Raw genomic sequence first — 288,358 nt, 5'->3', positions numbered from 1 at the left:
CCACTCATTTATTATCGTATCTCACTCATCAGATGGGAAAGCCTGCAGCGCAGTTGATCCAGCCCAGCAAGATCGTCTTTGCTGGTATAATGTGTGATACTGGGTTTGAAGCATCAATTTATCCTCACAAAAACAGGAAGCCTTAAACAAGTAGATCTTGAAGAGGTATAATTTGGTCATCTTGTTCACTTCCAAAGTCATGAAGGTAGAAAGAGAACCTCTGTACCCAGGAAATTCCGAGAGCAGGATATCTCAAGAATGTGCCGGAGGAAAGAATGCTGTGAAGTGCTGTCTGGAAAGCATCACGGACGCTTCCCTGAGTACACCTCACGTTACTGGGCGACCACCAGAAGCCTCTGAGAGGTGCACGAGGGGGCTTTAGATAGCGGAATGTGGCAGGGACTGGGAGTTGTCTGCCAACATCTGCTTCCCGCTCTCCAAAAGTAAGAACTGTGGCTGGGTACATGGCTGCCCAGCAAGGTTACATTTCCAAGACATCCTTGCCATTAGGTGTGGCCATGTAACTAAGATTTTATCCAGGAAACGTGAGCAGAAGTGCTGTGTGCCGCCTCCAGGTCATCAAGGGAGCCTCCACCCTCCCCCCGCATCTCCTTTTCAGGGCAGGTTAGACCCTGACTGTGGCAGTGACTCAGCGTTGACCATGCAGACAATGATAACGCCCTAGGGTCTGGCTACTCCAGTATGGTCAGGGAACAGCAGCATTGCATCATCTAGGAACTGTTAGAAACTTAGAATCTCAGGTCCCACCCCAGACCTGCTGAAATGGAATCTTCATTTTAACAAGATCCCCAGGGAATTCATATGCACATTAAAGTCTGAGGCACACTGGCCAAGAGATGGCAGAGCCATGACTTGGAAGGAACCTGGGTCCTCACTTGAGCAGAGTGATCCCACTGACCTACGACACTCACTTTGAAACTACTAGTGAGAGAGAGAAAGAAATTTTATTATTGTTATTATTATCATTACTATCGCTATTAAAGTCATGGTATTGTGGAGTGTCTTTATTACAGAAGTTTAGATTTATCCTAATACAAGTAGTGTGACACTATCCACAGGGTCTCATTTGTCAGACCCTATTTCAAACTCCCGTGGAAGTTCCTATCCCCAAATAGATCAATGTATAAACCCTGTCAGGACCCTGCACTCTTATTAACTTAGAGATCTACCAGGTGAGAGTGCAGGACCCAAAGATAGTTCCCACTACTAACTAGAGATCCCTGTCCTTAGAGGATTCAGCCACTCGAAAATCATCAGCAAAGTCAGGAACGAAGAAAGAAAGAAAAGTGACTAATGAAAAGTCACTACGGGGTCAAGACTGGAAGTCGAGAGGAATTGCAGTCATGAAATTCGAGCTACAGTAAGGCGCTCTGGGACCCTCCTGGCTGTCTGAGCAGCCACCTCCCAGCCACCTCCCAGCCACATTCCCCATACCCTCAACCTGAGCCCCTGTCCTCCCAATGCCCACTGGCATGCTCAGAACACTGTGGTCTTTGCTCTCTCCAGGTAAGCTTGAAACTTGTTTTAAGGTCAACATCTTATCTATGAAGGAGATGACAAAACTGTATTCTGAAATGATACATCTCACACAAACTCAATCTTGTTTAATTAACTAAACAGTTCAAATGCTTAGCATGATGTATAACCCCATTCTCAATTTGACTATTTATATACAACTCCAGACTCAATTCCCTCTGCTCTCTTCATTGCAGGCTTACTCCACATTCTCTTCTGTTTTTGACACACAGAACATCTTGCCATTCCATTGGGACCATTCCCTTACCCATCTCTTTGCCTTTGCACATGCTTTTTTCTATAGCCTGAATGTTCTTTTTTCCACAACCTTTCTCTATCTGGCGAAGTCATTCTTCAAGCCCAAGTTTAATGCTTCTTGCTCCTAGAAGCCTTCCCCCAACTCTATCTTGGCTGTAGGTCTCTCCCTCTCAGTCTATGGAAGTTAGTAGCTCAGTTACTAGTTAAAACATGGTTTTTTAATTAGTTATTTTCTTCTTTTAGTTTCAAATTATCTGGAAATACCTAAAGAGCTAAATCTTATATTTAAATTCACCTTTGAATTCTCAATGGCAGAGCTTAGCACATAGAAGGTAAATGGATGTTTCCTAAATAAATTAATTCTCTCTGCTCCCCCCACCCCATTCTCCCTGGTCCCATTTATACTTAACCATTATATTTAAGAGAGCTTCCTTTGTAAAATGTACATACACAGGTCCCTGGCTAGTTTCAAGCTTCCATTCTCAGAACAAGGTGCAGTTTTTAAAAACCTATGAGCATTCAAAAATTTGCAACAGAAAGTACCCAAATAATGTTTGTTTGATTAACTGAATGAAAGGTTTTCCTTAATGAGTCTTTAAATAGGAGTCTGCCAAGTCACTGAAGTAAAATTTTGAATTTTCCTCTAGATTTGAAATATATATACATTTCCATTACTTGCATTTGTCAAAAATTTAGTTTTCCTGTTGAGAATCTAATTTTTCTATTTTTTGACGCTTTTTATTTAATAAAATTTTCCTAACACTTATATTTACCTTCCATATTCTGCTACTTTATCCTTAGTGTCCAGAGTGTGGCTCTGAATATTATTCCCACAAATATGAACCGGGGCTCCTTGCAGACATGGCTGATTCCAGGTCTGAGGCAGGAAATGTACAAGATACCTGGTCACACCGGAAAGCAAAGGAACTCTCAAAGACTTCCAGAAATATGCCAGTAGAAGTCAGGAAGCAACCTGAAAGGGCTTCCACTGGCCAAAGAAGGGACAATTTGGACGTTTATAAGATATGCATTTATGTGAAATACAAATTTCAATGGATTGAAGTAAATCAACTCAGTTTTTTAAAAATCCGTGGATTTGTAATAATATGCCCACCCTTCTAAAAACCAAAACAAAATGTGCAATCCTCACTGATCACCCTTGGAGGATCTATGGAACCAAGTCACTACTCTAAAAATGATTTGAAAAGGAAAACTTCAAGCATTTATCCTGCCTTGTTTGTATGAAGTAGGCCTCAGAGCATACAAAACTGAGTTCATGCACCTCCCCGTATGTGCACAGCCCACCTGCCCCTGAGATTTGGCCACTTCTTCGGTGGACGTCCCCACTACTACCACTGTTGCATGCTCTCCTAACACCGCTAACTGTCTCAGCCTCCCCTGAGATAAGAGCTGGGCTCTGAGCACGGCAGCTGTCATGCCTGCTGCTGTGGGGGCAGCAGCAGCTCTGATGCCCAGGTCCAACTTGAGGGGATGGGCATAAAGAGGCTGGCTCCTCCCACTGCTTCTGGACCCAGATACTGTGTTAAACATTAGTGTATGGCATCCGGCTTCCCCAAACACTGCCTTGGGCAGTCTGATAGGTCAGCCTGGAAGGTTAGAGGAGTTAACGCCCCTTGAAGTGAACTTTGAACTCTGACCAGCGAGAGACAGGATTTGGGAAACCATCAGCAGATAGGTTTGCCTCCCTTTCTCCCTTATGGACTGTTCCAAGATGTAGTGCTTCACACTGCTCTCTGGCAGACGTCCTATGTGATCAAACAACCAGTCGTGTATTTTTGTGAGGCTATGCCAGCTCTAGAACATGCCACTTTGCAGTTGTTTTTCCTGCCTCACTTCCCTTTCTCCTTCAATTGTGCTGTCCTGGAATTGCATCTCCCAATAAAACTCCAGCATGCAAACTTTGCCTCAAGCTTTGCCTTCCAGGGAGCAAAGTTAATTCATAGGGTAACCAAATGGATGAAGAAGCAAAAAAAATGACATTATGTAAATTAAAACATGATGAAGAAATTATAGAACTAGAATATCACCATTTCACAATCTCTTATAAAATAATGGACCCATTATTTTATACCTATCAATTGCTGACAATATCACAAGAGAGATAAGTAGATATTGTATTCTCGTTATGAAAGCAAGCAGAAAGAAGGTCTGCACTCTGATTTCTGTGGTGGGAGAAAGGGTCTTTCTTCTCACAAAGACTCGCGTGATAGGAGAGTTTCTATCATCTGTGCCCTTGACATCTGAGAGTCACCCCTCCTTTAACCTGACATCATAAACCTGACATAATTCAGCCCAAACAGTCTCCGATTCTACAAATACAACTTGCTCTTTTTCAACAACTCACCCTTCTTCATATCCATCCCTTGACCTTCTTTGAAAACTCAAACTGCCATCTTGAAACGTATGCAGAAGGATTGGGAAGGGAGAAGCATTACACAGATCAAACATATGTGTGCGTGGCTGGCTCAAGTCTATGCCATTGATGCCACGATGGAAAATAACTCCTCCATTGGACTTCCCTGGTGGCGCAATGGTTGAGAATCTGTCTGCCAATGTAGGGGACAGGTTTGATCCCTAGTCCAGGAAGATCCCACATGCCGTGGAGCAACTAAGCCCGTGAGCCACAACTACTGAGCCTGTGCTCTAGTGCCCGCGAGCCACAACTACTGAGCCCGCACACTCTAGGGCCTGAGTGCCATAGCTACCGCGCCTGTCTGCTGCAACTACTGAAGCCCGCGCGCCTAGAGCCGGTGCCCTGCAACAAGAGAAGCCACCACAATGAGAAGACCGCGCACTGCAATGAAGAGTAGCTCCCGCTCATTGCAACTAGAGAAAGCCTGCACGCAACAACAAAGACCCAACGCAGCCAAAAAAAAAAAGAAAACTTTTCCATCAAGTTTGCCTTGAATATTCTCCAAACAGAAATTACTTTTTCCTCCTATGAGTTTCTAAAGCACTTGCTCTGTACTTTTTGCAAGTCAATGATCACTTCCATGTTCTTCAAACTTAAGTATTTATACTCACATTGACAATGGATGAGGATTTAGGCAAAACCACAGAGTAAACATAGGGCCTTTCCTAAGCTGTCAATTTTACTTACATATTTGAGAGAGTAAACAAATTTTTAAAGAGTATTTTAATGGTAAATGAGAATATATATGCGCTTGAGTGCATATCTTCCTTAATTTTTTTTTCAGGTAAAATATGTAGCAGGCAGCTTTAAATTTTGATCCTCTACTTCCCTGAGTTATACTCCCTGTTTGAGCGAGGTGGAGGGGATCTAGATGAGCAGATTTAACATGTCTCTGGTTTGGTAAGGGTCTGGTGAGTATGCAGGTATCTTCATGTAATAGACCTCTCCACTGCTATTATTACATGGGGCTTGACTTTTTTTTTTTTTTAATTGAAGTGTAGTTGATTTACGATGCTGTGTTAATTTCTGCTGTACAGCAAAATTATACACACATATACTCAAGTTATCACATATATACATTCTTTTTAATATTCTTTTCCGTGGGCCTGAAGTTTTTTTAAAAGAGGTAGTTATTTTCATAGGAGATAAGAAGTCTTCTGGAGGGAAAAGATTGAGACCTCAGTCCTATTTTTTCAAGGTTCAAGATTCTGGAAACATGTACAGATGGCCTGGGATACTCCTGATGAGGACTAGGAGGCAGAGAAGGGTTACAAGTCTCCTGTAAGATGGCCCTATGAAGACAGACGGCGAGTACCAAGTGCCAGAGGGCCCTCCTCGGGATATCAGCTTGGTCCTCAGACCCCGACTGGTAACGGGCCTTGGCAAAAACAAACAAGTACACTAAAAGATATCCTAAATTCTTTTGCTTATGTCAACTTCAGACTATGGTTCTTCTAAAATTAAAAGTTTGGTGGGGAATACTGAAGATCCATGTGAGCCCTTTGGGACTCACATATAACAAGTTCTTTCTATATTCTTGTTGCAGGAGGAGTTACCTGTCAATGTCTAACACAGGATCAAATTAAGCCCCTTATTTAAAAAGGAAGAAGTAGACGACTATGGCAGTACTAGCAGAGATTTTTTTTTTTTTAATTTTTTTTTTATTTATTTTTTGGCTGTGTTGGGTTTTCGTTGCTGCACACAGGCTTTCTCTAGTTGCGACGAGTGGGGGCTACTCTTCGTTGTGGTGCGCGGGCTTCTCATTGCGGTGGCTTCTCTTGTTGCAGAGCACTGGCTCTAGGCACGCGGGCTCGGTAGCTGCAGCACGGAGGCCCTAGAGCGTGCGGGCTCAGTAGTTGTGGCTCGCGGGCTCTAGAGCGCAGGCTCAGCAGTTGTGGCGCACGGGCTTAGTTGCTCCGCGGCATGTGGGATCTTCCCGGACCAGGGATCGAAGCCGTGTCCCCTGCACTGGCAGGCGGATTCTTAACCACTGCACCACCAGGGAAGCCTGAGATTTTTTTTTTAATTGTGTTAATTGCACTTACTTCCCCATTGTCCCAAACACAACCACCACCCCTAGTTAATCTCTGTTTTTAGCTGCAGAAGATAGATGATGATGAAGATAGATAGATAGATAGATAATGTAGATATGTGTGTATACACACACATTGTGTTCTTTTATGTTTCTTATTTAATACTAATTAAAATTTACATAACTTGAGGGCAAAACACCTCCTCCAGTGTTTCCTCTCCTAGTGCTCCAGAGTATATAAAACAGGCTTTGCAATACCATGGGTGGACACTCAAGGAAATTTATGAACTAACTGATGAAGTTACTGTAGGGAATGTCATCATTAGCTTTGGTCTTCCAAGAAATGAGGATTTGGTTTTATGAATGCCAATAAAAAGCTGCTTCTCTGGGTTTTATAACATGATTTTCTTCACTGACATATTCACATTCCCCAAACATAATTCTCCTGAATGAATGCTAAGAAACCCTAGGTAAAATATTTAAGGGATTACATCTTATTGCATACAATTCTCTTATGCAGGGATTCAATTTTGCTATGAGAGCTGGAAAGGATCTCAATTTATGTCAACACAGATATGTATAAAATTTAGTGTTTTTTGTGTTGACTCAGGCATCATCACAATTCAAGACATGCCTTAATTTCCTTGGAGTACAAAGGATGCCGAGTAGGGAGCTAGATGTGCCCTGCTGGAGAACAAACATTCATGTGCGTATTTAACACTGGGCTTTTCAAGGAAAATTGTTGGTTTAGGTAGCGTGGTCTCTCATTGCACAGCAAGCTCTTTTCAGTCTAGCGTACTCAGAATCACATGTTTGTGCCAAAACATTTTGATTCATGAAGCACTTTGGACTTCTGCCATAATAAGGATCTGTGAATCTTACAAGGTCAGTAAAGGTTATCAGTAAAGACCCAGAGTCTATAAATCCATCCTAGCCAACTGAGTTACAGGACTGCTATAACAAGAGCACCAGCATTAGCAGAATTACAGCCTGCAAAGAAAAATAATGACTTTCTCAATCTGAGTGCAGAAGGTGACTGGCTTGTTAACAGGAGCGAGAGAATCAGCTAGCATGGATTGTGATTCCCAAGACGTCTCAGAAATGCCAAGTTTGTTTCATACTTTATTTCTTACTATGAGATTCATAATAGAAATACTTTAATTTGGGCTTTTTCTATCCATTTTTTTCCCTTATTAGTCCTATTTTGTTAATGTAATTCTAATCCTAGCTGTAATAAGAAAAAGAACTTACGTTCAATAAGTTACCATTTGTAATAATAACCAACCAATGCTGAATGGAAATCAGCATTCACCAATCTGCCCGACTCCTTTAACGCACTTTTAAATATACATTGGTATATTTTATAGTGTATTAAAATTATGAAACTTATCACATCTCTCTATTGTTTCTTAGCAAGAAGAGTAAACCAATGAGAAAGTTTTGTTGGAAGGCTTTCAGGAGCATATGTTTAGGTGCGGATGCTCATATCAGGCAGATCCTAAAGAAGACATTTACTAAATAACGTGAGGAACAGTTTAATAAAATAAGGCTAACAATATTATTATCATTATTGGGCGTACTACCACACATAGTAAATAAGAGCACATTTTTAACAAATATTGCAATAATCATCATTATATTAAATGAGTCTTGGAATTGTTTAGATGAGAAAAGTACACAGAATAAAAGTTTTAGGGGAGATGGACTTAATATCTTTTCCAAATCAACTTTGTTAAGGTATAATTTACATAAAATAAAATGCATCCATTTTAAGTGTAAAATTTGATGAGTTTGACAAACACATACACTCATGTGACAATCACCACAATCAAGATATAAAACATTTCCATCACCCCAAAATATTCCTCATGCCCTTTTGCATTTAGTCCCCCCTTTCCCCTGGCGCCAGGTGACCAGTAATCTGATTTCTGCCACTATAGGTTATTTTTGCATTTAGTCCCCCCTTCCCCCGGCGCCAGGTGACCAGTAATCTGATTTCTGCCACTATAGGTTATTTTTGCATTATCTAGAATGTCGTATAAATGGCACCACACGTAGGTACAGTACCTGACTGCCTTCTCTTGCTCAGCTTAATCTTTCTGAGCGTCATCCATGTTTTTGCATGAAAAAGTAGTTCTTTTTCATTGTCAAGTTACCGTCCATTGGACAAAATTTATTTGTTTGACCAGTTCCTGTTTTGACTTGTAATACAATGTAGTAATCTTAGTAGTTCCTACTCTATTAACAGTCAGCTGCTGAATTCTGATTAGATGCACCCAAGTATCATCAGTATAAACATGTCCAGATTGTTGGATTGACCATGATTTTGGTTTGTTTTGTGTCTTGCAGGGCACTGTGTTAAAAAAAATAGTTGCAGAACTACTTTGGACGTACAGTGATGTTTTGTTCCTCCAGAAAGCACTTCTGCCAGCCCCCGAGGCTGCTAGTAGTCTATGGACTGCCATGTATAGCTGCACTTCCATGGTGTAGCCCTTTGCAGTCCCAACCCGGGGCCTGGGGGAGGGGGTCAGCAGCTTCTAATGCTGGTAGGTACTAGACTCAAATTTTTGATACTCCTTCCCACCATCTCGCTGCTGTCATAAGATCACTTTTAGTGGTTTCTTCCAGACTGAGGACAGAACACTGAGAGTTGAAGAGGCTCCACTTTCCTCTCCAAAAATCTGGCCTAGTAAATCCTTACAATCATTTATCTCTATGATGCTTTAACATTTTTAAAAAGTTTCATCCAGATTTTGTAGTCTTCTTCAGTGGAAAAATTGTTCCAATGACTTCATCTGCTCTTTCCAGCTGGAAGTGACCCTTTGCTCTTTTCGTGATAACCCTCTGCTTCCTGGATCCACAGCAGCAAACTATCCTTTACTGAAAAAGTTAAAACTAAGCTCAGAGTAAGTTGAAGCCTGATGACTACAAGGAAAAGTGAGAGCGAACCGAATGCCTGGCAGCCTGCCAGCCATCCTGCAGTGTTCACTTTTCATTTTCACCTGGATTCCCAGGTGACTCTCACTTATATTAGAGTTTGAGAACCATTTAGCTAATTCGTGTTACTTGTTGGCATCTTGACAGAAGAGTGTGCCTGCATGCACGTGTGTGTGCGCGCGAGTGCGCGTGGGCACGTGCGGCTATAGTCTGATTATATGTTATGTTCAATTATTTGGAGAATCCATAATCCAAACCTGACTGGACCATAGTTGCTAAGAATCACATATGCTACATTCAGAAATAAACTGCCTCTGCCCTCTCTTCCCTCTGCTTGGTATTTTCTCTCCCAGATCTTCATAGAGGTCTCACCTCACTTCCTCAGAGAGCCCTTTCCTGATCACCCTACCTAGAATGGCCCCTGTCACTCTATCCTCTGACCCTGCTTTACATTTCTTCATGGGAGACAATGTACATGAACTAGAGTGTGATGATTTGTTTCATACATAATACAAAAAGCATAATTGGAAGAATTAAGTTGTTAAAATGTCCATACTACCCAAAGCAATCTACAGATTCAATGCAATTCCTGCCAAAATTCCAATGGCATTTTTCACAGAAATATAAACAATCCTAAAATTTGTAATGAACCACAAAAAACTCTGAATAGTCAAAGCAATCTTGAGAAAGAAAAACAAAGCTGGAGGCATCATACTCCCTGATTTCAAACTATATTACAATGCTATAGTAATCAAAACATTACAGTATTAGCATAAAATAACAGACACATAGATGAGTAGAACAGAATAAAAAGCCCAGAAATAAACTCATGCATACATGGTCAATTAATTTATGACAAAGGAGCCAAGAATATACAATGGTGTTGGAAAACTGGACAGGCACACACAAAAGAATGAAACTGGACCACTATCTTATACTGTACACAAAAATTAAGACCTGAAACCAGAAAACATAGGCAGTAAGCTACTTGACATCAGTCTTGGCAATGATTTTTTTTGGATTTGAAACCAAAAGCAAAGATAACAAAAGCAAAAATAAACCAGTAGGACTAAATCAAGCTAAAAATTCAAAACAGAACTACTATATGATCCAGAAATTCCACTTTTGCATATTTATGTGAAGAAAATGAAAATACTAACTGGAAAAGATATACATGCCCCCATATTCACTGCAGCAGTATTTAAAATAGCCAAGACGTGGAAACACCCTAAGTGTCAACTGATGGATAAATGGATAAAGGAAATATAATACACACACACAATGGAATATTATTCAGCCATTAAAAAAGAAGGAAATCCTACCATTTGTGACAATATGGATGGACCTTGAGGGCATTATGCTAAGTGAAATAGACAGAGACAAACACCAAATGATCTCCCTCGTGGAATCTGGAAAAAACAAACAAGTTCAGAGATACAGAGAATAGATTGGTGGTTGCAAGGGGCAGCGGGGGGGAATGGTGAAATGGGTGAAGGGGGTCTAAAGGCACAACCATCTGGTTATAAAATAATAAGTCATGGGGATGTAGTGTACAGTGTTGTGACTATAGTGAATAATACTGTACTGTATATTTGACAGCTGCTAAAAAGTAGATCTTAAACGTTCTCGCCACAAGAAAAAATGTATGGTGATGGATGTTAACTAAACTTATTGTGACTGTTTTGCAGTATATCAAATATCAAATCATTATGTTGTATGCCTGAAACTAATATAATTGTATACATCAATTATATTTTTTTAAAAACTAAGGAAATCTGAATAAACTATATGGACTTTAGTTAATAATAATATATCAGTATTGGCTCATTAACTGTGACAAATGTACCATACTAATATGTTAACAACAGGGGAAACCAGGGGTGGGGCAAATAGGAACTCTCTGTACTGTCTTTCCAATTTTTCTGTAAATTTAAAACTATTCTAAAATTAAAAGTTTATTTAAAAAAAAAAGAGACAAAAAAAGTGTACCATTCTGAAGAGTTAAGAAACTGGGGATTATGACAGCCCACCTCTGACTGGGAAGGATTCCCCTCCTTCCTCCCTGCACTGGAAAAGCCTTGGGTTTTTATTTGATCATTTGTTTTCATATTTGACTTTTAATTCTGAGTCTGTGGTCTGCTTTTCCTAGTCAGTTTCTCCACCTATAAACCCGGAATGATGATAGATGACAGTATGGAGAGACACCTTAAGCAGCAATGAAAAAGCAATCCTATGTTTGGGTATGCTAACTTGTAAAATGAGCTCTTACCAACATCCCTAAACATCTCCAACAGTGACAGGCAAATTGGCTGCCCCTAGTCTTTATGTGAAAGTCAAAATGGACCTGCCTCTGGATCCTTCCTTTAGAATGTCTCATTAAATTTACTTTAAGAAATTGCCCTACTGCACTGGCGATCTCTGAGTCTTCCAGACAATACTGGTATTTTATGCGACAGGCTAACCAGAAACTTTTGCAGAGCCCTGTCAGGGGATCATCAGCTCATCTATGAAGCACAGAACTTTTCATCTTGGATGTTGTCAGAAAAGGTGAACGAAAAGATCCATCAAGTGACAATAAGAAAAAAAAAAAAAGTCACACTAGAACTAAGAACTCTTAAAAAAGAGACTTTGTTTTTCTGCCTTGATACAGCTTTACCTGTGGATTTATCTTGCATAAAAGAGGAGACGAGCAAACAATTAATCAAAGACAAAAATGAAAAGTCACGCTGTCTAGCTTTACTTCATTAGGAAATTGTTTCCAGCATTGTTTATTCTGGCACTGCTAACACATGATGAAATGAATTTGAATAACAAAGGTAAGATCTTCAGAGGACATACACCTATTTTTATACTGAGAAAGTAATTATAATAATCAGGCTATCATACCAAGGTATGAGTGTGTGTGTGTAATCAAGTAAACAGCAGTTATGGCAGGGTCAGAAACCTACAAATTAACCTGAGGTAATGCACTGGAAAAATACAGAGAGCTATACACATCCAAGTGTTTTGCTGTTGGAGATGTTTATGATAAAATGGCCTGAAATAGATGCAAATGTCAGGAGGAATTAACACCTTTTTCACCTAAAAGTCGGGATTTTGCTCTCCAGCATCTACACACTTTCTCTGTCTGGGAAATTGCCCTCCTGGTGAGTTTTGACCACAGGTAAAGGCCACCTCCCACCATCCAAGCCGAAGGTGCCAGATACCCACTGTCACAGCATCATTTGCAGTTAACGTCTCAGGCCTCAGAGGTTCGATATGCCGGCTCCAGACCTTGAAACAGGGGACAGAGAGGAGCAGGACAAGCAAGGAGATTTTCTTGAAAACCAGCAGCAGTGTCAGCAGCACCCAGTGCTAAGGGGCTGCAGCTACTCAGCACCAGGGATGGAGCATCCTGTCCAAGACACAAGGTATACAGGTCAATGTTCAGGGTGCCAGTGGCAGTGTCCTCACCGGACCAACTTTGTGGTATAATTTTGGATGGCAAACCTGTCCCCAGTTGAGAACCACTGCCGTAAAAGAACATGAAGAAGCTGATGAACTAAAGGACTTTGGGGGGTGGATAGCTTAATAAAGGAAGGAGACAATCCATAATTCTTAAATTCCTAATTCAAGGGTTGGAGAGAAAACCAGGGGCTCCATCGACTTTGTCAAAAGACTCCTCTACCTGTTACAGCTGCCAGGCTATGAGAGCCAAAGGCCAATCTTAAACGTGGGCCTCGCTCTGCCACTTGCCTCCCCACCCAGCAGAGCCAGTGGTGCTCAGAGAGCTGCAAATGCCGAGGCCGTAGGGAACTTGTGGCAAGCTTCTCTTGAAGGACTTGCTGCTCCAGCTGCCGGGGACGTGCCTACAGACAGCCTTCAGCTGTCAGCCCTCTTTCGGAACTGCCTCAGCTGAAGAGAGTTTGCCCAAGGTCATGTCCCCTTCCAGAGAAAGTCCACATCCAGTGACTGATAACAGAGGGGTATAGATGCCCAGCTCCCTCACCTCAAGTTTAGAACAACCCTGAAGGGCCTTCCCAGCTTTCAAACACTTTGTGGGTTCAGCCGAGGCCTTTTGCAACTGCACTGCAACCAGAGGTGAGCTGGTAAGCGGGTTCTCTGGGGGGAGGAGGGAAAGCCCTGATTTACAGCATCTGCCAATTTCCATGCAAGCTGGCTCCAACATATCACTTGTCACAGCCCGACTTGTCTCTCAGCCCCTTTCTGCTTTTATCCCTTCTTATCTTGGTAATCCCAAGACCATGGCCTGATCAAACTCCTGCACTCCAATTCTATGTGTCTCAGAGTCTGCTTCCAGGGGAATCCAACATGGATCAAATGGTGACACAGAGAGTGGTGGACCTCTAGAAAGGAGAATAAGCTCCCACTATGGAGAGGAAAGAGTTCACTGTTCAAATCATGAAGGGCCTTGTTCATCATACAAAGTGGTTTGGAATTTATCTTATGGGCCATGGGGAGACAGTGAAGGGTTTTAAATAGGGCGCTAATAGGATCTGATATATATTTTAGGAAGGTTGTTCTGGGAGCAGAACACAGAACAAACTGGAGTGGCAAGAAACCATTGCAATAGTCCAGTCGGACAGTGACTGTGGGGATGAAGAGGAAATCTCTTGATAAATTGGGAGCCTTTGGTGACTAACTGGAGGTGATGATGGGAAAGAGAGAAAGAGTCAAAGATTAAGTTGGGGGCTTCCATGGTGGCGCAGTGGTTGAGAGTCCACCTGCCGATGCAGGGGACATGGGTTCGTGCCCCGGTCCGGGAAGATCCCACATGCCGCGGAGTGGCTGCGCCCGTGGGCCATGGCCGCTGAGCCTGCACGTCTGGAGCCTGTGCTCCACAACAGGAGAGGTCACAACAGTGAGAGGCCCACGTACCACAAAAAAAAAATTAAGTTGGGATTACTGCTAGTTTGGGAGACTAGCTGGATTAGTTCATGACAGAGAATGTCAGGAGGAGTATATATTTCTAACATGTTGACATTGTTATACCCACATGGACCATCAAGGTGGAGATATTCAGAAAGGATATATTTATATATATAATCACATCATATTACTTTACCTTGACTATTCCAAACCAAGGCTATATAAATACATACATTATAGCAGGATAAAAATAACTAGGTGAAAAATTGAGGTGAAGAGAATTAAGACAGAGGTGAGGTTAATACACAAAAAGTAAAAGGCAGACCCTAAACAACAACTACGGATAGTCCACCAGATCTGCCCTGAGCTTCCTAGTGGCAAAACAGAGAGAAACACAATCGAGCACACGTTTCATTGAGACCCTAAGCTAAAAGCAAGTCGGTGGCTTCCGAGAACCACCCATTCCTGGATACTGAGATCCAAGGGGAAACATCTTCCAGGGCTAGCCAGTAGTTGAAGATAGAGAAAGGGAGGCTTAGAAGTGAGATGGAGATGGAAATGTGGGAGTTGAGGAGTGTGGGTGGTGGTGATGATTGTAGGCACGGCAGAGTGTATAACATGAGAAGAAAAAGGACCAAAGATGGAACCCTGGGAACATTGACATTTAAGAGGAAAGTTGGAGAACCAGGGAAAGAGAAAGAGCAGAGAAAATTAAGAATCCCAGCCATGTGAAACACAGATATACTGTTTGGGAGCACTTGAAAGTTAGTTTTCTAATTTCACCGTCTACTTCAATGACAACATATATACCAATATGTGTTGAAATATACCTGTAATCACCTTCAAATGCTTGTGGGGGAAAATGCAGCAATTTTTTATCTATCTTTTCAAAAATGCAGATAAAGGTCACTGTCAAAACATAACCCCAAATGCAAAGGAATACTAGATTATACCGATGATGTCATGGTTACTATAATACGACTAAAGTAATGTAATTGGCAGTAGCAGAATGTATATACAAGACTTTAGTAATGTTTTTTTTTTATCTTCACTCTACTTTTAAAGTAAAAATTATAATTTATGTTCACTTCAGGAATAGCTGAGTCTTCAGAAAAGATATATATTTTTGAAGAATAAGTTTCTTCCAACGTCCGGTCTTAAGAGTATAAAAGTTCAGTATTTTCTTATTTGCCTTGCAAATAAATTCCTCTCTATATCCTGCCATAGCAAAAGAATCACTAGGTTTACCTATGGATTAGATGATAAATAAAACAGGTAATCTCTGCCCTGAAGAAATGTGAGACCTGCCTAAGCTCTAAGAAGGAAGACTTGAGAAAATCAGTTTGAGAGGTCATTGCTGGCGCTGCTTTCCTTTAGGGGTTTGGGAGGTGAAAATACCATGAAATTCAAAGAAATAATGTAAATAGAACTTATGGAGTCAAATAATTTCTGATAAATCTTCAACCAATGGAAATGTACTAGGGAAAAATACACTATTTTACATCAGATTTTATAAAGAAATAGAAATAAAAGTAGGCTGTGCATCTTGTATGAGAAAGGAATGAACGTAATCAATGAATTTGGTAAAGTAGCAGGATACAAAATTAATGCACAGAAATCTCTTGCATTCCTATACACTAATGATGAAGAATCTGAAAGTCAAATTAAGAAAACACTCCCATTTACCATTGCAACAAAAAGAATAAACTACCTAGGAACAAACCTACCTAAGGAGACAAAAGACCTGATGAAAGAAATTAAAGATGATACAAATAGATGGAGAGATATACCATGTTCTTGGATTGGAAGAATCAACATTGTGAAAATGACTATACTACCCAAAGCAATCTACAGATTCAATGCAATCCCTATCAAACTACCACTGGCATTTTTAACAGAACTAGAACAAAAAATTTCACAATTTGTATGGAAACACAAAAGACCCCGAATAGCCAAAGCAATCTTAAGAAAGAAAAACGGAGCTGGAGGAATCAGGCTCCTGGACTTCAGACTATACTACAAAGCTACAGTAATCATGACAGTATGGCACTGGCACAAAAACAGAAATATAGATCAATGGTATAGGATAGAAAGCCCAGAGATAAACCCACACACATACGGTCACCTTATCTTTGATAAAGGAGGCAAGAATATAGAGTGGAGAAAAGACAGCCTCTTTAATAAGTGGTGCTGGGAAAACTGGACAGGTACATGTAAAAGAATGAAATTAGAACACTCCCTAACACCATACACAAAAATAAACTCAAAATGGATTAAAGACCTAAATGTAAGGCCAGACACTATCAAACTCTTAGAGGAAAACATAGGCAGAACACTCTATGACATAAATCACAGCAAGATCCTTTCTGACCCACCTCCTAGAGAAATGGAAATAAAAACAAAAAGACTCAAATGGGACCTAATGAAACTTCAAAGCTTTTGCACAGCAAAGGAAACCATAAACAAGATGAAAAGACAACCCTCAGAATGGGAGAAAATATTTGCAAATGAAGCAACTGACAAAGGATTAATCTCCAAAATTTACAAGCAGCTCATGCAGCTCAATATCAAAAAGAAACAAACAACCCAATCCAAAAATAGGCAGAAGACCTAAATAGACATTTCTCCAAAGAAGACATGCAGATGGCCAAGAAGCACATGAAAGATTGCTCAACATCATTAATCATTAGAGAAATGCAAATCAAAACTACAATGAGATATCATCTCACACTGGTCAGAATGGCCATCATCAAAAAATCTAGAAACAATAAATCCTGGAGAGGGTGTGGAGAAAAGGGAACCCTCTTGCACTGTTGGTAGGAATGTAAATTGATACAGCCACTATGGAGAACAGTATGGAGGTTCCTTAAAAAACGAAAAATAAAACTACCATATGACCCAGCAATCCCACTACTGGTCATATACCCTGACAAAACCATAATTCAAAAAGAGTCATGTACCACAATGTTCATTGCAGCTCTATTTACAATAGCCAGGACATGGAAGCTACCTAAGTGTCCATCGACAGATGAATGGATAAAGATGTGGCACATATATACAATGGAATTTTACTCAGCCATAAAAAGAAACGAAATTGAGTTATTTGTAGTGAGGTGGATGGACCTAGAGTCTGACATACAGAGTGAAGTAAGTCAGAAAGAAAAAGACAAATACCGTATGCTAACACATATATATGGAATCTAAAAAACAAACAAAATGGTCATGAAGAACCTCGGGGCAAGACGGGAATAAAGACACAGACCTACTAGAGAAAGGGCTTGAGGATATGGGGAGGGGGAAGGGTAAGATGGGACAAAGTGAGAGAGTGGCATGGACATATATACACTACCAAATGTAAAATAGATAGCTAGTGGGAAGCAGCCCCATAGCACAGGGAGATCAGCTCGGTGCTTTGTGACCACCTAGAGGGGTGGGATAGGGAGAGTGGAAGGAAGGGAGATGCAAGAGGGAAGAGATATGGGGATATATGTATATGTATAACTGATTCACTTTGTTATAAAGCAGAAACTAAACCATTGTAAAGCAGTTATACTCCAATAAAGATGTTAAAAAAATTAAAACGAAAAAAAAGAAAGGAATGAACAGATGTAAAATGGGCAACCATGTGAAAAGCCCATTGAAGAGAACTGGATGATCAATACACTACAAACAGGCTGGGACAATATGATTTATCTCCATCTCAGAATGGAAAACTACAATGCAGAAAATGAGGGTAACATGAAAAATGTAGGAATCCTGACAAACAACAGAATAAGTGATAATCTATGTTTAAATTTAGGGCACAAAGTAAAGTGAGGAACCAAGATTCTGCTCGTAAAGAATCCACGAATCTACTGACAAGTTTTGGCCAAGTAAGCTGAGCTGAAATTCTTCCTTAGAGAACTTGGAATATTTCTCTAGCTCAAGGCAAACCATAGATCTAGAATGAAATGTCCCACTGCATTTCTTAGTAAGCTTTACTGGTGGCAAAGAAGATCTTACAGAGAGGGCAAGGGCAGAAAATGGAAGCCACTTAGATTTTTCTTTGTGGTAGACACAGAGGAATAATTTAGGGTTCCCACAGAAATAACTGCACTCAGATGATAAGTCACTGCAGAAATTAAGAAAGACAACTAGAACCAAACTTGCTATTTGACAATATTCTAATAATATTATTAATAATCAAAAGATTACTTACCAGGTGTCAGAGTGGTAGGCATGTATTCTCTTTCTACACTTGAAGAAACAGGCTTAGAGTAGAATGAGGACAACTGTCAAAGAAGAAGATTAATACATGGCTCAGATCTCTGATGTACTAAGAAGAGCCCTAACCATCTAACCATCTAAGAGATCTAACCATCTGTTGGGCATGGTCATAAATATTTTATCCTTTCAATAACCTAATATGTTCTCACTATATTTGAGATGAGAAAACTAAAGCTCCATAAGTAAAGTAATTTATTTAAGGTCACACAAAGCTGCTCAGGGGTAGAAAAGGGATTTCTGTGCTGGAGCCTTTCTGTACTAGCTCACAAGAACAGATTTTTAAATTTCCAAGAATTTTGCAGGTGATCAGTAAACATAACCACTCTAAAACTGTATAGCACAGGGAACTATAGTCAATATCTTGTAATAACCTATAATGGAAAAGAATCTGAAAAAGAACATGGATATGTGTGTGTATTTATATATATATATATGTATAAATAACTGAATCACTTTGCTGTACACCTGAAACTAACACAACATTGAAGATTAACTATACTTCAATAAAAAAAATTTTTAACGGAAAAAAAAAAAGGAAAAGCTCTGCACAATTCTACAGTATAACTCGGTCTGGGGAAAGCAGTGTTTTCCTACACTTAGAAGAAAAATATCTCCATTTTTCCTATTCTTACTTCTCAAGATCAAGGTCCCCAGCTTTCCAGAAGTCATTAAACAGCTACAATGTCATTATGTTAACACTTTACTAGCACAATCCTTTTGTAAAAAATCAAGAGCAGCATCAGGTGGATATTTCATTTCTTAAATAAATTCATGGCTTTTATCTCTCATTTTGGATTTTTCGTAATGTAAAATTTTATTGAGGTATATATACAGAAAATGCATACATTAAAAGTGTACATTTCAACTAATTTTCACAAAATGAGCACACCTATGTAACAAGCTTTCAGATTAAGAAATTGAACACGACTAGATCTTCAGAAGTCCTCGTGTGCCCATCCCTTTCACTAATTTTCTCTCAAAGGTAACAACCACCTTGAATTATAACTCAATAAATTCGTTTGGTCTGTTTTTGAACTTTATATAAATAGAATCATACAAATTTATATATTATTGTATTGATCTTCTCTCACTCAACACTATATTTATGAAATTCGTATATATAGTTGCATGGGGCTGTAGTTTGTTCATTCTCATTGCTATAAAGCATTCCACAACTTATTTATCTATCCTACCATTGATAGGTATTTGCTGTTTTTTCTTCAATTTTTGACAGGAGAGATGCTGCTATGAACACTCCTATGTATCTTTTTAGCAAACATATGAGGGTCATTTCAGAATTATTCAGATTTATTGGCTGTAGTTTTGAGGACTCTGAATGGAACTTAAAAATATATCATTTTTCTCTTTTCAGTGTGTATTTTTTTATTCGATGTTTGGTTAATACTTGTGAACATTCGCTCTACATATCCTGTTAAATTTTTCCCTAACAGTATTTCTAGTGATTGCGTCAAGAAATGTCCAAGCCTTGACCTCTTTGAACATGTTACTTACTACATGTTACAGGAATTCAACAGTAGTCAAATAAGATGTCAGTATAGGTGTCTGCTGATGGATGTATGCAGACTAGGTTCACAACCAATGAAAAGTGATGGATAATATTTATTTTTAAAAAATCTTCTTAAATGCATTGACAAACTGGTTAGAATAGACTGTAAGGAATACTCAGGTCAAAAACTAAAAGGGAATAGAATAGATGGACAACAAGGTCCTACTGTGTAGTACAGCGAACTATATTTAATGTCCTGTGATAAACCATAATGGAAAAGAATATAAAGAAGAATGTATATATATGTATAACTGACTCACTTTGCTGTACAGCAGAAATTAACACAACATTGTAAATCAACCATGCTTCAATAAAAAAAAAAAAAAAGCAGAGCATGCAGGGAGGAGAGAACACTGATGTTGCTTCCATCTTGAGGGCAGGCACTGAATTGGATGAACAGGAGCTTTGATATGCACAGCCTTCTGGGGCTGGGGTAGAGGAGGTAAAACCCAGGGCCTGAACAGACAATAGAGCTAGGACCCAAAGTGTACACCCTCAATGGAAGGATGAACTAGAATAACCCCTGTCTCCCAGGGGATGGCAAAGACAATTGCCAATGCGTGAAAGAAGAAAAAAAAGTGTAATAAAAAATAACCCCATACTAGTCCATAAATCTCAACAAATTTCAAAGGAATGGTATTAGACAGACCACATAGCTTAGAAACCAACAACAAAATAATAACCAGAAATATCCCATAGTTGAAAATAAAGAACTATACTTCTAAATAATCAATTATTCAAAGAAGAAATTATAACAGAAATTAAGAAATCAGAAATTTAGAACTAAACAATAATGAAAATTCTACATATCAAAGCTTTTGGCATGCAGCTAAAACAATAATTAGAGAGATATACAGCTTTTGTTGCACAGATTAGGAGTGAAAAAAGGCTACACGTTATTGAACAAAGAATTCCAGTTTAAGAAATTAGGAAAAGAACAGCAAAATAAAATCCAAAGAAAGATGGAGATAAGAAATAATAAAGATAAAAGCAGAAATTAAAAATCAGGAAACAAACTTACAATAGTGAAAATTAACAAAATTTGGTCCTTTGAGATGATTAATAAAATTGACAGGCCTCTAATGAGACTAATAAAGAAAAACAGAGAAGAGGTACAAATAAACAATATTAGAAATGAAAAAGTAAACATAACTACAGATACTACAGACGTTATAAAAAGATATGAACAATTCTATGAGAGTTAATTTTAAAACTTAGATGAAATAGACAAATTCCTAGAAAATTAAAACTTACCAAAACTAACTCAAGAAGAAATGAAATATCTGAACCCTCCCAAAGAAATTGACTTAATGACTAAAAACCTTCCTACATGAGAGAGAATAATGGGTTCTCCTTTAAAGCCTCTAGGTTTTGGGGTAGTTTGTTGCACAGCAATAGATAACCACAGCAGCAACTATATTTGTTATAAAGGGCTCTAGGTAAATACTTAATGATACTAAAGAAATATTATTAATTTTAGATATGACCTTGGTATTAAGTTTAAAACAAGTCCTTATCTTTTAGAAGTACATTTTTAAATATTTATGGATGAAATGATATGAACTCTAACTTCCTTTGAAATAATGGTGTACATAAGGATTACATGAAACAAGACTGACCATGTGTTGATAATTGATGGAGCTGGGTGGTAGGTATAGGATTTCATCACATCTTTCTCTTAATTTTTGTGTATATTTCATAACAGGATTTTTTAAGTTCTCAGGGATGACAAATATTTTATAAATATTTTTGATGTATTCCATAGTTAATTAAAAAATTAAAAAGTGAATTCAGCATTGCCAACATAAATTTAATACAACTTCTTAGATAATTTAGATACTTCTCATATCTATCTTTTATCTTTGCAGACACTTCAAGTACTTTTTATTTTTATTTATTTTTTTATTGAAGTATAAATGACTTACAACATTATGTTAGTTTCAGGTGTATAGCATAGTGATTCGATATTTTCATGCATTACAAAATGATCACCATGATAAGTCTAGTTATCACCTGTCACCATACAAAGTTAGTACAGTATTATTGACTGTATTTCCTATGCTGTATATTATATCCCCAGGTCTTATTTATTTTATAGCTGGAAGTCTGTACCTCTCATCCTCTTCATCTATTTTGCCCAACCCTCTACCCCCTTCAATCTGGAAACCACCAGCCTGTTACCTGTATCTATGAGTCTATTTATGTTTTCTGTTTGTTTGTTTTGTGTTCTTCCCCCATATATTAGTGAAATCATCTGGTATTTGTTTTTCTCTTTCTGACTTATTTCACTTAGCATAATATCCTCCAGGTCTATCCATGTTGTTGCAATGGCAGGATTTCATTCTTTTTATGGCTGAGTAATATTCCATTGTGTGTATATATATATATATATATATATATATATATATATCTCACATCTTCTTTATTTATTCATCTATCTATGGACACCTAGGTTTCTTTCACATCTTGGCTACTGTATATAATAAATAATGCTGCAGTGAACATTGGGGGTGCATATAACTTTTCAAATCACTGTTTTCGTTTTCTTCAGATAAATACCCAGAACTGAAACTTCAGGATCATATGGTAGTTCTATTTTTAATTTTTTGAGAAACCTCCACACTGCCTTTCATAGTGGCTGTACCTACTTATATCCCTCAACAATGCATGAGGGTGCCCTTTTCTCCACAATCTTGCCAACATTTGTGATTTCTTTTCTTTTGATAATAGCTATTCTATTAGGTGTGAGGTGATATCTCATTGTGGTTTTGATTTGCATTTTTCTTATGATTAGTGATGTTGAGCATCTTTTCATGTGCCTGTTGGCCATCTGTATGTCTTCTTTAGAAAAATGTCTATTCAGCTCTTCTGCCCTTTTTTTTTTTTTTTTTTTTGCGGTACGCGGGCCTCTCACTCTTGTGGCCTCTCCCATTGCGGATCACAGGCTCTGGACATGCAGGCTCAGCGACCATGGCTCACGGGCCCAGCCGCTCTGCGGCATGTGGGATCCTCCCGGACCGGGGCACGAACCCGTGTCCCCTGCATTGGCAGGCAGACTCTCAACCACTGTGCCACCAGGGAAGTCCTCTTCTGCCCATTTTTAAATTGGATTATTTGGGTTTTTATATTGAACTGTATGACTTCTTTATATATTTTGAATACGAAATCCTTACAGGGCATATTATTTGCAAATATCTTCTCCCATTCAGTAGGTTGCCTTTTTGTTTTGTTGATGGTTTCCTTTGCTGTGCAAAAGCTTTTCAGTTTGATGCAGTGCCATTTGTTTATTTTTGCTTCTGTTGCTCTTGCCTAAGGAGACAGATATTTTAAAACATTGCTAAGACCTATGTCAAAGAGCATACTGCCTATGTTTTCTTCTAGGATTTTTATGATTTCAGGTCTTCCATTTAAGTCTATAATCCATTTTTAGTTTATTTTTTTATATGGTGTAGGAAAGTGGTCTAGTTTGATTCTTTTGCATGTAGTTGCCCAGTTTTCCCAACACCGTTTATTGAAGAAGCTGTCTTATCCTCCATTGTTTATTCTTACCTCCTTTGTTGTGGATTAATTGACCATATAAGCATGGGTTTATTTCTGGGCTCTCTATTCTGTTCCATTGATCTATGTGCTGTTTGTGTGGCAGTACCATGCTTTCAGCTTATAGTTGATTACTATAGCTTTGTAGTTTAGATTGAAATAAAGGAGTATGACGCCTCCAGCTTTCCTTCTTTCTCAAGATTGCTTTGGCATCTTTTATGGTTCCACACAGATTTTAGTATTATTTACTCTAGTTCTCTGACAAATGCCACGGGTATTTTGAAAGGGATTATATTGAATCTGTAGATTGCTTTGGGTAGTATGGACATTTAAACAATATTATTTCTTCCAGTTCATGAGCATGGTATATCTTTCCATCTATTTGTGTTGTCTTCAATTTCTTTCATCAATGTCTTACAGTTTTCAGAGTACAGGTCTTTCATCTCTTTGGTTAAGTTTATTACTAGGTATTTTATTCTTTTTGATGCAATTGTAAATAGGGTTATTTTATTAATTTCTCTTTGTGATTGTTCATTATTAACTGCAACAAATTTCTGTATATTAATTTTGTATCCTGTAACTTTACTAAATTCATTTATTCTAATAGTTTTGTGGTTGCTGCTTTAGGGTTTTCTATATATAGCATAATGTCGTCTGCAAAGAGTTACAGTTTTACTTCTTTCCTTCCAATTTGGATGCATTTCATTTCTTTTTCTTGTGTGATTGTTGTGCCTAGGACTACCAATACTATGTTGAATAGAAGTGGTGAGAGTGGGCATCCTTGTCTTGCTCCTGATCCTAGAGGAAAAGATTTCAACTCTGAACCATTGAGTATGATGTTAGCTGTGAGCTTGTCATACATAGGCATACCTCAAAGATATTGTAGGTTCAGTTCCAAACCACTGCAGTAAAGCAAATATCACAATAAAGTGACTCATACAATTTTTTTGTTTCCCAGTGCTTATAAAATTTCTGTTTATACTATACTGTACTCTATTAAGTGTGTAATAGCACTATGTCTGAAAAAGTGTACGTACCTTAATTTTAAAATACTTTATTGCTAAAGAAGGCTAACCATCATCTGAGCCTTCAGCAAGTTACAATCTTTTTGTAATAGTAACATCAAAGATCACTGATCACAGATTACCATAACGAATATAATAATGAAAAAGTTTGAAATATTGTGAGAATTACCAAAATGTGAAACAGAGACATGAAGTGAGCAAATGCTATTGGAAAATGGCACAGATAAACTTACTTGACACCAGGTTGCCACAAACCTTCAATTTGTGAAAAACGCAATATCTCTGAAGCACAATGAAACAAAATACAATAAAACAAGGTATGCCTGTATGGCATTTAATATGTTGAGGTATGTTCCTTCTATATCTACCTTGTTGAGAGTTTTTACTTTAAATGGATACTGAATTTTGTCAAATGCTTTTTTGTATCTATTAAGATGACTATATGATTTTTATTTTTGGTTTATTAATATGATGTATCACATTTACGGACTTGAAAATGTTGAAACTTCCTTGAATTCCTGAGATAAATCCCACTTGATCATAGTGTATGAACCTTTTAATGTATTGTTGAACTGGTTTGCTAATGTTTGAGGATCTTCACATCTATGTTCATCAGTGATACTGGCTGATAATTTTCTTTTTCTTTTTTTTTTTTGTTGTGTCCTGTCTGGTTTTGATACCAGGGTAATGTTAGCCTTGTAGAACGAGTATTCTTTCCTCTACAATTTTTGGAATAGTTTGAGAAGGATAGGTATTAACACTTCTTTAAATGTTTGGTAGAATTCACCTGTGAAGCTCTCTGGTCCTGGACTTGTGCTTGTTGGGAGTTTTTTGATTATTGATTCACTATCGTTATTGGTAATCGGTCTGTTCATATTTTCTATTTCTTCTTGACTCACTGTTAAGTGATTGTACATGTCTAGGAATTTATTCATTTCTTCTAGGTTGTCTTTTGGCGTATAATTGTTCATAGTAATCTCTTATGATCCTTTGTATTTACATGGTGTCAGTTGTAACTTCTCTTTCTTTTCTGATTTTATTTATTTGGGCCTTCTTTGTTTTTTTTCCTTGATGAGTCTGGCTAAATGTTTAACAATTTTGTTTATCTTTTCAAAGAACCAGTTCTTAGTTTCGTTGATCTTTTCTATTGTTTTTCAGTCTCTATTTCTTTTATTTCTATTCTGATCTTTGTGATTTCTCTCCTTCTATTAACTTTCGGTTTCGTTTGTTCTTGTTTTTCTAGTTCCTTTAGGTGTAAGGTTAGGTTGTTTATTTGAGACTTTTCTTGTTTCCTGAGGTAGGCTTGTATCACTATAAACTTCCCTCTTTCAGCTGCTTTTGCTGCATCTCATAGATTTTGGATTGTTGTGTTTCCATTTTCATCTGTCTCCAGGTATCTTTTTATTTCCTCTTTGATTTCTTCAGTGACCCGCTGGTTGTTTAGTAACATGTTGTTTAGCTTCCATGTGTTTGTGGTTTTTGCACTTTTTTCCTGGGGCAGGTGTGGGTGGGGTGCCCAGGGTGCGCTAAGCTGGAGCCACCTTGAAGGGATGGCTGGAGGTGTAGGCCAAGGACCTGGGGTGTACCAGGCAGCCTTGGTATGCCAGCTAGATGAGTGGACCACGTTCCCTTGTACACTATCAAGGTGGAGGGGGATTGCCAAAAATGGCAATCTCTGGTACCTCCTACCCTGGAGAGAGTCCCAGAAGTTCCCTGCCCATTCGGCAGATGCTCTAGGGTTTGTAAGTGGATTTCTCTCATGTACAGTCTAAATGCCCTTTAAACTGCTGGGTTTTTTTTTGTTTTTTTTTTTGCTCTTCCCCAGGGCACATGGACACCTCAGTGACGTCCCTACTACAGGTCCCATTGATACCGTGTCTCCATCTCTCCTACCTGTCTCTGTGTGGTACCTCTATTGTCAGTTGTGCAGAAGCTGTTCAATCAGCCCTCAGTTTTTCTTCAGGAGAAACTGCTCCGTATGTACATGTAAAATCAGTGTGTCCATGGGAGGTGAGTTCAGGGCCTTCTTATGCTGTCATCTCGGAGGAACTCTTCAAATACTTTTTTTTTTTTTTTTTTTTTTGCCATATGCGGGCCTCTCACTGTTGTGGCCTCTCCCGTTGCAGAGCACAGGTTCTGGACGCGCAGGCTCAGCGACCATGGCTCACGGGCCCAGCCGCTCCGGGGCATGTGGGATCTTCCCGGACCAGGGCACGAAACCATGTCCCCTGCATCGGCAGGCGGACTCTCAACCACTGCGCCACCAGGGAAGCCCTCAAATACTTTTTAGAATGAAATGGATAGGAAGAAAAAAATTATGTATACTGATTACTAAAGCATATAGCAAATCATTTTACTGGTATGAAATATCACAAACACCCCTCCACCCACCCCTGCAATCTTCTTGCCAAGACTGAATCCTTGAGTTCAAAACAGCCTCTTCCTAGGATACCAATACTGACAACAATTTCATGTACAATTTGCAGTCTCAATTTCCCACTAGAATGCATGTCGCTCCCTTCAGAACAGGGACCTCATTATATTTACTTTGTGTGCATGATCCCAGCAGAGTACCTAGTCCATGGTTCAGACTCAACAAATTTCAGGGTTATGTATTGCATTTCACCCACTCCTACCTCTCTCACTAGCTTATGGTGAGGCTTAAAAGTGATGAAAGTAAAAGCCTTATAAATTGAATGTTTAATTGCACCAGATGCTCTGTCCCAGGTAGAAAGCAGGTAGTTCTCATCTTTTGAAAGAGCCTTCTTTGAGTGGAGGAGGAGGCTCCTTCCCTGGCTCACTCCACTTCCACAAGCAAACGGAGTGTTTCTTTGTTTCTTCACTCACTAGTTGGGCCTCCCCAGCCTGGGGTGGAGAGGCTAGAGCCAAAGGAGGACAAAACCCTGGCTTGCTGCCAGTCACAGCACAGCCGTCTCTGTGGGGACATGTTACTCAGAGCATATTTTGGCATAAACTCAGTCACTTCAGTTAATTCAGAAGGGGCATGGTGTGAGATCCTAGGAGGGAGCCACAGCATGTCCAAAGGGCACAAAATAATGAGGATTTTTCTGTGTGGTCTCACCCAATTTATCTTCTCAAGTAGCTCAAACACTAAATGGAAATACTCAACCTCCATCCTCCCTATGCCTTTGACAAGGTAAAAGGAGCTTAAGAGCTTTTATATTTTTTAATTTAAAGTTCTGCTTCTTTTGCCCTTGCATAGTCAAGACAAAACAAAATAATGGATTATTATGCTTCATGGCGGCATGAAATAATTTCAGTTAAATTTGAGATTCGTGTTTAACATTTAACATGTCAGTTTGTCATTGCAAATTGACTTCTCTCTGTGGATCAAGAAACAAAAGAGGTTTTTGGAATGAATGCCAAAGGAACTGAATAGCCAGCCATCATGGGTGGATTAAAAACAGCCACAATTGAGAGGGAGTCTACACATTCTGTTTTTTAGCTGTTTAGATGAATTTTCATGACTTTTCCTTTGTCTGGTAGATGTTTGTTTTTCTACATCGTTTAAGTAGGATTAATTCAAGCATTTTACACCTAGGACCCTCTGAAAGACAATTTTACATTTGAGTATATTTAAGTCCCTAGGTCCACCTCTTTCCTTCCTGCAACTGTAATAGCTCAGCTTCTCATACCCTCCTGTTGTGACTCTGGCCAAGTTCTCCCATCCCTCCTAGAACACAAGTGTACAATTTAGTCAACCCTAGTCCATAGGAACCAATCCTTATAGCTCAGAAATGTTATTACAGCTTCCAGAAAGGACCTCTCCAACATAGTCCCAAAGATCAGTTTACTCTTTAAACTAATAAGCCCAGTTCATCAGGGAAATCATGCACCATATATATTTTATTACCTAGCTGTAGGAGATATTCCTAAAAGGAAATGTGTCATAGAGCTATATACATGGTGACAAGTTCTGGTGGGTGGGGGGGTTGGTTTATCTTGTTGTTGTTGTTGTTTTGCTCAAGAGAGAATTGGTGTTTCTTGAAAAACTGGAGGGAGGGACAGCACTCTTACCACTCCTTACCAACCACCTTTGCTCTCTGGGTCTCCTTTGTCAGCTCAGTACTGGTAGAGAATTGCTGTTCACTGTCTACACACATGGCAACCAGATCTGACCCATGTGTGTATGTGCCTTTGAGATGGAGGGGAAATAGGAGCCTCCCAAGTTCAGATCAGTTGCTTTGATTCCCATTTCCACTGTGGATTGGCTCATTTGTGCTTACTTCTCTCAATCATCCATTTTGGTTAGTGAACAGGTCACACAATGAAGAAATTCATATGGCCTGAAATGGTATGTAAATGTGTGTTAATTAGGTAACTTAGAAATAGCATATTTGAAAAATAAACCAGCAAGAACCTGGCACTAATGTTCTGTAACTAGGTTTCCTATTGCCTTGAACAGCTATTATGTTCACTGGTGGCCAAATGAATTCAAAAGCAAAACATGTACAACACAGACTAATACAATCCTTTCCCAGGTTCCGGAGAACAGCTTGTGATGGCTCTGTTTCATCAAAGGAAGCTCTGGTCTGTTGCAAGAATGGCTTGCTCATTCTGCTGATGAATTAGTTGTATTAATGTGCCAGAAAAAACCAGCGATATGGGGATAATTTCTATAAAACTTGATGTTTCATCCGAATGTCATTAACAGAGCCAAGAATTTTTGTCCTTGCTACTGTGAAACAACTCAGAGCCAGTGGTTGAGTTAATCACAGCTAATATTTTGTCCACATTTGAACAAAGCATCAGTTGATTTTCCTTCCTTTCTGCATAATAGTTTTTGAGAGAGACATTTTGTTTTTTCAGTTTGAAGATTTTTTAGTGAGGATAAGAGTATGGAATTACCAGATTAGAGATAAATTTTGAGATGCAGGGGATCAACAACTGTGCACATTTTGTAAAAAACTGGTTATTAAATACATATTCCAGGCCAACCACTGAGGCAGAGCTGTGGAGCCCCAATCCCAAGTCAGCCACTATCCAAGAGCCAAAAACCTGATTCCTTTCTGACTTGTCCATCCTCCAGCCGTCTGGCTGACAGGGCCTTAGTGCTCCGGCCGGGTGTCAGGCCTGAGCCTCTGAGGTGGGAGAGCCAAGCTCAGGACATTGGACCACCAGAGACGTCCCAGCCCCACGTAGTATCAATCAGCGAGAGTTCTCCCAGAGATCTCCATCTCAATGCTAAAACCCAGCTCCACTCAACAACCAGCAGCTCCAGGGCTGGACACCCCATGCCAAACAACTAGCAAGACAAGAACACAACACCACGCATTAGCAGAGAGGCTGCCTAAAATCATAATAAGTTCACTGACACCCCCAAAACACACCACCGGACATGGTCCTGCCCACCAGAAAGACAAGATCCAGCCTCATCCATCAGAACACAGGCACCAGTCCCCTCCACCAGGGAGCACACACAACCTACTGAACCAACTGTACCCACTCCGGGCAGACACCAAAAACAACGGGAACTACAAACCTGCAGCTGGTGAAAAGGAGATCCCAAGCACAGTAAGTTAAGCAAAATGAGAAGACAGAGAAATACAAAGCAGATGAAGGAGTAAAGTAAAAAACCACCAGACTAAACAAATGAACAGGAAATAGGCAGTCTACCTGAAAAAGAATTCAGAGTAATGATAGTAAAGATGATCCAAAATCTTGGAAATAGAATAGAGAAAATATAAGAAACATTTAACAAGGACCTAGAAGAACTAAAGAGCAAACAAACAATGATGAACAAGATAATAAATGAAATTAAAAATTCTATAGAAGGAATCAATAGCAGAATAACTGAGGCAGAAGAACAGATAAGTGACCTGGAAGATAAAATAGTGGAAGTAACTACCACAGAGTAGAATAAAGGAAAAAGAATGAAAAGAATTGAGGACAATCTCAGAGGCCTCTTGGACAACATTAAAAACACCAACATACGAATTACAGGGGTCCCAGAAGAAGAAGAAAAAAGAAAGGGACTGAGAAAATATTTGAAGAGATTATAGTTGAAAATTTCCCTAATATGGGAAAGGAAATAGTCAATCCAATCCAGGAAGCACAGAGAGTCCCATACAGGATAAATCCAAGGAGAAACACGCCAAGATACATATTAATCAAACTATCAAAGATTAAATACAAAGAAAACATATTAAAAGGAGCAAGGGAAAGGCAACAAATAACATACAAGGGAATTCCCATAAGGTTAACAGCTGATCTTTCAGCAAAAACTCTGCAAGCCACAAGGGAGTGGCAGGACATATTTAAGGTGATGAAAGGGAAAAAACCTGCAACCAAGATTACTCTACCCAGCAAGGATCTCATTCAGATATGATGGAGAAATTACAAACTTTACAGACAAGCAAAAGCTAAGAGAATTCAGCACCACCAAGCCAGCTTTACAACAAATGCTAAAGGAGCTTCTCTAGGCAGAAAACACAAGAGAAGTAAAAGACCTACAATAACAAACCAAAAACAATTAAGAAAATGGTAATAGGAACATACATATTGATAATTACCTTAAATGTAAATGGATTAAATGCTCCAACCAAAAGGCACAGACTGGCTGAATGGATACAAAAACAAGACCGGTATATATGTTGTCTACAAGAGACCCCCTTCAGACCTAGGGACATATAGAGACTGAAAGTGAGGGGATGGAAAAACATATTCCATGCAAATAGAAATCAAAAGGAAGCTGAAGTAGCAATTCTCATATCACACAAAATAGACTTTAAAATAAAGGCTATTACAAGAGACAAAGAAGGACACTACATAATGATCAAGGGATCAATCCAAGAAGAAGATATAACAATTGTAAATATTAATGCACCCAACATAGGAGCACCTCAATACATAAGGCAAATGCTAACAGCCATAAAAGGGGAAATCGACAGTAACACAATCAGAGTAGGGGACTTTAACACCCCACTTTCACCAATGGACAGATCATCCAAAATGAAAATAAATAAGGAAACGCAAGCTTTAAATGACACATGACCTAACTGATATTTATAGGACATTCCATCCAAAAACAACAGAATACACTTTCTTCACATTTGCTCATGGAACATTCTCCAGGATAGATTATATCTTAGGTCAGAATCAAGCCTTGGTAAACTTCGGAAATTGAAATCGTATCAAGTATCTTTTCTGACCACAACATTATGAAACTAGATATCAATTACAGGAAAAAAACTGTAAAAAATACAAACACATGGAGGCTAAACAATACACTGTTAAATAACCAAGAGATCACTGAATAAATCAAAGAGGGAATCAAAAAATACTTACAAAAAATTACAATGAAAACATGATGACCCAAAACCTATCGGATGCATCAGAAGCAGTTCTAAGTGGGAAGTTTATAGCAATACAATCCTACCTCAAGAAACAAGAAAAATCTCAAATAAACAACCTAAACTTACACCTTAAGCAATTAGAGAAAGAAGAACAAAAAACCCAAAGTTAGCAGAAAGAAAGAAATCATAAAACCAGATCAGAAGTAAATGAAAAAGAAGTGAAGGAAACAATAGTAAAGACCAATAAAACTAAAAGCTGGTCCTTAGGAAGATAAACAATATTGATAAAACATTAGCCAGACTCACCAAGAAAAAAAGGGAGAAGACTCAAATCAAAGAATTAGAAATGAAAAAGGAGAAGTTACAGCTGACACTGCAGAAATACAATGGACCATGAGAGATTACTACAAGCAAATGTATGCCAATAAAACGGACAACCTGGAAGAAATGGACAAATTCTTAGAAATGCACAACCTGCCAAGACTGAATCAGGAAGAAATAGAAAATATGAACAGACCAATCACAAGCACTGAAATTGAAACTGTGATTAAAATCTTCCAACAACCAAAAGCCCAGGACCAGATGGATTCGCAGGCGAATTCTGTCAAACATTTAGAGAAGAGCTAACACCTATCCTTCTCAAACTTTTCCAAAATATAGCAGAGGGAGGAACACTCCCAAACTCATTCTACGAGGCCACCATCACCCAGACACCAAAACCAGACAAGGATGTCACAAAGAAAGAAAACTACAGGCCAATATCACTGATGAACATAGATGCAAAATTCCTCAACAAAATACTAGCAAACAGAATCCAACAGCACATGAAATGGATCATACACCATGATCAAGTGGGGTTTATTCCAGGAATGCAAGGATTCTTCAATATACGCAAATCAATCAATGTGATACGCCATGTTAACAAATTGAAGAAGAACCATATGATCATCTCAATAGATGCAGAGAAAGCTTTCGACAAAATTCAACACCCATTTATGATAAAAACCCTCCAGAAAGTAGGCACAGAGGGAACTTTCCTCAACATAATAAAGGCCATATATGACAAACCCACAGCCAACAACGTCCTCAATGGTGAAAAACTGAAAGCATTTCCACTAAGATCAGGAACAAGACAAGGTTGCCCACTCTCACCACTATTATTCAACATAGTTTTGGAAGCTTTAGCCACAGCAATCAGAGAAGAAAAGGAAATAAAAGGAATCCAATTCAGAAAAGAAGAAGTAAAGCTGTCACTGTTTGCAGATGACATGATACTATACAGAGAGAATCCTAAAGATGCTACCAGAAAACTACTAGAGCTAATCAATGAATTTGGTAAAGTAGCAGGATACAAAATTAATGCACAGAAATCTCTTGCATTCCTATACACTAATGATGAAAAATCTGAAAGTGAAATCAAGAAAACACTCCCATTTACCATTGCAACAAAAAGAATAAAATATCTAGGAATAAACCTACCTAAGGAGACAAAAGACCTGTATGCAGAAAACTATAAGACACTGATGAAAGAAATTAAACACGATACAAACAGATGGAGAGATATACCATGTTCTTGGATTGGAAGAATCAACATTGTGAAAATGACTATACTACCCAAAGCAGTCTACAGATTCAATGCAATCCCTATCAAACTACCAATGGCAGTTTTCACAGAACTAGAACAAAAAATTTCACAATTTGTATGGAAACACAAAAGACCCCGAATAGCCAAAGCAATCTTGAGAATGAAAAATGGAGCTGGAGGAATCAGGCTCCTGGACTTCAGACAATACTACAAAGGTACAGTAATCAAGACAGTATAGTACTGGCACAAAAACAGAAATATAGATCAATGGTATAGGATAGAAAGCCCAGATAAACCCACACACATATATTATCTTTGATCACCTTATTTTTGATAATGGAGGCAAGAATATACAATGGAGAAAAGACAGCCTCTTCAATAAGTGGTGCTGGGTAAAGTGGACAGCTACATGTAAAGGAATGAAATTAGAACATTCCCTAACACCATACACAAAAATAAACTCAAAATGGATTAAAGACCTAAATGTAAGGCCAGACACTATAAAACTCTTAGAGGAAAACATAGGCAGAACACACTATGACATAAATCACAGCAAGATCCATTTTGACCCACCTCCTAGAGAAATGGAAATAAAAACAAAAAGAAACAAATGGGACCTAATGAAACTTAAAAGCTTTTGCACAGCCTAGGAAACCATAAAAAAGACGAAAAGAAGGCCCTCAGAATGGAAGAAAATATTTGCAAATGAAACAACTGACAAAGGTTTAATCTCCAAAATATACAAGCAGCTCATGCAGCTCAAATCAAAAAAGCCAAACAACCCAATTCAAAAATGGGCAGAAAAAAAAAAAAAGGGCAGAAGACCAAAATAGACATTTCTCCAAAGAAGATATACTGATTGCCAACAAACACATGAAAGGATGCTCAACATCACTAATCATTAGAGAAATGCAAATGAAAACTACAATGAGGTACCACCTCACATTGGTCAGAATAGCCATCATCAAAAAATCTACTAACAATAAATGCTGGAGAGGGTGTGGCGAAAAGGGAACCCTCTTGCTCTGCAGGGGGGAATGTAAATTGATACAGCCGCTATAGAGAACAGTATGGAGGTTCCTTAAAAAACTAAAAATAGAACTATGACCGAGCAATCCCACTATTGGGCATATACCCTGAGAAAACCATAATTCAAAAAGAGTCATGTACCATAATGTTCATTGCAGCACTATTTACAATAGCCAGGACATGGAAGCAACCTATGTGTCCATCGACAGATGAATGGATAAAGAAGATGTGACACATATATACAATGGAATATTACTCAGCCATAAAAAGAAACGAAATTGAGTTATTTGTAGTGAGGTGGATGGACCTAGAGTCTGTCATACAGAGTGAAGTAAGTCAGAAAGAGAAAAACAAATACCGTATGCTAACACATATATATGGAATCAAAAAAAAAAACTGGTTCTTAAGAACCTAGGGGCAGGACAGGAATAAAGACACAGATGTAGAGAATGGACTTGAGGACATAGAGAGAGGGAAGGGTAAGCTGGGACGAAGTGAGAGAGTGGCATGGACATATATACATTACCAAATGTAAAATAGATAGCTAGTGGGAAGCAGCCCCATAGCACAGGGAGATCAGCTCGGTGCTTTGTGACCACCTAGAGGGGTGGGATAGGGAGGGTGGGAGGGAGACGCAAGAGGGAGGAGATATTGGGATATATGTATATGTAGAGCTGATTCACTTTGTTATACAGCAGAAACTAACAAAACATTGTAAAGCAATTATACTCCAATAAAGATGTTAAAAAAGAATACACATTCCATAGATACTGACCTTTAAAGCTGTAGTGTAGCAAGTCAGAAGCTATAAACATAGCCTTGCCTTTATTCTTTGGGAAGCAGTAGAAAATTGTGGTAAATATGCACACGAGGGCATCAGAATGATTCAGTTTTAACACTGCCTCCATCACTCTAGGTTATAATAGGAACTGAAGCTAATTGCTGGAGACTGCTTTATACCTCAATGTCCCATCAACAATGAGGGGTAAAGATACTTACCAACCTCACTGAGAAATTGAATGACATAAGTTAAGTAAAACTCCCAGCGCAAAGTAAGTATTCAACAAGTGGTAACCATACCTACTAGCTGCTTAACTATTAAATCAATGTAATACTTACACTTCAAGTGATAATGAAGCTTAGGAACCAAATCAGAGAAAAATAGTAACAATTTATCTTACTTGAATTAATGTTAACTCAAAGTGTTAATACACTAACTTCCTCCGTAATTCACACTGCCTTATCTATGTATACTTAGCAGATTATTAAAAACAACAAGACAACCAAACACCACTTAGTGCATCTGAGACAGCTGATATATAGGAAGCTTTCTGATTGCATGATGATTTGACTAAGGCAAGCTGACTCAGAGGTTGGTAAAACAACTCAGTGTTTGGGTATAGAACCTGATTTCTATTTTAAATATCAAAATCCTTTAGATCTCAGTTTCTTTACCAGCGAGGGTTTGAGATGGAGGGAGCAGGGAAGGCAATCACTTCCCTTCCTGCTTCTCCACTAAGTGGTGGAGCAAGGATTAAAAGAGGAATCTTTTAGACACCAAAATATGTGCATTTAAGTCCTGTACTACAACTGCTTCCGCATTAGGGATAAAGACTGGGCTGTGTCAGCAGTTCCCAGCCAGCGACACTCAAGAGAAGCAGGTGGTACAGGGGCAGAAGGTGTGGCCTCTTGGAACCCCCTGCCTGCATTTGAATCCAGCTCTGCCACGTGTGCCGTAAAACCTGCAAAAATTACTTAATCTCTCCATGCCTGAGCTTCCTTACCTAGAAAGTGAGGATGGAAACAATACTTGTCCATAAATTCATAGGAGGGTTAAATATCTAATACATGCAATTTGCTTAGAACAGTGTCTCATTTATTATATTAAAAGCATATATCTTGATGGACATATGGGAAACATGCTAAGGTTTGGGGGTTTTTTCTTCATTTATTTGTTATTGAATCTGTGGGATTTTGTCTCATTTGCAACAGAGTTTTTACTCTGTCCTACAAAGCTGGGGATATACCTTTTATCTCTTATGCACTGACTACTTCAAACACTGCTCATGTATGTTTTTTTCTCTTATTTCACAGGGATTTCTGGGAATTAAAGGAGATATTTCAAAATTAAGCTATCCCTTCGTGAGGACTATGAGTGTTAGGTTATCTATCTTTGGGCCAATGATTCCAAAATCACTAAGCTTTAAAAAGTGAGTTGTCGGAACTGCAGTGTAAACTGCTGAGAACTATAAAATTGTAAGGTAAACGCTTACTCAAGGAAGTTGGATCTTATCATAGAGCTTGGCTTTAAAATCAGCACTTAAGGCAAACATTGAACATAGTTAAAATTACTCTTGAACATCTCTTAGAGCACAGAATAGTTCTGTTTGTCAGTAAATCCACTATAGTTACTTTTTATTTTCTTTCTTTCTTTTTTTTTTTTTTTTTTTGCGGTACGCGGGCCTCTCACTGTTGTGGCCTCTCCCGTTGCGGAGCACAGGCTCCGGACGCGCAGGCTCAGTGGCCATGGCTCACGGGCCCAGCCGCTCCGCGGCATGTGGGATCTTCCCAGACCGGGGCACGAACCCGTGTCCCCTGCATCGGCAGGCGGACTCTCAACCACTGCGCCACCAGGGAAGCCCCACTATTGTCACTTTTTTCTCCAGCTTTGGAGCAGATGACATTTCTTCTGCTGAACACCAGATGAAGAAACTGACTTGTACTTAAGCCAGTTTTGTATGAAAAAAACATGCACAACATAAACCTAGCACTTTACATATACTACCTCATTTACTCTTCACAGTGGCCTTATGAAGTATTAGTATGTATTCCTTTCTCACCTTCTAAGGACTGAGGCAAAGCAAATAACTGACTCGCCTGTGGTCTCTGGCAGGTGGGCTGTGGAGCAGAATTTTGATCTCAGCTCACCGAAGCCCCTAATTTCCCTCCACATGCTCCCTCTGCCGAGAATAACTTTTGTACGACATTGAAGGATACAAATTGTCCTTTACTCTGCTCAAGCAAGACTGCTTAGCATCTATTAGAGGAAAGGTTGAGTTTAGAGCTTCTTGCATTGAATGCAGAGAAGTTGGAGGAAGTCCAAAGACTAAGGAACCCGTTTGAAAATAGTCCCAATAGGGATGCAGTTTAAGAGTGGAAAGATATAAAGAGAGATAGGACATTACTGACTCTGCTGGGTTTTAGAGCCATAAATAAATTATGCAGGGAAGCCAGGGAAGAAGCATCCTGGCAGTCTGCGTGGCTTGGTTGCAGCCTTCCTTGAAGGGGGGCTGGATGGGGGCCTCCCAAGAGTCCTTTCCATCCACAGTTCTAGGAAACCACCCCGGACATCACTAATAAATGGAGCAAAGCTAGAGAGATTTTGCCCACCAGCTAGTTACAGATACTACTCAGCTGATTCCTAGAATGCTTCTCTAAAGGGGAACCCGACGTTACTGTCTTCTCATTTAACGATGGGGAAATGAGGCCCAGACACCAGATTCACAGGAAAAGTGACGGCTCCACAGGCACTTTTGCTGGAGAGGCGGCCCCAAGGGCACCGGCTCCACGGCCAACAGTGAGTATCCATGCCTACCCCTGGCCTAGAGGAAGCGCACAGGGCCCGGGGGCTGGGGTGTAATAGGGTGTGATCAGGGGAATGTTCCTGATGGCCGGTGCCATATACCTGTGGTCACCAGACCAGCCCACACCTCTGTATAAACAGGCCTGTGAAAGAGAACAATTACTCAAATCCCTGGTCCACAATAAAGTCAGATCCTTTCTTGTGGCCTTGCTCTTTCTAAAGGGTTCTTTTTCTTGTAATTGCTTTTTTTCCTGATTATACATATACATACAATATAGTTAATACAGAAAAGGAAAAAACCGAAAAGTGTATAAAATAAGATAAACAATATAGAGAAGATCAGATAAACAACGAGGTCCTACTGTATAGCACGGGGAACTATATTCAGTATCCTGTAATACACCATAATGGAAAAGAATATTAAAAAGAATATGTATATGTATGTATAACTGAATCACTTTGCTGTACACCAGAAACTAACACAACATTGTAAATCAACTATACTTCAATTTAAAAAAAAGAAGGGATTTCCCTGGTGGTCCAGTGGTAAAGAATCCACCTTACGGTGCAGGGGACGCGGGTTCGATCCCTGGTCAGGGAACTAGGATCCCACATGCCGCAGGGCAGCTGGACCTGCGGGCCACAACTACTGAGCTCGCGTGCCTCAACTAGAGAGCCTGCATGCTGCAAACTACAGAGCCCACGCACCCTGGAGTCTGCGTGCCACAACTAGAGAAGAGAAAACCTGCACACCAGAATTAGAGAAGCCTACGTGCCACAACGAAAGATCCCGCATGCCTCAATGAAGATCCTGCGTGCCGCAACTAAGACCCGACACAGCCATAAATAAATAATAAATGTTTAAAAGATCATGTATTTACTATATAGTATATCTTTTCCTTATAAAACTCAGCTATATAATAGTCTATGATATGGATAATAGTAACAATAATAATGAGATAGCTTATGTGCCAAATGCTGTGCTAAGGACTTAATTTGCATCATCTCACTTATTGAAAGCAATCTGGACAGGAATTACTTGACACTTCCTCCAGGTCCAATCCAGTATGGCACTTTTTTTTTAATAAATTTTAAAATTTATTTATATATTTATTTTATTTATTTGGCTGCGTTGGGTCTTCGTTGCTGTGTGTGGGCTTTCTCTAGTTGCGGCGAGCAGGGGCTACTCTTCATTGAGATGTGTGGGCTTCTTATTGCGGTGCCTTCTCTTGTTGTGAAGCATGGGCTCTAGGTGCACGGACTTCAGTAGTTGTGGCTCGCGGGCTCTAGAGCGCAGGCTCAGTAGTTGCGGCGCATGGGCTTAGTTGCTCCACGGCATGTGGGATCTTCCCGGACCAGGGCTTAAACCCGTGTCCCCTGCATTGGCAGGTGGATTCTTAACTACTGCGCCACCAGGGAAGTCCCCAGTATGGTACTTTTAAAGAGTCAGATATTTTATTTTCGCTTTCTTTAAAAAAAAAAAAAAAAAAAAAGCTAAAAAATCTAATGATTCAGGAACATCAAAATCAGCTAGATCATCTTTTCTTTTTTAAATATTTAGTTAGTTAGTTGTGCCGGATCTTAGTTGTGGCATGCAGGATCTTCGTTGCGACACGAGGGGTCTTTAGTTGCGGCATGTGGGCTCTTAGTTGCAGCATGCAGGATCTAGTTCCCTGACCAGGGAACAAACCCGGCCCCCCTGCATTGGGAGCGTGGAGTCTTAACAACTGGACCACCAGGGAAGTCCCTCAGCTAGATCATCTTATCATCTTGATTACAGCCCCAGAGGTATGGTTAATATTAAAACCTAAGAAGAACTTACAAAAATTAACATGAATGATAAGCCTCTAGATTTATAAGGCCCCTGTGGGCTCTGTTAATCTGAAAATTCAACAATGGCCTACCACACCTCATCACCAGGCTAATGGTAAAATTATCTGTCTACTTTTAGAACTGCTTAGAGTTTGTGCTTAAGCCACACTTCATTTTGATGACCTTCTGTAAAGGTCTACTAACCTTTTTAGTTCTGTAATTTTCAGTCTTCTAACTTATTAAAGATGATACTGATATAAACATTCTACTAAGCTTTATGAAAGACATAATTTTAAAAGACCAACACATCTAAACAATAAAGTTCTCACCTACAATTTCTTAATAGAATTGTGTTTAGAATGTAGTATAATATTAAAAAATAGTCAATACAAAATGCAAAGTCCTTACAGAGGAATCCACACTTCTATCCTCTTGTTTTCTCTTCACTTTAGTTGGTTTGTGTTTCTACTTTTCAGCAACTTTCCATTTTTCTCCTAACTCTGAACACTAATTCTCCCTTCTGGAACCCAGAGATAATTTGTGATTTAAAAATCCTCTAAGGAACAGAGTAATGGTTACCAGAGGGGAAGAGGTAGGGGGAGGGTGAAATGGGTAAAGGGGGTCAGCTATGGTGATGAGCAAGCTGTAGAGTATGCAGAAGTAGAAATATAATGTCGTACACGTGAAACTTAAATAATGTTATAAACCAATGTTATCTCAATAATAAATACATACTTACATACATAAATATTAAGAAAATAAATAAATAAAAATCCTTTAAGGCTACTGAATTTTAAAATGTGCTTTCTTAACTAAAATCTTAGCAAAAACAAGCCCTAACATAGGGCTTACTATTGTGAGATACTTTTACATAATATATTTTTCTCTTTGCATTGTGCCTCAATTCCAACTATTACCTATTAGGCAGAAAATGAGACATGTCCTATTCACTAATCCCATACATTAAAGCAACTATATCAAGTCACTTGAATCCCATATTTAAAAATATGAGATGTAGGCAGAATACATTTAAAGGGTAATCTACTTTTTTCCTGAGTATATTTTCCCGGTACATATGGCTATGTACCATAGAGCCATAATGAAGGCTTTGCACCCATTTGTGCCCGGAACTAACTGTGCCTGGCACATGGTGGCACTTCATAAATATCTGTTGAATGAATGAATTTGCAACCAGTGAAGTGATTTGAGGAGCACAGAGAGAAAAGGGTAACTCTGGTCTCTGCCCCCTACCATGAACCAAGCCAAGAAAACCTCAGCCCCTCCCAGGTCCCATAAATGGCAGGGTCACCCCACTCATTTGGTTCTTGGCCTCAAAGCTTGGCTGTGGCTGAGTTTTTCTGACGGAGCAGAGTGAGGCCTCTTCACAAATGCTGACTTGGATCTCAAATGCTGACCTTCATATTTTTTCTAAGAACCTCTTTTACACAAAGTAGAGAAGTAGCTGTTAGATAACAGTTAGCTCTCCATCCCATTTCCTAAGAGAGAACAACTGCTTACATGGACCAGACATTAAGATTTGTGTTCCAGTTACAACTACTCATGTGGCAACACCCTCTTTATAGGATGCACAGAAGAATATTCTCTTTGAATGGTCTTGATATTATAAAAAGAGTTTAATTGTACACTTGCATATTTGAATTGCATCTTTGATGAGTGAATATTTAAATAAATTTCTTTATTATTGGTTATTCTTCATTTGTAATCTTCCCCATTTTTATTTACTTTACAATTAATTTTTTATTGAGATATAATTGACTACAAATACTTTTTTATTTGATCAGGTGGAATGGGAATATTTCATAGTCAGTTATTGCTCATTTGTTTATACATCAGTGTTTACCTTTCTTTAATCAGCTCCATAACGATATTGCCTAGATCTAACTGTAATTTTTATATCAATCAGCTTTATTTACCATTTGAAAAATAACTGTTGTTTAGCTACATACTGAATTTCTTGAATTTAGGTCTTGTTCAGAACAAAATTTATTTAAGAACAATGATGCTATACTTTTGATGATGTAAAAATTAAGGTATTATTGTTTCCAAAACATTCAGTACTCTATCCTAACTTAAATCTTCTGCCTTCTGCCCTACGTAATATAAGGATATATCCTGGGATGAGGACTGAAACTTTGAAAACTGTCTGGGCCTCACACAGAAGTTCATGGTCCATCTTTCGGGAAATATCTCAAGGTGGATGTTCAGAAGCAGTGAAATTCTAAACTAACCAGAGGCTCTCCTAATATCAGTGTTCGCTAAACTCATAAGGATTTTGAATGCCTCAGAGATCCCCCAATCTACTCCAAGCAGCTATTCCTGCTGTTAAACAAAGACTAAGGTCTTCTGGGTGGATAAAGGTGCAAACTTCTTCCCCAAGATGTGACCTTCACCTAAAACCTGGGAGCTCTCCAATCTCTCAAGGGACTGACTCTAAGAGCATGTTCAAATGGAGACAACCCACAAAGCTTTGGGAAAGCAGAGGAAAAAAGCCAAAAACAAACTAAAGAACAACCTAGACACACCACATAGCACTTATTGCAGACAGCAACAGAGATGACAGGTTTTTCCTGGGTGCTGATGGAGATCTAGCCAAGACAGGTACTCTGCTGGACTGCACCTCAAGAGGTTTCCTAATTCCCCTGCCAAATCACCAGCCCAGGTCCTGCTGCCCTAAGGCCTGCTGGGATCCTATCCACCGGAAAACACTGGCATTTTCAGTTCTGGAAGCAGTTCTGACCGCTTTGATTCTGCCACGTGCACAGAAAAGAGAAGCGCAAAGATTTTCCATGAGAAGATTGCAGGAAGAGTAAGGAGGTAGAGTCTAGACAACTCTAAGAAGTGCTTTGACCTAAAACTGTGTAATGTACTTTTTCTTTTTTTAACTTATTTTTACTTTTTTATTGTGATATAGTTCACATACCATAACATTTACCCTCCTAAAACGTACAGGTCAGTGGTTTTTTTTTACCATATTCACAATGCTGAATCACCATTATCTAATTCCAGATCATTTCATTGCTCCAAAAAGGAAAGGCAAGTATGTGGCCTTTTGTGTTTGGCTTCTTAGCATAATGGTTTCAAGTTTCATCCATGTTATTCCATGTATCAGCACTTCATTCCTTTTTATGGCTGAACAATATTCCACTGTATGGATTTACCAGATTTTGTTTACCCATTCATCAGTTGACAGACATTTGGGTTGTTTCCACTTCTTGGCTAGTAGGAATAATGCTCCTGACCATTCAGGGCTTAGTTGCTCTGCATGTGGAGGGAAAACATGTTGCTCACGGCTGGGCCCGTGAGCCATGGCCGCTGAGCCTGCACGTCTGGAGCCTGTGCTCCGCAACGGGAGAGGCCACAACAGTGAGAGGCCCGCGTACCACAAAAAAAAAAAGAAATGTAGTAATGCAGTTGGAAGTCCCAGAGAGCCCTCGACCTGTGGCTGATGCATAGGGCACCACTTCATTAGTTTTTGTCTCATGAAGACTTTGCAGTGAAGATCAAGGCAGGGACATGTATGTGAAGGAGTAAAAGAGAAAAACCAGAAGGCATCAGGACAGCAATATTTAACACAAAGTTTATCAAAGAAGGAACTACACTGTACGTACTAATATGTTGAATACCTGAACCACACATACAAGTTGTATTAGTTACTACAAACTTAATGGCTTAAAATAACACACAATTACTACCTCACAATTTTGCTGGGTCAGGAGTCCAGGCATGGCTTAACTGGGTCCTCTGCTTAGCGTTTCACTAAGCCAAAATTAAGGTGTCCCCTGCTCTGCATTCTCATCTGGAGGCTTGACTGGGGAAGAACATTTCTAAGGTCACTTAGATGGTCGACAGAATTCATTTCCCTGTGCTTGTAGAACCCGAGGGCCCTGGCTCCTTGCTGGCTGTTGGCAAGAGGCTGGTCCTAGAGGCCACCCACAGCCCCATGCCCCGTGGACTTCCCCGGCATGGACGCTTACTTCATCAAGCCAAAATGGACAGTCTCTAGAGAGAGTGTGCTACCAAGACCAAGTCTTCTGTAGAGTAATGTAGTTACAGGAGTGGCATCCATCACCTGTGCTGTATTTATTGTTTACATGCAAGTCACAGGTCCCAAATGTACTCAAGGGGAGGGGATCCAACAAAGGCATGAAACCCAGGAGGCAGTGGGAATCATGAAGCCACCTTACAATCTATCACACAAGCATATCTTTGCTGCTTCTTAGGTTTTAAATTTAAAATGACCATGAATATAATCCTTAAAAACATTGTAATGTACAACACTAAATAAGAAGTAAAATCTAAACCCAGAATACATCTGATGTCAAAGCTCATGACTTTCTCACTTCCCCAGCCATATCCAGTTTAAACTGGATTTCCAACATCTCTGAGTCAATCCCTAGAATGAAGAGTAAGAGCAAAAGCCTGGAAGACAAGCGGCTTCTAGCCGCGTACGGGCTGTAGGAACATGGTTAATTTTTGTCCCTCAGTCCCAGTAACAATTAAAGGAAGTTAATTTTACCATTTATATTACTTTAACTGTTATTCTGGAGACCAAAAGAGACACTGATTACTCAGTAAATATTTTGTTCCCGGAATCACTGTCACCAACACAGTTATATAACACGAATGAGGGTGCTGAGAGAGGGGAGGAGATGGAAACCCTCGAGTAAGTTGTATTTCACTGTTCCCTCACCAACCACCATAGGGTTTGACCAAAGAAAACTTCACTAACTTCATAGGAGGAAAATATGCATTTGATTTTTGCCTTAAGTTGCATGCACTGGCTCATCACTGATTTGAAATTTTTTATCATGTGTGTTTAATTTTTTTTCCTTCTGTGATCGTCCATGCTCTTTATACATTTTCTTTATTCAGACGTTCATTGATTTGAATCAAGATATTAAACATTCTCTGTCCTATACACCCAAATATTCCCATCCCCTCTCAGGTAATTTCACCACTTTTTGTTTACAGTGCGGGGCGGTGGGGTTGGGTGTGAGGTACTGAGAGGGCAGACGTACAGTTGCTTTCCATCCCAGGAGTCAACCCCATGTCTCACTGCCTAGGATAACAGCGAATAATACAAGGTTCATTTTATAACTGTGATTGGTGTTCACTTCGGGAAACCCATCTTCTCAAACTTTGGTCCGCCGCGATCGCTAAGTTGATCAGCAGTCCGGCGACTCGCAGGAGGCTGGGGCTGCCCGGGCCCCGCGCGCCCGCGGCCGCCGCCACCCCCGCTGCCCCCGGGGCGCGCGCCCGTGACCAGCCCCCGCCTGCACCGCCGCGCCGCTCCGGAGCCGGGCTGCGGTCACCGAGCGCCCGGGCGCGGATGCGGGCGCCTGCCCGGGGTCGGCCAGGAGAGCGCGAGCCGGGCGCCGGGGGCTTCGCGCCGGCTGCCAGGGCCCGGCGCGCTCGGCTGGGAAACTTCTCCGGGCGCGAGGCCGGAGCTCAGCGCGGGGCCTGGGAAGGCCAGGTAAGGAGGGAGCCGGGGCGCCTCGGCCGCCACTCTCCCGCCCCCGTCCGCACCCTCACACCTGTCAACGCCGGGGCCGCTCGCCGGGCGAGGCCTCTGTGCTGGCCCCGCCCCCGCGTGGGGGCCGCTCGCCGCAGACCCCCGGCAGCGCCGGTGCTTCGCCGCCGGTGCTACTGCGCGCGCCGCTCCGCCGCCGGGCTCCAGCCCCGCTCGAGCCAGCGGCTAGCCCCGGGTCCGCGCGCCGCCGCTCGAGCTTGGCGGGCGTGGGGGGATCGCTGCTGCGGGTCGGCGCGCGGGCCCTGGGCGCTCGGCTCGTCCGCGCATAGAGGTGAATCTTCCTCCCACCTCTGCTGTTGGTCCCACTCTTGCCCCGGGCACCTTGGAGTCCCCCCAAAAGGCCGGATTTTCGAGGGAGAAAAGCTGCTTCTGGGGGCCCTGATATCTTTAGGTTGGCCTTGGGGAAGTCGGGCAGCGGCGGGAAGTTTCCTTCTGCAAAGGGTCTGACTAGGGGCAGGGTTTCACGCTGAGTTGGGGACCGAGAAAGCGACCTCATCCAAGGTCACGCTGACCTGTTTACTCTATTTGGGGAATGCCCCTGAAAAAAAAAAGGGAAGGAAGGAAAGAAAAAGACGTTTGAAAACCACTAAATTACCTCCTCACCAAGGTCGGTTACAGAGGTATGATACATTTTGAGGGTCTGTATTTTAAGAAAAGATTAAAGGCACAGAATCAAATACAGTAATAGGACTATGGCCAAAAAAAAATTGTTTTAGTCAGGAGATATTTTGCAAAAAGTTCTATATGTAAATAAATGGAAAGGTAGAATTAGAAACCCACTTTTCTACATAACCGAATTTGATTTTCTAAACTTCTAGAATGTGACAGCCTTCCTTCCTGACGTTTCACTCCAACTTTTGTGGTTATTTTCAATTTGCAAGCTTGCACCCTGCAATTGAGTTTTATGGCAGCCTTAAAAAAATTATTGGTCTCTGTTCATACTAAAGTTTGGTGGCTATTTTCTTTTCTGTCATTTTTAATACCAAGGACTGTTGCATGAACATATCCCTGGTGTGACAGTACAGGAACTTGGCATTGTTCTTTATGGCAAGAGAAAACCAAACAAGAACTACCTGAAACAAAATATAAACAATACAAAAATTGGATCTCCTTCCACATTTGCAAAATGAAGAGGTCTGGCTGATCCCAGATGATCTTTAAGCCTCTTTCCTTCTCTGGGAGACTGGGTTTGTCTTTTGAAGAGTTTGGGATACAAATATTAAGTGAAATCTAGAGTAAGATGTTATCTGTTCTAAAATTTTATACATATAAACTGGGAGACATTTGATAATTGAGTTTCTTTAATCTCATCAGTCTCTCAAAATAGCTGAATCATTGTGCATCCTGGGTTTCTAAATGGTGATATTCTATGTTATTAAATAAAAATGTGTCATGGGAAGCCCAAATCCCATGCTTCTTATCACAAGACTGACTAATAGGGTTGACACACTGGAGCATTCACGTCTGCTTATTTTGAAACAGTCCCCAGGAAAGATCAAGAATGGTTATGAAGCATTTGCTGTAGTATGTGAGCATAACAACACATAGTGACATGACAGGCAAGAAGTTTTGAAACAGTTTTGGAAAATATCCAGGATAGATTTGCAAGCCTGCAAATTGCGATTGAAATCTCTTTTTGTAATTATGGGTGTTGGTCAGCTGGGATTATGAGCTATAGAGAATAAGTAAGAATTTACAAGAGTATATTGAGTCATTAATGTGATTTTTTTTTAAAGAAAAGGGGAAAATACTTCTCTCTTTTATCTAAGTAGTTAGACAAAAATGTCTTAAAGTGAAATTTACAACTGGTTATTTTATAAATTAAATAAATAACCAAAAGTTGCTGACTTAAAGTTCCTGTAACAATGCTGGATCCTCCTCCAGCCCAGAGAATTCAGGGATCAATTCATACAGACCCAAAGTGAGATCTTCTCATTTTGTGCTTTTCAGCAGAATAACCTCTAGTGACTGTCGCACACGCACTCTGAAATTGGCAGAGGAGGAGGGATTTATGGTCTAGAAAATGGTCTATAGCAGCTGAGCCTATAGAACTTTCATCTCTCTGAGCCTCATTTTCCATTCTGAACAATGCTGATAATACTATTTGGGTTGCAGAGTTGTTGTGACTCCTAAGTGGGTCAGCATAGGCAAGAGCCAGTGTCTGGCACATAATAAGAGCACAGCTCATCTTAGTTCTCCCTGTCTTCCTTAGTAGGTGTTTGTTTATTGACTGAACAAACTGTAGGTTGAACAGTAGGTCACAATTTTTTGCTTTTGATTTCAGAAACTCCATGTGGCAAAATCTTGACAATTGTTGAATCTTGGTAATGGGTATATAGGAATTCATTATATATTATTTTCTCTGTTTTGGAATATGTTTAAAATTATTCATCAGAACAAAAATTTAACAGTGAATCTGAAAAAAAACCCACCTTATAAGATATATTTCTAATCTAGCATTTCATTTTTAATTGGAATTTTAAAAATTATTCTATATGGACAGGAAAGAAAAATACAATTATATAGAGTGAATGGATGGGTGGGGAATGATACTGGAGAGCAATCTGTGGTGATCTTCAATTTTTTGTGAAAATTTTTTTTATTTTAAAAGGATCCAAAACTATTACATGATATTTGTTAATTCTGGTTGTTGGATTCATGGATTTTTATTCTCTGAAATTTTTGTATTTAAAAATTCTCAAATTAATATAAAACCACCTTTTGGTTTTGTAAGATTATTATAAAGGAAGCAGGTACTTCTCTGGTGGTGCAGTGGTTAAGAATCCACCTGCCAGTGCAGGGGACATGGGTTCGATCTCTGGTCCAGGAAGATCCCACATGCTGCGGAGCAACTAAGCCCATGCACCACAACTACTAAGCCTGCACTCTAGAGCCCACAAGCCACAACTACTGAGCCCACGTGCTTCAACTACTGAAGCCCTGTGCCCTAGAGCCTGCGTGCCACAACTACTGAAGCCTGCACACCCAGAGCCCGTGCTCTGCAACGAGAAGCCACCGCAATGAGAAGCCCATGCACTGCAAGGAAGAATAGGCCACGCTGCTCGCCACAACTAGAGAAAGCCCTCGCGCAGCAATGAAGGCCCAACGCAACCAAAAAAATAAATAAATAAAAACTAAAGTAAGCAAACAATACAGATATGTGCAAAGAAAAAAGTAGTGTCCCACCATACAAGAATAACCACCCTTAAGATTAAGTGAAGATCATTCCATATGTCTTTCTTTGCATTTATACAACTAGAAGGATACAGACACATTACTGTGTAATGTGGTACTCCAATGACACATATAATGTTTGGGGGTTTATTTGTCTGTTTGCTTTTGGTCTTTGATGGAAGTTCTAAAAAGCAAGTTTGTTTGCATTTTGATTTTCAAGACTTTAGACTGTCTTTTAAAATGTAGCATTTATTTTAAAATTCAATATGCAACAACTGACTTTAAATGAGTTTTAAGTAGCGTAAGTTTTTTGCATATAAGATGTACTATTAGATGATTTTAGATCTCATAATTTGAAGCTGGGTTTTAATTATGTCAACATTTGAATTTCACTAAAATGCAAGCCCCATGAGGGCAGGAATTTATTGAATTACTGCGTATGTTAATTAGTAATATTTTCCCGGCCATTTGAAAGTTGATGATGCAGTCAATTATACTATAATGCTTGTTTTGAAAACCAGCATCATTCCAATGCAATTGAAATATTAGGGAACAATTTGAGCATAACACAAATTTTGCACTTGCTTATACATGATTTACTCAGCCAGAAACACCAGGTGAACACAGTAAACTGCAACCAGCTAACTGAGCCCTGTAGGAATACACAAAATGCCAACACACAGAGACCTCAACGTCTACCAGCTACCTTGGTTCACCATGTGGTATCCTGCAAGATTATGTTTTGCTATTCTTTTGCACTTAGGAATTTTTCTACATAAAAACACACTCATTCAACATCCCAAGAATGTTTAAGCATCTTGATTCAAAAAAGAAAAATAGTGCATGCAAAATGAAAGCTTCAATATTGAAGAGAAGCTTGAGATAATCAAATATTTTGAAAGAATCAAGAGAATATGTAGTATTCCCTGAGCAGCAGGAATAAGGGAATAATCCACATTGCAGATCATGACAGGAAATGCACAAAAAAGAAACATCTATGGCTGGAATAAGCTCAAGTACTACAAAGTCAATAACAATGAGGCTGAAAGAAATCAAAGAAATGGAAAGATCGTTCAGCACGTGGATGGAGGACCAGTGAACAATCTTTCTCACAGCCAAAGAGAAAGCTCCTGTCTATATACGAACACTTGAAATGGTCATTCCCTTCAGAAGTGCTCCTGTTAGCACCAGTAGTGGCTGGTTTGGTGGTTTCAAACATCGTTGACCCTGGTGTGTGATCCACGTGCTCATTAAGCCTGAAAAAATGACAAAGGAAAGATTATAGCCAATTAGCTAGCACACATGAACTTAATAGGTGTGTTTGCCAGGAAGGAAAATGAGAACCTGAAGTAAATAAACATAGAAAAAGTGAGTTCATTTGCTGCATATAGGACACTTGGAGGAGAGGTAAGTGAAGGTGTCTACCTTGGATTCATATCAAAAGACTGTTAATGCATTCATGATTCCAGCTTCTCTTGCATCTTTCATCAGGAATCTTAGGTGAACTTACTGCTTGACATGATAGCAGGTGATCAAAAGTGAATGGCTTCCTGCTTGTGCCTTTAACCATTTCCAGGACATGGAGAAGTCAGAAGAACTTGAAGCAGAGTATGGGGGTTGTTTGTTTAAAGCAATCAAATGATGAGCTTGAGAAGGAGAGGTTTACTGCTGTGTCTTCAAATTAAGAATTATAGGGCACTGCGTGATTCAACATAGGACTCAACCTATCCTTCTGTTGCTCCAAAAATTGTAATTTCTTTTTTTTCTCTTTTTTTGGCTGCGTTGGGTCTTCGTTGCTGCCCTCTTGTTTTCCAGATATGACTGAAGACCTGTTACCACCTGATTTTCCTAATTTAAATCTAGCAAGGATTGAGTGTCTTCTGCTCCACAGACCTATATTCCAAGTCCGTCATAGAATGTAGATTATTAGATTAATGAAAAGCCTCATGTATAGTTAGTATTGGTGTATACAGTGTGTGTATTCATTTTCTATTGCTTTGTAACAAATTACCACAAACTTAGTGGCTTAAAACAACATAAATTTATTACCTCACACTTTTTATGAGTCAGAAGTCCACAGGCACAGCTAAACTGGATCCTCAGCTCAGGGCCTCACAAGCTTTCAATCCAGGTGTCAGCCACACTGCACCCCTCATTTGGAGTCCAGGGTCCTCTTCCAAGCTTCTTAGGGTGCTGGCAGAATTCAGCTCCTTGTGGTTGTAGGACTGAGGTCCCCATTATCCTGGTATCTGTTGGTTGGGTACTTCTTTCAGCTCACAGATACTGCCTGCAGTTCCTTGCCTTGTGGCCCCCATAGGCATGTCACAGCATGGTGTCTGCTTTTTTCTAGGCCAGTAAGAATATGTTTGTCTAATTTCCAATCCCTCTCGAGTCCTACAGTGGAGTCTTATATAACTTAACATAATCACAGCGGTGACTACTCCAGCACCATTGGCCATATAATATTAACTAATCAAGGGAGCATCTGTCCCATGCCATTCACAGGTTCTGCCCAGACTCAAGGGAAGGGGATTATAGGGCGTGCACACAAGCAGGGCAGGAAGCTTAGAATTCTCCCTACCACCGTATGTGATAAAGTGAGAAAGCAAACATGGCTGAAGATAATCAAATGTGACCTTAGCTGAGACAAGAGAATCAGAGAAGCCCTTCGTAGCCTGTGCGCATGGTATGAAGAGTCAAAGGCATACTCCAGCCTAGAAGCCTAGTGGTACATGAAGAGACTTAGGCATTATGTGCAAACAAAGGCTGGTGTGGACCTTCTGGAATCCAGAAGGCCACAATCCAATCTCCAGCATAAAATTTATAAGATTGTCTGTCTGAGATTTCCAGTGTATACCATGAGGTATCATCAAAAGATGAAATGATAAAACAAGACCATGTAATATAATTGCTTAGAAAAGTAGAATTCTCCTAAGGGAAAAGGAAAAAATAGTGCCTTCCTTCGTAGTATAAAGAGGCCAAGAGCTGTAGTGGGGCTGGCCATCTTTTTAGGCAGAAACCAGATGGTGACACATCTATGCCTTGGATAACATCTGACTGTAGCATATGAATATTGTAGCCAATATCATTTACATTGATATCAACTCTTTGCTCTTAATCTTAGATAATTCTTCCATATTTATACATTTATATGCTATACATATGCACTGTTTGCACAGCATCATGTCAAGTCTTTTCATTTCCTCTCTCTTATTGCTTGAGAGGCTCTAGACCAGCACTGTCCAAGAGAAATATCATGCAAGCCACATATGTAATTTAAAATTTTCTAGTAGCAACATGAAAAAATAAGAAGAAATGGGTGAAATCAGCTTTAATAACATGTTTTATTTAACCCAGTATTTCCAAAACATTATCATTTCAACATGTAACCAATATAAAAATTATTCACGACTTATTCCTTATCTGTGTACTGTCTTCGCAATCCCTTGTGCACAGCACATCTTACTTCAGACCAGCCATATTTCAGGGGCTCGACAGCCACAGGTGGCTCCTGGCTCCTGCAGTAGCCAGCACACCCCTAGAATTCTAAGGCCTCTGATCATGGGCATTTAATTTTCAACTCTCATTTCTCTTTGTACTCACTTTCTAGATAGTCTTGCCAGCTCCAGTCCTTACTCAGGATTGTCCTGTGTTATTACAAGACAACTGTTACATACCCCTCCATCCTGCCCCTTATCTTCTGTTGTGAACTCTGTTGCTAGACCAACTGCATCAGGTTAAACATGACTCAAAATGAGTCCCCCTTTCCTCTGATTTCTTTCCGAGCTTCGGGAAAGAAAAGGATGAAAGGAAGATGAAAGTATCTTCATCCTTTTTCTGTTCCTCTGTCTCAGTAGAGACACATCTTCCTTTCATTTCTTCCTCATGGTCTAATATATGCTTTCCTTTCTTTTTAGTCCAACACCTAAACCATTGATTCAGGTATTGATCAAATCTCACTTGGACTTCCTGGCTTATTAACCTGCTTGTTCCAAAACTGTATTCTACACACTGCTTTTCTCCCTGAGCATTGTTATCACTGCTATATAAAAAATACTTAAATATATACCCCAACTGAGAGAATAAGCAAATTATGACACTTTAAAAAGGAAAATATATATAATGGGCAATATAATATATAGTGGAAGCCATGTAGACCGATAATAAAGGCCATAAAAACTCAGCACCTAGAAGGTGCACTTCAGCCACCATGTTAAGGAAAGGCTGCTGCAGAATATCCATAAACCTTGAGCCCCCTTGGAGATGAGTGGTGAGGAAGAAAAACGCCTCCTGACCTGAGCAAAGCATGGAAATGAAGACACAGGAGAAAATGGGCCTTTCCAGCCCTTTAAAAAGAAGCATTAGGGCTTCCCTGGTGGCTCAGTGGTTAAGAATCTGCCTGCCAATGCAGGGGACACGGGTTCAAGCCCTGGTCTGGGAAGATCCCACATGCCGCAGAGCAACTAAGCCCTTGTGCCATGACTACTAAGCTTGCGCTCTGGAGCCCGTGCTCCACAACAAAAGAAGCCACTGCAATGAGAAGCCTGTGCACCGCAACGAAGAGTGGCCCTCGCTCACCGCAACTAGAGAAAGCCTGTGCGCAGCAACAAAGACCCAACACAGCCATAAATAAAATAAATTTTTAAAAAATAATAATAAGGATTAAAATTCAGACCCTTTACCCTACAGAATGTTCTGGTGTCTCTCAACCCTATCCCCCTAAAAGTTTGTAACCCTGGTTGCATAACAAAATCCCTGGGAAATTTGTGAAAAAATTCCAGTGCCTGGGCCCTACCACAGTTCTTGAATAATTAAACAATCTCTAGAGTTGGGCCCCAGTCATAAACCTGGTGTTAAGATCTGCAGTCATAATTCAGTTCTGCCCCTCAGCTCTACATTTTGACCTATGCTAGGAATAATGTTCTATTTCATATCATGGAGAGTTGTGTTATTTTAGAGCTAAAAGGAACCGTACATTATTTGTCCAACTCTTTCATTTTATCAATGAGGAAACAGGTCTGGGAAGCTTAAAATCACACGCTGTTTAGGGGCACAGCTAAGACTAGGACTCTTCTCTTAAGTTGTAATGCCAACTGGACAGACTAGATAGCAGAATGGTGCACGGACACCAGCACTACAGCCGTGGACAGACAACTAGGGATCAGGGAACATTACATGGAGTAACCAGCATGGGAGGACAGCCAGTGGTCAGCCAGGAATGGACACAGCTGAGGCTCTGCAAGCAAGGATAATTCAAAGATCCTTCAGGAACAAGATAAAATAATGGCTCTCAAACTTTAGTGTGCATAAGAATCAACTGGGAGCCTATCAGAAATGCATCTTTCTGGGTCCCTTCCTGGCTCAGTAGTTCTGGGGTGGGGCCAGGGAAGGAGCATTTTAACAAGCCACCGAGGTGATTCTTTTTTTTTTTTTTAAGATTATAAAGTTTTTTTTAAATTTTTTTAACGTTTTTATTGGAGTATAATTGCTTTACAATGGTGTGAGTTTCTGCTGTATAACAAAGTGAATCAACTATACATATACATATATCCCCATATCTCTTCCCTCTTGCGTCTCCCTCCCACCCTGCCTATCCCACCCCTCTAGGTGGTCACAAAGCACCGAGCTGATCTCCCTGTGCTATGCGGCTGATTCCCACTAGCTATCTATTTTACATTTGGTAGTGTATGTACGTCATGCCACTCTCTCACGTCGTCCCAGATTACCCTTCTCCTTCCCCATGTCCTCAAGTCCATTCTCTACTGGGTCTGCGTCTTTATTCCTGTACTGTCCCTAGGTTATTCATGACCTTTTTTTTTTTTTTTTTAGATTCCATATATATGTGTTAGCATACGGTATTTATTTTTCTCTTTCTGACTTACTTCACTCTGTATGACAGACTCTAGGTCCATCCACCTCACTACAAATAACTCAATTTCTTTTCTTTTTATGGCTGAGTGATATTCCATTGTATATATGTGCCACATCTTCTTTATCCATTCATCTGTCAATGGACACTTAGGTAGCTTCCATATCCTGGCTATTGTCTCTTTTTGAATTATGGTTTTCTCAGGGTATATGCCCAGTAGTGGGATTGCTGGGTCATATGGTAGTTCTATTTTTAGTTTTTTAAGGAACCTCCATAATGTTCTCCATAGTGGCTGTATCAATTTACATTCCCATCAACAGTGTATGAGAGTTCCCTTTTCTCCACAACCTCTCCAGCATTTATTTTTTGTAGATTTTTTGATGATGGCCATTCTGACCAGTGTGAGATGATATCGCATTGTAGTTTTGATTTGCATTTCTCTAATGATTAATGATGTTGAGCAGTCTTTCATGTGTTTGTTGGCAATCTGTATATGTTCTGTGGAGAAATGTCTATTTAGGTCTTCTGCCCATTTTTGAATTGGGTTGTTTGTTTTTTAGATATTGAGCTGCATGAGCTGCTTGTAAATTTTGGAGATTAATCCTTTGTCAGTTGCTTCATTTGCAAATATTTTCTCCCATTCTGAGGGTTGTCTTTTCGTCTTGTTTATGGTTTCCTTTGATGTGCAAAAGCTTTTAAGTTTCATTAGGTCCCATTTATTTATTTTTGTTGTTATTTCCATTTCTCTAGGAGGTGGGTCAAAAAGGATCTTGCTGTGATTTATGTCATAGAGTGTTCTGCCTATGTTTTCCTCTAAGAGTTTGATAGTGTCTGGCCTTACATTTAGGTCTTTAATCCATTTTGAGTTTATTTTTGTGTATGTTGTTAGGGAGTGTTCTAATTTCATTCTTTTACATGTAGCTGTCCAGTTTTCCCAGCACCACTTATTGAAGAGGCTGTCTTTTCTCCATTGTATATTCTTGCCTCCTTTATCAAAGATAAGTTGACCATATGTGTGTGGGTTTATCTCTGGGCTTTCTATCCTGTTCCATTGATCTATATTTCTGTTTTTGTGCCAGTACCATACTGTCTTGATTACTGTAGCTTTGTAGTATAGTCTGAAGTCAGGGAGCCTGATTCCTCCAGCTCCGTTTTTCTTTCTCAAGATTGCTTTGGCTATTCGGGGTCTTTTGTGTTTCCATACAAATTGTGAAATTTTTTGTTCTAGTTCTGTTAAAAATGCCAGTGGTAGTTTGATAGGGATTGCGTTGAATCTGTAGATTGCTTTGGGTAGTATAGTCGTTTTCACAATGTTGATTCTTCCAATCCAAGAACATGGTATATCTCTCCATCTACTTGTATCATCTTTGATTTCTTTCATCAGTGTCTTATAATTTTCTGCATACAGGTCTTTTGTCTCCTTAGGTAGGTTAATTCCTAGGTATTTTATTCTTTTTGTTGTAGTGGTAAATGGGAGTGTTTTCTTAATTTCACTTTCAGATTTTTCATCATTAGTGCATAGGAATGCAAGAGATTTTTGTGCATTAATTTTGTATCCTGCTACTTTACCAAATTCGTTGATTAGCTCTGGTAGTTTTCTGGTAGCATCTTTAGGATTCTGTATGTATAGTATCATGTCATCTGCAAACAGTGACAGCTGTACTTCTTCTTTTCCGATTTGGATTCCTTTTATTTCTTTTTCTTCTGTGATTGCTGTGGCTAAAACTTCCAAAACTATGTTGAATAATAGTGGTAAGAGTAGGCAACCTTGTCTTGATCTTAGTGGAAATGGTTTCAGCTTTTCACCATTGAAGATGATGTTGGCTGTGGCCAGCTGATTCTGATGGAAGTGATCTGGGCACACCTGCTGGGAAGCACTAAACACTAATCTAAGGAACAAGATTGTTGTTGGCTTCCAGAGACTGGCTTCTTGGCCACTGGAAAGTGAAGACTTAAGGATGGGTTGGTTCTGGGTCTATACCTGCCAGCAGTAGGTGGCCAGGACACAAGATAGGGGAGAATGATAGAGATCACTCCTGCAGAAATGAGTAAATTTAGAATTTACAGTATAAGGATGGCTCGTCTTCAACTGTAATCCTCTGAGGGAAAGAAAACTTTTGAAAACTATATTCTCCAAATGGCTCAGCTCTATAATATGCAAGCAACAAATACAGCAATGGCATTTCTATGTTATTTAAAAATTTGCTAAGAATTTTTAATAAAGATTTTCTCATTTGAATCTTCCAGCACCCTTTAAAGTGGACAGAATAGGTGATATTACCTCTGCTTTACTGATGAATAAATATGTCTAGGTTCATCTACATAGCAGGGAGAAAACTAAAGCCTACATTTTCTAAATCCTGGTACTGTGGAAGCAGAATGATGCAGTTTAAACTGTGAGTTTCAGAGTCAGGCAGACCTGGATGGAATCTTAGTTCCAATATGAGTAGTGTGGTAACCTTGAACAGCTTATTTGCCTTCCCTGAGTTTTCTCATCTGTGAGATGGAGATAATAGTACTTTCCTCATGGGGTTGTGCAGGTTAAATGAGATAATTCTTCAAATATGTCTGGCACATAGTTGCTGAATAAGTGCAGCTCCTTAAAGATAAGCAGAGAGGGCTTCCCTGGTGGCGCAGTGGTTGAAAGTCCGCCTGCCGATGCAGGGGACATGGGTTTGTGCCCCGGTCCGGGAGGATCCCACATGCCGCGGAGCGGATGGGCCTGTGAGCCATGGCCGCTGAGCCTGTGCGTCCGGAGCCTGTGCTCCGCAACGGGAGAGGCCACAGCAGTGAGAGGCCCGTGTACTGCAAAAAAAAAAAAAAAGCAGAGAAAACTAGCTTTTTTTTTTCCAAAACAACATAAATTTATTCTCTCGTAGTTCTGGAGGCCAGAAGTCTGAAATCATGGTATTGGTAGGTGTACTCCTTCCAGAAGCTCTAAGGGAGATTCTGTTCCTTGCCTCTTCCAGTTTCTGGTGGCTGTCAGCATTCCTTGATTTATGGCTGCATCACTCCAGTCTCTGCCTCTGTGGTCACATTGCTTCCTCCTCTTCTATCCTCCTCTTCTATCTGCGTCCTCTGTGTGTCTCTTATAAGAACAATTGCCATTGGATTTGGCCCATCCGAGTAATCTAGGATGGTCTTCTCATCCGGAGATCCTTAACTTAGTTATATCTACAAAGACCTTTTTTCCAAATAAGATTACATTCACAGCTTCCAGCGATTAGGGCATGATCATATATATTGGGGGGCAAAAACTAGCTTTAAGTTCATGATTATTTCCTATATGGAACACACACCAAAGTTGGGATATGATTCCAATTAATGAGTAGAATATTCATGGGATTTTGATCTTCTTCGTTGCCTAGCAACCCAAACTAACACAATACCACATGCTACCAGAGTTGTTTTAATCAGATCAGGAATTCAACTGCTCTTAAGGAACTGAACGTTCTAAAAAGACAGAAGGATTCCCCTATGAATTTGGAGTTGTGCCAGACATCTTAAATGAGTGATGTCCCAATCCCTCAGTCAAGGTCTCCTCCACTTCTGTTCCCTTACGTGACAGAAGATGTTAGAACATGGGTTGAATTGGATAGAGAGTGGGAATGGAAAAGGCAGAGTGGGCTTGTACCTCTATACCAGTGTGTTCAATCCACATTCACTGAGTGCCAAGGGTCAGAAGTACAAAAACATTTGTCTCTGCCCCTTAAGAGTTCTGGAATCTAGAAGAGGAAGTGAGTCAATGTTGAATAATAATACAGCAGATTACTTCATGAGTGCCTTTCTATGTCTGTGTCCCTGGCAGTATTCTAAGCATTATGGATTGAGCAGTACAAGCAGATATAGCAGGTCTCAAATATCCACTGTTGGGATTATTATTTTACTGTCAAGCTGTCCTGGCAGAATATCCCACCGGTCTCCCAACACATTACATCAGATTCACAACCTTGAAAGACACATTTCCTGCTGGGGAGGGCATGAAGCTGAGTGGAGGACTGGAACTTCCACCCTGTGACTTACTGCCTCCTTTCCCTGAAGCAAGTTACCTAACCTGTCCGGTGCCCCCCCTTGCTCATCTGTAGGCTGAGCGTGATGCCTGAGATACTGCCTCCCTCACGGCAGTAAGTGTGATGCAGCGAGGTAATAAATGGCCACGTTCTGAACCGATAACTGCCATTCCTGAGCTGATCTTCATCAGTTTGCCACCCAGTTTAGATCACATTTCACTGAGCGTCTTCGTGCCTGCCTTTACATTTCCTTATTCCCTAGAACTCAGGGTCTTACAATTTAAAGAGCAAACTTGGAAATATTTTGTTTATTTGCCCTTTATTTTGTCTCCGTCACTTGTATCCCCATGTGTTACCTTCTTTTGCAGGGAAGACCCACTTTATTGCTTAAGAAATCCATTGTGCTCCTTTGGCGTTTCAGCATTTATTTACCCAAAAACATGACTTAAGGCCTACAGGCTTTTCAAGCAGCCAGCTGGTTGATGAACCATGTACGGCATTCATATAGTGCTGCTGGCACATGTCAGAGGAGCACTCAGGCTCATCACCTGCCCCTGTCAGTTCTTCCTCTTCTAATAAAGTACATCTGTTTTGGTGACTGAATAAAAACACACCAAGCAGAGAAAGGCTGGGTGTGGAGTAATTTAATCAGGGCAAGTCAGCACTCCCTGTTGAGTGAGACGGTGTCAAGGATAGGAAGATGGCTTGGGAGCAGCTTATTGAAACAGAAGCCGACTGGGAAGGGCCGGAAACACGGTTCCTCATATAATCATAATGGGTCACACTCCAGGAATGTAGGTGGCCCAGTATATCCCCCAAGTCAAGAGTTTAAGGGGACAAGATTCCCATAAGCTCCCTTCTGAATTGCCACAAACATTTTACATGGCCTCTCCCTGTTAGCATCATTTTAACAATTTGTTGAGGATTATAAATTTTTCAGGAAGTTCAAACCCAAGTTCAGAGCTCTACTGGTGGTGCTTTTTAATATTGGCTTCATGGCTGTGCTTGGCATCCTAAGGAACTGATTAATTTAAAATACCCAAGTTTTAAAAGTTAAACAGCAGGGGGACTGACATTTGCAGTCTGCGTTTCACAGTTGTCACTACTCAATTGTATTTTTTAAAAACGTTTCTTTGTTTTGAATGTGCAGTAATATATAATTTTGTGTTTTGTTTAAAGAGGAGAAATGAAACATATTCAGCATGCCAGTCTGCCTTGAATCTCATCTCTCACAGAGAGATGTGTGGAGTGATCATTAGAGGGATGCAGACTGTGTAATATGTATTTGAAAGCAGCATAAGTAGAAATAACAATATGGTTGTAAGTTATAGGTCTGTGTTGTTGTTTCTTTTTTTCATGATTCACCTGGTGATGCTCTTTTTTTTTTTTTTTGGCGGTATGCGGGCCTCTCACACTTGTGGCCTCTCCCGTTGCGGAGCACAGGCTCCGGACGCGCAGGCTCAGTGGCCATGGCTCACGGGCCCAGCCGCTCCGCGGCATGTGGGATCTTCCCGGACCGGGACACGAACCCGTGTCCCCTGCATCGGCAGGCGGACTCTCAACCACTGCGCCACCAGGGAAGCCCTGGTGATGTTCTTAATGTCATTACTTGCTGAGAAGAGAATCACTGTCCAAGATGGAAAACCAGGAACTTCAGCAGCAGCTTCTTTATTTTCATTTCTAGTTCTGTTGGTAGCAACACTATTCCTTTTTTCACTTCAGCTAAGTCATTTTCACCTCTGTTTGTGTACTTTTTTCCTATGAGACAAGATCTATGATATCTGATATTTTATTAACAGGTATTCTGGAAAAATCCATCTCAAGATAAAAACACTAAATATAGCACACAAGTTCAAGGTTCTTGAATGTTGTTTTGGTTTCAAAAAAGTCAATCTAATGAATGCCTCACACTGAAACCATTTATTGTTAAGAAACCTGGTGATAAATGATACATATCCTACAGCTCTGTCATCATGGTTAAATCTCTCCTGAGTCAGATCACATATTAGCATTTATACCATATGGCTGAAAGGGTAGAGAATATATGTGCAGAGGAACAAGTCGCTAACATTTTTGACCATCTGGTAAATAAATGTGTAAGTAGCAGGAATTTTACTATTATTTATTTAGTTATATGGATGCAACCTTTAACCTGAAATAGCCTCTAATACAGTGAAGGAGAACTGAATTTTTATTTTTCAAATAATTTAGATCTAATTAATTAAACATTTTCACAGTCTACTATGTGCCCTTAAACTCTGACTCCTAACTGTGTGTTTCTTATGTTTATTGATTTATTAGGGCTCCTTACAATGCCTAATTTAAAATATCTCTCATGGGAGACCACATGATTGGATTTAGCATACAGGCTCAAGTCCTGAAGTTCTGCTCTGCCACCAACCACTGTGTGGCCTTGGATAAATTACTTGGCCTTTCTGAGCTTCGAATTCTTCACCCATAAAGAGTGAATAACATATTGTCAAACAGTATCTCTAAAAGGGTGGGCCATGGAAGGCCACGGATTGATGCATCAAAATCATGTGGGGAGCTTGTTCAAAATACCAACACTTAGGCTCCACCCTCAGAGATTCTGACTCAGTATATCCAGAAGCAGTCTATGAAGCTGCATATTTAGTCACTGTCCCAAGAGATTCTGCGGTATACTGAATTACTCTTCTAGGGACCAGCTGATTATAGCACTTATTAGCTTTCTTGAAAAATATGTAGTTAGTTAGTTGTAACAAATACTAAAATTTCTGTAAATAATTTATTATTATTAATGAGCCTAACTCTGAAATATGCATTTATATATCCTAGAAATTTAACACTTTCAGTATTTGTGCTGAAAACGTTTTAACTTCATAGAAAATAGGATGTCAACTTGAATAAGTAATGCTGATGGCTCACTGAATATACTTCTCAATTCTCCTTGTTTAATTAGAATCCTTTCTGTTTTTTTCTCACACAGGAAACCACAAAATATTTCTGGGCTAGATCTAAATCAGGAGCCCAGATGAACTTAAGGATGCTAGCATGGGATTCTTAGTTTTTCAAGATCCATACACACCAAACCCTTAATCACCCCAACTCCAGTGTCCGGGCTTTCTCTTGTTTTGTGAAGACTGAGCAAAACACTGATGATGGAAAAGCAAAGGACTTAATTACTTGCTTCGATATCATTTAACATCAACTGAGAAGTGAACCAGACGGTAGTACAGCCATGGAGAGAAATTCAAGTTTATGGAAGAACCTAATAGACGAACACCCAGTCTGCACCATCTGGAAGCAAGAGGCCGAAGGAGCCATCTATCATCTTGCCAGTATTTTATTTGTAGTAGGTTTCATGGGTGGCAGTGGATTCTTCGGGCTCCTTTACGTCTTCAGTTTGCTGGGGTTGGGTTTTCTCTGTTCTGCTATCTGGGCTTGGGTAGATGTCTGTGCAGCTGACATATTTTCCTGGAATTTTATATTGTTTGTCATCTGCTTCATGCGGTTTGTTCACATCGCCTATCAAGTTCGCAGCATAACCTTTGCGCGAGAATTTCAGCTGTTGTACAGCTCCCTCTTCCAGCCTCTGGGGACCTCTTTGCCTGACTTCAGAACTATTGCTATGAGCTCAGAAGTGGTTACTTTGGAAAAGGAGCACTGTTATGCCATGCAGGGGAAAACCTCCATTGACAAACTCTCCCTGCTTGTTTCAGGAAGGTTTGTACTCTTGACGCTTGCATGTCTTTCCTCTTTATTCCTTACTAGCTTGTGTTTCTTTCTGCTGCATTTTCCATCTCAACACAGCATAGTCCTGGGCAGCATTTAGCACGCTGAGGCATGAGAAAGCCCTTGACACATGAGTCATGGACATAGGCATTTAGAGTACAGGGTATTATTTACTTGAAGCAGGTTATAATTTAGAGTCTTAATATTTCTTCACAGAAATCAAATGTATGAATTGGTTTGTCTGGATATGCTGCTTGTTTCCAAGCTAATCATGAGAGTCAAGAGGATGATGCCAGCTTAAATTCATAGAATACTTGTTAGCACGCAAAGTATTTTGAACAGATTCTGCTAGGGCATTCTTTTAAATAATAAAGAACACTTAAATTTTATAATGATCATTTTTTTCAGTAAATTCTAGCAATTGCCCACTTGCTAGAAGGGGACGTGCACTATATATAAAATTTGAAAACAGAAAGTCTGGAGGAAGAAATACTAACGTGATTATTCATGTTTTTTAAAAGGTTAAATATTTAGTTTACAGAGGTATTTCCAGTGGTACTTCTTTATGTTCTTCAGTGTTCTCCTGCTTAATTTAAAATCTGACTGAGTGCATTGAAACTTTTAATTGCAAGATATTATATACACAGAAATGGGCGCATATCATCAATGTACAGTTTGATGAATTTTCTGATGAATCTTACCCACTGTTCCAGAATCCTAACCATGGGAGGAACAGCGGTACATAAATCTTAAAGGGGATTTTTGTCACTTATTGTAATGTATGAATTTAATATTTTGCCCTTAAAGATTTTAAAAGCCATAAGAAACATCAGAGATCGGAAATACTGTTCCGTATCCTCGTCCCCAACTTAGTGCTCTCTTTCTCCTTCCCTCATAACTGATGTCCTTTGTAGGATCAGAGTGACAGTTGATGGCGAATTTCTGCATTACATCTTCCCCTTCCAGTTCCTGGATTCTCCTGAATGGGACTCACTGAAACCCACAGAGGAGGGCATTTTTCAGGTAAAGAATAACTAGGCCACACTGTGAACACTGCCTCTTCCTGTTTAAAAACAGGCAAACAAGCAAACAGAGCAGCAGATGACATAGGAATAATTTATATTTAACTTTGGAATGTACTTAGTATCACGCATGTCTTCCCAGTTCCGCTTGAGTCTTGCTGATTAATGTCACTTTATAGGTCCGGCAACAAGGAGAAGATTGGGTATTACCTATGACAGAAAGGAGTCTGTGATAAATATTCTTAAATTGCTTAACTGAGTATATGGGAATTCAAATATAATTAATTGATATTTGACTCTAAACACTGCCACCTGTCACAGTTTAGAAAAACACCAAGAACAAAAAATCTGCCCTTATGACAAAACAAGTGACTTTTAAAATTCAAAATACTGATGAATTTCAGTTGTTTTCTAGCAACAAAATGCTAAACTTACTGTCACTAGTCTGCTGCCATATCGGGTAGTTTTGAAAGATAATCCTTTCAGTAGGTTCTGTCTATTATGGTATACTTCCTCTGGTTGATACATGTAACATACATGTGTGTGTATCCATGTGTGTGTCTTTGTAATACAAATTCATATACACATGCAGAGTAGGTTAATTCTATTCGGTACTGCAGAAACTGCATTAGGGTTAAATGTTTACAGTCTTCAGGATTGACTTGGAAATATTTCTCTAACATTAGCCAACTTTATTATGTTTTAATATCAAGTAACTCTCACTTCACTGAAATGCAAAATCTAGATACCCAAACTTAGAAAACAGATAAACTGGAGATGGGCACAACACTGTGATTATTCATGTTATAAATTACATAGATAGTAATAAGTTTTGTAGTTTCTATTTTAACAATATATTGTGGGTTGGTAGGCTTTTTTAAAGTTAAAATCAGCAGGAGAAATTCATTTAAAATTTGGGGCCAAAAAAGAAAACCACATGGCAGAATGTTTCTTGCTTCCTAATCTCTGATTATGTGTGGTCTTATGTTTGTTTAGGTAACGCTCACAGCAGAAACTGATTGTCGATATGTGTCCTGGAGGAGAAAGAAATTATACTTGCTCTTGGCTCAGCATCGTTACATCTCCCGCCTGTTTTCAGTTTTAATTGGCAGTGACATTGCAGATAAACTCTATGCCTTGAATGACAGGGTATATATAGGAAAAAGATACCATTACGATATTCGGTTACCCAACTTCTATCAAATGTCAAGTCCTGAAATGTCCAGATCAACCCTGACAGAACATTTTCAGAATTCCAGACGACGTTGTGATAAATGACACCGAAGCCTGGAGTTTTATAATGAAAAGACTCTCTTCATCACTCCCCGAATGAAATAGCAAAATACAGAAAATTGAGCTCACTAATATTTTTATAAATCCAACTCAGAGGCGAGATGCCACTGCCAGCTGTTTCATTCATCTCAATGTGTGCATTGTGAAGAAATTTTACAAGCTTTTTTTCTGTATTTCTCATTGGAATATATGGGGGGGGGCGGTGAGTAACTATGGGCAGTTTGTCCTTTTCTGCATCAACACTGGGAGAATGAAATTTTGCGTTCTCAAATATGTCCTCAGACTTATTCAAATCTTCTGCCTTGCCCCACTGAGTTAGTTAGGTGTTGCTTCTCAAGAAGCAGCCAGTAAGTACTCTCAGCAGGAGAGTGGGTAGCTACTGTCCACACCAGTGTTTCCAGAATACACTTTTTGCTACAACCTCTGATGGAAGCAACATGTGTTATTGTGGTGGGCAGCAATCACTCATTTTAAATGTGAAGTTATTTACTATGACTAGAAAGCAGAATAAATGCAAGAGGTAACAGTATGCCAATCTTGAAGACTATTTTATTGCTACAAATAATTCATCGGCTTAATCATTACAGTAATGATTACAGTACATTACAGTAATAGTCCTAATCATTACAATAACATATTTTAAAAGAGGCATTTCATGAAAAATAAAGCTGCATACTAATTACTGAGTAAAAAGAATACTTGTGAATAAATAGTAAAAATGTAGCACAGCATCTCAATTTTCCACGTTCGGCTGAAAGGGCAAGAGGGGGTGGTTTGGCTAGACAGTGAGGGCCTCCTACTGAAAGCTCCACCCACCGCAAGCACGCCGCAAGCATGGGTGTCTGCCTTCCAGCCATTCCTTCAGCTTTGTAAAGAGACAGATCTGATCCCTACCTGGGAAAAACTGGTTTTCTGAAGCTCACGTGCAGGCCATGTTCTTTGGTACAAAGATATAGCAGGCCATGTTCTTTGGTAGAAAGATAATAGCATCCTACATTTAACAAGTGTATACTGAGCACCTACTGTGGCTCCAAATGCTGACCTGGGCACTGGGAATATTTCAGGTAACAGAAATCCTATCCCTCATAGAGCTCACATTCTGGAGGTGAGGGAGACAGATAATAAAATAAATCAGAAACACCTAGAGGTAGAAAGAGAGAGTACCATGGAGAAAGCTAAATCAGGGAAGGTGGCTAGAAAGGGGCATTGCAATTTTAACAGTGGTCAAGGAAGGCCCGAGAGAGAAAGGTAATGTTTGAGCAAAGGCCTGAAAGAAGCAAAGGAACAATGCATGCAGCTATCTGGGGAAGGAGCCATCTGGGCCGAAGGAGAGCAAATGAGGTCTTTAGGCAAAAGCAGGAGCGGCTGGGAGGCCGGCATGATTAGAGCCGAATGAGCACACGGGAGAGAGGGCAAAGAGGTAATATGGGGGCCTAATAAGCATGACAAGAACTTTGACTTTTATTCTGAGAATGACCAGAAGCCATTGGAGAGTTTTAAATAGAAGAGTGATGTAATCTGCCCTACGTTTTAATAGAATCACGTTGGCTAGTCTGCTGAGAATAGACTGGGGGAGATGGGGACAGGAGTGGACCTGGAAGGGGAGATCAGGGTTCAGTGTGAGATGCTTATTCAACTCTGAAGTAGAGGAAATAGTTGGAGGAGTCTAGAGTTCAAGAGAAAGGTCTGGGCTGGAGATAAAGATTTGGGGGTATTTCACCTATAGGTGATATTTAAGGCGATGAGACTAGTTGAAATGGCCAAGGGAGTGAATGTAGATTCAAAAGAAAAAATGGCCCGAGGACCTTTCCTTGGGACAGTCCCTTTTTAAGAGGACAGGGAGGTGGGAAAGAGTCAGCAGAGGGTGCAAGAAAGAGCAGCTAGTGACGTAGGAAAAAAACCACGAGTGTGCAGTCCTGGAAGCCAAGGGAAGAAAGCGTTTCAAGAAGCGAGCGATGAGCTGCTTCAAATGTAGCTGACAGTCAGGTGATGGGAAGTCTGAGAATAAACCATTGGGTTGAGCAGCATGGAGGTCACTGGTGAACTTGACAGGAGAGGTTTTAGTGGAGTGACTGGGGACAAAAACTCGACTGAAGGAGGTTGAGGGGAAATGTGAGGCAAGATGCTGGAAGAGCAAGTGTAAGTATGTTTATCAAGTTTTGATGTGAAGGGAAACAGATATGGTTGGTAGCCTGAGCAGGAAGTGGGATCAAGAGAGAGGATGTTTTTGCTGGGTGTTTTTTTTTTTTTAGATAAGAGAAATACCAGCATATTTGTATACTGATGGGAATGATCCAGAAGGGAAGGGTGAATTGCTGGAGTGATGACCTTGAGCAGATGACTCAAGGTCAATAGACAATCATTAGTTAGGGAGAGAAGGCAGAGTATATGGGAGTGTAGTTGCTGGCAAATGAGAGATGTGACGGGAGCTTGTGAAAGTTCTCTCATAACTACTTCTATTTTCTCAGTGGCCTAGGAAGCAGAGTCAGCAAGGAGGATGGGGAAGAAGGGGTGGGGTTATGTAAAGTCCATTACTTTGTATGTTAGCATCTGCCGTAAGAGGGACAGTGTGACAAGGTCTGAATCATTAGTCTAGACGAGCTACTGAGCTATTCAAACTCAGCATGAACTAAACGAATAGTCAGGAGGTTCTTCTGTCTCGCAGCCACACATGGCCATCATGGGCAGCACTTACGAGCAGACACAATGGCGGCTGTCTGCCTGGTGCCATTGGAGGCCTTCAGAAAGCACCCACGGGCTTGTCAGTGGCTTCACAATGACTCTGGGAGAAATTCATTTCTTTGCATCTGTAAGACTTTGTGTGGTATGAGATATCAAAACACAGAGTACCCCAAGTAGCAGTCATACCTTAAGTTACTTCCGGCTAACAATACAACAGGGTTTAATTATCAGATAGCTTTCTAACCATGAAAGTCAACTGAGAACAAAGCCAGACAGAAATGGGATATAGACTTTTGGCTCAAATCATGTGGCAGAGGGAGGAGAAGAATATAAATACAAGTTTTCCAGAAATCGAACCATTTTTCGGATGAGGAGGAAGGAGTACAAACATAACAGGATAAAGAGAAGCTAAGAGATGCTGTGAAACCTCTCCATCTTCACACTTTTGTGTAGGCCTGGCACCGTCCCTCGGTATTAACAGATCGGTTACTATCCAACACCTTGATTGCACCCAGCTTTTCTCACTTAACAAAATAAAAATAAAAAACCCTGTAGTGACCTCTATGTATCTACTCTGTATGTTTGCTTTGAAATGTCTAGCAAACCACATTTTACTATCTCAAAATACTCTAATCAACCCAGATGGAAAGAAGAAAGCACTGATAATCCTGAATGAGTACCCCAGAAGTGCAATATCACAGTGCATTTAAATTTAATCTCTATTAAAAATTGGGCTCAATTTAATCTTACCCTAATTGTTTCCAGCCCTAAATTCCTTTGATTCATCTATCTGTGGTAAGAGAGCAGTAAGATGAGGAACCAGTTGTTTTCTTGTGTTAAAAATGCTTTGTGGCTTCATATACAAAATCTGTATATGCAAAAATAAATGGAGCGCCTTGTCCACAGAGTATTAAGAATTTCAAGACCGAGACAGTAGAGCATTTATGCCAAGCATGGGGCTCTTGTAAGCCTGGGGCTCTCTGTGACTGTATAAGTCGCAGGCCCACGCAGCTGGTGCTGGCCAAGAATGATCCCTATGACTTGAAGGAATTGGGGTGATTGCTTTGTGATTTTTCTGTCCTAAATTTCGCCATCAGGAAGAGCTGAGAAGTAGCCTGAGGAGGAAAGGGAGGGGCTTTGTCTTAAAATGAACCCATAAACACTCCCACCCCAGTCACCAAGGCCAGTTCCCAGAGGCTGCAGGCTCCTCTTACACACCTTTATTTCACCTGGATGTTTGGAAGCTTCCTATCCCCTCGGGGCAGGATGTGGAGGGGAGCTAGTCCTTTAAACCTGATCTGACCTTTGTGCAAATATAAAAAGGGACCAGTGTGATTCGCCCTGGACTCTGCACCCTTAGGAACTCACGGTGCTGAGATTCATCTACTGTAAAGGATAGTACGACGCTCTCAACATTTACAGGTCGAAGAAATTTCTCTTCCCTTCAACAGAGGAGCAGAAGGAAGTTCATTTGCTCTCTGCTCATCTGAATAAGCTCTGGATGTCATACTGTTACACTGCACAGAACCAGAAGGACACAATTGATCTGACAGAGCAGTTACAAAGCGAAATCCCTCAAGTAAGCTGGCAAGAGCCATAAGAAAAACAGACAGTACTAGGCAGAGAGTATGTATTACTATAAGAGCAATATATTATACAACATTATGTACTTGAGTCCCCTGGTTTGACCAAGGGCGTAAATATATATGTGGCATTGGATTGCACTTTCAAACTAGGTTCCACGTTCCATTATGTTGCATACGGTTACAGAAGAAATTAATCTTCAGAAATGGTATTCCCAAATTAATATTATTTTTTAGTAAAAGACAGTTTTTATACAAATTTGAGAAATCAATGGGCCTAATTCCATTATTTTTCTTCGTTCTACTAAAAGTTCACACATACATAATCAATAACAAATATCAGTATCATATGCATCTATTATAATACAGGTTTAATTTGATAAAACTGTATTATTTCAAGATCAAAAATCTTACAGTAATGAAAAGATGTGGCAAGAATGAAAATTAGTTCCTTTAGCTCTTAGTCATCTCACTATGAGTATTTCCGTCATTTTCATGCTGGATTGTACATTTGCATACAATATTAGCACGGTTTCAACATAATGAAGTTTTATTATTATGCTAAATTTGACTAGTTTTAAAACCTGCTAGCTATTCAAGATTGACAGGGAACGTTTTTTCCCCCTTAGAACAGATCATTTGTGTCTTGAACTATAATTCTTCCCTTTACTCCCTTTCAATTCAAGCTTTGCTGATCTCAATAAATGTAATTAAATTTTATTTATAGGATTCCAAAAATATTTGTTTCTATGTAATTTTACAGTAGGATTTTTAGCTTCACTTGATTTAACACCAGATGTTTTATGAGTCATCTAACTTGAGATTACCACTCTTACTCAATCTAAACTTATCTCCCAAGTTATATAATTACAAACAATATCTTACGTATATTTAATACTTTATAGTTTACAAAGCATGTGTCTACACATGATTTCATCTGCTTGTTCCTCGGAAGAATTCCATTTTATGGATAAAGATTAGAGAGGTTGTAATCAAACTTATAAGCTTTTGCAGAGCAAAGGAAATCATAAACAAAACAAAAAGACAACCTACAGAATAGGGAAAAGTATTTTCAAATGATGTGACCGACAAGGGCGGAATTTCCAAAATATACAAACAGCTCATACAACTCAGTAACAAAAAAACAAACAACACAATCAAAAAAGCAGACATTTCTCCGAAGAAGATATACAGATGGCCAATAAAAGATACGTGAAAAGATACTCAACATTGCTAATTATTAGATAAATGCAAATCAAAACCACAATGAGGTATCACCTCACACTGATCAGAATGGCCATCATCAAAAAGTCTACAAATAATAAATGCTGGAGAGGGTGTGGAGAGAAGGGAACCCTCCTACACTGTTGGTGGGAATGTAAATTGGTACAGCCACTACTAAGAACAGTAGGGAGGCTCCTTAAAAAACTAAAAAGAGTTGCCATATGATCCAGTAATCCCACTCCCGGGTATATATCTGGAGAAAACTAATTTGAAAAGATACATGCATCCCAATGTTCATAGCAGCACTATTCACAATAGTCAAGACATGGAAGCAACCTAAATGTCCATCAACAGATGACTGGATAAAGAAAATGTGGTATATACATTTATACAATGGAATATTACTCAGCCATATAAAGAATGACATAATGCCATTTGCAGCAACATAGACAGTCCTAGAGATTATCATACTAAGTGAAGTAAGTCAAAAAGAAAAATACCACATGGTATCACTTATATGTGTAATCTAAAATATGATACCAATGAACTTATTTATGAAACAGAAACAGACTCACAGACATAGAAAACAACTTATGGTTACCAGAGGGGAAGGGGGGTAGGGGAGAGATAAATTAGGAGCTTGAGATTAGCAGATACAAACTATTATATATAAATAAATAAATAAACAACAAGATCCTACTGTATAGCACAGGTAGCTATATTCAATATCCTGTAATAAACCATAATGGAAAAGAATTTTAAAAGTAGGCTCAAAAAGATTAGAGAGGTTGAATCACAGTGAATGGTGACACTCAACTCAAGCCAGTTCCTCCAAATCAGTGTTCTTGTGTTTTTCATGCTATATTGACCATGGTGCTACCAAGTGACTCAAAGAGAAGTAAAATGCCCCCAGTCTGAACTGAAAGAAAACTCAAAGTCAAAATGCTAATTGCACATTTGCTGGGTTTGTCAGTGGGGGAACATCTTCCAAACACGAACATTTCTTCTTCCAAATCATCAGCAACTACCTAGAGCTCAAATGTGCTTTACAAGTGAAATGTGCAATTAAATGTAAGTCTATTAAAATGGCTATAAGTTTATATAATAAGAAAGCATGGCCAAGCTTCTTTGATGCAGTTTAAATTCTTTAAATTCTGGATCTGTCCAATTTCATTTGAGATATTTTCATATCTCCAGAAATCTTATCTCAGGCCACCTCCCCCACTTACATTCTAGGTGAACTAATTCAGTGCTCCTTGTAGTGCTGTTTCTCTCTTTTTTTTCTTTTTTTTAACGTCTTTATTGGAGTATAATTGCTTTACAATGGTGTGTTAGTTTCTGCTTTACAACAAAGTGAATCAGCTATATGTATACATATATCCCCATATCACCTCCCTCTTACGTCTCCCTCCCACCCTCCCTATCCCACCCCTCTAGGTGGTCACAAAGCACTGAGCTGATCTCCCTGTGCTATGCAGCTGCTTCCCACTAGCTATCTATTTTACGTTTGGTAGCGTATATATGTCCATGCCACTCTCTCACTTTGTCCCAGCTTACCCTTACCCCTCCCCATATCCTCAAGTCCATTCTATACGTCTGTGTCTTTATTCCTGTCCTGCCCTGAGGTTCTTCAGAACCTTTTTTTTTTATTTTAGACTCCATATATATGTGTTAGCATACAGTATTTGTTTTTCTCTTCCTAACTTACTTCACTCTGTATGACAGACTCTAGGTCCATCCACCTCACTACAAATAACTCAATTTCATTTCTTTTTATGGCTGAGTAATATTCCATTGTATATAGATACCACATCTTCTTTATCCATTCATCTGTCGATGGACACTTAGGTTGCTTCCATGTCCTGGCTATTGTAAATAGAGCTGCAATGAACATTGTGGTACAAGACTCTTTTTGAATTATGGTTTTCTCAGGGTATATATCCAGTAGTGGGATTGCTGGGTCATATGGTAGTCCCATTTTTAGTTTTTTAAGGAACCTCCAAACTGTTCTCCATAGTGGAGAACACTATGGAGAACACGGTGTATCAATTTACATTCCCACCAACAGTGCAAGAGGGTTCCCTTTTCTCCACACCCTCTCCAGCATTTCTTGTTTGTAGATTTTTTGATGATGACCATTCTGACTGGTGAGAGGTGATACCTCATTGTAGTTTTGATTTGCATTTCTCTAATGATTAGTGATGTTGAGCATCCTTTCATGTGTTTGTTGGCAATCTGTATATCTTCTTTGGAGAAATATCTATTTAGCTTCTCTGCCCATTTTGGATTGGGTTGTTTTTTTGATATTGAACTGCATGAGCTGCTTGTAAGTTTTGGAGATTAATCCTTTGTCAGTTGCTTCATTTGCAAATATTTTCTCCCATTCTGAGGGTTGTCATTTCATTTTGTTTATGTTTTCCTTTGCTGTGCAAAAGTTTTTAGTTTCATTAGGTCCCATTTATTTATTTTTGTTGTTATTTCCATTTCTCTAGGAGGTGGGTCAAAAAGGATCTTGCTGTGATTTATGTCACAGAGTGTTCTGTCTATGTTTTCCTATAAGGGTTTTATAGTGTCTGGTCTTACATTTAATTCTTTAATCCATTTTGAGTTTATTTTTGTGTACGGTGTTAGGGAGTGTTCTAATTTCATTCTTTTACATGTAGCTGTTCAGTTTTCCCAGCACCAATTATTGAAGAGACTGTCTTTTCTCCATTGTATATTCTTGCCTCCTTTATCAAAAATAAGGTGACCATATGTGCGTCGGTTTATCTCTGGGCTTTCTTTCCTGTTCCATTGATCTATATTTCTGTTTTTGTGCCAGTACCATACTGTATTGATTACTGTAGCTTTGTAGTATAGTCTGAAGTCCAGGAGCCTGATTCCTCTAGCTCCATTTTTCATTCTCAAGATTGCTTTGGCTATTCGGGGTCTTTTGTGTTTCCATACAAATTGTGAAATTTTTTCTTCTAGTTCTGTGAAAAATGCCATTGGTGGTTTGATAGGGATGGCATTGAATCTATAAATTGCTTTGGGTAGTATAGTCATTTTCAAAATGTTGATTCTTCCAATCCAAGAACATGGTATATCTCTCCATCTATTTGTATCATCTTTAATTTCTTTCATCAGTGTCTTATAGTTTTCTGCATACAGGTCTTTTGTCTCCTTAGGTAGGTTTATTCCTAGGTATTTTATTCTTTTTGTTGCAATGGTAAATGGGAGTGTTTCCTTAATTTCACTTTCATATTTTTCATCATTAGTGTATAGGAATGCAAGAGATTTCTGTGCATTAATTTTGTATCCTGCTACTTTACCAAATTCGTTTCTGCTAGCATCTTTAGGACTCTCTATATATAGTATCATGTCATCTGCAAACAGTGACAGCTTTACTTCTTCTTTTCTGATTTGGATTCCTTTTATTTCTTTTTCTTCTCTGATTGCTGTGGCTAAAACTTCCTAAACGATGTTGAATAATAGTGGTGAGACTGGACAACCTTGTGTTGCTCCTGATCTTAGAGAAAATGGTTTCAGTTTTTCACCATGGAGAATGATGTTGGCTGTGGGTTTGTCATATATGGCCTTTATTATGTTGAGGTTAAGTTCCCTCTGTGCCTACTTTCTGGAGGGTTTTTATCATAAATGGGTGTTGAATTTTGTCAAAAGCTTTTTCTGCATCTATTGAGATGATCATATGGTTTCTCCTTCAATTTGTTAATATGGTGTATCACATTGATTGATTTGCATATATTGAAAAATCCTGGCATTGCTGGGATAAACCCCACTTGATCACGGTGTATGATCCTTTTAATGTGCTATTGGATTCTGTTTGCTAGTATTTTCTTAAGGATTTTTGCATCTATGTTCATCAGAGATATTGGCCTGCAGTTTTTTTTCTTTGTGACATCTTTGTCTGGTTTTGGTATCAGGGTGATGGTGGCCTTGCAGAATGAGTTTGGGAGTGTTCCTCCCTCTGCTATATTTTGGAAGAGTTTGAGAAGGATAGGTGTTAGCTCTTCTCTAAATGTTTGATAGAATTTGCCTGTGAAGCCATCTGGTCCTGGGCTTTTGTTTGTTGGAAGATTTTTAATCAGAGTCTCAATTTCAGTGCTTGTTATTGGTCTGTTTATATTTTCTATTTCTTTCTGGTTCAGTTTTGGAAGGTTGTGCTTTTCTAAGAATTTGTCCATTTCTTCCAGGTTGTCCATTTTATTGGCATATAGTTGCTTGTAGTAATCTCTCATGATCCTTTGTATTTCTCCAGTGTCAGTTGTTACTTCTCTTTCATTTCTAATTCTATTAATTTGAGTCTTCTCCCTTTTTTTCTTGATGAGTCTGGCTAATTGTTGATCAATTTTGTTTATCTTCTCAAAGAACCAGCTTTTAGTTTTATTGATCTTTGCTGTTGTTTCCTTCATTTCTTTTTCATTTATTTCTCATCTGGTCTTTATGATTTCTTCCTTCTGCTAACTTTGGGAGTTTTTTGTTCTTTTTCTCTAATTGCTTTAGGTGTAAGTTTAGGTTGTTTATTTGAGATTCTTCTTGTTTCTTGAAGTAGGATTGTATTGCTATAAACTTCCCTCTTAGAACTGCTTTTGCTGCATCCCATAGGTTTTGGGTCGTCGTATTTTCATTGTCATTTGTTTCTAGGTATTTTTTGATTTCCTCTTTGATTTCTTCAGTGATCTCTTGGTTATTTAGTAGTGTATTGTTTAGCCTCCATGTGTTTGTATTTTTTACAGTTTTTTTTCCTGTAATTGATATCTAGTCTCATAGCGCTGTGGCTGGAAAAGATACTTGATACGATTTGTCTTTCTGGTGGGCGGGACAGCATCCGATGGTGTGTTTTGGGGTGTCTGTGATCTTATTATGATTTTAGGCAGCCTCTCCGCTAATGAGTGGGGTTTTGTTCCTGTCTTGCTAGTTGTTTGGCATAGTGTGTCCAGCACTGTGGTTTGCTGGTTGTTAAGTGGAGCTGGGTCTTAGCATTGAGATGGAGATCTCTGGGAGAGCTTTCGCCCTTTGATATTACGTGGATCCAGGAGGTCTCTGGTGGACGAATGTCTTGAACTTGGCTCTCCCACCTCAGAGGCACAGGCCTGACACCCGGCGAGAACACCAAGACCCTGTCAGCCACATGGCTCAGAAGAAAAGGGAGGAAGGAACAGAGGAAGGAAGGAAGGAAGGAAAGTTATTAAAATAAAAAATAAAAAAATTATTAAAAATTAAAAATAAGAAAAGAAAGAAAGAAGAGAGCAACCAAACCGAAAAACAAATCCACCAATGATAGCAAGCACTAAAAACTATACAAAAAACAAACAAACAAACAAACAAATAAAGGAGAGACAGAACCCTAGGACAAATGGTAAAAGCAAAGCTATACAGACTAAATCACATAAAGAATCATACACATACACACTCACAAAAAGAGAAAAGGAAATATATATATATATCTGTATACAAAAAAAAACAGAAGAGAGCAACCAAATCAGTAAATAAATCTACCAATGATAATAAACTCTAAATACTAAACTAAGATAAACATAAAACCAGAAACAAATTAGATGCAGAAAGCAAACCCCAAGTCTACAGTTGCTCCCAAAGTCCACCGCCTTGATTTTGGGATGATTCATTGTCTATTCATGTATTCCACAGATGCAGCGTACATCAAGTTGATTATGGAGATTTACTCTGCTGCTTCTGAGGCTGCTGGGAGAGATTTCCCTTTCTCCTCTTTGTTTGCACAGCTCCTGGGGTTCGGCTTTGGACTTGGCCCCGCCTCTGCGTGTAGGTCACCTGAGGGCGTCTGTTCTTCGCTCAGACAGGACGGGGTTAAAGAAGCAGTTGATTAGGGGGCTCTGGCTCACTCAGGCTGGGGGGAGGAAAGGGTACGGAATGCAGGGCGAGCCTGCGGCAGCAGAGGCCACTGTGAGATTGCAACAGCCTAAGGCGTGTGTTCTCCCGGGTAAGTTGTCCCTGGATCACAGGACCCTGGCAGTGGCGGGCTGCACAGGCTCCTGGGAGGGGCGGTGTGGATAGTGACCTGTGCTTGCACACAGGTTTCTTGCTGGCTGCAGCAGCAGCCTTAGCGTCTCATGCCCGTCTCTGGGCTCCGCACTGATAGCCGCGGCTCGCGCCCATCTCTGTAGCTCATTTAGGCGGTGTTCTGAATCCCCTCTCCTCACGCACCCCGAAACAATGGTCTCTTGACTCTTAGGCAGGTCCAGACTTTTTCTGGGCTCCCTCTGGCTAGCTGTGGCACACTAGCCCCCTTCAGGCTGTGTTCACGCAGCCACCCCCAGTCCTCTCCCTGGGATCCGCCCTCCAAAGCCCAAGCCTCAGCTCCCTGCCCCCACCTGTCCTGGCGGGTGAGCAGACAAGCCTCTTGGCCTGGTGAGTGCTGGTCGGCACTGATCCTCTGTGGAGGAATCTCTCCACTTTGTCCTCTGCACTGCTGTTGCTGCGCTATTCTCAGGGGCTCTGAAGCTTCCCCCCTGCCTCCCCCTGTCTCCGCTAGTGAAGGGGCTTCCTAGTGTGTGGAAACTTTTCCTCCTTCACAGCTCCCTCCTACTGGTACAGGTCCCATCCCTATTCTTTTGTCTCTGTTTTTTCTTTTCTCTTTTGCCCTACCCAGGTATGTGGGGAATTTCTTGTCTTTTGGGAGGTCTGAGGTCCTCTGCCAGCATTCAGTAGGTGTTCTGTAGGAGTTGTTCCACATGTAGATGTATTTCTGGTGTATTTGTGGGGAGGAAGGTGATCTCCATGTCTTACTCCTCCGCCATCTTGAAGGTCTCTCCCTCTCTCTTTTCTAAGATGGGATAAAATTTTATGTACAATGAAACTTTGTAAACTGAAGCTTTTTCACATAGTAACTGGTAAGGTTTCCAAGATAGAGAAGGTATTTTTTGATGTGAGGTAACTGGTGGTTTCTGAAGAACAGGGAATATATCTGAAGTGGGATATAACTTGGTTCATCTGAGATAAAAGTTTAGCCAATGCACAAGCACAATGTCTATTTTTCTGAGAAAAAGAATTCTGTTTTTAAACTCCCCTACTAGTCTACATCTTGCTTACCATTTGGGAACCAGTGCCTGGCATATGACAGCTGCTTTGTAAATATTTGTTGAGTAGAAGGAAAGTAATTGCACCTGTTCTTGAATCCATATCTGAGTTTCAACACTGAATCCCCCTCCCAATTTGACTTCAGTGATGCAATGCCATCGGCAGTTTTATCATGAAATAAAATGTAAGACATGTAATAATGTCATTTTTTCTTTACGTCATTTTTTTTTCTGCATGATACAGAGCTGTTATTACTTTAAATGACTTTCAAAGCCGTTTTTCTTCCCGATATTGTTGAAGCGAGTTAAACAGCACTTGTTCAGAATGCACAGTGATTAGTTTTCAGGTTCCAAGATCATTCTTTGGGTTGAAAACCTGCAAGCTGACTTAGCTTAGAGAATTTTGTGCTGGTAACATGCAACAGATTACTGTGTTCCCTCTAAGTAATTCCATTTAAAATGATAAATTAGGGACTTCCCTGGTGGTCCAGTGGGTAGGACTCTGCATTCCCAATGCAGGGGGCCCGGGTTAGATCCCTCATTGGGGAACTGGATCCTGCATGCATGTCACAACTAAGAGTTCACATGCTCGCATGCCGCACCTAAGAAGTCTGCATGCCGCAACTAAAAAGATCCCACAAAATACAACGAGATCCCGCGTGCCGCAACTAAGACCTGGCGCAGCCAAAATAAATTAAAACAAACAAACAAAAACCCTTAAAAAATAAAATAAAGTGATAAATTAACTAATATAACTGGTCCTTGTATTTCATCTTTCTCAAAACTTTATAGTTTGGGAGCTCCAGTGACCTCACCTAATGCCAGTCTCCATACTTTTATTATAATTATATTTTTCTGTGAAAAAATCACTCCTGGTCTAGTGATTTGTATATAGCAAGTGCTCGTTATTTTTTTTGAAAAAGAAATGAATAAAATGTATAGCAGGTGTAAATTGAGGAGACACTGATCAGACACATGCGAAACACACCTTTCCTTTAACCTGTCAGTTGATCTCATCCTGCTCTCACCCCCTCTTCCCAGGGATGGCAGAATACACTTGATCCTACCACTTAAAAGTAATTTCTTCCCGTTTTAAACAGTCCTTTAAAATGAACCCATTAGTCTTTCTGTGTTTCTCTCCTTGCTCTGGGAGGTGCAGGACAAATTTACAAGGCCTCACGGCAGAGCAGGAGAGGTGTTTCAGCCTCTCTCTGTCCTGTGAGTCCTCCTTGGATTGACTGAATGTTGTTTGGCCACTTGGTCTCTGGGCATCTGGGATGGTGGCCCCCCCACCCCGTGTCCTGCAGTTGCCTGTGGCATTGAGGTCTCTGCACTCCTCCCCCACTGCTGCTTCCTGACCCCAGGCATTTGCCACCATTCAGACCACTCAGTATTTCTAAATGAATGAATGACCATCTCAGGGTTAACATCACCTCTTCTCTCTCCTTCCAAACCTATCTTTTCCACCTTGTTCCTGTTCCATCATAAATCACCTAGATGGTAAGTGGGGGGAGAGGAAGGTGGTGGTGGGGAGTATGAGGGTGGGGAGGGGAGAGGAAGGTCACTATTATAGTGGAGAGGTCACCATAATTCTAATAAAGTGATTTTTAGTCTAGTAGAATATTATCATTTTGTTATTATTTATTCCTTCTATTAGAAAGATAATATGACCATATCATAAACAAGTTAGAACAGAAAAAAGAAGACAGTAATTTCACTATGCTAACCCAATTTCTATTAATATGTTGGTGGTATATATTTCTTCTTTTATATCCACCATTCATAATAATTTAAGTTGTAAAACACCATTTTTAAAATATTTAATATTTCTTCTATCAGAGGACAATACTTAAAAGCAAATGCAAGTATTCCATCAACTAATATTTACTGAGTCCCAAATATATGTGCATCACGTGTTAGGTTCCATGGAGACACGAAAGTTAAATCAGACACACTTCCTACCCACCATAAACTTACAACCTAGAAGGAGAAGTAAGGCTTTTACATAACTATTTAAAAGGTAGCAAGTAATAAAGCCGTAACAGAGATAGAGACAAACTGCTTTGGGGAATCCACTTCTGTAATATCCCTTTAAAACACGTGGGAATCACATGCCAACATGTTAACCCATTAATTATGTAAGTAATAAATGCCAAGGCATTTTAATGATTTCATCATATGGCATCTTATAATGGCCATTAATAGTAATATTTTCTACTAGATTTTTTCCTACTCAACATCAATTTTCTAGGTATTAGAAATTGTATTTATTCATCAAATAGTCATATGACATCATCTGGAAGATTTCCTGACTCACGGTGGAATGCTCTGTTGCTTTTAGATGCCATTTTCTGAGTTTATATTCATTACACTTTGGATAATTTAACGTGGTGTAGTTGATGTAAAAAATATTAAGAAATCCCTAAGTTGGAGTACACAGTAAAACTGCATACGAATAGTTTTGTATATGGCATATAAACCAAAATGGTGTTCTGTGGGAAAATGCGCTAACCAAGGTAGTTCTATTCCTCCCAAACGCTAAAGCGACTCAATGACTGTAAAATCTATCTTTTCAAATCATGACCTTTTTTTCTCCTATGAAAGTGTGTGAGGGTCTCTGCAGTTTTCAAACCAAACATCATTATCATCATTTTATGTGGTCCTAAATTTTACCAAATATGTTTGATCTTGGACTAAAGAAATATGTCATCTTGTTTATCACTTTTTATGCCAAATGATAAAGCTGCTGGTATGTAGCCCATAAATATTTTATTAGGTTTTATATATGCATTAAGCTAGCAAGGTGTCTTATTTTCATGATTTTATTACAATAATTTAAGTAGTCGTAATAATGAAAATTTGCATGTAAATAATTCTTTTCTCCTGGGAACTCTGAGTGCTTTTGCGCATCAATTAATGCCAGATGGCAGCACCATTATTCCCAACTTTATTTTATTTTTCCATCTTTATAATGCATTGCTTCGGGTTTTTGTTTCTAGCCAATGTCAATTACTGGGCTGGCTATTGTTGGCCTCCAAAACCAGCCTTTTTTGAGGATTAATTACATAACAGAATGATACTTGCCAGTAGAAACTCTATGATGGAAAGTTTTGCTTTCATCAGATACGGATTAAAAGTCATTCCCCTGGCTTCACTTTCAATAAAAATCTTGACTATACACTCAGACTACACGTTATTAAGAATTGCCAAAAGTTATTTTTCTATCATTAACAACTTCTCCTTTCTAATCACTAAATTAATTATTCATATAAAGGAGTTACTTATACACTAAAAAAAAACCAGTACCTTTAAAAGCATCATCCTCAGGCTTGTAGCATTTCTCTTCTCTAGAAGTAGAGGTGCTTAACGTGGGATTCATAAGACAGGCTTCAAGGGTCTGTGAATTTCTAGAAATGCCCAAAAGGGAAAGAACAAAACACAAGAGAAGTTTTTACAGTGGTTGGTGCCAAACTTTTGAACCTGCTCTTCCTGGGGGATCTGCCTGGGCCTGGGATCCATTTTTGTTTTAAGAATCCAACCGGGGCCCAGCCTTGACGCTTCTTTGGGAAATGATTGTGAATTGGAGCTACTTCTCTGATCCTCTTTTCACACTTTTTAAAAAAAATCATGATTCTGTTATACTTAGTTACTTATAATAAATTCCTTCTTTTGGAAATTACTTTCTGAAAGATTAGGAAATCCTATTAAATGCTTCATATATGGCCTTTGTTACTTTAATATTTAAAACAAATAATTCACAAATGCAACTCTTCTGTTTTAGAAGCAAAGTTACGTAAGGAAGAATAAACAGAGGGAGTATCAGGGTTCTAGTTTCTGACTATAGTCACTGTGTGCACATTTCTGTCAATTCCCAGACAGTGAATTACTGTAACTTAGTTCTGTCAAGTGCCCAGTTTCTAGAATCTATACTATTGCACATTTTATGAATTTGTTTTTGAAGCCAATATCTCATTTCTGGCTACTCCAGGGAAATCCCAAACCACTGGATATTTTAGCATGAGCCAAAGTCTTGCAATCTACAAATTTTGTTTGAAATCTCTGTCTTATGTATGCTATGTTCTAACTATTTAAAACAGGCAAATACATAGAAGATGAAACTACATCTTTACTTCATGTGTTCATAGAATACATCAACTATTTCATCAGATTAGGGAATTTTGATGATGGGAATTCTAATAATTTTTACTGATTGTGTACCATGTGCAGAGCACTATAAGGAGGGTAAAAAGATGTACAATTAAGCTACCGAAAGCCGGATGCCAGACTTTTTTTTTTTTTTTTTGCGGTACACGGGCCTCTCACTGTTGTGGCCTTTCCCGTTGTGGAGCACAGGCTCCGGACGCGCAGGCTCAGCGGCCATGGCTCACGGGCTCAGCCGCTCCGCGGCATGTGGGATCTTCCCGGACCGGGGCATGAACCCGTGTCCCCTGCATCGGCAGGCGGACTCTCAACCACTGCGCCACCAGGGAAGCCCGATGCCAGACATTTTTTAAAACATAGTTTCTAAAGGTCAAAATAATCCTTTCAACTAAGAATTATTTTCACAGTTTTACAGACAAGCACTTGAGGCTCAGAAAAGTTTAATCAATGATTTGAATTCACCCAGTTTATTAAAGGTAAAACCACGGTTCAAATCCAGCTGATGATTCCAAATCCCCGACTCTTTCGACTACCTTTATAATTCACTGTCTTCTTAAAGTACTGGGTCACTTTTTTTGTTACGTTTTGTTAGTTAGGTTTTGTTTCTTTTAAGGGATGAACGTTTTCGGTAAAAGCTCATTGTTCAATGAATCAAATATAATCCAACTTTTTAGGGAGCTCCTCCCTGAATTTAGTATTAGAAATATTTAGACATTGTTTTAACCATTTTTTAGACTGTGGGCCTTTGGGATGCAACAACAATAATATGAAAGATTATACCCTTTTGCTTTATTTCCTGTTTTTAATTTAGCCAAGATATAAAACACCTGTTCAATGCATAACCAGTTCTTTTGAACAAATTAACCGAGTCAGTCTAAAAAACAAAAAATACAGCTATTAGAAAGGCTAAGATAAAAAAAAAAAAACCTGATTATACCAAATGCTAGCAAGAATGCAGAGGAGCAGGGATTCTCACTCATTGCTGGTGGGAACGGAAAATGGTCCAGCCACTTTGGAAGACGGTTCAGCAGTCTCTTACAAAGATAACACAGCTTTACCATACAATCTAGCAATTGCACTCCCTGGTATTTATTTACCCAAATGAGTTGAAAACATGTCCACACAAAAACCTGCCCACAAAGGTTTATAGCAACTTTATTAATAATTGTCAAAACTAGAAGAAACCAAGATGTTCGGAAAATGGTGGATGGATAAACACACTGTGGTACAATACATTCATACTATGGAACACTATTCAGTGATTAAAAAATGAGCTATCAAGACACAGAAAGACACAGAGAAACCTTAAATGCAAATCGCTTAGTGAAAGAAGCCAGTCTGAAAGGTCAGTATTCTATATGATGCTAACTATATGACATTCTGGAAAAGGCAAAACTATGGAGACAGTAAGAAAAAAAATTCAGTGGTTACCAGAGGTTAGGGAAGTGAGGGAGGAGAGGGATGAATCAGAGCACAGGGGATTTCGGGGCAGTGAAACTATTAGCTATGATACTGTAATGGTGGGTACATGCCATTACTTAAAACAAAAACAAAAACAAAACAAAACTCTGTTTCCTCTACTCTTCGTACACCAAATGTGTGTGGGGTTTTCCCACACCAACCAATTCTCCAACTCCCCAGACACCAAATGGGTGTCCCACAACTCAATTCTGATACTAACTACCCAGAGTTAGTGTAGACCTCGCAGGTTAAGGTCTCAGTGACAGAAGACCGCCCCCCCCACTTCTAATGCCAATCATAAGTATTGGGCCCCCAAGTTCACCCTTCAGTCCACCTTGCCTATAAATCAGGGTTCCCACAACTCTGTCCTCCGCTTTGATAACCTGCTATAACAACTCACAGAACTCAGGGAAACACGTTTACCAGTGTATTATAAAGGATACATATGAACAGCCAGATGAAGAGGTACATAGGGCAAGGTCCAGAAGCTTCCTAGGTGCAGAAGCTTCTGTCCCTGTGGAGTTGGGGTGTGCCACCCTCCGAGCACGTGGATATATTCGCCAACGTGGAAGCTTTCCAAACCCCTTAGCTTACGGATTTTTTTGAGAGGCCTCATCTCATCGGCATGGTTGATTATTAACTCAATCTCCAGCCTCTTTCCCCTCCCCAGAGAATGGAGGGTTGGGGATGAAAGCTCCAAGCTTCTAGTCATGGCTTGGTCTTTCTGGTGACCAGACCCCATCCTGAAGCTATCCAGGAGCCCACACAGGGTTATCTCCTTAGAACAAAACACACTCCTATCACCCAGGAATTTCCAAGGGATTTAGGAAGCTCTGTGTAAGACTCTGTTATCGCCCCCATCACTCAGGAAATTATGAAGATTTTAAGAGCCCTGTGTCAGGAATTGGGGATCAAAGACTAAATATTAGAACAAAAGATGCTCCTCGCACCCCAGTCACTCAAGAAATTGCTACAGGGGTTTTAGGAACTCTGGGTCAGGAATGGGAGAAGAGACCAAGAATTATATTTATTATGTCACAGGTGGACACATGACAAATACATTTGGCAAAACCCATAGGACTGTACAACACAAAGATGAACCCTAATGTAGACCCTTGTTAATAATAATGTAACAAAATGGGTTCTTCAATTGTATCACACTAATGCAAGATGTTGATAATTGGGGAAACTGTAAGCAGGGGAGAAAGAGGCTCTATAGGAGCTTTCTCTACCATCTGCTCAATCATCTGTGAACGTAAAACTGCTCTAACAAAACCAAAACCAAGCCTATTAATTTTTTTAAAAAAGGAAAAGAAATTTAAAAACAGTCAATGAGGCTCGTTGTCAAACTGGTCAATGAAAAAGTTAATGTAACATTTAACGCGATAAGCTTAGGTACAGAAAGAATCTAATCAAATCATTGTATAAGAGTTGATCACAACTGCCTGCCATGAGACCATACCAGAAGCAGCTATGGCCTCTGTGCAGTTCGGAGTAACATTTGAAAGAAAGTCTACACTGATGTAAACCATGGGCAGACAGAGATAAGGAAGGTAATGCGACATACTTTTTTTTTTTTTTTTTGGCGGTACGCGGGCCTCTCACTGTTGTGGCCTCTCCCGTTGCGGAGCACAGGCTCCGGACATGGCTCAGCGGCCATGGCTCACGGGCCCAGCCGCTCCGCGGCATGTGGGATCTTCCCGGACCGGGGCACGAACCCGTGTCCCCTGCATTGGCAGGCGGACTCTCAACTACTGCGCCACCAGGGAAGCCCCAGTAATGCGACATACTTTTAAAAACAGTGACTCCCTCAGGTCACGTTTTATTTTCACAAACTTGTTCTATATGAATTTTGAAATCTTATCAAGGTTTTGTCCAAATGATAAAAGCAGACTAGGACGCCCATAGCGAAATAAAGGTAGAAATAATTGTTTATGTCAATCTAAGCTGTACTAGCTAGAGCTTTTGCAGAGGAGACAGGCTGCCCTGTGTTCTGTTATTTATGCCTCGTACCCTTTTCATTCTACACTTCTATGCAAGTTACCTCCTTGCATCATATTCATTTTCAAATAGCGCTGAGTCTTTCAATCTGATCTTTCCATGCCCAGCAGGAGGAGACCAGGCAGCCTAGGGCACTCCCAAACCCAAGTTTCTGTGTCTAGAATTCTTATTTTGAATTTTATAGAGCTGATATTCACATATCAGTGATAAGAAATTCAAACATAAAATTATGCTTTTAATCCTTAGACGGGTTATAGTGAGGCGGCACGGATTTAGTTCAGTCTCCTCTTTCTGTGGAACACAAACTCCGAGCAAACAGGCTATCCAAGGCCAGTCTTATGATATCGAATCTAGTATTCTTTTCATAAAAGTATGCAATCTTGATATGATCTAAACGCCTTACAGGCATATCTGATCCTGTTAGGTAAGGAGTATGTCCAGTAACAGCTGACTCCATAACTGGAGTCTGGTATCCCAGTCTGCAAAAGCCAGAACCTGGGCTCTATTATTTTAGTAAACATGTGTTTAAATTTTTATAAAAGTAACATATAATCATCATAGAAAATTTCACAGAAGAAGATGCAGGAGGAGGCGTAGAAGTTGGAAGATGAAGAGGGAGAGAAGAGAAATGGGAGAGAAGAAAGGAGGGAGAGAGAGAGGGAGGGGAAGAAGGAGGAAAAAAAGAAAAATCGGGCTTCCCTGATGGCGCCGTGGTTGAGAGTCCGCCTGCCGATGCAGGCGACACGGGTTCGAGCCCCCGTCCAGGAAGATCCCACATGCCGCGGAGCGGCTGGGCCCGTGAGCCATGGCCGCTGAGCCTGCGCGTCCGGAGCCTGTGCTCCCTGGCGGGAGAGGCCACAACAGTGAGAGGCCCGCATACCGCGCAAAAAAAAAAAAAGAAAGAAAAATCACTTACAACTTCAGCACTCTGAAGTAAGGAATGTAAGCATTATGCTGCTTAACATCACCGATGGTTTGTAATGTTCTCCACATTCTTGTAACCTGCCTTTTTCTACTTAACATCTTTTAACGGGAGGCAGTGTAGGCAGTGACAGAAGGTGGCAGAAACTGTACAGGTAGTGGACGGGAGCGTAAGCTGTAGAGCTAGACTGTCTGGTTCACATCCTGGCTCAGATTCTCGCTAGCTGTGTGACCCTGAGCAGGCTACTCGACCTCGCTGTTACCTCAGTTTCCCGTCTACAAAATGGAGATAATAATAGTAACTACTTCTATCATGAGGATTCAATGGCTTAATATATTTAACCACTTATAACAGTGCCTGGCACAAAGTACACTCTATATCAAAAGGCAGTAAATTTTTTCAGTAAAGAACCAGACAGTAAATATTTTAGGGTCTGCAGGGTCATATAGTTTCTATCACAACTCCGCAATGCTGCCTTTATGGAGACTGAATTTGAATTTCACATAATTTTCACGTCATGAAATACTACTCTTCTTTTGATGATTTCAACCATTTAAAAAATGTAAAAACCGCTTTAGCTCATGAGCTGTGCAAAAATCAGTAGTAGGCTGGGCCTCTGGGCCAGAGTTTGCTGACCTCTGTTCTGTATAATTAGCAGACATTATTATGTCTCTAATATCTTTCTATAAATTATTTTTAATGGTTGCTTAGAACAAGATTATTTGGATGTCCTATAATTTACTTAGTCCCCTATGATTACAAATTATTTCCAGTGTTCATTACTACAAGCCATTCTCCAATAAATATCCATGCAAAATCTTTGTGCACATTTACTATTAAACCTACACCTTAAGATGTATGTAGTGGCAGCTACCAAAATGGCTGGCAGAGCATCTAAAAAGAAACAGACTCTGAAGAAGTAGCCTTGAAAATAAATCTTGGATAGATACAGCAAATTTCAAACATGTTAGAGAAGGAGCTCTACAAGTAGAATATATATTCATACACACATAGAACTTACTTGGTACCATTCTAAGCCTTCTATGTATATTAAATCATTTAGTCCGCAAAACAATCCTATGAGAAACAGGTGCAATCATCATCACCATCATCACCCCCAAGATACAAAAGAGGAAACTGAGGCACAGAAAAGCTAAGTAACTTCCCCAAGGTCACACAGCTGGCTGGTGGCAGAGGCAGGATTCAAACCTGGTCTGTGCAGCACTATGGCCCATATTCCTGAAGAAGATGCTGCACTGCTTTTGCAACAGGAGAGGCCTGGCGAGTGTGCACACCCAGGTCCTCACTTTATAAAGTACCTGTGGTCTTTGGCTCATGTTTGGCACGCATGAACGACCTCACACTCTAATAACTGGCACAAATTTTATCCGTCAATGGGACACTTCGGTGGAAACGGTGAATGCCCACCTAACCTTCCTCTTTTGTCCTCCAACTCCTTCCCCATACCAACTCTTCATTAAATTGCCCTGCATTTCTTACCCAAAAGAGTTGTGCTCTATAAACAGTAAAGACTGACTGGAGCGTACTTTCATATCTCGTTTTTCAAGTCAGGGTCCCAAATCTGCCAAATTCACGTGGCAAACTCCGGGTGGAGCTTCGCCTAGAGTGGAGGGCCAGGGACCGCCACGGGAATGCAAATTTCGGATAAGTACCTTCTTCCATGGAAACAAAACCGCGGCTCGTGTCGAAGGTCTCTCCCGCGTGGCCCCCGCAGCATCAGGGCGGGCTTGCTCTGGCCCCTCGCCGGGTCCCCGAGGGCGCAGTCTCGCGTCGGTGTGGACCAAACCGCCAGCCTCCGCCGCCAGGCTCAGACGCCGAGTTGTGCTCTCTCCCGGTCCTTCCGGCTTGTGCTGAGATGCGGGCGACTGTCCCAGAAAGGAGTTATGCGAGTGGGTCGTTCGACTTTGTGGGGAAATGATTCCAGTTTTCATTTCTCCTTCTGATTTCTCTCCCTCCTGGGACCCGACTGCTCGAGTTATCCCCATGAGGCTGAGCAGCCAACGCCGCTGGCCCCAAGTTGTTGCCCGTCTCCCACTCGTGCCCAAACTAGGACAGAACCGAGAAGTAGAGAGGAAACCAGGAAAGAAAGAAGCGGGTGCTTCAAACGGCACCACGCTTGTGCAGACGCAGCGGCGGACTTGGAGCAGCGGGGCGGGGAGTCCTGGCCGAGGCCCGGGACTCCGCCCGCCGGGGGGCGCCGGGACGCTGGGCGCGTGCGCTGTGCGGCCCCAGCCCCGGCCGCAGCTGCCGTGATGCCTATTTTAGTCAAAGCCGCTGCGGACGCGGAGACCCGGCACCGGCCGAGCAGCCTCCCGACCCGCCGATCGGCCGAGGCTTTCGCGTCGGGCTCCCGTCGAGCCTTCGCGTCCGTGTCCCCTGCGCCCCGCCGCTACCGCCCCAAACTTTGGCCAGCACCGCCCGGGCTCCGCTCCAGGGACGAGCCAGGTAAGGAGCGGGAGGCGCAGCGGCCGCGGGCCCCCACAACGCGCCCGGCTATTTGCAGCCTCGAGCTCCCGCGGCTAAATCGGGAAGCGAAAGTTGTATCCCTACTCAACTGGGAGCAACTTTGCCCTCCCGGGCGGCGTCTGCCTGTTCTCGGTTCCCCGGCCGCCGGGAACCCCGCCCTCTCCTCGCTGGCCGCGCCCTCGCGGGGTTCGCTGTCCTTGGAAGCCGCCCTTCACCCTGGGTCTGGGCGTCGCGGTCACAGACCCTCAGATGTCAACTGCCGCCACTCGGGTCTGGCAGCGCCAGCGTCCTCGGGCGCTTGCACCGCATCGGGTGCCGGTTCCCGCGCTCTGCTGCCCGCAAGCTCTAGGTGAGCTCGGCTTCTCCCCTCCACGAGAGGCTCACAGGGCTCCGGGCCCGCGAACCCAGTACGGCTCCTCCTCGCCCCCTGTAGGGCCTCCGGGTCCCACGCGGAGGCAGCGCGCAGCCGGGCTCACCGGGTCGCGCGCTCTGGCCTCGCGCTGCGAATGCGAGGTGGGTCAGGGCGCTCACTGCACACCCGTCGTGGCCCGAGAGCCTTGGATCAAGACCAGTTGACACAGACCTTCCCTCTTTAAGGAGCGAGGTGAGCTGGGCGCCTGGGGAGAGCAGATGGCTGGGGAAACCGAGATCTACCCGCGCCCTCGTTTCCGAGGCTTTGGGAAACGTGTTGTTGGCCAGATTAAGTCTCAGAAACTGCTGGCTTTGGAGCAAGAATAAGTACGAAAAGACTCTTAGCAACATAGTGCCCTTGTCATTCCGAAGATAAACGAAGGTTCAGTTAGAATCACGGAATGAATTGCGCTAGTCTATGAGCGTGACTTTTGCTCACTGCTGTTATCTTCTTCATTTGCGTAGTTTGGTGAAGGATTAATGTTAGTTTCACCATTTAGCTATTTAGCCCTGCACACACCTACCTGAAAAGCAATAGATAAACAGGCCTTAACTAGAACAGGTAATTTAAGAAATCAGACTCGGAGGAAAAAGAAAATTTCTCTTGATTTAGTCAGAATTAACCTGAACGTTCACCAATTTACCAGTCTAACATTCCTCGTTAGACTCATTCATTCTCTGTATAAGGATAGTTCAGTGCAAGCCACATAAATCTATTAAGTAGTGGTCAAAGGAAGCTGAAACCTTTGGCAAGCAAGAGGTTTCCATATTTATTGGCAAGATCCGATCCATATTTATTGACAGTAGGTTACTGGCATTTCAAAAGAGACATATAGATAAGTATACCTAGATAAATAATAGACATATAGATAAACATACAAATAAAATAAATTATGTATAATATATAATGTTAATTACTCTACTATATATTGAATATAGAAAATTAAATAAATATATGGACTATACATATATTTTTAACAAGGTGTGGTGCATCAAAATATGTTGTAGGATTATCTCACCTTTTAAACATTCTTTTCACCGTGTCCTTGGTTCTTGGGTTAGTAGATCATAGTTTTCCTATCATTTCTCTTGACCAGAAATTGGTACTTTTAGTGCCAGTTGGAGAAATTTTAAAAGCCTGAAATTGAATTACAGTGAATTAGTTGGCAGTACGGTGTAATCAGGTGGATGTGAGGCGGACTATGTATTACTTAACTGACTACGTAAATACCTATTAGAGCCACAGACTATTAAAACTTGAAGGGGTTTCAAAGACCATCTAGTCCAGTTGTCTCAATTCCCAGTAAGAAGCCAACCCAAGGAGCAGAAGTGACTTTCCCTGGCTTATGTGGCTCCCTGGCGCTTGTAGTATAGAACCTGACTCTCCCAGCCTCAGGCAGGCTTGGCACTCCCCTGTCTTTACTACTGAGGTTTGGGGAGACAGAAAAGTAATTTCTAACAATGTCTGTCATTTTTGTGTACCTTCCATATGGCTTTCACCTCTGGCATTCTCTACAGAGAAAAGGCCTTGGATATACTTAGGTGAATATGACTTTGTCCCTGTCTCGTAGAGAACACAGGTTAGTTAGGGGAACAAATGGGACAATGGGAATGAAAACACATTCTAAAGTGCAGTAGAAAATGGCAGTTATTTTTAGCTTAGGTAATACTAATGCATAAGCTGATATTGACATCATGCGTGATAGAGGACATTTAATATCATTTTCCCTCTTGAAAAACTTATGAGATTAATTCTGATTTGGTTCTTGAAAGCAAACTTTGTATAAATTGAGTTATTAAAATAATGATTCCTCCCCCCATCCTAATAGGTTTGTATTTTTATTGAGCCAAACATTTGGAAGGTAGAGGATTAAGAGGTACAACCTATTATGTATGAAATAAGCTAAAAGTATATATTGTACAACACAGGGAATACAGCCAATATTTTATAATAACTATAAATGGAGTGTAACCTTTAAAAATTGTGAATCACCATATCATACACCTGTAACTTGTATAATATTGTACATCACCTGTACTTCAATAAAATAAAATTTGGAAAGTAGTTGAATTTCAATGATTGCTTTCCTTTTTGCAGCAAATCAATATCTAAGTCAACTATTTCTCATATGTATGAACTGTTTTAGAATTATGGGAAGAGATCTTTAATTGACTTGATCATTTCATTCACAGTTTGTAAATTTAGGCATGTATAGGTTTCTACCATCTTAAGAGATGTGGAATTCTTTCACATTTATTTATTAACATCCTTTCAAAATGCCCAACCTGATACCAATTGATTCTACCACCTAAAACCTTCATTTTAGTGTGATGGATGAAAAGAAAAAAAATGGAAAAATATGGCTTATTGTGTGACCTTATTTGGAAAGAAAATCATATTTCTAAATTAAATTTAAACATATTTTGGGTCCCCATTGGGAATTCTTTGCCCGAAACAGAACAATTCACATATTCTGTAAATCTACATAGTTTTTGCCAGGGACCAATTTGTATAATTAACAATAGAAAGAGTTTTTTAAGTACCAGAGAGGACAAGTCATATAGTAAGGAAATAGTGCCCTTTTGTGTTAAGGTTTATTATAAGCATGTGTAAAATGTATATTCTTTGAAATGTATTTGCTACAGATTCTAATATTAAATAGTCAAATGTATACTCATGACCCATCTTCCATATAAGGAACCTGGAAGTTTACTATTTTTCAATTTGTGAGATGCAACCAACTAGAATTTTAATGGGAAAGTAAATCTTTAGACAGTTAAAGGAGTAAATGTTAACACTCTCTCTGTACATATAAATGATTATAGTAATATATTTATTATGTCATATATGATAATTTAGAATGTATATATGTACGCTCTAGTGATTTAACAAGAGTATGAAATTAAAGCCTTCCAAATATCCTAAGCCTTCAAATAGTAAGGTGTTAATTTTTTGAAGGTATTAAAAAAATCATTTTTTCTAGTTATTTTTCCTGTGTTTGGATTCAGTGTCACTCGTGCGAGTATGATAGAAAGCTATACTAAATAACTGTAATAGCTATGGTTTATGAACATTGGTGATTGTCTTTTAGACTAGTTAATTCCCTCATTTCTCTCTCCCCCTCCAAGTATGTTTAGATACAAACATATAGATATATGGAGTGATATATATATATATATATATATATATATCTCAGAGAATAATTGTGCACTATGCTAAGTATTTTATATATTTCATTTCCTCATAAAGTCAATGAGGTATTATCATCATTTAACAGATAAGGAAATAGATACATTTAATATGTGACAGAGCTGGGGTTTGAACCTAGGTCTAATTCATAACCGCCAGAGAAGTCTATTTACCAACATTTAGTTCTCAGAAGTAATTTTGGTATAACACGCATAGGGGTGATAAGATACAGCTGTCATTTTTTGATTGTCCTTTTGTTTGTTCTTATAGGAATTTTCAAGATGAATTATACCAAGTCCAGCCCACTGGCAGAATCAACTGCAATAGGCTTTACACCTGAGTTAGAAACTATCCTACCTGTGCCTTCCAATGAGACCACTTGTGAAAACTGGAAAGAGATACATCATCTAGTTTTTCATGTAGCAAATATTTTTTTTGCAATTGGGTTGGTTATTCCAACCACTCTTCACCTTCATATGATACTTCTTAGGGGGATGTTAACTATAGGTAAGATACCTAACTGAGATTTTATGTAACTTTTCTATAACTTGCATCAGATGGACTTTGTATTGCGGGTTTCAGAGGATTTACATACTTGTTAACTGCGTAACTGGGTCAATAAACTTTCTATACCTCAGTTTCCCCACGTGTCAAATGAGGGTAAAAATAGCACCTCCTGGGGTTGTAAGAATTCGGTGAGTGTGAGTGTGATATCTGACTCACAGTAGTGTCTGGCACATCGTAAGTACTCTATAGTTTTAACTATCATTATTTGAATAGGCATTTACTTGCTGCAGCAAGTAAAGCAACACTGGGAACAAAAACAGTTACCCAGACAAAATAGTTCAAGTAAAATTTGGGGGGTGGTATGCTCTGTTAACCCTGATGAAGCACGTTAAATTAATCCACATCAAAATACTAAAACAATCAACTTTACTATTTTAGCCAGTGATCCTTGACAGATTACTCTCTGTGTGATTATGTCCCTGGTGATTCATTTATTCAGGTCATTTTTGAGCACCTGTAATATGTCAAACAGAAATTGACAAATGCAGTCCCCATCCTTGAGAAAGACACTCTTTTGGGGGCTGGAGAGAAACAGATGGGCGGTCACATAGGACAGATCAGATGCTGTGATGCAGGTGTGCACCCAGTGCCAGGGAGAAATGGACACCATGATGGGCTCAGCAGAGAGGCAGACCAGGGTCCACTGAAGAGACAACTTTGTAGCTGGTTTTGGGAAGATGAGAAGGATTTCTCTGAGTGTGAGTGTGTATGGTATCCAGGTAAAGGGCACAGAGGAGAGGGAGATTCAGCATGTTGAGGGAGAACGAAGAGTAGCTCATTGTGCCTGAAATATATGACAAATGACAAGAAAGGGTCAAAGAAGGTGGTAGAAGGGTAGCTAGAAGGTAGCTTGTAGGACTTCTGTGGCTGTTACCTCTGAGTCAGGTAGGGATTACAGCAGGAGGTGCAGAGTACTGAGTGAAAAAATAAAACCACACCCTGTAAAAAGCAAAAGCTAATTATGACTTTTAAGACAGAGTTTTGGAGGTGGAACAGACCAAGGGAGATCACCTAGTCCAACACTTGATAAACGAAGAAACTGAGGCCTTGGAGAAGTTAAATGACTCATCCAAAATTAAGACTAGGAACAAGTGGTCAAACCAGGACTATAATTCAGGTTCTCCAGCTTCTCAGTCAGTCCTTCCATTATGTTACCCTGTCTCCTTTAAGTAATAAGATTTTACATGTCTTCAATATTTGCTACGCAATATTACCTAAAGAACCTTAAATTTTTTATATTTTGGGCTATTATTCAGGTGCCCCGAATCATTCCGGTGAAATTTTAAAATTGCAAATGAATAACTTTTTTAAATGGGAGATTTAGATTTTATGTGCGTATGTGCTGTTGATATATTTGTGTTGATAATTGATATTGATAATTTTATTTTAAATTTAAAATATATATTGATTCTCCCATCATAAAACTGATCAAAAGAAACTGCAAATTTGCACAAACCCCTTAGAAAACAGTTCTTTAGTGTCGTCAAAACCTATAAAGTTATTCCCTTGGCTCACTGTCAGGTGATCCACCCTAACTAAGCAAGCAGTCACAAGAACAGATACATTTTTATGTATAAAGCTGTTTTTGCTACTTATCAAAAATTACAGCCAAAACATTTCACCCGTCTACCAGTAGGGAGATAGTTAAATAAATTACGGCTTAATTAATTACAGTCATTAAAAACTATGTATACGAAGAGTTTTAATGAAATGGGAAAATCACTGCAATAAGTAAAAGAATAGGTTTTAAATTGTGAATTCATTAGGTTTGCCATCAGGTAAAAATACATAAAGACTGTGAGGAAGTATTAAATATCAATAGTGGTTGTCTTTAAGTAGTAGAATTATGAAGTTGTTTTTCCTCCTTTAAAAAATGGTTTTTATACTTTACAAGTTTTCTGCAACAAAGTGTGTTTTGGTTTCGTTTGTTTTGGTAATCAAACAAAAACCAAAATGTAACTTCATGTGATATTTGTCTTAGGTATTTCTAAGATGTGTTTGGTTTATTTTATACATGGAGGATGACAAATGTATTAAGCTACATGCTGAAGCTACTCTAGACACCTAACACGCCCACTTCATTATTCAACAGGATGTACCCTTTACATCGTCTGGGCCACTCTCTACCGATGTGCCTTGGATATCATGATCTGGAACTCGGTGTTCCTGGGGATCAACATTTTGCATCTTTCATATCTTTTGTACAAGAAAAGACCGGTAATTACTAACAATTAATTAATAAAGAAGAGACTTTAAAGCTGTTGCTTTTCAAGTACTTTGTTCGGACCTGAGAATGAGCATTTAACATCTTTAGGCCCTTTAATATCATTTTTCTGAAGATGAGACTTTCTATGAAAGTCTTTCTAAGACTTTCACTTTCTTTCTGAAAGTGAAATATTTGAGCACCACGAAATTTGTTCTACCAACGAGTTTTTAAAACGTCTCTAATCATTAGGGCAATTTAGACATGAGAGAACATGACAGTATTCTCTCTTTTTAGTCATCTAACTTCATTATTTATTTTGCCTGTTGATATTCAAATGTCACTCTGGAAAATCTTTGCCTTGTTATAAAATTAAGTGCTCAGAGACAACTTCCATGAACTTGCTAATGATTTACAAATAGCTTATGCTATTTTTTCATGCTATTTTTTAAAATGTACTAGCTGTTTTTTCTCTTATGTCCAAAATACTCATTTAAGGAAATCACCATTTTTGGTGAGTTTTTATGAAAACACTAGTCTTTAACTTTTTCTTTTCCACTCCTTGTTGTATTTCCTTGGTCATACCAAGAACAAACAGATGTAAACAGAATAGGAAAATAGCATGGCTCCTAGAAATCACTCCACAGCTGTTTGTTGACTGTCCAAAGCACATACAAATATTCAGTAAAGTAAAAGATAACCTGCTTGCTCTAATCTCATGTTCAAGGCCAGACATGCACATAGAAAACTATTAGAAAACAAGATAATTCATAGGAAATTATAATTTTGATGATACAGGTGATATATGGAATAGGCATTCCACTAGACTGTCATCTCCTCAAACATTGTAACCCAGTCTGTTTTGCGTACTGTATTAGTCAGTTTTCACTACATTACGCTGTGTAACAAACAATCTGATAGTCTCAGTGCCTTATAACAGCAACAGGTTTTTTTCCTTACCAACCTAATATATGGATTGTGGCAGCTGTGATTCTATTCCACGTGTCTTCTTCATTTCAGGGTCTCTGCTGAAGCAGCAGGTTCTATTTGGACATGCATTCTCATGGCAGAGAGAAAAATATAAGGGAACAAAAGAAACACCCAATGTTTCTTAAAACTTCTGCTCCCATTTCACTGGCCAAAGCAAATGACATGACCAAGCCTGATGATGTGGGAGTAGGATAGGATAAGAGGATATATGACCCTCTCACGGGGGTGGAAGCAGCAAATAGCTGGAAACAATAATATCATCTACCACAATTACTGTTGTATTCCCGGTTCCTGCCAAGCACGGTTAGCACTTAATTGGTGCTCAAGAAAACATTTGATAAGTGGATGCTTTCAAAGAGAAGAATTAAGAGGGCTTCATGAAGGAATTGGGACTTGAGCTAAGACTTGCAGGACGAGCAGATTATGAATATGAGTCAGTTTTTCAGTTTGCATGTTCATTGCTGTGCCACATTGGCTAGTGTGCATGCCGGAAGTGAGACAGATTTGTGAATTATTTTAAACACTCATTATGAGAGCTGTGGAGTGGAGAAGGTAGATGATAATAATGATAAGGATTTCAGCTTCTGAATATCAGAACTTACTAGAACCCCAAGTTCTGAACATAAGATTCAGAAGTTGCTGATGTGATGGTAGCACCAGGTAAGTAAATCACTTAGTATCTGTGCTTTTGTTTCTTCTCTGACAATAAACCTACCTTTTTGAAAAATATAAATGCTAGTACTTCGTTAAAATGAAACAGCAGGACAAGTGAGAGCATTGCAAAGGCTGCAGTGACATCTGAGCAGCCCTGGTCATCTGCGTCTGTAAGCTTCATGGTGTGGCTACCGTAGATTTCATTGAGATGGATGATCATTTGAACCCCAAAGTTCATCCACATGCTGTACAGATTTCCCAGACTAATGCTGGGTGCAAAGATGGGGCTTGACCCGGGCCTTGAATAGTCTGACAGCAGAGGTGATTGAGCCATTTTGCTTTCCCTCCCTCTAGCATCCAGCCTTACTGGCCAGTGGGTTCTCTATTCTACCGAGATTATGGTAGCTCAGGATGATACTACTACATGGAAACTTTTTTACTCTTCACTTTGCTTCAGAATAAATGAGAAGCAGCAGTTGCAGCTGTGGCTGTTTGCTTTCCTATATTAACTCATTAGATAATAATTATATATAGAAAAAATGTTTAATGTATGTATCTTCATAAATTTGTTTCCAAGTTGATTCCTAATTTATGTACTTATTTTCTTGCTGTAATATTTCAAAGGTAGTGTAATTTCCTTCTGTGACACAAAAGTATTCTAAAAATGAAAAGGTTTTACGTTGTTTATAGGAAATGCTAAGATTGGCAAGGTGAATGTTGTGACAGCATTCGAAACCTCTACGGTTGCTTGGTAGCACATAGAAAGAGATGTAATCAATGGTGCAGATCTTCACCATATGCTCACAGGGTTCAGTTTAACTGCAAAAGTGCCCTTTCAGCGTCTAAATTTACATCACCACTTACTCTTCTGTGTCAGATTCCACTGACCAACACACAGAAGGGTGATGGCATCCATTGCAGATTTGTTTATTCTCAAAATCCCTATTTAGACCACAGAAGCCAATGTTTTGGTGTTGCTGCGTTAGTGTGGCATCTGGTCACTGCTGCCTTTCAGGTAAAAATCGAAAAGGAACTCAAAAGCATCTACCAGCGATTGTTTGAACCACTCCGTGTGCCTCCAGATTTATTCAAAAGATTAACTGGACAGTTTTGCATGATCCAAACATTGAAAAAGGGCGAGACCTATGCTGCAGAGGATATAACCTCAGTTGACGACCGTCTGAGTATTCTCCTGAAGGGAAAGTAAGTGCTCTGTGGAAATCGAAATGCTTCGTTTGCCTGGAATCCTCTTCTGGCTTCTGGGTAGGAAATGAATGAAAGGAAATGTTGCCGACCAATGAAGGAAGTGATCACAGAGCTGGTTGGTGGTGAATTTTCATCAGACAACTGCATTTTAGAATATTACAGAGCAACATGGTAAAATTATGTAGAATTTATTGCTGTGAATCTTGTTGATGTCAGGGTTTTCATTTGTGAAGTTTTCAACTTTTGGGGAAGTTTTATTTAAATTTAATGAGGCAGAATTGTAATAGGTTTAAATTGGGTGTTAAAATTTAAGGAGCTTATGCGTGTCTCAGAGGTGACTTGCTTAATTTTTTGAACATCACAGAAATACAACTTCTAGGAATATCAGTCTCCTGGGGAGACAGCCAGTGTCTGTTCCCTCTCAAAAGTGTCCCAGTTTGAGTAATTAATTATATGGTCACTCCAGCTATAACAGCAATGATAACCATTGGAAGGCACATGTCTTCTTCAATACATGTCTTTTTTCCCTTGTTGTTGGTGAAATTTATTTTGAAATTAATACTTGTGCCTCAGGAAGGGCTTTTTAATTATGTCAGTCACCTGGGGGGGGGTCTTTAAAATTTTACAAAATAAAAACCCATAAGATTATGGAGATTTTAGGGCTTGTCACATTATGTGTGGATTATTATGCATTTATTAACACTAATTTCTGTTATCAGAATGAAGGTCTCCTATCGAGGACATTTTCTGCATAATATTTACCCCTGTGCCTTTATAGATTCTCCTGAATTTAGATCAACCCAGATGCACAAAGGTGAAAAATTCCAGGTATGTTTTGGCATGATTTTTAAGAAGATTGAAACTAGTTAATGTCTCATTCAAAATCCAAAGGATATGGATGGGAAAGTGGCCATGATTTACTGAAAGAAGAGATTACCATACGGAACATATAGTATGACCCCATTTTTGTAAACCTTAAAGTAGTGTGTATATGTACACAGGAAGAGGTCTAGAAAGATCTATCCTGATTTAGCCATTGTGTTAACACTGTTATTTCTGGGTTGTGAGTTTGATTGCTTTTTTGTGTTCTTCTTTTTTGCTTATTTGAATTTTTATGATTTCTCCATAGAGAACATCTAATGCTCTTGTTATGAGAAAAAAGGAAAATGTCAATTATAGATAATCAGTGTTCTTAAAACATGTAATTGGTTACTTTTATTGGGGAAAAACAGAAAACTGACTTTGCCCTAGAGAACCTACTTTGTTAATCCTTATGAAAAAAAACTGTAACCACTTTACTCTTCTAAATTGAATGAATATGTTTAAGGGCAAAGAATGAAGTTCTTCACAATTACAATAATTTGAACATGACTACTTAGCCTGATTCTTCTTTGTATCTTAAAAAAAGTACTCCATTATGTGACACTTTGTTCTGATTCTTTCTGCGAGTGTCCAGCTCTCCTTTTTTATTCCCCTCATTATTGTTAGGAGAGTAACCAAGAAAATGGGTGAGAGTTTCCTTTAGTCTCAGTCTCTAGATAAACAGAAGTAAGGAAATATCCTGAGAACAGGTTTTCTTATGAGCTGGAGGGTAAATGTATTTAGGTAGGAAATGGAATAGAAGGGGATGCTATCACCTGAGGGAGGAAAAAAATCAGTGTTTCTTGATGACAGAATCTTATCTTTGAGTCTTATTCTGAAATGCCACACAATTTGGGATGCCACATGGAGATAAAAGGGCACATTCACAGACGTTACTTAAGTTTATTTACAATGGTGTCAGGCCTGCCCTGCTCCTACCCTGCCTGAGTAACTGGCCTGAGTAACCACATACCTGGTTAAAGTTATGTGCATTTACTAGGAGGTCTCATATAAATTTACCACCTGGCTGCAGTGCTGGCTGCAAGCACACTGAGCTTAAGATAGAGGAGAAAGCAGCTACTGTACCCTGTCTCCCCTCATTTACACTTTCCCTTGCGTTTTCAAGGGTCAGCTCTGCACTGAGGTTTATTCTTATAGTATCTTTAATCACCACCATCTACAAATTGGCACAGGGCCACTTCTTTTCTCTCTCCCTCTTTCCTCTGACCACCTTACAATTTCTTCTTCCAAAACCCAACATTTATCTGCTGCATCCATTTCTCTCTTTATAGTAGCAAGTGGTTTTACACAATAGCTCAGTTTCATATAATCCTGAAGAGACTGGCATTTGGGGAAAAGGTGGGAACTGAACCTCCTCTGTTTCCAGAAGCACATAGCCCCTGGGATATAACATGTACTGTCTTTTCCACCGGACTTCAAATTATGTTATAGTTATAATTAAATTAACAACAAGAAAGGCATTTCTGCCACTGGTCACAGTTCTTTTTCTTCTTGGGGACTAGGGATTGGGATTCGGTAGTTGAGAAATGTTCCTCATGTTTCTAAAAACATGACCAAACTCGAGGTACCTTAGCTGAGTGAAGACTATTTATTCAGTCTTTCTGAAGACTAGTCAGCTTTTCTCGGCATAGAGTCTGGTGTGGCATTTCCTGATGGGTCAATGGGTAAAACCTACCCTGGCATCATCGAGACTGTCTCCTGTACAGCTGGAGCAGATTCCCATCAGAGTAAGCCCTCGGGAAAGATTCTGTTTTGATTATTTACCAAATGTTCCTACTGGCAGATACTCAACAGTAAAAATAGCTGTTGCACATCTGTGTAGGAGTATATTGCCTCTTCCTGAAGCGAGTTCGCAGTGAAAACTGGCAGGTGCTCCCAGGACCAACTTTTCGCTATCTGTGCCAGTGGCATTTACACCTGAGAGTCAATGGCCAGACGTCTCCGTCCACATGCCTTTTTACCTGCTAATCTCATTTTTCTCTAACTCTGAACAGTTACAAGTGTTCTGACAAGGAGCCGCTTCCTTTGCATTTTTCTTTCTTTAAATTCATTCTTTGGTAGGGGTGCTACTGAATTCTACCGTAGGGTGAAAGGAGGAAAGGAAGCAAGTGGACCCGATGACTGTCCCTTGAGATTACACAGCGAATGTTGTTCAGGAATGTGCGGTAATTATGATGACCGGCAGAGTGACAGAGCTGAGACAACGACTCTAAACTTCCAGCTGCCTCCTAGGTGCTGTGTTAGTACTTACAGACCCAAGCGGCTGCTTAGATCTGTTGGAGAATCTTGAGTATCGTTATCACAAAAGGTCGTTTTTTGTGTTTGGTTTCTTCTTTGTACAGTTTCAATATCCAGCGAGCTTTGCCATTTCCATTTTTCTTTTGGCTTTTACCTCCCGCTGTTGCCTTCCCATAGTCAATAGCACATCCTGTGCTGTGAAGCTTGACAATCAAACCTTTATTGACTTTAAAGGAAGAAGAATGTCTTGGAGGCAGATGTCCCAGCTCTGGTGAAATAAATGAACACTGAGTTATAACTGGCTTTTAAATAAAACCTTATCTTAGTGTTAAGTAAGTCTTTGGGTTAAGTTGCAAAGCAATTTAATCTGCCAGCCTTGACTCTGCTGTGGTTTTAGTGCAGATGAAAACTCGGTAAGAATTAGCTGAACAGACCGCCTCCAGGGCATTTTTATGTTCCTGGTGTGTGAAACTTCGTGCAGTACACAAAGGAAATAATAAATTCTCCCCTGAGGACAGTCAGTCAGTCACAGTGTCAGACTGCCATTCCCATTCCAGGACATTCAGCAATTCCCTCCAAGGACGCTCTTTTGCTTGATAAGGTCTTTTCGTTATGTGAGGGCGTAGGATTGGTTTGGGACTCATCCAGCGCCTTGAGGTAATCACAGCAAACCCGGTTACAAACGCTTAGTCTAATTCCCTACCTGAGAGAAATTCTTTTGTGTCTTCCATTACCGTGTTTGCTTTTATTTCTTCTGTGGAATTCTTCACAAGAACTCAAGCATGGCGCTGCTGAGGTACCCTAATAACCTAAGAAGCAAATGTATTTCATGGAAGCTTTAAAAATTCCTAGATTGCATCATAAAAATTCTTCATTAAAGATACGTTTCACTTGACTGTTGTAACAGGAAATCATTAAGTAAATCTATTTGACAGTAATGAAGCATTAGCTATCCACTGAAATGACCTCAGTCGATATGCTAACTACCTGCTTCCAGCTAAATGCCTGCTCTTAGGGACTTGTAAGACTCATACATACTGTAGGTATAGCTTACTATTTGAATATTGTTACTACATTTAAATTGAATAATAATTTTAACAGGTTTAAAATCGTTTTCCACCATCAATAAGAAATGGTTGCCTAGTCGCATGTAAATCAATGAAGTCAGAACACACCCTCTGACCATACACAAAAATAAACTCAAAATGGCTTAAAGACTTAAACATGAGACATGCCACCATAAGACTCTTAGAAGAAATCATAGGCAAAACATTCTCTGACATAAATTGTATCAATGTTTTCTTAGGTCAGTCTCCCAAGGCAATAGAAATAAAAATAAAAATCAACAAATGGCACCTAATCAAACTTACAAGCTTTGGCACAGCAAAGGAAACCATAAACAGACTGAAAAGACAACCTACGGAATGGGAGAAAATATTTGCAAACGATGCGACCGACAAGGGCTTAATTTCCAAAATATACAAACAGCTCATACAACTCAACAACAACAAAAAACCCAATCGAAAAATGGGCAGAAGACCTAAATAGACATTTCTCCAAAGAAGAAATACAGATGGCCAATAGGCACATGAAAAGATGTTCAACATCGTTAATTATTAGGGAAATGCAAATCAAAACTATAATGAGGTACCACCTTACACCGGTCAGAATGGCCACCATTTAAAAGTCTATAAATAACAAATGCTGGAGAGGGTGTGGAGAAAAGGGAACCCTCCTACACTGTTGGTGGGAATGTAAGTTGGTGCAGCCACTGTGGGAAACAGTATGGAGGTTCCTTAGAAAACTAAAAATAGAATTACCATATGATCCAGCAGTCCCACTCCTGGGCATATATCCAGACAAAACTATAATTCAAAAGATACATGCATCCCAATGTTCATTGCAGCACTATTCACAATAGCCAAGACATGGAAACAACCTAAATGTCCATCAACAGATGAATGGATAAAGAAGATGTGGTACATATATACAATGGAATACTACTCAGTCATGAAAAATAATGAAATAACGCCATTTCCAGCAACATGAATGAAACTAGAGATTATCACACTAAGTGAAGGAAGTCAGAAAGAGAAAGACAAATACCATATATCACTTATATGCAGAATCTAAAATATGACACTAATGAACCTATCTATGAAACAGGAACAGACTCACAGACATAGAGAACAGACTTGTGGTTGCCAAGCAGGAGGGGGGTTGGGGGAGGGATGGAGTGGGAGGCTGGGGTGAGTAGATGTAAGCTATTATATATAGAATGGATAAGCAGCAAGGTTCTACTGTAGAGCACGGAGAACTATATTCAGTATCCTATGATAAACCATAAAGGAAAAGAATATTAAAAAAGAATGTATATGTATAACTGAATCACTTTGCTGTACAGCAGAAGTTAACATTGTAAATCAACTATACTTCAATAAAATAAGTGGCTTCCTACTGTATATAAAGTAGATAAACAACAAGGACCTACTATATAGCACAAGGAACTGTATTCAATATGTTGTAATAACCTATTATGGAAAAGACTCTGAAAAAGGAGATATATATATATATGTATAAATGAATCCCTTTGCTGTATACCTGAAACACTGTAAATCAACTATACTTCAATTTTTTTTTTTTTCTTTTTTTGCGGTACGCGGGCCTCTCACTGTTGTGGCCTCTCCCGTTGCGGAGCACAGGCTCCAGACACACAGGCTCAGCGGCCATGGCTCACGGGCCCAGCCGCTCCGCGGCACGTGGGATCTTCCCGGACCGGGGCACGAACCCGTGTCCCCTGCATCGGCAGGTGGACTCCCAACCACTGCGCCACCAGGGAAGCCCTACTATACTTCAATTTTTAAAAGACATTTTAAAAAATATAGGAAATGGTGGCTAAGCAAATTATAGTATCATTTTGAAAGTATTATTGCCTCAGGGCAACTTGAGGTTATTAAAATGGTTGAAGAAAAGTTAAATGCATATACATCACCTAAGTGCAACGACGACTTCTTTTCTTGGATGATTTCCAACTCCTCTTTTAACTTCTTCCCCCACTGTTCATGAACTGTATCTTCCAAAGGCATGGATGACATCTGCGCAAAATGAAGGGACCTCAACATTCCTAACCCTTTCTTTAACACTTGGGTGCCGGACTGGGCCACTGTGTGTGCCCGGTGCTCACTTTCTCTAATTACTCCTCTAGAATGTTACTCGGTTGCCTTCTGTTTGCGTGCCCATTTCCTACTATCTCTGGGAACTCCTCAGGACTGGCTTATATGGCTCTTGACCTTATACTTGACCTTATACTTCTTTAAATCTTTTTTTTCCCCTTGGTCACATGTCTTTACTTATTATCAGCTTCCTCCACTAGAATGTAGGCTTCAGGACATCGTGTTCAGCTGTTCTTTGTATGCAGGATTCTTGATGGTGAGTCAGCCTTGTGGTCACTTCACCAAATGCCTTTCTCTGTGACTGTCTTGATGAATCTAGGACACATTGGGTAGGGTTTGGCCTGGTGGAAAAATATGCCTGGGCTAGAAGTCAGCAGTGCTCACTCCACCATTCATTAACATGTGTACCTGCCTAAGTTTTGTGGTGCTTCTCATTTGTTTTTTTATAAATTTATAAATTTATTTATTTACTTATTTATGGCCACGTTGGGTCTTCGTTGCTACACGCGGGCTTTCTCTGGTTGCGGCGAGCATGGGCTACTCTTTGTTGCAGTGCGCGGGCTTCTCATTGCGGTGGCTTCTTTCTCTTGTTGCGGAGCACAGGCTCTAGGCGCCCGGACTTCAGTAGTTGTGGCCCGCAGGCTTGGTAGTTGCGGCTTGTGGGCTCTAGAGCGCAGGCTCAGTAGTTGTGGCGCACGGGCTTAGTTGCTCCGCGGCATGTGAGATCTTCCCGGACCAGAGATCGAACCCGTGTCCCCTGCATCAGCAGGCAGATTCTTAGCCTCTGCGCCAGCAAGGAAGCCCCCTGGTGCTTCTCATTTGGCATCTGGAAAATGAGGAAGAATCTTATCCGTCTTACCTCAAAGGCAATTTTAAGGACCTGCTTACATGATAGATGTAAAAGCACCTTAAATGTTAAAGTACAGTACATACTTAAAGTGAGTGGCATTATGTGTACCTGTCATTTCTTACTCATTCTCTACCATTTTCCCCTGTTCTGTATTTGTCAAAACACTTACTGCCACCTGAGATTGTCACATTTCTTTATTGATCATCGGCTTCCTCCACTGGAATGTAGGCATCACAGGGCAAGGATCTTGGCTTTTTTGTTCACAGTGGTAACCTCAGTGCCTTGAACCGTGTCTGGCATAAAGTACGAGCCTAACAATGTATGTTGAAAGAATAAATGAAATTTAGTGTTTTACGGAGCCATAGAGCTGCTGATGCATTTCTTAAATCCCAATGTGTTTGGTTTGGGGGATTTATTGTTTAATGTATTTAATATTATTTAATAGAATAAATGAGTGCAGCTTTATTTTTCTAGGAACACTGACCCACGTTTTGTAGCCAAACCCTCTAATTTACTAAAGGTCAGATTTCAACCACTGACATAAGGAGAGAAGCTGGGTTTTCTGTTTTCTCTCCTAGTAGACATAAATACCTCCTTGTCATCTGAAATATGTTTAATTTTTTTACTAACAAAGGGTAAAGAGCTCCTTTGGAAATCTTTGCTCTGAGCCCAGATATGACTTCATGTCAATTTAGAAACCTTTATTAACCTCCCACTTGGACAAGCATTGGGTTTAATGTTGAAGATGTAAAAATGGTTTTTGCCTTCAACAGTATTTGTGTTCATATGTTAATTTCTTCATCAGTAAACCTGCACTGAGCACCACTCAGTGTTGGAAGCCAGGCATTCAGTATGAAGATGCACAGTCCCTGCCCTCAGGGTGCTCAGGAGAGAGAGTGGACCACGGATGAGCTTGAGTTTAGTGATAGGAGTGCCACGTGAAGCTGACCTGCATGGGAGGAAGGGTGTCCTGACCCTGAGCTTGGAGTGAGGGCGTGGCCCCTTGCTCTGGAGAGAGGATGTATTTAAGGAATACTTAAATTCTGTGTAGTGCAATTACAATGCTTTCCCATTTTCCTATATAATAACACTTAAGGAAAAGGTATGGTTTCCCAGTTCTGAGCTAACTGGGGGATCTCTGTGTGTGTCCCCAGTGGGCTACCCTTGGTAGGTCACACTCAAGAAATACCTATGACAGAAGGACCCAGAGAAGGACCCTTACTAGCCATATTTATCAGTAACCATCTGGGCCCTAAAACCAATTCACGTGAGTCTGCTTTCTCATTCTCTAGTATAATTATCTGGATATAAAGACATATTTAGCCATAAGTTGTACATCCAATGGAGACATCAGTCTAGCACACTCTGTAGCAGTGCTATTGACACGGTGGCCATTCTTCTATCACCAGACCTCACAAAACAGAACAACAAAACTTGAAGACTTTGCTTTCATTTAGTCTACAGATTGCTTGGTTTTAAATGTCATGTTATACTTAGTTATAGAAGCGAGTGTGTATGGATCTTATTTTAACTAATATGACAAAGCATTGCTATGATAATATCCACTAAATTATTCTACTCTTCCCTCCCCCCAAGTTACTAACATCATAATTCATACACATTTTTCTCTCTGTTTCTTTGGCAGGTCACCATTATTGCAGACGATAACTGTAGATTTTTATGCTGGTCAAGAGAAAGATTAACTTACTTTCTGGAATCAGAGCCTTTCCTATATGAAATATTTAGGTATCTTATAGGAAAAGACATTACAAATAAGCTCTACTCATTGAATGATCCCACCTTAAATGATAAAGTAAGTGTTTTTCTGAGTCTGTTTTGTTAAATACATATGTATAGTTAGGTATATCTCCTTTTATGCAATATATATTTTCCTGAATCTTCATTAATTAGTCACATGTTAAGTGAAGTGGGGATGCTTGTAATTTAGAGACCCTTCAGGGAATCATTTCTCAAGCGCGAGGAAATATTATGCAATTATTATATTTTCCATGACCTGGTGAGGTGTCTGTGAATGTCAGGGACCTCCATTTGTGGTGATGAGGTGCTAACCTCTTCATAAAGAGTCTTTCAAGCAATCTAAGGAAGATGATAAATGAATGGAAGAACCAGTCAGTGGTATAGGCCATGGAAGGCGAGGCAGGGGGAGGTTGCAGACTGATAAATGCTGATCAGCCCCAGCAAGCGGGAGGTTGGCTTTTTAACCCTGTGTTTTCCAGTCTTGCACATTCTACTGGTCAGGTACCCTCCCAGAACGCCCATAAGTGACGAGAGGTATGGGATGGAAGCCTGCGTCCATTCGGTTAGCAATTTCAGAGCTGTCTAGGTCTCCAACGATTTGCAGTTTGATCTCCACTTCCCCACATTTGCTTAGAAGGAAATTAAAATGATTACAGAAGAGAACTGGCAAACCTTGTTTCCGTGATAAGTACTGTTCTCCAGGGACTATGAGTATGGGTGTGTGCACTCTTCGAGTCATCTTGGTGAAGGCGGTTATCAGATTTGGTTGGTGCTTATTATTTTTCAGATTCATAAATAGGCTATTGAGTATATTACATTTTTCCTAATGTATTTGTAGTAATAGCTTATAATAAAAATTACAGCTACCATTTATTGGGCACTGACTGTGTACCGGATAGTCTTCTATTTCAAGGAAAAGTAAATGTTACTTACAGGGAATAGGAGATCTAAGTCTCATGGCACTCAGAAATCTTACAACTTTGCTTTATAGACGGTCCAAAAGTTGGACCACCAGCTCAGCCTTTGCACACAGCTGTCCATGCTGGAAATGAGGAACAGTATAGTCAGCTCCAGTGAAGATGAAGACGGCCTACACCAGTTTCTTCGGGGCACCTCCAGTGTTTCCTCTCTTCGTAAGTTATCCCCACACTGGAATTCTGATGGATATTGCTAGAAAAGAACAAATGACAACTTTGATCAGAAAAGTAACTTTTCAAGTAGCAAGTGTTTGGCAACCTAAAGGTAACAATAAAAATAATCGAAACTTTTCTAGCTTTTTTTTTTTTTTTGGATTGCACATCAGTTAAAATCCAACTCTAGAATGCTTATTTCCATTTCAGAAACTGTCCACTTGTTTTGCCATATGCTTTTCTCAAACACTGGTTCAGTAGAATAGTATGAACGAGTCCATACGGTTTGCTGGGTATCCAAGCCTTGTTGTTTTCATGATTTTAGTGGAAGCCTAGGCCCAGCATCGTGTTTAAAATGGTAGGACGCAACAGCTGGAGGTTGTACTGCCAGCTGTTATCTCAGTGTGACCACCAGAAGTTAACAGGTGAGTGGGTAATGGAATTTTCCTAAAGATGAAGAAGGCCACTCAACACCCCTGTGAGTCTCCTCATTCACACCAAGAGGCAAGTTTTCCAAGATTCCACTATAGTTTCGATTGTTTAAAAACATTTTAAATAATACTAATGGCACAGATGTTGAAGATTAAATGCTTAACATTAATGCTTAAAATTATTTTAAGAATTATTCCAAGAAAGGTAGTATAAGACTGTGGAACAAATTCACGGGAAAGAGCAGACAGGCAGACAGATTCTCTCACTGCATAAGCTAAAAATTATTAATCTTTACAATTGTATGTTAATCCAAGGTAACTTTTAAGAAAATCCAGATACGCATTTAACAACCCTAAGCGTTTATGTAAATGATCTTGTAACTTTGGATGCTTTAGATAAATCGGATTAAGGATTTTAAGTATCGCATAGTCAGGAGAGGCTGGAATTGACAAGGCCATGTCAATGTAAGCTTCAAAGCAAAGTCTAGGCATAGAAATGCATTGTAGGCCTAAAAGAGATTTCAGGAACAACGCAAATGAGAACGTGGAAACGGCTATATTTTATTCCAAAGTAACTTTTAGAAAGTACAGCTGAGGTTGACCAAACTCTGAATCTACTAGCATGTCAGATGTGTTATCTGCCTTGTTGAAACAGTTTGATGGTCGGTAAGCATTTTCAAATGGACCCATCCTAATTACATGTACAGTGATTTCTAAGAAAGGCCAGCAGAAAGGGAATTACAGTGAAATATTGTATGTGAATTATTTTTCCTGTAGAATATCTTTTTTTGTAGTTTTTTTTTTTTTTTCTTTTTTTTTTTAGTCCCACAGTCTTGCTTAGGAAGCCCTGAGACTGGGCAGTTTATACTATGGCCATTCGTTTTCTTAAAATCAGTTTTGTTTTTCTGTAATATTTTCTTGTATTATCTAAATCTTTTGGACATTTTAGAAAAAGAAAAAAAGCTTCTCTAGAGTATGTTGTTTAAACAGAACTAGAACATGTTTTCAAGATTAATGTTTGCACTGTACTTGCCTTCAGAAACCTTTATTTCCAGGTGTTCCGTGGATGGATCACACACGTTGTGCATACAGACCTGGGTTCTTGCTCTAATAATTCTTAGCTGTGTCACTTGGAGTAAGCCGTATGACCTTTCTAATCTGACATGAGCTGTCATATCTCAGCACAGGCCTGGATCTGGTCACAACTCCTGCTCTGTTTCCTTCCCTCTCCCTTATAGTGAATCGTGAGTTTAATCCAAAAGTCCATTCCCCACATGGATAATTGAAGCTTCTGTGTCTGTGAAGAAGTAGGCAGCCCTTGGAGGCAGAGGGGGCAACTTTACTTCTCAGTTCCCTTGTCCAGTTGTACTTTGCTGTACTGAAAATGTGTACAACTTGCTTATGTTGTTTATTTAATTATTTTAGCCTTAGGTTTATTATATAAGATCTTACATATTGATGCAAATGCATAGAGCCACATATGTGTGCATACTTTTGAGTGTGTGTGTGTGTGTGTGTGTGTGTGTGAACCGCACAGCAAATCCATGTTCATACCTGCTTCCTTTTTTTTTTTGCGGTACGCGGGCCTCTCACTGTTGTGGCCTCTCCCGTTGCGGAGCACAGGCTCCGGATGCGCAGGCTCAGCGGCCATGGCTCACGGGCGCGGCCGCTCCGCGGCATGTGGGATCTTCCCGGACCGGGGCACGAACCCGTGTCCCCTGCATCGGCAGGCGGACCCCCAACCACTGCGCCACCAGGGAAGCCCCATACCTGCTTCCTTTTGACCAGTCTTCATTCTTGGCATCACTCCTGCAGTTTAATGAAAGACATTATTATTTGAGCACAACACTGATATTAATTATGAATTATTTAATTCACCCTATCGCGTGATTCATTAAAAACTGGTTAGTTCTTGTTTCTCTTACTTAGATTTTATCCTGGAACTACTGAAGGCTGTTTTCGTTTTTCTCTTGCCAGATCCATCAATATGCCATCGACTTTTCCAAATTACAAATTACATTCCTTGTAAAACAGAGAATACAAAACCAATCTCTCAGGACTGTTAGGCTGAAATAACGAAATTTAGCACACTTTGAGCATGCAGTAGGCCTCAGTCAATGTTAGGTCCCTAAAACAAGGGCCTAAGCTCTTACTAGTCTGGATTTTTGATGGGCACATGGGGGCAGCTGGGGCAGCTGCTCTCAGCAACAGCATCAGCTTCATGAATGCTAGTGGAGAGAAGGGAACAAACATTTACTGACAATAGCAGGTGTTATTTTTTTCAGGTATTCTCTATACATAATCACATTTAATCTTCACTGCAGTCTACACAGAGGAGAGTTATCTTAGCTTTCACTAGATGACGCAGTGCCAACAGACGGTTCCCCGAATCTCTGGCTGCAATGCTTTCTTTCTCCTTCACCTGCACACTGGATGCTGCTCCAGCTTGTATCCTCCACACTCTGGAACACCAAAGGAGCAGCCGCTGTTTGGGTAAGCTGCCACTTGTGGCATAGGGAGGACAGTGGTGGCAGAATCACCCCACGGCTCTTAAAACTCCTGTTTTGGGCTTCCCTGGTGGCGCCGTGGTTGAGAGTCCGCTGCCAATGCAGGGGAAACGGGTTCGTGCCCCGGGCCGGGAAGATCCCACATGCCGCGGAGCGGCTGGGCCCGTGAGCCATGGCCGCTGAGCATGTGCGTCTGGAGCCTGTGCTCCGCAACAGGAGCGGCCACAACAGTGAGAGGTCCGCGTACCGCAAAAAAAAAAAAAAAAAAACCTCCTGTTTTGAGGTAGCACTTGCCACTTTCACTCATGTCCCCTGGACCAGAGAAGTCACTTGGCCAGAACCACCGTGAATGGGTGGCTCTTTAATCCTCCTTCAGGGGCTACACAGGAAGGGAGGGAAAGCAGGCATGTTGACAATAACACAATCTACCGTGATGAGTATCATTTCACTTTACCGAGAGGAAATTGGGAATATGAGATGTGTACTCACTGTTCCAGATCCTCAGGGGGAGGTGCTGGCAGACAGACGTATCCTGTCTGATTCCTCAGTCCATGATTTTAGACCATATTGCCTCTGTGGTTTAAAAAGAAAAGGAAAAAAAATGCATGAAATGTTTGACCGGTGCTTCATAATTTACAGGTCACTTTCACACCCATTCTTGCATTTGAACCTGATGACTCTGCCAGCTGGGCACAGCGGCCGCTATTACTCACCTCTTTGTAGACGAGCCCACTACACTTAGGGAGAAGGTAGTGTTTGCCAAAGGTCACTTCTTCCCCCTCCATCCCACTTCCTTCAAGAAACCTACCATCCCCCGAATCCTTCATTAGGACCAAGCAGTGCCACAAATACGTTTTCTTAGACCAGTTAATTTCCATTTCAAAGAAAATTTTGGCCTTAATCGTTGTATGGAGGTTCTACGCAGGGACATTTAAAATTATCCAATAATATTCTCCAGTCAGTTAGCTTTGGGTTAGCTTTCACATTGCCTCACGTATGTACTTACAGAACGATGAGCAATGCTGCTCTGTAAAAACTAAATTTATTTTATATATTTTCCTAACCAAAAAACTTTGACATTATTCATTCTAGTCATTAACTCAAACGTAGAAGTAGATTTAAATATTAAAATCCATTTCAATATTTCTCATAATTATTTTTTAAATGAATATCAGGATGTACCCATTCATGGTGGTTCCGGCCAAGTGACTTCTCTGGTCCAGGGGACATGAGTGAAAGTGGCAAGTGCTACCTCAAAACAGGAGCTTTAAGAGCCATGAGCTGAAAAGTCTCGGAATCTCTAGGCTCCCCTTCCCTTTCCATCTCTTTCTGTCTGTGTTTCAGCTTTTTGTTTTCTTTTGTTTGTCCTATAGAGCAGAGATTCTTAAACATATCTATGCATATGCGTAACTTGGACATCTCATGAAAGGCTTTGGTGCAGCAGATGGGGGTGGGGCCTGGAAGTCCATGTGTTTATTAACAGGTGCCCACGTGATACTGATGTGGCTGGTCCCTGAACTATGCCTTGAGTAGTGAGGCTGTAGAATTCCCTGCATTCTGGAATTTGGCTGATTGCATTCCCCTGGTTGTGATTAAGATGTTTCTTGTATTTCTTGAGGCTCACATAGATTCTGGTGAAGGCTCTACTTTTTTCGGTACGCAGGCCTCTCACTGCTGTGGCCTCTCCCGTTGCAGAGCACAGGCTCCGGGCGCGCAGGCTCAGCGGCCATGGCTCACGGGGCCCAGCCGCTCCGCGGCCTGTGGGATCTTCCCGGACCGGGGCACGAACCCGTGTCCGCTGCATCGGCAGGCGGACTCTCAACCACTGCACCACCAGGAAGCCCTGAGATCTCTACTCTTTACCAGGGTCTGGATTCCACTTCAAATGATCATTTAAAGGCAGGAAAGTAAAATAATGAAATAGTCTGAGAAAAACTTTCCTGTGTATTCACTAGCACATAATCCAATTAATTTAACTCTTTTTCGCTTTCCTGTTGCTTCATTTACTTGAGTTCCATGTTTAGAAGTGTGATTGTGAGATAGGATGTCCAGGACGTGTGAGAAGGATTTAATGCCCTCAGATGGATATAAGCTTTCTTCTTTCTGCTCCTGGACCAACGTGCTCATCAGGGTGCCTTGTCATCTCCTTGTCTTTCCGTCCTTACAAGGTTTGGCTCCCTACGTGTGATGTATAAAACACACACACACAGAGATTGACTGTACTTGGCAGTTCCATCATGATAAGTGGTGCTGAGCACAGGCATTGTCATGGCAACAGGTGGACATACTATGTTTCCTTGAAAGTTGAGAACTTTATTTTAGTTAATTGGGGTTAAATGAACCTATTGTTTGGTTTGTTTGTTTTTGGAAAATCCTGAGTCAGTGTAGGTGACCCAGTCAGAACTCATCTTTGAAAGATTTTGCTAGTTTAAACCATGTATTTTTTCAGAAATTATAATTAAAATTTATGATTTCTTAGATAGACTATGGAATAGAGATATTTATTACTGACAAAAAACCTTTACAAGTATTTTCTTATTAATGTCAAGATGGTGCTGTGGACAGTCTACTAATTTCATATGACCTAGATGCACAGGTCTGCTCTAAGCTGAGTTAGTTTGCATCTGGTTCGTATTCTTGGCTGTAAAGACTAGGCAGCATATCTGACGTAATGAGCTTCCCTCACCTCTCTTATCTATTTTTTTTACCTGGAGAGATACAAAAAGCCAATACAACCTTCTTGTTTCATGAAATAGTCTGTTCAACCCAATTTGTATTTTGTTCCCCCTGTGAACAACGGTAGGCTTATAAACAACAAGCTTTACATAAAATTATAGGGAAAGAGAGAGACAGGGATGTGATCAGGCAGCAGGTACCCAGAGGAAGAGCCCGTGAACCATTCTCAGACCCGCCAAGAGGGCTAGTGAAAAGCAGTGCTCCTACTGTGTAGTTGAGCAGAGTGCAGCTGGGGGAGGTTAAATAACCTGGTTAGGGCCACTGGGCCAACCCTGAAACAAAGAAGTGGTGAATTGGTTACAACAGCGGTCCCCAACCTTTTGGGCACCAGGGACCGGTTTCCTGGAAGACAATTTTCCCGGGGGTGGGCATGCAGGCGGGGTGGGGGGATGATTCAGGTGGTAATGCGAGTGATGGGGAGCAATGGGGAGTGGCAGATAAAGCTTTGCTCGCTCACCTGCCACTCACCTCCCGATGTGCGGCCCGGCACCTAACAGGCTGCAGACTGATATTGGTCCGGGGCCCGGGGTTTGGGGACCCCTGGGTTACAAGGTCTTGCCTTGCTTTGGCCCTTACGCATAACCATACGTGAGTGTAAACTTGTTTGGGGATATTCAACCCCTACTGCAGCCACTGACACATGCTGACCACTGTCATACATGTTCTCATTTAATCTTCACAACCCCCCAGTGAGGTAAGTGTTACGTTTCCCCCGTTTCAGGTTGAGGAGTATGACATTCATCTCCTCTGGGTCCTTGGAGCACAGCCCCTCCTGGCTGGGGGGCCGTCTCCAAGGCCCACACTCTCACCAACCCTTTAAATGGCCTCTATCCTCATCCAGCATTTTCTCATCTGTAAAATGACTGTAATAGGATTTTACTGGTTATCTATTTTTAGTCTTTTAAACAAAAATTTTCTTAATTATCAAGTTAATATACACACATAGATATCAAGTAGTAAAAAAAATATCTCAGTGAAAAGAACTGACCCCCTCCAACCTAACTGCTCCCTAAGAGCAATCACATTGGAACAATTTTTGTCCAAAATGATGAATAATGGGCTGTTATTTGATTTATAATCTTAACCTTTATCTTCTAACCTAACTTAGCTCACTTTTAACTTCTCTTCCCCCTTCTGCTCAGTATCATACTACTAGTTTTTATTCCTTTATTGTTTACCTTTGTAACATTAAATAGTACACTTAAACCTCCATTTCTTTTTTCTCTTTGAAACATTGTTTAAAGGTGAGGACATTAGCACCCCTACCATTAGCATCCCTACCCTTACTTACTCTTTCCCCCTGCTACCTTCAAACTGTTGTCTCTTCTTTAACTTTCAAACAATCAAGGTTGATAACATACACATTTCTGTTCCCTCTCTTGTTTTCAAATTGTTTTTAATGTGGTAAAATACACATACTATGCAAATTACCATCTTATCCATTTTAAAATTATGGTTCAGAGGTATTAAATACGTCTGTTCTCTTTGCAGTTAGGTCTTCCTTGCTTTGTCTGTGGGTTGTTTTGTAAAGTTTAAAACAAGTAAATAGTGTTGACATTATGGTTTATTCAGAACCCAATAGTGGGCTATGACTACCCCTTTCTTTAGGTTCCAGTGTCATGATTCCTGATCTCTTCAAAGCAGACTGTTTCTAATAAGTTCAAATGGATTCTGCTTTTGTCAAACACAAACATAACACTACAGTTTACTTCATGCCTTGCCTCTCCTTTTTTTCCCCTGAAGTTTTTTGTCGCTTTGCTCTTAGGGCTGTCTTAGTCACCAGATCCCCCGTATCTTAAAGCTGCTTTTTCTTTCGGGTGAATCCATTTCATTTCTCCTTAAACTCTGAGTAGTTATTTCACCTTTGAGCCATGCCTTTTCATACTGCTTTCTGCTTTTACGGGCATCTCCAGTGGCCTCTCTTTTTCCTTATCCTTGCCTCTTTGGTCTCACATCCCCGCTCTCTCAGGCCATCAATTCCGTGTCCCCTTTTTCTCAGACCTTCCTCACAGAGCTTTCCACCCTCGTACCTCACCCGGACTGGTGATTCTCTGGGTCTGTTGCACAGCTGCCATCCCGGAACCGCCTTCCCTGTTCCCCGGAGTTTATCCACCAGCTCTGCAGCCCTAAAGCTTTCTCTTTGGGGCAGAAAAGGGCTGCAGGACTCTCGCTGTTCCGTGGCTACTCACACCTGTTGCCATGCAGCTCAGGGCGCCGACCGCCCATCTCAGGAGTCGGGAACTGATCTGAGAACCTCCCATAGGAGCCACTAACCTCCTCTTCCTCCCCGTAATTGCGATAATCTGTATACTTCCTTGCTTGAGTCCCTCAGTGCTGGTGCTGAGTCCCTCCAAGGGAAATTAGGTACAAAGGCCAAACCTACCCTTCTTCAGAAAGCTTCAGTCCAAATTCAGTTTCTGCAATTTAAAACAATCTTATGACCTCAATGAAAAGAACCTCTTTTTAATTTAAAAAAGTTTTATGATGTAAGTAGGTAAAGGCAGGAAAGGGGATGATAATCCTTTCTAGCAAAGAAGCCATTAAATTTTTCCGCTTGGGAGGGAGGGAGACGCAAGAGGGAAGACATATGGGAACATATGTATATGTATAACTGATTCACTTTGTTATAAAGCAGAAACTAACACACCATTGTAAAGCAATTATACTCCAATAAAGATGTTAAAAAAAACAAAAAACAAATGACATTTCCCAGCCTAAAAAAAAAAAAAAATTTTTCCCCATCCCCATTCATCAAAAAATGTATAATCTAATTAAAATTCTAATCCCCTGTAAGGTTTTTAATTACTTGCTAAAGCAGTTGGCCAGATGGTTCAACATAATAAAAATAAGAACACTTTGAAAGGAATGAAGTAAATGTCATCAAAGTTAACAGAAAAAAGGGGGAAAAATCTTACCACATTATATCGGATAGTTTACAGAAGTGTCACTCCTTGTTAAAAAGTGTATTTCTGAAGCAGAGCGAGAAGTCATTCGACAAACTTCATATCATGGTCCTGTACTTACTTGAAGATCAAACTTGAGGTCGCTTATTCATTCTCTGGAACACATGTGACCTTCAGTCTGGATTTAAGAACAACAAATATGTCTGTTTACTTTTTCCTGTGAGGAGAGGCCCTCAGGCCCTCATGTAATCATAAGCACCTGAAACAGAAAGAAGCTTAATAAGGACAGGGCTCTATCAAAGGGAATGCCTCTTACCTAACTTTTTACCACGCGGATAGCAGAGTTTCGATGGATTCTTATGTAAGATCGCCGTGGTCTGTGTAGAAAAAGGCTTCCTGGCGTTCTGTAACTCGGGACTTTAGGAAGACAGGAAAAGGCCTGGCAGGACAGCCTGAGCCCATCCTCCGTGGAGGCCCCTGGCTGGTTTGCAACTGCAGGCAATGACCCTCAGGGACGCACAGTGGGTCTTAATCACCAGCTCCTTTTCTTCTCAACTAGGATCCAGCACGAGCCACTGCCTGAACAGGTCTGCTGAGAAGAGACTCTTTTCCCAGATCCAAAGCCCCCCGTGGGTGTCCCCAGTGTTGTCACCCCCTGTGGTCTGGCGTGTGTGGAGGTGTCCACTGTTTGGTTCAGGGCTCTTACCTCTAAGTCTGTCTTCTGCATTTGCTCAGAGCCCGTGTTTCTGAGTTTTGAGTTTTTCTCTTACCCTCAGGAGGGCTGCCTGGTGTTCCTGTTCTCTTTCCCACCTGAACACACCGAACGTGGTACACAGCTCAGAGTAAATTCTGCTCCGCTGGCTGTGCCTTTTCCAGGCCTTGCTATCTGTGGAAGGGATGTGTACGTCTTCTTGGCGGGATGGTTTTTGGGTTTTTTGTTTTTGTCACGTGGTATAATATGAAACATGCCCCAAGCAAAAGTAACTCGATGGAACCGTTTAACAATTTCACACCTGATAAGTCTGGACTGAAGTTCAGTCTAAGACATTTGTTTTACATCCTTTTAGAGTAAACTGTGTTAATTGGCAGCCAGTGCCAATTGGAAGGTGTTGATAGCTGATAGCCCAAAATAATGCTAATTATCTCTTCTTGATTATAATAAACACCAAAGGATATAGTTAACCACTTCTGTCTCCCAACTCTGAAAGCGGTTTTAATAGAAAAAGGATAAAAATCAGTTTTCTGGAAAATTTGTGGATACGGAATGATTTGCCCCTCTAGAATTTGGGATAAATGAAAAGTAAAGCATTATACGGAGGTCATGAACCTCACAGTAACGTCCTCGAGGGGCAAAAGTGACTTGAAAAAGCATTTGGCTAAAGATAAGCTCAATTTCTTCCTCTGTTCTCTCGTCATGTTCTCCTACTTAGGGATGGTATTGGGCCTTCTGGGCCAAGTTCTGAGGATGCATCAATGCATAAGATTAATGAAGAACTGGGCAAACTTGTAGAAAGAATTTACTAATGTTCAACTTGTGAAATGTAAGACAGTCCCCTTAAAGCAGAATTCTTTTTTTCGTTGTTGTTCATACTCCAAATTGGGTTTGGATTTATTAGCGGACAAAGAAATGATTTCTGGCAGCACCGTGATGACCTGAGCCTTTCCACTTGAACCAGCAGGTGTCCTGTGGAGGGTGGAGAACACCGGGTGTTCACCAGGGTGAGTGAGCTCCTTCTCTGGGAAGTCTGCCTTTCTCCTGGCCATGACGGTGGCCAGTTCCTGTGTAGGGCCAGGTGAACCTCATACTTGGCCCTTAGTGGTACAGAAGCCAGGCTCCCTGAGGTTGAGACAGAGAGTGGACTCTCTCTGCGACTCTGATTCCTGTCGAGGGGTCAGGCAGCCGGCTGGCTCTGGCGGCTTCCGGCAGCTACAAGTCAGACGGTGTCCCTGTCACCTTCCAGTACATCTGCCGATGGAGAAAGAGCAACAGGCACTGTGCTGGGAACTGGGGTGTTGGGGGGCTGGTGGGCCCTAACGCAGCCACAAAGGCTGAAAGGGCATCTCTTCTTCTCTGTGTGAAAAGAGCACAAGGGCTGGCAGTCTCGCTGGGCCGTCGGGGCCTCCTGGTTTACCCTGGCCAAATACGTTTCCGAGTGGGTCCCGCCCCGGTGGGAAAGGCGTTTATCCACAGCATCTCCCCGTCTCTATTTCCTTCACAGGTGTCCTGGTTGTCCTTGCTTTATTTAGCCTCTGAGTATAAATTAGAAATAATGACATGGATACGGTGAGAATGAATTGCTCCCGAAAGTACAGTGTAGTTCCTGAGACGTAAAATGATACAGGGGCAGAGACTATGTTTGATTCGTTTTTATTTCCCCAACATTTAACCCAGCCTCTCAGCCTTGTAGTCACTTGGGGATTCTCTTTGCTGATTGGATGGAAACTTTGTAGCAGGTGACGATACTGACAAACTTCACTGATGCTGACTTGAGGGGACAGTACTCCTGCCTGTGCTATAAGCACTGTCGAATCATCAATGATACGAAAGTGATGTCCCTCAGGGGATGTGATAAAGAATATAGTGATAACAGTCACCTTTCATAGCGAGGTTTTACCGTAACCCGAGACCTGCATGCGCTTGAGGGACTCGGGTGGCCACCCCACTGCCAGGGCAGGGACCTGACCCTCAGAGATCCAGTCTGATGGCCATGTGATATTCCCAAGTCCTCAGGATCGGCTTTCTGAAGGCCCTGTGCAGAGTTTCGGAGGAGGGATTTTTCTCATGTACTCAGTAATTATCAAGGACCTGGCTATGTGTGGGTGCTTCAGAGAGGCTGCAGGAGAGAAGGGGCAGTGATGACTGCCCTCAAAATGCTTGTTCTCCAGTAAGGGAGAGATGCAAGTATTTGTTGTCCGGTGGAGAACAGAATCTCCCCACAGAAGGAATTAGGAAAGATTACAAAGGAAGGAGGTGGGGCTTGAACCGCACCTTGAGGAGTGGATAGGAATTTGGTGGGTAGAGAGGAGAATGGAGAAACCAGTCGGAGGGAGAGAAAAGCAAGGGGAGAAAAGGAAAAGGATGGGCTGGATTTGGGGAGCAGTGAGTTTGCTAGAGCTTGGACCAGAAGGGAAGGAGGCCCCTGGATGTCACCCCAGGACTGTGGATGACTCTTGCTTGACTATCTTTTACCATTACATCATAAGCACTATAGCTCTTCCTTTCCCAGGTAAATAGAGTGGGGACAGAATAAATTCTTTCACAGTATCAGTGAAAAAAAAATGTTGCCTGCTATATCAGTAGACAAAAGATGTTACAGCCACCCTGACGGTGAGCCCTGAAGGAGCTCAGGAGAGAAACAGGATGCCCGCCATCTAGCAGTCTGCCACCGCCACCACCCCCTGACCGTGCACCCTGAGGGGACTCAGGATGCGAAAGCACAGGATCCTGGCCCCAGATAGCTGAGGTGCATAGCAAAGAAATGATTTCAGTGAGCCCAGACTCCTGCCTCTTCCGATACCCAGAAAAGCGCTAACTTCCTTAACTTGCGATGTCTTGTTTCCTTTAATTAACAGTAATCTTCTGATGCTCTGACTCCCTGGTCTTTGTTGCGAAAACTCCTACGTATCCTGGCTTCTCCCTTCCCTCTTTGGAGCCATCTCCCAGAGCGATCTATCTGAGAGGCTGTGTCCCGGCCTTAAGTCCTCAGTTTTGTTCGCCAAATAAAACATAATTCTCAACGTTTAGGGTGTGCATTCTTTTTTCAGTCAACAACAGAGAAGCTGAAAGTTCTCACAAAGTTTCTCTAGGTCATTTCCAGTGGGATTGGGTCCTCTCTCCATTCTCTCTCAATGGAAAAAGGCAGTGATTGGTGAGGTTAGTTAAGGGGGCAGATTACATTTTGGCCCCGATGTAGACAGCACCCTCACATTACCACAGAACGTCACCCCTGGTTTGATAGATGGGCTTAAAAACTACAAACCAATTTCCCCCACTTCCCCAGCCCAAATGCGTTGGGCGTGTTTGTGTTATGTGTGTCGTACACTTAGGTCTGAATGCTCTACGTAACGGATTGGGCATAATGCTCTTAGACGTGCCATCTTGCTTGTTCTGAGGGTTTTATCTGTCTGCAAATACTCAGCCTAAGTTAATATTTCATGAGACCCAATCATAACTTGAGGCTAGAAATATGATGGAAGCCATGGCTATTGTTTTTTCTTAAAAAAAAAAAACCAAAAAACAATTTTGCTGCACTCTTAGATTGAGAAACACAAACCCCTATTTGAGCACAAGTCCCATTTCCTTTATGTGCTGTTCCTATGAGTGACGATGAATTTTAACAAGTTTCCTAATGATTTAGGCCATTGCTCTCCTAAGGCCTTATTATTAACTCGTTTTACTGACTTACATTTACAAAGGGATTATAACATCCTAGGCACAGATGTAAGAACTTAACAAGTGTCGAGTCATGTAATCCTCTTAACCACCATGTGGAGTAGATGGTATTATTATGATTTCTATTTTACAGATAGAGAAATTGAGGCACAGAGAGGTGAAGTAACCTGCCCAAGGTCTCACAGATAGGTCACGTTGCCATTCGAGTAGACGTGCGAATCTGAGGTTATGTTTGGTGTGTCTGCTGTCACCTGTGTAAAAAGGGATACAAAGAACGTGTCTGAGAGATTCTCCCCTGCTGTGCTCAGAGGCAGAATTGTGTTCTTGGACTATTTTAATCGAGGGTGATTTTCTACCGTTTACGTCAGTAGTTGTCTCTCTGGAAACTCAGTACTTTAATTGACTGTAAATGTTGGAAAGTGAACAATTGCCATGTATATACAACAAACACACTAGCTCTGCTGAAGTCCAGCCCTGTGTAATTATGATCTTTTCATGTTGGAAGATGTGGCTGTGGATCAGGGCATCTCCCCATATGTGTGGCAATGACTGTAGAGTTAATAATTAAATGACAGTTATTGTATGTAACTTATTGCTTCCTCCCACCCCCCAAAAAAACCTCAACCATAAAAAAGAATGAAATGTTGCCATTTGCAACAACATGGGTGGACTTGGAAGGTATTATGCTGTGTGAAATAAGTCAGATAAAGACAAATACTGCGTGAGATCACTTATGTGTGGAATCTAAAAAATACGACAAACTAGTGAATCTAACAAAAAAAAAACCAGACTTATAGAGAACTAGTGGTTACCAATGGGGAGAGGGAAGGGAGAGGAACAAGATAGGGATAGGGGGTCAAGAGGCACAAACTGTATAAATAAGCTACAAGTATATATTGTACAGCACAGGAATATAGCTAACATTTTGTAATAACTAAGTGGAATATAAACTTTAAAAACTGTGAATCGCTGTAATGTACACCTGTAACTTACATAATACTGTACCTCAACTGTACTTCGATAAAATTAACAAAAAGTTTTTTTAATGTTTATGTAATGATGTTATGTGAATCTTTAACTGGAAAACAGTGATAAATGTCATATATGCCAAAGAGACTTCTTAAGTTAAAATAATTTATATGTAAACGAACATCATTTCTTGCTAAATACGATATTAATGTTCTCTCCTAACAATGGCCACGTTGATTCCAAAGCTGTCCATGGAAGGAACACACAGAGCCTCCCCCCCAAGATGTGTACATATCAGGCCCCCAAAAGTCCATTTCCCAGGTATCTTTATCCTGATCTCAAAATTCTATCAGTTAAGTAAGCAATGTAGTATACTTTTCATCCAAATGAATAAAGGTGAAATGAAAAATATATATATCTTGAAAAAAATGACAGTGACATCTCCTATGTGCCCAGCACCGTGCCAAGCACATTCCATTATTTTGTTTAACCCTCCCAACAACCCCATGAGGCAGGTCCTGTGAACATCTCCTTTCCACAGAGAAACAGGCTTAGAGAGGTTTAGTAATGGAGGACAGGTCGCACAGCCAGGAAGCGGCACAGCAAGGATCTGAACCCTGGAAGTGTTTCCTTGAGCCTCTGGTCCTGACCACCGTTCACTGCCTCCCACACTCCAATCCGTGCATGGAGCACACGGCCGGCCCCCACCCCTCCTCCTCGCTGAACGCTCTCAGGGTTGCTGCACCCTCTGGTCTGCAGCTGATTCTGGCCAGGGGTTAACAGCTGATCTTGATAAATTTCTTGTAGGCTTTCTGCTTTGTGTCTTCATAGAATCCTGCTACTGTCCTTTGCTGTACAGCAAGTATTTGAAGAGTCAGATTTCACCCACTGTTCCTCCATCATCAACCTCACCCCCAGCCTGAGTTCAGCGTTTGCTGGTTGATTGATTGCTAACTGACCCCGCCCTGCTGGAGGGCAGAGCAAGAATCCGGCACAGGCATGGGTAGGGCCAAGGGAGACCATGACAAAGCGGAGCCTGACATGGAACGTGGGAACAGTATGGAAGAGAGTTTGCTGTAATATTAGGCACCTTGAGAAGCCCATGTACCCATTTATAATACCTTTTACTCTTACTGTTAGATAATGTTTTTTTCTGCATCAAGCATGGTGTGCATTACAGTAGATGCTCAATTAGCATTTGGTGAATGCATGAACGAATGAGGGATGGACAGAACGCGTGAGTTATTGTTTGGTTTCTTATCCGCTGCCATTTGGGATTTATTTCCTCCACCCGGCTCTTCCCTCCTGCATGCCTGGATTCTCCTTCTCACCACCTTCTCTCTCTCCCTCTCCCCCGTCAGTCCAGGTAGTGGCTGGACAGGTGGTGGCAAGAAATGTTCTTTTAGGGCTTCCCTGGCGCAGTGGTTGAGAGTCCGCCTGCTGATGCAGGGGACACGGGTTCGTGCCCCGGTCTGGGAAGATCCCACATGCCACAGAGCGGCTGGGCCCGTGAGCCATGGCCACTGTGCCTGCACGTCCGGAGCCTGTGCTCCGCAGCGGGAGAGGCCACAGCAGTGAGAGGCCCATGCACCGCAAAAAAAAAAAAAAAAAAAAGAAATGTTCTTTTAGGTGGTGATCCAGATGGTGTTAGGTTCTATAATTTTGGAGTAGAACCATTCTTTAGGGAAATTAGGACTTAAACCAGCCTTCAAGGGACTCGAATCACCACATATGATGTTACTGTAGGAGTGTGCATTCTGAGTTCTAAGCAGACCTTGGGGCAACCCACTGGGAGCTGCATATGTTTGAGAAGCTCATACCATCCAGGCATCTGCAGTGGCATCCCCTCCACATCTGTTCTCACGGACTACGAAAGGCTTCTTGACTTTCATGCCTTGCATTTGGTCCATAAGACATTTCGTCCACACCAAGGTCCTTGATATTTGGTCGTATTTGGTCCTGTCCAGAATGTCCATGGAGACATTTGGTCCATGCCAAAAGGCCCTTGATATTTGGTCTTATCCAAAATGATTTGGCATGCACAGCAATCAGAGAAGAAAAAGAAATAAAAGGGATCCAAATTGGAAAAAAAGAAGTAAAACTGTCACCGTTTGCAGATGACATGATACTATACATAGAAAATCCTAAAGATGCTACCAGAAAACTACTAGAGCTCATCAATGAATTCGGTAAAGTTGCAGGATACGAAATTAATATACAGAGGGACTTCCCTGGTGGCGCAGTGCTTAAGAATCCGCCTGCCAATGCAGGGGACTCAGGTTCGATCCCTGATCCGGGAAGATCCCACATGCCATGGAGCAACTAAGCCCATGCGCCACAACTACTGAGCCTACGCTCTAGAGCCCACAAACCACAACTATTGAGCCTGTGTGCTACAACTACTGAAGCCCGCACACCTAGAGCCCGTGCTCCACAGCAAGGGAAGCCACTGCAATGAGAAGCCCATGCACCACAATGAAGAATAGCCCCCCCTCGCCACAACTAAAGAAAGCCCACACACAGCAATGAAGACCCAATGCAGCCAAAAAATAAATAAATAAAATATTTTAAAAATGTTTTAAAAACAACAAAATTAATACACAGAAATCTGTTGCATGTCTATACACTAACAAAGAAAGATCAGAAAGAGAAATTAAGAAAACTCCCATGGGGTTTCCCTGGTGGCACAGTGGTTAAGAATCCGCCTGCCAATGCAGGGGATACGGGTTTGAGCCCTGGTCTGGGAAGATCCCACATGCCGCGGAGCAACTAAGCCCGTGTGCCACAACTACTGAGCCTGTGCTCTATAGCCCGTGAGTCACAACTACTGAAGCCCACGAGTCACATCTACTGAAGCCCACGCTCCTAGAGCCCGTGCTCCGCAAAAAGAGAAGCCACTGCAATGAGAAGCCTGCACACTACAACAAAGAGTAGCCCCCGCTTGCCGCAACTACAGAAATCCCGCATGCAGCAACGAAGACCCAACACAGCCAAAAATAATAAATAAAATAAATAAATTTATTTTTTTTTAAAAGAAAGAAAACTCCCATATACCATTGCATCAAAAAGAATGAAATACCTAAGAATAAACTTACCTAAGGAGGCAAAAGACCTGTACTTTGAAAACTATAAGACACTGATGAAAGAAATCAAAGATGACACAAACAGATGGAAAGATACACCGTGTTCTTGGACTGGAAGAATCAATATGGTTAAATGACTATTCTCCCCAAGGCAATCTACAGATTCAATGCAATCTCTATCAAAGTACCAATGGTATTTTTCACAGAACTAGAACAAAATATTTTAAAATTTGTATGGAAACACAAAAGACCTCAAATAGCCAAAGTAATCTTGAAAAAGAAAAATGGAGCTGGAGGAATCAGGCTCCCTGACTTCAGACTATACTATTACAAAGCTATGGTAATCAGAACAGTATGGTAGTGGCACAAAAACAGAAATATAGATCAATGGAACAGGATAGAAATCCCAGCAATAAACCATGCACCTATGGTCAATTAATCTATGACAAAGGAGGCAAGACTATACAATGGAGAAAAGACAGTCTCTTCAATAACTGGTGCTGGGAAAACTGGACAGCTACATGTAAAAGAATGGAATTCGAACCTTCTCTAACACCATGCACAAAAATAAACTCAAAATGGATTAAAGACCTAAATGTAAGACCAGATACTATAAAACTCCTAGAGGAGAACATAGGTAGGACACACTTTGACATAAATCACAGCAATATATTTTTGGATCAGTCACCTAGAGTAATAGAAATAATAACAAAAATAAACAAATGGGACCTAATTAAATTTAAAAGCTTTTGCACAGCAAAGGAAACCATAAAAAAACCCAAAAGACAACCTACAGAATGGGAGAAAATATTTGCAAATGGTGCAACCAACAAGGGATTAATCTCCAAAATATACAAACAGCTCATGCAGCTCAATAAAAAAAAAAAAATCCAATCAAAAAATGGGCAGGGCTTCCCTGGTGGTGCAGTGGTTGACAGTCCACCTGGTGATGCAGGGGACGTGGGTTCGTGCCCCGGTCCGGGAAGATCCCACATGCCGCGGAGCGGCTGCGTCCGTGAGCCATGGCCGCTGAGCCTGCGCGTCCGGAGCCTGTGCTCCGCAACGGGAGAGGCCACAACAGTGACAGGCCCGCGTACCGCAAAAAAAAAATGGGCAGAAGATTTACATAGACACTTCTCCAAAGAAGATATACAGATGGCCAAAAGCCATATGACAAGATGCTCAATGTTGCTAATTATTACGGAAATGCAAATCAAAACTAGGAGGTATCATCTCACACCAGTCAGAATAGCCATCATCAAAAAGTTTACAAATAAATACTGGAGAGGGTGTGGAGAAAAGGGAACCCTCCTACACTGTTGGTGGGAACGTAAATTGTTGCAGCCAGTACGGAAAACAGTATGGAGGTTCCTTAAACTAAAAATAGAGCTACCATATGATTCTGCAATCCCACTCCTGGGCATATATCCAGAGAAAACCATAGTTCAAAAAGGTATATTCACCCCAATGTTCACTGCAGCAGTATTTACAGTAGCCAAGACATGGAAGCAACCTAAATGTCAATTGACAGAGGAATGAATAAAGAAGATGTGATACATATATACAATGGAATATCAGCCACAAAAATGAAATAATGCCATTTGCAGGAACATGGAGGGACCTAGAGATTATCATACTAAGTGAAGTAAGCCAGAGAAGCACAAATATCGTGTGATATCACATGTGTGGAATCTAAAAAACTAATGCAAACGAACTTATTTACAAAACAGAAACAGACTCACAGACTTTGAAAACAAACTTATGGTTACCAGAGGGGAAAGGTGTGGGGGAGGGAGGGATAAATTAGGAGTTTGGGATTAACATACACACTGCTATATATAAAACAGATAATCAACAAGGTCCTCCTGTAGAGCACAGGGAACGCTACTCAATATTCTGTAATAACCTCTCTGGGAAAAGAATCTGAAAAAGAGTGGATATACATATATGTATAACTGAGTCACTTTGCTGTACACCTGAAACTAACACAACATTGTAAATCAACTGTATTCCAATATAAAATAAAAATTAAGTTAAAAAAATACAGTATTTACGGAAACTGCATTCCTGGTGCCAGCTATAGATGCCCAGAGAGTTTTATCTTCCAGTTGGAGTTTGCCATTGATCAGGCCAGCATCAGGGAATCAGGGAAGGCTGTCCGTTAAGTGGTTCTTCTTTCTGTGTCTCTGACAGATGTGTCACCCCTACACCAGCGAGCCTCTGCGAAGATGAACCCAATAGAGGAAGGGGCGGAAAACGATGACGAGGTCTTTGAACCCGTGTCCTCGAATACGCTTCAAGTTCGTCGCTGGCCTTGATCCCAAGAGAGGATTCACGTTACCAAGAGGGAAACTGTCTGGAAGAGATCCTGAAAAATACCAGCACTTTTTCACAGCTTTTCAATTGTTCTGCTTTAATATTGATACTCCCAGCCTGGGAGAGTCTGAGGGCAGGAAAGGGAGGGAGATTCAAAACATGGGAAGGTTATCTTCTCTTTTTACTGGTCAGCTTTCTGTTCCACTGAGCCTTCTGACTAAACCGAGTGCTATTTTTGAGAGATATTTTTTCACAGTGTTTTCTAGATATGTTATCATTTAACTTAAAAAAATCTTAGCGCTTTGTCATTGCAAATGCCTTCACTTATCTTTCCGAGCTGTTCCTTTTCGTCAGAGACAGTTTTTTCTCTGCCGTGGCAATGGGGCTGTCCGTTTGATAGTTTTAACAAACAATGTAAGTTTGAAATTGAGGCTAAGGTAACATTAAAAAGCAGGGAATCTCAGGCTTCGCTCAGTTGATTTTTTGGCCGGAAAATTTTAAAGAAAGGTGTGATGCGATTCATGTATATTTTTCTCTCAGGCCAGACACGTCATTCTACTAGACTGCTTTCCTTTTGTGGGCATTGTGTGGATAGCTTGATAATGAACAAAGCTCGTCAGACTTTGCTCACACTACCCTTATATTATACTGTTTGGAAGTTGGGCTGAGCCCTAAAGCTGGAAAAGTTAACAGTGGAAGCGGTTCTGAGCCTGGGGTCGGCCTTTGACTAAACCAGCCCAGCTTGCCCCACACTCTGCTGTGGGAAGCACGTTCCTTGGGGTGGGAGGACCGGAGAGTCAAGTGGCCAAACAAGTGTCGCAGAATGACGAGGCAGACGGAGCCGCCGCACTCTTCAGCTGCTATGCTGACATGCAGATGGTTCCTCCAGGTCCATAGATGTCTCCTTACTGTGTGTGCCAGGGACCAGGTGCCAGAGATGCAAACAAGAACACAGCTGTGTGCGGGCAGACGGTCCACCACAAGCTCTGCCATGATCGCCCGGCCTAGATGGCGCTGTGAGGGCCTGCATTCCAGACATGCTGGTGTTTGGGAAATTCGAAGTCTGCTTAAATCATCCAGCGGGTCAGTGTGACTGTGGCCCTCCACCAGGCCACCTAGTTGGGGGAAGCCCCCTGATGGGCTGTGCTCCATCATGCCCCACTACCTTTATTTTGTGTCATCCACTGGAACCAACTCTGAGTCAGTCCCATTATGTTAAACAGCTAAGAAAAGTTCCCAGTGAAATCATTTTCAGGTGAGCTGAGCCAAAAGCATCTTTTGCCAAGAGGTGATTTCTGTGAGAGGAGATATAAAAATAAGCTACTCCAGGGTCACCTCATTTTCCTAAACTCATTTTTTAAAGCCAGTTATTTTAGTAATTTCGCTTGAGTCAAATTTACATGCTTGGTCACTCACTGAGAAACCTTCCACAGACTGGGTGTCCAGCTCCTAACATACTCATCAAATCCTGGCTTATTAGCCTCACGGTAGAAAGGCTGACTTCACTTTCCCACTATAGTGGTCTCTTCTCCTTGCTAAATTAGAAATTTATTTGGGGAAATGAAACACAGGTGAATGACTTTGCCTTGGCTTTAAGACTATAAAGATATAATAGGTTGAACTCTTTCTTTCAATGCTCGAATCAAGTATATAAGATAATGGTGTTAATACTGCTTTCCTTTAACTATTGGAGTGAAGCTATGTAGGCCATTGAGTTTACACATGCATAAGACCTAATTTACAAAATCACTCTATGGAGTAATTAGATATTACATCCTTCTCTGAGTAGAAAGTAATTTTAGATGCTGCTAAAGCCATGTTTTTAATGTTCTGTGAATCCACAGAACCTTGAGATTTTCTTACCCTGACCCATCTTCAGGTTTGTCTCACTTTGTCAACCACAGACAACAGAGGGTGTTATCTCTAATGATCAGCCTGGATGTGTTTGGAGGTTATTTTCTATAGTGCTGGGAACAAACATGTTTAAAAGCGCACTGCTAAAATTAGGTGATATGAAGTCATTTACTGGTTTTATTAAAACATGTGTGCACATCAGTGCCATTGATAAGGAAGATTGTAATTTCAAGATTAGGAATCTTGGGCTTACCTGGTGGCACAGTGGTTGAGAGTCCGCCTGCCGATGCAGGGGACATGGGTTCGTGCCCCGGTCCGGGAAGATCCCACATGCCGCAGAGCAGCTGTGCCCGTGAGCCATGGCCGCTGAGCCTGCGCGTCCGGAGCCTGTGCTCCGCAACGGGAGAGGCCACAGCAGTGAGAGGCCCGCGTACCGCAAAAAAAAAAAAAAAAAAAAAAAGATTAGGAATCTTCAAAGAGCCATTTAGCTTGAATGGGAAACACGAAACTATTTTTAAATACATCCCTCTAAGGACAACAGTTAGTCTCAGAGAAAAGGAGCTGAAGACATTGAGTAGTCTTCCCACTAGACTTGATAGCAAAGAAGCAGATAAGAAAACATAAAAGATCACCTATGAATAATTTTTATAAATTTATGTATACAAATGAACAAGTGTATCTTTGTATAACGCATAGATAAAAAACATGTTTGCTGCCAAAGCCACCAATGAGATGCTTCCTGTGTTCTTTGGCCTTCACTTAGCTGTGTGACCAAGGTCCAGAAAATGGTCTGTAAAAATTATTCTGTATATTACCCCAAATCTACTACATTTAAATGTAACATCAAGTCCGTTGTATGAAGCTGGACTGTAATGTTTATACCAGAATGTATGTCAGTTATGATATTTTGCAAGCCCTCATAAATATTATATTTATAAATTAATAGCACAAACCCTATGATGTTTCTAGATCTTAAATTAGTAATAATGGGTGCTACATAATTATTTTTCACTTAGCTTCCTGGGATCTTTTCCGTTTCTCCCTATGGTCCATTTCACTTTAATGCTGTGCCCACTGGGAGACGCCACCTTCTTCGTGTCTGGTTCTCCTTCCATATGCCTGAAGTTTTTCTGATTCTGTAACTTGGAGCTGCTGATTCCTGCCTCCCAGGCCCTATCATGGCCCCAAAGGCAGAGTCACTTGGATGCTGGAAAAAATATTTAGGAAACGTTGTGTAACCTACATACTCTGCCCTGTCTCCAGTGTACCCAGGTGATGACCTTGCCTGCCAGTGAAGATTTCATGCTAGTGCATGGTGGCTCCTGGCCGAGCACTTGGGAAGGCTGGTCAGTCCCAACCCTTGGGGCTTGGTGCAGACCCTGAGGTACAGCTCCAAGGATTCACTGTTATTATTATTTTTAAAATCCATTTTCTTGGTCATTTCTTCTTTTTTTTTTTTTTTTTGCGATACACGGGCCTCTCACTGCTGTGGCCTCTCCCGTTGCGGAGCACAGGCTCCGGACGTGCAGGCTCAGTGGCCACGGCTCATGGGCCCAGCCGCTCCGCGGCATGTGGGATCTTCCTGGACCGGGGCACCAACCCGTGTCCCCTGAATCGGCAGGCGGACTCCCAACCACTGCGCCACCAGGGAAGCCCTTCTTGGTCATTTCTAAAGTTGCTCTGCAGAAACCGTTGACCCCGTTTCCCCTCCCTTCCCTCTTTCCAACCCTGGTTTCCCAACCTCTTTTTCTAATTATCCCCAACTAGAGTGATTAGAAATTCCCACCCACTCAATTCAAATTCCCAAGGATGTGAAGGGTTAGGACACTGTGCAGGGAACTCGAGGTTGCCATGCACTCGGGACACATCTTCTCACTCATGGTAGCCATGCTCTGATCATCACAGGACCCCAAGTACCTTGTATGTAACAACATATTGTAAGGGAAATTTAAGAAACCCACTTTAAGTACTATTCACAGATTTTACTGATATACTTGCAATCTAGTTTTAAAGTACACAAGGATTTTGTGAATGGGTTTTACAGACACATTATTTATAGGGATTGCATTCTTTCTGCTTTTAGGTGCCATTTACACTGATACCATTTTACTTTATAATAAATTTACATTTCGACTGAATGGAGCCTTACAGTTTAAAATATCTTCACATATTGTCATTTGATCAAATAAATTTCTTACTTGGAATATGTGCATATTTTTAATTTCATGTCTCTTACATGTAGCTGATTTGCCCTAACGCCATGCCCAAAGGTTCAAGAACCTTCAGAGGTTATGGGAATTTCTCTGGTTTAGGTAATCTGAGCAGACCTGCAGAGGGCATGCTCTTGAGTTAGTTCCACTTAGTTTCAAAAGCCTGCGATCTTGCTGCCTTTGGCCGTGAAAAGAAAGGGCCACGAGGCAGTGGGCAGTGTTGCCTGGATGGAGCAATTGAGAAGCCTCCAGAGTTACACTGTGAGGATAGATTTCAACTTTTTAATACACTGCATCTGAACATTCTCTTCTAGTTTTCTGAGATTCAGCAACACAAGGGGTCACATAGAGGAGCCAGAACCCCTCCCCTGGGTCTATTCTATTCACGGAGAAACACTTCTCTCCTCCCATCACCCGTGCTCGGTGTTGGAAAGGGAACTGGGCAGCCCATCTCTTGGCCCTTGATAGTAGGTCCTTGGCACCTAATAAACTTGCCCTGATCAGCCCCAAGACTAGACCCAACTAGAAGAGGCATCTTACATGACGAGCAAAGTAATTAATTCTCTTTCTCAATAAGCCATGTCACCAATATGTAAAAAATTTTCTGCTAAGGTGTATGTGTGATGAATACATATGAATGAACACGCTACATCAATATTTCCTTGCTGCAGCAACATGGATGGACCTAGAGATTATCATACTAAGTGAAGTTAAGTCAGACAGAGAAAGACAAATGTATGATATAACTTGTATGTGGAATCTCAAATATGATACAAATGAACTTACTTACAAAACAGAAACAGACTCACAGACAGAAAACAAACTTATGGTTAGCAAAAGGGAAAGGGGACGGGGGACGGATAAATTAGGAGTTTAGTATTAGCAGATACACACTACTATATATAAAACAGATGAACAACAAGGTCCTACATTAAAAAAAAAAAATTCCTTGCTATATACTAGGGGCAGACATATCCCCCCTGACCGTCAAGCTCTCCCAGCCTCCTTCATTATCCTGTCATGAGAGAATTCACGGCTTCCTGGCATGCAGCGAAGCTTTCTGCTTTTCTGCCCCATTTGCCTGGCCCAGCTGCCCGGTACAGGCAGGACTCCACATCGCGGGACCAGCCCTGGGCCCGCTCCTGGGGACGAAGCCTTGTGGCTGGGGATTTCACCCTCTGACTTCTTGCATGACAGACCAGCAGAAGCAAACGTGGTTTGAACGAAGCTAAACTACCTCACAGCTGAGTAAATGAGGTCCCATAACCAAAACCCAGCTCACAGAGGAAGGGAGCCTTCAGGGGAAAATGATTAGCGCCATTTACCTCTTGATATTTATCTGCAAATGATGAAAACTTGAGAGCTGCTCCCATTCGCTGGTGGTTACATATAATTAGGCCATTTGTGCAGACGCGGACTGAGGTGAAACCCGGAGTCCCCTGCAGAAAGCTCAGACCAGGGGCCGAGCCTCAGGCCATAGCCTCCCATGGGGGCCGTGATGAACGGAAAACAGAACGAACTCATTTCTCTTTAAAGGGTTTCTGTTATCATGGAGGCCTCGCTAACCTTTTTCATTGTGCTTCCCACTATTTTTATTGTTCTCATCTGACCTCTTTTAACTCTTCTCCTTATTAGTATTGATACATTTTGCTATAAGAATAATTACAATATAATGTGATGAGTAATAATAGCTGTCTCTTGAGTGCCTACTATTTACAAAAGACTGTTATAGGCATTTAAAATACACGAGTTAGGGGACTTCTCTGGTAGTCCAGTGGTTAAGACTGCACTTCCAAGGCAGGTGGGGTGGGTTCTAATCCCTGGTTGGGGAGCTAAGATCCCATGTGCTGTGCAGCCAAAAAAAAAAAAAGAAAAAGTGAGAGAATACACGATTTAGTATTTTCACAAAAATCCTAGAAGGTGGTTAAGACAATCGAACGGAAGCTCAAAAAGAATGATTTTGCCAAAACAAACCAGCTAGTAGAAGGGGGCGATTTCATCCCAGATCTCTCAGCCTGCGGACCTGCTCACTCTGCTGCTTTTTCCAATCCTCTTAGATAGGAAGCCTGCATCCTCCAGTACAAACCTTGTTCTCAGCTTCTCACCTTAGGTTATCAAGGAGTTTCCATGCTGAAATAAAAAAATATAATGCTTTAAATTTTTTGAGCAACAAAAAATTTGTACTTTTTAGGGAGAGGCTTTTTTAGAAAAAAAGAAAAGCTAAAATTTCTATTGACCTTTATTTAAATAACCTATCAGTTCATGTGAAAGGGTGGGGTCCTAGTTACACTTTGCCCCAAACGGGTTTTTATCTCTGTTGTCCACCTTGATCTCCCTCTTAGCTCAAAGCACCGACCTGAAAAAGGAGGCCGAGTCTTTATCCTTGGACATGACTTTGAGGTCAGATCTACCTTGTTCTGAACACCAGCTCTGACCATGTGATCTTTGGCAAGTAGTTACACCTTTTTAAGCCGCTGTGTCCTTGTGTGTATTCTAGAACCTTCCCAAACATGCAGTTGGCATGAAGTACATATTCATTCTCATCCCCTTTTCTCTTTTTCCTTTGGTTGCTACGTTGAATCCTTAAGGCTTCTGGAATCTTAGCAACCACAGTCCTTGTAAAGAGACAGAGGGTTGGTACCAGCAGGTCCTGAGGGGCAGGCCGGGCAGGGGTCAGTCACCAAGATCCCTCCCGCTCACGGCAGAAATGTCTGCAGGCCCGGGGTCCAGGCTGCAGTCTCTCTGGACCTGTCGGACTGAAGCAGAGAGGCGCCCATCCTGTCTCCCACATGTGGCCCCAGGAAGCATTAGGCAGAGAAAGGAGGCTGCAAGCGCCTCTCGGGGGAGGTGGCTATGGATGTAAAACGCCAGCATTAGGCTAAATGAGGCTCTCCAGGAGGTGAAGAGAACATCTTCAGCTGTGGTTGTTTTCAACCAATATCCTTGTTGATCTCCCACGGGGACCACGTGAGAGCGAAGAGCAGGTGGGATGGATATGGCTGGAGCACGTGATGAGTACGTTTTGACAATAGAAGGACGGAGAGAAGTTTATCTAGACCCCAGAGAGTAAGAGGGAGGGGTAGCTGTCAATCACTCAGGAGACATGTATTCCGGTCACAGTTTGATTGTTATAGAATGCTGGGACCCTGGGCAGCTCACATCTCCTGATGGGGCCTCAGTTCTGTCTGTAAAAGGAGGTCCGACCAGGTGAGGGATCTTCCAGTTCTGGTGCCCGTAATTGGCCAGTGTGCGGACTTAAGCGCTGACATGGCGTCTCCTTGCTTCACGTGAGCCTCGTGGTCCAAGTGAGTCAGGCCTTTTTTCTTTTTTTTTGCTTGAGGATGATTTGAGGGGTTAGGCAAAGTCTCACCTGCTGTCTTCCTATGCAGGGCGCTCCCGTCCTTGGACTGTCCTTCGCGAATGCCGCGTCGGTTTGAAGTTGTGATAGCATTATCATGAGCGACACCCACGTCTTTCATCATCAAGCAATGTTTCCTTGTGTTATCATTTAAAGGTTTCTCCAAAGTTGTCCTTAACGCAGTCAGCTTGCTGACAAACCCCTTCTAGCCCTTCCAGAATGGTGTGGATTGAGGTTTCCTTTGGAGGGGACAGAACTGTAGAATTTTAGAGCAAATAGAGTATGTAAATTTCAGCTAGCACAGAAGTTCTCAAACTTGAGCAGCATCAGAATCACCTGGAGGCTCCTTAAAAACCCAGCCTGTTGGGGCTTCCCTGGTGGTTGAGAGTCCGCCTGCCGATGCAGGGCATGCGGGTTCGTGCCCCGGTCCGAGAAGATCCCACATGCCGCGGAGCAGCTGGGCCCGTGAGCCATGGCCGCTGAGCCTGCGCGTCTGGAGCCTGTGCTCCGCAACAAGAGGGGCCGCGATAGTGAGAGGCCCGCGCACCGCGATGAAGAGTGGACCCCGCTTGCCACAACTAGAGAAAGCCCTCGTACAGAAACGAAGACCCAACACAGCAAAAATAAATTAATTAACTCCTACCCCCAACATCGTAAAAACAAACCAAACCACCCAGCCCACTGGGCCCCGCCCCAGAGTTTGATTCAGTACAGTTGGGGTATAGCCCAAAAGCTGCACTTCTCATAAGTTCCCAGATAATGTTGATGCTGCTATTAACGACACCACACTTTGAAGTCCCCTTAGCCAGTCCAACCCCCTTATGAGCAAATGAGGAGGGTATGTCTGGGAAAGTTGAACCCAAGCATACTCATTCATAGTCCGATGGTTTTCAGTTAAAAAAGCAACTTTTGGGCTTCCCTGGTGGCGCAGTGGTTGGGAGTCCGCCTGCCGATGCAGGGGACACGGGTTCATGCCCCGGTCCGGGAGGATCCCGCGTGCCACGGAGCGGCTGGGCCCGTGAGCCATGGCCGCTGAGCCTGCGCGTCTGGAGCCTGTGCTCCGCAACAGGAGGGGCCGCAGCGGTGAGAGGCCCGCGTACCGCAAAAAAAAAAAGCAACTTTTTCTGTGTGTGGTTTTTTGTTGGTTTTGGTTTTGTTTTGGCTCTAGGCCAATAGTTCCCAAACTTTTAATAAAAGTCACTTAGGGAACCAGTTAAAATCTGGCTCCAGTAACTCAACACACCTAGAACTGTGGGCCTTAACTCTTGGCTGCGCATTGGAGTCACAGATTCTGAAGTAATTTATCTGGGCATCAGGGTTCTTAAAAGCTTCCCAGATGATTCCAATGGGTAGTAAATTTGAGAAGCACTGGGCTGGAGGAAGGTCAGAAACCTTCACCAGTCTACGCATCCCAGGTGATTTGGCTGTAGCTGCAGGCTGGTCTGGACTTTGCAGGCGAAGACTTTTCTTGGTCTTGCTTCCTGCTTTAGGAAACAAAAAACGACAATAGTGTTAGTTTGGGATTTGAAGAGTGACTAGCAGAAGCGGGCGATAGAGATGGAAACGGTTAGACCAAAGCAAACGTAGGCAGTCTTGGTGTGTGATTTTTTTCTGTGAATACCAATATTTTTTTTTGGAACATTTCCTCTTTTTTATCAAGATATAATTAACCTATAACATTATATTGATTTCAAATGTACAACATAATGGTTTGATATTTGTATACATTATGAAATGATCATCAAAATATGTCAGGTTAACATCCATCACCACACACAGTTACAAATTTTTTTTTTTCTTGTGATGAGAACTTTTAAGATCTCCTCTCTTAGCAACTTTCGAATGTGTAAAACAGTATCATTAACTAGAGTCACCATGCCGTCCATTACATCCCCAGGGCTTACTTATTTTGTAACTGGAAGTTTGTACCTTTTGACCACCGGTGGTATGTGACTGTGATCCTTTCAACTCCCTTACTCACTTTCTTTGGCTCCCTGTAGCTTCCTGGGCAGAGTCAGAAAGAAGCTTACTGCCTGGTTTTGGTGTTTGGGAGAAAAGAATACTTAGAATCAGAATTCTGAAGTGTCTTTTCTAGCTCCAAGCCTGGTTGTGTGACCTGAGCAGTTAATGTCATCTCCCTGAGCCCAATTGTATATTCCTTTGTAATATAGGTATAGTAATATCTGCCATCTTTCCCTTAGAAGGGCTCCGTGAGAACCAAATTTCAAAGCCCTTGTAAACTATAAAACACTATAAAAGTGAAAGCTATTATTATATTAACCAGTGACACTTAAATGGAAGCTTAAGGTGAAAGAAATATCTCTTCACTAAATTACACCCGGGAATTCTCTTGGAACTTGTATCTAATTAGTCCTTGCTTCTAGGTGCACATGTTCAGATCCCAAATCTAGAACACCTGGGTGTGATAGTGTGAGTATTTTAAGAAGATTCTTAGATAACAGGAGCATAGACAGACTTATTAAGATGTCTAAGTGAGAAGAACGCCACCAAAGTTTTATGTAATAAAATGCCAAACAAAAATTTTTAAAGTCTTGTATTATAGCTTAAAAGGTAGATGAGAATTTATGGGGTAGTGATGCAATATGAGCATTTAATGCTATATAGGTGTTTATATTTTTGAAGTTTCTTATTACAAGAAAACCTAGAAATACTCGGATAAAATACTTTGAGACTATCAGTATCCCTTCAGCATCATGAACTTCATATTGACAGCCTCTTATGTCTTCTGCATAAGAGCCTATAAAGCCATTACTTATAATTAGACATTTTTCTAGGGAGAAATTTTCCTAGATAAGTTTATCATTCATGTTTAGAAATTCAAATATGTGGTAGCTATGAGGTGATGTAAAATTGTGAGGGAAGAGTGCCCTCTGGTGGTGTCATGCATAACTGAAATGTATCATACTTGGTCTTTAATCACAGAATTATTAAACTACAGTTCTACAGTTTCTTAAAAGTCAGACGTTCACCTTAACCATAAAGAATTTTTACACCTCCAGAGGCCCAGTGTACAATGGACTATATTAGAACATGATTTTTAATTGTGTTATATTATTTAGGTTATCTTTTACAGAAGCCCTAAAGAAAATTCTAGTTGGGACAGTGTTCCATTAAGAAATACTTTTTAGGGACTTCCCTGGTGATCCAGTGCATAAGACTCTGCGCTCCCAATGCAGGGGGTCCGGGTTCGATCCCTGGTAGGGGAAGTAGATCCTGTATGCAACCTGCAACTAAGAGTCCTCATGCTGCAACTATGACCCGGTGCAAAATAAATAAATAAATAATTTTTTTTTAAAAGAAATAATTTTTAATTAAAAAGCAGCACTGTAGGTTAACATGGCACCTCCAAATGGAATGTCTTAAATAATCTGACCTTGGCCCAGAGGGTTTTTTTATTGCCTATTTGTTTTGGTTTGGTTTTGAGTGGGGTTAGGGATTGCGTTGGAATAGTTAGACATTGTGCTGGGGTTTGGATGGGACTTGCTGAATCTTCTCTGGCAGGTTTTGGGAATAACCAGCTGGGATGATCCAGTGTGATCCTAGGTAAAGACAGAATATTGGGCTAAATGACATTCTAGGGTCTCTTCCAACCACTTTGTTCTATGTTAAATTTTCCCTGGCAATCTGATCTGTCTCCCCATTAATGCTGTGCAGTATTAACAAATAAAATGAAAATACAAACCCAAGGAAATAGAGTAAGCTCTGGCACATCTCCTGAATGTTTCTACAACAGCTGCTCACACTTCAGCCCCTCCTTTGTATTCTTCAAACTTTTCTACCATGGGAAAGTTTATTATGGTCATAATTAGATTTTATTATTATTGTTTTGAATGGATTGCTCTGGATGAGTGACAGAAGCAGTTTAACACAGGACTGGCAAACTAATATCTGGACTAGCTAATGAAAATTATTCATACAGAATTAATTTCATGAAGAAATGAGAGACTTTGAAGAGCCGATGTGGAGATAACTGTAATGGCATGACAATCTAAATGAAATAAGTGATTATAAATAGAACTTGAAATATCTGACAGAAATATCTGAGGCCACACTCCTAGAGGAAATTGTGGAAAACAGTAAGGAAGGACCACATGTCAATAATACATGTATTTGAACTAAGTCAAATGTAAATATCGTTTGAGTGTTAAGTTTGAAATTGTCTTTCTCTACACTCAGATTTTGCAGTATTGCTGCTGCCATAATATTTAGGTGTCAGTCCAGTTCTCCTGACAAAAGAGCAAAATGAACCATGTCATTTGAGTGTAAGCAAAAATCCCAAGGTTGGAGTTGGTACTTTAAAGAATTTTTACAAACTGGAACAGGCAGATAGCTCCAGATGCTAGGCAGCTCAGAAATTAACTAGAAATTGAGGTCCTTGACCTTGAGAAAAACAATTCACACCTTCAAGAAACTTTGATTAATTTTAGAAACAAAGTATACATATATATGTCCTAAAGTCAAGAAACTTTTTAAGTGGAAATACTGGGCTAAGAAACATGCCTGATATGCAGACTCAGAAACATTTATCACTTTCCAGGATACCTAAGACCACTTCGGAAAGTGTGTGTGTTTGTGTGTGTGTGTGAGAGAGAGAGAAAGAGAGAATGAGAAAGAGAGAAAGAAGGATTAGAAAGAGTAATATATGATGATTTCTACATTGAAGATGACAGAAATTATATTTGGAATTTATTTTTAAAGATCTATACCTAATGTATTGAAAAAAGACCAGAAGAAAATTAATAATGAATGTTAATGGTTATTTATAGGCGATGGGATAACGTGTGTTTAAAAGGTTGTCCATATTTGAAATTAATAAAATTTAATAAAACTAAATTTAAACTTAGAATTAATAAGATGCAGGTGATGGGATTATGTACCATTTAAATTTTCTTTCAAGGTTCTCCATATTCTCTACAGTAAAGTACAGCACTACTTTTACAACAAAAAGCTACTCTTCTAAATAGCGATTATCAATGAAAGTAAACACGGTTGAAATGTTTAGGTAATAAGCTCCTCACGAGCATTCACGATTGAGCCCTTCACGTCACCCACTCACTGCTGCACAAGTGACTATACGTCACACTACTGAACTGTACACTTTAAAACCGGCTGACATGGTAGATGAAGTTATGTGCTGTTGTTGCTGTTGTTTTTCATAGTAGGCCACAAGGGGAAAAAAAAGTGAATCATCCAGGTGTAGAGCAGAAATGAAAATCGGTGTAATTGTGGGACTGGCCAATTTACAGAACTCAGTGGTTTTATCAAGTTGGTCGTATAGAATACCAAGGCTGCATACAAAGTTTGGTAAATCTACATTCACAGTTTAGATATTTGGTACTGGTGCCACCTGGCCTTGATTGTTCTTTTCAAATACTTGAAAATTCTTAGGGAAAAAAATTGTAGGAAAATTCTAAAATGGTTTCTCCAAAAGGGTTTGAACACTTTTGTTTCGGGCTACTCTTCCTGACCCCAAGAAGTATGTGTCCTGATTCACAAGCTTGCACAGTCCGTGCTGGCTGACGCAGAATGGTTCCTAGTGATGACAGGACACACCTTTCCTCCTTCATTCAGACGGAATTTATTCACCATCCGTCCTGTAATAAGTAAGTTTTATATTTATAATCACTGCTATCTGAGGATATGTTAAAACTATTTAATTTATGCTCATATTGGTAATAAATACTGCCCAAGTAGCCTTTTACCCATTCATTTAATTTAGCCATCACACAAATCACGAAAAATCTCCAAAACTCATCATAAATGCCAACGTTATATGTTTTATTTTTAATCAAGTAATTTCTTTAAACCTCAAAATATCCATAATTGACAGAATAAGACATTAGGCGTGAGATGACAATATAAAATCCACGGTCTGCAGAAAGGCAAACAGTACTTTTAGTCCATCAGGATGTCTGTACATGAGTGAAATGCCATTCCGACCATCTAACTCCTTTTTTGTCCTTTAAAAACATACAGTTCAAGTGTTTTATTTTCACTTGTAAACAACGTGAGCCAAAATGGACAATGAGGTCATCTAAATACTACACAGGATAATTTTAAAGCACTAGATAAAACACCATATTAAAGACATACAGAAATCAGTGTTCACTTTGGTCTCTATTATCGTTAAAGTTGTTAATACCAAGAAGCAACACACACTAATTAAAGCCAGCTGGTGGTGGGTGCCAGTGGTTGGTAGCTGTAATTCAGGAGGTAGTCAACACCATCATTTTCAAGCTGGTAACTCTCACACACGTGAAGCCACAGATGTATTAAATGTCCTAATAGTTTCTCACAGTACAGCACTTTACCATAACTTTGCAGCTTTGCTCCAAGTAGACAATTTAACAACGATTCAGAGGTCAACCTCTCACTCTAACTGAACTATGACACAGATCACACAACCACCACATCTGAAAGAGGCTGCTGACAGCAATGTAAGACAGAATTCGATGCTTTTAACAAGTTGTTCTTCCCTAAAACAAACAAACCTCATTAAGACAGCTGGAAAATTAAAGTCCGTGCAGCTGCACTTGTACATACTTCCCCAAATTTTATAACCAAAGGGGAAATACACATATATATTTTATGATAAACATTTCTTAGAGAAAACAGATAAATTAATTTAAATTAACTTTTTAAGACTTAATGAGATCTCCCATGTCCTGTATAATTCATCTTACAGTGAATGTTACAAAGTCTATTAACACTTATGGGCTTCTATTCACAAACTAAATACAACTAGCAGTAACTTGGGGCCACATTGGTGCAAAATAAAACTGGGCCAGAACATGAAAAAAATACCGGCAATAAAAACACCCTATATTTATTTGTAGATGGACCAATGCTAATAACATGATGTTTCTTGATCTTTTCCCCTACATTGCACGCCAAACTTCCAAGTTATAAGCAGGTAAAAATCTTTCTAAGTCTTTCAGCTGTAAAAATACATCCAAAGGCTTCTAGTAAAGACTAGAAATGCAAGTATAAAACTGTTTCTACTATAATCTGCCATGTAGCAATGAATAGCTCACAGGGCTAAGAGACCGGTAGTGCATCTTTCTAAGGAATTACATTTGTGTTGACATGGGGGGGGGTGAGGTCAAGGGGCAACTAATTCACTGACCTCCTGCCCAACCCATTAGCAACTCCTGTAAACTGATGCTTCACACAGACCCTACCCCTCAGTAGCTAGAAATGGCATTGCACGTCCACTCTATGTTCACTCCTTGGCAGCCAGTGCTAGTTAATTATGTGCCTGGGCAATAATGCTGCAATACACTTGGCCTCAGGGCAGCACAGACACAAATGAAGGAGATTGGCATCTTTCTTTGACAAGTTTTGCCCAGCACAAAAACACTCATACAACCAACCTCTCTTCCCAACCTCTTCCTGCAACCGACTGACCTCTGGGCAAAGTAGCTATTTCCAAGATTGCTTGTGTGTTCTGTTTGGCTTCAGTGGAAGAGTCCCTATAAGTCTTTAAACAACATACATGATAACTTGAAGGAAATGCTCGGAGACTTTGCTAACTAGATGAGATGCTTTATTATTCACAAGTGTTTGTCAGAAACACGCAGTTGTGAACTGCTATCTATACTACAGATAACAAGGTCTGTACCAGAGCATTATCAGCCATTGTAAGGCTGGAGCAGCATAGAGGTATGCTATGCATCAACTATGAGGTAGCCTTTTGCTGTAAACAGAATAATATTTCACCCATGTAAATGGACACTGTGCTTACGTCAGTGATATTCACATATGCGAGGAGTTGAGGGAGTCTCCTTTAGAGTACTTTTCACATGAAATAAAAATAGGAGAACCGATATCCGATATTCAGAAATTTTGATCTATGTCAAACTCAGAGGTAGTTATTACTAACATCAGTACATAATACTTACATAAAGGTCTAAGTTATTTGGTTTGTTTTGAGTAAGCAGGACTGTAGACTATTCTGTAAAGAAACAAAAATATTATATAGTATGTTCCCTGAGCAAAGTTCTTTGTCCTGAGTGTGTTATGTAATAGTGATAATATTCTCATATAAAAAATAAACCCCAACTTTTAATCATAAGATAGGTTTGGTATGTGCTTAGTTCAGTCTGGTGAGATGCTGAAAAATGATTTCAAGTTGCACCCATAAGGTCCATAGTTATGTTTCTTTCTGTGTGTCTTTTTTAAAACCATGAACTCAGCTCTGAACTTTTTATATGTAAACAGGGAATGTCCAATTCTCAAGTCCACAATTTCCTATTTCTAATAAGGTCAAGGAACTTTGGTTTGAATTTTCAAAGTGACTTATGTTTTGCATTTTTACCGTTAACCTGCTTATTATACCTGCTAACACTTAAGCAACGCCACTTTGATCTGTCTACATAGTTTAAATAAGCTTACGATCCTCACGTAAGGCAAGGAAGTACGTCTCTACATCACATTCAATACCGTCAAAGGTGAGCTTTGCATCACAGCGCACTGACATTTCAGTATGTCCCATGGAGATTCTCACAGACACTGTCAACTCAAGCTGAGTTGCGAAGGGCTGGCGGCCCAGCCCGAGGCTCGCTCTCCTTCTGCGTGGCTTGCTTGCTGAAATGGCAGCAACTGTACAACAAGCCTCCCTCGGCAGGACAAGTCGGGGAGGGAGCAGAAACTGTTCAGCAGAACGTGTCTCATTTGAATCATGCTATTTTCTGGTTTTGATTATCTGAGCTTACACCAACAGGCTCATACACAACTATATTTATTGCCAACGTTAAGCATTACCACTAATTGGTACCTTCTTGGAGATGTTTCCAAAATTGATCAGTAACATCTAGAACCAGGATGACACCAGAATGAATGTTTTTCATGACTGAAACCTGAAGGGACCAATACGATGACTGGCCCCCAGCCAGTTTACTACTGTAACTGAGGACCAACCTGAGAAGCACCTCTGTCCCCATCACTGAATGTTCATCCTGAATCTCCCACATAGGTCCCTTCAGTAGCAGTCATGAGGGAATTCCCCTAAGATGAACTGTATTGTATAAAATACTCCTAGCTCTCTGGTAGGAGAGGTCTGGGAACCTCCTACCCCAGGCCCATCACTCTAGTCGCCCGCCATCAAACACGGAGCTTTTTAATATCATTCAAGGTCATACGTAATTGGGCAATTGTGAGCATCCACTTAAATGTTCATTCTCAACCCTGGCATTTTACTCACATCTGTGCTGTTTTGTTTGTTTGTTTCAGAAATAAGTTAGGTAACTCTCCAGGGGGAATAAAAACAGCCACCAAAAACATACACCAAACAACTGGAGTTTTCCTCCAAGGTCTTCAGTAGTAAACAAGGAGGCCTCCACTCGAAGCGATGGTTAGAAGGACTGACTTGGTCAAGGGAAGCTGCTGTTGCCACAGTCCCTCAAAAACCTCACAACAGGTAAAAGATTATAACGAGTATCAAAATACCATTGAAAACAATCAAGTCACTACCTTTATACATTGCCCTCCCCTTCATTTCTCTGAATAGGCATCTAATTTACAATCAAAACGTATGAATTAAAAACACTGAAATATCGGCACAGAAATTACACATTCATTGTCTTTTCTGGAGTCATGTATCCCAGATTCAAAAAAGCTTATGGCAGTCAGAGGCATATGGAGTTAAGGTACTGCCTTCAAAGGGGGTGGGGTGGGGGACACACTCTACAGATATCAAGAAAAAGAGGCAATCCCAAATTCGGGAGAACTGATGTCTTAAAAACCTTTAGTACCATAGGATTGGCAGTGCTGAGATCTGAAGTATCCTTTGGTTCACATAAAAGGTAACAGTCATGTTTTGTTTTGTTTTTCCTAATGTAATATAAAGGGAATGGTATTTCAAGAAAAACTCCAAGGGTTATTTTCAAAACCATCTAACATGCTTTACCTGGGTTTTCAATTCTTGGGGATGTCCAATTCTGCGAGGGAGGCTGTGTGCTGACATCTCTATACACACATATATAAAGACAAACCCTCTTTATATATATGTCTACATTCTATAGAAAATCCTCCTGCACACACACACAGGCTCAGGCTCTCTCCCTCTCACACGGACACATACAGATACACAGAGCATCACATCCTCTGAGTCACGTGACACATGACACCCTGCTCAAAGGTAATTTGCTTAGACTGATTTGTCTGTTTAAAAAAATTCACAGTTCCTCAACAGTAGTTAAAAATCCCAGGTCAGCTGCTGTTTGTGAAATACTGTTCCCCTGTATTTGCATGAGGTAGACTTCCCAACCGGGGAGAGAAAACGATAACGTTAAGAAAAAGGGTTATGTCTTTTTCCGTTTTTGAACGGAAGGCCCCTTTTTGCTTTGATCTTCTGGTGCTGCAGATGACTTTGTGGAGGAAGCTTCTGCAGGTGACGTGCCTGGCCACTCTGAGACCTCGGACCTCGCCTCCTGAGGAAACGGTGGTGACGGATAGCCGTGCCCACCCCCCACCTCTCGAGGGAACGCGGTGCACGGCTGGGGCTCTGCTTCCTGTCTTCCCTGAGAACCGGCGGGCGGCTGCACCACAGTTTTGTGAGGGCAGTTCGCCACCATGTGCGTGATGCTCTGACAGCAATGGCACTTCTTTGGCTGAGGAGGTAGACTACATTCCTTAGCATGATGATCAAGGCCACCACAGTTGTAGCATCTGCAACAAGAAAAATGAAAAGATCTTGAGAAGGAGCATGTCTCACAAAACAGGTCAGAAGTCGAAAATATACTAAAACACGCAGACCGTCAAAGAGATCAGCTTATTTTAATATGCCTTCTTAACAACAAACGTGTTGTATTAAACACAAAAGTCAATGAAAAACCAGAGTCCGAAAGCATGAAAGACTAATCACCTCCATATGTAAATGACTGCTTTAGATTTGACAGTTAGGTTATTGTAAAGGAAACTTAGTCCACTAGAGGGCAGCCACGTTCAACAAAAAACAACCAGCTAGCTTGGAAAAGGCAGTTAAAAAACACAGCTGTTGACTAAAATGCAACACCAACTCAACCAGCAACTGGGAAAATTATAGACCAATTATGAGTTTAACAATTCTTTGGGTGTTAATTATTTGGCTGTGGAAACCTGTTGAACTGGAAGAATTCTTTCCCATCGCACAAATTAGTGCAGTGAAATTTGATAAATAAGTAAGTCAGACATCTATGGTGAATGGTATTTGGGGAATTACCAAGTAATATTAGAACAAGATAGAAAGTGTCTGAATCAGAAGAATGCTGTAAAAGAAAGCTTCTTAGATCAGATTAATACAGATTAATCTAAGCTTCTTAGATACTTAGATCAGATTAATAAAGGTTGATGCTAGTTCAGGGGTGGGAAAAACTTTCTTTTCTTTCTGTAAGAAGTTAGTTTTCCTTCAGGGTAAATTCTTCTAAGTTGAAATAAATATAAATCCATCTTTAATTAATACCTGAATGCACACTGGGGGCACAGCTTGTACTATATGTTTGAAATTCTGACAGCTTCTAAAAGCTGAGAAATTATTTGGAAGCTACATTGCTCAATTTCAGTCACATTTTCTTTCTTCTAAAATTTTATATTAAAAACAATAAAACACCATCAACTGGAGAGAATATTTTATATTTATGAAGGTTTTTAACCTACTTGTTGAGTACAAAATTTGCTTACTGATTTGTCTCCAAATGAAAAGTTTTAAGGGCTTTCTATTTTAAATTTATTTTCCAAATACATTTATGACTCCGTAATTCTCATTATGAAATTTACACAATAGGTCACGTTTTTAAAAAATGATAGCAAAATAGGTGGTAACTGTGAGAATCAGCTTAAGATCATAACAAAATAATTATAATTAGATTTGTGTGTGTATGAGTGTGTGTGTGTGTGTGTGAGAGAGAGAGAGAGACTAGCAAGCTTAATAACTCATATTACCATATACTTCTAAGACAAACTACTATTAACCTACCGGGAAGTATATGTAGGATACTTATGGTTATGTATTTTATCTTCTGAGATAAGTTATAGAGTGAATTTTTTTTTACTTGGCAAAAACTAGGATAACTAACAGCCTGCTTCTCCAGTTATCAATATTACCTTGCAAATTTTAGAATAATGGATTCACAAGATGGGCTTTTATTCTTTGCAGTAATTAACAAGTATTTATGTCAGGAAAAAAGAAAGCATCATATTTTCAAAAGTTAATGGGAAAAACTAAGAAATCACTTTTGATGATTAAATTATTTATTGTGTAATTATACCTTAATAAGTTAATGAAACTATTACAATGCAGATTCAATGTTTTTTTAGCCACGTGTTCTAAGAGATAATTCAAAATTAAAGAATAAAAATTACTGACTAATGCTTGAAATTCAGGTCCCCCAAAATACACTCAAAAATGGCATCTTTGGGCTTCCCTGGTGGCGCAGTGGTTGAGAGTCCGCCGGCCGATGCAGGGGACACGGTTCGTGCCCCGGTCCGGGATGATCCCACGTGCCACGGAGCGGCTGGGCCCCGTGAGCCATGGCCGCTGAGCCTGCGCGTCCGGAGCCTGTGCTCCGCAACGGGAGAGGCCACAACAGTGAGAGGTCCGCGTACCGCAAAAAAAAAAAAAAAAAAAAAAGCATCTTTGAGAAGTATAAGCATATTACTTATAATAATGTTGTTCCACATAGTTCTCTTCTATAATGGAAAAGTGAATTCTTAAACTAAATTTGCCCATCTATAAAACAGCTTCTTTTAAATTAAATTCACTTCCTTGAGGATAACATCCACTCAGAAGCTCATTTTTGAAGACAGAGAAAACAGGTTAAAGGATTGAGTAATAGAGCCGCTCTCCCACGGACACATCAATTTCATCAGTCACTGTGGTATGTGCACTGCTACCCAATTCAAGGAACCATTTGCCCACTCATTTACCAAGGGGCTGACGTCAGAATTCCATTTTTTCAAATGGGGTCTTCCATCATATTCTGTATGTGTATTTACCATTACATCTGGGTTTTAAAAGTTACTTTTAAGGATACTACGGAATTTTGGCTTCCTTGCATTTTGAGCTGCATAGTTAATTCACTCCCTTGGCTTTTCAGATTCATGCTATCATTAGGCCAGACTGCCTTCCACACTGAAAAGATTTGCATTCAGTATATTTGTGCTTTGCCTTAAAGGGGAGGAATGATATGTATTCTTCTCTTCTATTTAAACATTCAATGCCAATCACGCTTACTAGAAGTGCAGGTCACACCCCATTATGAAACTCCTTCCTTCCCAAGGGACCGACAGGAAAATGGAACAGCACACAAATAATATCACACCACATTCTCCATACAAAGCTCTGAACGGTACTAGGCTCCTTTGTTCACTCTCCACACCTCTTCAAATCAGCTTGCTTTTGTTAATTTGCATGAATTTTATGTTGTGACACGAGCATTAAAACAGGTCCCAGAAGTGATCAAATAAAATGAGAGGTGACACTACATAAAGAGAGAAAGTCAGCTTTGCTTGTCTAAAAGTGTAACAGAAAAAAAATGTAACGTAGGCGCTTCTAAGTATTTTAAAGTGTTAACTTAATAAGAATATATATGGAAACTTAGATCCATATTCTGGGGGGTTAGAGGGAGGCATTAAGGATAAGGATACAGTGATCTATAAACTTCTGAAGAGGAAGGGAATGCTGAAAGAACAGTAAGTAAAGCAGTATCAGTGAGAGAGAACAGAGTGGGAAAAGTGCAAGCGATGGGGCAGGAAGGAGGGATGAATATAGAAAGAAGTATAATAAAATCCCTGGAAAAGAGAGATGAGAGAAAGGATCAGTAAAGTTTCAAATGGGAAGCCAGAGGGGTAAAGAAAAGTCACAGATCGGAAAGAGTTTCAGAAACTAATCTGGAGAAACGATAACCAACTCTTTGAAGAGATTAGCGTTGTTAACTCCGATACAGTCCAACTAAAATCCAGAAATGATACTAATGACATTCATCAAGGCTACAGTTTTCGATTTTGCTCTGTCTGAACACTTGTTATCTAATTCAATTGTGTGTCATTCAGCCCAAGACCTGGGAGTGCTGGATCCCAGTCTGAACGTGGGAGGTAGGGGGATGGGCAGAAATGCCATCACAGACCCCAAGAGAGCAGGAGAGCAAAGGATCCAGAGTGGCAGAAGCAATATGCTCACCCTGTACCTCCTGAGGGTAAGAGACAGATTCCTAGGCCAACCTTCCAGAAGCCCTCATTTTATTCTGAAAGCTTCCAAACAATCTAAATTCACAACTGGGTATATAGCTTATTTACTCCATAGGATCTGCCCCAAAATACCAAGAGGAGAGTTGGAAAATGTTGATGAACCACTGAGCTAGAAACAGTTAACAGTGCACACATTTTCTGACCTCTATCAAAGCAACCTATTCTTTATGCAAATTTGTTTCTTTTATTATTCTTATATCCAAACACCTAAGACTATAAGCCAACTAAACAATAAAAACATTTTAATAATGTTAACTTTTATATATTTTTCCTAAGTACAGTGGTAAAAATATTGAGTTTTCAAAAATATTGGTTAGTAGTGAATTATGTTTATTAAAAAGGGGTCTTATGGAACAAATACATATTTAACACCAGAATAATTTTTTTAACACCAGAAAATCTTTCATGTGTATCTTTTGAAATACAAAAGCCAGTATCCCCCCTCAATTACCTTAACTCATGCTAAAAATAAAATAATCTATCCACAGCAGGGCTGAACACACTGTTAACAGAATTAAAATGATAATAATAGGAATAATACTGAGGTTCAATTTATTAAGAGTTTACCATATTCCAGACATTGTGCAAAAGGTTTTTTTTAAAATTTATTTTATTTTATTTTTATTTTTTGGCTGCATTGGGTCTTTGTTGTGGCACGTGGGATCTTCGCTGAGGTGTGTGGGTTTTCTCTCTCTTGTTGAGGCACGCGAGCTCTGTAGTTGTGGTGCGCGGGCTTAGTTGCCCCATGGCATGTGGGATCTTAGCTCCCTGACCCAGGGATCGTCTGCTGCATTGGAATGAGGGTTCTTTAGCACTGGACCACCAGGGAAGTCCCTAAAGGTTTTTAATATGTAATATAAAATTGACTCCTCCCCCAAATCCTATGAAGTAGGTACTAAATATCAACGTTGTGTTGATGAGAAAATTAAGACTCAAGAGAGTATACAGAGAAGGAAATTTGAATTGAAAATAATAAATTTCACTTGCATTTTCATTATATAAAAACATTATACCCAACGATACTGATGTAAATTTTATTATGTAAAAGTCTAAAAACATATAAGGGTCCTGAATTTAAAACGCCAACAAACACACAGATTTGAAGTAGATTTTTCTTGAGACTTGGGTTACTATTCTGTCACTATGGTGTGCGGAAGTGAGCTTCTCTCTTTGAGCTGTTCCATCTGAAGGCTGTAACTACTAGTCCAGGTCAGACTTTTCACTGCCAAAGCCCAGTTATTTCCCCCTACCCTCTTGTACTTTCTATGTTGAAAGTTTTTATCTAAAAAAAACCAAAAATCAGTAAATAATTTTTCCATTTTCCTTAATCATATGTTTAAGACCGTAAATTGGAACTTCAGGTTGATATGCTATAATCAGAGCTATCAAACTGACTCAATGAAATTCCAGCCAAAATAAAGAAAATAAATTCCAGTCATTGTGGTTATTAGCCCATGAAGCCACACTGTGATGTGAACAATTTATTGAGGCCTTGAAATAAATACTGCAGTGAGATTCTATTGGCTGGAGCAAATGTAAATTGCTCTTGGAGGGAAATTTGACAGCACGTTTCAAAATATTAATATGCATACTCTCTGAGCCAGCAACTCTAACGCTAGGAATTTGCCCTACAGGAATATTCATTGATAAGCATAATGATTTGGGTACTAAAATATTATCTACAGTATTCTCCATATTGGTAAAAAATAGAAAAATTAAATGGTAATAATACCACCAACAATAATAAATACTTATAGTCAAAACCAGGTAGTCTGGCTACAGAGTTTTTGCTCTTTACCATTGAGCTACAAATATGTGAAAAGGAAAAAGGAAATTAAAGCCCACATATACTGAGAAACACTCTACAGATATTGAAAGGAATGAAGTAAAAGAATATTTTTTTAAATGAGGTAGATCTGGGGCTTCCCTGGTCGTGCAGCGGTTGAGAGTCCGCCGGTCGATGCAGGGGACACGGGTTCGTGCCCCGGTCCGGGAAGATCCCACATGCCGCGGAGCAGCTAGGCCCGTGAGCCATGGCCACTGAGCCTGTGCGTCCGGAGCCTGTGCTCCGCAACGGGAGAGGCCTCAACAGTGAGAGGCCCGCGTACCGCAAAAAAAAAAAAAAGAGGTAGATCTATATGTATTGACATGGAAAGATCTCCAAGCCAAATTAAGTGATAAAAGCAAACCACAGAATAATAAACAAAAGATGGTGTAATCTCATTTATGTTTCAAAAACACTATATATGATTACAAGTAAATATGCATTTTTCAATGCATGGAAAATCACTGGAAGGATAAACAGTACATTAACAGTGGTTACATATGGAGAGAATACAGGTAAAGGTGAAGGTGAACTTACATTTTTACTCCATAAATTCTTGTATAGTTTCTTTTTTAAATAACCAGAAAATTTATAGTTGATGTAATTGAAAAAGGAAAAAGAGCAATTATAAAGCTGCATTTCCATTTTATAATTTGACCTTCATTATTATTGTCAGTCATCTAACAGTTAACCTGTACATCAGCGATTCTAGAATCACCTTGTAAGCTTTTTAAAAAATACTTATGCCTGGGCCCTACTCCAGACCATTAAATCAGGATCTTTGAGGGCAGACCCCCAGGCATCAGTACTTCTTAAAAAGCTTCCCAGATGATAGTGAGCAGCTACTTGAGAACCACAGCTGTCTACAGACCTGAGTTTACCGCCGACAACCTTGACCAAGAGAGAGCGCTTTGTAATCCCAACCACAAGGAATGTGGTTCAAAACAGAACACTGAATAGTCCCCAAACACTGTTTCAACAGTTCACCGGTGCCTTGAAAGGAAGGAGGAAGGAAGGAAGGAAGGGAAGGAGGGAGGGAGGGAGGGAGGGAGGGAAGGAGGAAAAAGGTGTGTGTAGATCTTGTTTCTTTACTGAAAACTAAAAATGATTCCCTGAAACTTCTAGCTGTAAGCACAAAAGCCCACAACTTTTTACCATCACTGATTCCTGCTTATTTTGGAAGGAAAACATTGCAAAAATCTACTGAGTTTAGCTTCACAAGTAGTTTCTCTGTTTTTGAGGTTATTACTCAGTTCTTAGTTCATCAATCCAGGATGGGTTCAATGGGGAGGCACCCATGTCATCAAAACGGGTGATAATTTACAGCTCTTGAATCAATTGCTCCATTCTCTAAACTTCACCATCATTACCAATTAACATTTATTGATTTCCCATAATAACTCTTTTAATTCTCCATCTTCTGTTGCCTCCATCTACAGTAATTCTCAAAACCATATAAACTTATTTCCTATAGAGATACTCCTGCAAACATTTCTAATGGCCAAATTCTTCTGGCTGTTACATACAAATGAATATAAACATAATAAAAAGATCTCTGCTTTTTATAAAATCTGTTAGCCATGGAATTTTTAAAACCTCTAATATTTAAACTACATTTCACCTAAAATAGCACCATTAATGAAGTTACTACTGCCCACTCTGCTTTTTAAACTAAGAGAAAAATAAAAGTGCATAATGGATGGTTTAAAATCTGCTTATTAGTTAGACCACCCTAAGGATTGGTTTTCAAAATTATTTTTAAAAAGCAAAATTTAGTCAGTATAACTGCCATTCAGTTCTTTCCGGTGAATAACTGCAAGATGTTTGGATGGCTCTCTATGGCCTAGTGTTAGTCATAGTAAGCAAGGGTCAGTCTGATGTGGATGGAACTAATGTGAACTCAGAACTCGAAGCTGCTGGCAGAGGAAATGAATACTCTGTGCCTCCTCCAAACCTCAGTGCTCAGACCATTTACTAAACTGATATAGGGTTTGCACTGAGTTCAAAGGGTATTTTTTACTTACCAACTACTAACCTCTTTTATCATCCAGTTCTATGATGTGCTATTACCTAGATACCTTGCCTATCAGTGGGGACTCAACTGCTTATAATACCCATGCAATCATTTTCATAAACTCAAATGAAAAACAGAAAAAAAAAAAAACCACTTAAGAATATCTACAATGAGTACAACTTTGTACTAGATACTAATAAAATGTATGTGCATAGTTGGCTGGATGGTAATATACACATACATATGTGTATATGTATGTATATAAAATCTTGTTTGATGTCTTTGCCTGACTGCTTTTTGGATTGTCTTATGTTTATTAGTTTTTGGACACTCTCTCTGATTAATGCCATGGTCTGTCGTCTGTATCATAACACCAGCTAAAAATGCCCCACAGTATCTTGACAACCAGCTAAAATATAGTAATAGTTCTATTCACAAACCTTTCATCATCTTATAAAAACAAGAAGATAAGATGGAAAAATGTGGGGGACAGATGTGATGAATGGTGGTGCAGGGTCAAGAGAAGTAGGGATGGAACATATAACAGTTTTTAAAGAGTAGAGGACATGAAAGGGAGAGAAATCACTGGAGGAACTGGGGAAAAGGGAGCCTTTTTCATGTAAGGGCCCTTCCACCACACGGAAGGCATCAGGCATTTTTGTATTTCATTCCATTATGTTTAAAAATAGAGTCAGAAAGTAAATTGGGAGATGCCAGGGGCCTGGGAGTCGGGGGTGGGGAGGGGAATGGGGAGTTAGTGTTTAAAAGGGTTAGAGTTTCAGTTTAGGAAGGTGAAACATTCGGGAGATGGATGATGGTGAGAGTTGCACAACAATGTGAATGTACTTAGTGCCCCTGAACTGTACAGTTAAATATGGTTAGAAAAATATGTTTCATATTATGTGACTTTTACCACAATAAAAAAACATTAAAAAAATTACTTGTAGGTTATTCAGCAATTCCACGGAACAATAATCGTTTGTTGAGAATTTGCTACTTTGCACCACAACTTGAGAAGGAGTATAATAATGAATTCTAGGTCATAAATTAAATCTGTATTTGAAATAGAAATGTTATCTCTCTTTTAGGTGACAAACGACATCCCACACAGGTAATCCCTTCTGGCTAATGGAAAAGTTGAAAAAACAAGGAGAAAAATGGACTCAAATACAGATAACTTAATGCTTTCCAATTTCTTGGGAGGAAAAGCAGTTTGTTATAAAATAGGACCCAATCTTACATGCAGTGGGCACTCTGCCAGCACGGCTTGCATGATCCCAACACAGCTAGGGAGGAGTGTCCAGGTCAGGACAACACACACACACACACACACACACAAGCCACATGTATTTTTGAAATGGCAGTGTTACAACTACCCAAACTGCTGGTTTCTTGCTGGAACCAAGGTCAATGTATCTACCATATTTGATCATACTGACCTTTAAGGTACAGTGTTTTTAGAAGGTTAGTGCAGGTATTAAATATGAAGGAAAGGGCTTCCCTGGTGGCGCAGCGGTTGAGAGTCCGCCTGCCGATGCAGGGGACACGGGTTCGTGCCCCGGTCCCGGAAGATCCCACATGCCGCGGAGTGGCTGGGCCCGTGAGCCATGGCCGCTGAGCCTGTGCATCCGGAGCCTGTGCTCCGCAATGGGAGAGCCCACAACAGTGAGAGGCCCGCATACCGCAAAAAAAAAAAAAAATATATATATATATATATGAAGGAAAGGCATTCAAAATTTAACTTATCTTGAGATGGTTGAAATTAAGTATTTACTTAGATGGAAGAATCAGATTATAATAATCTGATTACAGCAATCTGGAAATGTTGGTTCATTTATCTGTCACAGCAGCCTTGCCTGAAAACATAAAACCCCAGGGCTGCTTGGTTTCCACCACACCATTTCACATTCACCATTGTCACAGGTGTGACATCTGCTGTAAATAAGCACTGGTTTGGCCTGAAGAAGGACAATTCCACTACTGCTTTTGTGTCAACTTTTATAAATGTTTTTTCTTGCTCATCACATGATTTCTTTTAGGCTCTGGCTCAGGAAAACAGCCTTATTTTTAGGGTTGACATTATTTCACAAATCATTCTAAAGTGATCTTTCTCCTTATGTTGTACGTTGAATTTTTTCATTATTAAACATTTGGTCAGAGGCACAAGAAATTTTAAAAGACAAATTTCATTATGATTACTTGATAGGTGAAACAGTAATTTGTAATCTAGAGAAGTAGATGTAAACAATATATGAGAAAATTTAAACACATAGTAAAAATACTTAAGGGTTAAAAAACCTTAGGTATTCAAATGAGGACTGCACAATTAAAAAGTGACTCGCTCACGTTTTGTTACACACACCTCCTCCATTAAAGCATAGAAGAAGAGACAGCATGAGAAATTTCAAAGGAAAGAATGATGTATAGAGGTCAAGAATCAATTTTAGTGGCATGACTGATGAACTGCACAGAGGAAGGTTAGATAACAGTTACAGATTTATGCTGGTTATTTGCAAGCTGGAAGCAAAAAGAGGGCTGGATTAAAAGATGCAATCCTGGGGCTTCCCTGGTGGCACAGTGGTTAAGAATCTGCCTCCCAATGCAGGGGGCATGGGTTAGAGCCCTGGTCCGGTAAGCCCGTGCACCACAACTACTGAGCCTATGCTCTAGAGCCCGTGAGCCACAACTACTGAGCCCTCGTGCCACAACTACTGAAGCTCGCACTCCTAGAGCCCGTGCTCTGCAACAAGAGAAGCCACCGCGATGAGAAGCCCGCACACCACAACGAAGAGAAGCCCCCACTCGCTGCAACTAGAGAAAGCCCGTGCGCGGCAACGAAGACCCAATGCAGCCAAAAATAAATAAATTAAATAAATAAATAAAAATAAAGATACAATCCTAGTTTTAGCCAAATGAGTTATTGTTGTTGTTGTTATTTAGCCAAATTGGTTATTTAAAGCTTTGATGTTACCATGGCTTAATTACCTCTGATGCCAGTAATAATGCTGGTAGCACTTGAGTTTCTGTGAAAAGAGTGTTAAAACAACTCCCTATTGTTGTATTAGTGAATTAATATTTTTACTATTAACACTGAATGGTTGCTATATTCCTGAATTAAGAAGAACTATGTGTAAACTTTCCACTTTGACAATGTTTATATGAGTAGCATTAAAATATATTTATAGAGGACCTGTCGTCCTAGAGCACGTTGCTTGGTGTGATCTACCCAAAACGTACCCTCAGGATTAATTCATGTGCAAGATGCAAAAGAAGACTGTGCCAAACCACCTCTATCTCTACAGCTACTCAGGAATCAGAAGGAGTTAAAACTATTCTGCTGAAATCACCAAGGAAAGGCTTCTAACAATCAATAAATTTGATCTCCCATTCCAGCACCAGCTACTGCCGAGGAAAATGAAGTACAGATGAGATGTAAATGACCTCTGTTCACTTCCCCCTCTAGCCCAATTGGTCTTCCTGTGACTGGCTATATATTGCTCTTTGCCAAGAATCAGCAGTTCTTAAATTGTTTACCATGTACATACATAGGTAGGCAAGCGAAAGCTGAACAAGGAAAATTGCTACTATGTTCAGATAACCTCTATAAACTGTGATATTGTCTCCTCTCTGTGTAGGTCTCATCTTGAAAATTAGAGCCATGTCAGGTATTCTTGGCCTCATGGCTACTTCTTTTTTTTCCCTCCTTACTGGTTGCAGTTGCCCTTCACATCATCCCAGCTTTTCATATGACTAAAGACTGATGGTCAAGCTGCTAAGGCATCCTTGCAGATCTTTCCTCTCATCACTGATTCCTTAAGGGATTTTGTTTCCCTACTTGAGCATTTTAAGGCTGTGACTCTGTGAACACACAGCCACTAGTATAAAAAGAGGCAGCTGTGGAGCTGAGGATGGAGGTAAAAACTGAAGGTAGGTATGAGAAGAGCAGATAGGTCCTTGGACGGAGCCAAGCCATGTCCAAATACTCTTAATAAGTGCAAACCATTAGGACTAGATTCTACACATTAACAAATTTATGTGTGCATTTCTATAAGCCAAACTATGGTTTGCCTTGAATACAATTCCTTTAGCATTTGAACAATGGAGTTTTCATCTCCTTTGGTCATCCTTTAAATTTGGCTGGTAAAGTTTACATGAAGAATTTGGTTTTCTCTCAGTGGGACAAAAGAAACAAAGCCACTAAAGAATTTTTCTGTGTTTCTCTAACAAAAAAAAAAATTTTTTTTTTTTTTTGGCTGTGCTGCACGGCTTGCAGGCTCTCAGTTCCCCAGCCAGGGATTGAACACAGGCCAGAGCAGTGAAAGCCCAGAATCCTAACCACTAGGCCACCAGGGAACTCCCTAACAAAAAAATTCTTGACAAATATCCTGGTAGGTGTGGTGAAAGGAGGTAACCTTCTTTGGATGATACTTGATCTTGAAACTCTAAAAATGTATGTATTTAGAAAACAAAGAAACATTGAAAAATATGAGAGCTACAAGTGGCAAAGTGTTATTTATCACACTTGAGTGTGAAGTTCTCTTTATATGTTTTATGTTTATAATTTAATTGAATACAACATATGTGTAAGGAAGAAGTTGTGCTTCCCTGGAAACTGTGCACTGCCTAGACCTAGCATTCACAATTATGGATTATCTGATTCTGATTGTATGGGAGTTATCTTACAGCTCTTTAAATCGCCAATAATTGCAAAGTTATTCTTGCCCGTAGAGTAGCAAATTCTGCCCTGTCAGGTTCAATTTACTTCCCTTTCCCATGTGGAAAAAAGCTAGTGTTGCTTCCATTTGCATAATTTCAATATTCCTCAACTACAAATGTGTCTGTTCTTTGGATTCTCCTTTGAAAAGGTTGTAACATCTGCTTGTTTCCCTCATTTGAGTTAAATAAAATCTTTAACACTTGCTCATTTTATATCTGTATGAGAGTCATGATGTTACCTTTTTTGAAAACTGTCCTATAATTCTCATACAATAAATCTATCCCAGAGAAGCCACTGCATGAGATGCAAAGATCATTATGACATTATGATGACTTTGTTCTTTAAGCACATAACATCTAGAAAAGAGATCAGATAAATGCACAACTAACTTTAATTCTCAGGGTTATCGGACCCAATTTAAGTTTTTGTGTTTCTTCTCAGTGATCTTATTTTTCCTATACCTTGAAACACTTTGCTCTTTCATAATCCTGGGAATTACACCCAACTATGCTAAGGAGCTGAAAATAGTATGAAAATTTAATTTTTTCCACAGAAGACATACAAATGGCCAACAGATACATGAAAAGGTGCTAATCACTAATCATCAGGGAAATGCAAATCAAAACCACAATGAGATATCACCTTACACCTATTAGAATGGCTGTCATCAAAAAGAGAAGGGAGAGCTTCCCTGGTGGTGCAGTGGTTGGGAGTCCGCCGGCCGATGCAGGGGACACGGGTTCGTGCCCCGGTCTGGGAGGATCCCACATGGCGTGGAGCGGCTGGGCCCGGGAGCCACGGCCGCTGAGCCTGCGCGTCCGGAGCCTGTGCTCCACAGCGGGAGAGGCCACAGCAGCGAGAGGCCCACGTACCGAAAAAAAAAAAAAGGACAAGGGATAACAAGTATTGATGAGGACATGAAGAAAAGAGAACCCTCGCGCACTACTGGTGGGAATGTACATTGGTGCAGCCACTGTGGAAAACAGTACGGAGAGTCTTCAAAAAATTAAAAATAGAACTACCATAGGATCCAGCAATTCCACTTTTGGGTATAGACCCAAGGGAAACGAAATCCTTATCTTGAAAAGATATCTGCACCCCCATGTTCACTGTAACGTTGTTTAAAATAGCCAAGACGTAGAAACAACCTAAGTGTTCATCGATGGATGAATGGATAAAGAAAATGTGGCATTTTTATATACACAATGGAACATTATTCAGCCATAAGAAAGAATGGAATCCTGCCATTTGCAACAACATGGATGAACCTCAGAGGCATTATACTGAGTGTAATAAGTCAGACACTGAAAGACAAATACTTATATGTTGAATCTAAAAAAAAAATATCAACCTCATAGAAAGAGAGAATAGAAAAGTGGTTGCCAGGGGTTGGAGGGTGGGAGAAATAGGGAGAGGTTGGTAAAAGTATACAAACTCTCAAGCTGTAAGATGAATAAGGTCTGAGGATCTAATGTATAACATGGTGACTTCAGATGATAATATTGTACTGTTTAACTGAAATTTGCCAAGAGAGTAGAACTTAAATGTTCTTACAAAAAAAAAGATAAAGATGTCAGGTGATGGACGTGTTAATTAACTAGATGGGAGGAATTCTTTTGCAGTGTATATGTATATCAAATCATCACAATGTACACTTTAAAATCTTACTATTTTACCTGTTGACTATACTTCAATAAAGCTGGGGTGGGGAGGGGGTTTAGAATATTTCTCTTACAGAACTTCAGGCCACCCTTAATGCTTTTTCTCTTCTCTCATATTTTATATAACTTTCCTACTTCCCAATTCACTATGCTGGAAACTCGTTGAAACAAAGGTCAGGAAACTTCAGCACTTGTTTTTAGCTCTACTACTAACTAACTCTCCAACTCACTTTGCAAGATGGTGCTAAGACTTGAATTCTCTTGATTGTCTCGCAATTTAAACTGTCTGTGATCTTGGTATCTCTCTACCTTCACAACTCAGCCTGATTTTATAACTTTATCTGAGAAATATTTGCCAGTCCCATAGTGGGCAATGGGAGGTAGAAGAGACCCAAATTTATCCAGAGTTGGGGTTGGAAAGGTGGATGGTGGGGAGGGACAAAAGTATGAGGAGGACAAGTTTTCTCATAAAAGCATTATTGAAACGAGTTGGTCCAAGCTGGGAGGAGAGGCACCTGAGACCAAAAGCAACTCAGAGAAAGAAAAAACAAGGGGGAGGGGCGGATTTTAAATACCTAGATGCAATAGTCTAGATCTTCTCTAATTTTATAACCCTAAGCATCAGTTATGCTACATGTTCATTTGGAATTGAGATTATATAAATCATTACTCAATTGCCCCATGCAATCCTGGTGTTCAAAAACCGTTTGCAGAGAACTTAACCTGCTTAACATTATTTTGACCTGCCTTCAGAGAAATCTATTAATTATACAATTAAATAGTTTTCTGAAACTGGCAAATAACCATATTGAATTTAAGGCTTTCACAGAAAAAAAAAAAATTTAAAAATGATGTGATCATCTAGAGGGATGATAAAATAGTGAAATAAATCATCGCTATTTCATCATCCTTGTTATTGCATTGCCCAAAGTTTCGTCTGATCTTTCCAGAAGGTATAAAAGACATCAGGAGGGCTTCCCTGATGGCGCAGTGGTTGGGAGTCCGCCTGCCGATGCACGGGACGCGGGGTTCGTGCCCCCGGTCCGGGAGGATCCCACATGCCGCGGAGCGGCTGGGCCTGTGAGCCATGGCCGCTGGGCCTGCGCGTCTGGAGCCTGTGCTCCGCAACGGGAGAGGCCACAGCAGTGAGAGGCCCGCGTACCGCAAAAAAAAAAAAAAAAAAAAAAAAGACATCAGGAGACAGGACTTCTGTTGTCTTTTTCTTTTTAACTCTTCATTGAACACAGTTGAGAATTCAGAAATTTTCATTTTCTGTCCATAACAGCAAAGAGAAGAAAATGATAGAAGTTATTTCACAATTGTTAGATGAAAAAGAACACAAATACAAAAAGACAGACAGTAATACTCCAGACTCTAATGATGATGATAAAATTAATCATATAAGCTAAATCTCAGATTATGAGTCTTCACATAATATATCCTAGAAATGTATTTTATCAAACTCAAGAATCAATGAATGAACAATATATTTCTATGGACAAAAAGGAAATCTGTTATTCAGTTAGTCCTTCAAGGAGAATGTCATCATGCAGTATTTTTTTTGACAAGATATGTTTACTAAAAAGGACATGTAACAGGATGCTTTCACCTTTTATCAAGCTTGTGCTAGGGAATTTACTTGATATGATTCATAAGTAGATAAATGCTGAAGGCACTGACTGAAAGGAGACAAACAGCACAGAAATGAAAAAGCTCATTGAATTGATCATTCTAATCAATATCTAAAATGAAAATATTTTGTTGCTACTGACGAGGAAAATGACCACCCTCTCTTCAACAAAATTACGAGCCATAAGTTTTCAAAGCACTGTATTTTGATGATAGAAGTGCAAGAAAAACCAGAGGTAATAAAAAGCTGGACTCTTAGAAATATATTTGAAATCTAGATCATTATTTATAAGATGGCTATGTTCCTGGCTCAGCTATGAGCAATTACTTTCATTCAAAGGATATTGCCAATTTTGGATGTGTATATCTTTTTTTTTTTTTTAACAAGGGTTTTTATTTTTGCCAGTCTGACAGGTGAAAAAGAATGCTTTTTTTTGGATGTGTATATCTTCACACCAGAAAAATATGGAAAAAAATTTGGGTTTGTTACATTTAAATTCTTATTAATTTCTAATCCAGTTGTTTTTCACAACATACTTTTATTTTTATATCTGTAAACTACCTGTAAAATGATGTTTAAAATATGTTTTACAAGAGTCCACTAAACTCAGATAGTAACTGGTGATGACTATTCTTCCTGGTATATTGGCAGCTAATAAAACATAGAGTTTGACAAATGGTGTAAGAGAAAGAAAGTGTTAACATCTTTTCAAGAGAAAACATGGTCACAATTATTGGGAGCAATAGGAATGGTTTTGTAAAGGAGTTGACCTGACTACAACAAGCTAGTTAAAGGCTATTTAAAATGAGTAAGATTTGTTTAGATAGAAGAGAAAACATGCCATTTGAATATATGGCATGAATAAGAAAACAGAAGTGGAAAACTGGAGGATATGTCTAGGAAGGCAATTAATTGGCTAGCTTGCAGAAGCAAATGGAGGGTATCCCTGGTGGCACAGTGGTAGTGGTTAAGAGTCCGCCTGGCAGTGTAGGGGACACAGGTTCGAGCCCTGGTCCAGGAGGATCCCACATGCCACAGAGCAACTGAGCCAGTGCGCCAGAGCCCGTGAGCCACAACTACTGAGTCCATGTGCTACAACTACTGAGGCCCACATGCCTAGAGCCCGTGCTCCACAACAGAAGCCACCGCAATGAGAAGCCCATGCACCGCAGCGAAGAGTAGCCCCCACTCGCTGCAACTAGAGAAAGCCCACGCGCAGCAAGGAAGACCCAACGCAGCCAAAAACAAATAAATAAAATAAACTTATTTAAATAAAAGCAAATGGAAACCAAGATTACTAAGCAGAATGTTAAATATATTTTATAGTTTAATATTTTTTTAATCTTTCATCTTAGAGTTGAAAAAATTGAGTTTCAAAGCTGACACATGCATTGCTCATGACAGCAAACCTAATAATGGATAGCCCAGGATTTCACCTTATAACTCCAGTGATGCACGATAAATCACTTAATCTCTCTGGGTTTCCTCATCCATAAATAAGTTTCACCATTCAGGAATCCTTTTTAAAGATGACAATGATTCTCACTTCCTTCACATGGTTGCTGTTTGTCTCAGGTGAAATAAATATTTTAAAATGCTTTGCAAACTACAAAGCTCTTTATAAATGGTAGGTACAATTTCTTTCCCTACCCCTAATCTTAGATATTATATTCCTGAAGCACTTCCACTCCAGTGGTGGTGAGATAATTAATGGTAGAAGAATTGAAGTTCTCATGAATTACAGTGGGAGAAAACAAAAATAAATAACAGGAAAAGCTTAAAATATCTTTCCATTTTCAAGAATAGTAAAGAGAACAGACTAAATAGCCTAATAATGATATATTGCTTATCTCATGAATGTTCTATAATTAATTTGCATTTACCATTCCTTGTCCACTGGGATTTTCTTTACCATCTCCTACTCTGCATTTTGATGAGTAAACTAATTTGCTTTGTCGCAGATGCCAAGCATTTTTTCTTATATGTAGGTAACTGTTGAAATGTTCAGTATTTTTCTGATTTATAACTTGGAGTCCCTAAAAATCAAATCTAGAGTAACTCTGTTTTAATAAATTCTATCAGAAAATTTTGTAGATGAAGAAAATTATAAAGACACTAATCTGTATATAATACAGCTTTATGTATGGGAAATTTGCTCACTATTCCTATATTCTAGAAACTACTCTTTCATCTAGCTCTTAGGACACTCTTTATATTGTTTTTCTTTCTACCTTTCTGACATTATTTTCCAATCTTATTCTCAGTATCTTCCTGGATTCACCAAAATCTAAACGTAAGCTTATCTATCATCTCTCCTTTGAAAAACTCATCCATTTCCTTAAACAAACTATTTTATTTATGCTGATCACTCACAAATTATTCCCACTTTGATGTTTTTCCATAATCTCAAACTCAATTCATCCCTTCAAGGCCATTTTGACCCCTTGTTTCCAGATGTCTTCCAATACTGATTAATTTTCCTGTAAGTTCCATCATTCATCATTGTGTTCATAGTGTCCACTGTTATATTACTTGGATGCCTCAAAGAAAAGGAAAAGTACTACGAAAATCTTCACTATTTTTTTTGTCTTTTAAAAGCAAAATGGAAACATAAAGCTTACTCTTGGGTCAACTTTCCTAAACCTATAAACAGTTTTCTCAGTATCTTGTCCACTTGGGGATAGTTTCCTGGTCTCTGTCTTGATGCCATGCCAAAGATAGGTCATTCTTATACTCCAGGTACATCTATCAACCCACTTGGTCCACTCAATTACCAACCAGTGATGACCATGTTAGTATTATCTTAGATAATATAAATGAAACAAAAATTTATTAAATTAGTCACCATGTATTACTTTTTAATAGTGTAATAAAAAATAAAAACAGTGAAAAGGAAAATTACTATGAGCTGCTGGAACCTGAAGGTGGAAAAGAGAGAATTTAGTACCAAAAGGGCATCATCATGAAAGTGGGTGAGGTACAGAGTGACTAATGTCAAAAGGAAATAAAGGCATGCCTTCCCACCTACCATACTTTTTTTTTTGCAGTACGCAGGCCTCTCACTGTTGTGGCCTCTCCCGTTGCAGAGCAACAGGCTCTGGACGCGCAGGCTCAGCGGCCATGGCTCATGGGCTCAGCTGCTCTGAGGCATGTGGGATCTTCCCGGACCGGGGCACGAACCCATGTCCCCTGCATCGGCAGGCGGACTCTCAACCACTGCACCACTAGGGAAGCCCCTACCATACTTTTTGTACTGACATTACTGTCCTGTATTCTAGACAATATTGCAGATTAACAGGCACCCACTAGGCCATCATACAACCTTATGGCAACAGCCTCATCTCCTGGGCAAAAACTACCAAATTCAGCTCAATTTCCCTTTATCTAGTCATCTTTTGACAAGTCCTTCGGACTTTTGACTAAGCTTCAGTATTCACTATATAAGGAGTTTTCAAAGACGTTGTAATGGGAGAACTAAAAGTTAACTGTATGTTGATGTGCATCCTTGGAGATACTGCTAGTCTGAAACTTGAGGAGATGCTAAGGTTGAAGTCACAGATTTGGGAGATATCACTGAAAGGACAGGTAGTAGTTAAAGCCATGGGACAAAGGTCAACCAGCAAAATGTGAAGAGTGAGAAGAGACCTGCAGACAAAGTTTTCAGAAATACTTCTCTTTAATAATTTTCAGGTGGAAGAACCAGTGAGGTGTCTAACAAGGAACAGTCAGAGGGGTAGTAGTGTCGACTGAAACAACATTGCACAACCCAAAAGTTGAGAGTTATGTGCAGTTGTTTTCAGTCGATAGTAGGAAGGCAAAAAAGAGGGGTTTCCCCAGTTTCCTCAGATATTGGGTTGATTAGATTCAAACTGTAAAAGAAAATACAGTTTTGTAGTGGAGAAAGTGGCTAATAAGATGAGGTATTAAAATAGGTTGATGGATTTAGCAAGCAAGTGGTAGTAAGAAGCCTCAGATAGAACATACAATGAATACAAAAGGATTAAGGAGCTAAACTTGAACTGCAGTGCCAGTATCAGACTTAACTTCCTCAGAGTTAAACATGCATATCTTAGGAAAAAGGAGTACCTCAGAGAGCAGAGAATAAGCCCCTTCCAAAGTGTATAGTATACATTTTTTTAAAATCACCAGAGACAAACAGAAAAACAAAGACACGAACAGGAAATTCACAAAAAGAGAAAGAAAAATGACACAAGTACTTTTTAAATACTCACACTAGCAAAAAATAAAAATTTTGAGTCAACCATACAAAAAAAAAAAGAATTATATTGCCTTCAAAGTAGCATATAAAAATACTCTGACCATACCACTGAAAATGACTAAAAATAGTGGACAAAATATTTTAAAAACATCTTTTGAAATGCATTACTGATCAGGCAAGGAAGTTAGGAATGCTTAGAAGTCAAAAAGGAAGTGAAAGCAGGAAACCAGGGCAGTAAGTGGAGCATTGAAACAGACTCTCACCCTGGAGGCATCCATATAACACTGCCAACCTTAAGCTTTGACCTTGTAACGGGGATGATGAAGCAGAAGGGGCAGGAAACAAAGTCTAGGATCTGCCCAGAAGTTGGGGGTGTCGTAGGAGATCCTGTCCCATAGAGCCAGAACCCCCCCCCAACTGCACTCACAATGTAAAGATAAATGAAAAACAAATTTGCCCTGAAGAAGAGTATGGCATGGAAACTTTCCCACCCCCAGAATGGTGCTGGGAGGAAGAGAAAACAAGTCTCCCCTGAGAAGTGATAACCACAACCCAGACTGCAGCTCACATGGAGATGTGGCATAAGCTGAGCATTTCTCATAAAATGGTTCCCAGTTGGTACAAATGTCTCCAGGCAAATACAAAAAAAATCCTTGGAAAAAAATGTATTTTTCAAGCCAGGAGTCAAAGAATTCCTACAGGTAAAAGTCCAAGAAATATGACTGGTTAAAAAAAATCATAGGGCTTCCCTGGTGGCACAGTGGTTGAGAGTCTGCCTGCCGATGCAGGGGACACGGGTTCGTGCCCCGGTCCGGGAGGATCCCACATGTCGCGGAGCGGCTGGGCCCGTGAGCCATGGCCGCTGAGCCTGCACATCCGGAGCCTGTGCTCCAAAACGGGAGAGGCCACAACAGTGAGAGGCCCACGTACCGCAAAAAAAAGAAAAGAAAAAAAATCATAAAAAACAAAAGAAAAATAGGGTAGCATGAACTACAGCCAGTAGAATCAGAACCAAAGACCTCAGATATTGGGTTGATTAGATTCAAATTGTAAAATAAATACATTTTGATATGTTTAAGGCAATGGTTCTTAACATTATCAGGCCCATGTCTACTTTGTACAATAAATATTTTTGTAATGCCCCTATTCTTATCATGACAGAAATTTAAAATAATCTAACCTGCATATACACATTATATATGCATATATATATCCCTTAAGTATAAAATATAGGAGAAAAAGTAATAGTAAAATAATGCATATTTCAATAAAAAATGCAGTAACAAAACCACACTAGAAGACATAATGAAATTGTCAGTGCTTGGTACTTGTCTCTGATAAATAAATCTGGACTTAAGAGAAGCCATTCCATACAAGCACAGGAAAATAAAAAAGAAGAGGTACAGGGGAATACTAGAATAAAAATTAGTACGAATGTATATATACAACGAGAAAGGGAATGACCTTAATTGAAGCAGCATAACATGTCAAGGCAAATTTAACAACAATCAATATATAAAATATGAGAAAATATAACACTCTTCAAGTGAGCTAGACCTTATTTATAAGTGCAGTACCCAATTCCCCATGTTTTAACATGGTAGACAATACTGATGAAGTACAGCAGAAAACTTACCATGTATCTTTTAACTGTACCTCATGCTGAGACATAAATTCAGTGTCAAGTATATAAAAAGACCTTGGAAACCATACCCTTTAATAGGTGACACGGAATAGCTGATGGATTGGAAAACAAATAATAATAATACAAGAGCTTATAGAAAAATTGTTTCTGGAGACAGTATTTCAGTAGGTGTGAAAAGCAAACTGCAAACTCAAAATAAATACTTTCTACATGCAATTTTTAAATCTCTATGTTACAGACAAATTAAGAATACATAGGTTCAGTAGGCTTCCGACCATGACAGACTCACTGTTACTAGACTTCTTCTTCAGTAAGCAACTAAACAACTGGAAAAGATATGTGAGGTAACTGTTTACAGGTACTGGATGGGACAACGGGCAGTGAAAAACTGATGCTTTATGGAAGGAAAACATTCAAAATAAGCACCATGTGTGATCTGGCTTCCTGAGTAGACTTTGGGACTAAGGGTCAAAGAGAAAGAACCCAGGCACAGCACAGTGATGTTAATGAGCAGAAGAATGAAAGGTTTGAGCTAAAGGTTTATGAAGCAGTTGAAATTATGGAACAGACTACTGGATAGAAGAAATGTGTGCAAAAGAGAAGCCTCTACCCCCATATACAGAATGAGACTTGCTAAGCACAGCAGAAAGAGGGTACTGTTGTTTGGTGCAGAGATAACCAGATACCAGATACCCAAGGTCACAAAGTGCTGGAAGATATAGGAGTTCTACCCAGACAGGGTGGTAAGACCACACTGGATTCTTAATCCAGCACCTTGGGTATTCAGCTGAGATCCCAGTAACTCATACCTTAGGAATAAGGACCGTACCCCAGAGGAAAGGCTGCATCCTAGGACTAAACACAAAACCAAAATAGATCTACACTGAATAAAAACAGGGCTGGCAGAATAAAAAACTAACAGTAATTCAATTGCCTACCAGAATAAAACTCAACACCTGTAAAAAAAAGATGAAAACCTAGATTCCCTACAACTATTAGCAGCAACATTCTGCACACACACAAAAAATTACTAGACATATAAAGAAGCAGGAAAAAAGCAGACAAGATAAAAGACCTTGAAAAGACCCAAAAGTTGGAAATGAAAGACCTCAGAACTGCTATGTTAAATACGTTCAACCGTGAAAAGGAAAAGAAGGACTTGCTGAATTTAAAAAAATGGGGAATCGTGGCAGGGAAAAAAAGAAAACAAACAAAATAATCCAACTGGAAATTCTAGAACTGAAAGCTATGTCTAAAACGAAAAGTTCACTAACTGGAAATTGCTGAAAAACGTCAGTGAACTTAAAGATGGGCTACAAAAGAAATAATATGAACTGATTTCAGATACAATAAAGGACTGAAAAATACGAACAGAGTGTCTGTGACATGTGGGATAATACAAAGTAGTGTGTTATATGTGTAATTAGTCCCAGAAAAAAAGGAGAGAATGGAGCAGAAAGAAAAAAAAACTTGAAGAAATAATGGTTAAAAATTTCCTAAATTTTATGTAAAACATCTTGGATCAACAGATCAAAAATGCTCAGAGAATACCAAACATGATAAATGCAAAGAAAACACAGCTTGGCACATGAATGATAATTACTACTGAAAACCCAAATAAAGGAGCAAGGGGAGCAAAGGGATACATTTCACACCATGGAACAAAGAAATGAATTACATTTAGTGTCTTCTCAGAACTAATGGAGGCCAGATAACAAACATCATCAAAGTAGTAAAAGAAAAAATACTTTTAATTGATTATTCTGAATCTATTAAAATATCCTTCATAAATGAGGATATAATAAAGATACCTGAGAGAACTTGTGGCCAGCAGACTTCCACAAGAAGAAATGCTAAAAAAAAAAAAGGAAAAAAAATTTCTTCAGGCTCAAGGGAAATGCTACCACATGAAAACTTCAATCTACACAAAGAAATGAAAAGAACTGGAAATTGGCAATGTGTACATAAACATAAAATGCCATTTATTTTCTACTCTTATTTACTTCTAAGATAAATATCAATCTAAAGCAAAAGCAATTACACTGACTTGTGGAATTTACAAGTTATGTCAAAGTAAATATATGACACAATAAATAGCACAAAGGATGACACAGGGGTGAATGAAATTATCCTTTTGTAAGTGCTTACATTTTACAGCACATGAAACAATATTAAGCAGAAAGAAAACAGGGAATGAATAGAAAGAAAAGTGAGAAAAATAGCAAACAAATAGCAAAGTTGTAGACTTATATCTAGCTATGTTAATAATTAAATACAAATAGTCTCAATTCTCCAATTAAAAAGCAGAGATTGTCGGGTTTGATAAAAACCAGGTTTTTAAAATCAGTTTTTTATTTAAAAAATCTGGTCTGTTTCCCTAGAGATCTCTATTATACCTTCTATCTATTAAAGAAATTGAATTTGTAATAAAAACAATTTCCACAAAGAAAGCTCCAAGTCCAGATGGTTTTACTAGTGAATTCTATGTTAAATAAATTATACAATATTACAATATAGTTTTCATTATAAGGAAGGAAATTGTTTATAAGATCTAAATAATCCTAATACCAAAACCTGACAAATACATTATAAGAAAATAAAATTATATACCCATATCCTTCATGAACACACAAATCATTAGCTAAATATTAGCAAAAAGAGTCCAGCAATATATAAAAAAGATTATGTATCATGAGCAACTGGAGTTTATCCCAGAAATACATATCTATTGGTACTATCATTGAAAAGTCAATTAATTGACTTAAAAGTCATATTAATAAAGGAGATAAAAACACCTGATCAGTACATTCACTGAAAAGCATTTGAGAAAATCCAACACTCATTCATGAATAAAAATTTTCAGAAATCAGAAACAGGAGAAAACTTCCTCCACCTGACAAAGGACTATCACAAAATAATTAATACTGAAATACTGAACACTTTCCTCCAAAGAATGAGGATGTCCATCACTTCTAATTAAAATTTTACTCAAGTACCTAGCCAGTCCATAAGGAGAAAAAAACACACAAAAACAAAACAGAAAAAGGAAAGAAATAAAAGTCATAAAGATGGAAAAGGAGTTATCTTCATTTGCAGACAACATGATTATTAACACATAAAATCCTAAGGAGTCTACAAAAGATAACAGAATTAATAGACAAATGCAGTACTCAAGAAATCAATTGTATTATTATATACTAGCAGCAAACAGTAAACAAAATTTAAGGAAATTATATATAAGAGCATCCAAACACATAAAATACTCAAGAGTAAATTCAACAAAAGATATGGAAGGCTTTTAATACTAAAAACTGAAAAACATTACTGGGAGAAATAAAACTTAAATAAATGATTATATATCAGGTTAATGAATCCAAAGACTCAAAATAATCTATAGATTAAATGCAATCCCAATCAAATTTCCAGTTTACAAGCTCATTTGTAATTTCTATAAAAATGCAAAGGATCTTGAATACCCAAGGCAATTTTGAAAAAGATTAACAAGGTTGGAGGACTGATACTACCTTATTTCAAGAGTTACTGTAAAGATACAGTGGGTTTCTTCAATCTCGGCACAATGATATTAGGCCAGATAATTCTTGTGGGGGCTGTCCTACGTACCGAAAGATTTTTTTTATCAGTATCCCTAGCATCTAACAACTAGATGCCAGTAGCAACCCCGCTCCTCAATCGTAACCACCGAAGATGTCTCCAGGCATTGCCAAATGTCCCCCCAGGGCAAAATCAACCCCAACTATCATACAATAAACTAGATAGGGTGGTACTGGCATTAGGATGGACAGATAGGTTAATACAAGAGAATCCATAAACATGCTACCTTTGGGCAGCCAGTTGATTTTCAACAAAAATTAAAGTTGAAATTAAATCAATGAAACAACGAAAGTCTTTATCAAAAAGGTAAGGCACTAGTAAGCTGCATAGCACATGGAGATCAGCTCGGTGCTCTGTGACCACCTAGAGGGCCGAGATAGGGAGGGTGGGAGGGAGATGCAAGAGGGAGGGGATATGGGAATATATGCATACGTATAGCTGATTCACTTTGTTATACAGCAGAAACTAAGACAACAATGTAAAGCAATTATACTCCAATAAACACGTTAAAAAAAAAAGACATTAGTAAAATGTAGATAGGACAATGTGTGTGTCCTGAGACTGTCTCATACACTGAAATCATCTAACATTCCTACACAACCGTAATTACCCCTTCCCATTATTGACTAAAGTGGAGGAAATGATCAAAATACCCTTTCCCATCATTGACTACCATTTGTAGGGAAAATAACCAAAATCTCCTCCACAAATTTCCAAACACCTTCTGTGTGATAGGACCATGCTCACTGAGAACCATTAATCTAAAGAAGTAACAAGGGATTGAAACTATGGTCAGCAGCAAAAGATAAGCAGATTTGAAAAAACAAACAGAACACTCAGAAATTTTTTAAAAAAAGAGTAATTGCAACTAAAAATTCAATGGATGTATTAAAAAGTAGATCAGAAATAGCTGAACATTAAGAACTTCTGCTTCCAGCAATGTGACCAACCAATTCTCAAAAAAATGCATGGAAAAAACACACATTTGCATGCATTGCTGGGCTTGCAGAAAGCTGGGCTTGCAGAAAATAAAGGTAAGAGCCTCCCCAAATAACACTAAAGGTAAAGTTAGAGCAAGGAGCAGTAAGCTATAAGCAAACAGGAAAGGCAGGGCTTCCCTGAGGATGGATAATAATATTAGTGCTGTAACAGGTGACTAGACTGAGTCACAGGGCCAGCAGCATCTTAAGTCTCTTCCACACCGAGGGATTTTTGAAATTAGTTATAATGATGAAGGCTATGGAAACCCATAGTTCCAGACAGAAGCAAACACAGTTACTTCTAGAGGAAAGTTTTCTCAATTTAAGAAATAAAAGTCATTGTACTATTTCCACAGATATAATCAAACATGTATGACCTCATAATCAAAGATAATGAGACACCAATAAATAAACCACCATGAGGTAAGGGTCAGCAGAAACAACAAACTGCCAAGTTAGACTTCTAAGAACTTTATCGGAATTGTCAAAAACAGCCTATAAAATAGTTAGAGACAGAGTTTTTAAAGAAATAGAGAGAAAAAGATGAAGTTACAAAAATGAACAACCAACAAGAGACTAGAAAAAATAACCAGGCATATTTGAAAATAACAAACTCAACAGGACTATTAGGTATCGAATCAATACTGCTGACATCTCAAACTCAGTGGAATTATTAAACAGCACTTAGACACAGATAAAGGTTAGACTAATAAACTAGAAAGTAAATATCAAGAAATTACATGGAACACAGCATAGAAAGATAAGATAAAAATGTAAAAGAGGGACTTTCCTGGTGGTGCAGTGGTTTAGAATCTGCCTGCCAATGCAGGGACATGGGTTCAATCCCTGGTCCGGGAAGATCCCACGTGCCGTGGAGCAACTAAGCCTGTGAGCCACAACTACTGCACTCTAGAGCCTGCAATCCACAACTACTGAGCCCATGCATCACAACTACTGAAGCCCACACGCTCTAGGGCCTGTGTGCCACAACTACTGAGCCCGCAAGCTGCAACTATTGAAGCCCGCGCACCTAGAGCCCGCACTCCGCAACAAGAGAAGCCACTGCAATGAGAAGCCCACGCACTGCAACGAAGAGTAGCCCCCATTCACTGCAACTAGAGAAAACCCGTGCATAGCCATGAAGACCCAACACAGACAAAAATAACAAAAATTTTAAAAAAATTAAAAAAAAGAAAGAAGGAGAAAGGAGAACAACAACAGAAAGGAAAAAAGAAAAGAAAAAAATTGGAAAAAATCCAGTCTGAAAAGATAGCACAAAACCTGTAATAAAAATATATCAATAATGGCATTAAATGTGTACAGACTAAATGTACCAGTTTAAATACAGACTGTCAGATTAGATTTAAAAATATAAAAATCAGATATATGTTGTCTATAAAGGACATATAAAACAAAATAATATGAATAGCTTGAAAACAAAGAGAGGAAAGAAACTATATTAGATCTTACGTAGCCCCACACACAAATTCATATGCTGAAGTCCTAATCATCAATGTACTTGGGGAGAGAGCCTTTAAAGAGGTAATCAAGGTTAAATGAAGACTTCAGGGTGAGGCCTTAATCCAAAATGACTAGTGTACCCTTGTAAGAAGAGAAAGAGACACCAGGGATATGTGTGCATCCAGGTGAAGACAAAGTGAGAAGGCACCATCTGCAAACCAAGGAGAGAGGCCTCGGGAAAAACCAAACCTGTCAACACATTGATCTTGGACTTTTAGCCTCTAGGACTGTGAGATATAAATTGTTGTTTAAGCCACCTAGTCTGTGGTATTTGGTTATGGCAACCTTAGCTGACTAGAACGTCAGAAAAATATTAACCAAAAGAAAGCTGGTTTTATTAATATATATATATATATATATATATATATTTTTTTTTTTTTTTGGCTGTATATGGGCCTCTCACTGTTGTGGCCTCTCCCGTTGCAGAGCACAGGCACCAGACGCGCAGGCTCAGCGGCCATGGCTCACGGGCCCAGCCGCTCCGCAGCATGTGGGATCTTCCCGGACCGGGGCACGAACCCGTGTCCCCTGCATCGGCAGGCGGAATTTCAACCACTGCGCCACCAGGGAAGCCCTGGTTTTATTAATATTAACAGAAAAAATATACTTTGAGGCAAAAATATATTCCTAGGAATAGAAAAGGATGCTACATGATGAAAAATAATTGAATTTATAATTTAAATATTTATATATATACATACAAAAATGGACAGATCTAGAAGGAGAAACTGACAAATTCACCACTTTAGATACTGATTATGCAAACCAGCTGAAGAGGACATTTTACAATTATTTGGAGGAGATTTGAATATGTTATGGGTTTTAGATAAGATGAAAATGTATAACAATAGAAAAGAGATTACTGGCTAAAAACTTACCAGGTTATGAAAGAGCCATATATTTAGGCAAATATTGATACATACATATGTAGAAAAACACACAAACACACATACACACACAGAGACACTGGGAATATTTACCAACAACTAATTCTATACCACACAGGTGCTTGAAGTTAGATATACAATGATAAATAAGGAAGATCAGATCCTATCCTCATGGATTTTATATGTCAAAGCAACTCAGATTGTAGGTCTCATGGGCTTCCGCTCTTTCTATGACACACACTTCTTTGAAACTTTAAAAAAGTCCTTTGAGACAACAAAGCTAGAACTCGACATTCCTTAGTAATTCAATTACAACTAGGTGTTCCCTGGTTGTCTATTTCTTTTATTCATTAAAATGGGCATTTTTTCTTCTTTTAAAAATTATTATTGACATACAACATTACAGTAGTTTCAGGTGTGTAGCATGATTCAATATTTTACATATTGTGAAATGATCACCCCAATAAGTCTAGTTAACATCCATCACACAGTTACAAACATTTGTTGTCTTGTGATGAGAACTTTTAACATTTACCCTCTTAGCAACTTCCCAATATAAGTGCATTTTTTTTTCTTTTAGGTATAGCTACTTAACTTAGAGAGTCCTATACACCTTTTACATCATTTGTAAAACAGTCTTACATTTTATACCATGTACTGAATCTCCTAAGGAAACAAAAGTGGCTAAATCAACATTTCTCTGATATTTTGGTGATCTATGACTGACTTAAGAAAAAAATTTTAACAAAGCTAATGAGGCCTATAATTGACCTGATAATATAAAAACAGTGATTTTAAAACATTACAAATCCATTTAGTATTAATTAAAATTACTATAAAAATGCCATTTCAGAAAATAGAGAGAAAACAGTACATGAAAGAAAGAATAGCTAAGCTTCAGATTTTTTAAAAAGTAGTATTAGATAGCAAGCACATCGTATATTGATCATTTGGAGAGGCATGTGGTCAAGTTTACAGTTCCGAGTTCTGGCCAGGTATTGCTCAGCATCCCACCAACTGGACTTTGAAAAGCAGCCTGGCCATGCACTATGAGACATCAGACTTCCTTCCTGAGCCAAAAAAAGAGTGATTTTTTTCTTTTTAGCATGGCTCAAGTGTTTGCAGACATGATAGCTTTTTAATTTTTTAAGAAAATATAATTTAAAATGAGTAAAGGGTCACCCAGAATTTAAACAGGCATACCTATATAAAATATACCTAGAAGAGACAATGCCTTCAAGTACTCCTATAATTTTCAGTCTATGATGGGATTATTTATCTGCTTTTTCTATTTTTAACAGTTTAACTGCTAGACTATTCATAATACATATACCTATAGCATTATTTTTCCTTCTATCTTTAACAACACCTTTCTAATATATCATAGATCCAAATTTTACTTATTACACAATTGTAGATATTAAACATCAGAGGTAAATTATTTTTAGTAAATATGAAAATATTAAACTATTACTATTAAAGTAATATCCAATGACTGTATTAATTCAATTCTTAGAGCATGAAAAAATAGATCAAAGTATATGAAGTGATAGTTTACACTTATGATTAGATTTATGGCTTTACTATAGAAATTTAAATTTCTATTTATATCAATAGTATTGTTCCTCAGATTTATCAACTGTAAGGATTCCTGTACCTCAGGAATTTCATGAATAAAATAATTTGAATTCCTATCAAAATACCAGTGGGATTCTCTTGGTAGTGACAAAGACTTGACAAAGTGATATTAAAGTTTATCCAGAATTGACATGTACACACTGCTATATTTAAAAAGGATAACCAACAAGGACCTATTTTATAGCACAGGGAACTCTGCTCAATGTTATGTGGCAGCCTGGATGGGAGAATGGATACATGTCTATGTATGGCAGAGGCACTTTGCTGTGCACCTGAAACTATCACAACATTGTCAATCGGCTATGCTCCAATATAAAATAAAAAGTTAAAAAAATAAATAAAGTTCATCCAGGAGCTACAAGAATATTTTAGACCAGTAATAAAGGGAGATTTGCTTTCTAGGTACTAAAAGGTATTACAAACACAGAGAAATAAAGACACTTGGTGGAAGAAAAATCAAGACAAACAATACAAAATTGGAGTCCTGAAACACACATCTTAGAAATAACATATAGAAGAAATCATTATGTAACAAAAGAGGCTTCAGGTTAATGGAAAGAGTTCAAACAAGAGATACTGAGTATGGGGAAATTTAGAATAAAGCTTTATTTTATGTAAAGGTATAAATTAAATTTTAGATGGAGTTAAGAGTTAAAAGAAATAAACCATAAACCAGAAAACATATAGATCACCATTTATCTGATCTATAAGAAACAAAGGCAGAAACAAAATGTAAGAACTCACCAAATGAAAGAGCAATGAAATTGGATATGCCAAAGATGATCTCAGATGAGGCAAAATTATTATATGTAGGTGAAAATATTTCATACCTTGAAAACCATAAATACATTGAAAAATTATTAAAATCAATAAAAAAGAAGTTAATAAGGTGGCTGGTTACAAAAATGTTACACAAAATCAATTCCATTTAGAAAAAAAGATTATAAAAATAAAAGAAGGAAAAAAATGTCAATTTGAATAGTACAGAAACACATACACACACAATGATAATAAACCCCAGGACAGATTGTAGACATGTGTTTAGATTACTTAACTCTTCTTTTACGTTAACAAAGTATAGTTTTCATTTTCACTATTTAGGTCCTGCATATCTCTTATTAAACTTTATTCCTAAGTGTTTTCATTTTTTGTTCCTTTGGTAAATTAAATATATTCTTCAGTGAGCAGAGGAAGATAACAGAGTTTCTCTCCTCTGTCCTCCATCCTCCTATCTCCCTTAGCAAAAGGGTCATGGTTTGCTAATTTGTTTACTGACAGCTCAGAAGAGCAGAAACTATACCTTCCACAACTCAGAGATTTGCCTCTGCTCAAAAAATGCTAAAAGCCAGCTCTATACTCTTGTTTAGGGAAGAAAAACCATGACTGGAGAAATAAACAGCAGGGAAAAAACACAGGGACAATGTAATCTGATGAAGAAAGATGCACCTTTAGAAAATGCTCCCACTGAAATTCTCTGAAGAAAATTTTAACCTAAACCAGTTAGTTTAGAACAGAGAAAAAAAGGCTGTCTTGAATTGAAAACATGATTTGAAATTTTAAAATTAAATAGGAAGAACAGTGAAAGGAGAGAGTCACACCTGAGAACTCAATATGCTGGAAGTTCAAGAGGAACAATCTTACAACAAAAAGTAAGACAGATGGAAATGCTAAGAAAAAAAATAATAAGAAACTTTAAAGACCAATTTTGGAACTAACAGTTGAATAAGAGGGGTTCTAAAAAGAGAAAAGGAGACAAGTAAAGAAATATGTAAACAAATTACAGAAGAAAATTTCTAAACACATGAAAACATGAATATTTAGTACAGGTGACCCTGTTTTTGTACTAAGACTTTCTCAAGTGAAGGAAGTAGCATGTTTTACATTATGGCACAAGTTCCTAGTGTTGTTGAAGAACGGAAACAGTTTGCAGAATGGCTACTTTGAATAGCACTGTTTTACGGATAATAGTTGTTTTTGCCTAACTCATCTAACATCTCTTTTCATAATAGCACCTTGGTTTGCTTTTGGAGAGTCCTCCTTTCCCTACTTTAAATCCTTGTGGTTTAGATGGGGCTCACCTCACTCCTCAGCTCAAGGGGTGGGCAAATGACTGCTGTCTAGCAAACCAGAGTGCCGCATTACAGGTTAGAGCAATCCTGGGCTTTCGCTAGAATTGCTGGTAATTCTATCCCTCTTGGCATGTGGATTGAGCACTCAAATCCAGATATCTCTGAAACTACTCTAATTCCTGGAATTATAAATTATGCAAGTCAATACATTTCTTTTTTTCCTCCTGAAGCCAGTGGTTCTCAAATTTCAGAGCACATCAAAATTACCTAGAGGGTTTGTTTTAAAAAATAATAATAATAACAGAACAAAACAAAAGACAGATTGCTGAGGTCCATAACCTGGTGGGTAAGTCTCGATGAGGCCTGAGAATCTGCATTTCTGGCAAGAGTCCATGTGATGCTGATGCTTGTCCAGGGACCACAACTGTGAATGATTGCCTTAAGCCATTATGAGTTGGTTCATATTACTTACACCTGAAAGATCAGTGACCAACGTATCTCCAAACAGATGAAAAAAAATGAAATAACCCTTGAAGCAAAGTGAAAATTAAAATTTTAAATTATCCAGAAAATAATGAAAATAATAAATTCATACCAAAACCTATGCAACACAATGAAGCTTTTCTTAAAGGAATACTTATTGTCTGGAATCCTTATTGTTAATAAAAATAAAGACTAAAACTAAGTATTCAACTTCAGAAAGTAGAAAAAATAAACAAAATTAATAAAACAAAATTAACAAAAGTTGAAGCCTTTTTACTGTAAGATCTGAAATAAAGAAACAGAAAACCAACAAAAGCAGCAGAAAATATAGATAAGACAAAAGCTAATTATTTAGAAGCATAAATCCACAAGAAGCCTAAATAGGAAGAAACAGACAAAATAAAAATGTAAAGTGCTAGAGATTATTAAAATCCAACTGCACAATGGGAGAGACTAAAAGAATAAGAGAATCTTATTGCCACTTTATGGCAATGTATCAGAAAATATAAAGGAGGTAAATAATTCCCCAGCAAAATATACCAAATTCGACCAATCAGAAGTAGAAAAACCTAATAGATAAGACTCTGAGAACATAATTTTTTAAACTACAAAAGGCAAAGAAAGGGCTTAGATGTTTTGTAGCTCAGCTCTATCACCATTTTTTTTTTTTTTTTTTTTTTTTTAGCGGTACGCGGGCCTCTCACTGTTGTGGCCTCTCCCGTTGTGGAGCACAGGCTCCAGACGCGCAGGCTCAGCGGCCATGGCTCACGGGCCCAGCCGCTCCGCGGCATGTGGGATCTTCCCAGACCGGGGCACGAACCCGTGTCCCCTGCATGGGCAGGCGGACTCTCAACCACTGCGCCACCAGGGAAGCCCTCTATCACCTTTTAAGCTGTGGGTTCCAAATCATTTTGATCACACACACTTATCAGTAAAATATTTTTGAATATCCATCCCAATATATGTATATTTGCTTGTATTTATAAAGTAGATGCATACTTTATAAAGTAAATGTATACATTATTAAACAAAAAAGTAAATAAATATAAACACAAGTCATGATATTTTTTTCCATGTATGAATAAAATGAATCTATTATCTTGTCTATCTATTGGAGATAGATTTTCCACTTTGGAGACTAGTACTTTAATTCTTATGTATATTAAATTACCCCACAACATAGAAATAGACAGAAAACTACCTAAACATTAAATAAAATAGCCTTAGTAATAAAACATGATGAGGAAAACACATTAAAAAGTCCAAGTTCATGAAGACCAATAAATATTATGAAACTGAATATATCAGCATATCATGACTAAGAAGGGTTTTTTCCCACAGGAATATAAGAATTATTCAACTTCATAGAATCTATAGATGTAATTCATTGTATCAATAACTTGAAGTCAAAAATTACATAATTATGTCAATAGATGCTGAAAAGTTTTTTGATATAATCTGACAGGTATTCATAATAAAAAGAGAAGGGAAGCAATTAAACATGATTATTAACTGAAAATAACACATTTAAATTTGAAATATTACAGCCATTTTCATTAAATCAGAAGATAGGATGTCTGCTGTCAGCAGCATTTTCAACACTGTTTAGGAAATTCTAGTCCATTCCATAAGAAAAGAAAATTAAATAATAGGTATGACTATTGGAGAAGACACAAAACTATTGCCCAAACCCACAGTTTTTCTCTACAATAACAATGGCCAGTTAAAAGGAAAAAAAAATTATTCACAATAGCATCAAAAATACCTAAGAATAATCATTACAAGAAATCTATATAAGTAACTTATTAAAGGTCACAGGGACTTCCCTGGTGGTCCAGTGGTTAAGAATCCGCCTTCCAATGCAGGGGACATGGGTTCGACCCCTGATCTGAGAAGATACCGCATCCCGCGAGTCAACTAAGCCCATGCGCCACAGCTACTGAGCCCACACTCCAGAGCCTGAGAGCCACAACTACTGAAGCCTGTGCACTCTAGAGCCTGCATGCCGCAACTACTGAAGCCTGCGCACTCTGGGGCCCGCGTGCTGCAACTACCGAGCCTGCGTGCTGCAACTACTGAAGCCCACACACCTAGAGCCCGTGCTCCGCAACAAGAGAAGCCACCGCAATGAGAAGCCCGTGCACAGCAAGAGTAGCCCCCGCTCGCCGCAACTAGAGAAAAAAGCCCACGCACAGCAATGAAGACCCAGCACAGCCAAAAAATAAATAAGTAAAAATAAAGGACACAAAAATAACTTGAAATAAATGGGTCAACATAACCTATATGCTCCTCCAATCCCATTCTCTTCTCTGATCTCAGAGTAGCATTATGATGAACTCAGCGTTCATCATGTTTCATATTTTTACCATAAATATAAGTATTCACAGACAATGCATAATATTACTTGATGGTTTAAAAAAATTAATAAAGATGAATAATATTGCATCGATCATTCTGCCACTTGCTTTATTAATTAACATTATAGCGGGATTTTTAAAAAAGTAATCCAGACTGATAACGGTAGCTGTAGTCTGTTCATTTTAACTCAATTTCATTTTGAGAATATACTATAATTTAATCATCCTCTTGGTAACAGACATTTAGGTTGTTTCTGAGTTGTTGTTTTTTTTTTCTATTACAAGCAACGCTGCAATAAATATTTTTTTGCACAATTCTTTGTGTACATGTGACCGTAACCCACAGAGAAAACATTTTGCGTCACAATTCAGTACTCACACACACAAAAACACCCAGCATAACCCAAAAGTATATGAAACAATAGTTACTCTTACTACATGCACTTCACTCTGATGACTTTTTATTGTTCTATTTCATTAAAAAATAGCACTAATACTTTCCATAATCTACCAAATTAATATCAAAAGGCACTAGTGGGTCCCAACCCACATTCTGAAAAACACTGCTCTGGTAAATCCACCTAGAAGTGGAATCAAAGTATATGAAAAATTTTGATTCCACCAGATATTGCCACATTGCTCTCTCAAGTGGATTCATTGATTATGAGTCCCATCAGGACTGTGTGACATTCTTCACACTACTTAGTATGGTCAGACCTTAAAATTTCTGCTACTTCTATGGGAGTGAAATTATATCTCATTTAAATCAGTATCTTTTTGTTTATTGAATATTAATTTTTTTCTTTTATAAATTACTATTTGCTCATTTTTCTGTTGGGCTTTTACTTCCTTTTGATTTGTAGTCCTTTATATATTATGGATATTAATTCCTTATCAACTACATGCATTGCAAGTATCTTTTCCCACTCTATATTGTATTAGATTTCTAACTTTGTTTATACTGTTGGTGCTGGACTATTTTATGTCAGTTAGGTTATGCCTGGTAACTATGTTTCCCAGAGTCTTTTTTCTGGATGGTTCTGGGTTACAGTCAGCCAAAAGAGAAACTCATATACTACAAGACATGGAAAGCAAAAACAAAGCAGAAGCCATTATCATGGTCAGCCACGGTAGCACACACAGATCTGCCCAGCACGTCCTGGCTTGTCCTCTCTGGTGCTCTGTGCCCACCTTGTCTTCCCAATGTTGGTCCCACTGACCAGCAGCCTGACACCATCCCTTGTCTGCAAATCCAGAGAGGTTGTCACAACACAGAGGTAGCAGTTTCCATAGCTCTCCCCAGGGGCTCCCTCTCCCCAGTTCCTCTGCAATACCAGATACGCTTGGCTTTTTGGATTTCCCTGCATGCTTTGATTTGTCTATCTAGTCCAGGGCTTCTGAAGACTGGTTAGTGAATATTTCTCTAATGTACTGTATGTACTGACCCTTCCCTTGCCCATCAACTCTCACATTTGTGTAAGTTCTTTTTTTAAAAAAATTAATTATTTTTAAATTTATTTTTATTTTTGGCTACGTTGGGTCTTCGTTGCTGCACGTGGGCTTTCTCTAGCTGTGGTGAGTGCATTGGCAGGCGGATTCTTAACCACTGCACCACCAGGGGAAGTCCCTTGTGTAAGTTCTGAATCTTCAATTTTCATAACACTTAAAGTGGCTCTATCTTCCTGACTGAAACCTTTGCCAGGTAGAAATTTTAAATTCTGAAGTAGTCAATTTAATTTAACTGCTTATAGTTTGTATTTTTTGTGTCTTGTTTAAAAAAAAAAAAATCCTTCCCAAACTTAAGAGCTGTAAAGTTTTGCTTTACAGCTTTAGATCTTTAGATATGTTATGAGGTTGGGGTCCAATTTTACTTTTTCTCTATAGTCAGATATACTCCCAGGACCATTTATAATCTTTGCATTATTTTCCAAGATCTGAAAAGCACCTCTGCCATATATTAAGATTTGTATATATTCTCATTGCTAATGGTCTATTCGTCTTTCACTGGGCCATCACCTCACTTATTTACATATACTTACATAGCTGTATAATAAATATAGATATCTGGTAGGGAGAGCCTTGAAACTTTGATTTTCATCTACAGAATTGTGAGGTTATTATTGGTCTTATTAACTTCCAAGTCAATTTAAAATCGACCTTATTGGAATTCTGAATGAAATTACATTGAATCTGCAGATTAATTTATAGGAAATTATGCTCTTTAAAACATTGAGTCTTGCCATTTATTAACAAAATTTCTCCATTTATTTAGGTTTGCTTTTATATACCTCAATATGTTTATCATTTCTCCATAAATATCTTTCATAGTTTTGTTAGATTTATTCCCAGGTATAGTATATTACAGTTTATGTTCCAATTGTGAAACAAACCCTTTTTATTTTATTTTTAATTTTTTAAATGTTTCTAAGAATTAAATTGTGCCATGACACCTAATGATTGCACTTTTTTTTTTTGGCTGCATTGGGTCTTCTTTGCTGCATGGGCTTTCTCTAGTTGTGGCGAGTGGGGGTTATTCTTCATTGCAATGCACAGGCTTCTCATTGCAGTGGTTTCTCTTGTTGCAGAGCATAGGCTCTAGGCATGTGGGCTTCAGTAGTTGTAGCACACGGGCTCAGTAGTTGTGGCTCATGGGCTCTAGAGCGCAGGCTCAGTACTCATGGTGCACAGGCTTAGTTGCTCCACGGCATGTGGGATCTTCCCAGACCAGGGCCCGAACCCATGTCTCCTGCATTGGCAGGTGGATTCTTAACCACTGTGCCACCAGGGAAGTCTCAGCAAACCCTTTTTAAAACACCAGTTTCTAATTGTGAATTCCTAGGATGCAGAACTGTCCTTACACTCCAGATATTCATTTGTTCTTAGTTTGACTTCTGTGTATTTATAACTAGCAATCTTGTTAAATTTATTTTATTCCAATAATTTATCTACGGATAACCATGGATATAAAATCATATTGATGTGAATAACAAAGCATTTGCTTTCTTCTTTTCCAATCCTTAGATCTTTTATTTAGTTTTCTTCTCTTATTGCATTGGTAGCACCTCCAGTAGTATCAATACCAAACCCAAGAGGGGACTCTAGATGGGCTATTAAAACTGAGAGGACTAAAAGCAACTGCTTAAATCAGAGAACGGAATCTCAAGTCAGCCAGGTAGGAAAAAGAAGAATTGACTTAATAGCAGTTCCATACAATGATACTATAAAAAAAAAAAATCACTGTCCCCAGAGGCTTTTATTTGTGACAGTATAGAAGTGAGGAAGCAGGCCAAGTATAAAGAGCCCTGGTTCAAATTTAGCACAGGCAAGCAACTGAGCTCCTCTAACCATGATCATATATACCTGCTTACCCAGTTAATGAAGATATCTATGAAATTCAGTTGTCCTTAGTACAAGAGTCTTGAAAAACTGAGTTTAAAAAATAATTACAGGGCTTCCCTGGTGGCGCAGTGGTTGAGAGTCCGCCTGCCGATGCAGGGGACACGGGTTCGTGCCCCGGTCTGGGAGGATCCCACATGCCGCGGAGCAGCTGGTCCCGTGAGCCATGGCTGCTGAGCCTGTGCGTCCGGAGCCTGTGCTCCCCGGCGGGATAGACCACAACAGTGAGAGGCCAGGGTACCGCAAAAAAAAAAAAAAAAAAAAATTACGAAAACTATAGATAATATTAACTCTCTATCCCAAAAGGAAAGGAAACATTTAATTTTGATCCTTATTAGCCCATATATTTAGAATAATCATACAACAGACAAGACTTAAAGAAAAATTTTAAACTTAAAGAAAAGTTTTAGAGGCCAAAATTCTTGACTTCTTGCTTGACTTGTTCTAGATTTCCCTTTAAGAGAACATTTTCCCCTTTACAAAAACATTTTCTAAATTTAATATTTGTTCTCTGCTTATATCCGAAGTATCTATACTTTACAGGTAGTTCTTCATTATATGAAAATGCATATGTTAAAATTTTTACTTTAGATGGTAATTTATTATGAATCTGATTTTACAGAAGTAGAAACTGTCTTACTAAATTACTACTTCTTATCGATAAGTGCAAGCATATTAAAATCTATTTATTAAAATTTGGTGATCTTATCTACACCAACAGAAAGAACCATCTCTTTATCATATGAGAATAATTCAAGTTGTAGCTCTTAATATGTTTATTTTAACCAAATTTCAAAAAACAAAAATTCCAGTGTAAATTTAGAAGGAGCTTTGCAAAAGGCTCTTCAAGTTCATAAGAACTGAATTTGACTTGTACTTCCTTATTAATGGAGAATAAAGAAAGGCTAGCTGAAGGCTGCTAACAACTTTGTAATTCTCTGAAAATGGCACTTGGGCTTGGGACACAGGACTAGTATTTCAGTGGAGGAATTTGGCAGTATAAAGTATAGACATTTTCTGTTGATTAGTCTTCATCTTAGTCAGCCCTTATTGTTCAAACAGGAACAGACTGGATCTCCTAGCAGATATAAGCATGAGGATTTATGTTTTTTAAAGTTTAAAACTAACACTCTGAACAATGTTGTATGTTCATTAAAAATATACATACTTAGTATTAAAGGCTAAATTAATTTCTTTTTTTGAAAGGATCTCCAAGTTTAAAAGTATTAGCCACTTTTCATAATCCCTTTTATTAAAACCATACAATAAATAATCTTATTTTCACCAAGACCAGTCTAAAGTAAGGAAGCTATGTAAAGTTACTTCTTAAACCCACAATTTCTACTTGTTATATTATAAGTTGCTTCTGGACCATTTCTTTTCTATAGGCATTATTTTACTATTTATTTTGCTTAGAATAAAACGGCAATCAGAGAGCCTAAAATTGTGATTATTTGCCACTTGGCTTCTGACCATTCTCATCAGGCAACTTGGGAGACCTATGCAGCGCCAAAAGAAGTTCTGCCCACACAATGTCTTGTGGTGGGTGATGAGAATGGCACATTATCTGCCTAGTCCGAACAGAGGTCACAGCAGGGAGAGCATCTGCTAAGATAATGTGAATGAAGGAAACAACCATAATTGCCTCATTAAGAGATCTCTGGCCAAATAATCACAAGAAGAAAGGAAACCACCCTAAAATTAGGTATATAATAAGGAAAATTTGGGGTAGAAATAAAAAATGCAGAATTCAGGAGACTTGGGTATTCCACCGGTTTTGCTAATTTTCTTAGTCACTGTATGAATGAATGGAAACGTGGATGCAACAGTTCAGTTATTCAACTCCAGCCCTTGCCAGTCATTAGTAAGAAGCAGAAGATGCAGATTCACAGCTGTCCAGGATACAAATTTACAAAATAAATGTAAAACAAATGTAAGATTTAAAGTCTATTTCGAAATTACAATGAAGAGCATACAGTCTAAGAACAGGAGGGAAAAAAGGAAAGGGAAAAAAGGAAATTGTCTCTGCTTAACCAATTTACTTTCTTCTGTTTTCTATCTCTATGTTTTAAAAATAGATTTTTCTTATGTCAATGGTATATAATTACAACTAAATCCTCAGTCACTTTAAATTATATATAATTGAATATATATTTCATTCAACTGATAAAATTATTTCATAGTAAAAGCTAAGGTAAATATTTTCCCAATTTCGATTTAAATTAAGCATCTAAGCTGAATGAAAAACTAAAATGTATTGAAACTGTGACAAATTATTTTTGCATTTCCTGATATTTTGAGATTAAGCTTTATTAATTTGTATTATACAGTTAACATTGTATAAATAGAATCTTGTAGTGAATTATGATTATTAAATTTTTCTGATTCCAACAAACACAGTAAAATTAGCTTGTTACAACCACAAGCCAGGTTTAAAATAAGCAAACTATTTGATGACTTTGATGTTTTGCACCCAAAATGTGCTGGCTAATTTTTCCATTCCATTTACCATTCCGGTCTTTAAACTGCCTTAATCTCCTGCCCTCAGATGTTGACCTTGTAAGAATAGGGGTCATAGGTCAGAATAGACAGACCTCAAAGGATCTGGACTATCAATTCATGCCTGAGAGATTTCTCTTCCACAATAGGAACCTACTAAACAGCAAATTCCTAAATCTAATCACACAAGTATCAGGGTGAAACAGTTATTTATTGGAATTCGTTGATTTACATTTTTCAAACATCTCCTGCACCTAAAGAGCATTTTTCTTTTTCTTTTGGGAGCAGGTTCTGGGACATAATAAATATGAAAATAAAATCATTGAAAGAATTTTTAATATAAAACAGATATCCTTAATAAAATGGCACCATAAACCTGAGTACAGATTTATTGTTTCCAGGAATGCTATGTGGATTTCAAAAATATAGAACTAGAATTCCTAACTATAAAGTACCTGGGAAACTTCAAATTATACCACAGAGATAATGAGTGTAAGAGATTATACTGCCACAGAGGTGGATGGGGAGGGAGTGGAGGAGGGTTACCACTAGTTAGTTTTGAGCTCACTTGCTCTAAAGGGGAATGAGGGCATTAAATAAGTATTTTTTCTTTTTAATAAACAGGTGAAAATATATGATCCTTCAGTGAGGACAGACAAAAGCAAAATTCTTATGGCTTCCAAATCTTCTTGCAAATTAAAAAATTTGAAACCACAAAACTAGGACCCTATAAAAATAACTCTTCTATCATACATCTTTAATTTTTTTTAAAAAGGCAAGTTAGCTCTTCTGAGCTGAGAATTTAGACATATATAATGAGTTTCTATTTACATTCACTTTGGTCTTTCTGGCCATACATGGTAAATATAATGTACCATTCTAACACCATTTTAACACTGGACTATAAGGAATGTCAAATTTCATAATCAGTTTTTAAGTCTAAATGAAGAGCATCTTAAAAATGATAAATTTACAAGTCTTTCTAACATGAACAAATGAATTTCCTATACTTCCATGCCAAAAGCAGTAATACGGAACATCATAACAATTAACCTTCTTTCTAAACAAAATACACTAAAAGTTCAACTCATGTAGAAAATCAAGAAGCTTACTCATGTGCTAATGCAGTGATGCAAATGTATTATTGCCTGAAATGGAATGAAAGCAATAGAACGTTGGTATTATTTTCTAAGTTATTTTAAAAATCTCAAGTCAACATTGTTGAAAGGGAACTTGCATTATTATGAATAGCACTTCTTGCACACTGCGGTTGGGTCAAAAGATGTGGAAGGTTGAGAACAAAGAAGACAGTCACTATGCTAGAAAAAAATTACAATAAAAAAGGAGGTTAAAAAAACCATAAATAAAAAAACACAAAATTATATGTATATACCCAATATATTTATACCTATCATGCATATATGCATTTCAAATATATTTTAAAATTACACATATTTTTATTCTTTAATTATTAAGGATTAAAATAATTTAATCTACGTAGAAACATTTCCAGACCATTTGTTTCAGTCCACATCATTTTTACTAATATAACACATATGTTAATACAAACTGAAATTTTATTATATAAAATATTTAATTCTATATTACAGGTTGACATAATTATTTCATATAAATAAGATAGTGACAAATAAATAAAATCCTCATTCTACTATCTTCCCCCATTACTTCTTTTTCCTCATAGTAAATTGTAGCTCTTTAAAGAATAAAAAGATACCAAAATATACGCCAGTTTTTCAGAATAAGAATAAAGTTTTAAAATCTTTTACTAACAACAACCTTCATGTTAGTATAAAGAGAGCTTTTATAAGGTCATTAAATCTCTTTACTCTTCTGATAATGAACATAAGAAAAAGTAAACAGCAAATATAAATCAAAAATTATTTCATTTAAAAATTTAAGAAAATATTTTAAACATAAGAGAATTTAAAAGTTAGTATTTACTGCTATTATGTAGCTGGACGCTAGTAACAGCATACTAAATTCAGCAGAATTAAGACAATAAAAAAATAAACCCACTTTCTTTTGCAAATAGTTTACTTAAAATTAAGATAGAATCTTTAAAATTATTTTTTTATTTCTTGCCACAGAAACATAAATCTTCTCAAAAATATGCTTCTATATATAGATGTATATATATATATAGAACAAATAAGTTCTCTTGAGTGATGAAACCGAATTTGAATTTGTTAAAATAAACATTTTAGAGCTTTAATTTTTAAACCTGAAATGACAGAAATTAAACTTTCTAATTTAAAAACATTTCAAGAGAAAAGATATAGTTTTCAACAGATGGTGTTTGAACAATTCATATTATTCACAGGCAAAAAATGAGCCTAGACCTCAACCTCACACTTCACACAGGGGAAGAAAACTCTGTGATTAATCAAATTTGGAGTTAATCAAAGATTTTTTAAACATGGCAAAAAATAAAAGATTGATAAACGTCTTTATCAAAATTTAAAACTTTTGCTCTGTGGGAGATACTTAAGAGACTGGAACAATAAACCACAAACTCAGAAAAAATATTTGCAAATCATAAATCTAAGGACTTGTATCCACAATTTATATAAAGAGCTCTCAAAATGCAACAATAAGAAAACAATCCAGTTTTCTGGATTTTACAATAATAACTAATAGTAAGATAGAAACATTATAATATGCTATAATAAAAGTTATATGAATATATCTCTCTCTCAAAACATCTTATTGTATAAATTTAATGTCTTTCCCATTTTAACTATGCACTTATCATGCACTGTGGCCATAACTTTTGCAGCTTGGGATGCAACAGCAAGAATATCACAAATTTCTTTTTCCTTCTTCACAATTTCAGATAGAAGATTCCTTCATATCATATCTTAGCAACCTTAGCACATGATTTTTTTTTTCCTGATTAAGTCAAGACCTTTCTCCTTTTCACTTAGAAGAAGCACTTCGCGGCTGCTCTTTGGCATATCCAAATTGCCAGCAACACTACTCCTGTGCTTTGGAGCCATTATTAAGTAAAAAAAGGGTTATTTGAACACACACACTGCGATATCATGATAGTCAAACTGATATCCAAGATGGCTGCTAACTGACTAATGGACAGTGTATGCTGGACAAAGGGATGATCCAGGTCTGGATGGAACAAAGCAAATGGTGCAAGATTTCATCACACTACTCAGAACACTGCAGTTTAAAACTTACCAATTGTTTATTTCTGGAATTTTCCATTTAATATTTTTGACAGCTGATGACCATGGATAACTGAAATCCCAGAAAGCAAACCTATGGATAAGGGGCGAATACTATATTGATACACTCAAAAGTTTGGATGAATTTCAAAGCCATTATGTTGAGTAAAAAGAGCTAATTTCAAAAGGTTACAAATGAACTAAGCCCAAGTTAGGAGAAGGAAGAAAATAAAGACCACAGTGGAAATAAATGAAATAGAGACTAAAAAGACAATAGAAAAGATATATGAAACTAAGAACTGATATTTTGAAAAGATATACAAAATAGACAAAGCTTGAGCTAAACTTCAGAGAGAGAGATAGAGGAAAAGAGAGAGAACCCAAATAAATAAAATTGGAAATGAAAGAGAAGACATTACACCTGATACAACAGAAATACAAAGGATTATAAAAGACTACCATGAGCAATTATAAACCAACAAATTGAATAAACTAAAAGAAATGGATAAATTTCAAGAAACATGCAATCTACCAAGCCTAGAACATGAAGAAATAGAAAATCTGAGCATACGAATTACTAGTAAGGAGACAATCAGTAATCAAAAACATCTCAAAAACAAAAAAGTCCACGACCACGTGGCTGCATTGGTGAATTCTACTAAATATTTAAAGAAGAATTAATATCAATCCTTAAACTCTTCGCAAAAACAGAGGAGGAGGGAACACTTCCAAACTCATCTTATGAGACCAGCATTACCCTGTTACCAAAACCAGACATGAATACTATGAGAAAAGAAAATGACAGGTCAATATCCTGGATGAACATAGATGCAAAATCCTCAACAAACTATTAGAAAACCAAAATTCAACAATAGATTAAAAGGGTCCTACATCACTATCAAGTGGGATTTACTCCAGAAATACAAGGATGATTCAACATCTGTAAATCAATCAATGTGATATATATATACCATGTTAACAAAATGAAGGATAAAAACCATGATTATCTCAGTAGATGCAGAAAAAGCATTTGACAAAATTCAACATCTATTCATGGTAAGAACTTTCAATAAACTAGGTATAGAGAATGTACCTCAACATAATAAGGGCCATATATGACACAGCTAACATCATACTATGGTGAGAAGCCGAAAACTTTCCTCTAAGATCAGAAACAACACAAAAACACCCATTCTTGACACTTGATTCACATAGTACCAGAAGTCCTAGACAGAGCAGTTACATAAGAAAAAGAAAGAAAAGCATTCCAAATTGGAAAGAAAAAATAAAATTGTCTCTACTTGCAGATAACATGGTATTGTACATAGAAACCTCCAAAGACTACACCAAAACACTGTTAGAACTAAAAAATGAATTAAATAAATTTACAGGATAAAAACTCAATATACAAAAATCAGTTAATTTTTATATACTAACAACTAGCTATCAAAAAAGAAAATTAAGAAAACAACCCCATTTACAATTGCATGAAAAAGAATGAAAATCCCTAGGAATAAATGTAACCAAAGAGGTGAAATATCTATACACTAAAAATTACATGACACTGATGAAAGAAAATGAATAATTTTTTAAAAAATTGAATAAAACACAAATAAATGGAAAGATTTCTGTGCTCATGGATTAGAAGAATTAATACTATTAAAAAATCCATATCACCTAAAGTGATCTACAGATTCAATGCAATCCTTACTAAAGTTACAATGGACTTTTGCACAGAAATAGTACAAACAACCCTAAAATTTGTATGTAACCACAAAAGACCCAGAATAGCCAAAACAATCTTGAGAAAGTACAAAAATCTGGAGGTGTCACACTCCCTGATTTCTAACTGTACTTTGTAACTGCACTACAAAGCAATAGTACTCAAGCAGTACTCAAGCATTTGGCATAAAAACAGAAACATAGATTATGGAACAAAACAGAGAGCTAAGAAATAAACTCACACATATGTGGTCAATTAATTTACAACAAAGGAACCCCAAATATACAATGCAGAAAGGATAGTCTCTTCAATAAATGGTGTTGGGAAAACTGGAGAGCCACATGCAAAGGACTGAAACTGCACTACTACCTTACACCATACAGGAAAACCAATTCAAAACACTGAAAACTTGAACATAAGACCTGAAATATAAAACTCCTAGTAGGAAATATAAACCTTAAGCTCTTTGACAACGGTCTTGGCAATTATTTGACACCAAAAGCAAAGGCAACAAAAGCAAAAACAAAAGCAAAAAACAAATGGAACTATATCAAACTAAAAAGCTTCTGCACAGCAAAGGAAACAATTAACAAAAAAGGCAACCTATAGAATGGGAGAAAATATTTGCAAATCATCTACCTGATAAGGGGTTAATATCCAAAGAATATAAAGGATTCATACCAGCGAAAAGCAAACAAGCAATGCAATTTAAAAATGGGCAGAGGCCATTTACAATCACATCAAAAAGAATAAAGTACCTAAGCATAAATCTAACTAAGGAGGTAAAAGATCTGTAATCAGAAAACTATAAGACACTGATGAAAGAAACTGAAGAGGACGCAAACAGATAGAAAGATATACCATGTTCATGGATTGGAAGGATTAATATTGTTAAAATGACCATAGTACCCAAGACAATCTACAGATTCAATGCAATCTCTATCAAAATGCCAATGGCATTTTTCACAGAACTAGAACAAATAATTTTAAAATCTGTATGGAAACACAAAAGACCCTGAATAACCAAACCAATCTTGAGAAAGAAGAATTGAACTAGAGGAATCATGCTCCCTGACTTCAGACTATACTACAAACCTACCATCAAAAGAGCATGGTACTGGCACAAAAACAGACACCTAGATCAATGGAACAGGACAGAAAGTCCAGAAATAAACCCACACACGGTCCATTAATCTATGACAAAGGAGGCAAAAATACACAATGGGGGCAAGACAGTCTCTTCAGTAAGAGGTGCTGGGAAAACTGGACAGCAACATGTAAAACAATGAAATTAGAACATTTTCTCACATCATATACAAAAATAAACTCAAAATGCATTAAAGACCTAAATGTAAGGCTAGAAGCCATAGAACTCCTAGAAGAAAACACAGGGAGAACACCCTTTGACATTAACTCTAGCAATATTTTTTTGGATCTGTCTCCTAAGGCAAAGGAAACAAAAGCAAAAATAAACAAATGGGACCTAATTAAACTTAAAAGCTGTTGCACAACAAAGGATACCATTGACAAATGAAAAGACAACCTACTGAATGGGAGAAAATATTTGCAAATGATACGATTGAGAAGGTGTCAATATCCAAAATATATAAATAGCTCATACAACTCAATATCAAAACAAACAAACCAAACAATCCCATTAAAAATGAGCAAAATACCTGACTAGACATTTTTCCAAAGAAGACATACAGATTCACCATTGCTAATCATCAGAGATATGCAAATCAAAACCACCATGAGATGTTACCTCACACCTTTGTGGAAACTGTTTAAAGTTTTAAAATATATTACAGATGTATAGCATTTGTATATAGTATTTTACTTAGAGTAATGCCATCAAGGTCCAACCATGTTGCCACAAATGGCAAGATTCCATTCTTTTTTATGGCTGAGTAATAGTCCATTGTGAGTGTGTGTGTGTGCATGTGCGCGTGTGCATATATTTCACAAGCTGAAAAAGATACTTCCTATATATTTGAGACAAAAGAGTACCATGATAAATATACAAAGAGAATGTGAGATAACAGGAAATATATATTGGTCTTTGCCCCTGGTTCCTGGCACAGAGCTCCTAACGCCCTTGTAATTTCCTAAGTGATAAGAACACTAGAAGCACCTCTTTTTCTAATATCAGTCTTTGACCTCTGTTCCTGACACAGGGCTCCTGAAACCCTTGTGATTTCCTGGGTGATAGGAGGGTCTTCTGGAGGTCTAATGAGGTGACACTGGGTGGGCTCCTGGATGGCTCCTGAGTGAGGGCTCATCACTGGAAAGACCAAGCTATGATTAGAAGCTTGGAATTTTCAGCCCCACTCCCAGTTTTCTTGAGAAGGAAAAGGGGTTGAAAATCAAGCCTATGTGATGAAGCCTCTGTAAAATCCCCAAAGTACAAAATGCAGAGGGCTTCCAGGTTGGCAAACATATCCACACTGGGAGGGTGAAGCACTCCAGCCCGCTGGGAACAGAAGCTCCTATGCTCGGGACCCTCAAGACCTCACTCTATGTATCTGTTTATCTGGCTGTCATCTGTATCCTTTATCTGCTGTTATCATAACCTTGATAAACTGGTAAATGTAAGCATTTCCCTGAGTTCTGTGAGCTGCTCTAGCAAATTAAACAAACCTGAGGAGAGGATCGTGGAAACCTCTGATTTGTAGCCAACTCAGACAGAAGTTGCGGGTAACCTGGGTTACTTGCAACTGGCATCTGAAATGTGGTGGGAGAGCCTTGTAGGACTGAGCCCTTAACCTATAGGACCCGACATTATCTCCAGGTAGACAGTGCCAGAATTGAGTTAAATTGTAGGACACCCAGCTGGCATTGTGGAGAATTGCTTGGTGTGGGGAAAAACCTCCACAAATTTGGTGACCAGAAGTGAAGCAGTCTGTGTAAAAGTAATGGAGACACACAGGAGAGAAACATAATATGGAAGAACTGAGTTCTTCCCAGCATAGGAAAGAGGAAAACTGAGATTTTTTTTCTAAAGAGAGAAGTTAGAAATCAACAATAGCAAATGAACATCTCAGTGGAAAATAAGCACAGGACAAGAAACATGCAATTCACAGAAGAAAAAAATAAAATGAAAATTAACATATAAAAATATATTTAACCTTAGTCAAAGGATGCAAAGAAAAAAAGTAAGCTGCATTTCTTAACCTATGTAATTGGAAAAGATTTAAAAGATGACATTATTCAATGAGCAGTCTCAATTTTAAAGGGGTTGTACATTGGCCCTAACCATTTCTGAAGAGCGGTTTGGAAATAGATATCAAAATTTTTAAAGTGCATAGTTTTTGATCCAGATTTTTTCAGTACTAGGTATTTATCCCTTATGATATAATCAGACAATTTAAAAAAATGTACATATAAGGATTCTTACTAAGGTGCTACTGATAAATTTAAGATACTGGAAATGGCCTAAATTTAACAATTAAATTAATTTAACATAGCCTTGTTTTAAATTTTGGTACATTCACACAGTGGGAATTTATGCAGGTGCTGAAGACTAACATGGAATGTTCCACCATACACTTCTAAGTGAAAAAAAATGCAAGTTTCAAAAATACTGCATATACATTATGATTCCCACCTGTAGTTAACATTTCCAGTGATTTTTTTATATTTGAATTTTCTGTAGTGAGTTATCTTTTCAAAACAGACAAAATAATAAACGTATTTTCATATGAAAAAACAGGTGAGGTGTTAAGATGTACAGAGGGGCACCTCTGTCTGTTGGGAACTTCAACTTCCCATTTGTGGTCTCTGAACAGTCTGGTGGAAATAATGGTTGGGAGACTGTCTAGTGTGCAATACTGAGGGCTCAGTTAAGTATATTCTGCAGAGAGTTCAAGTTGCAAGATAGCCTATATTTCTGATAAATTCGATTCAAATACTCAGTGGTTGCATTTTATTTTATTGTGGCTAGATTTAATAACATAATAAAAATATAAATTAAAATTTTAGAAATCTTTTCCAAATACAATAAACTCACAGGCTAACAAGGTAAAATGATTACCTGTCTCCCTTTGGTTTTCTTTTTTGTAGTGTCTTCCCTTTGGGTCTTCTTTCACTTCCTAAGCAGGGGCTCCCACCAGGTCCTGTTACCCGTATTGATTCAAGGCCTTTGGAAGATTTTTTAAATGTGAACTCCACTGGTTCTCCTTCTTTTAGGCTTCTAAATCCTTCCATGAATAATTTGCTCTGAGAAGAGCAGGGGAGGGAGGGAGAGAGAAAGAGAGATCATGATTATTAATGCTTTATAAATTATCTCTGTGATTTTAAGATTAACACAGCAAGATATCCCCAGTTATTCATTGCTAAGTATAAAATCTTTTTTTTTAAAGTTCAGTGAAAGGCATACCATTTAAAAGTTTCCTGTTGTAATGCTGGCAGTGGGAGAATAAACTAATACCATTTTTAAAGGAATTTGGCAATACTTACAAAAACTTTAATGTGTATATTTTTTGGCCCAGCAATTCCACTTCAAGGACTCTCCTATAGACATACTCACACAAAGGTCCCTCCACCCCCATCACACACAAAAACCTATATCAAAATTCACTACGGCACTGCTGCCTGGTAGAAAAATTACAGCTACCCTAAGGTCCGTCAATGGGAAACTGATGAAATAAATGATAGTAGAGGTATATAATGTAACACTATTGAGCCATTAAAAGATCTATATGTATTAATGTGGGGAAGATAAACATGTAATACTGATGAGTAAAAAAAGTAAGGGTAAAGAACAGTGTGTCTACCATAACACCATCTATGTAGAGAAGTGTTTAAAAGATACATGTTTACTTATGTAGCAATGGGGTCTGAAACAACAAAACAGCAAACCATGAACAGTCATTTTTCTCTAGTCCTTTTTTGGGAAAGTGGGGAAGCTTCTGGATACACACATTATTGTTTTGTTTGAGCTTTCTTGTAATTTGAAAGATACTTAGTTTTTACCAAAAACAAAAAAAAAAAGTTTCCTGATTGGAAAAGTGTAACTTTGGTTACAAATAATTGGCTCTTTCAATCTAACTCTTCATCAAAGTCAATGTGCCAATTCAAACTATATTAAAATAAGTAAATCATTCTAATTTTATTTATTTCTTCAAATCCCCTTGTGTACATCTTACAGATCTAATTTTGAGTACGATGTAGTTCTTTAAGACTTTTCTGAATTTGGGGTCAAAAGGAAGCAAATCTGAATATAGTAGGTAGGAGACCCTGGTTCAAGTCCAGTTCTTTAAGAAAACAGGCATGCAACTTTGAATGAGTCATTTCTCTCTTTTCTGTTTAATCTGTAAAATTAAGGAATTTGAGTTTCCCCTCATGTGTTCAGAGGAACAATGGTCCTGAAAAAGATTCCATGAAAAAAGGATCTGGTGGTCAAATAAGTTTGTGAATTGCTACACCTAGTTTCTTCTTAGTTGGATCATATTAGCATATTAAAGTCTCTGAGATTTCATACCCTCCCCAACCTCCACTGAAATAAAAATCTTGTTTAACTGTGTTTAGCTCAGGAATTTCCCGACCTAATTGATCCCAGAGACCTTTCTTTATAACTACAGATGACTAACATACTTAGGGAAATGCTGGACCAGAAAAATCTCCACCCTTCCCAAGTCCATGACTCTAAAGGTAGGTAAATAATTACATATAACCAAATAATTACATGGAAAAGATAAAATCAACACTTCAAATTTCAATGCAAAAGGGGACTCTTCATTATGAAAGTAATACGGCACATGAAAACAGGGGTTTTAACCAGTTTCTAGTGCAGGTCGTCTGACACTGAGAAAGCCTGCACACGGAAGTGTAATTTGGCAGCACCTTTTCTGCTCCCTGATGCTGTGTAGGAATTAGAGAAAAAAAAATCACAACTGCCTACATGCTGTAAAATTTTTTTTAATTATTGTTTTTAAAACTTTATATAATATTTCCAAATCTTCTATTTTTTTCTCCTAAGCTCTCTCCTCACTAATTATAAACAGTCCTTTGCTTTCATTTCCTTTCTTACTCCCTACTCTAAAAAGTGCAGATTATCAAATCAGATGAAGTGGCGCATAGGGTCAACTACTGCAATTAAGAGAAGGGAGGGATAGCAGTTTTAATTAGAGCTATCATATGTTCATGCTTTGTTTCTATAATCAAAATTCTGTCACTTATTTCCTCATAGTTCCTAGTGTACTGGCACACTTGATTTCATTTTCCATTATTACAATTTTTGATAGGTATCATTTGTAAGTGAACTGCATTTCTGAATCTAAAGTAAAATCCTGCTCTCTGGCTATTCTTCACGATATTCTGAAAGAATACTTTTTCCCCCATTCTGTCATATACTCCCCTCCTTCCCCAAATGAGTACATAAGGCAATTTAGATTCACAGTAATTGACAATAATAATATCCATAAGAAACTATAATGGCTTTGCAAGAAAAGGACAAGAATTCACAGAGAATATTCTATCTTTGCTATTACACCAAAATTGCTGCTACATAAGTGGGAAAGATTTGTTAAAGGTGGGGAATTAGCTTATTTTATTTCTTCACAAAAATCAACTTCTCCCCTTGCCTTGGCAAATTTTATTAAAGATGCCTCCATTTTTCCAGTCATACTGGTTCCAATCCTTAGTTTTACCCAACCATTTACTGAATCAGGTGCATTCTTACTTTCATCTGCCCCAACCATTTCATTGGATTGCCACTGCCCTACTTCTGGTCCTAACTATTTCCTACCTGGATGAGTGTAATAGTTTCTTCATTGCAATTTCAGCATCAACTCTCCTCCCTACTCCTTAGCATCTTCCACACCTGCATATCTTCTCTGAATAAATCTTAGCCTGTTGGTCTCCTGTCTCAAAAATCTACAATACTTCCCTTAAATTGTAGGTAAGACCACTCATAATGTTACCTCTAGGTATATTTTCCACTTGCTTTCCCATTACTCTAATAAAGCTGGCTGACTTATACTTCCCTAAGCACATTTCACGTTTTCTCATCTCTGTACTCCAACTTAGGCTGGTGGGGATGCATTATTCTCTTAGTCATAGCTGTCTATCAAAATCTTACTCAAGATTCAAGGCATAATTCATAGGATCCTTTTTGCTATCATCCTCAATTGCCCAGTTGGAAATTCCCTCCTCTTTCACTTAACTGATTCTTGTATATAGTTTTTATAATACACTGCTGCGTAATGCAGATATCTGTGTATGCCTTACTTTTATTTGCTCTTTTGGATTTTCCTTCTCTTGAAGGTCAGGGACTGTGATATATATCTTAGTATTTCCCAAAGGACTTAGCCTAATGCCTGCAAACAACTATCATTCAATAAGTACTTAAAAGAATCATAGATTTAGCATCAGTAAGATCATTAATCATTATTTAGTCCAACTCTCACTTGAAAAAAAAAGGTGGACTGAACTCTAAGGGGTTAAGCTCATGCCAAGTCAAATTTCCCAGCTCCTACTTCTGCTACATAAAATAACTTCTACTTTTAGTGTCAAGGTGACACTGTGCATGATACCTTTGGAATAAAATGCTGATAGGATTATAATGGTTCATGGTAATAACGTTATTCTCTGACTCCATTCAGAAGTTAATATGGATCTATTTTTCTTGGTCTTCCTTCTTCCAATATTCTCTAATCACTCTCATTGCTATGCCTCACAATTCATGATGCTCTGCCTATGAGAACCAAGAGTGCAGATTTATGTAGATTTTTGCTCAATCTACATGTAAGACTTTCATAAGGCGAGCCATTTGGTGTTTAGGCTTACATTGTCATCTGCAACATTTGTTTGGACAAAATAGACGTTTATCTTCTACAGGAAAGAATCGCAATTACTGAATGAATAAATGAACAAAGAAATGACCAAATGATTGTAGAAGCATTTAGAAGCTGCTGACATGCCTGCAAAGGTATCAGGCACTTACAAAGGGGACAGGCCAATTTTGAATGTGCACATATTAACTCATCTAACACCTTTAATTTGTGTTCCTCTTCCTCCAATCAAATAAGGTTCCCCTTTCTCCCACTTCCCTTTATTCCAAAATTTAAAATTCATTTTGGAAAAAATTTATTTCAGAATTATAAAAATACTGACTCTCAATTTCCTTGCTATATTCCTTTTCCTCCTCCCAATCATTTTTTTTTTTTTTTTTTTTTTTTTGCGGTACGCGGGCCCCGCACTGCTGTGGCCTCTCCCGTTGCGGAGCACAGGCTCCGGGCGCGCAGGCCCAGTGGCCATGGCTCACGGGCCCAGCCGCTCCGCGGCATGTGGGATCCTCCCGGACCAGGGCACGAACCCGTGTCCCCTGCATTGGCAGGCGGACTCTCAACCACTGCGCCACCAGGGAAGCCCCCCCCAATCATTTTCTTAAAGAGGAGAACCTTGTTCTCATAAATCCTCCCTCATTTTATTTATTTATTTTGGCTGCACCACGCAGCATGTGGGATCTTAGTTCCCCGTCCAGGGATCGAACCTGCGCTCCCTGCAGTGGGAACTTAGAGTCTTAACCACTGGACTGCCAGGGAAGTCCCACCTCCCAATCATTTTCAAAGAATGACAGGAACATGGAGTCAAACAACAGTGGTCCAAATACTAAACTTTATTTGCCAAGTATTCTACCCAAGGTTCCAATTAGTAATGAGATTACTTATCTCTTTTGGCACACGTTTTTTTCTCTCCAACTCGATTAGGAAAGCAATAAAGTGTTGCTACAGTTTTACACTTGATTCTCCTTAGAAGTAAGAGTATATTTTCTTCTCTAGGAAACATAAGCTGACTTCCAATTTAAGATGGCAGGCTGAATAAACATGTCTCATGTTCCTCTTTAAAAGGCATCAAAACTACAATAAAATAATAAAAAGAAATAAATTCACAATAAGGAAGAGAATAAGGCGGGTGCCATCAAGACAAAGCAAACTTCAAGAAATTTCTGGAAGTTAGAAAGACTGATGACTGGTCAACTGGGTTGAAGGAGCCATACCCTAGGAAAACTAATAAAAGGAGCTGCAGAAGTAGCAACCAGCATTCCTAACAGAACACAGAGAGACTGTGCTGAGACACTACATGTACAACGAAAACAGAAGGATTAATGGAAAGTTTGTATATGGACTAGATGCCCGTTTCATTTTCCCACCTACACATGTGAAAACAGGCAAACAATACCCCAGTGCAAATAATGTGAGGCCCTTCTCTTAAGAGACTGAAGGAGGTATCTAGACAACTTGTGAAAAACTGGATCGTACACACAAACCTCTATTCATTCCGACAATTAGGAAGCCACAGGTGCAAGAGCTGTCTCCCTACCCACTCAACCTTAAATCATTCCTATCCCTCATTCTTACCCCTCATTCATATACCTGAAGGGTCAACCAAGAATCACAAAACACGCAGCATAATGAAGAAAAGCCAAGATAAATGAGGGAACAAAAGAAATTTTATCCACCACCTAATTAATCTCTCTACAGATATTTGAGACAATATCAATAAAACAAGAACAAAAACAATCAGAGAATTTTAACAATACTCTCAGACAATTAAAAAAAAATTGAGTTGGAAATAAAAGTTTAGAAAATCTCTTGGCACATAGGATAAACGGATCCCCTCAAATGAAATATACCCAAACCTTGGATTAGAGGTCCTGGGAAAGAAAATAGAGAAGATGGAGGAGACAAATTATTAAATTATTATTATTAAATGAATAGTATGAGAAAATTTCCCAGAGCTAAAGGGAATGCCAAGGAGAGGCCTGTACTGGGTGAAGCATATTTTATGGAATACATATTATGGACACTTTTACACATGAGGTACATTTCTCCTTGCATGAAGAGAGAGTGAGATTTCAATGGAGAGTGAAAACAGTAATCCAAACTGAGCTAATGGCTTAACCTTATGCTTGTACAGCAGGATACTTAGTAGATATCTGGGGAGGGGAAGAAGCTTACTTTAAGTATATTAGTGTGAAGAGGGTGACCATAAATGAGGCTGGAAAATGCAAGTTAGAGCCAGAAAATGGAAATTATTTATTGATATCCTAAGCATTTTATTCTGTATAAAATAAACACCTACTGATACGTTTTGCTTTCATAAGTTGCAAGATCAAATCTGTGTTTTAAAAAAATATCACCTTTTTGGCAATACCATGGATGTGTGGAGACATGAGGATTGTATGTCTGTTACAGGGGATGCCTGTTACAAGGTAACTGTCATAGTCTTAGCAAGAGATGGTTACAAATAAACTAAAAATGAAAGGAGGAACTGGTTTTTCAAAATACATTCTGAGCCATACATATATCACCTGCTATAAATTATTACTTGCGCCATGGAAAAATTTATTGGTAAATGGATAGTGATGTTGTACAAACATCTTTGCAAGACTGCTCCAAGTGCTTCATCACAGAAATGATTATCTAACACTGTCGGCTGGAAGACAACAACACTAAAAATCAAAATCTGGCATTTTTTTTAACCACCACTCCTTGAACAGGCCAATTGATACCTCTTTTTATTTTTTTTTAACATCTTTATAGGAGTATAATTGCTTTACAATGGTGTGTTAGTTTCTGCTTTATAACAAAGTGAATCAGCTATACATATACATATATCCCCATATCCCTTCCCTCTTGCGTCTCCCTCCCACCCTCCCTATCCCACCCCTCTAGGTGGTCACAAAGCACCAAGCTCATCTCCCTGTGCTATGCAGCTGCTTCCCACTAGCTATCTATTTTACATTTGGTAGTGTATATATGTCCATGCCACTCTCCCACTTCGTCCCAGCTTACCCTTCCCCCTCCCCATGTCCTCAAGTCCATTCTCTACATCTGTGTCTTTATTCCTATCCTACCCCTAGGTTCTTCAGAACCTTTATCTTTTTTAGATTCCATATATATGTGTTAGCATATGGTATTTGTTTTTCTCTTTCTGACTTACTTCACTCTGTATGACAGTCTCTAGGTCCATCCACCTCACTACAAATAACTCAATTTCGTTTCTTTTTATGGCTGAGTAATATTTCATTGTATACATGTGCCACATCTTCTTTATCCATTCATCTGTCGATGGACACTTAGGTTGCTTTCATGTCCTGGCAATTGTAAATAGTGCTGCAATGAACATTGTGGTACATGTCTCTCTTTGAATTATGGTTTTCTCAGGGTATATGCCCAGTATTGGGTCTATGGTAGTTCTAATTTTAGTTTTTTAAGGGACCTCCATATTGTTCTCCACAGTGGCTGTATCAATTTACATTCCCACCAACGGTGCAAAAGGGTTCCCTTTTCTCCACACTTATTGTTTGTAGATTTTTTGATGATGGCCATTCTGACTGGTGTGATGTGATACCTCACTGTAGTTTTGATTTGCATTTCTCTAATGGTTAGTGATGTTGAGAATCCTTTAATGTGTTTGTTGGCAATCTGTATATCTTCTCTGGAGAAATGTCTTTTTAGGTCTTCTGCTCATTTTTGGATTGGGTTGTTTGTTTTTTTGATATTGAGCTGCACAAGCTGTTTGTATATTTTGGAGATTAATAATCCTTTGTCAGTTGCTTCGTTTGCAAATATTTTCTCCCATTCTGAGGGTTGTCATTTTGTCTTGTTTATGGTTTCCTTTGCTATGCAAAAGTTTTTAAGTTTCATTAGGTCCCATTTGTTTACTTTTGTTTGATACCTTCTTGATAGTTGACTTACTCTAATAACAATAGACTTAAGTGATTCACTTCATTGTTAGGCAGAATAATAAGAATATAATTAAAATTAAGTTGTAGAAGAATTTCAGTCCAATAAAGCTGGGTGATACAGATATGTTAGAAAACAAAATTCTGGAATATCAGATAATATTAGGAGGCTAAAGAGCTGAAAATTCAAATATATTCTGCTTTTCAATATTTTAATATATTTTTCTGAGAAAAAGAGTATTTTTTTCTAAGGTATCAATGGAAAAATATACAATGAGTGAAGGGCAGTTAATTAGTACACAATATGCAGCAGACATATTACATAATATGCATAAATAACGGTTAAGACTCTTAAGGACTATATGCTTTTTTTGAAAAATAAACGTGTTTGTTTGTTTGTTTATTTATTTATTTATGGCTGCGTTGGGTCTTCGTTGCTGCACACAGGCTTTCTCTGGTTGTAGCGAGCAGGGGCTACTCTGCGTTGCAGTGCGCGGGCTTCTCATTGCAGTGGCTTCTCTTGTTGCGGAGCATGGGCTCTAGGCATGCGGGCTTCAATAGTTGTGGCACACAGGCTCAGTAGTTGTGGCTCGTGGGCTCTAGAGCGCAGGCTCAGTAATTGTGGCACACAGGCTTAGTTGCTCCACAGCATGTGGGATCTTCCCGGACCAGGGCTCGAACCCGTGTCCCCTGCATTGACAGGTGGATTCTTAACCAATGCGCCACCAGGGACGTCCCCAAGGACTATATGCTTTTGATCTACATGTCAAGATACCCCAGGAATCATTAGGCCTGAGGTATGTATAAGAATACAACAAAAATATCACTGGACTAAGTATTAGGAGGTCTGGGACTTAGTCTTGGCTCCAACAACTAATATGTTACACAACGATAGACAAATTGCTTACAGTTGGGTGGGTCTCCTTCTTTTCTTTCTGTTATAGAACACAAGTCTCTATCCTTTCTTAAAATACGTATTTTTAATTCTATGACTTCACTCTGTCTATGTAGACAGAGATTGAAATGAACGAGTAACTATTTTTTAGTCAATGCTAAAATTTCCCTTTACGTGTTCTCGAGATTTTAGTCCTTACTTAACTCAAATCCCTTAAGAAAACAGAAGCTAAAAGAAATATGGTGGCCTGGTAGAAGTCAATGTTTACTGAGCTTTATGTAAATAGATAAAATCCAGTTTAGCCCCAGTCAAATTACTAAATTTCACATAAATAGGATTAAAAATAATGAGATTTTTATACTTTTCTTGATATTGAAGTAAATCCTAACTAAGTCCCTTCATCTGGCCTGTACTTCAAAACTGAGAAGGGTACACTAAAACTGGCAAAACTGCTGGAATGGTATTTAAAGTGACATAATGGAAAGCAGGCAGGGATTAAAGTTGGATTTCAATACTGGTTTGAATCCTAATCCTACTACTTACAACCTCAAACTGCATGACCAGAGACATGTTAAAAAACCCTGTGCTCCAGTTTCCTTATCTATCGACTGGGGATAATAATATCTTCAAGGAATAAAAAATGTCTACTACAGTTATTGCTAGATTCTAAACAATTAATATAAAATGCCCAGAACAGTGCTTAGCAGACTGAATAGCAGCTCAATAAATGGTTTATACTATTTTTGTAAGTATCCAGGTCTGCCTATGGGAGAGAGGTAAGAGAAAACAAACAGGTTCAAGAACCTATTAAAAACAGGCACTGTCTGCACTACAGTAAAACAGCATGGTACTGGCACAGAAACAGACATATGGATCAATGGAACAGAATAGAGAACCCAGAAATAAACCCACATACCTATGGTCAATTAATCTTCGACAAAGGAGGCAAGAATATACAATGGAGAAAAGACAGTCTCTTCAGCAACTGGTGTTGGGAGAGCTGGACAGCCAACATAAATCAATGAAATTAGAACGCACCCTCACACCATACACAAAAATAAACTCAAAATGGCTTAAATATAAGACACGATACCATAAAACTCCTAGAAGAGGACGTGGGCAAAACATTCTCTGACATAAATCATACCAATGTTTTCTTACGTCAGTCTCCCAAGGCAATAAAAATAAAAGCAAAAATAAACAAATGGGATCTAATCAAACTTATTAGCTTTTGCACAGCAAAGGAAACCATAAACAAAATGAAAAGACAATCTACAGACTGGGAAGAAATATTTGCAAACAATGCAACCAACAAGGGCTTAAATTTCCAAAATATACGAATAGCTCATACAACTCTATAACAAAAAAACAAACAACCCAATTAAAAAATGGGCAGAAGACCTAAAGAGACGTTTCTCCAAAGAAGATATACAGATGGCCAATAGGCACATGAAAAGATACTCAACATTACTAATTATTAGAGAAGTGCAAATCAAAACTACAACGAGGTATCACCTCGCAGCAGTCAGAATGGCCATCATTAAAAAGTCTACAAATAATAAACACTGGAGAGGGTGTGAAGAAAAGGGGACCCTCCTACACTGTTGGTGGGAATGTAAATTCGTGCCCCGGTCCGGGAAGATCCCACATGTCGCGGAGCGGGCTGGGCCCATGAGCCATGGCCGCTGAGCCTGCACGTCCGGAGCCATGAGAGCCACAACAGTGAGAGGCCTGCGCACCCAAAAAAAAAAAAAACTAAACTAAAAATAGAGTTGCCATATGACCCAGCAATCCCACTCTTGGGTGTATATCTGGAGAAAACTTTAATTCGAAAAGATACATGCACCTGCTATGTTCATAGCAGCACTATTTATAATAGCCAAGACATGGAAGCAACCTAAATGAATGGATAAATAAGATGTGGTATATATATGGAATACTGCTCAACCATAAAAAAGAATGAAATTATGCCATTTGCAGCAACATGGATGGACCTAGAAATTAAGAGATTATCATACTAAGTGAAGTATGTCAGACAAAGATAAATACCATATATCACTTATATGTGCAATCTAAAATATGACACAAATGAACCTATCTATGAAACAGAAACAGACTCACAGACATAGAAAACAAACTGACGGTTACCAAAGGGAAAAGGGGTTCAGGGAGGGATAAGTTAGGAGTTTGGGGTTAGCAGATACAAATTGCTATATATAAAATAGATAAACAACAAGGTCCTACTGTACAGCACAGGGAACTATATTCATTATCCTATAATAAACCATAATGGGAAAAAAAACCACAGGCACTGTCTGAATGCTTTCATTTGATCCAACCTACCCTTACCCCTGACACCCACTTGGCAAATGTCTGCACATTACTGAGTTTCAGTTTAAACACGATCTCATCTTCAAACTCTTTCATGACATTCTTGAGCAAATACAGGTATTTCTTTTTAATTATATATGGCATACTTCACCATTATAACACATACCATACTGTAATTTTTCATTTACATCCCCTAAAACCTAAAACCATCCCTGAAACACAGCGGGTGCTCAGTATATATTCAAGGCAGAGGAAGAGAATCAGGGTGGTGGGGAGCAAAGGAAAGAGGTGTGGAGGAAGGACAAAGTAGTGTGACTTTGTCTCTTTTAGATGAGGGCACTGAGAGGTCAAATCTGATGAATGGTAGAGCCAGGACTCAAAGCCAGATCATTTGACACCAAAAGCCCTTGTATACCATGATGCCTAGTGTAACATTCTCCAGAATATTTCAATTGTCCCTCAACGCCAAGGTCTCAACATTAAGTTTAGAATCTTGAAGCTGCAGGCCTCTGGCAGACCTCCCTACCCAACTCATGCTCATCTTTTACCCCTTAATTGTTCTGCTTAACTCTTATTAAAAATTTGCTGTCAAACTTCTTAGCTGATACATTGAATTGTAAGTATTCGACCCTTTTATCGTTGTACATCTTATTTTTATTGTGTCCCTTTGAAAATTAGAAGTACTTAATACATGATGGCTAAATTAAAAATTTTTTAAATATCCCAATTGAATCTAACCTTCAATGATATTCATGTTTCATCAAACTGAAAGAATTCTACATTTCTTTTATATATTATATATTATAGTACATATTTAGATTAAGTATATATTTAGATATAATTATATATACATATAAAAAAACACTTCTAAGGGCTTCCCTGGTGGCGCAGTGGTTGAGAGTCCGCCTGCCAATGCAGGGGACACGGGTTTGTGCCCCGGTCCGGGAGGATCCCACATGCCGCGGAGCGGCTGGGCCTGTGATTTATGGCCGCTGGGCCTGCGTGTCCGGAGCCTGTGCTCCGCAGCGGGAGAGGCCACAGCAGTGAGAGGCCCGTGTACGGCAAAAAAAAACCAAAAAACACTTACTAACAAATGGTGCTGGACCAACTGGACATTCACATGCCAAAAAAAAAATTCTACACAGTCCTATACCTTTCACAAAAATAATTCAACGTGAATCACAGACTTAAATTTAAAACACAAAACTATAAAACTCCCAGAAGACACCACAGAAGAAAACCTAATGACCTTAGGAATGATGAAGACTTTTCAAATACAACACCAAAGGCATGACCCATGAAAAAATAACTGATAACCCGGACTTCATTAAAATTAAATACTTCTCTGCAGAAGACAATGTCAAGAATATGAGAAGATAAGTCATTGACTGAGAAAAATATGTGCAAAAGGCACATCTGATAAAGGACTGTTATTCAAATATACAAAGAACACTTAAAACTCAACAGTAAGAAAATGAACCACCTGATTAAAAAATGGGCCAATGGGGCTTCCCTGGTGGTGCAGTGGTTGAGAGTCCGCCTGCCGGTGCAGGGGACACGGGTCCATGCCCCGGAGAGGCTGGGCGCGTGAGCCATGGCCGCTGAGCCTGTGCTCTGCAATGGGGGAGGCCGCAGTGGTGGGAGGCCCGCGTACCGCCAAAAAAAAGGGCCAACGATCTAAACAAACATCTCACTAAAAGAAGATGCAACGATGGCAAATAAACATATGAAAAGATGCTCCATATCATATGTCATCAGGAAAATGTAAATTAAAATGAAATATTATACACCTATTAAAATGGTCAAAATCTGGAACACTGATAACACCAAATGCTGCCAAGGATATTTAGCAACAGGAACTCATTCACTGCTGGTGGGAATGCAAAACTGTGTAATCACTTTGGGAGACAGTTTTGGCAATTACTTAACAATACTAAACATACTCCTACCATACAATCCAGCAATTGCATGTCACTCCTTGGTATATACTCAGAGAAGCTGAAAACTTATGTCCACAGAAAAACCTGCATACTGATGTTTAGAGCGGCTTTACTCATAACTGTCAAAACTTGGAAGCAACCAAGATGTCCTTCAGTAGGTGAATGGATAAATAAACTGAGGTACATCTGGACGACAGAATGTTATTCATCACTGAAAAGAAATGGGCTATCAAGCCATGAAAAGACATGGAGGAACCTTAAACACATATTATTAAGTGAAAGAAACCAATCTGAAGAGGCTACATACTGTCTGATTCCAATTACATAACATTGTGGAAAAGGTAAAACTATGGAAACAGTAAAAAGATCAGTGTTTTCCAGGGGTCTGGGGAAGGGCAGCCGATGAATAGGTAGAACACAGAGGATTTTTAGAGCAGTGAAAATACTCTGTATGATACTGTAACAATGATACATATCCTTATTCATTTGACCAAACCCACAGAACATGTAACACCAAGAGTGAATCCTAAGGTAAATTATGGACTTTGGGTGATTATGATGTATCACTGTAGGTTCAACAACCGTAACAAACGTACCACTCTGGCAGGAAACGTTGATAATGGGTGAGGCTATGCATGTGTAGGAGCACTGGGTATATGGAAAATTTCTGTACTTTTATCTCAGTTTTGCTGTGAACCTAAAACTGCTTTAAAAATATAAAGCAGTCTTAAAGGGCATAACTTAAGATGTCATGGATATAAAAATGATTTTTTTTAAAACATATTGCTGATTTTACTCAAAGTGTGGTAGGATATTAAGTCTATGTATATTACTGAAAGTTTAAGGATGTACACTGTAAACCGAGACAAGTATTTCTCAACCTGTTTTTCATCATCCCCTCATAAGGAGACTTTTTTCTTACTTGCCTCCCCCATGGAACTTTAATAACACTGATATACTGAATATTTACTTATGTACTGTGGCTCTTTACAGGGCCACAAATTACTATAATATCTAGGATGGTTTTTGCCCTTACCCCTAAAAATAATTTTCACATTCTTATGATAACCTCTTTGAGAAGGCAAGCCTTAGGGCAACCCCTAAAAATAATACAAAAAGGTATAATTAAAAAGCCAACAGATGATTTAAAATGGAACTTTAAAAATATCATACTAAGACAGAAGAAGGCAGAAATGGAAGAAAATAGGTACCAAAAAAACAAAACCAGTGGGATAAACAGAAAACAGCAAAGTGGTAGATCTAAATCAAAGCATATAAATAAATACGTGTTAGTTCTCCAACTAAAACACAAACATTGATAGAACGGATTAAAAAGGCAAGATCTGACTATGTGCTATTTACAAAAGAACCACCTTAATACAAAGACACTTGAAAAAAACTACAGGATGGAAAAGACATAACATGAAAACAATAAGCAATAAGAAGGCTACAGCTTTGTTAATAATAATAAAAGTGACTTTAAGACAGAGTACTACCAGAAATAAAGAAGGGCATTTCAAAATGAAATAAAATACAGCAATCAAAAATCTTAAAACATAGGCTTTAAGATTCTTACTTGTCAGATATATACAGAGCTCTGAAATGCATAAATCAAACACTGACAGAATTAGAGAAACAGACAAAATCCAATCACAGTTGGAGGTTTTTTAATATGCTACTCCCAGCAGTTGATAAAACTAGGAAAAAAAATCACTCAGGACAAAAAGAAAATCTTAAAACACACAATTAACCACTTTGCCCTAACAGACATAGATATAGGTATGGATATACAGCTATAAACAGATATAGATCTCACGCACACATATATAAACTACACCCATCAACGGCAAGATACAATTCTTTGCAATTCCACATGGCCCATTCACCAAAATAGTCCATAAGGAGGGCCATAAAAAAACAGTCTCAATACATTTTAGATGATCTTACAGAGTATAGTCTCAGGTCAAAACAGAATTAAAATAGAAAACAATACTGATTAAGAAATAGAAAGGTAAATAAATGTAAATATTTGCAAGTAAACAAGATCCTTTTGATTAACTTGACAGATTAAAGAAATCACAAAAAATTTGAAAAATGTTTTACATGAATGATAATGAAAAATACAACATATCAAAATTTGTGGAATGTGGTTAAAACCAACCATAAAGAAAAACCTACAGATGTAAATGCTTATATTAGAAATAAAAGAGAGGTCGCAAATCAGTGTCATAGGGTTTCACCTTAAGAAGTGAGAAGAAAAAAGAAAATCCAAAGTTAGTAAATGGAAAAAATAATAAGAGCATAATTCAATAAAATAGGGAAAAATAGAAAAAACTAAGAAACCCAAAAGTCAGGGCTTTCAACAAAACTGATAAGCCCCTAGGTAGACTAATAAGAAAAATAAGAACACAAATTACCCAAAGCAGGAACCAAAGAGGGTCTAGCAATCTTACATGGAAAGGCTAATAAAGGAATATTATGAATATTGCCAATAAAATTGATGACCTAGGAGAAATGGACAATTCTTTGAAAAACAGGACTTATCAAAAGAGAAAATAATAACTGAAAATAAAATGCAGCAAAAACTCTCAACAAACTAGGAACAGAAGGAAACATCCCAATCTACTAAATGACAAGTACGGAAAAGCTAACGCCAGGGACTTCCCTGGCAGTCCAGTAGTTAAGACTCTGTGCTGCCAGTGCAGGGGGCGTGGGTTTGATCCCTGGTTGGGGAACTAAGATCCCGCTAAGCCACATGGCACAGCCAAAAAATAAAAATAAATAAAGTGAGCGTTAGCTTAAAAGAAAAAACAAAACAAACAAAAAAAACCTAAAGCTAAATCAAACTTAATAATGAAGTATTAAACACTTTCCTCCTCAGATTGGGAATAAGCAAGGATGCTCATTCTCATCATCTCTTTTCAACATTGTGCTGGAGGTTCTAGCCATTGCAGTTAGGGGGTGGGGGATGGGAGGCAGAAATATATATTGGTCTTCATCCCAGTTTCTGACACAGAGCTCATAAAACCCTTGGAATTTCCTTAAAGTGTCTTTTGTTATATTGATAAGGTGACTTTGGTATAGCATCCTAGGAGGGAGGCTGGTTGCCAGGGAAACCAACCTTGTGATTAGAGGGTTGGAACTTTCACTCCTCACCTCTCTCATCAACCTCTGGGGATGGCAGAAGGGCTAGAGGTTGAGTTCAATTGCCAATGGCCAATGGTTTAATCAGTCATGCCTTTGTATTGAGCCTCCATAAAACCCAAAAGGTTGGGTTCTGACAGTTTCTGGTTTGGTGAACATGTGGAGGTGCTAGAGTGGTATGCCTAAAGAAGGCAGGGAAGATCTGCCCCTCTTCCCACATACCTTGCCCTATGAGTCTCTTCTATCTACTTGTTCCTTAGTGATATCCTTTTATATTAAAACAGTAATTTAGTAAGTAAAATATTTCTCTGAGCTCTGTGAGCTGCTCTAGCAAATCAAGCAAAACCGGGGGGTGGGGGGTGGGGTGGTCATAGGAGCATCTAATCTTTTTTTTTTTTTTTTTTAATTTATTTTTGTTTGCGTTGGGTCTTTGTTGCTGTATGCGGGCTTTCTCTAGCTGCGGCAAGTGGGGGCCTACTCTTTGTTGCAGTGCACAGGCTTCTCATTGCAGTGGCTTCTCACTGCAGTGGCTTCTCTTGTTGCGGAGCACGGGATCTTGGCATGCAGGCTTCAGTAGTTGTGGTCGTGGGCTCTAGAGCGCAGACCCAGTAGTTGCAGCGCATAGGCTTAGTTGCTCCGCAGCACGTGGGATCTTCCTGGACTAGGGCTCGAACCCGTGTCTCCTGCACTGGCAGGCGAATTCTTAACCACTGCACCACCAGGGAAGTCCAGGAGCCTCTAATCTAACAGTCAGAAGCACAGGTGACAAGGTGCAACTGGCATCTGAAGGAGAGGTGCAGTCTTGTGGGACTGAGCCTTTAACCTGCCTTTTACCTGGGATACAATGCTATCTCCAGGTAGACAGTGTCAAAATTGAGTTGAATGTAGTACACCTAGCTGGTGTCACAGAATTGCTTGGTGGTATGGTCAAAAAAATCCACAGATTTGAACTGGAGTCAGAATCTTATGCAAGAGTTAAAACTCTCATAAATTGTTGGTAGGAGTATAAAATGGCAGAGCTACTTTGGAAAAAGTTCTGCAATTTCTAATAGACTTAAATATATACCTGTCATATGGCCCAGTATTTCACTCTTAGGTATTTACCCAAGAGAAATGAAAACAGATGTCCACCCAAAGACTTGTATGCAAATCTTTACAAGACTTTGGATAACAGGTTTATCCATAACAGCTAAAACCCAGGAACAGGGTAGATATCCTTCAGTAAAAGAACAAGTAAATAAATTGTGCTATGTACATATAACAGAACAATACTGAGAAATAAAAAGGAATGAATTACTGGTATATATATCACAATGCCTGTCAAGAACTGTAAAGGGTCTTTTATCTTACTTCAAATGCAAGCTAAAAAATGAGCCTGCTAAAATTTCAAAGATGCTGGTAGAAGGCACAGTACTACAGATTCTGAGACAAAGGACAGTTTACTATTCAGAGCAACAGTAGTAACCAGAGTATCAGCTTCTTTATGCTGGTTCTACAAGCCCCAATTCCCACAGGGTGATGTGAAGAAGGTCAAATAAAACTTATACACACAAAAAAAAAACAAAAAAAAAAAACTTATACACAGTGGGTTGCATTATAAGAGAGGAACACTGACCTTAGGGAACCTGAATTTTTATAATGGGCAGTAAGCATTGCCCTTTACACTGGAAGGAAACACTGTCTCTATGTTCCAAAGCTGTTTGCTATATAAATATCCTTGAAAATATAGCCTAGAATAAAGGAGAGTCAGTGCCTCATGCATAAAACACGCAGCAATCTGGGAGACCCAGGGAAAATTGTCTCCCAACAGTGCTGAGTGAAAGCAGCTCTATACAAAAAAAGTACAAAATTGACTAGGAAGGACATAAGGTATCCTTCTGGAGTAATGATAATGTTCAGTGTTTTAAGAGTGGCTAAGGCAGGTTACAAAAGCGTAGTCATTTGTCAAAGTCATTGAACGGTGCACTTACAGTTCATGCATTTCACTGTATATCAATTTTACCTCAAAAAAGATACTGGGGCTTCCCTGGTGGCGCAGTGGTTGAGCATCTGCCTGCTAATGCAGGGAACATGGGTTCGAGCCCTGGTCTGGGAGGATCCCACATGCCGCGGAGCAACTAGGCCCGTGAGCCACAACTACTGAGCCTGTGCGTCTGGAGCCTGTGCTCCGCAACAAGAGAGGCCGCGATAGTAAGAGGCCCGCACACCGCGATGAAGAGTGGCCCCCGCTTGCCACAACTAGAGAAAGCCCTTGCACAGAAACTAAGACCCAACACAGCAAAAATTAATTAATTAATAAACTCCTACCCCCAACATCTTCAAAAAAAAAAAAAACATACTGAACTCTAGTTAATGATATGCATGCTGAAGGATTTAGGGGGGGAGTGCACTGATGTCTGCAACTTCTTTTGAAATGCATTAAAAAGACAGATTAATGGATCTACATTAACAGATATAGAGTTAGGTGAACCAACAAGTACAGGAAAATGTTAACTATACAATCTAGATGTTGCATATAATGGTTTACTGTTAAAATTATTTCAATTTCTTTATGTTTCAAAGTTTTCATTTAAAAATATTATAAAAAATACACCTTTGATAAAGAGATACTTTGAGTGAGAGATATATTGCCATACTTAAAAAAAATTTAAGTGTTAAGTTGAAATTAAAGTTATCATTATTAGGGCTTCCCTGGTGGCGCAGTGGTTGAGAGTCCGCCTGCCGATGCAGGGGACACGGGTTCGTGCCCCAGTCCGGGAGGATCCCACATGCCGTGGAGTGGCTGGGCCCATGAGCCATGGCTACTGAGCCTGCGCGTCTGGAGCCTGTGCCCCGCAAGGGGAGAGGCCACAACAGTGAGAGGCTCGCGCACCACACACACACACACACACACACACACACACAAAAAGTTATCATTATTATATTTATAAAGTATTTAATAAGACCAGATTGTATATGGCACTATATTGGACATTATCAACAAATTTTAGAAAATTAAATATTCTAGTGACTTAAACAATCTGACATTTTATATTATTTATATAATTGGAAAAGGGGAGAAGGTGGATGGTGGGGAGAAAGAGCTAGAGATGAATAAGAAATAATGAATACAAACATGAATGGAACTGAGAATAAATGAATATAAGAACTTTTGAATGAATTTGGAGAATTATTTTCAGACTCTACATTCTGGGCTGGTGGGCTGCTGCCTGAATTTGAAAGGCAGCAGAAAGGTGATTTAGACAACAGCACAGGAGAGCAAAGATCTTGAACCTAAAGAGAACAACTGATAGAGGGATCCTGCTCTCCATTTTAGCATATTTTCTGAGAGGAATTACACTTGATCCTTTCCTGCAAGGCAGTTTCTGCCCTCTGCATGGAGCTAATTTGGCTCTAAGAACAACAGTATGCTATTCACCCTATATTACAATGATCGTTGATGGGGATGATGGGTAACAGAGATGAATCAATGAGAAGGGCAGCCACTTTCCCTTTAGAGCTAAGGAAAAAATGAGGAACTTCTCAAGCTGCAGAGATGATGACAAAAACTCCAAACTTACCTTTTTTGGGTTTATCCAATGGAGAAAAAAATCAGTAACTCAGCTTTCCACAACTCCCCTCGCTCACACCCATCTGAGGCCCTTTGAAAGAATAACTCTTATACCTTGCTACTTAAAAAACTCTGGAGTTCAGAGAAATGCTTCAGTGATTCTACAATAATTGATCTGAATTCCTATTTTTAAATATGCTTTTAAGTACCTTAAGATCTATAACATACAACAATCATATTAGACACAAAATTAAGTCAGTAGAATGCCTAACATGTTACTCGGCACCACCAGGTTTACACTTTTTTTTTTTTTGGTTCAGATTTCAGAAGTTTCAACTGGTATTTTTCAGTGCATATATTAAAACTTGCGCTTTTAATTTAAAATAGTACAGCCCTCCATTGCTCTTTCATTAAAGCTTCTGGCTTGTTCAAGGCCACTCACAAAAAAATCAAACAAGTGCAGTTACTACTAGAGCACATGTGATATACACAAATGTGGCAAGACCCAGGCATACAATATAACTGTCAGCTGTTTATTAACAAGTGAACACATAAAATGCTTTGTTATAATATCTTAAGAGTTCCTCTTTAGCTGAATATCAATGTGTATGTAATGTGAAAATAACTACTTTTAAAGCTAAAAAGAATTCTCTATTTCTTGCCTAAAAGTAGGCCATTTAAAAATAAATGTGTTGAAAAAGAATATATATATATATCTGAATCACTCTGCGGTACACCTGAAACTAACATAACACTGTAAGTCAACTACACTTGAATAAAAAATAATAATTAAAAAAATGTGTAGAGTCTTTAGACTCAAGGCAAAACAAGTTCCATTATGCTAATAACAAATTGTTCTACTGCTTCCACTATGTGAAGAGTGCCCAAAACTTTCATATAAAATCATCACTCAAAGGCAAGCAAATACTATAACATTACTTTGTGCTGGGGTACTCCTTTTTGAAAATAAAACTTGTTTATACATGTATTTCAAATAATGAAATTGAGCAAAGTGTTTGTATGGTCATTGTCAAGATACAATGTCATTTTCAAATACAGAATGAAAATAAAGCCATTAATTTATTTTTAGAGTAAAATGAACAACTTAGTGGTTTGGAAAACAAAATTATATCATTTAAAAAAACTACTAAATTGAATATTTGGGGAAAACAGTCATGGACAGAGAAAAAGCTTACTGACTTAGCAATGTGGTGTCACAATGTCACTGGGCTTACAAAGATAACATCAGCAAAAAAATTAAAACAAAGTTTGAAATAATGCGTAAAATAAAATAAACGCGAGTGAAATTTTATCTGGCTGAAGGGTATTAAGATATTTGAGGTATTTTTTATATGACAACATACAGTAACTTATAATTTTTAAGAAGATATATTTTAAAATATACATGTTTATTTTCAACTAAGAAAGACCATTTAAGTTAACTGAGGAATCGTGGTTGTTTAAAAATTTAAAACCTCCCCATTGGACATTTATAATTCAAGAATCAAAGCAGTTGCTAAATATTGCCAGTGATTCAAGACAGAAGCAAAAATGTCCTACAATTCTGTCAAGCTTCTGAATCTGTTTCTTTTTTGAAAGAAATAAACTGCTACTGAGGAAAATAGCTCCCATCTTTGACAGAATATTAGTGGTTTTATTTTTACTACATTTATTGAACACAGTAATTTTCAAGAAGTTGTCAGGGGTGAGTGGCAGTTCTTAACTCATATACCCATAGACTTTGAAGCTAGAAAAGAACTTAGACATCTCACTCTTGAAAGATACATCTATTGCAAAATCCATTAAAATAGCAAGAGCATAAAGAAATTACAGAATATGCATAAGTGGAGTACGATTGTGGTAGCTATTACAGCCGTTACAAACATTCTGGTTGCTCACTCCCTCAGGGCAAATGGTAGGCTTGCACTTCACCACTTTTTTTTTTTTTTTTTGCGGTACGCGGGCCTCTCACTGCTGTGGCCTCTCCCGTTGCGGAGCACAGGCTCCAGACACACAGGCTCAGCGGCCATGGCTCACGGGCTCAGGCGCTCCGCGGCATGTGGGATCCTCCCGGACCGGGGCATGAACCCGTGTCCCCTGCATCGGCAGGCGGACTCCCAACCTCTGCGCCACCAGGGAAGCCCTTCGCCACTTTTTAAATTAGGCATGGCCATGTGACCTGCTTTGGTCAGTGAAATGTGAGTAGAAGTGGCTTACATACCTCTGGGTAGAAGTTATAAGAGCTAGTGCCCAATCTGCTGTTATTACCTATAACTGCCTCAGCAATCAGAGAAGGAAGTTTCATGATAGAGTCTCCATTAGCCTGAGTCCTAAAGTGAGGACCATGAGTACAGGGTACTGTAGATCACATTGTACATGTGAGAGAGATAAAACTTTAATTGTGTATACCACTGAAAATTTGAGGTTGTTTGTTACCAAAACATAATTTAGACTCTCCTGCATGGTACAGAAAAAGGAATCTAGAAGTGAGTTGTGGCCATACCCAAAACCTAAAATATCTGCCATTATCTTATGGGCTGGCAAGCGGGAGACTAAATTATACTAGAAGGCAATCCATGCTATGTGGTGTCAAAGCATTTAGTAAAATTGTCCCATAAGAAAACATCTTGGTCACTCTTAAGAATGGAGAGCCAAGAATCACCTTTCTTTCAACATGGGAAAAGGAGCCAACATAAGCAAATAGAAAAAAAAAAAAAAAGAGTCTGGAGTAAATAGGACAAGTACGGAAAACAAAGCTTAAAAAGTTGCAATTAGGGCTTCCCTGATGGCGCAGTGGTTGAGAGTCAGCCTGCCGATGCAGGGGACACGGGTTTGTGCCCCGGTTCAGGAAGATCCCACATGCTGCGGAGTGGCTAGGCCCGTGAACCGTGGCCTCTGAGCCTGTGCATCCAGAGCCTGTGCTCCACAATGGGAGAGGCCACAACAGTGAGAGGCCCGCGTACCGCAAAAAAAAAAAAATTGCAATTAACATCCTCAGATAGATAAAAGATTATATTGCATAAATGAAACAAGTCAGGGTTCTCCTGAAAACAATAAAGAGCTCTTGGAAATTGAATATATGATTAGAGACACTGAAAATTCAACAGAAGTGTCAGAAAATTGATTAAATACTCCAAAAGGGCACAAAGACAAAAATGATGAACAATAAGAGTGAAAAGTTTAAAGTACAGCATTCTCCAATAGGAGTTACAAAAAGAAAAAACAAGGAGGCAAGGACTTTGAGAATAGTTCCAATAACAGAAAGACATGAGTTTTCATACTGAAAGGATCAAGTCATGTAAAAACTAATTAAAAAACCTGGCACATCACTGTGAAACCTCAGAACAACCCAGGTTGGTGGGAGAGGAGTGACTTAAAAGCTTCTAGGGAGAAAGAAAAGCAAGGTGGAGTCTTATAAAAAGGAGTGAGAATCAGAATGGCATCTGACTTTTCAACAGCAACAACAGACACTAGAAGATGAGAGAAGAATATTTTCAAATGTGAGGGGAAAATATTTCCATATAAATTCTATACCTAGCCAAACTAACAGACACACGGAGTCTTGAAAACGTACTTCCTTAGTACTCTTTCTTAGGAAGAAGTTTATGGATGTGTTCCATCCAAACATGGAATAAAAACCAAGAAATATGAAGACATGAGATCCAGAAATAGTAAAGAGGCAAAAAAGTTCCCAGAATGAGAGTTAAAAAATGCATGGGACAAGATCTATTCAGCAGGCCTGAACAGAACAACAGGGTTTAGACTGGAGCGAGAGTGTGGTAAACTCCAGGAGGGATGCTCCAAGAAAGAAGAAATGAAATTGGCAGACGATCTGAGATATTTGAAGCTATGGAGTAGCTTTCCAGTTCTGTTGAATACTTTGGAGACATAGTAATGATACATATATAATAAATTAAGAAAAAAGCAATTATTAACTCTAAAAATTGTTTTTAAAACGGGAAAAATCATAGTACAGTGTGATTCCTCTGTTAACTTTTATGTTGCTACAATAAAGTAATACTAAATATTTCTTTAATCAAAAATTGTGCTATACCAAATATAAAATAGCTAGCTAGTGGGAAGCTGCTGCATAGCACAGGGAGATCAGCTCGATGCTTTGTGACAACCTAGAGGGGTGGGATAGGGACAGTGGGAGGGAGGCTCAAGAGGGAGGGGAGAAAAAAGAATTGTCCTAAACTTTTTTCTTTTTTTAAGAATGGGGGAGGTAAAGGTAATCATATTCTGCGGTAGGAAGTCTATAGATAATATCTAAGGAGCAAAAGAAACAGCAGTATGAAACAGGGCAGTAAATTCCAGAAGAAACAGCTGGACAATTTTATTTTGGTTTCCTCTATAAAAAAGGAAGTGGGGTGGGGAGGAATGGAGCACAGGATTGCTTTTCCTTTTTTCCTTCTAAGCCTTATAGAACTACTTGATTTTTTTAACTATTACTTTGATAAAATTAATTTTTAAAAAAAAATCAGTGAAAGAAAGGGGGAGAAAGAGAGATTGAAACTCAACATCTCCATTGCCTCATCCATTTATTCCTCAGGCCTTGGTAAAGTGACCTCTGCCCTAAACTCCACAAAAATGCTCTCACCGTGGGGCTTCCCTGGTGTCACAGTGGTTAAGAATCCGCCTGTCAATGCAGAGGACACGGGTTTGAGCCCTGGTCCAGGAAGATCCCACATGCCGCGGAGCAACTAAGCCCGTACGCCACAACTGCTGAGCCTGCACTCTAGAGCCCGCGAGCCACAACTACTGAGCCCATGTGCCACAACTACTGAAGCCCACACACCTAGAGCCTGTGCTCCGCAACAAGAGAAGGCACCTTAATGAGAGGCCTGCGCACTGCAACAAAGAGTAGCCCCCGCTTGCTGCAACTAAAAAGAAACCCTGTGCGCAGCAACGAAGACCCAATGCATCCAAAAATAAATAAATAAATAAACAGATTTATTAAAAAAAAAAAAAAGGCTCTCACTGTGAATCCAGTGGACTCTTCAATCTTTAATATTTATCTTGTCAGCTTTACAGCTTTTGACATTAATCACTCCCTCACTGCCCTTAGTATCCAGGATTCTAAGGACTAATTTTCTTCCTTATGCCTCTGGTCACTCCCCCTCATTGGCACTCATAAGCCCATCTTCCTTGACTTCTAAATTATCGTTGTTCCCTGGAACTCCACCTTGGCCTTCTACTCACTGTATCTGCTTCCCCTGGGATAGTTTCTATATTCCCTTAATTTCAACTACTACTTACATAATAGCTCCCATTATAGTATTCCCAGCACAGACGACTCTACTGAGCTCTATCCAGTCTCATATATCCAACTGCTTACTACATATAGGTACATGACTCTCCTTTATTATGTCTAAAACTTAACTAAGGCATATCCTCCAGGAATAATAACAGCAAACACATATAATGCTTACTTGTCAGGAACTATTCTAAGCATTTTAACACATTAATGTATCTGTAAGTGAATCTGATGAAGGAAATTAAGGCAGGGCCACAAAGCTAATAAATGGCAAAGCTAGGATTTCAGATGTAAAATCCAAGGTCTGGCTCTGAGGTATAGCCTCTGAGACACACACTACATTAACTCACCAGTCACGTCACTGTTTTCCTTACCCAATGAAAAGTGACCATCATCCAACTAGTTGCCTGACACAGAGACCTCCATCTCCCTTAACCACATCAACCAGTCACCACGTTCAACTCATAATGATTTTACTTAGCATCTGCTCGCTTTCTCCCATCTTCCTAATACAAGTCTTCATCATATCTCACTTTAACTGGATTAACAGCTTCCTACTGGTCTCTTTGCTTTTAACCCATTCTCCACGTTGCTTCTAGAGTGAACATCCTGAGGCACAGGTATGCGCCTTCTCTACCCAGACCTTCACGCTACCCTGCTCATATACCCAGGCTTAAAACTTTCAGTGTGGGCTTCCCTGGTGGCGCAGTGGCTGAGAGTCCGCCTGCCGATGCAGGGGACACGGGTTAGTGACCCGGTCCGGGAAGATCCCACATGCCACGAAGCACCTGGGCCCGTGAGCCACGGCCGCTGAGCCTGTGCTCTGCAACGGGAGAGGCCACAACAGTGAGAGGCCCGCGTACGGCAAAAAAAAAAAAAAAAAAAAAACTTTCAGTGTATCCCCACAGTGTTCAGCATGAAGTTCAAACTTCTTAGTCCTTTAATTTCTAGCCTCTGCTTCAATTCCTAGGCTTAACTCTTATCATACTCTTCTATTCCTTCTCAGTGCTTTACCTGTTTACCTCTCATACCGGTGTCCATGCTCACGTCACTGCCTGGAATACCTTCTACTACTCTCTTCCCTACCTTGGCCTGGTCTCAGGTAGACAACCTTCCTTTCTGTTTTTATAAATACCTGGTACACCATCTATAACAGACTTTTCCATCTATTATTGTAGTAATGTGTCTTTCCCTCTGAATTGACTGTAAGCCCCAAGAGATATCACTTCATTTCATTCATCCAACAGGAAATGGAGACAGGTAGGTTACATAACTTGCTCAAGGTCACACAGCTAGTGATCAGGGGAAATGCTGTCTAAATCCAAAACCACACTGCATGAGTCCAAAGCTAAAGAAGGTTTTTAGGCAGAAGGAGTGAACACAATGAAAGCAATAGTATTTTCGGATAAGCTGCTATAATTTAAGACCAACAGTCCTTCTCATATTCCTGAGCAGCGGTTTAGTGGTTTCTATAGCTAACTACGCTATCTTAAAATGATAGTGAATAAGGGCAGGGTTCTCTTGGCAGTTTTCATCAACACCTTCTCTTTATCTTTGTATTACTTCTCCTATTGAAAAGAGTAGGTCTTTCATAAAAGTTATATCTGAGGGAACAAAGGGCCCAGAATTAAATACTGTAACAAAAGAGATGTTAAAAAATATTTTATTTAAACCTACAATTTAGAGATAAAGAAATTAAATCCCAAATTAAGTTTGGAAAATGAAATGACCAAAGTCTTATAACTAATGGCAAAGCTGGGACAAGATCACATTTACTTTCTTCGAAGTTAGTGTTCTTTTTCACTAACTACATAATGCTGTTTCCCACAAGCCTAACTTTATAGTATTTTACAGCTTAACACAGTAATCTCCATTACGGATTAACTTGAATGAAACTCCCCTCATAGTAAAGTTAGCTAACTCACAAATCCACTGTGTCATTGTAATATACCGTCAAGGTACAAGAACGTCTGCCCAACTTGAAAAAACACCATGGTTTCTCATCAATAAACCTGTGCTTTAAAAGCTATGGATAAGGCAAAATCAATGACTGCCTCAAAAGATATATCCTCTAGAGGAGTGCTGACCAACAGAATTTTATGCAATGACAGAAATGCTCTGTATTTGAGCTGTCCAAGATGGTAGCTGCCAACTAGCCACATGTGGGTAGTGAGCACTTGAAATACTGTTAGTGCAACTGGGGAACCAAATATTTTATAATTTTTATTAATTTAAATTTAAATAGCCACTCAGGCTAGTGACTGCCATCTTGAACAGTGTGGTTTTAGAGTTATGTCAGAGACCTGAGAGGTATTTTGCAAAGGAGGCTTGAAAATAGATCACTATACAGTTTTGGGGGGTTTTTGTTTGTTTTTGTTTGTTTTGTTTTTGTTTTTGTCTGTACCGCGAGACTTGTGGGATCTTAGTTCCTTGACCAGGGATTGAACCCTGGCCCTCGGCAGTGAGCACTGAGTCCTAACCACTGGACTGCCAGAGAATTCCCTAGATCACTATACTGTTCAGTCCTATTAATGTAAAAGAGTTAACATAGGTAATGACCATGAGATCCATTATTTTGAAATTTTTTTATTAACTGCATGACCACCTTCATTTTCCAATCTATGTATCAGAGAGCAGGATATTATGTGTCATGGGAGAAAATCTTTATGGCTGGTGCAAGGTTGGGCAAAAAAAGTGAACAAACCCTCCTCCTCTAAAAAAATCAGAGGATCTCTTCAAGTGCCCAGCCTGCTCCAATGATCACAGAAGGGTCACAAAGCCCCAGGGGATCTTCCCAGGCATGAAACAAGTTCCACAACTCTGCTCTAATTCTTTCACTGGATAAATCACTGGATACATGTAAGGCAATGTCCCAGCTATGCCACATTACAATTTCTAGATTACTACAAATTACTCCAAATAATCAGACAGAAAAGAAAAAGATGTAATTTTAAGCAAGTGCTTCATTAATTTATGACTGTGCTATGTATTTTATCCTTCCTCCCCTTTCTCTATTGTTTAAATACTTGCTAGAAAAAAATTAACTTCTAGCTAGTAAAATGTTTGGTTTTTTTTAATATCCAGAAAATCTTGGAGCAGGGCTTGTATATCCCTTTTACTCATAGGAATATAATATTTCTTTAATTAGCTTATCATCTTTCAGTAATATTGTTTCAATTTCCATGATACCTTCACTAGCATGTTTATCCAATATTTATATTCTCCTGTCTTCTCTATCCAACTGTTCTGAATACTTCATTGCCCTAGTTAATAATTCTTCCTTTCTCTTATACATGTCCCATTTTCCCTTAGAATCTTGACAATTTTTTTTTTCTGACACTTATCAAACCTAAACAACATTTTGGAAATGAACTATCTCCTCTTGGAAAAAAGCATATTCATAGAAATGACTGGTGTGTAAATGCACTCAGACCTCTCCCAGATTTTTTACCTAGCTCTGTGAAGGCCCACAGGATCACAGATAAGAGAGTATGTGGATGGCTCAAGACAATCAGTTACTACCATAAATAAGTCAAGCATAAATCATGCTGACAGTGCGAAGTCTGGACCAGGAAATAATACCAAAAGAAATGCCATCTTCAAGTATAAAAAACTGTGATTTGTGTATGTTCCAAGGGCAAAATGATTTATATATGTTCCAGAGGCAAAGCATGTAGACACTGTACATTTCCATATAAGTGTGGTGCTCAGCTTACATTAAAGCAAACATAGTAATTCAGGGCCAAAGCTACCAAAGATAGGCTTCTAAAGTGTTTCCATAAGAATGGGTATCTGTGGGCTTCCCTGGTGGTGCAGCAGTTAAGAATCCGCCTGCCAATGCAGGGGACACAGCTTCGAGCTCTGGTCTGGGAAGAGCCCACATGCCACAAAGATCCCACATGGAGCAACTAAGCCCGTGTGCCACAGCTACTGAGCCTGAACTCTAGAGCCCATGAGCCACAACTACTGAGCCTGCATACAACTACTGCAGCCCACGCACCTAGAGCCCATACTCCGCCACAAGAGAAGCCACCACAATGAGAAAGCCCGCACACCACAACGAAGAGTAGCCCCCGCTCGCTACAACTAGAGAAAGCCCGCATGCAGCAATAAAGTCCCAACGTGGCCAAAAATAAATAAATAAATAAAATAAATAAATTTATTTAAAAAAAAAGAAAAAAAGAATGGGCACTGTATCGACTTAGAAGATCCTCTTGTTTCCTTTCTGCATAAGATGGTGGCAATGAGTGAAGCAAGAGCAGCAGCAGGTCAAAGGCTTCTGACAGGATGAGATAAAAAACTGAAAATCTAAATGAAATGTAAAATATATACAAACATGTCAACATATTTATATGTTTCACATCTACCATCTGCGAACTATTCCTGAAATTTAAGGCAATTAGTAATATGAACTGGGATTCAAGGAATTGGAATTCTTTGAAAACAAGAGGAGATATATCCAGGTAGTCTGAATGTGACCTTGGTCATATTACTTAAGCTCTCTGTATATAATAACAGTACCTAAATTGGGTTGTTATAAGAATTAGATGAGTTAATATACATCAACCACTTAGAACAGTACCTGGCATGTAGTAAATTCTATGGTTAATTGTTACTGTTCTAGGATAAAGAAGCATTTTCTATTTTTTTAATTTAATAAATATTTTTAATCCAAGTTCTGCTTATTTTCTTTACATATTCTTTAAACTTAAACCATTTTACCAATTAAAAATAGTAGTACAAGAGAAACTCAGTTACAACATACCTTCTATCATATAAATAAAGGTCTTGTGAATAGTTAGCCAATAAGGCCAAAACTAGTTCTGACCACATATGCATTAAAAGGGAACTTTGTATGTACATTTGATAACATTTTTAAAGTATCTGTAAGTTATCACTATTGCCTTTTTTTCTTATCACAAATAGTACCTGTTAATTTTACAGTTATAAAACATTTAATTAAAATATAAAATTAATTTTATAAAATTGTAAAATATAAAACCTACAGATAAGAAAAGCAGAGTAAAAATCACCTGAAATTCCATCATACCACTGTTACCATTTTTTTCAATCACTTTATTACCATTATTACCCTTAAACTTCCATTTTTTCATATGCATAGGCAGATGGAGATCTTTTTTCAAACACTGAGATCGTATTATAACCCAATGTTTTATACTCTACTATCTTTCATTTAGCACAGTAACATGAGCAACTTTCCACTGCACTGAACCTCTTAAAGCTGCAAGTACACTTTCCTACCCTTTCTCCAGGCAGACTCTTATTTGAAACTTCTGTATAAAAAACAAATAGACTACCATATGATCCAGAGATTCCACTTTTGGGTATGTCTAAAGAAAACAAAAACACTAATTCATAAAGATATATGCACTCCTATATACACTGCAGCATTATTTGTAATAGCCAAGATATGGAAGCAACCTAAGTGTCCATCAGATGAATAAAGAAAATGTGGTATACACACATACACACACACACACTCATACACACAATGGAATATTACTCAGCCCTAATAAAGTGTGATATCTTTCCATCTGTGACAACATAGATGGACCCAGAGAGTATTATGCTAAGTGAAGTAAGTCAGGTGCTTGAAAGACATATACAGTACCATCTCACTTACAAGTGGAATCTAAAAAACAAAACAAACAAAGATAACAAAACAGAAACAGACTCACAGATACAGAGAACAAACTGATGGTTCCCAGAGAGGAGAGAGGAGAGGTGATGAGTGAAATAGGTCAGGGAGATTAAGAGGTATATACTTCCAGTTATAAAGTAAACAAGCCATGGGGATGTAATGTACAGCAAAGGGGATATAGTGAGCAATATTGTAGTAACTCTGGGGACAGATGGTTACTAGACTTGTGGTGATTATTTTGTAGTGTATAAAAATATCGAATCACTATATTGTACATCTGAAACAAATATAATATTGTAAGTCAATTACACTTTAATAAAAACAAAACCAAAAACAAATAGAGACAAAGCTGCTGTGGCTGAAGCAGAATTAAGTTGTGTTCAGCCTCCCCCATTCCCAGGGTCCTCAAACTTCCTCCAAAGAAATCAAGGGCATTTCTGAATAAAGGTTAACAATCTAAGTTTGAAAACATCATTTTAAAAAACTGGCTACACAATATTACATTTTGTGGATGTTCATAATTTAACTAATTACCTAATGATGAACATTTAGTTGCTTCCTTTTATAAAAAGTGCTATGAGGGACTTCCCTGAAGGTCCAGTGGTTAAGACTCCGCGCTTCCACTGCAGGGGGCGCGGGATGGATCACTGGTCGGGGAACTAAGATCCTGCATGCCACACAGACAAAAGAAAAAAAAAGTGCTATGATAAAAACGTTTGTGTACATCCATCCTTACTTACAGGCTTTTGGCATGTATTGCCAAATTATACTCTAGAAATTTGTATCAGTATATATCTCTGCCAGAGGTATATGAGACTGACCATTTCTCTGCAACTTTACTAATATCAGGTATGATCATTAAAATAAATAACTTTGCCAAACTTTAATCCATTAAATGCTGTCTTAAACTTACATTTCTTTCATTTCTATTTATACTTCTACGAATTTCTGTGTTCCTGTCCTTTGCCCATGTTCTACGAGGATGCTTGTATTTTCTTACTAAGTCACAAGACTTCTTTACACTGCAAAGATAGTAACCTTTTGCCTCTGCACTGCAAATAATTTTCTTATTTTGCAATCTGCGTTTTAATTTCCTAACAATTTTCTACAAGCTTTTAAAATCTAATTAAAAATTTAAATAGAGTTAACATGAGAAAGATCCATGGTCAAGCATAATATTAAAAAAATCTGGTTTACCCTATCCTTCAGATATATACATATTAATTTATACATAATTTACTCACTTTACTTGAATGTACGACTCCAATGTGTAACTAAACTGTAGTTTATGAAATTAAAATATATTTGGAATAAAAGATTTCACTCATTAAACAGCCGTCATTACTTTTATAAACAATAGGTCATCTAAATATAAAATTGACTTTAAGTGTCAATGTCAGTGAATGATTAGTGATATTGGATCCTAAGAGGAAATGAACGAGCAAGAAGAAATTAAAATTTTATACATGCAGCTGTAACATGACACAGCTGGCACATATGGAGACAAAAACGCAGCTAAATATAAATGGCAAAGGTCAAAAAAGTTTTAAGTCACAAATAACGACTTGGTTATTATTGTCTATATTTTAACAATAAATTAAACTATTATACTAAGAGTAAAATTAGATGAAGTAAATCATCTAATCCTAAACTATTTTAGGGTATATTCATTGCTAAGTATGTTTCCTGCTAAAGTTTAACATTGAAAAATCTAAATAAAATGATAAATAATTTTACATCCTTCTTTTATGAACTTTATGTTTTATGAATGAAATAAATGTAGTCTCAGGACTTGAACTATACAATAAATTGTACTGCAATGAACTTCAACCATTTCTAAATTTTTTCCTTATGAATTTTTACATGAAATACTTCTTAAAATTATGAGCCACGAATTAGGCATGTTAACTTTAATCTTCTGTTATAATATGGTTTTATTTGTATTACATTTTTGTATCTAAACCTATTCTATATATGATTAAAACAAATTGGGTGGATAACAAAAGTACTTATGTTTTACAGTATAAAAACATTTAAAACAAGCTGAACAATCAGACTTCTCCAATAATGGAACCTTCCTCTCCTCAGTTTATTACTGTGTATAAATAAGACAGTTTTTTCGAAGGCATCTAAAGAAGACAACCTTATCAAAAAGGCACCAGGGAATAAATTAAGGATGAAAGGCTAGTGCTGCTTCCGATGAATACCACCAACGCTAATGGGGACGCTAGGCATCGAAACCCGGAAGTGGAGGCCTTCATTAATGCTCTTAGACTAATTTTTATGGGATGTGAATCCAGCCACACGCAGATTACAAATTCTGAGTTCGGTATAAGTATGAACTTCCTACCACTAGCAAACTCTACCACCGTCATTATTTTGTACCACTGTCACCAAATGTCAAATCTTTCAGCCTAAAAACACATTATTATTTTAATAATCAGGCATAATTTGCAACTTTCAGGATATCTTATAGAAACAGCATTGGTGGGTATTATATACTTTTGTTGATACTCTATTATCCAACAAAGAAACTATGTATATAGGTGTAGTTCAATTTTGTCACTGTCAAGGGTTCAGAATTTTTTATTCTTCTCTTCCTTTACTCTATTTATCAGTAATAGAGGCTCATTAATTCCTCCTCCAAAATGTTTGCCATTTCCTTTATATCACTGCTTTTACTGTCTTTCCCTTTCTGAAAAAACTGATAGCCTCACATACAACTATTGGAATGATCTTCTTCAAACAAGGTAAAGACACAGAATAAAGTGTACAATGGTACACTGAACAAAAATGTTTTAAAGCTCAGAATATAAAATTATAACTATAACAATGTAAGGAAGTATATGGACAAGTATTTTTAAGAAAAATAGCTATTTTAAGTTATAGGCAAGGTGAAATTTTCATTAAAATCATTTTTAGGTAGTTAATAGTTAATAATTTTAAAAACAGTTGTATCATTCACAAACATTCATTTCATCATGCCGTAACCTGGTTTAGGAATCTACCTGAACTATATTCTAAGTTGATCATTTAAAACCATTCACCAATGGCCTCTCCTTACCGTTCCACTCTTCCTAACCTCCCTTACTTACTATCCTCCTTGTCCTCCAACTACAAACTTAACTAGAGTAATTCCTAACGACACCCAACATTTATCTTTGCCACCACGCCCTTGCTAAATTCTCCTCTTCCCTTATCACCGTTATAGACTGAGAAAGACAAAAGCAGCCCCTGACAGCTGGGGGCTGGCCTGTCACTCTCGAGTCAGGCGCTGTGATGCTGGCTTGGCACTCAGAGCTACACCAGTGTGTGCATAGCAAAACACTTCATTCTCAACACAAACGATTTCAGACAAGGCCACTCTGTGATTTTACCTGAACAGAAACAAAAACAAGAAACAAACATACTGTCCAAACCCAAAAATGGTCAAACACTCCCCTTTTCTGGATAATGTGTCTGCTTCCTTACCAATTCCAGTCATAGCCCCGCTGTGTTCTTCCTGCCTTCTAGAGAAGTACTATTAAGATACCCAACCACAGAATGATTGCTTTCTTCTCACAGCATCCATTCCAGAGCAAACCCCAGTTTCCTTGACCCTTTTCCCAAATCACCTAACATAAACCCAAATCCTGTAGTCTTTTCTAACACCCCCCTTAACTGGGACGCTCCAAGGTTCCACATGATGCGCCATGTCCCTTGCTGCCTCAAGTTCATATATACAATTTTTTGTTGTTGTTGTTCAAGTGTGTTCCTGATGGCATTTACATATATATAATTATATAATGCTTTTTTGAATCTTGTTCAAATCACCTATTAACTAAAAGTGCCTATTATCTGAAACCAAACTACTTTTAGTTTCAGTATATACTTTTACAGTTCATATTACATTTTATGCATTTACTTATATATTAAGTAAATGTGCTTCCACCACAAGCAAATAGACGTTTGTTCCTTAATTCCATAAAAAACAGATAAGCTCCTTGTGGATCCAAACATTTATATCTTTATTTCACTACAAAGAAGGAACACACAGATATGTCATTAATCCCTTTTATTTATTGGTACATCCCCGAATTCTGTTCCTGGATCCTTTTCTTGCCAGTCACATTTTCTTCTTGTGTGATGCTATCCACCTCATGTTCACTACCACCTAAATCTGATGACTTCTAAAGTGATAACTATAATCCAGCCTTCTAAGATCCACATGGATCTATGCAACTGGATGGTTACAAGGCTCTCACACTCACATATCTAAAACAGAACTCAGTATCTGGGCCCCCAAACCTGTGTCTGTCCCATTCACGCACCCAAGTTAGAAATCTAGACTTTCCTCTACAACTAACAGTTTACCAAATCTTGAGTATTTTTAATGTTTTTCTTAACATCTCTCATCTTCCTGTTTATACCCAGTATTACTACCTTAGTTAAGGTCCTTACCACCCTCCCCCTTAAACTATAGTTCTCTTACCTCCCTCAAATTCATCTTCAATATAATATTGTACAAAACCATCTAGACTGAAAACCTGCTCAAATTAGTTCCTTGCTTAAAATCCTTCAATGGCTCCCCAGTGTCATTAAGTTGAAGGCCAAACCTCCCACCTCTTCAACTGACTCTCTTGTACTGTCCCCTCAACCCTAAGCCATATTCAACTATATGAAATGTCCTAAAAATGCTAGGCATTGGGTATAATGCTCCCACTGCTGAGAATCACTTCCCTAGATATCTGACTGACAAATACTCTCCTCTTACAAGACTCAGCTTAACAATCACCGCACATAAAATATTTTTTAACACATTGACAAATCAAGCATATATTCCCCTTTTGAATTCCATTGTAATTCCTGACAGCATCTACATCACTTTAATGCACTTCTGTATATACAGCTTTTTCTCCTATTCTGAACTGCAAGCTCCTTGAAGACAGAGCCATGACCTGAGTTAATTCAGCTTTGTATCCTGAGCATTTAACACCATGCCCGACACAAAACAGAACTACATAAATAAGTTAAATAATTGATTTGCTAATTCACAGCAAAAGAAATAATTTTTCCATGAATCGTAAGAGTAAGGCTATCACCACAAAGAATCTTCCTGGTGCTACACCATTTCACATAGTTCTGTATCCTGATTGTGATGGTGGTTACACGAAGCCACACATGTGATAAGATTTCATAGAGCTTTACACACATTGTACCAATGCCAATATTTTGAAATTGTTTTAATGTTTTGATATTGTACTATAGTTATGTAAGATGTAACCACTTGGGGAGACTGGGTGAAGAGTAAACAGGACCTCTCTATACTATTAAAAATTTTTAATTCATAGGAAAAAATAAAGTAAGGCTAAAAGTTAAAGGATGTTCTATCAAGGACTGGTGTACCTTAATGAAACCTTTAGAGATAGATAACTTCTTTGCAAAATGCTAAAAGAAAAAGAAACGTTACAAGATGATCAGTTTACGACTTTCCGAATTGCTGCTTGTACTGATGCTCACAAGAAATAAACAAGATTTAAGATCCTACCTTTTAAATCCTGAAATGAACAAATTAAACACTGGCTACTTATTCAACAATAAAAATAATCTTAATAATGCTAATTAATATAAACACATAGGGACTGCCCTGGTGGTCAAGTGGTAAAGAATCTGCCTTGCAATGCAGGGGACATGGGTTTGATCCCTGGGGTCAGGGAACTAAGATCCCACATGCTGCGGGGCAACTAAGCCCACGTGCCACAATTATCGAGCTCGCACACCTCAACTAGAGAACCCATGTGCCGCAAACTACAGAGCCCACGCACTCTGGAACCCGCACGCCACAACTACAGAGCCCACGTGCCCTGGAGCCTGCACACCACAACTAAAGAGAGAGCCCGCAGGCCACAACTAGAGAGAAGCCCACGTCACAACGAAAGATCCCGCATGCCTCAACAAAGATCCAGCGTGCTGCAACTGAGACCCGATGCAGCCAACAATAAAATAAATATTAAATAATAAATAAATCTTTAAAAAAATTAAAAAGTAAACACATAAAATCAGGGACATAAATGTGAAAGAAAATATTTTAAAGGTTTAAAAACAAAATGAAGGAAAACAACTTTATAATCTCAGAGTAGAAATTGATACAGGAAAACAACTTTATAATCTCAGAGTAGAAATTGATATAACCACAATTTAGCATTTAGAAAACAAGTTAGCATTTCTTAATCAAGTTGAAAATACACATACCTTATGACTCAAATATTTTTTTCTAGATATAGTCTAGAAAAATTCTTGCATATCTTTTCTAGATATAGTCTAGAAAAATTCTTGCATACCAGAAGACTTGTAAGAGAATGTTCAGTACGTATCGTTTATAATGGCAAAAAATTCAAAAATCAAATTGATTAATAATAATGATAATAGAATATGGTATATTCATATAAGAGAATACTATACAATATAATTATGGATATATGAATATCCATATACGAAAATGGATGAACTACAGCTATATATAATAAGTCTTTAAATATTAAGCACAAAAATCAATTTTAAAAGTTTTTAAAAAGCCATTAATAAACACCTTAATCAATTTCTAATTTTCTTCCAATCCCAAAGAAATATAAATGGGAAAACTATGGTATGACTACCTTTATTAGACAGGTAAAATTTTTTTCAATTAGAAGTTAACCTGACAACTAGTAAACAATTATTTTCAATAAAATAAAAATGAAGAATCTAAGTCAGCACTGTCCAACAGAACTTTCTGTGATGATGGAAAGGTCCTATAAATGTACTGTGCAACACAACAGCTACTAGTCATATGCAGCTACTGAGCACTTGAAATGTGGCTATTGCAACAGAGAAACTAAATTTCAAATGTTAATTGAAGTTAAATTTAAAGAGCTGTATTTTATAAGTGATAATCATATTGAACAGCATAGCCCTAAATATTTCCTTCATAGAAACATAACCTAGAAGAATAATGATGCAATGCAAAATCTAAAATACCTAGTTTGGGACTTCCCTGGTGGCGCAGTGGTTAAGAATCCTCCTGCCAATGCAGGGAACACGGGTTTGAGCCCTGGTCCAGAAAGATCCCACATGCCACGGAGTAATTAAGCCCGTGGACAACTACTGAGCCTGCGCTCTAGAGCCCGCGAGCCACAACTACTGAGCCCTCATGCCACAACTACTGAAGCCTGCGCGCCTAGAGCCATGCTCTGCAACAAGAGAAGCCACCACAATGAGAAGCCTGCATGCCGCAACTAGAGAGAGCCCGCGTGCAGCAATGAAGACCCAATGCAGCCAAAAATAAATAAAATAAAATAAATAAAATAAAATACCTAGTTTTAGGGACTTCCCTGGTGGTCCAGTGGGTAAGACTCTGTGCTCCCAAGGCAGGGGACCCGGGTTCAATCCCTGGTTGGGGAACTAGATCCCGCATGCCACAACTAAGAAGTCCACATGCCGCAATGAAGATCCCAAAGATCCTGCATGCCGCAACTAAGACCCGGCACAGCCAAAATAAATAAATATTTTAAAAATAGTAATAAAAAATAAAATACCTAACTTTGGCATCTTAAGTTGATTTTCTTTAATAGTAAGTCTATATGTATATATTTTAAATTTATTTATTTTTTATTTTTGGCTGCGTTGGGTCTTCGTTGCTGCGCGTGGGCTTTCTCTAGTTGCGGCAAGCGGGGGCTACTCTTCGTTGCAGTGCATGGGTTTCTCACTGCGGTGGCTTCTCTTGTTGTGGAGCATGGGCTCTAGGCGTGCGGGCTTCAGTAGTTGTGGCGCACAGGCTTGGTTGCTCCACGGCATGTGGGATCTTCCCGGACCAGGGCTCGAACCCGTGTCCCCTGCATTGTGAGGAGGATTCTTAACCACAGTACCACCAGGGAAGCCCGTAAGTCTGTATTAATTTATAACGTCCTTTGCTTTTCAACTCTCACCACTAAATCAAACCTCAGGTGTTGGATGGAAAGATGCTTTCGTTATAAAAAAGACATTTTACATATTTCTCTAGGTCCTTTCACATCTAAAATCTCCACTGAAACTATATAACTACTGAAAACATACAATTAAATTAAATTTCCATTCTCCCACCGAAAATATAATAGGAAAAGCTCTGTTGTCACAGATGAGAATACTAGCTCTGGCACTTACTAATTCTATGACATCAGTCAAGTTTATTTAACCTGAGCTTCAATCTTCTCATTTTAAAATGAAATAATATCTAACCCAGATGAATACCAAGATTAAATAAAATGAAACAAATTTGCATTACACAGTGTCTGACCCTTATTAGAAACTTCCTAATTGTGATTTGCCTTTCCCACTTCCTCCCCCGCTCCTTCCCCCTGAATAGAGGGCTTTTGCTCTCTCCAAAATAATCAAACCATGCTATTTTCCTCTCCCTTTTGAGTAAAAAGGCATTTTCCTCTTTTTTTCATTTTTTTCTATTGAGAGATTTGTTTTCTGAATAACTTAGTAAAAACATAATATTAAACTCTATGGCATCAGAAAAGTATTCCATGCTATAGATTACACTAAGTTTTAATACACAGCAGCTTACAATACTAAAAAAAAAATTGTCAAAATAAATGTATATGTCAAAAGTCACAACAGACATGTAACACAGCTGTTACATGAACTCAGCAATGTTTTATACATCACCAGAGTGTAAATGCTGGCAGTAGCTAAGAAAGAAAGGTGTACAACCTCTTCGTAATCATGATTAAGAAAAAATAAACAATCAAAATTTATCTCTTTAAAATGCATTTATTTTCTTCAATTTTTTCTGTGCATATCAGTTAATAGACCTAGAATTGTATTTAATAAATTTAGTTTTATAGCACTTAACACCTCATAATGAACATATTCTAAGTCATCAGTTATTCTTCAAATTATTTTTTGATGGCTAATATATTATTTTATTCAGAGCTGAGCAAAGTGTTTGGCACATAGTAGGTATTCAATAAATACTGGATGAATGAATAGGTCCAAGTTTTTCCACTGTAGGGACATACCATAATTCAACCATAGGCTGATTTTTGTACATTTTTCTTCATGTCGATATTTGCATTATCAATAATGCAATAAATTTTGCCATAAGCCTTTGGTTAACTATTTCCTTATAAGCCAGGTTTTTCAATAAAGAATAATCTTTATTTACTATGAGTTTCAACCTTTTTCCCTCTACCTTGGTGAAACTCCCTCTTCTTGAGTAGGCATATTAGTTGGACTACCTGTTCAGGCACAAGGCTCTATATTTTATACAACTGTATTAGATACTTCATTTCTACATAATGTTTAAATACCTTTGAACTGATTTTCTAAACCAACATTTAGATAATGTTCAAAGTAAGTTGTCTCTTTTATTAATATATTTTAAGTAAATAATTACTACTTAGACTTAAGAATTAAATACAGTACAATCTTGTCTTCACTATTTTACTTCACTATTTTTAAATGTTAGTAACTTCGCTTCATTATTTTAAGATACTAATTCAAGAGATTAAATTTTATGTATACTAAAAATTAATTTCTATTCTGAAGGAAACAGCTATGAAGTTCAGATACAATTTTTAAAGTTTTATCACTATATGGAAAGTTTTAACATAGCCATCATTATGTTTAAATGAGATATGATGTATTTAGTATTTGTGGCAGACAGAATTCTGTCACTCTCAATTATCCCTAACCCTCAAATAATTCTCTCCTTTGTGAAGATGATGGGATATCACTCTTGTGATTATGTTATACAGATATAATTATAGTTACTAACCAGTTGACTTTGAGTTAATCAAAAGAGAGATTATGGGGTGTGTTTGGGGCTCTATATAATCACATGAGTTTTTAAAAAGCAGAAAATTTTCTCTGGCTGGTAACAAAAGGGGAAGTCAGAGAGACTGGAAGCAGGCAAGACCCACCACTGCTGACATGAAGATGTCGGGTCCACCAGGCAAGGATGTAAATATGGCCTATAGGAGCTGACAGTGGTACCTGGCTCATAGCCAATGAGAAAATGGACACTTCAGTTCTATAAGCACAAGGAACTAATTTGTACCAGCAATACAAATAGAAAGAGAGCCCTGAGCTACAGATGAGAACAAGTTGGCTGACACCTTGGTTTCAGCCTTGTGATATTCTGAGCACCCAGCAACAGAGAACCCGGCCACACTGCACCAGACTTCCGACCTATAGACTGTGAACTGATAAATGGGTATTGTTTTAAAGCCACTAAGTTCGTGGTAATAGAAAGCTAATTCAGTATTGAAGTGGGAGGAAGGAAAAGAGGGGGAAGAGAAGTGTAAAAAAATGTATACCTCATAAACTGCAGGAAGTAGTGCACAAAGTAGTGCTCAAGGACTATCCTACAACTCAAAAATAACAACCCTAGCATAATAATAGCTCTTAACAGAGCATCTACCTACCAATGCAATGGGCAAGGTTAAAAAAAATAAAAGCCTACACAAAATTTTAAGTCTTTGGGGTTTGTTTTCTACATTCTTTCTTATCTGTGAGTGTCTCTCCTCATCCATTCAGATTATGAAATTCTTAAGACTAACAGTAACTCCTATCCCTACCAAAACAGAAAAGTATCTGAGTGATCCCTGGTATGTACTCACTACACTTAAATAAAAATTAGCTTCATCTGAATGCTACTAAACTATCCAGGATAGTGGTTCCCATACAGCTGTGTGGGAACTCAGATGATATTTTAAATACTTCATTGCGGAAATGCAGAACATAAGAACAATGTCGATGCTTGCAAGTTGTCTTTCTTAGGGCTTTTCCTTTATTCAGAGATGGTATCCTTCCCACGAACTTATAGTAATTACAAATGTCCTTACATGGCAAAATAAAAAACAGCAATGCAGCAGTGTGCTGGAGCTGGCTTGTACCAGCTGAAGACACCTCATTGTTAAATTTGTATGAATCCCATGAGATGGTTGTTAAATACAGCCACTATTGAATATTAAAGTATAAAGATAAAATTAAATGAATTGTATGGAAAAATGGTTAAAAAATTACTAAAAAGTTGTTACTCCCTAATTATTTTACTACATTTTACTATTACCTACATTGTGAGGTTATTTACATCTTTTGAATCTGTACAGTGGAACTACTACATAATGGTGTGTCACTGTGCCTTTCTTCCAACTCCACATCACTGACATTACATTGATAGCTTGAAATTGGCCATGATGTTCATACCATGGAAACTGGCAAGTACTACAAATCATGGCATGATGTATTGTTTTGCTGACTGTCTAGACACTTAGGAAAATGATGAAGAAAATGTTAACAATACAGATTGAATATAACAGTGATTCATGTCTATAGCTGTTACATCGTGAACAGCACAAAAGCTGAGGAAATATTTTACAATATTCAAAAACTGTTATCCAAGTCATCAAAAACAATCACAATAAAGTTCTGACATACATCATTTTTGTCTTACTTTTGTGCTAACTCATTAGTATAAAAATCACTTAATATTCGTGTAAGAACTACACTTGTTCATCAATTGCAAGCAGAGTTTGGCTACAGATACAAGAGTTCAGGAAAAAAAAATCAAGGAAGGTATTCTGTGAGAATCAACTGGCCACATGGAATTTATAATAAAGAGTATTATACATGCATTATTATTTGTAAATTGTATTCTACATCCTTTATATCAGTAAAACTTATAAGACACACTCAATGTTTTTTGGAAAGCCAGTTATTAAACATTTACCAAATCACGCTTTTTTTTTTTTTTTTTAACGTTTACTGGTCCAGGGACTTCCCTGGTGGTACAGTGGTTAAGAACCCGCCTTCCAATGCAGGGGATGCGGGTTTGATCCCTGGTTGGGGAATTAAGATCCCACATGCCACAGGGCAACTAAACCCACATGCCACAGGGCAACTAATCCACGCACCGCAACTAGAGAGAAGCCTGCAACGAAGAGTCCGAATGCAGCAATGAAGACCCAGTACAGCCAAAATAAAAAAAAAAAAAATGTTTACTGGTCCACAAATTACCAAAATTACAATCTCTGATACAGAAACAGCATTTATATTTTTTAATCACTTTTTTCTCTAGTTGCAGAATAAAAGGTTTAGTCCTCAGTAGGAAGAATTTTTGGCAGTTGTAAGTGGTGAGACATTTTCAAGTTGAGAGCAGGGTAGAAGTGGTGATAATCTAGTAACAGTGCTGGTGCAGTCTGAAGATCAGCACTGGTAAGTAAGCTGTTCATTACTGGACCATGACAAGTATACAAACTAAGAAAAGCATTTGTACAATGGTATTTGGTCTGCAAGAGATCAGAAATTAAAAAAAAAAAAAAAAAAGCTTGGTATCACTACTCTAGGATACCAAAGTTTGCCAGGAGAGTACACCTGATATAGTCCTGTTGAATAACTGGGGTAGCTGCCTTCAAGCAAACTCTGCTGCTACTCAAAAAAAGGGAGCCAGCCATAAAAAAGAATGAAATTTTGCCATTTGCAACAACATGGATGGACTTGGAGGGCACTATGCTAAGTGAAATAAGTCAAATCAGAGAAAGACAAATACCGTGTGATATCACATATATGTGGATTTGGAAAAAATAACACAAACTAGTGAATATAACAAAAAGGAAACAGACTCACAGATAGAACAAACCAGTGGTTACCAATGGGGAGAGGGAAGCGGGAGGGCCAAGATAGGGAAGGAGATTAAGAGGTACAAACTAATATATATAAAATAAATAAGCTACAAGGATATTTTATATAACACAAGGAATACAGCCAATATTTTATAATAACTATAAATGGACTACAACCTTTAAAAATTATGAATCACTATGTTGTACACTTGTAACATATAATATTGTACATCAACTATAGCTCAATTTTTTTTTTTTTTTTTTTTTTGCGGTACGCGGGCCTCTCACTGTTGTGGCCTCTCCCGTCGCGGAGCACAGGCTCCAGACACGCAGGCTCAGCGGCCATCGCTCACGGGCCCAGCCGCTCCGCAGCATGTGGGATCTTCCCGGACCGGGGCACGAACGCGTGTCCCCTGCATCGGCAGGCGGACTCTCAACCACTGCGCCACCAGGGAAGCCCTCCATTTTAAAAAAGTAAAGAAAAAAAAAAAAGGGGAAGCCAGGTGCCCCAGGCCAGAGGCCATTCCCAGAAGCTGCTAGTGAAAGACAAATGTGTACCACTTGTTTCTTTTTATTCCACTTTCCCCGGCCAAATTTCAGCTTTCTTATACCATCATCATCAATAACATTTACCAATCTTGAGCTATCTTCACTCTCCTTTAAATGCCCAGATGCACGGCTAATGTTTTATAAATACCTGATTTTAGTTCATCTATTAGGCTATTTTTATATGATGTACCACCCCCCTTCTCCCAGCTTTTCTGGATGTCTTGAATATTATTTATATTTCCGGTTTTGTAAAATAAAAATATATCATTAAAAATGTTTAGAAGATGTTTAAAAGACCTTTAACTTCTTTCAATTTAAGGATAAATTATGAGCTAAAGAGTAAAGATATTAATATTTATTGATACACAGTATTATTACACAATAATATGATAATTAACTAATATTAATTAATTCTTGACCATAACCCAAGAATTTCTCAGAGCTTGTTCCCATGGAACTATGTCCCATGAGATGATTCTTTAAAAAACAACAAAAAAAAGAGGTACCAATGTGCCAGTATTCAACAAGTATGTAAAAATACCACATTCTACATCTTTATCTTGGAGGCTGATAGCATACTTTAGCATAATAAGGCATTGAAAAGTCATATATTGACTTTGTGTAACCAAGAATTTCCCAAACTTAACTGAATAAGGACTTTTTTTTCCCTTCCAGGGAACACTTCCTAAAACACCATAAAACTACTTGTTTGCAAAACATGCTTTGGAGCATTAGCCATAGTTCAATCTCACCACTGAGCCTGAGGCCATTCAAATTAACTCCTTCCTATGACAGTCCTATCTATAGCTAATATCACTATGTTCAAACACCTTTATATAATGTCTAAGGAATAGTCCAAATATATTTTGGTCATTCTGTAAAATTTTTTCATCAGATCTTATAACCTTATTATCAGGCTAACTAGCTGCTCAAACTTGTCCATGACTTAAAGACAAATTCTTGTAACTCTGTATCTAAGTATGATGGTACTTGACATGTTTAAAGAAATATCCCTATAAAAAAAACAATATAGTAACTCTCCCTGGTTTTTCTAGATCTTATTGCATTAGTTTCTATGACAGCATGATTTCCTTTTAAGTGCTTTAGAATTGTTTTGCCTTGGTTTTCCTAGGAAAGTCAACAAGAGTTAGGAAAGAAATACACTCATTTTGATTTGCAGTCATCCCCTTCTGAATAGGAAGAAGCATTATAAATTACATTGTGCAAGTACTAGAATTAGCTGTAATCGTGGAGGATATAGAAATTAAACGAAATTGGCTCTTCACCCTGCAGTTTAAATGAAGTAACTGAAAGCCAAGAATTAAAAGTTTATAATAAAAAGGTAAAGTGATAGGAACAGAAGAGCAGATGCAAGCTAGGCAGCAATGGGCAAATGATTGAAATTTCAAGCTAGTTTTCTTTTGTTAAAAGCAGCTTCTCCAGTAAAGAAAAATTGATTAATCAGAGAAACTGACAAGGATCACAGGAACCTGTTCAATTTCTCTTAGCAGCCAGCTCCATGTGTTAAAGACTTTGAAGCAGAAAGACACTGATTATCAATTTCCTACAGAAGCTCTTTACACCAGGAAGAGGGAGTGGGGGTGGAAGTTGACCAAGAGGAGAAACACACACACAGACACACACAAAGTGGTGAGAGGAGCAAAATGAGTGAAAGATTTTAAAATAGAAGTGTTTTAGAACAGATGGGAAAATAATAGCACAAAGAAAGCAAAGGCCTTAGGTGAATTTATAATGTGGAAGAATATGTCCAGCATCCTTTGTGATGCTTTATTTTTGCTAGCTAAAATACGATGTTCCAGAACCTACTGGGGCATCCAACCTCAATTCTGATAAGCATTAGCTTAAGAATGGGCCAAACATCCAGGAGAAAAGAGAAAATTTATAGCATGATATACACAGCAGAAACTGATAGCAGTTTAAATATATGGTAGGAATAAAATTAATAACACAGGATTAGGGTGGGCTGTTCCTGGTGGCTGTGTTGAGAAAATGAGTAGGGTGGCCAATAATTTAAGTGGGCATGATATGAAAAGGTTAATTCAGTTTGAGTATAGAGGGGGAATCTCAGTGTTTAAAGAAGATTCATGGGTGACAACTAATAAATATGTGGATAAGCAGATAATGAATGAACCACTGTTGAGAAAGGAACATTTAAAGAAGGTATAATAAAGGCTGTTTCCTTTCATATTAAATGAAAATTGTTCCTTTAATATAGGTATTTAATGCCTATAATGCCAGACAGACCTGCAGTATATTTGCCACTTAAAATTAGGTCAGCATATAATCTTCTGAAAGTAAAAAAGGAATATATATCTTTGTGTATCTCTGAAACCAATTTGGGGATTTCAAGTCGAGAGGGGCTCCTGGGAACTCCATATGTCATACAAAAGTTTAAAACTCAAAAAAAGGACTGTTTTTACCTTTTAATATCTGCATCATTTTCCCTGCCCAGAATGCTTTTTTACTCCTTGCTCTGTAGCCAAACATCTTCCTTTCTAAAAGAAATAAAAACTCACCTCCTCTCAACTGCAAATAACACTGACAGTTACTTAATATGCTTTGGTTTTATATACAGATTCATCAGAACTTGTACAAACTGATAAATTTTAATAATTATTTCATGGCATTTTATTAAATTTAAGAAACTAAATTACAGAATTTTAAATAATATATTTTAGAAGTGAAGGTCATCTCTAAATATAGTTAGCAGAATTGAATTCCATTATCAACTAGGAGAAAAAAATATTAACTTGCCTATAAAACTGAAAACTAGTCAAAGATTAAATAATGACATTCTAAATTTTTATACAAAATAAATACAACATACCAATCTTTCTATATTTAGCATGTGAAAATAAAGACATAGTAACATGATTCTGTTGTTTTTTTCCTGAATTTTTCCAGATGATAAAATTTTCCAATTTATAATTTATTTTTCTATTATAATTTGATTAGTATTAAACTTCTCTAATTTATAATTGGCAGTGATTTGACAAAGGGAATTAATTGAGAGTTATTTTCCCCATTTGCAAAAACAAATGTTAGGCAAACAGCATAAAAAACAAATGATTTGGGCTTCCCTGATGGCGCAGTGGTTGAGAGTCCGCCTGCCGATGCAGGGGACACGGATTCGTGCCCCGGTCCGGGAAGATCCCACATGCTGCGGAGCGGCTGGGCCCGTGAGCCATGGCCGCTGAGCCTGTGCGTCCGGAGCCTGTGCTCCGCAACAGGAGAGGCCACAACAGTGAGAGGCCCGTGGACCGCAAAAAAAGCAAAACAAAACAAAAAAACCAAATGATTCAAAAATAGCATTTGTGGACTTCCCTGGTGGCGCAGTAGTTAGGAATCCGCCTGCCAATGCAGGGGACATGGGTTCAATCCCTGGTCCGGGAAGATCCCACATGCCGCGGAGCAACCAAGCCCATGCGCCACAACTACTGAGCCTGCGCCCTAGAGCCCACGAGCCACAACCACTGAAGCCCACGTGCCACAACTACTGAGCCCACATGCCACAACTACTGAAGCCCATGCACCTAGAGCCCGTGCTCCGCAACAAGAGAAGCCACTGCAATGAGAAGCCCGCGCACCACAACGAAAAGTAGCCCCCGCTCACCGCTCACCGTAGAGAAAGCCCGCGTGCAGCAACAAAGACCCAACGCAGCCAAAACTAAATTAATTAATTAATTATTTAAAAGATACTGTATTCTACATTGAGTATTGTTAGTCTATGTTCCTATTTTTTCACAGTGAAGATAGAAGATAAAAAAAGAGATAGAGGAATGGGAATGCATGAAAAAGGAATTTTCATTTGTCTTCTTCTGCTCATTGCTGTATCTCACATATTAGGTGTTTAATAATTATTTGTTGAATGAATTGATGGAGCTAAGTCCTGATGGAGACTGCCTACCACCATGATCCCCTCTGGAAAGTGATCTACCTGCAGAAGCTCACCCCTGGAAGAAAGACCTCGGCATCAAATCATATCATATGCCTGACTTTAATTCCAAAGCTGCTTTATCTGATTTGCCTAAATTTCAGGTCTGTGTTCTTTTAGGTAAGGACCCTAGGCAGCTAATCAAGACTGGGCTCTGATCATTAAGATCTCAAGTACAGATGATAGGAAGTTGTGAGACATTTTGAGATTATAAAAACGGCAACAGCAACAATTACTGGTTGGACATGAGGGCTAAAGAAGAGTCATGAGTCAGAAATGACACTAACTTTTCATATCCAAGTAAACCAATTTGATGAAAAGTTTGAGATGGGGATGGGTGAGAGAGGCACATCCTCCAGACTGGAAATCAGTATATATGAAAGGAATTGTCACTGGTGGAAGTTCTACCCAAGGAAAGAAAATAAAGTTCAAGCCTTCTGGACTTAAATAGAGAATTAGACACAAAGGTCCTTCCCCTCCAATAAACTGCAGACATTTTAGACTTAGCAAACTGTGGTAATAAATATAGCACAGAAGCCACCATCTTTTCTGCTAAGAAAAAAGGGAGGGGGCAGAAGCCCCAAAGCATCCTGGGCCCACAAAAGCAGAATGCGTAACTTGATGCATAATGAACATGTTAGAGTGATATTCAAAGGGAACTGAATATAAGTTGAACACTAGGTTTTCTTAAAGAAGAGTTTACATACACTCTCTTGGATAACATTCATATCTTTTCATCCAATGGAAGATAGGAGAAAATGTTCCTAATATATTATACTTTTTTGAATGTTCAAGAAATGGTTTTGAGTATGAATTATGAAAAGCATGCTCCCATATACTGCATGAAATACAAAATTTGGTAAGACAATTCAAGAGTTTACAATTTAGTCAGAGACACAAGACAACAAAATGTAACAGAAGACAATCTATGACAAACGGAGTTTTGGAGTTTATAAGAAGTAAGCAAGCAATTCTAGCTAGAAGGATAAGGAAAGGCCTCAGGGAAAGAAGGATCTAAATTTGGGGCTGGACTCTGAAAGATGGCAGTGATTTCCAAAAGTGACTGTAGGAAGGAAATTAAGGGAAAGACAGTATTATCTATGCAAAGGGGAAGAGGCAAAGAAGTGTAGGGTACATTGTGACTTGACAAAGCAAACAAGTAAGTATGAGAGGAAAGACAGAAAAGTAGATTCAATCAGGTCATGAAGAGGTAGGATGCTTGGCTAAAACGTCTAAATTCTATTTGAAAACAAATAGCCAACGAAGCTTTGGGGAGAGGGAGTACTTTAAAGAAATTCATAAATAGCAATGTTTAGGGTGAGGACCAAGGATAAACCTGCCTGATCTCAAGCTGGCCCAGCCCTGGCTTGAGTTTCTTCTTCCAGCACTGGTCTACCATGCCCCTTACCTGCTGCTTCCACCCAGCAAGCACCTGGCACCCTACCTACACACTGGCCTTTAGAGGCTCTTTCACCTCTCCTCATCTCTGCACAAGTATAACATGAAATGCCCTCTCGGGCTGCCAAGTTCCTAGGTATTTCCAAGGCCAATCTCAAATGGTCTCTTCTTTTATAAAGCCTTCCTCACTACTAAAAACATGGGCAATTCCTGCCTTATTGCTCTTATGCTAGCACTTATCACTCTGTGGTAACTGCTGGTCACATACACAACACACGCAACACACACACACACACACACACTCTAACTGCAAGCTTCTTAAAGACACGGACTGGACATTACTGATCTTTGTAATCCTAACACATTGTAAAGCTAATGTTCATTTTCCCTCCTGCCTCTGTACATTCCCCCTTTCTCTGCTGGAATATTCTTTTCCTTGTTCTTTGCCTACTCATTTTTCAATACCCATCACAAATTTACTGCCCCAAAGAAGCCTTCCTGATCCTGAAACTAGGTCAGAACCCTCAAGGTTATATACTTACAGCACCATGTACCTTTTCTTCATGGCACTCATCATGGTTTTTATTTTACTTTCATTTATGTGATCTGATTGTCTGTCTCCCCTACTGTTCTTTAAACTCCGTGAAGTCAGAATCAGAATCCCTGTCTGCTTTTGGCTCATAATTGAATCTCAATCACTTAGCATAAGTTACGCATATTAATATAAAATTAAAACAGCTAAAAATGTGGCTGGAACCCAGAGATTCAAGAGCACTGCTCTGGAGTCATACTGCTGGCTCAACTGTGTGAAATTAGGCAATTCACCATTCTAAGATCATTTTTTTCATCTTAAAAATGAGACAACAATAGTAACTATCAGAGCTGTGAAAATTTAATGGATGTAAAATGTTTAGCACAGCACTCGGCACATGCAAACACTCTATAAAACTTACATGATACTATTATCATCATTCTGTTATTGATGTCCTGATCACTATCATTGCTACAGTATTGATTGGCTATGGCTGAAGTGTTCTCTTGTGTTGGCAGAACAGAAGCCTTGTTACAGGGGAGGCATACCAGTGTCTCTGGATGATCCGGAGTTAGGATCAATGACGGCAAACTGGGGTCTATCCCCCGGGAATGGCAGTAGTGGGAATTTAGCATTAGCAAGAGGCTAAAACAAAACAAATATAAACGTTTGTTGATCTGGAAAGGGGGTAGACTAATAGAAAGGAATATATGATTACATTCTAACTTTCTTTTTCAAGTATTCTATCAAAAGATTGCTTATACTTATCATTTTTATATTACTTTAAATATGTCTGCAATTATGTCATATTTTTGTGTTTGTCCTTTTAATAAATAACATTCAAAAAATTCAAAATATCTTTGGTTTATTCCATAAAACGTAAGTATTACACAATATTCATTTTTATTATCTTTCAAACATAAATTATAACTTCTAAAATCCTCTTTAAGCTAATCGTGAGATTCCATGACCATTCTGCTTAAGTTTTTCAAATTAGGGTGAGTAAGTATGAGAAACTTAAACCAACACATGTGGAGCTAAGTAAAGGGATTGCCCTTTAAGATGAAGAAATGCTAGCGCAAATATCTACAGCACAAAGAAACTTGGGCCCTTCAGCAATCTTACACTACAGTTTATAGTGTTTACCACACTGAATCTGCATTTCCTTACTCATCCTGAAACAAACAAAAGAAGGAATTTATGAACAATCTAAGGAAGTAAATAATTAAAACATTTCTAGATCTATCAGTATCAATTTATTTTCATTGTTAGCCAATTTTATGAGTTAGTTTGTGGTTTAAAAAGCCTTCTAGGCAAAAATATGCTAGACACACAAACATTATCTTTAGATGACAAATGATATTGAGTAAAACATTTCATATAAACTTTCTTTGGAAATTCAGGAAAATATTTCAAATAATCAGTAAGTGTTTAGAAATGTTAAAATTACCTAACCATCCATGGCTTTTTTTTTCAGAACTCACACTCCTCTTCAAAGTTAGGAAAATTACTGGCAACAGCCTTTAGAAACAGTATAAAAGATTTAGCCAAAGCTAAGTAAAGAGAGAAAAGTGGTGAAGGACTGAATTTGACTTTGTCAATGCCTAAAACAGACAAAGTAGACTTCTTTTTTCTTAACACCACAATATCCAGCTGTACCAAAAATGAATTCTAAATTAAAGTTTGATAAACTCTGTTATTAACCTCTTCTCAACTACACTCTTCTCCAAGGGATGATACTTCTGCTAAAGACAGACACTTTCTGCTGAGTGACTGCTTTTTTCTGGTATCTCTAGAGCTAGGGCCCCAGGCTTCCTTCCCGAAGGGGAGTGGGGGAGGGGAAAAGGGGGAGGCGGACACTAAAGAGAGAGACCACTTAAGGCCGTAATAATTCCCGATGGCAGATCAAGTGATGTTAGGGCAGGAATCATTTGGGGACAATATAATGCTTTAATAATTGGGGTAATTTATTTTTTCAATTTACAGCTAAAAATGGGAACATATACATATGTATCAAAATAATGAATTCTATTCCATAAAATCGTACTCTGAAAACATTATCCCATGTCTTATGAGATTTTCCAAAAATCATTTGAATTTTGTAAATTCGAATAATTGAATACATGTTGAACACTGAATCTCATAGGAAATTCTGGATTACCTTTAGGAATATTAATGATTTAACAGTGACCAGATACTTTTAAAAGTAAAGGCAGAGAGTAAGGAAAAGTGGTCAATAACTAACAACTTCCCAAACATTACTTATTAAGACTTTTTATATTAGAATATCTTTAAAAAAATACCCAACCCTAAACTAAAGAGCATGTACTGAAACAAATGTCCATATTTACTTGGTCCTTCAGATATTTCAACAATTTGAAAAATTATTTCCCATTTTTTATAAAGTTTATTTTAGGGGAAAGAAAATTTAGAAATCAAATCATTCACGTATCATTTATTTACAGTAACCCTCATGAAAACAAGTAGCAATATCCCTAGTGGTATTACTCCCCACAAATGAACTTTGTACTTCTGACTAAACATGAAGACACTTAAAGCCATGTAAATTCATTTAACTACTCTTCACACAAGTTAAAGAAAACTTTGCAGGAGAAAAATAGCTATAAAGGGAAAAGCACCCAACTTTTCACTTTCTAATATCATATTTTGTTAGGAAAAAAAAAAAGCATGCGGTACACAAAAAATCTGGTAGTAATTTTTTAAAATTAGACTTTGTTTCTTAATCTTTTTATTTTAAACTCAGAGTGACACTAAGATACTAAATGGATTATTTCAACAAAAAATGTCGGTACTAATTCAAATACTTAATAATAGATTGCTGGTGTTTTATGAATACCTTGCTATCCAAATGTTAAATGAAGAAGTATCACATATTTGAAAGATTTAGTATCCTAAACCTTTCCTCAAAGCAAAATTTTAGTGGCAATTTAAACATTAAATAAAATATCAATAAATATTTAAAAGTTAATTAATGAAATATACTGAAGTTCAAATACTCAATTGTAAAGGACATGCAAAATAAATCACTTACTATACACTTTAATGTCAATGAAAACATGAAAACATGACAAGCACACTGCAGACTTCAAACCAGGTCCTGGTTGTTGAAAAACTGATAACCCAGTGTTATTAAACTTAAGTAGCTTTTCTGTATATCTCAACAGATTTTTCATATTAAAAGATCTGAACTAACCAAGTTATCTTGGATAACAGCAAAATCATTGGATTAAATATCATTGACTTTCAAGATGTATAAGACTACTGAAAACGTAAGAAACAATGCTTTTTATGTAAGAATTTATTTTACTGAAACACAACATTTTAAATAAAAATGCATACAGGATTTTAAAACACAGTAGGATTTCTCCTTAGAAGTCTTTTAAAAGTACTGACTTGCAGGGAAATATCATGTGTCAAAGAACATTGTATTTTAAAAATCATTGACAGGATACTTCTTTTAGAAGTACTGTTTTTCAAAATATTTTATTTATTATTTGGGGACAGCTCTACTGTTACTAAAACAGAATTTAAAGGTTTGGGAAAACAGCTTAAGAACAAATTTAAATAATTTTAAAGATTAAATATTTAATAGTAAATTATATCATCATGACTAAATCCCCAAATTGGGACTAAGCATCAACGTAAATATTCTAGGAGCTGGATAGCATTTTCTCCTAACAGCTAGCTACACCACTTACTATTATAGAGAGGTGAGAGAGAAGAGGAGCAAAAAGAAATACATCCAGTTAGTTCCTTCTTATATGTACATGCAGTTCTGTAACACATTTTTTTCCCATCAGCAAATTTTCCTGACTAAAATCATCCCAAACACCACTGCTACTTTCTTTACACTGTGAGTTCTGAGAAATAAGCTACAGTTAAAAAACCTCAAATGATACTACAAGATAACTGAGAGAAAAACGTATACACTAAGAAACTACCATGATATAGATAAGATCAGTTTTATTTTAAAAATCTATTTGGTAACCTTTTTTTGGCTTCCTAAAAAACTACATGGATGTAATATAAGGTATAGCTGTTCAAAACAAATATTTTAATGCATAAAACACATGAATTAAATAAGAGGCACATTTCAATAAATATTTCATATAAACATAACATTTGCTATGTTATGCATTTTGAGATTCACTTCAACCCTATCTGTAACTAACTAAAAAGGAAGTCACATGACTTACACAATGAAAAAGAAAGAACAGTTTTCTTTCCTTTCCTTTCTACAGGAAGAAACAAAAGCTTGGTATTAGCTATCCAAGGCCAACGGGTGGGGCCTGCAAGCCAAAAGGCTGTAATGGATTGAGGTTAATCTTAATGGACGCCCACTTTAACCTTATGGAAGCATCAAAAATGTGAAAACTGCAACCAGCGCTTGCATAAAATAACAAATATTTAATGTAAATTAGGTTTTACAACTAGAAAATTCTACAGGGACATAATTCAGCTTATAAACAACGGTGCTGTTTTTGTTGGGGTAAAATCACCTAACTGTGATTCCCTACACAGATACACACACCATCCCCCCACTGGCACACAGATACTTCACAAGCTTCTTGAATAAATAGGAGTATCCAATGTCCAGGGTGATGGGTGGTCCTGAGGTCCTGAACCAGAGCTGTATACTTTTAAGGGATGCTGAGATAAGAACAAAGTGTTTTGTGTTTGTTTAAACCTGGGTCTATATTTAAAGTCTTTACACCATTATTGATACAGTTCATAAACTTGTGCTATAGTTGATTCAGGAAAATTTTAAGTGTCAGCATAAATGCTAGAAATTAAGCACATCAAAACAAAATACTTTGGGGCTTTTATAGATTGAATTCAAATTAATAAATTCAGTTTACTTAAAAGTAATCACTACATTTCAAAGGTGTTAAGTCTTAACCTGAGACAGAATATCATCTCACCAAACTTTCACTACCAACAGGATGCTTTTCTAATATCTAATGAAATAGCATTATTTAAACAAAATTACATACATCAAACAACCTGCAGTGGCATGAAAAACTTCAAAAATAGTGAAATTAACCCATGTGAAGTCACAATCAAGCATCAACTATTATGCCCATTTTTATTCTCCAGGCTTTATTATAAGTCTAATATAAAGAGATTTTTTGCAGAGCAGAAAGGCAGGATTTACAAGTGGCCCAAGGAAAAGATAAGCAATGAATAGTTCTGACCCCGGCTTCTCTGGCTTGATCAAGTGGGTCTGCAACCTGAGCCAAAGGGCGCAAATTCCTCCCCATTCAAAATTCTTCAATGGCAAGGGGGAGGAAACAGTGAAAGGGGCAAACATGCAAATCCAACTGTCCTTAGATTTAGTATTCAACTAAAAATTTTAATTAGAGAGCTAAAAAAAAAAATGAGGTCAAGACTGTGATTAAATTTCTGACTCATAGTTTAACCAATCCTGAAAAGAGAAGTTTTTTGTTTTTTCTTGTTAAAACTGAAAAAAAATCATTCATTTATCCTTTTAAATGTATGGCTTACATTGAACTGTGTTAGGTGCGTGTCTCTCGTATCATTTAATCTATTTAAAGGAGTTGCTGAAAAGTGGAATTAGTTTCCAAGCACCAGTGTTGCCATATTGTAAGCAAAATGATGTATTATTAAAATTCTGGCTGGGAAAAAAGTTGATAGAATTCATTCATTCCAAGCTTTACAACACATCAATGATCTATTAAGTATTTAAAGTGATAGATATAACCTGTGTTGTCAGACTTCTGTTACAAACTAAACTAAGGATAAAGATAATTCATTTGAATGAAAACACGTTAAGATAAAAGAATTTAGGAACTACTGCATCTAGGAACTTTGTAGCTACTAACTGTAAAGACCTAGGGAATTGCTTACAAAGCTTAACAAATGGTCGTGAACAAATCATGGCCAAATTAAAATTAATTTGAAATTTACATAGAGTATTTATATAACATAGAACAATAAAACTGAAAAGAAAAATTTCGAGTTATTAGTAAATTAAACTTACAAGATTTTGAAATAGAAGCTAACGTTAAGGAACAAAAATAATAAATTTCAGTGAGGTTTGATCTTAAAAAGTGTTTTATAACAAAAAGTTAGAGCAGCTGGTAAAAAATAAGCATACTACTAATAGCACAATAAAATAATATGATTCTCAGCAATGGTAAAGACAGTTTAGTTTCTATGCATGAAATCTGAAAACTATATAAGACTGATGAGAAATCATTGTATTTAGTTCAAAAGTTTAAAAACTAACATTTATTTTTTCATCATAATTATCCCCAAATTATGGGTAGAGAGAGGAGCATAATTAAACTTTGTAAAAAGAAAGTGAGTAGTACATGGGGAAAATGAGCCTTTGCTTCATACCTTGTATGAAAGGAATGAGAATTGGAAAAATCTTATTAAAAAGTTTGCCAAAAGGAAGTAAACAGGAAGAATATATAGCAACCTGGAGAGCAGAACTCTCAAATCTATCACCAAACAATGCTTTACACTTAGTATGTGATCAATTAAAAAAATAGTTGAATAGATAAATTATTGAACCAGAAGTTTTCCTAGAGTTACCACTTTCTTAAAAGTTAATACTTTTATACAGCAATAAGCCTTCTTGCCGATTTAAACCTCTAAGAATGTTTACACAAAAACTCAGTTGAGACAGAAATTCATTAAATTTCTGACAAGAAATGAGAATATCAATAAGCCTAATTAGGCCCTTTAGGTAAGCAGTGAGTTTATGTTGTATGAAAAAGTACCATAAGGGTAAATGAAATTAAGTTTGAAGATTAGTGAAATGTATGCTAATTAATCTCACTTTCACAAGCACAGAAACTACTGGTGAAAAGGTCATTGTCGAGCAGAAATAACTGAAGAGAAACAAACAAAAACATGAAAATAAGTGGATTGTATTTCATAAAGGATAATGGGTTGTAGCTTATATCTAAATAGACAAAGTTAAAAGAAACAGGTCAGTTAACCAGTTAATATGACATATCAATATCATAGGACAACTGTGCCTCTCTTCTTCAAGGGTGACTACAAATGGGCACAAAGGAACTTTTTTGGGCTGATGAAATGTTCTGTATGATGACTGTGGTGGAAGTTACACAATTTGTGAAAACTCATCTCACTGTATACTTAAATTTGGTGAACTTTATTCTATATAAATTATACCTCAATTAAGTTGACAAGGCAAAAAAAATAAATGACATGAGCTTACTATCTTTTAAAAACTCTGACAAAGGTTTATAATGGTGAAGGTATTAATAAAAATATAGTGCTTGAAATGAAGATTAAAACTAAACATGGATCATTAGAATTCTTAAATTATTTTCATGTATGATACCTCAGTTGACCCTTACCCCACCCCTCAAAAATAGGGACGGCAAGATATTATTGCCACATTTTACGCATGAGAATACTGAAGCTCCTTGGAAGCAACTAGGCAAAAGTAAGAAACCCACCCAAGTGGCACAGCCAAACCCAGACCTTCATTTCTGATATTTTCTCCCTCACTCTACCACATGATATCTCCTTTGTAATAATAATTATGTACAAACATCGCTGAGTCCTTACTATCTGCCAAGCTCTGCGTTAAATGCTTTACATGTCTAATAACATTTAATTCTCATAATAACCCTATACAAAGTGGGTACTTTTTTGTCCCTTCCCTTGTAAGATGCTGAAACACTGACAAGGTAACTTACTTCCCCTACAGACATAATAAACTGGGATTTGAACACTGATCTATTTGACCAGATTCTATACCCCTGTATCATATCTCACAAGTATTAAGTAATTATTAATAGAGCAATAGGTATTAAATTATCACAGCAGGTCTATTTAAGACAATATTTCATATTTTTCCCTTAGCCTATACTGAAGAATACAAACTGAATACGTATACCGGAATACATAGGTAAAAATCTCACGATGAAACAAACTATTAAAACAAAAACATTTGCATCACAAAATTATGTCCAAGTCTCAGTTTATATCCTGATGTGTTAAACAATAGTAAACAATACTCTATACCATACAATTATAATAAAAAGCCTTATAGTTCACTGTAATTAAAATTAAGCTATTAATATTGTGCAATACATTTTGCCTAATTTTAAAGAGAGCACATAAAAGATACCAATTTCATTTTCAACCACAAATACATACCACTGATAATAACTTATCCCTGATTTTGTTGTGGCAAAAAGACTAGTTTACATTTTCGTTTATTTATTCAACACATACCTGCTAGGCAGTTTATATAATGGTATCTCTACTCTTCACACCACCTGAAAAGTGAGGTGTTATTCCAATTTGCAGCTGATTACAGAAAGAAACAGAAGACTAAAGCTATCAATTATCTATAAATCTTATTTGAGACAGCATTTCTGAACGGTCAGATATTTAGATATGGGAAGGGGGGCAATCATCAGATAATCTTCTAATTTGTTGCTAGACAGAAGATAAAATTAATCCTGATGTATCAAAATGCAACATAACAAACATTTTTATTACCCAATTAATAGAGTACTCTTTTAAAAGATCATTTCTCAATGTACCCCACTGACCTACAATGTATTTTTTGATATATTACTGTTATCAATTTTTTTGATATTAGAAAATGTTACCACATTATTTTAGATAAGAATATAAATCATTTAAGTTCCTTATGGGCTGTATATGTTACAATGCCGTAACCTCAGTAACTACATATTGAACAAGCTGAAGTTCCAGTGAGAAATTCAGTGAGAAATATCTCAATATTTAGTTCCAAATCAAGTCTACAAAATATCATATTTAAAGTAATAAATTTCCAGTTGAATCAGAAATATCCTTACTTTACTTGTTTAGGTTATACTTGGTTTAGAAATAAAAATACAGTACACCATATTTTTAACTAGTAACTTTTAATCCCGATACCAATAAAACTTTTCAGTTGAGGTATACAAAACTATCTGCAATAGTTAGGTAATTTCTGAACAGGATGATGAATTCAACCAAACCCTTATTAGGGTTCCCTGCTGTCCAAAAGCAACAAAATTTATCTCGAAGGACTTCCATGTTGAGTCCAGGTAACAAAACAAGTTTTTAACTTCTTATGAAACCCAAGAACTCTGAGATGAGTTAAAGACAGGTTAAAGATATGCTAAATACTCATAAGTGGCTTGTCACATATTTGTTTAAAAAACAGTTCTTGAATTTATCGCCTTCATTTGCTGTGAATGGTCTTTTTAAAAAAGGAGAATCAAAAATAAGGGGAAAATATTTGAGTTACATCAATACTCTTTAAAATGAGGAGTGAAGACGATGTCTTAATTATGTACCCAATTCACATTTCATGTTCGAACTGAACAAGGATATCTTTTTAGAAGTATACAGAAAAGTTCCTGAAAATGGATCAGTATTTGAAAACCAGAAGGAATGTATCCAATATCTTTTAAGACAATTAAAGTCTTATACAGTTTTTATTTAAATGCCTTTAGATGTGATTTTATGATTAAATAGCTTCAAAGCATTTCATTTGGGATTCTTCCAAACTGGTCATATGGGCAATTCATCTTGAAAATTTGGTAGCTTTAGGAACCATTTTCAAAATATTAAAATGCAGAACTCACTAACAAATGAGGTATAACTGTTTATTATCACATTTTTAAACTTCCAAGATTTCTCTATCTAAATATGTTTTTTTTTTTTTTGATATTGACATTTTCAACAGCCCCAAGAAAAAAAAATAACCATATCTATTCTGAGTGTGAAAAATGTTTTCACTCTAAACTATGACAAAAGTAATATGGCTAATAAATTGGTAGTTAAATATTATGAAAAGCCCTTAAACATGAGCATATTGGAGTAAATTAGTTTTCATAATTGTGTAGCTAATTACTGTTAAAAACACTGACACATGAACTCCATGCTACATCAATTGAACGGTGTAAAATACTTCAATTTTCATGTATTTAAATATTAGTCATCTCCAAATGTTTTCATATCCTATACTATTAATAAAAATGCTTTAAACTTATCTCTTATTTCTTCTATTTCCATTACTCTTTTGAAATGTTTTCTGAGCAAAGTAATAAAAGGAACATAAAATATATAAACTCTTTGTAATATAGGCATTTGTATTCTCATAAAGATCAAACCATAAATCAGAAATAAAGAGCAAAAGAAGAAAACATCAATACCTGAAAGGTAATTGAAGACTTAAAAACCAAATTAAATATTTAAGCCAACTGAGTAATAATAGCTAAATTGCAATCATTTTGAAATTACTCCTTCTCGTTGAAAAAGAATTCTTACATAAACTGTGAAACACATTTATGTTAAAAATTCTTTGTGGAACTTCCCTGGTGGTTAAGAATCCACATGCCAATGCAGAGGACACAGGTTCGAGCCCTGGTCTGGGGAGATCCCACATGCCGCGGAGCAACTAAGCCCATGCTCCAAACTACTGAGCCTGCGCTCTAGAGCCCACGAGCCACAACTACTGAGCCCACATGCCGCAACTAAGGAAGCCCGCGTGCCTAGAGCCCGTGCTCCGCAACAAGAGAAGCCACCGCAATGAGAAGCCTGTGCATCACAACGAAGAGTAGCCCCCTTTCACGGCAACTAGATAAAGCCCACGTGCAGCAACGAAGACCCAACGTGGCCAAAAATAAAAATTAAAAAATTTATTTTTAAAAAATTCTTTGTATCCTATTTGATGGCAAACAATCCCAAATATATAACCCAACAAGAAAATATTATTATGCAAATGAGCTGTAGAGAGGGTAATAAGGAGAATGGATTCCAACCCTCCTCTGGACAAAATAAAGTTCAAATCATCATTTTTATCTTATTGGTTGAGATAATGACTTTAAAAATAAATGTCAAAATCTATGTAAAGAAAAACTTACATAACATCAACAGGTAGTTATTGAGTAATAATAAAAGATCTAGTATTTAATTACCATGTGATTCGTTTAAAGTATCATCACATATATAAGTACTATTAAAAGATTATATTTCAGAAAGTTGCCAGAGACCTTTCCAGGTAATTTACACATGTTACCCCACAATCTAACAGTGGAGGCAAATTTTTAAAAACTTAGTAACAATAAACTGATAGGGGTATTAATTATTAGCACTTACAAAATAACTGTATTCTAATTGGTGAAATCAACTGAGTAAGAACCTAGAGTTAAAATCTGCATTAATCATCTACACTCTTACTACTCAGTGTTTTGCACTGGATGCTTAAGTAAGAAATTCCTACAAATTTATCCTACTTACAAACTAAATCATCACCAAATATTTTAAATACTGAAAATTTTAAGGAACACCTCAAAAACAGTGGACTGTGACAAAATTCACAACTATAATATCTATACATTTTTGTTAAGTTTCTAAAAATATTGAACGCTATCAGGGTTTCAGTATTAACATATCAGAATACATCTATTCATTACAAAGGCATAAAAATACAATCATTTAAATCACAGTTAACATTAGAAAATCCAATGAAGACAGTCATTTTAAACCAATGGTCACATACCATCCTCAAATGGCAGAGTCTCACTACATTTATCAACAAGTCTGAAGAAAGAGAAAGGACAGCACCTAAGTCTTGGGCATGTTTTTGAGGAGTTGGTGGCATTACAGCAACTAAAAGAAAGTTTGATTGTATTTTTGCCAACAAATTGTAAATAGAATTATGTAACCATAAATGTATAGCTCTATTTTAAGAACACACTCATATATTCTCTTCATTTCATAGCAACTGATTGTTTTTGATGTGCAGTTCTTTGCAATCAATATTTTTAAAGGAGAAAAAATATCTGGGTGCCTTGGCATGAATTTTTAAATATTATTTTAAAGAAACTAAAATCATTTCTTTTTTTACTTCCCCAAACATATACTATTAAAAACATGTTTTAGAATATCTTTTTAAAAATCCAATGACACATGTACTTCTAAACAGTCAAAAAAAACCGCCACTACTTCATATATTTAAAATAATAATTAGATGTCGCTCTAGTTGAACATTTAAAATTCCTAATTATCTATGATGCCTATTCTTTCATAACAAAATAGTATACAGACATAATGGGGAAAAATCTAATTTATAATTATACATAAAATCTAGTATGCTTTCAAAAATGCTCATACGGTAAAAATGGCAGCTAAAAAAATAACTTTTAAAATGTCTTAAAAACTTCTATAAAATGGTCCTGAATTGCAACCTGATTGTGTAAGTGATGCTGCACACATTCTTTATGGCCATCAAATTGTTACTTGTAGCTGCTTGGCTAAAATCAGTGGGATCCTGCCTTCTTCAAAACAATTATTCATATGATTTATATGCAATTTATATAAGCTTCAATATTAGACAGAAATCCCTTTACCTAGGCATCAAAGTTAAGAAGCAAAAAAAAAACAAAGAAAAACAAAACAAAAAACCCAGCAACAACAACAAGAAAGCAACTGATTCTAAATAGTCTTCCCTAGGAAAAAACTGAGATATATTTCAAACAGCAAATACTTTAACCATCAAAAACTGCCCTAAAATGTCACTTTCTAATTTTAAATTTAAAGATTATTACTGCCCTATTTTTTTACATCACAAAAATGCTAATACGTGAGTTTTACTGACTTTTTACATACTTCTTCCTAAGAATGTATCCAGATATATTCTTATGAAAAATACAAATACATATTTTTTGAGAGAATTTTTTATCACATACATCGTTTTAATACTGTTCTATTAGTAAATACATGATGTGTAACAGAAAATTTAAAGTAAGTCTAATATGAATAATCAATGTTTGTACTCTAGAAACTATTCACTATGTATATAAAAAAAACTTTTGCAGCAATATAGCATTTCTTAATTCAGTGGATATGGGAATGTTTATCAACATACAACCATTAAATAGCTTAAAATTGGATGTCTCATTGTTCTAAACATTAATATCAGTTAATAAAATGTCTACTATTTGAATACATTAAAAGGTAAACATAGAAAACGAAATTATAACAAGGCGTGATCAGACAAAGAAGAAAAGGGCTATTTTTTTTCATTCATCTATAAAACAAATTTATGAGATTGTAAAGAACAATTTAACAACCTAAAGAAGGTTCAAAGCAGGGAAAGCAGAGGCCTGAGAGAAAATGGATTTGTCAATGATTTCAGTCATTCAGTCTAGGGAGGAGAAAAGCAGAAAATGTGGCTTTATTTTGCCATATAAAGTAGGAGGCATAAAATCCAGTAGCCTGTCTGTGGAGTTCTATTTATGTATTTAAACCCTGTTTCAATTCACAGATTATGCTGATCCTTCCACATGTAAACAGCCAATAATGATAGCCAGGCCTTTAGGAAAGGAAAACACACACCACACAGCAAGGTCAGGAAGCTACCAAGCACACAGGACAACAGATCAAAACAGAATGGTTTCATATGTTTCTATTGTTTATATACTTAATTTGAAGATGATATTCCTTAGGGGGGAAAGGAGGTTGTAAATTATTACTAAGAACATGCAACATACTATCAAAACAGAAAATTTTTATGCAAATATACTAAATATTTATTTCCTGCATGTATCTATGTCAGTCAACCTGTAGGACTGATATGCATTCATTCGATTATTTTTAACTTAGATGTCAAGCTAAAATAAACCTCTTTAGTCCTAAATCCCTTTACTCCTAAGAATTCATTACAGATAATTTGTATTTCTCTAACTTCTTTCGATGAAATAATCAAGCTTGCAAACTGTAAATACCTTTTTTTTTTTCTTACTATTAAGAGATTAAGCACAACAGAGGAGTGAAAGGGGGAGAGGTATTAATTTCCTTGTTTCTGGGTAAAATTTCGAAAATAAGAAGCAATGACATTCTATTTGGTATTGAAGCATCTTAAAAAATTACAACACAATATAAGCAACAGTGGAAATTTACCCCAAGTAGCCCACTAGCACATTTTAAACATACAAACTAGAGCCGCCTCTGGCCACATGTTTTTTTGAGTTCAGTCTCTTAAAGAGACAGTATCCTTGGACCTATGCCCTACACGGAGCACATTTCTAAAATGTTTGATTACCAACAATCCTCTCTTGCATTTCTTCAAATCCATACTAGGCCAACAATGTTCTACTCTATTTTACTGTGAAATCAAATTATTTTAATTTGAATCTACAAAAAACTACTGGACAGACAGATATAAAATAATTGGGGAAGCTACTGTGATTAGAGGTGTCTAAAATAAGGGGACCTACAGATTTCTTATAACAGCAAATTGGCTTAAAAAAAAACAAAACTTAATATGATCACTGTTTCCTCATTCATTTCCCACTCATTCCCCAGGCACAGGCCACATAATGTATCGTAACCGATAACACCGGAAGCTACACTACGGCAATTTCGCTGTCGAAAGAAGAGGGGAACTTGCTTAATCAAGTCAACCACCACCCAGAAGCGAAATTTCAGAGATTTCATTTTCTGTTTAGGAAAAGACACCCAGGAAGGTGCCCATGCACACATCCCAATAACTGTATTCACTCGTGACTGTAAGGAAGATTTTGAAGGGCACATTATTGTAAGCCCACTGACAAAACTACCGGTCAGCTCCTCCACATGAAAAAGGTGAAGACGAGGAGAAAAAAACAAAACCAAAACCAAACCAAAACAAAACACAAAAACAGTTTGGCTTACTTGGTGTACAAATACATCGACTGGAATATCCAAGGGGCTTCCCTCTCGGTTTATCATGGAGATGAATCCAAATCCCATTCGCACGTTGAACCACTTACAGTGGCCAGTTCCGTGCAAAACCTGGGATTCCTCCTCTGCCTGCTCTGGCAGCTTCCCGGGCTCTTCTCCACCACCTTTGCTTGCCCCGCCTGAGTAGAACAGGACAAAAAAGTCAGTTAGTCAGTATTGCCATACAGTTCAGTGAAAGGAAAAAAAAAAACTGCTTGGGAGTGGGGGTGGAGGGGAGAGGAAATGAAAGAAAAAAAAAAAGCTATTAAATGGTTGATTCCTTCTTTTATTCGGCAGAAAATATTTTAAGTTAAAGGCTTAAAAGGGAAAGCGGGGGAGGGAGGAAGCCACACTGTTCTATCGATCACAACTTCCACGTTTCTGTACATACGTGTACGTTTTCATTTAACTCTGTTTCTCGGCCACATATTACAGTACAGCATGCGATTATTTAACTTGCATGTTGCTGATTTAACACTGATCCCATTTACAAAGAGAAATTTTCAGTGAAACTAATTCTTTCCGGCGTGCCCGAGGAGGAAAGAGAAATCGTGAAGATGGTTAGAACTAGTTAATGCACATGCGGCAGCAGTGAATCCAGGGTTATTTGCAATGTGCATTCCCCTCCCCCCCAATAACTTTCAATTAAAGTTGGGGTGGAATGGGGGAGGGGGCAGGTGTATAAAAGTTTTCTTGGGCTCACTAACTGAAACTGCGCTTAATCACACTCAAACAATTCAAACAATAGCCCCCTGAAAGCTTTTCAAGTTGTGAATCAGTGTGGGCGGTACAAAACATTTTTGGAGATCTATAACAATAGGTTGCAGAAAGCCCCACTGCGCGATGGGGGGTGGGGGGTACTGCTCAGTATTGGGGTAAAAGGGGAAGGGGGGACGGGCAAAGAAGGGTGGGAGAGGGAGAGGGCGGGAGAAAGGAAGAGAGAAAATCACAGTAAAACAATAGAAAAGAAAATTAACCTTCGGCCATGTTGCCCCACGGGCCCTCTGCTCCAAACTCGTGAGATGAAAACTTTCCCTTTGCAACGGAGTGATCTTCTGCATCAATCTAACATCTTGATTTTGTGCGATCACAAATTTAGCTCGCATGGTCTAATGTGCTTTCCCTCTTTTGATTTTTTTCTCTCCTCTCTCCAGTTTCTGGCCCCCTGAGCACACGTGACTTTGTCAATTACATGCTTTCTTGCTACTAATTTCACCTCGGATCCTTAAGGGGCTGGCAAGAGGAAGAGATAACCAATCGCCATTTCATCTATGCTGACATCAAAATAATTTATGAATGAACACGAAAAACTCTAACATGTTATCTTAAAGACAATTGGGGACGCTTCTTTACGATAAATCAGAATGCCGATTTCGTGCTTTTACTTAAACACAATGGAGGGTCCTTGTGAATCGTCGATTTAGAAAAACGGCACAGTCATATATGTGCACACGCGTGCCTTACACACAAGCCTGTCTAAATAATCTCATTTAAGGGGAAAAAAGCCATTTAAATAAAGCAACCGACGTTACGCTTTTTCCCCCTAAGAATTCAGATGCTCCGTTAACAGTAAACCTGCTTGGGATGCAAATTTCATATTTAATTCCATTCTTAGAGGAAAATATGTAATTTACAAAAGATCTAATTGAACCTAATTACACACCCATGAAACTTTAGATAATGGTAACCTACACCTACAATAAGAGAAATACACACAATTACCTGACTGTGACCTGAAATTTGTTTCAAATTTAAAATAAAATGCTACCGGAAAAATCGCTATCACCTTCTTGTAATCAAATTGTGTTTAGGTTTACCATTTCGGAACATTTTGGAGGGGGCTGGTAAGGAATTGTACTTCACAGGTTTCTCCGCCATCTCTTTCCGGGGGAGGAGATGTGATTAATGACTTCCTAAATAACAGCCCAGTTTTCCAGCCTAACATAGAGTGAACCTCAATCAGTGGCGATTGTTCCCCAAGAGCAAGGCGACGTAGGGCAGGGAGGGGGAGGGGAGCGCCAGGCAGGGGAGGTGAAGAGGAGCCGCCAGCACAGGCGGCTGCGGAGCCAGAGAAAGAGGTGGGGGAGAAACAGCGGGTGCGGGCGGGGGGAGGGGGTGAAAAAGGGAGGCAAGTGGGAGAAAAAAAGGTAAATTTATATCTTATTGACCGGACCCTGACATTTTAAAAGTCCACTACCAGGGGACAGAAGAGTTGAATAAACGAAAACTTAATAACGGGTTAGGCTCCTACCGTCCCTTCCCCGGCCAGCCCCCTGTTTCAAACTGCTTACCCTTTACCTTTAAAATTGGTTCAAACGATTGTTGATTACTAGATGCTGACACCAATACTGCCTCCCTTATCGACCACTACAGTAAATGTTATAGATCAACTAGAAATGCTGGATTTCCTTTAGAATATAAAATAAAACCCGTCTTTGAAACATTAAAACGCACCACTACTCTTCCCCCACCCCACCCCCATTTTCTTAAACAAGCAGTTTACCGAGAAACTGTACAGATACCACTTCCCTTCGGCAAAGCTACGGAGCTTACCCTCCCCCACTATACCCGCAACCCCCCTCCCCGTCTCTCCAAACACACTCCTAACTCTAACACTGTTTCACACAAACTAAAACGTAGGGATTTTGACCGAATCTAAAAGCTTTTGAAAATCCACATAATGCACCTATTTACACCTCCTCCCCATACTAAACAATGAAATATAAATTTATACTAATTAGCTCAGATCTGAAGTAAATTGATGTATATAAATAAATGTTATTTTCAGCTGTTTGTGGTAAAAGGCTTCAATCGAGACTGATTAACTTGAAAAGATTTTTCGTCTGTTTATTTCTTTTGTTGTTTCTCAAGAAAGGAGGCAAAGCTTTCTCATTTTATTTACTTTGTGTGTGGGGGGGGGATTACCATGTGCCAGCTGGTAGGGAGGAAAGAAAAAGTGTAAAAATGTAAATGATTCTGCAAGAGTCCCAAAAGCTGAAGCTCTCAGAAAAATTATTTACTAACAGAACACTCACTAGGCATTACTTTAATAGTAGAAATCTACTGATTACACTGACCTATAATGAAATAACTTTAACGATGGTATTCCAGGTGAAATATTTTGAATAACAGGAAATAGAGAAACTAATTTGAATAAGTTGTGTTTTTTTTAATATTTTAAATGAAAGAACTACTTTTAAAAATCAACATCTGGTAACAGAAATAATGTGAAAAGTACTCATGCAAATTGAGGAAATGCCATTATTTATGTAAAATTATCATAAAATTTAACAGGCAGTATAATTTAGTTTTGTCACTGACACATTCATGATAAACAATGTTTTATCTGTAAGCTTGTTTTTAATTAAAAAATAGTCTAATCATCATAAAATCAGAAATATGTAGGTGGGTTCTGAATCCTTGTCTGTTAAATGTGATGAAATTCAAACCTATAAATACATAGATGAAAAGTGTGAAATGCCATAAGTGAACCACATTGGATGGTATGGTTATGAGATTCAGTTTTGCCTGATTGGGGGCCTCCAGTATTAGTGGAATTAAGGTAGGGTTCACTGGACTGGTCACTGGTGTCAGAGGTTATCGACTCATTCATTTCCTGAGAGGGACATCGGCCTTTCAAGTCGTGTAGAAAGCTTTTTCCAACTGGGGACTTTGAGAAATCCTCTAACATTCATTCACAAAGAATTTAAGGCAAATGCATTTTACATACCTGGTTGGGGCGGGGGGGGGGGGATTGGAGTGGGGTCGGTAAAAGAAAGGGGGAGAGAAGGGAAGAGGAAGGGTAGAGGGAGGAGAAGCAGGGAAGGGAACTGGGAGGGAGGGAAGAGAAGGAAGGAGATAGTGACAGAAAATATCAGTCCCCATTTCAGGGATATGGCACTGTCTTTTAAATAGACTCATCTTTTCCTGCTCCCCCCTCAGTCTTTTGAGCCTAAGATCCTTTTATGAAACTAACCATCATCTTTTTAAGCTCATAGAGTTCTTCTTTCACCTAAAATGGTCCCATGAATCTCCTAGAACGCTTTCCAATTTGTCACCTTCCTGAAGTCTTCTGGTTTTAATTTTTTTCTCATTTCCTACTTGTTTTTAGTGCCAGAAAGACCTGTGCTTGACTCAAAACGCATGTTTTATACTTGTGGAAGCCAAATGTTTCAGTGGCTTGATTTATCATACTTCTTGCAAAATGTCTTTAAAATGAGTTCAAGTAGCTACAAAGAATCCTCAATGCACTGGGGGTAAAAAAAAAAAAAAAATCAAGGAAATAACCTATCATACGCCCGTTGGTTATCACAATCTAAGATTTCTACATTTAAAAAACGTATTTTCTTTTTCTTTCTTTTTTTTTTTTTTTTTAAAGAATTCCGACAGTGCAATGCAAGGAGCCGAAAGAGGTGCCAGAGCCCACCGTCGTTGTTTTCAACTATAAGCAATGAGTGACTTCTATTACAGCTGAAACAATGCTTCGGTTCTTCTTAAAACTAGGAGGAGGGGCTGCGGCACTGCGACGAGCGGCTCCACCCGTGCTCTGCGTCCCGGCCGACAAGGCCGGGGTCTGCAGCCCCGCGCTGCCCTCGCAGCCGCGGATCTTCACGCGCAGCTCGCGCCCCCAGGGTCGCCGAGACCCCCAGGTCAGCGGATCTGCCCCTTCCCTCCACCGCCCGCCCCTGCCACTTCCTCTCCCCGTTCTCTCTCCAGTCACCTTTCCCTTTAGTCACCACATCACCACCTCCTCTCGAGAAGTCAAGCCGTTCCAAAGGCGGCTGAGGATTTCTCACTAATTAGGGGACATTCACATTTGTCATTTCGTCCCGACAAGAGGAACACCAAACAAAAGAAACCTTCACCAGGATGGAGGCAACGCTTGACGCACCCTACTACCTTCCCTGCGTTTCCAGACATGTACCGTGTATAATCTGAGTCCTTCATCTGGGAGATGTCAGTCTCCGCAAACCAAAAAGTGAAGTCAAGGGGGGGAGGGGTCATGAGAACCCGAGAGAATGACCACTCCACCCCCTACTCCCCCACCAGGCCATGCCTAAAATGGAGCTGTCTTCACACAGACCCCTGGCGCCGTCCTTTCGGGAAGCCACGAAAACGTCGCCGTGCGCCTTTGGAGGATCAGGAAAAGCTGTCGGCGGGGAAGGGGGTGGGGGGCGGCCGGGGGCGATTTTAGGGAACCCGCTGTCTGGCCGCGGCTTGAGGTTTCCCGCCCAAAGGCTGCGGACCCGCACGTCGGGCAAACTGTTGCCGATCCCTCCCACTGCGTTTCAGTAAACTACTTTACCCGCAAATAACTTTCTTGAAATTCTTGCAACACGGAGTCAGCTGAAAGGAGTACTGGACTGGGTGCGTTGGTCTTATAGCACAGGCACTTTAGAATATGGGGGCTATTTGTTTTCGTTTCCGAAGAGCAAAATTCCGTTCTCACTTAATTTCCTTATCTGAGAGCAAAATGCTCTGGCTTAACACAGTTGTTCCAATTTGGTAATTTTTACACAGCTGTAAAAATCTCTTAAATATTTTCCTTAAATAGTTTAACATATTTCCCCAGGTATAATTAAATAAAATTATGGAAATACGGGAAACGATTAAAATAAATTTTAAGTGTGCCAGATAAAATTGCCTTTATATTTCAAAAAACAAGCATTTGCAAATGTTTCCTTCTTTTTTTTGGCCCCTTACGTTTCAGCCAAGTATTTAGAGCAACAAAATTAATTCAGAAAAGGGGCATTATTTTAACACCATCATTTTGTAGAAAGTTTATTGTTTTTTTAACTGGAATAGCAAAAAATCATATTCTATTAACATACTTCTTCAATTAAAAGGAAAAATAAAAATTTTATTATTACTCCTCCCAAATATTTTCTGAATTGTGCGCAACAAATACTTTCCTAAATGATTTTAATTAAGACAGCAATAGGTTAGAGAAATCATTTAGTAATAAGCATTACATTACTTTGCCCAGAATAGCACAAAATGAAGGTTCTTCATGTTTTATTTGAAAAATGAGTCCAGATTTTTCACCTGTACTACTTGAACAGGTATGCCTCATAATTTACAGACCTTTTTGCAATAAATATTCTGAGTCTGCAGAAATGACACTAAATAATGTAAACAACTTTTCCCTCTCTCTCAAAGCAATGAATGAAAATTTACCCTTTAAAACTTAATCTCATCAAAACAAATAACTGGAATAAGAGTGTGGACTGTGGCGCAGTGGTTGAGAGTCCGCCTGCCGATGCAAGGGACACGGGTTCGTGCCCCGGTCCGGGAAGATCCCACGTGCCGCGGAGCAGCTGGGCCCGTGAACCATGGCCGCTGAGCCTGCGCGTCCGGAGCCTGTGCTCCGCAACGGGAGAGGCCACAACAGTGAGAGGCCCGCGTACCGCAAAAAAAAAAAAGAGTGTGGACGGATTCCTAGGTATTTCTTTTAATATTTTCACTTTAGGTTAATTTTGGGGAAGAGGACAGGTAGGTGGAAAATAGGAAGGGAAAAAATAGTACAGGAGTAAAAGATGAGGCAAATGAGAAGAAATCTTCAGGCTTTAAAGATGCCTGTGCAGGAGGCAAATCTGTGGAGAAAAAGCACCCAGCTAGAAACCGGAGGCCAGAGTTCTGGTCCCATTTAATGACCTTGTGTGTGACCTTGGATCATTAAGCTTCTCTGGGCCTCAGTTTCCTCACCTGCAAAGTGAGGACACTGGAGCAGTTGATGTTCAAATCTTTGGCTTAAATGCAATCTCTGGCAATAACCTTTCTTTTGGTGAAAGTGCAACCTCTCCGCGGCCAACGCTTTTTAATCACAAGGAAACACAGACATGAAACTTTATTGCAGTCACTTAACACACTGGTGTTAACATTACTTCCCAGCAGAAGAGAAAAGGGCCTCTGGACTGCCTCCAATTTGCCCCCAGAGGGAAACCACAATCAATAGTAAGGGGAAAAGAGTTGGTAAATTAAAATATTGTAGCAACTTTTCGGAATCTTCTTTTTCATGGTACTCTTTAGAGCATCATCTCTATGTCAAAGGATTCACTCCAGAAAAAAGTAAAGTGCTTGTCAAAAGGCAATGCCTATCAGTGGTTTCCTCATTAACCCTTTTGATTCCTACTGCTTTCCTCTTGCTACCTACAATCCTGTATTTGATAAGCTTAATAATAGAATAACAGCATTTCACTTGTACTTATAAATGCTCATAAACTCTGTCATCTCATAGCTCTTAAGAGTTTTGAAAGCAGTATTAGTCAAGAGTAGAGCCAAGGCATTAACTGCATGAGAGCAGAAGCCAGAGTAATACATTAAAATACTAATACAAATAAAACTGTTACTGAAAATAGTATTGTCAGTTTTCAGTTAGTTTCATTAATACAAGAGAATATTTCTCCATTAAAAGCCTAGGTTTACAGTACACCTAAATAAATGAAAGGACATACATATATTTATATAGATATTTTAAGCATAGGTTTAAGATGTTAAAAGTTCACATGACTCATTTTTGTAGTATAATGCGGAACAAATTTGATACATGCTCATGAAAAGCAAAATAAATGGAGCTTTCCTAGATTAGGAAAATTCTCTAATTCCCTGAAAAAAATGGCTAATATATTGTGCTATTTATGTTATGGTAAATTTTTTGAAAACAGGAGCACGTCTCTAGCTTTAAATTAATTCAACATATACTTGTGAGTGCCTATTTTACTACGGGCTTTACAAAAATGAACAAGCCACAAATACTTTTCATTCAGCTCCATTAACATTTAAATATTATCTGTTTTGCCTGAGATACAGAAAAGGGAATCACAAAATCCAATATTGCTAAAATCAGGAGGAAAAGGAGTTAATTAGAAGATTTCATCCATGCAATTCTGGTAGGAGTATCAGTTTATAGATGAAGTGATCTGGAGTACAGTAGGTACAAGATGGGTACCATATCCATCTTGCCAAAGTGGAGAATGCCTGAGGGCTGTCATGTTTTCTCATATGCCTCCAATGATCTTTTTAAATAAATATTAGTTAAGTAAAAATTTAATTAAAAAAAAAGACTAACCTGGGGCTGATGAAACCTGGTTGAATGACCTCATTGTCTTCTGAAGAACCTAAAATCAGAGAGCTCAAGTCAGTACTACATTAATTGCTCATTTAATTGCCTCTTCTTCAGCTTAATAGCTCATTAGAAAGCAATAAAATGCTTAGGTTTTGACTCTGTGAAGTGACCTGTAAACTTTTTTTACAATTTAAGACTCACCTAGCAAAATTAGATAACCAATTGGCATAAACTTGCCTTTCATTCCAATTAAAGGATGGTAGTTTAAAAAACATTCTAAACAAGACCACTAAGATGTAGTCAAAGATCCAGATTTCAGGAACAATGCAGTTTTAAATTTTTTTAATATTTAATTTTACACTGTAATTCAAGAATCCCATTCTCTTTTTCAACCACAGTTAAAAATGAACTTAACCTATGATACTGTGTTCCTTGATGGACTAATTTGACTATTCAGATACCTTTTAGAAGATAAATCATGAGACTCTAATTGTGATACTATACCCCTGATACTGGGTCTATTACATTCAAATACTTTTCGAGAAAAAAATTACTTTAAGAGGTAATACATTTAATCATTGAGTATATTTAATTAAAGATATCTAATACGCATTAACTCAGATTTTATAAGCAAAATCAGTTCTCCTTAAAAAAATATGAGCAAGTACTAATGTTTCTAATATATCCACTGGCAGATGTCACAACACAATAAAACTTGCAATAAAGAGGTCACCCAGTAATGAAGTATAGCGGTTGGAAGAAAAATTCCTGATGACCACTGAATTATCATTTTTATCCTCGGGTCCGAGTTATTAAAGCTTGGAAAACAGATTGGTTTGAACATGCATACACTCACCTGCCACCACCCAGGGCTGTCTTTCCTTCCTTAACTAAGTTTTTACACACTGTATCTACTATATCAACTCACAAAAAAATAAATCATTATGTGTAAATTCTCTAAGTTGTGATCTAATTTTCTTCTCAAAACGAAATGGAGGCTTTTCCAAATGCAGAGTTCTACTGAATGTTGACCCAAGATTCTTCTTACAAAGGATGACAATCTCACTGAGTAAGATTTGAAAAGAACAGAGGAAGAATGTGAACAAAAGGCACGTGAACCTCTGTGCATTAAGTCCTTTAGTTATCCTGTGTTTACAACCAAAAGACAGACGATAATGACAGCCCCTCATTTGTAGAGACGTGGATGGACCTAGAGACTGTCATACAGAGTGAAGTAAGTCAGAAAGAGAAAAACAAATATCATATATTAACGCATACATGTGGAATCTAGAAAAATGGTACAGATGAACAGGTTTACAAGGCAGAAATAGAGGCACAGACATAGAGAATAAACATATGGACACCAAGGGGGGATAGCCAGGGTGGGGGTGGGGGTGGGGGGGATGAACTGGGCGATTGGGATTGACATGTATACACTAATATGTATAAAATAGATAACTAACAAGAACCTCCTGTATAAAAATAAAAATTAAAAAAAAAGATGACAGTCCCTAATGTTAACAAAATTCATTATTAAAACTTACTAAATAGTTTTCCTTTACATTGAGCGTATATTAAATTTTATTTTGCACATTTGGTTTAGTGAGGGGGTATTTAAATACTATAAATAAATTTCAGCAAAATCTAGCTCATGTTTTTCTAATAGCCCACAGCCCAGACTTGATCTTCTCTGCTTATATATTTGCAAAAAAGTTCAAAATGACATATTCTAAAGATGTGAAAGAAGCACAGAAAGTGTTTGCAAACATTTTTTTCAAATAAGTCAAATGATAAATTATTATGTGAAATCTAATAAAGTGAAAGTCAAATGGTGTAAAAATTAGCTAAATAACACTATTTAATTTTAAGAGCTCAAACTATGAGCTTTCCGGGTTTAAAGAAAGCCGGACAATTTGAATGATAAAGATGTTCAGATTTTTCATTATCCAAACTTACACATGATGGTTTTGATTATTGATAGTTTTAATATTATCAACCTTTTCAAAGGAAAAGTAAGATGGAATTATTTCACAGATATCAATATATTTCACTGATGTTAAATAATGATTTTAAAATTTTCACAAACAAAAGAGTTGGAAGAGAAAATAGAATTAACTTTAAATATAGATATTAATATCCATCCATATGAAAAACTATGATAGGGATTTGATAGGTTAATGTTATATAAAATGTTCACAATATTAAATGTTCATATTCTGACTATAGGTGACTTTTTTGAAAAGAAATAACAATAAAGAATGAAAATAATTCTTTAAATGCACGAAATACTCCCAAAACAGCTATTTATAATTTTATACACAGGTATCTCTATTTAATATTATAATGCACTTCTTTGCCCCTTCACTAGGATTAATCCCTAATCATCATTTAAATCTCCACTTAGATCTCTTTTTCTTATTGTTCCATACTGAGTACAATGCCTCTACCATTTAGCACCGTACTGTAATTGACTGTAATAGCCCATGATGTTCTCTCTCCTAACTTGACTCTACGTTCTATGAGTGGGAGGAATAGAGTACATTTAGCTCATCACTGTAATCCTAGCTTTCTTTAGTGTTCAATACATATTTTTTAATGAATCAAAGACTTAATGAATTTCTGAACCTGGGCTGACTATCTCTAGGATGACTTTTATGAATTAAATAGACTATAAACAAATTTTTTCTTAAAAATCTTTTCACCAAGAGAATGTGATAGGGAATTAATCAGTTGACTATTGCAAACATAAAATATGTACAAATAAAGTGACTTCATTCAATGATTTTATTTTAAATATACTATAGACTTAATATTATAAAATTGCCTAACTTAACACCATTCATTACAAACACTCCAAGATTTCATATTTCTTCCTAGTAAAATATGTAACAATATTCTTCTCAAGTACATTGCATATTGTTGTTAATCCACTATTGTAACTATTCAATGTAAAGGAAAATGCTTACTACTATGCATTATACACTATAATTTATTTAAAAATTGCCAAGGTGCTAAGCCCAGAGAACTGAGTAGTAATAAAATAAAATACTGCTATATAACATATTACTGAGAACTTTATTTAAATTCAATTGACATCATATTAGCCTTTACTTCTAATATTAATAAAAAGCAATAGTTACTTTAGGTTGGCAAAAAATGATTTAGCAATCAAGAATATTCACCATAATAAAGTAAAAGTATTTCATTATTTATTCTCATCACTACAACTTCTCAACATTTAAAAAAAAGGTTAAATTTTTGTTTCTGACTATATTTTCTAAAATAATGTAAGGGTAAAAGCACATTATAGTTTATTAAATATTCACTTCATGGTTTATAACAAAAATTATAGCCTATTTACAATGTGTCTCAGCCATCACTGAACTAAATACATTCTTTGGAAAGCAAAGTAGGCAATAATGTGACTTTCCTTTCTTCGAAGAATAGTTGGGGGGAAAGTTTTTAAATGACTACTTAAAATCATACAGCAAACATACTATAAACACCAGAGTAAAACCTAAAGCACAGTATTTATTTACATTTACTATAACTTAAATATAACATATACACATATGAAATAAAACATTAGATGTGGAGGTTCAACATTGAAGTGAATGTGTGTGCTTTATGAAAATGTTTTCTTACATTGTCCTCTAAAGGAATGTTTAATATGTAGTAAAATGTTTCACTGTAATTATTTTTTTGCCGATTAGTCAATAAACTAAATTCAAATGCTGTCTAAGCAAAATCAGGGTAAATTATTGTGTAATTTAACTCAACATCCTACTGTAACTTTGGATAAAACTGAAAATGCTGTACCTTCAATTATATACAGATACAGAAAATTTAAAGAAAATACTTAAAACTAAAGTTAAGACAAATATTTACATGTGACTTTATGTAACTGAAAATTCATAGGTATAGACAGGAGTGCTAAAACAAGAAACCTCACATTTACTGAACTATTTTGAACATTATCTTTAGAGAATGGAAAAAATTTATACTACTTTACGAAAAACATTTCAAAATTATATTTTTTATATTTATGAATCAAAAGTTATTATTTGTAACATATTAAAATACAGTTAACCTTAAATTAAAGGCTAGTATGTCATACTGCTATTGAATCACAGAGATGAATTTAACTTTAACCATTTTACAAATTGAAATTTTACTGATTTCACCTAAGATATGGGCAGCTCTAGCATTCTCTTCAACTGCTGTAGCAAAACATAATTTATTCTAGAAAATAAAAAATTTCAAAGTAATAATTTAAGTCAACTAGCATATTGTCAAAATTGTTTAAAGGTGCCAACTACGACACAAATATTAATTGGTAAACACAATTCTTTAGCTTAAATGTGAATGTTGTAAAACAACTGAGCCATGGCACAGTTGGTTTTGCTAATGCAAACAGTTTGTATTTTCTACCATATCATACAACAGTTTCATATAATAAAGCTCATAACTGAGTCATTGTTGAGGTCATATTGAATAGAAGAAAAAAATAGTGGTTTTAGATTAAAAAGAGTCAAAATAATGGCAAAAATCGTGTCGTAAAGAAGCTAATCACATATATTTTGAAGGCCCACCATAACTTTAAGATAAAAACTTTAAGGTAGCTTCTTGATATGATAAACAAAAATGATTCTAAGTAAACCTGAATAGTTCTAAATAAGTACAATGTTAATAAGAAAATTATATTTGATAGACATTTTAAGTTTTGATATACAACATTAATGGTTAAAAATTTATATCACAAGAGATTAACAACTAAATGAGAACTTTTCATGCATTTGAAATAGCTTCAATAAACATTTTAGAAAGATCAAGAGATGTTTTAGAGGCTGCTCACTTTTACATCACTGCCAGTGATCTAATGGTGTAATAAATGTAATATTTTTTAAAAATCAGGATATCAACTAGCAAAGGAGATTACACCAAGAACCTAACGCAAAAAAGACAAAACATAATTTACACATATTTTCTAAAATTTTAAATCTACAAAAAAGTAAAGCCTGTTTTTAACCTATACAGTATAGAATATTTTAGTTGAAATGTTTTTGTAGTGTCTGAAAGAAATGTTACATAAAAGAACTGTTTGCAAAATATAAAAGTAGCATTTTGGCTCTTGCATTCCCAAATAAGAAATACTGATTTGAAAATATCTAAAAAATTTAAAATATGTTTTTCCACCAATAGAACTGGTCATTCAATACTAAGTCCTTTTTCCTATATAATTAACCTTTTGTTCAGCCATGAAAAAACTAGGAACTGATTGCTTGAAAATGAGCTGCATGCCCTTTGTCCTGGTTTGTCACCTTTGACCCTTAATTTGATGATCCTGCATGTCAACCCATTCTATTTTTAGGAAAATCATGTCATAGTTCTATACCTAAAATAGTACTTTTTACTGAAATATTAAATATGTTACAACATTCCTTTTCAGGTAATTTCTACAATGGTTTCATACCAGTGTTCATTTCACACAATGTAGAACACAATAACATTGTTAGGAGTGACAGCCTGGTGTTTATTCTGGTTCAAACAACAGAAAATTTCCCCAAAGTGCTAAGTCAAGATTATTATAATTTCAAAATTTATATTTTTCTCGTTATTTAAAAAGTGCTTGTATTATTGTTTCTCAGTATAACTTGCTTCATGAATGATGTAATTTTATTACTTTTGATAACCACATGTTTTGATGTTGGTTTTGATAGTGCCACTTAGTGATATAAACCTGAATCAAAAATTGCAAATATCAAGTTCATACTCAAGCTTACAGTGGTGTCCCCTAAAATTGTACAGTTTTTGAGAGAACTCATTGGTCACTTAACTTGGTTTTAAAATCCTGTCTTCATCTGCAAGGGGCAGCTTTCCAAGAAAGAGAAAACCTCTAGCATTGATCCCATTGATTTTACTGACACTACTTAAAATCAATGTTATATTAATATACTTCAGAGATAAAATTTCTCTATCACAATTTTTGGTTGATTTCAATACATCTGGGTAAAAAGAAGATATAAAAAAGTACATATGAAATATATGTATATATTTCCTACAGTGATGATGCTACTTGAACATCTACACAATTTCTGTGTACAGTTTTCAGTCAGATTTAGCAGTGGCCAACATGGCTGTCTTGGTTCAGCACTATGGTCAGCGACTTCATAGAGAGTCATTGTGTCAGAGAAATCCAACACAGTGTACATGTACATACTGGGCAAGTTTCTCAAACCGATGTGATTCTATACTTCATATATTCCTAGATATGTTCATATAAATCAGTCTTAAGTTTTGTAATGTAAAGAATTTTCATTGTTATGCTTGGCAAACTAGAAATTCTTTACCATGTGGTTCATCAAAAACCATACTTATTTATAATGCAAACACAGTCCTTTTAAAAAGCAAGAGAATCAAGTACAGGCTCTAAAGCATTTAAACATAAAAACTTACAGGTATTTATGGGCTACAGAATTTTAAAAGACAGTAATATTCTACTAAAAATTACCAAATAAGAGAACTCTTTAGCTGACCAAAATTTTGTATAGTCCCTTTCATAATCAATAGCTTTAATTACTTCTGAACTGATATATCTCTGAATCTCCATTTTCCTTTTTTTTCAATCAATTCCACTATGCATTAACATAAATGTTAACAGATCATTTCCTGACCTGAGCTTTCTAATACAATCCCTAAATTTGGTAGTTTTGAATAGCACTTCAATTATTTTAAAGAAACATCAATTCTATACCTGAAGACTGTTATGAAGACTGTTACCTAAAAACATGCATATATGTTTTATTTAACAACTTATTTTTCTCTTAATTATGATTTGTAAATTATGATAGCAGTGTGTTACAAATACAAAAAAAATTATTGTACATGATCAGATACCAAACATTATCAAACTATTAGACAGGTAACATCTATTTAATCTTCTCTTTGTTCAGAGTAAACAGGAAAAAAACCCTTAAATCCACTATATTTATTAAAATTCTAGTGTTTTCTTTTAAAATTTACATGTACAACACACTTTAAAATAAGTCATTCTGAAGATTAACTTTGAGTACCACCATATTAAAACTTAATCTGCTTCACTTACAAAGAGGTATAGTTAACTGCATTTTCCCCCATAATACAGTCAATTTTTAATTTAAATCGTGATTAATTTCACAACAAATTTTTCATTGTTTCTGAAAGAAATCTGGCACAGACATGTAATACGACACTACAATTTGAAAAGGATTAATGAGGCTTGATCGTTGAATCATTTGCTTCCAGATCTATTGAGGAGCACCTATAAACAGTTCTAATAACCAATATGCGCTACAAATTGATTCATATCCTTAAATTCTTTTTGACATTTTATTATCAAGCAACGATTAGCTGATCCTATTTGTAAAATGGAAGAGTCAAATAAAGCATTTTATTCATTTGTAGTACCTTCCCCTCCCCAGCAAGTACTAGAAAGAGGCCTATGTCAGTTTAATTCCTAAAGCTATTTAGGAAATTTGGGCACCTGGATTGTCCTATTTCATACATTCAGAGATAAAGAATATGGGAAGCCAGAATTGTCCCCTAAATGAACACGGGTCTGTTAATTATTAGTCTAAATGCAGTACTATTACAGATTGTGTTGTTAATTTATAATATGACTCCTCTATTACATCTGTGCAAACTCATAACAGAAAAAAAATCCATGGCATAAATTTCATAACAATTAAATTTATATTTTGTAAACTGCCATAAATTCCCAATAATTCAATTTAAGATTTTGTAGTTTTCCCGCAGTCCTTATAAAAATTGTTTCGCAACTTACTGTTGGACTTAAAATTTTGCTTTACCAACAGATGCATTTTAAAAAGCGTTACTGCATTATCACCTAACTAAATATGGTAATAATCTGCACAAAAAATGAAACACGAGGATTTTTTTGATCCGAGTAAATATAATTTTAAGTCATACTTTTCTAAGGATGCTGTTAAATGTTTTAAAATTCATTCTAATACCAGTTGTCATGTGTAATTTTAATTTCCACAATATTTTGACCAAGAAATTCAAAACTACAATAAAACACGAGCATATTTTCCCCGCATTTAACAACTGTAAGTGTAAAGTTGTTACACGGTGAAGAATTTAGTTCTATGAGCAGTAATAATACCTGATAACCTTAATATCCTGTGGATGAAAACAAATCCACAGAGGGAACAGAAAGGAACTCAAGGAAACACAGGAACCTAAGATTTCAGTCTGTTACATGAAACAATTCAAAATGGCGGACTATTACTTACATTTAAGAAATTTCCGCAATGAAGACACTAAATACATACTGTAAGATGTTACTCGAAAACACTCAGTATTTATCAACGTGCAGTTTAAAAAAAAAAAAAAGTTTTTGGAGTACAAATCCTCGTAAGGCGCCCGCATCCAGTGTTCCAGTCAATAGTTACTGCTCCTGCGAATGTATTGATTCTTCTTTGGTTGTTTTCTTTTCAAAAGCAACCTAAGTCCAAGTGCGCTTTTCTCTCTCTGTTCTCCTCAAATCCTTAATTCTAATTCATGAATTTACATTACCAATCCCGACGCAAAAAGGATCCCCGACGCCTGCGGCTACAAAGCAGCTCCGCTGCGGAGTGCGCGAAGGGCAGGAGCGGACGCCCCCTGGCGGCGCAGACCCTCGGGCCCGAAGCGCCCACCCCGGCCACGCGGACCGGCTGCCGGGACCCCAGCCCGCGCTGCACCATTGCCCCCGAGTCGCCCGCGCCCCCTCCCCACCCGGCCCGCCAGTTCCTGCTGCTGGGCGGCGACGGCCGCGGCGAGACCCGTCGGCCGTGCTAGCTACGCCGCGCCTGCACACAGCGCCGACCCAGCGGCGCGGAGCGAGGAGAGAAAGGTGTGAACCCGGAAGTACATCGTCCGCCCGCATCTCGGTGGGAACACTGGGGCAATAAATCAGGGCCGGCGAAGGCAGGACACCGCTCTGGCTCCCAAACGGCAACTTGCTGCGAGACCTGTCTCTTCCCCACCTGGCCCCGTCCTTCCCCCCTCCCTGGCGCTCACGCCTCCTCCTTTCTTCCTGCTCCGCCGCACAGAGCTCCACTCGACGTTGCTCACGTGCCAGACCCAGGGCCGCGAGCGGCGTCCGCACCCGCGCGCACACCCGGCCACACTCGCACTCGCCGGGCCGCGGGGCGCGCTGCTTACCTCCGGGGCCTCATCGTCGCGTCGCTCGCCCGGGTAGGGCGGGGGAGAGGGTGTGAGTACGTGTGTGGCGTTTAGTCCGGGGGGACGGGGCGGAGGAAGGGGCCTGGAGTCTGTCACTTCCTGAGGGAGCGCGGCGGCCGGAGACCCGGGATGCGCGCGGCGGGGCCGGGAGGGTCAGCACATTGTGAGCCGGCGAGGGGACGCGGCGCGGAGGGGCCGGAGAGCGAGGGCGGTGCTCGGCTGCCGGAGTGGAAGCCGCTGTTGCCGCCGCTCCGCCGCCACAGCCGGGCTGGGAGGAGGGGGCTGGACCGGGGTGGGGGGGAGCCGCGGAGCGCGGCGGCGGCGGCGACACCAAGCTGTTCGACTAGAGCCCTGCGTCAGGCGGCGGCACGCGCACACCTGCCCGTCGCCGCTCCCGGCCTCACCATTGGCTGCCCGCTCCGAGCGCGCGAGATTGAACTTTCCATTCATTCTTGGGCCGGGCGGGCGCGGGCGGCGGCGGCGGCGGAGCTTTCCCCGCGGGCTCGCGGGGACGCGCGCCGCCCGCCCCGACCCGAAGGCGCGTCCCCGCGCGGGCTGTGAGCGCGCACGGTCGCCGGCGCCGCCGCCGCCGCCGGCTCTTCTCTTGGCGGCTGCGAGCTTAAGGGCCTGTCACTCGGTCCCGCCGCGCGCTGCACTGGTTCCTGGAGGAGGCTCAGATGGCGATCCCTGGGCCGCGCCTGGAGAGAGGCAGAAGCGAAACTGTAAGAAGGTACCAAATCGTATCCTCAGCCCCGCTGTCTGCTCCTTAACCAACAAACGCTGTGGAGGTACTAGGAGATAGTGAACTCCTAATTGTGCAGTTCAAAGCAATAATGAGTAACGTATCTCAGAATCCAGTGAGCATCGTAGATAATGTCAGAAGTTTGAGGAACCTACTATCAGCTCAGTTCTACATTGTATTTCCTAAACAGTGAAATACTCAACCTCATATTGAATACAGACATTATCTCACAAAATGCCAAAAGATCTGTGGCCAAACATACTGTACTATGTGTTTACCTAACTGTGGTATTTTGGTATATCTTCCCAAAATATCACTGCCTTCTCCCCTATTATTTTCTACCGCGACTTCATAGTTCTTTCTTGTCAAAGTTTCTCTTTATTTTCTCAGAAGCAAATGCGTGGTCCTGATCAGTCATTGTCTGACCAGCTGCAAAACTGAACACAGCCTTGTGATCTGTGAATGGGTCTGATCAAATATAGACTATTTGGTGGAACTGATTCAAAGGATTAAATATTACAGCAATCTAAAAACCAGATGTGTGTATATAATTTCCGTAAATTAAAAGTGGAAAAGTTTGAACATGACTAATAAAGGCCAGTTAGCTGGATAACCTGTGACTAAAAGGCAAGCCTCCAAACCATTCCTGTGTAATGATGATCATTTTTTTCCCTTCCAATTCCTGGATTAGGATTAGGAAACCAGTTCATCTGTCAGGGATAACCACAGTCTAGAAAAAACACTTCCGGCCTGGGGATAAGTGCAGACAAAGTGATCAAAAGCAAAATACCATTTGACTCCCCAAGAATTTTCCAGGTCGGCCACCTTTGATACATTTACTAAAAGGCTGCCCAATTTTCCACTGAACGTGTGTAGAACAGAACGTGACTGACTTTAAAGTTGCCTTTACACTGGCAAGTTCATAAAGTAAATACTTCACATTACTCATTGAGTAGTACTGAGGATTCTTTTGGATGCAATTCTTAGTTTTAACCATTGTATCAATCTGTTGCAATAGATTTGATACAATACTACATACTTTATGATTTCAAAAATAATTTAGTGGAAAAGGATGCAGACATTGATCACTAGAAATAAAAACAGCAATTAATTATATATCACCATCTGAAATATGATATGATTGACTTAAAAGCATTATAGTAATTTTTTATTTATGAGTAGAGCTTACAAATGATACACTTACAGAATGAACTGGGTTGTTCTTGTTGTCTTTTTTTTTTTTTTTGCAATACTCTCTCTTTTAGGTGCTTTGTAAGACTTTAAGTATATTTATGTAATACCTGTTTAAAGTCCTGAGAAGACTTTAAACAGGTATTAGTTTCTGTAATCAGAAAACAAAATTTAAAACATTAAAACATAACCTAAACTTAGTATTCCAAATAATCACGAGGTCATATTTCTTTTTGATTTCAAAAAGAAACTAATTATCACCATGGCATCATGGTGCTGTTACAAAAATGAAAAATGGGACATTGTAATATTTAATGTTTTATTTCATATCAGGTTCCAGGAAGGGGAGATAATGAACTTTGATAGACTAAGCACTTACTAAAGAATATCTTAGCGTGATTAGAAGTGGATGAAAAGCCGCAAGAGAACATTAAAGGCAAATGAATTTATCATTTGGGTGTGGCTCTTGACAATTACTTACTAAAAATGTATCTTTCTACCTGGGGCTGTGGTGGTAATTTGCTTTACTTTAAAAATTATATCTGATAATTACTCCCTGAGAGCACAGGCTTTATCTTACTCTTCTTAATATCCTCAGTGCCTACAACAGTGCCTGACACATAGTGGATATAAAAGAAATGTCATTTTTTAATTAGTGTATGAGAATGCACCCTGAACACATTTTCAAGCAACTAATTAACAAGACATTTAGAAAATATAGAATGTGGTGTATTATATCTCACCCTCCCCTTTTTTGATGACTATAGTATATGAAAGTAAGTCCCAGAGATCATGTCATTTTACTTACGAATTACAAGTATTGAGTGTTATGATATTGAAAAACTAGGCTCTTTATATCTTTATTTTCCTGCTCTAAAACAATTTTTAAACTAGAGTTTAAGAAAAAGGAAAGATTAGATTTTTTTAAAAATGAATAAAGAAAGGTTAGTATTCTATTTGTTTGCTGGAGCCCACCCAAATAACTTCATCTTAAAACTTGATCATCTGCAAAGACCCTATTTCCAAATAAAGTCACATTCACAGGTACTGGGGGTTAGCACTTCAACATTTTTTGGAAGGGGCACAATTCAACCCATAAGTTATCATTGTTAGAACTAGATGATTTTGCTTCTTCACTGAAAAATGAATATCTTTCTGCAGGGAACTGACTAGATCCACATAGGGTTTTTTTCCCCCGTTTATTATGGTAAAAGAAATAACTCCAGTCACAAACGCTTATTTTAGACTTCTATATGCCTATCACAAATATAATTTGTCATCTTTTCAAAATTAAAGTTCATAAAGCAAGCGCTATCACCCAAATTATAAGGTATCTATTGAACTGTCTCTCACATATAGAGGAGAAAAATGAAAATGGGCAGAAAGTTTAACATTCATAAAAGTTATGACAAACTTGCACTTGCCTATAGAACTGGCAAAAATCCCAGTTTGACAGCACTGTTGGCAAGATTGTGGGTAAACCACTACCTTCATACACTGCTGTGGAAGTGCAGGAGAGGCACGACATTTAGAGAGGGCATTTTGGTGATATCTATTAAAATTATAAATATACTCTGTGACCTAACAGTCCCTATTCTGGAAAATTATCCTACAGATATATAAGTGCACACATAACAAATTATGTGTGTACCTGGGTTGAACATTTTTATCATAGCAAAAGAATGGAAATAACCTGTATCCATTGACAGAGGCTGAGTAAATAAAAAGCAATGGTACATTGATACAATGGATGGAATATCTCTCTGTGTACTTATATGGAAAGGACTCTAGGATACATAATTAAATATAAAAAGCTGCATGCCAGACACTTTTGTGTGAGAAAGGGAGGAGATAATATGAGTATACTGCTTATATTTGTCATTATTTGCATATAGAAATGCTAGAAAGATACTTGGGAAATGAAACGTTTGCCTGTGGGGGACAGATAGATCAGAATGGATGGAATAGGGGTGGGAGCAAGACTTAAATATATGCCTGTTATATAGTTTTGATATTTGAACCATGTAAGTGTGTTACTTATTTGAAAAAATTTTAGTAAAAGCAATAAAGTATGATGAGGTATTAATGCTAATTCTATGAAACACACTCTTTAAAACCCTTCTGTTTTTTGAAAACTCAATTGTTTAAAAAAAAAAAAATCTCCAAAAAATGAGAGAGAGTGGATCAATGAAGCAAATATGACAAAACCTTAACTGTTGAATCTTGGTGTAGGTATGTGGTAGTTCATCGTACTAGTCTCTCTAATTTTATGTATTTGAACATCTTCATATTTCCAGTGTTCTCTCAAACATTAGAATTTATAAAACCTCATGAATTACCTAAAAATTGGATAAATTTTTTAAAAGTTAGAGAAATCAGATGTCACTTAAAAATTGTTAATGCCTTAAATGCTTGGCTTTAGAGGAGTCTACCTAATTCAGGGCTTTAAGGCAGTTGGCTAGAAATAACCAGTAAAGCCTCCCTTGAATGGGTAGTCTGGTAATGTAAGCCAACCAGGAGAAAAGGAATGCTTGGCAGAAAGATTATTTATTACTGTTGGCCACAGCCTTGCCAATAGTATGTATCATAGTCATAGAAAGAATTATAGACGCCAACTTTTTAAAATCAAATTTCCTCGTCTAGATCCAACTTCTAAAAAAATCATTATTGTTCATTTAAAATTTTTCATTTTAATTGTATTTTAAATTATTAGAGCCATGGTGTAAAAATGTGTATGTTTTACCTCATCAGTGAACGCACATCTCCTCCAATATATGTATATTTATTGATTTATTTATAGATTGTATGCATATACTTGTGTATTAAGACCATTACACTTTCCCTTCCTGCTCACCTTATCCCAGCATATGTAATTAAGTGTTTACATTATTGACTATGGTTAAGAATGTTTACATGATTAAGATTATGTAACATAATCTCATATAAGTGATGTGTTATTCTTACCCCGTACTGCATTTTTATTTCCTTGAGTTAATAATTGACTTTGTTTGCATGGGTTTTTATGTACTTATTACTAATTAAACCCAAAACTATATTCAGACAAAAAAAATACATTATGTACACTGTAAAACATGTACAAAGTAGAAATTTAAGATAATGAGATAAAAATCAAATTGTAATTATGTATTTCCCATTTCTCATTGGATTGTCTTCTGTGCTCATTCCACTTGGAAACCACTGGATTGGAGCATCCAGGGTGGATGCCAGTGCACAGTCCTCATCCTGCCCTGCTATTACTTAAGGGCACAATGAAAACAGAAAAGTACAGATTAATAGGAAATTTATCCCCATTTCCTTACTTCTGGAAAACTAAGATCCAAGATTTAATGATGGCGCATCAGTAGCATCATTTTCATATGTTACAATGTAATAATAATTTAGCCCCACGACCCACAAGGACAGGTGTGTTTGCTTGCTTTTATTCTTTGGAGTAGGTACACAATAAACAGTTGTAAAATAGATTCAATGGATGAATACTTGCCCTAGTTTCATCCAATTCTCCTAAGCCTTTGAGACAGGAAAGGATTTATTACCACTAGCCAAAAGAGGGTCAAAAATTCAGGGTCGTGCAATATTTAAAAAGGCAACTACACTTTTACCTCATACAGTAAAACATAAGAGTTTGAAAAGCTTTGGCTCATTGAAAATTGATCTTGAAGCAGAAGCCAGAGTAAACAAAAACCTCTAAAAGGATTAAGAATCTAAGTACAAAGATCAAATCAAGGATGTGGCACCCATAAATCTTTTCATTGGGATGAGGTGTTTCATGAAAAAGGGGCTAAAGTGTGGGTCTTTCAAACCATCTATCATTAGAGAAAGAGAGAGAGATGGGAGAACTAATTCAAATCAGAGTAAACTATGGATGTTGTTCATGGCACATTGAGCCAGTAACTGGCTTGTTATCATATAGAAAAGAAGCCTATATTTTGCTAGAGTTATGCTGCCAAAGGCATTACCAACCTTGTCTAAAATTGTGTGAAACTGTTTTAGACTTTCAACTACAAATTTTTTTTAAGGATTAAATAAATGAGGTGTTCTTTTTTCTAAACTTATGTCTTTACTTCTTAACTTATTAATTTAGAAGTCTCTACTAAAGAGGAAAAGGATACTGGAGATATAAAAGATGGATCCCTCTTGAAAGCAAAAAGAAAGCATAAGAAAAAACATAAAGAGAGGCATAAAATGGGAGAAGAGGTGGTACCATTACGAGTACTATCAAAGTAAGTGAACAGTACAAATTATATTCTTGGCATTTGACACACTCCATCAACTACTCTTAAGCTCCTGAGAATCTGGGCAGGCATAGGGTTGAGAAACATGTACAGCCCCCAAGAAAGGGATATTCTTCAACAACCACTTCAAATGTAGCCAAAGAGGTAGTAGAAAAGGAAGAATCTTCTGGTAGTGTTGGGATTGGTAGGGAAGGGGAGCAGAGGCCATGGAGAGCAACAAACAAGCAAGTTCCTTTTAAGGAACAAAATCAGTACCTAATCAAGGAAGATTTCCCTGCAACTGGGTTGGGGGCCTCACAACATCCACCCAGCAGGATTCCCAGATTGCTTTAGACCTGTGACTACTGTGTGTCTTTCATTCTTCTTCCTTTCAGAATAAGAGTGTTGACTGCAGAGCCAGTTCTGCCATTGTGTATTGGGTGTGTTCCAGAAATGAAAGGCTGATATCTTATCTCTTCAGTTCATATATTCTGAAATAAAGGGCATTCCCACATGGACCCAATTGGGAACCATTGTGAATCACTCAAAGATCTGGTATTTTGAGCTCCATGCCATAACTGAATGGCACTTTTGGATTGTCTCCCTTGGGAAAGAGGTTACTGATTCTGTGTCTGTGAAGAAGAGACATAAGACTTTGTGGTGGTAAGAAGGGTGGCCTGTAGAAGATACTTCTGTTGCTCCCCCACATCCATAGCTTCTCTTCTGGTCACTTTCAGGGGGGCAGAGCCATGTGACTAGTTCTAGCCAATGGGTTAGAGATGGAAATGACACATCTCTATATGTGGTTTTCTTTTTTTTTTTTTAACTAGAAGTGCCCCTCAGGGTTGTAGGTACTGATAGCCATGAAGATGTCTCTACTGACTTTTAGGTCAAGTTTTAGATTCTAGATTCTCCTCCAACAAAAATTCACAGAGGGGTCAAGGATTGTCCATAAGAATAGATCTATTGAGAAAATAAACACATTGGATTTATTTCGTTGTGACATATTTTGAAATGTCAAAGAAGGAAAAGGAAGGGTGCATCAAAACTTTGCAGATTTGGGACTTCACTGGTGGCGCAGCGGTTAAGAATCTGCCTGCCAATGCGGGGGACACGGGTTCGAGCCCTGGGCCGGGAAGATCCCACGTGCTGCGGAGCAACTAAGCCCATGTGCCACAACTACTGAGCCCACGTGCCACAACTACTGAAGTCCGCGTGCCTAGAGCCCGTGCTCCACAACAAGAGAAGCCACCACAATGAGAAGCCCGTGCACTGCAACAAAGAGTAGCCCCCGCTCGCGGTAACTAGAGAAAACCCGCATGCAGCAACGAAGACCCAACACAGCCAAAAAAATTTTTTTTAATTAAATTAATTAATTTTTAAAAAACTTTGCAGATTTGCATACAGTTTGTCTTGTTATTTAGCTTTAGCGTAGATTATATTAAACACTTGACTTTGTAAATCGCTATAGAGTTGATGCACAAAGGGTTTCTAGTTGATCCGCCCGGGTCATTCCATCCAGTAGTCTTCCCATAGTAGCTGAAATTGCTGTGCTTTCAGCCCTACAGATCAAGCTAGAAAGATGGTGCTAAACTACAAATGTATTTGCTATTTAAGATAAGCATGAACAAGTTAGCTCAAATTATGGGACAGAATTAAAATATTGTGATAGCCATCTTGATTTCCATTTATTAGAAACACAGTATAATGGAGGTTAACCTGGGGCAGGTGGTAAACTAATGTTAAGCAGTCAGTAAAGCTATTCAGAAGTAAATCTAGCTGAAAACCAGAATGTATTTATTGTGATCTGATTGAGTAGGGAGAAATTATATTGTAATTCACCACATTTCCTTTTTTCTATAGTGGAAAATAATCTCTAAAATTGAAAAGAAGGGGTGCAGTTGAAGTGCAGGCCCTGTTCTAAGTATTTATGTACATTATCTTATTTATATCTCATAATAAACCTATGAAATAGACATATTTGTTTCCCTTTGCAGAGGAAGATTCTAAGGCTACTCACTTCATGTTTTCAAAGGGTGTTCCACAGATCACCTACACCAAAATCACCTAGCGCTTAACAGAAGTTTAAATTCCTGGACCTCAAATCAATTCCCCTGAATCATAATTTCTGGGACACTTTCAAGAGAACGAACGAACTAAATTATACAGAAGGCATAAAAAATATGAACGCTTTTTTGGTGAGTGGGTATTAAAGTCATCAGTTAATCTATCTCTGTTCATGACGAAGTTCCTTAGTGAGTATCTGTATCTATAATTTCATTTCTGTGTTATAAATGGTCAGTTACTAATTTTTTAATCTGCAAATAAAGTGCCTAATAAAGAGGTAAGGGCTTCCCTGGTGGCGTAGTGGTTGAGAGTCCGCCTGCCGATGCAGGGGACACGAGTTCGTGCCCCGGGCTGGGAAGATCCCACATGCCGCGGAGCGGCTGGGCCCGTGAGCCATGGCCGCTGAGCCTGCGCGTCCGGAGCCTGTGCTCCGCAACGGGAGAGGCCACAACAGTGGGAGGCCCGCGTAAAGCAAAAAAAAAAAAAAAAAAGAGGTAAGAGATCAGCATTCTAGATTTCAGTGTCTGCCTAGTCTCTTCCTCAATTGACTGTCAGGAATAGCATCAAAAGCAACTGTTAGTGCCATTCTTATCACTGGTAGTATTTTAAAAATATATCCTTCTTTTCTTTATATTTTGCTTTCCTTATTTCAGTCTCTCTTTAATACTTTCTTATTGTACAGGAATTTTTCTTCTTCCTTTACTGTGCCTTGGGTTTGTCACTAGTTTCTGCTGACTTGATGAGGCATTAAATAATACTCCATTCTCCTTTCCCAGTTCTGAACCAACTAAGATATATACAGAGAAGCAAGACAGATGGAGATTACAACAAAAAAGCTAGATTGAAAACTAGCCAATCAAGCTTCCTAATACTTCTCACCGTCTAGACCTTCGAATGACCCACTTACCTGGAATCACTGCTTCAAATGTCAAGCCCAGAGAGTGGGAACAGAGACAAGTAGTAGCCTCCAGCCATGTTTCTAGAAGACAGTTTTAAGTTGGGTATGGTTATTAGTACATTTGTATTGAGACATATTTAGAATATATATTGTCACCATGTAGCAGAGAGTTCTGCTTTTTTTTTTTTTTTTTTTTTTTTGCTGCCATGTAACAGAGGTTTCTGGTTGGAAGAGTGTGACACAGTCTGTGGCAATGGTGACATTAGGGGTGGCAATAGCAACCATGAAACAGGGTCAATCAGCTTCAAGTGAAGCCTTCTAAAATGGTATACAGAGAGGAATAAGACTGTCCTGCACTCACAGAATTTATAATTTAGTAAATAAAGGATATGGGAACAACTTATTTTAGTAACAGAAATCAGAAGAGTGACAATAGCCAACATTTATCACGTGCTTACTATATTCCAGGTGATCATAACACTCAGTTGATCCTTACCAGAGAATCAACTTTTGTAGGTACTAAAACAATTCTTTCTTTATAAACGGATAAACTGAGACTTGGGGTTGGGGAGGAGTGGGTATTAAATAGTTTGCTCATGGACACAGGAATAGTAGGTCCTTAAGCTAAGATTTAAACTCAGGAAAAATAATGCAAAGTATTATGAATACAAAAACCAGTAGATCAGATCGTAAGAGAGACTTAACTGGGAAGATGCGTGTGTGGTTACTTTTCTCAACAGACCAGCCCCTTGCCTAGAACAGTGTAGCTCCTGTTGAAATTTTTGTGTGTGAATAACCATGATGAGCTTACCATGAGTTTGGGGGAAGGAAGTGGCAGGAGTCATATTTTGTGATTTGTGATTTCAGTCCGTGTTTTCCTCTCTTAGGCTCTTGGTTTGAAGAGAGAGACAGGAAGGAGAAGGGTTTAGCAGGCAAGCTTCAGAACAGACGGAAGCTAAATCTGACAGTGAGAGAAGTGCCAAGAAATCAGGTCCCAGAGATTATGGTGGATTCAGACAGATAGGTAGGGCAATTAGAATATGCAAGTAATTAGCCAGAGCTAATTAGTTAACAAGGGACTTCCAGCCTAAGCATTGACAACACAAAGTTGCAAAGCAGTTGAAACAGCTAAAGTAAGGCTTTAGATGTTGAAACTGTTCCCAAAGTAAAACATACCAACTGAAGCAGCGAACACAGTTGTGAACAGGTCCAAAATACCAGAAGTGGGATATTTCTATTTTTCTTAAAGGTAGCAGAGAAAACTAAAGATCAAGGAGTCATAGATATAAGTTAAGATTTACTCTGAAAGGAATGTGACTTGTATCTAAAAAGATGTGTTTCTTTAATATCACTTTCTGTATATTTTTTACTTTGTATAATGAGTAGCTAACTAATTTATAGTATTTGCTTAATAAAAGTTTATATATTTACATTAAACATTTACTTCTCCATTTTGCAGAGCTAACTTCTGGAGCTTAAAGGATTGTCATAGATCCCAGCTAGGAGACTGTGCTTCTGAATCCTGGTAGGGCAGCCCGACACTATCTTATATGAGGAACCATAAGAAATGTCTGATGGATGGGAGATGGAAGGATGCAGAAGGTGACGTTGGTTATTAATCTATCCAGTGTGAACCTCAAAGCAGGTTACAGAATTTCCTTTTTTGCTTAGAGGCCCCAGATCCCTGGGAGAAAGCTTTGCATCTAACAGCTAGGTCCTTGTGAAAATGAAATTAGGACAAAGGGCAGATGAAATCCCCCCAACCTCTGTAGAGGATGGGGGTTGGAATTAATGTGTCAGACAGGGAAACAATTCACCACATAGCAAAAGAGAGTTTCTTCTGGATCATCAGGAAGAGGATATTCTTTTCAGTCTATTTTTTTTTTTCTGTCATTCAGGTTCAGTGAATTTTATTTATCTGTCCTCAAGTTCACTGCTTCAATCCTGTCATCACTCTACAAGTGAGCCCATCCAGTGATTTATTTATTTTGGTTATTGTGCTTTTCAGTTTTCTATTTTCCATTTGTTTTTTTTTTTCTTAACTTACATTTCTTTGTTGCAATTTTCTGTCTTTTCATTTGTTTCAAGGGAAATCATAATGGCTTGTTGAAGCATTTTTATGGTGGCTCTCTACAATCCATGTCAGATAATTCCAACATCTGATGCATCTTAGTGTTGTTTCATTTTGCTTTTCCCATTTAGTTGTGATTTTTCCTGGCTCTTAGTATTAGAGGCGATTTTCTGTTGTATCCTGGATATTGGGCTGTTGTGTTAGGAAATTCGAGGTCCTGTTTAAATCTTTTATTTTAGCAGGCAGTCACTCTGCTCAGGTTTAGCATGCAGGACCTGGTGTATTTGTAGCCTGTGGTTTCAATGACAATTTAATATTCAGAGCCTTTGCTGTACTATTTTGGTCTGCTTCTCTCCTCTGGTGCCACTAGGGTTTCCACTGATCCCTGCTGTTGCCACCTGTGGGGCTGAGAGACACTTCCCCGGTGCAAGCCACCTGGCTTCTAGGTGGGAAAAGGAAGTCTTCAGCTCATGGGGATGACAAGTTGTTCCCCTGGGCCTCTTGTTTTCAGAGGAGCTTCCACTCTGTCCCCCTTGCCAGTGTCACTTGGCCTGTCTGGTGTTGTTGGCAGGACTCTTGTTTGATCCAGGGGAGGAATGAGTCTACCTGGGCCATCTCCTGCCACTAGGTTGGGATTTGGAAGACATGGAGTATGAGTTACCTCTTAGTGCTGGGTGGGGAGGATCATAAGATACCCAGCCACTGTGTCGTTTCTCCAGCCTTGGGTCCCTAGTCTATGATTGCCTCTTTTGTCACTTTCAGGGTTTATAGTTGTTCTTGATTAGAAAAGTCTATACCATTTTGTCTGGATCAAAAGCCCACCGGAAAGTCTATTTTAAAAGTCGGTGTTGGGGCTTCCCTGGTGGCGCAGTGGTTGAGAGTCCGCCTGCCGATGCAGGGGACGTGGGTTCGTGCCCCGGTCTGGGAGGATCCTGCATGTCGCGGAGCGGCTGGGCCCGTGAGCCGTGGCCGCTGAGCTGGCGCGTCCGGAGCCTGTGCTCCGCAACGGGAGAGGCCACAACAGTGAGAGGCCCGCATACCCCCCAAAAAAAATAAAAATAAAAATATATTCTCTAGTCAATCCTTGAGGGACTTAGAACATTCATTGAACAAATATTATTGAGTACTTACTATGTGCCAGGAAGTGCCCTGGAGATATGGAAATGAACAAGATAGATTTGGTACCTTCCCTCATAGAGGGGACTGTTCAATAGAGTGAGGAATTATTTCATAGTAAAAGTTATAGATGGAGGCC

At 38.5% G+C, this 288,358-nt stretch overlaps 3 protein-coding genes across 3 annotated transcripts; 2 read left to right on the top strand and 1 right to left on the bottom strand.

The window, feature by feature from the left end:
- The first annotated feature begins 61,313 nt into the window (after positions 1–61,313).
- POPDC3 (popeye domain cAMP effector 3) lies at positions 61,314–65,441 on the top strand. The gene is made up of 3 exons (XM_022553365.2): positions 61,314–62,095; positions 63,019–63,127; positions 64,123–65,441. The coding sequence occupies exons 1-3, from the start codon at positions 61,611–61,613 to the stop codon at positions 64,402–64,404; spliced, it is 876 nt and encodes a 291-aa protein (XP_022409073.1). The 5' UTR covers positions 61,314–61,610; the 3' UTR covers positions 64,405–65,441.
- A 22,294-nt stretch (positions 65,442–87,735) lies between these two features.
- Positions 87,736–126,942, top strand: POPDC1 (popeye domain cAMP effector 1). The gene is made up of 8 exons (XM_022562549.3): positions 87,736–87,974; positions 91,867–92,103; positions 94,256–94,380; positions 97,026–97,213; positions 97,936–98,044; positions 106,005–106,172; positions 107,109–107,250; positions 126,463–126,942. The coding sequence occupies exons 1-8, from the start codon at positions 87,782–87,784 to the stop codon at positions 126,585–126,587; spliced, it is 1,287 nt and encodes a 428-aa protein (XP_022418257.2). The 5' UTR covers positions 87,736–87,781; the 3' UTR covers positions 126,588–126,942.
- A 12,309-nt stretch (positions 126,943–139,251) lies between these two features.
- On the bottom strand, positions 139,252–260,487 carry LIN28B (lin-28 RNA binding posttranscriptional regulator B). Its single transcript, XM_089921664.1, has 4 exons — positions 260,427–260,487; positions 258,562–258,779; positions 194,358–194,542; positions 139,252–144,696 (listed from the first exon to the last, which is right to left on the bottom strand). Exons 1-4 carry the CDS (start codon positions 260,485–260,487, stop codon positions 144,330–144,332), a joined length of 831 nt encoding a protein of 276 aa, XP_089777790.1. The 3' UTR covers positions 139,252–144,329.
- Positions 260,488–288,358: the final 27,871 nt, after the last annotated feature.

The sequence above is a fragment of the Delphinapterus leucas genome, chromosome 12, assembly GCF_059928025.1.
Source record: "Delphinapterus leucas isolate spDelLeu-1000000601 "Yukka" chromosome 12, BTC_Dleu_Yukka2, whole genome shotgun sequence".
NCBI lineage: Eukaryota > Metazoa > Chordata > Mammalia > Artiodactyla > Monodontidae > Delphinapterus > Delphinapterus leucas.
Note: the sequence above shows the minus strand (reverse complement) of the source record. Positions and strands in the feature narration are given on the sequence as shown.

Coding starts and splice junctions, on each gene's coding strand:
- POPDC1 (XM_022562549.3), top strand. CDS start 87,782: ATGCCTATTTTAGTCAAAGCCGCTGCGGACGCGGAGACCCGGCACCGG. Junction 92,104..94,255: donor TAGGGGGATGTTAACTATAG/GTAAGATACCTA, acceptor ATTATTCAACAG/GATGTACCCTTTACATCGTC. Junction 97,214..97,935: donor AGTATTCTCCTGAAGGGAAA/GTAAGTGCTCTG, acceptor TTCTGTTATCAG/AATGAAGGTCTCCTATCGAG.
- LIN28B (XM_089921664.1), bottom strand. CDS start 260,487: ATGGCGGAGAAACCTGTGAAGTACAATTCCTTACCAGCCCCCTCCAAA. Junction 258,780..260,426: donor CTCCAAAATGTTCCGAAATG/GTAAACCTAAAC, acceptor GGCAATACTGAC/TAACTGACTTTTTTGTCCTG. Junction 144,697..194,357: donor AGAAAACCAAAGGGAGACAG/GTAATCATTTTA, acceptor TTCTTGTTGCAG/ATGCTACAACTGTGGTGGCC.
- POPDC3 (XM_022553365.2), top strand. CDS start 61,611: ATGGAGAGAAATTCAAGTTTATGGAAGAACCTAATAGACGAACACCCA. Junction 62,096..63,018: donor TCCCTGCTTGTTTCAGGAAG/GTTTGTACTCTT, acceptor TGTCCTTTGTAG/GATCAGAGTGACAGTTGATG. Junction 63,128..64,122: donor CAGAGGAGGGCATTTTTCAG/GTAAAGAATAAC, acceptor ATGTTTGTTTAG/GTAACGCTCACAGCAGAAAC.